At 44.9% G+C, this 243,793-nt stretch overlaps 2 protein-coding genes and 4 long non-coding RNA genes across 11 annotated transcripts; 2 read left to right on the top strand and 4 right to left on the bottom strand.

Moving 5' to 3' along the window:
• The first annotated feature begins 344 nt into the window (after positions 1 to 344).
• MGST2 (microsomal glutathione S-transferase 2) lies at positions 345 to 10,131 on the top strand. The gene is made up of 5 exons (XM_031588808.2): positions 345 to 491; positions 1,867 to 1,966; positions 2,810 to 2,880; positions 4,095 to 4,176; positions 9,884 to 10,131. Exons 1-5 carry the CDS (start codon positions 434 to 436, stop codon positions 10,014 to 10,016), a joined length of 444 nt encoding a protein of 147 aa, XP_031444668.1. The 5' UTR covers positions 345 to 433; the 3' UTR covers positions 10,017 to 10,131.
• A 2,053-nt stretch (positions 10,132 to 12,184) lies between these two features.
• Positions 12,185 to 213,875, bottom strand: MAML3 (mastermind like transcriptional coactivator 3). Of its 4 annotated transcripts, none has more exons than XM_090138646.1 (5): positions 213,189 to 213,875; positions 87,156 to 88,643; positions 20,946 to 21,188; positions 18,844 to 18,931; positions 12,185 to 15,481 (listed from the first exon to the last, which is right to left on the bottom strand). In XM_090138646.1, the coding sequence occupies exons 1-5, from the start codon at positions 213,435 to 213,437 to the stop codon at positions 14,493 to 14,495; spliced, it is 3,057 nt and encodes a 1,018-aa protein (XP_089994772.1). In that variant the 5' UTR covers positions 213,438 to 213,875; the 3' UTR covers positions 12,185 to 14,492. The 4 variants fall into 4 exon arrangements, with proteins under 4 accessions (XP_089994772.1, XP_031444669.1, XP_089994771.1 ...); XM_031588809.2 differs by lacking the exon at positions 213,189 to 213,875 and adding an exon at positions 211,272 to 211,652; XM_090138645.1 differs by lacking the exon at positions 213,189 to 213,875 and adding an exon at positions 211,272 to 211,652 and having other exon boundaries at positions 18,844 to 18,928.
• On the bottom strand, positions 47,531 to 53,688 carry LOC149918053 (uncharacterized). Its single transcript, XR_016465809.1, has 3 exons — positions 51,806 to 53,688; positions 50,369 to 50,418; positions 47,531 to 47,562 (listed from the first exon to the last, which is right to left on the bottom strand). It is a non-coding gene; the product is annotated as an uncharacterized LOC149918053 (long non-coding RNA).
• Positions 145,859 to 152,952, top strand: LOC149918052 (uncharacterized). The gene is made up of 2 exons (XR_016465810.1): positions 145,859 to 145,962; positions 146,100 to 152,952. It is a non-coding gene; the product is annotated as an uncharacterized LOC149918052 (long non-coding RNA).
• A 6,168-nt stretch (positions 213,876 to 220,043) lies between the features above and the next one.
• Positions 220,044 to 234,999, bottom strand: LOC149918050 (uncharacterized). Of its 3 annotated transcripts, none has more exons than XR_016466325.1 (3): positions 234,925 to 234,999; positions 222,226 to 222,335; positions 220,044 to 220,473 (listed from the first exon to the last, which is right to left on the bottom strand). It is a non-coding gene; the product is annotated as an uncharacterized LOC149918050 (long non-coding RNA). The 3 variants fall into 3 exon arrangements; XR_016466324.1 differs by lacking the exon at positions 234,925 to 234,999 and adding an exon at positions 234,411 to 234,763; XR_016466323.1 differs by lacking the exon at positions 234,925 to 234,999 and adding an exon at positions 223,170 to 223,369.
• On the bottom strand, positions 227,331 to 233,773 carry LOC149918051 (uncharacterized). Its single transcript, XR_016466322.1, has 4 exons — positions 233,649 to 233,773; positions 233,039 to 233,091; positions 228,039 to 228,130; positions 227,331 to 227,510 (listed from the first exon to the last, which is right to left on the bottom strand). It is a non-coding gene; the product is annotated as an uncharacterized LOC149918051 (long non-coding RNA).
• Positions 235,000 to 243,793: the final 8,794 nt, after the last annotated feature.

Here is a 243,793-nt window from a genome sequence, read left to right as displayed (position 1 = left end):
CCACCTGCTGCACCTGCTGCTTTAGAGCAGCACTACTAGTGATGGACACAGACCTCGCTGCGCCGGGCCCTGTGCAAACAGCGAACAAAAAGTCTTCACCCCCAAAGAGATTACAGCTTGGAGGCTAAGACATAAAAGAACAGCTGAATCCACAGGGGCAGGCAGGGCTGGTTTTGTTCTCTCTGTGTTTTCACACAGGCAAGAGGCAGGCAAAGCTGGCTGACTGCATTTGAACTTTTCACGAGCAAAAAACGGCTGTAATTTTGCACTCGTTTTAGAAAGTTAGACATTTTTCTTCCTAAGGCAGCCCTTTGTACGATACTGAAAAGCCCTGCAGTTCCCCCACCCATCGAGTTCCTTATTGCTCTCTGGAGCTCCCTGCCCCGCTCACACTCTGCACACACTGTGCACACACGCGGGAGCTGCTGGGAACATGGCTGGTGACTTAGCTCTGCTCGCTGCCGTGTCTCTGATTTCTGCCCTCCAGCAAGGTAATTCCCCTGGAGCTGCGGGGCTGGGGCTCGGGGAGGTTTCTTCCTGTTCTGCAGCACTGGAAATTATTTTATAATAAACTGGCTGCCCTGTAACTTTAACTTCTTGTGACTCCTCAGACTTCTACCGGAGGAGCATTGTTTGCCCACTGTGCAGCCCGGGAGGGAGTTGGCTCAGTGGGACAGGTTATTTTCCTTCTAGGAGAAACGCATTTCTTTTCAATTCTGTTTTGTTTGCTGACTTGCTGGAATGACACTATCGTGAGAGCTCGCAACTAGCTGTGAAGTTAACCAACAGCCACGCCATGTTTTGGTTTCGATTCTTATTTATGCAGCTATGCAACTGAAAACTTCAAAAAGGGAGAGTTATTTTGTCAGATCGAGTACATCAATGCTGGACCGAAAGCACTGCTTCCTGAAATAGACAGACACACGCTTCAGTATCTGGAAGGAAAGAGGAAAGTGAACCTTTATACCAGGCAGCAATAATAGATACTCTGCGGCATGTCCCCCTCATTGCATTTCTCTAAGATCTAAATATATGTACTTTATGCCTGCTGGCACGCCACGGGGAACCAAGGGGGCAGGCAGGCCTGTGACTTCCCTTTTGCTGTGCTTCTGTTTGTAACTGTGGGAGCATTTTTAGTGCTTGTAATGATTTACTTTGAGATATGCTGGTTCGTATAGTTGTGTTTGACACAGGAGTGTGAAGGGTTAAAGCCAAACCAAAACACATTAACCAGAAACCTCGTGCGTTTGGAAAACTCCACAAATTGTTCAGACATTGAAAGGGGAAGAGAAAATACATACGTTCTTACTTGCGATGGTTAATCCATATTAGTTAAACCCAGTTAAAATCAGCAGTGGGTCAGGATAACTCAAGCCCAAGCTGATCTGTTCACCTGATGTAAAACATCACAGCTCGGTTTACCCAGCACGTGCTGTAGCACAGGTGAACCAACACAGATGAACTGCTGTGAGTCCAGCTGAGCGCCGTGTTGCCTGACCTCGACGTGGTGGCTGAGGTACGGCTGCGGCAGCACTGCTGATGTGGGCCTGGGCTTGCAGGGCTAGGACTCGGCTATTCAGTTCATAAATAGTGTCAGCGAATACAGAAAGGGAAAAAATACATTGCTGAAACAGCGGTTTTGCAGTTTTTCTCCCCTTTCTCAAGAGTAAGACACTCTCGAAGGTGTGACCTGAACTTCTGTGGGGAAAAAAACAGTTTAGCTAGTATCCATCCGATAAAAAAAGCAAAAGAACAATGATTGCTTTAAAAAAAAAAAAAAAAAAAAAAAAAGTGTGTTAGAGACTCAACTGAGCTGATGGTTCTTAAAGAACCATGCAATCCACAAGCCCTTATTTTTGCTTACAGGTCGTTTTGCTCGGCTGGTGGGAAAATCAAGAATGAAGCACAAGGTCTTGCCCCCGGCTGTCACTGGAGCTCCAGAATTTGAAAGAACATTTCGTGCACAGTAAGTCCTGACACCATGGAGATGGTGGCAATGAATAACAATTCAATCCGGAAGAGAAGTGAAAACATTACCCTAAGATATTACATTTGTGATTGCCTCCTTTGCTCAGAAAAAAAATGAAAAAAGAATGGAGAGAATGCTTTTCAAATGGTGTGGCTATTATTTTAATGACAATGGGGCACGTTCAGCTCATTTAAAACAGTCCCCGTTCCAATTCTGATAAAGATGGGCCATCAGATCCCCCAAACCTCAGCAAAGGCTCAGAACTGGTTGGCTGCACCTTACAGAGTTCAGTGTGCTGGCATGAAAACAGATGATGTTGACAAAGACATTACAGTCCTAACCGTAAGAAATTCCATAGCGCTGCCTGTGCCTGGTTGCACTTTGTAAAGGCACTTGGCCTCAGCGGAGCAACCTGGACTGCCTACACGTGGCTCTGTGCCTCCTCCTGCAGCCCCAAGAATGCTGAGCCACAAAACGCTCGCTGAGCACAGACATAAGCAATCAACACCATATCTTTGTACTTGAACTCCTGCCTGCTCCTGCTGTACAGCCACCTTGAGTTAGGATATTGGTTAAGCACTTCCTTGTTGGTGGGATACGAAACCTCATCTAAGTTTAAATACAAGGAGACATTTGAAATTGTATGTATTTGTACTGAGATTACCAAGAAGGGAATGTTTAAGAGCACCTAACGCTGGCTTGAGCATGCTCCCACTGAATTCAAGAGCATTAACTTTGGTGGGAACAAAGCGAGGCCAAAGCTGATTCTCCTTAAAAAGTCTCTCTCACCTGTAGTCCTTTCCCTTTCCAGAATAACGTTATGTCAAATTTATCCCACAGACAAAACTGTGCAGAGTTTTACCCTACATTCCAGACTCTCCTCTGGATCGCAGGATTGTTTTGCAATCAAGGTAAGGAGTCCTTGCTATCTATTGGACTGCAAAGACGTAAAAATCAGCTTTATTGGGAGGTAGAATACTGCAGACATCCTTTTGCCTTCCCTTCATTGCGTTGTCTTACCCTAGCCTTCCTGAAGGAAGGCTCGATGGCACTGCAATTAAATGCCATGACAAAACAGTCACGGCATTTCACACAACCCCACAGGGTTTCACTTTTCTTGCAAACCATGGAGCCATGACAGCACTTTTCTCATTCACAGAAAATCCACTGAGGTGGATTTTCCAGGTGAATCATTCAGAAAAGCAGCTCCCAGATGTTTCCCACTAACAATTATGTGCACGTTACAGGGCAGTTCTCACAGAATATCAAACACAGCTATGGTCCCTTGTTCATTCTGGGACACGGCACTAAGCACTGAAGTGCAGTCAGCACTGGGCATCTCTAGCCACAGATGGTTACTGTCCCTCAGTATGCGGGCAGACTTGTGAAAATCTGTTGTGTTTCTCACATACCTACGCAGGCTGGCACTTTGGCACTTAAAAAAACAACAAAAAAACCACCAAAAAACAAAAAAACAAACATTTTATTTTGGGGCTCCCTTACAGACAGATTCCCATCTTCATTGCACTAAGATAAACCTGGAGCAGCTCCACTGCTGCTGGATGCGAGATGGTACACGTGCTCCTAAACAGATACTTGAGTCAAGGAAGATGCATGCTGTCATATATAAGAGGAGAACTACTTTAGCTCCAGTTTAAGTCACCTTTACACCAACTCCTGTAAACAGGCATGTTTACAGGAGTTAATCCAGTGCAGAGGAAAAGCTGTCCTCTCTAATATTTGTGTTGTTGGAAAGGACACCAAATTCACTGGCACTGCTTAGTGCTGGGCAACACAAATGGCTGCACAGCCTGCTCCGTCCATCAGAAGTACCTTCATGCTTTTCCCACAGGGAGATGGGAGAGCTGACATGCACTACAGCTTTCTCTCCTGTCCTTGGATAAAAGCCGCTATATAAATGCAAAGCAGGTTATTAACAACATAAATAAGATTCTCTTTCCAAAAACAAACATTCCCCTTGAACACAAACTGCCATAATGGTACCACGTGACAGCCGGGTCAAGCCGAAATGCTGCAGCCCAGTGCCCAGTTCCTGGGTCAGCCCCCAAATAACTAAAACGACTGTCAGCAACCGTCCTCACTTTTCCCATTACTTGTTTCTTAGAACTAGCCTCCTTGCTGGGCCTGCTGTACATGTACGCTCGCCACAAGTACTTCCACGGCTATGCGGAGTCTGCATCAAGAAGGTAAGGAGCTGCGTGCGGGTTACAGACCCCAGCTGTAGCCTGAGCTGGGCTGAGAGCCAAGGCCTGGCAGTGAGAAGTCGCTGCAATTGAGTGCAACGTGTATAGCTTGCCGGCAAGAGAGCTGAAGCAAAGGTCCTGGGGAAGGAGGGCTGGCTGTGACAGGGAAGCCTTGGGGTAAGGTGTGCACGTGCTGCAGGTGATGGGAGGAAAGGTTTGACGCCCACCTTACAGAGGCCTGCTTTGTGCTGGGCATGCGGGCAACCACACTCAGAGGGCCGAAGGCAGAAGCAGCTCTGCAGCTTCTTGTGAAGGAGGCTGCTCAGGCAGGGCACACACAGCACCAGCTGTCTGCTGCTTCATTTTTCCTCAGCTTATCAAGAACCTTTACCCATACAAAGTGCACTCACAGATGCAAATACATCTGTCCTTGTAGGCTGATAAACTTTGACCAAATAGATAAGAGGCACAGCTTCAGATAAGTGTATGTTAATGAATGTAAATGCATTGCATGTAGCGACATGAATCCTGCTACAACAAACACACCCATCAGCAAAACACCCCTCTGGTGTTCAGGCACACTCAAACACGCCACTTCTTGTTCTGCTGAAGCCACAGCACTACCTGCTCCTGACCCAGGGCTCCTACTAAGAGATGCAATGTCTCAAATGATACAGAGAGCACTGACCAGAAGACTGGCGACTATTAAGGAAGTCTAGGGAGCAGAGCCTTCAAAACAAATGAACAAGGCACTTTCATTCAACAAACAAAAACAAAAAAAAAAAGTAACAAATCTTTCCCATGCTTTACTTCAGCACTCACAGGCTCAAAAAATCGCCCTTGCCAGGACACCTAAGGATAGCAGCTTGCTTCATTATGAGACAGAGCCTTATCCCCTGGTGCACCCATCCAGCTGGCTCCAATGTATGTTTACCTGGCTAAACTCAGGACATCTTCATGCTCTCCTGAAACTGAGGAGGTCTTACACTCACCAGTTTTAAACCCTTGTTTTGCACACCCCGTATGGGGAGGCTGTATGTAGCAAGCCTCTAGGCACCAGTGAGGTTCTCAGGCTCCACAGCCACCTGCTGAACACCCGACCATTGAACTTCTGCAGGCATGGGCACAGTGGACTATAAACCAAAGTCCAGCAAGCTCCTCAGATCTCTCTCCAGTGCTTGCGCAATGGCCTGTCCTCACTCTCTCTGCTGCAGAAATCAATCCTGCAGCAACTCCCAGAATATGCCTACCTGACCAGAGTCCGCTCCAAGGCAGCTACGAACAAAGAAGAGTGCATGCTGTTACTGTGTGCCAGACACATCCTGTGCTTCAGGGTTGAAGAGCTCTCCAAGCGCTCCCTGAGATTTCCATTTTAAAGCCACAGAATGGCTTGGGTTGGGAGGGATCTCGAGGAACACGCGTGGGTCTGGCAAAGGTCAGGTCAGGACCCTGAACTCTGGGAGAGAAAAATTCAGGCTGCTTAAGGAATTGTTGGATGAGATCTCCTGGGAAGCTGTCCTTAGAGACAAAGGAGTGAAAGAAAGCTGGCCGCTCTTTGAAGATGCCTTTCTGAGAGCGCAAGAGCTCTCCATCCCCCAGAATGAGAAAGCAAGCAGGGGAGGAAGGAAGCCCACGTGGCTTGGCAGGGACCTGCTGTAAGAGGTTGTACCAGCTGTGGAAACAAGGGCATGTCACCTGGGGAAAATACAGGGATGCTGTCTGGACTTGCAGAGAGGGGACTAGGAAAGCCACGGTGCAGGTGAAACTGAAGCAGGTGAGAGATGTTAAAAACAGCAAGATAAGGATTCTATAGGTACGTTGGCCAGATCAGGCAGGCCAAAGAGAGCTTATCTCCTTTGGTAAATGAGAAAGGAGAACTGGCTATGACAGATACGGAGAAGGCTGACGTACTCAATGAGGTTTTTTTTTGCCTCGGCCTTCTCTGGCAGCCAGAATTCTTATTTCTGATGTCCCTGAAGCTCTCATCACTGGGCCTCTAGGTGGGAACTGGGGGAGTAAATCCCCCCCTGATGTAAGGGCAGAGCAAGTCTGAGTCTGCCTCATGAGACTGAATGCATACAAGTCTATGAAGCCAGATGACATGCATTCCAGGGTCCTGAAAGAGCTTGCTGATAGGACAGATAGATAGTGATGGGACAAGGGGGAATGGTTTTAAGCTCAAGGAGGGAAGGTTTAGATTGGATGTCAGGGGGAAGTTCTTCACAGGGAGTGGTGAGGTGCTGGAACAGCACCTCAGAGAGATGTGAATGCTCCATCCCTGGAGCTGTTCAAGACCAGGTTGGACAGAGCCCTGGGCAACCTGGTCTAGTACAGATCTAGAGGTTGGAGGCCCTGCCTGTGGCAGGGGAGTTGGAATTTGATGATCCTTGGGGTCCCTTCCATCCCAGGCCATTCCATGATTCTATGACCTCAAAGCCCACCCAGCTTCAACCCCCTTCCATGGGCAGGGCTGCCACCCCCAAATCAGGCTGCCCAAGACCTCATCCAATTCGGCCTTCATCATCTCCAGAGATGGGGCACACCCAGCTTCTGTGGGCAGCCTGTTTCAGCACCTCACCATCCCCAGATGCTAAATATACACTAGATGGAGTCTCATAAGGGCAGAGAAGAGAGGGAAATTCACTTCCCTTGATGTGCTGTCCATGCTTAATGACATTATTTTTGAAAAAAGTAATCTGATCCTCTTCCAGTATGAATGAGTGCCCTGATAGGTGAGTTTTAGGAATATATTGTTCCTTTTCGGTCCAGAAACACTGGACTCTCTCCAAGTCAAAGTAATAACCAAAACCAGACCTCCCAGCTCAGCAGAGAGTATCTGAGCAACACGCACTGCTGTAAGAAGCACGTCTACCTCTCTTAAGCCCTGAATTCATCTCTCTCACACTCTGAAGTTGCTGCAAAGTGCTCACATTTGCTCATGGCTTTACCTATAGGTGTTCACGTTGTGGAATCATAGAATGGCTTGAGTTGGAAGAGACCTCAAGATCATTATGTTCTAACTCAAAACTGCCACAGGGAGGTTTGCCAACCGCTAGATCAGGTACCAAATCAGATTGCCCAGGGCCCTGTTCAGTCTGGCCTTGAACACCTCCAGGGACGAGGCATCCACAAGTTCTCTGGGCAATAGCTCTCTGCTATTCCAGCAGTTCACCCTGTCTCAGTGAAAAAATTCCCCCGATACCTAATCTAAATCTTCCCTCCTTTAGTTTAAAACCATTCTCTGCTCAACTTGGCGTTGTCAGCAAACTTGCTGAGGGTGTACTCCATCCCAACATCTATGTCATTGATAAAGATGTTAAAGAGTACCGGCCCCAAGACGGATCCCTGAGGGACACAGCTCGTTACTGGCCTCCACCTGGACACAGAGCCATTGACCACAACCCTCAGTCTGCAGCCTTCCAACCATCTCCTTATCCACTAAATAGTTTACCCTTCAAATCCATCTCTCTCTGATTTAGAGATAAGGATGTGGTGGGGGACCACAATAAAGGCCTAGCATGTGTCCAGGTAGATTGCCTCGCTTGCCTTCCCTTTGTCCACTGATGTCTTCGCTCCATCACCGAAGGCCACCAGATTGGTCAGGCATGACCTTCCCTTGATGAAGTCATGTTGGCTGTCTTGGATCACTCATCTGTCATGTGCCTTAACATGACTTCCAGGAGGATCTGTTCCATGATCTTCCCTGGCACAGAGGTGAGGCTCACCAGCCCGTAGTTCCCAGGTTCTCCTTCCTCCCTGTCTAATAAATGGGAGTGACATTTCCCCTTTCCTACTGAGTGACACTGGGTCACTCCTGTGACTACTGGGAACTATGCCTGACAGCCATGCCTTTCCAAATATGATGGAGAGTGTCTTGGCAGCCATATCAGCCAGATCCCTTAGGATCCTAGGATGCATGTCGTCCAGTCCAACAACAGTTTTTGGGCCAGTTCAGCTTGGTTCCGTGACTAAGTGGGGCAGAGGGACCCATGCCTCAGGAGAGGGGGAGAGGGGGTAGGGAAAAGGTTGGGAGATGGGCCTAAGAACAAAACAGCAGCAGTGTACTAATGGAGAAAACTAATTTCGTAAATATGACAGCAGAATGCAAGATAACGCAATATAATAGAATATAATTGGAATTGAAGCTCATAGATCAAAATGAGAGAGCCTATGCTGAAGGCAAGATGGCAAGAGATCACACACTGCGGAGATGAGCAGTAAAAGAAGGAACAATCTTGTGACTTGCGAGCAGTTTTATCTTTCTCTCCAAATGAAAAATGGAAACAGAACAGCGAAGTTTTCTGGGATATGTAGTTCTTCCTCTCTTCTGAGAGCCATATACCCAGAAATATTGACAATTCACGGAACTGGATCATTAACTCTTTAACTCCAGGTGCACTACATGATGTTTTGATGTGGAATAACAATAACAAAAATCATAAAACCATAACACTAAGGACAGCCTCTGAGGAGATCTCATCAACAATTGCTTAACCAGCCCCAAGTTCACTATTTTGAAGTTCAGGGTCCTGACTCCGCACTTTGCCAGGCCCACATTGCTCAAGATCACAAATTCAACCAGAGTGCGGTCACTGCAGCCCAGGCTGCCTCTGATCTTCATGCTTTTAACAGTCTCCTCTGAACTGGTGAGCAACAACGCTTCGCTTCTGGTGGGCCTGTTCAATACCTGAACCAGAAAGTTATCATCAATGGACTTCAAGGGACTCCTGGATTGCTTGCAGCTCGCCATGTTGCTTTCCAAGCAGATATCTGGGTAGTTGGAATCCCCTATCAGGATGAGAGCTTGCGAGCATGACACTTCTTGCAGATGAAGCAAGAAGGCCTCGTCAACAATTTAGATGTCCTGTAGTAAACCCCAATCATCAGCTGTCCTTTAATGGTCCTGTCCCTAATCTTAACTCACAGGTTCTCAACCTGCTCCTGACTGTTTCTCAGGGGCAGCTCCCCAAAATCTATCCACTTTTTAACAAAGAGGGCAACTCCCCCGACGCCTCCTACTTTGCATATCCCTTCCTAAAAAACTTATAGCCCTCAGTGGCGGCATTCCAGTTACGTGAATCATCCCACCATGTTTCTGTGATAGCAATAAGATCATAGTTTTCCAAGTGCACCACAGTTTCCAGCTCCTCCTGCTCATTTCCCACACTGTGTGCATTGGTATAAAGGCACTTCAGCTGGGCTTTTGAATGCACTGACTTCCAAGGGGAGCCCACCCACAAACCTCTGGGACAAAACTGAGGTTCCCCCCCTCCACTGCTTCCTAAAGTGAGTGTTCCCTGGCTCTCTATCACTCAGCAGTACACCTCCTCTGCTAGGAGTTCTGTTTAAAGCCTGAGATGAGCCCCTTTGCGTCAGCTGCATCCCATCCCATGTCAACATTCCCAGTTTGTCAAAGATGCCTCCTTGGAATGAAGTAGTTCATATCAGAAAAAGTTCTCAACTTCACATAAGTATTAAGGAACACTGGGGGAAGTATGCTCCTCTAGAGAGGCTACTAGGAATCACTCTCTTCCCTAGCAAACGTCACATGAGGGAATGGTTCTACTGCCAAACACCCAAGGTATTGTTACAACAGGGATCCTTTCCGACTGTGCGTGGCTTCTCCTAACTGAGGTAGACAGGCAGTTGGTCTCACTGTAAACACACCGTGTACAGCTTGTAACAGCTTTTTTCTGTTTTCTACTTCTAGGTTAATGGGTTTTTATTTGAGTCTGATAGTTCTGGCTTGCTTGGCAATCCTGGGTGCAGCTGGGATTGTTAACAGCTTTATGGATGAATACCTGGGCTTCAACATTGGGAAGAAATTACCTAAAATGTTCTGAGGACTTTAAAACAAAATAAAACCCACAAGTAAGTAATGCAGAAGCTCTCCCTGGACACCAAAATGATGATAAGCTGCATGTGAATAAAGTGTCAGAATTTCCCATTACCATTCCACTGCAGCATTAAATGTATGCTTTTTCTGAGCTGTTTACACCTTCTCCTTTCCCTGTGTTCTTGAAAAGAAGTTACTAAGACAGAATGGTGCATCACATTGGCGTTTTCTATTTACACGATATCTGTCCTCCTATGCAGTATTGCAAACTCTAAACAAATCACAAAAAACCAAAAACCATTAATTCACTAAGTAACTCGGCTCCAACTGACACTGCAAGCAACAGCCTGTCTTACCCAGCATCCTCTGGCTTTGTCAATGCCTCTGAAGCCTTCCTTCACTCTTCTTCACTCCCAGCAGCAGCATAGAACTGCATAGAACTGCAGACCATGACTGACTGTTTTGGTAGCTCCTGATAATTTAAAGGGCTTTGGCAATGCTGGAGGCATTCATGCTAGAGCCAGCAGGCAGAAGCTTTCTCTGGTATGCCTGATGCACAGTTCGGCCCAAAATTCTGCACGTTTATAGTTCTGCTCAGTCAAGTCTATGTAATGAACACTTACCGTCTTCCTAGAAGTCCACTGGGGTTGGCAACCTGAGCACTAACTGAGCATTGGCTTGGGTTCATCATCACCTTTCACATAAAAAAGGGGGATACAGTGCACGTGCAGAAGTTTGCCCTTCCGAGTTGCTGTAACGTGATTTAAAGGCATACCTTAGTGGCTGCAGGTGGTGACAGGCGATGGGGTAGTTGAAACAATACAATGAAATGTGTACATAGGTGTAGGGCTTGAGGACAGTAGCAGCTGCTGAGGTCGCAGGACAGATCACGGTGGTGAGCAGGTAAGAGCTGACAAAGTTGTAGAAAAGGCAATTCTCTGGCACGTGGTTCCAGGGAAAAAGCCGAACAGAGACAACAGCCACAGAAACCACTGGGAATTCTTCCAAAACTTCCCTCTGACAGGCAAAAGGACAGCAAATCTACCTGCCAGTGATGCCTTGAGGCAGTCATGGGCAGCAAGAAAAAGAAGGTAGGTGTCTCCATCACACATCAGGCTTGAAACATGTAATAGAGGAGACCCAGAGGCTGCTAATAGTGTTCAGATAGGTCCTTGCCTCTGAAATTATTCTGCACTAAGCTCACCTGTTGAAATGCACTGGCATGCTCATGGATAGCTACCCATTCCCCATCTACACCAGGGGAAGGAAGAGGCAGCACAGGGACAGCTACATGTGCCAAAAAAGGTGGATGTGAGGCTGCAAAGTGCCATCTAGTAGCACAAGCTGTAATACTGTGGGATACACGTGGGCCTCAGCTGCTCAGAGCTGCATTTACAATAGCACCAGATTGACATGAGGAAAAGAGGGCAACTCACCTTTAGGTCTTGGACCAAGCCACACAGACAGCTCAAACAACAGGCTTTCTGCAAGCTGCACTAGCAGGGCCCAATGTGTTCTTCACTATGACTCCCCAGGGGGGTGGGAACAGGAGAGAGACGTGCCAAGCCTTGAAAGCTGCACAACATGCTTGTCTTACACAGGTCACGTAAATACAACAAGCTTATATGCACTTACCAAAGAGTTTCTGACCACAAAACCTCACAGTGGAGCAGCAGGTTGGGGAGCTGCTGTGAACATGCTTTTCCCTCCCTTCCCCAACTCATCTTTCTACCTCCTACATCCAACCCCACGTCTCTCTCATTCCCTTCCATCCCACCTCTCCAGAGTACAGCTGCAGCACTCCTACACCTTTCACCCCGTGTCCTCCCCAAAAACATTTCCTTCCTGCACACAGCAGTCATTGAAACTGAGAGATGCTGCCTCTCGTGGTGGCACAATGAAGGACCAGCTCACCTGTAGCAACCGCTCCAGTGCAGAGTACAAGCCTAGTCTCACAGCACCTGGAAATAATGAGAGCCTTCCTTGCTCTTATGAAAGGGGCAGAAGGGCCTCAGAGCAATAGCACACAGCTGGCTGTACAAGCAGCCCCCAGCAGCTCATTGCACTCACCTGTGCTTGCTGCCTGCCTGGAAACTCACGTCTGGAGCAGCGTCACAGGTTGCCACAGGAGCAGAGGGGTGAGAGGTGATCTCACAGACCAGCCTTGCATCTGACTCAGATAACCATCTTTTATTTGTTTGCTTGGTGTTTTTGTTTTTCTTTTTTTTCTTTTTTCTTTTTTTTTTCTTTAAAAGTGGTATGTTAACATCAGCTTTTTTCTACATTTTCAGAGCTCTGTACAGGTCTTAAAAGGAAATAAGCAATGCTTAATGTACAAAGTAAAAACAGAAAACTAGAAAAATCTGAATAAAATGGAGCAAGTTGCCATCAGGGATACAGTACAAATTAGTAATCAGACATCATCTGAAGTGCAATACCACTGCAGTAAGGATGAGTTAAGGAATGAAATAAAAATACTCTATTTTAAACAAACAGTATATATATATATTTTTATATGTATATATTTTACAGATAGTAGACCCAGTGATATCTGTAGAATTGTAAAAACATATTTACAAATAACTTTTTTTTTTTTTTTTTTTAATATTACATATACATCAGCACCATAGTAAGGAGGAAAAAAAAAAAAAAAACCAAAAAACCTCAAATCTATTAAAATCTACGTCTAGTACTTGGTCCCAGTACGGAGTATTTGGAGGAAGCTTTGCAAAGACAACAGCTCGGCGCTGGCCACCGTCCATGCCCCAGAGCTGCTCTTCCCAGTGGCCAGCCTGTGCCCCCACGCTGCTCCCTCGCCCCTGTCCCTCAGGGTGCTGTCACCGTGGGCCATCCCTTCCCTCAGGCTCGCCTCAACGAGAGCCATCGGCCCACGGCGTGGCTGTGGGCTGAGAACTTTGGCTGGTGCTCTCGCTCGTTGCATTGGGCCTGACCCAGCTCCTGCTGCAGCAGAGGACAGGCAAACCTCTGCCATCTTCGGCAACGACCGGAATGGGACCTCGTGCTGTGCTTCAGAATGGGGTAAGCACGACCTACCCCAATGGGCAGCTCTCAGCTGAGGAGGTGGCAGGTTTTGGAGGGCAGCTCTCCTTGGCTCGGGCCCCAGCTGCATCAGGCAATCAGAATGGCCAGCATCTCTGCGGAAGACGTATCACCCCCTCACTGCAGTGCTCTCGGCACCAGTCCACACAGTGGAGATACACAGTGGAGACAGTGATACATTACTGTTACCTAAAAGCATATTTGGGCAGACTCAATGTTTTTAACGCCTAAATCCGCTATTTTAGCCATTCATTCATGCTCTTTACTGTAGTCCTTCCTTGACTCCCATTTTTTAAATACTGCAGTGAATGTTATTCCAGCAAACAAAGGAGGGTTAGACCACCACTTGCTTAAAACAGAAGACCAGGTGGCACTAAATGTCAGGTTGAGAGCCCAGACACGCCAACCTGCTAAGCCTGCATTTTGCAATATGAGAGGAGGAACTCGTCCCTGCTTGCCAGACCCTCCCTGCACATCTCCTTTCTGTCCTCTCCTCCCCTTCCTGCCCCTTTGTGAAGAAAAGCGCAGTGAGTTTACTTTGTTTTACACTGACAGATGGGAGGGGGATGTATGAAAATATACCGGGGAGGGAGGAGAGACAGGGACTTCCTCAGGACTTTTGCTGGTGTCTCCTGGTGCCTTGAAGCCCTTTAGCATCTCTCTCAGCTCTGTTCTGCAACCCGGGCACACAAAGTGCTCTGACAGGGAAGCACCACTGCAAGTCCCTTGGGGACTAAATAGCTCCTTACACAACCCACTCACTAAAGCCATCTCCAGCAGCGGTCCTGTAATCCTCACTGCACAACCACACTCATGTCCTCTTACACTCCTATTGGATTTTTAGCACTCTGCAGTGAAAATGGTGACCTCTCTGTGACTGTTTAGGTTTGTCACACGTATGCCCCTCGCAGCAGCCCAGAGCCCGGCCATGGTTTGCTGAGGCCTGCTGACACCAAGGCTGGTCGTGCGTGCTCACCTGTGGGCTTCTTTGGGCTTCCATCTGCTACCCTGACAGTCGCGGCCTTCGCAGTTACATGAGGTGGGATGCACCGGGGCTACCCCATACTGCTGTGCAAGGAAACCTCATTTCAGCGGAGAAAGACCATCTTTTCCCTTCCAAAGGCATCAGCTGGCTTTTCCAGTTTCCCCATCCTGCCCCACACCCATGCAGCAGGTGCTGCCACGCAGTGGAGACTGCCTGTGGAAGTCTTGTGATACCGATGTTCTCAGCATCACCCGAACCTTCCCAAGTTGGCTACAGATCAGCTCGATTTGCACGATTAAAAACAAAAGAAAACAAACAAAAGAACCCAAACCAATTCAAACAAAAAACCCCAACAATCCGAGGATGGGGAGCACATCCAACCCTCTCTTTGATTTTTTCAAACATTAACAACCCAAACTCCAGACTATACAAGCCCATTCACTGGGGGTTTCCGAACAACTCATCGAGTTCTTGTATCCACTCGTCCCCTGGTCCGCTCTTAACGATGGAGTCCACGAGGTCTGCGCCCTCTGCTAAACTGGAGAATGAGCCCCCAGCTCCTTCGTTACTGTAGCTGTAAGATATGTCCTGAGTGGGATTCCTCTCATAGGCCTGGCCTTGGCTGCTCGGAGCAAAGCTACCTGGCATCTGCTGCGCAGAAGGCTGGCTAAAACCAGACATGGTGGGGACCCCCTGGCTTATTGCAGGCATCACCATCGGCCTGGCCTGGCTGGTTCCCTGCTGCCCGGGCAGCGGCTGCAGCAGCTGTCTCCCCATTGCCGGGTTCAGGGCTCTCACCGTTCCGCTCGTGTCCACAACTGTCTGGTTAAGTCCCTGTGGGAAATGCTGCTTGGGCAGCCGAGGCTGCCCAGACTGCATCGGGTACGTTGTGCCATTATTGAAAGGCCCAATTTCGCCGCTAGTCCTTCCGGGTATACCTTGCAAGCCTCGCTGCTGCCAGTTCTGCGTTCCCTGAGGGACAGTCCCCATCAGGTTCTGAAGCCGTGGTGCTTGTGGCCTGGGTAAGACCTGGCCCACAGCTCCTTTCATCTGCTGTTGATGCTGGGGAAGAGCAGAGTTTACCAGCATGTTCTGACCAAAACTGCTGACCATTCCCACCACTTGTCCAGAGGCGGTCTGCCTCGTTCCCTGGCCTGCGTTATGCGCCATGTTCATGCTGCTTTGGTTTGGGTGCTGCAACATTTGGCTCATCCCTGTGCTCATACTGTACATTCCCGGCTGGCTGGAGGAAGCGTTGCTGTAAGGAGCCATGCCCAGGTCTGACTGGCCCACCGTGGTGGGCAGCGTGCTCGGGTTCTGGGAGGGACCCATTGCCATCATGCTCGCGTTCTGGGCCATCATTCGGGACGTCCTCATGCTCTGGAGCGCTGCTTGGTTTCTTGCAGCCGCTATATCCTGGGGAGAACCTATGCCAGAAAGGGAGGAAGGTGAGAAAAAAAACACGATCCTGTAAATCTTACACAAATCAACACGTCTGTGCTTAAGGGAGAATCTGTAGGAGCCTCCTGCACGACAGTGGGATTTCAGTTTGCTGTGCTTTTCCAGTGAATAAATTACTGTTTCACATGAAGGCTAGCAGAGAACTAGAAGGTTACCTGTCCTTGGGAGACGTACTTGCAGCCTAACGTTAGCCGCATCTCAGAGGCAATGCATTCTGTGCACTGCTGTGACTGCAGCCTTGGCACTGCCCTGCCAAATCCCCACTTCTCAGAGCTGAGAGGCAGCACAGCTGAGCGCTACCCCAACCAGGAATCGCTGATGGAGTTACGTATTTAATTTGTGAAGTGGGACACCGCTCCGCAGAGCGCTGTCGATACAGGCCAGCAGCTTAATTTCCCATCAGGCCTGAAGCAAGGCTGGCAAGGTGAAAAGGCCAACGGTTTACTCACTAAGTAATTTTCAATTATGACAGCTTGGGGATTTGTACCCAAAGGGATTTGTGGCTTTGGATTTTCGAAGAATTGTGGCAGTGTGATTCCTTCCACGTGTGACATGCCATTACAGCCATGGTTACTTCCCTGCTAATGAGCTGCTCATGCTGCACAGCCACTGGGGCCGCAGGGCTAACGCAGGCCTGTCTTTCCGTTACTTTGCTGTGGCCAACAAGTAGTTATTTCTGCACTGACCTAGGAGAAAAAGTCTTCTTTCAAAAGTAAAAGCATTTTTTGGTTTGCGTGCAATTTTCCACAGGCCCGGGGATGACGTATGCCCCGCTCTGTGCAATAGTTAGTCCCTCAGACTTCTGAAAGCTGCACAGCACCGTGATCAGAAGTACTTAATCTTCTTCAGATACACCTGGTTCAGCTTCTACCAAGCAAATGAGAATGCTTCCACTGGCCTTCAATCGAAGCAAAAAGCTGAACTTGAGTTATCTGTTTGAAGCTCCCTTTTAAATATCTCCATTGTCTTTCAAAAGTAAGCCTTGAAAATGGAAATGTCAGACTCAGAAGACCAATCAATTTTTTAATAGCTCAGGAGGCATAAATGAATGGATTTTCTTTACCATTGTTACTGATTAAGTCTATGGAAAGAAGAAAAATTGTTTTTTTGTGAACATTTAAAGCAAGGAAAGTGTATTAGTGAATCAATATGATAAGCACATTTTAGTCCACCTTAGGCCGGTGATGGGAAAGCAGAAAATCCTAACCTTGTTAAATTCCACACTGTGGCACAGAACTGGACCGTGCTCACGTCCCTTTGAGGGGTGGGGGAGCTATTGATTTTTGGGAAGCCAATACGCTCCTGTATTTACTATCTTTATTTAAAAACAATTACCGGAGCTCTGATTGTGCCACGGGTTCGTTGTGGTTTTGAGTCAATACCATACTGAACTAAATAGAATCCTCAGCAGGCAGAGCTCCGAGAGCAAGACGCTCACAATTACTCCAGCTCAAATATCACTAAATGCGAGAAAAAACGTTGCTGTAAGAGTCATAAATTGTACAACAAAACCAGGATGCTCTTAAATCAGCCCCTACCTTGTTGTCTCTCGGCGGCAGACAACGTACCTAAATGTCTGTGGAGACCAGAGAATGGTAGGCCCTGCTGTTTATGTTGGCCAGATTCCCATGAGAAATGGCTATGAATAACTGAAGTGTTCTCCTATAGTGACACACACGATGCAGCGGATGGCTACATCTCATTTTCCCTGCAGCAGGACAAGCTTCGGGAGGATGCTTTTAGCTGAGCTCTCCAACATATACATAAACGGAGCATCCTGTAGCATGAAGAGAGACCATCTGGATCTTACTTGCAGAGGGCAAACGTACCAGCAGCTTTTACTTCATCTATGCTACCAATTAAACTGCTTTTTTTAATGACTGGCACTAGGGACCCCTTGAGGTTTTTTTTTAAATGTAGGTCATCTCCTTCCTCCGCGGTTGCAAGATACCACTTCTTACAGCCATTCCAGCCATTGCTGATGAGGACAGGTGCTGCTAAAAACCTGTAGTGCACCTCTCACCATCTGCGAACTGCAAACAGCAGCTGCAAACTTCCAAAGGAGTCAGCAGAACTGCGCGGCTCACTCCCTGCCTCTGGGAGCTGCTGTGCCTGGCGGGAGAGGCAGGGCTTCAGGCAAGAAGCAGTTAAAGGGGAGATGGAGCAGGTTTGAAGATTTTGGGCCACCTTCTGGTCTCCATCCCACATAACCCACTGCACTGGATTAGAGTATTGTGACTAAACAGAAAAAAAATGGTGCAATATTTATATTTAAATTGGCTCATTTATGAAAATGAATTCCTCGCTCTGTCACATTAGCCTAAACTCTCTTTTGCATTTCTTTTAAATTATACATATGAAGGCAAGGTTTCAAAAAAGCATTGACACGGAAAAGATTTTACATATGCTTCTCAAATAATGTGTGACAGTGCACACATACATTTTGATTTTGCAAACAAGTTATCGGGAAAGAATTCACTTCGTATAGAATTAATGCTGCCAAAATCAAGAATTGGAAGGCAATTAGAAAGAGCCACACTGCTGTCTGTCAGCAGAAGCTTTGGCTGTCTGCTCGCTTCCTGAGTACCAGAACCGCAGTGTGCTCGCCTGCCTTGTTTCTGTTGCAGTTATGTGACACTATCATGGATACGCAGCACAAGGACATGCTGGTTCTATGTATATTCAGAATCCGTGGCTAGTGAAGGCATTCAGCTGATGAACTGCACTAAAAAAGCTCAGAATTAACCTTTTTCCTAAACCAAAACGAGTACCCTCACATTCCCCAATTATTTGTGAGCACACCGAAATAATCCTTGTTTTGTGAGCTCATTACAGAAATCCCCATTTCCATCTCAGATATTTCACTATATTTCTCACACCTGACACTTATCAGACACTACTGTTGGTCCTTCTCCAGATGAAGATGACCTCTGTGAAATTCCCTGCTCATCAAATTAAACAAAGTAGGACATGAAGAAGAGTAAAACCAGGATACAGCAAGGGATGCTGGCTGAAAAAAAAACGATGAGAGCGAAGGCAAACATGATGAATCCACTGAACCCAGGAATCAAGCAGGCAAAACACAGGTCAAATACAAAATGCAGCTTTTGCTGAGTGGAACAGAAAGGAAATTAGAAACATGACCAAACATTCCAAGCTGGGCATTCCCCTTTAGTGAAATCTGTGGTACGTGCAAGTATACAACAGCCCACCTTCCTATTCTGCCACACTGCTTAGCTCCTTGCGTTCACAAGATGCACAGATTTTCATATGCCTGCTCCAGAGGCGTATTTTGTCTCCACAACAGGAAAAAGAATGTGACTTTTACCTTGGAACTGATTGACCTGTTGCACTGGATATGGGCTCCGCTGTTGCTGCAGATGCTGCCGAGGCAAATGTGACTGCTGCTGCAACTGCTGAAAATGAATGAGGGAAAGAAAGCAGAAGTGAAAGAGATGATTAATTAATTAGTGAGCTGGAAAGAGGCTGGTGACAAAAGTGCTGCAGCAGAACCGCAGTATTCCTTATCTAGCAAGCCGTTCTGGAGAGACAAGTAGAGACATTTGAAGAATCCTCCTGAGAGTACTTGGGCTACTCAACACACAGACTCCTTCTGGTTCAAAAAGGAATAAGCACTGAGGCTAACATCATCTCTCCTTACTTACAAGCACTTCATCTTGACCTCTAAACAGCAAACTGAACTGTCCTCGGGCTGAATGGGAAGGGAGGGATCTGAGATACCTCTTCTCACCCAGCTCTGAGCGCTGCTGTATCCGCACACCCTTTCCTTCCCCCAGCCCTGACGAGACCTAAATATATACAGGAATATATATATAATAATATATACGTATATAAATGTACATATTCAATAATATATATAATTAATATATAGATATTCCTATACGTACAGTCCTTGTGCAAGACTGCAGCCCACCTCTGCACATCCAAAACTCTCAGCTGCAAGGGACAATGCCTCCTAATCTGAGCACTGTGTCCCAAGACCATTGCCTAGCCAGACCAGAAACAGCTACTAAGGCACATTTCCTCTTCCTCATGCTATCTGGCGAGCTGGCAATTGCAGAATGCCCCCGTCCCTTAGTCCAGCCCATGCTGGTCCTCTGTGCTTTTTTTTTCCTGTGAATACTCAGGCATCTAAAACAGAATCAAGGGTTGATTAGAAAAACAGGGAGCATGTCTATCAGAGCTTTCAAGGCTCTGGGTATACTTGACTGAGCAGTTACTACAGTGACACTTCTTGTGGCTTCATCTGCACCTGTACGGATGCTTTGACCCAAACCAGGGCTGAGGAACAAAGGAAAGAGAATGACAAAGACAGAAAGGAAGCAAATACTAATCCTAATGTTTATAAATACACATTACATGTGATAAAAAAGATTAAGGGAACTTTATTAGGCACAAAGCACTCAAAAGCTAGGAGCTTACAGGCTGCGCCTTTTAGTCTTGCCTTCAGCATCCAAGTCAGTGACTGGCTCTTGGGTTTACACAAGTGAATTGGCCTGGTCCATGCAGAGGGAATATTACTGTATCACTGCTCTGTACTTGTTCCCTCTGAACCCATTCATGCATCTTCAAAGGATCACAGAATCATAGAATGGTTTGGGTTGGAAGGGCCCTTTAAGATCATCTAGTTCCAATCCCCCTGCTATAGGCAGGGACACCTCCTTCTAGACCAGGTTGCTTATAGCCTCATTCAGCCTGGTCCTGAACACCTCCAGGGAGGGGGCATCCACAACCTCACTGGGCAACCTGTTCCAGTGTCTCACCAGTCTAAAAGAAAGACTTTCTTCCTAGTGTCTAGTCTAAATTTACCCTTTTCCATCAGTAACCAGCACTACTTCTATGGTTATACAGCATGCACAAGTTCTAACTCAAAGTGGCACCCAGGTCTTAAACTGTATTTCCCCTACCAAGAGAGATACTGTTGAGCTTAGACTGACCTATCAGAACATTTTCTAGGTGAAGTAGGGGTTTAACTGCAAGTTTAACTGAGATGTGAGCTTGCAGTAACTGGACAGTGTGACTTTCTGCTGGCTTTTCTGCTGGGTTTCCTTTAAATTGCATCTGAATTTAACACGCATAAGACACGACCATCTAGAGCAGGTAACGTAATGTCTGTACTGCACAAGTGTAGAGCTCTGGGAATTGGTGTCAGGCTCAAATGTCACAGCTTCACACTGCCACTGCTGGGGTTGTGCTCACTGCTCCCCCACTTCAGCCCGCAGTTCCCAACCTCTCCCTGAGGCTAGCATGACTGCTTGCACTGTCTGTGTGATAAAACAGAGTAAAGAACTGATCCGGGAGATCAGAGAGAGAAAATTGCTGAAGGTGAAAGGAAGGGCTGTGCTGCACTGTCTGTAGTACTCGCCATCTCACACCAGCTGCAGAACCTGAGACAAACAGACACCGTACCTGCTCTGCTAGGATCTGCTGCTGTTGCTGCCTCTGCTCTCTTAGGAACTGCTGCTTCTGCTGCTCTATCACGTGCAGCTGGGCTCTCTGCTCGATCAGCATCTGCTTCATGATGGCCGCTTGTGGCTGGTTGCCCAGGAAAGGCCCTCCCGAGCTCGTGCCTGTGACCACGCTGCTGGCTCCTGGTGGGACAGAGGGCTGCATAGGTGCTGTGCTCCGGGACAGTCCCACCTGGTGCTGCTCCTGTGTGGAGAGAGGGAGAAGGGCTTGTTACTGAGGGTGCTCTGTGTGTAGGGAAGCTATGGCTCATTAACACTGAACGCTGAGTCTGTAGGCAACAGCTGGAGCTTGGAGAAAGTGGGAAAACTGGGCAAATGCTGGTGGCTTGTGGCCTCAATGTCTGCTGCAGGGACGTGGGCAGGTTTCTCGAACCAGAACCTGGAGTTCCAGGCCCCCTCTGATAAGGCAGGAGCACTTCATGACTCACCAGTAAGAAGAAAAGAAAACGAGGTTGAGGTTTATTTGCGCTCAAGACAAGCAACCTCTGAGCAATGGACTCAGGAGCCAGGGTTTGAGGCACACTGTGAGCCAGCAGCCCTCATTTCCATTGGATTGCCCCAGAATCTCAGGATTTAACCACATCACATGTTTATCCGAGATTCCATCCCACTAGGACAAAGAGCTTGTAGCTGGAAGGATGCGGGACACGCGATGCCACAGAAACCTATTCCTAAGATCACCCTGCTGTCCCCCGCCTTTGCGCGCAGGATCTTCCCGCAGACCCCATCTCCTCCGCACCTCCCCGCGGTGCTGCCGGGAGCGGCGAGTTGCCAGCAGGGGCCGCTGCCCGCCCGCTGCCACGGCTCGGCTCAGCTCGGCACGGCTGAGCACCGAGTGCTGAGGCCAGGCCAGGAGCGCTGCAATGGCCCGCGCTCCGGTACCCAGGAGCTGCGAGCTGCCAGCAGCAGAGGTGGAGGGTTCCTCCTCTACGTAATGCCGTAGCGTGGGGCGAGCTCACTGGCAGGGAAAAGCAAACTAATCTGAAGCCAAGAAACAAGAAGAAATACAATTTGTCCGCATCTCCACACTGATAGTCCCTGAAGGGCTCACTGCTGAAAGGCAGCTTCCCAGGGCTGAGCTTCTGTCTCTGTTGAACTCATGCCCTGGTTTGAAAATTTCCCCTGCTACTCCCTGCTCCCTTCTCACACAGCACCTCACCGCCTGGTCCAACATCTCCTAGCTCAGGGACACGAGGTGAGGGCTCCATCCTGCCCTCCCTTCCCTCCCCCTGCCCCAATGAAGTCATCAAGCTGAAGATTGCATAACTGATGCACAGAGCTATCTTGTGTTACACTGGGAGATGGGCCAACCGCTTCCATTTATAGACAACAGCAATGCCACGCTGCCAAAGAACCTTTGCTGCAGCTACAACAAGGGAAAGGGGGAAAGGAAAACCAGGAGCCAGGAGGCTCGCCGTGCAGTGACATCAGCAGGAGCTGCCCCGAGCCCTTGGGGACGCAGCCCACTTCAACACAGTCTCACAGCAGAGCTGCCATCCCAGCTCTCACGCACACAGAGGGAGCAGTGCCCCACGGCAGCAGTGCGCAGAGGGGCTCCGTGCCGTATTGCCTTACGCTGCTCCTTGGCTTTAAGGCTGCGGAAGACAGAGAGCTCTGCAAGACACCCCAGCAGCTGACAGCCCGCACAGCAGCTGGAGGAAATGTGAAGATTAGCACCAAGGTGTTACTTCCAGGGCTGTGTGTTCGGCCATTTCTAGGCACAGAAGTTCGCCTATTCATAGTGAAAACTTCCTGCTTCCAGCTTTAATAACAGATTTAAAGCCAGGCCTCTTTCATCAAGCCAGAACACCACTCTCCCTCCCCCCCTTTCCATTTTTTTTGGCCAAAGCACTTCCCAAACAATGATGAAAGGCCCCGCTGACATCACCAGGAGCAGCATAGGGCTGTGTGTCCTGACAGCAGGAGCAGGGCAGCAGGGCCCCACCAGCTCTTCCACGCAAACACCTCTGCAGTGGGCGCTGCTCCACTCAGTGCGTCCACTTCCCAAATCATCCATCCTGACCCTGCTCTTTGCTCTCCTCTCTCTGCCAACTGGCACTGCTTCCTTGCTACCCTCCAACCACCCCACCAGTCCCAGGGAAGCGGTGCTTGCTGGCCCCTTCCTGCAGTGTGACTCACAGTGTGACTCAGGCTGCTGTGATTCCGGACAGATTTTTGGGGATGCACAGCAGCGAGGGGACAGCCCTGCTCCTTCCCCCAGGCCTGTGTGCCTGTGTGAGGGTGCCCTGCATGGCAGTATATACGTACTCAGGAGGGTGGACTTCTGTGGGGACACATCTGCCTTGTCAGTGCCTGAGAGGGAGGTGCCCGCTGCTGGCAACTGGTCCTTGGTTAAGCACAAATCCCGTGTTCTTCAAACGTATTTCTGGGGCGATGGATCCTTCTCAGGAGTTTGGGGTGATGCATGCGTATGTACGGTTATGCGCATTTAACATCAGTGGAATTGAAAGCAGTGTCAAAGTGAAACAGTCAGTGGAACCTGAGGTCACTGTGCATTCTGCAGTATGTGAACTATTGCAGTCCTTCAACACACAAGCAGCAAAAGAGCAAAGAGAAGCCAGGAGGTGGCTTATCCTCCATACTGCATTACAGGAACGACACTAGAAAGATGTGTGCAATCAGATGTCTACATTTTCGAGTCAGAGCAGAAAAAGAAGAAACAAAAATGATTTGAGGCAGAAAGTATCTTCCAGTAAAGGACTTCAAGAGCTCAATCATTCAGCTTACCACAAAGAAAACAGAGATGCTTTGACCACGGCGTATAAAAATACCTTCACGAGGGAACGAATCCTTTAAAGAGCCCTTTTATCCAGTGAAGAAGGCAAAACCAGATAGAAGGGCTGGAAGCCAAAGACGGATTCAAATCAGAAAGAAGAATCAAATTTTTAGGCCATGATTTCATTACCCAGCAGAACTGGCAGGTCTCTGCTGTTTGATGCCTCCTAAGACAAAAGCCTTTCTGGGTAAATACAACTTTGTAGTGCAACCCACAGGTCTGTGATGGACAAGGCACTGCTGACCTCACCTCCACGCACTCTGAGCTGCTGCTTGCCGGCAGCAAAAATGTCACTGGATTTCTGTACATACCATCACAAGAAAACTTATTGCGTACCCAGTGTTTTGGAGTAACCTACAAGCACGTTCCTGTGTTCCCCCAGAAATATTTCCATTAAATTCCTGTACGGTTGTCACTTACTGTGTCTGGCAGGGATCTTAATCCCTGTCTAAACCTGGCTGCCCAAGCGCAGCCACCTTCAGCAGATAGGTGCCATCTGACTGACTGAGGGAGTTACAAATCCATTCGCTTCTGACTTTATTTGCCTCACATGAGCCAGCATGCAGGATGAAGGGACAGGCTGAACTGTTTTGTGACTGCACCCACCAGCAGACTTTGCAGGGCGGACCGCTTCACCCTCATCCTCTGTCATCCATTCCAGGGAGGGGCTACGAACCTCTCCTCTCCCTGGGCCCCCGGTTGCCATGGCCTTTCAAATAGTATCTGAGCGAACAAGATCACTCTGACGTTTGATGCCAGACCTCTGCATGCAGCCCATTTGTTTTCCTTCCACCTCCCATCCCCTGCATTTCTCCTCCCCCTGTTTTCGATACGGTTTGCTCCTGCCGCAGAACAAACAGAATCCGCCAGACTATCACTTTGGCGTACGTGTTAGTTCATCAGAGGGACTAATTTCTTTATTTCTAGCGACAAAGTACACAACAGAGGATCTGAAAATGAGCAAGTGTTTTCCTAACACCGTTTAGGGGCTAAAGACTCCTGCAGGCCCTCACCAGCGCCCACACCTCACCACAGCTTGCAATCCACACAGCCTGCTTGGGTGTAGTGTCACGGTGTGTCCCTGCTGCCCCACATGGGCATGGAGCTCCCTCAGGAGCCAGTGCTCGTGGCTGTGGTTGGGAGCAATGCAGTGAGGGCTGGGCTGACCCCAAGGCCACAGCCTGTTGGAAATGGCAGCGCTAAAGGTTTTAGCTTTAATCAATGCCCGCTTCGAGTCCATCTGGAGCAGAAGGGAGGAGAGCTAATGCGAAACACAAGGATAATTATGGCTAGAGAGCCCTTGAGAAGGGGGAGAGAAGAAAAATGGAAGATGAAAGCGGGCAAACGGTTTGAACAAACAGTCACACAGGGCCAATGAAAAGGGGAAACAGAGGGAAAATGACACAATAAAAATAAATGCTGTAAGAGAAAGAAAAGCTTCTAGCACATACAGGGAAAAATGGAGAGACTGAGAAAACACAGATATAAGGAAAAGATGCTCTGAAGAAGTTTTCAAGCAGCAAATGCTAAACCGCAACCCGGCTGTCCCCTCTGCTCTGATGTCCCAAGCCCACATCACATTATCACCTCGCACCCCACGGAGCTCGCTGGGTACAGAGGCATTTCACAGCCCAGCTCCAGCTCATGCCTGGCAGGAGCTGCCCGGTGGCTCTTCTAGATGCTTGTAGAGTTCGGTTGTTTTTGTTTTCCTCTTGGTGAAATTTTGCTCATTCTCCCCTCAGCTGTTTTGTTTGAGAATAAACAAAGGTATTTTTCACGCTTAAGGACATTTTTCAGATCCTTTCCTCTGTGCTGTGATAAATGAGATCTCTTTCATTTTCAGAAAAAACAAACTTGGCACTTGTGTTGATCCTCAGCAAGAAGCATGTAATTTGCCAAGCCCGAAAGAATCCTGACTGAGAAATAAACACACGGGGCCATATGCTCTCCTTCCCCTACACAGAAGGCAACTTACCTCAAAAATTGGTAAGAGGCTGCAGTTGCCCCATGTTGTTCTTCTGCCAAGGCAAAAAGAAATCCTCAGAAAACTTCACCGCAAAGGTTTGGGGCTCTCACAAAGTAGCTGTGCTTGTGGGGACCTCTCCTGCACCTTCCCCACCCTGTCGGTGACTCTCTGGCTTCTGTGTTGGCACAAATGGGGTCAGGGAGTGCATATGCTCGCAGTACCGCTGCATTATCCTTATCAGTATTTCCTGGCACTGCTTGATTTGCAAGTGAACAACCCACACAGCCCAACTGTTCCTTTCGTACCCCCCTCCCTGCCTCATTCACAGCGTGCCCACATGGCAGGAAGATCACATCCCATAAGGGCCTCAATGAATCAAGGACCCTTTTCGGTCCCCCCTTGCTTCGCTGAATCGCTACGGGAAATGCCATGTATGTAACAAACACAGAGACAGCCCACCAGCTTTCAGTGGACTTAAGCAGATGGCATTGTGTGATGGCTAAAAACACCACAACAGACACATGGATACTTTGATGACCTGTACAAATTCATGCATAAATTCCAGGATTGTCTCCTGTCAGACACCAACACAGGGAGCTGGAGTAACTCTCATCCCTGAATGCAGGTACTCGTCCATGCAGCTTATCTGCAGGTGGTATTTCACTCTAAAATCAAGAACCCAAAGGTTCTTGGGAAACGGTCTTCCACTGCCGCTGCCCAGCAAAGCCATGCTGTCTTTGCAGTGGTTTCAAATAACTCACTCGAGGTGGCTGGGATGGCGTGCCAGTCCTGGGATTTTATGAGCTACTTCTTTCAGCAACCTTGAACCAAGGCTGCCCATCACCCACTTCCAGCACTGAAACCCCGCTCATTTTTCCTCCAGCTTGGACACAGCCTGTGTGTTTCCATTAACCACCCAGACTTTGTTTTGACATCCAATCTCACCAGCCCTAGTAAGAACTGACAAATAATTCTCATTTGGGCAGTGCCTAGGCAGTCTTCAGCCATAACACGCTCTTCACTGCATGGTTCCTGCCTTCTCTCCAGGGTCTCCTTTATTTATACAGCTCAGGAAAACTCCACTCCAGAATTAATTCCTTTTGCAAGGCCTGACTCATCTTGGCTTTAGGCAGTCCCCAGACCTCTAGATGGAATGGCTTCCTTCACTGAGGAAGTCCTTGTTCACTCCTCCTGAGGCCTTCTGAATATCCTTAATACCTCTTCCGGAGACAAGTGCTTATTAAGCTTTAAACTTGTTTTTTTTTTTAAACATCCTGTACACCATGAATGCTTTTTCCCCTCCTCGATTCTGTCATGTTCCTAATGCTTACTCATGTTTGCCAGCCTAGCCAGCCCTTACCACCGCAATCCCAGCTGCCTTTCTGCAGCCTTTGACTCACTCCTCAAGCCTTACCTTCTGCCATCACTGAAAAGTCACATCTCTGCTCAGGGCTGTGCTGACTTCTCCCAAGAGAAACTCCACAAAGCAAGATATGATCTCCCTCGCTCCCTCTGCTTGCTCTCCCTTGCCTCCTGCCCAGCTCTCCCTCCCAGCTGTGGCCCCACTGCTTGTCCTGATGACCTCGCTGTGTCCTGTTTTCTCATCTCCCCTAATCCCATCTGCCTCTTCTTCCTTCAGGTCTCTCCCTCTGCCTCCTTCCCCTCACCATATAAGCATGCTTTAAAATAAAAAATCTAAGCAATCCTTGACTCCAAGTGCCTCTCCAGCCTCTACCCTATCCCTCCTCTCACTGTCATCTCTAAGCCTATTGAATGTGCTGCCTATGATTTATATGATTTGGATTGAATTTAGCCTCCATCTCCAGCACAGATTCTTTTCCAAACAGGCTTTTGCTTCTTGCCTGTCACAAAAACCAGTATCACAAAGTCCCTAATAGCCTTTATCTTGTGGAGCTTGGTGCTATATTTCTCCATGGCCGCCTGTCAGCTCCCAGCAGTGCTGACCAAACTGTACCTCATGTCTCCTCTCTCCCCAGTACCCTCACTTGCCTCCAGCACCTTTTGTTGCCCACTCCACGTTACTTGTACTATCTAGTCACTGCTCACCTCTGCACACTTTTGCAGCTCTGCAACCTCAGTCCTCTTTTTTCTCCCCCTTGTCACATCTCTCTGTCTGTACAAGTCCAAGGACTCCCTCTATGCTGGCAGTTCACAGGCCTGCTCCTATCTAGCCTGACTAAATTCATACCTGCCTCTGGGATCACCTTGTGGGTACCCACCAGCTCGAAGCAGGCTCCAGTCCTCCATCACTTGCCTGTAACTGTGACTTGGCCCGTAACCTGGTCATCATCTTTGTCTCAGACCTCCATGCCAAGCCCCACAGTCAGGCTCACATCCCCTCACATTGCAATGGTCTCAATCTCACCTTGGCTGCAGGCAGCTGCTGCCCAAGCCACGTTCTTCACCCATTGTCCTGACTGTATCATCTCTCCCTTTCTAGCCTGGTTTCCTTTCCTTTCCAATTTCAGCCCCCTCCCTTGCTTTCAAACCCAAATGCAGAATATCCTGCCTCACAAACCATCTCTTGTTCATTGCTGAGCGTAGCAGCCCACCCCATCACGACCAGCTCTTTTCTCCTTGCTATATTTTAGATACAAGTGCCTTCATGCTTTCCTCCCTGCTGGACCGCATTTCTGGGAGGAGACACTCCAAATCATGCAAATCTGACCATGACCTCTGGCCCCAGTGCAGTCAGATTTGTAGGAGTCTGTGCAAGTTCCTGTCTCCACGATGCCCAGCAGCAGCCTCTGCTGTTTCCTTGCACTCCCTGGTGTGTTTGTCTCCCGCATTATCTCTTATCTCGCTCTTAGTTGGAAGTACTTGGGGGGAAGGAAATATATTTACATCCTGCACTGCAGGGAGCCCCACACAATAGGGCTCCTGGGCTGTGACTCAGGGGTGCCACCCAGCACAGCAATTTACAAGTACAGCTTCACATCTGTGCGTGGCTAAGGATACTGCTTTATATTCTGTAGATGTGAAATTTTGCTGTTCTCAATGTGCCCTTGCTCTACTTCTTCTCCTTTTAAAGGGTGCAATATTAGGATGAGATATTGTACGCTGAAAAAGTCAGGAAATGCTAAGCTACAGTTCCCACGGCAATTGTAACTCAGGCTCATATGGCAAGGCACAAAGGTTATCACCATACACAGCAACGGAGGATGCTGAACTCCTGCAAAGTGACCAAATTATCGCTGTGGCAGACACCAGGTCTTTGAACTTCTGGGCAGGTGGAGTCTTAAGACATTTACAGGGGTTTTAGCACTTCATTCTAGAAAGCTGAAGTCCATCAACTTACAAATAAAAGTCAAAATTATGTTGTACAGTGAGCAGCCAGTCCCAGCAGCAGCGTGTAACTCTCTTTGCAGAAACACAGCTAATGGCAACAAGAAATATTTCCATTACTTTATGAGCTCTGGTAGCTGTCAGCAGAGAGAGGAATCTGCCGATCAGAGAAATCTGGGAAGACATCAGTGTGTCAGAACAAGTGAAAAGACTTGACACAGAGGGCACATTTTTGTTGAGCAATTTGCATTAGCACTTCTGGACAAATTCTACATTTCACATGCAATTCACAAACCAACAGCAGCAGTGCTAATTGGTGCGGTTGCCACTCAAATGCAGTGCCTTGTTTGAGCTATCACTAACGTGAATGAGGACTACAGACTTTTTTGAAAAAAATGCAGCAATTATTTTGCAGGCTTTGGGGTCCCCCTGCCCCCACTTTCGTTCTTGTAATTTTATTATCAATATACCTTAAAATAAAATGGAACGGAAATGCAAACCTCCAAAAAGATCAGCTGAAGTTATTAAGAAAAAACTGTTTGCCAAATACTGATGCTCTTCATTGCTACAACGGTCGGCCCTGTCGCCATGCTGCATCTGACTGTGTCGCAGGGTGCCACAGCTAAATGTTGATCTGTAAAGCCAGAAGTAAGTGGCAGAGTACTGGTGACTGAAAGTTCCAGGCACCGAACCAAGGCTGTGCTCTGCACGTATCTCAAGCGCTGATGGGGTGACAGAATCTCTCTGCCTCCTCTGAGGTGGTAATTGAAGTTATTTAACTTAAAACAGGGCAGATCTCTCATCCATCATTCTTTATCTTTTGTAAAATCAAGTATCCTGAGAAAAGGAGAGCGCTTCCACACCGCAGCTCTCTATCACCAGCTCTCTAAGTGCTCAGGCAGCTGCAGCTCAGCTGAAGGAAGGTTTGCCCGATTCCTTTTCATAAAGTTGGACAGCTATTTTTATACCTTATTTCCTTTAGGCCCTCACAGTGCAAACTCCAAGGAGCTAATGGGATTGGCAGGCACGTAGATTATTGGTGACCTCTTCTACCCCAGCATTCTTACTATATTTTTTGTAACACACAGTGAGAAAGGGAGAAACCTACAATTACAAATCTGTCAAGCCAGCTCTGATACCTTTATGTTCAAATGCCCTAGGAGAGACCAAGGTACAATTGCTAGAGATAGAACAGAACCAAACAAAACCCTATATAGATATACATCTAGATCTAAATAAATCTAAATCTGAAAGACTGGATTCCTAATGCAATAATTAGGTTGTTTCTCCACAGTGCCACACTGTGGGCTCTGCCGCATGTCACCCAGCAGCGTCCTGCTCCCCCAGCCGCACTCCCAGCCCCAGGAAGGAGCAGAGGTGTGGAAGGACACATCACCACAGCTACTTGGCACATCAGGAGCTCCTGGCCCAGACAGCTGATCCCTCAACCTCTTCACAGAGAAAAGCAAGCAGTGCCTACGTGAAGCCATGGGCTGTGCTTTCTGGTGGCAGAGCAAGGCTCCAATGTGCCAACACATGATATGGCTGGCAGCTGCGATTCCACAAAAAGTGCAGAAGATATCTTGTGGACCTCTTAGTATTTTTTTTTTCTTCTGACTGAGAAGTTGGCAGTTCCTCACCTGCTTGAGTATAATTTACTGTAAAACATCAAACAGATGCACTCAGTCCTTTGCAGACATATCATTACCTTGTGTGTTGTTCACATAATGCACATCTGTGCCTATGTACTAGGCGGTACACCTAGTTAATGTGTGGGAGACTCCTAGGTTCAAAGCCTCCAGTGTTTCTTTTGTTCTCTAATGAATCCTTCTTTTGTTTGGCTCCCCCTCCCCTTAGGTTGTAGCTGTAATTCTGTCATTAGCATCTTAAAACTCTTTTCCTCTAAAAACACCTACAACACTACAATAAGCAGGGAACATCCTAGGTAAGAATCGTGATTCATTAGGTGCTTCCTAAGACAAGTTTAACAGGTCTGGGTCATCACCGCCAGCAGCATGTAGCTTGCTTAGCAAAATCAGTAATCAAATACGCCCCTAAAAACCAGGAGAGGAGGGATGGCAGCTGGTAGGCTAAGTCTGTAAAGTTCAAACAAGAGATGCATTCATGGTCACTAAGAGTGTCACAATTTGGATGAGTCTCTGCAGACCTGTGCCTGCTTCTCAGGGTCTAACAAAGCATTTGTGCCCTTCCATGAAGGCACATGGAAAATGCTGAGCTGTTTCTTTTGCGTGGAAACATTTAGTTGAGTTTTCACCTAACTTCAATCTAATGATGCCAAAGCTGATTTCCTAGATACGATGCACGAGAACAGGTAACACTGAGGTACCCACTAATCCTGACTTGTGGCGTGTTCAGTGGGCTCATTCCAATTCTTTCCAAAGCTGCCAGACCTCTTCTCTGAGACAGCTTAGAGACTGCGAGAGAGCCAGGGTGTGATCTGGGGAATTTCCTCTGTGGGAAATGCAGAGCCAAAGCAGGAAGGCCACACCACTGGCAGAAGTGTCAGGGCTCCCACGTACTGTGTGTCTTACACGCTGTGGACATCTCTGGCAGTTTAACTGCAGTGCTTGCGTGTCCACACACCATTATCTGCATGCGTCTGCACTCCAATAAGAGAGCTCAGCTTCACAAAAGCTTGTGATTCTTAGCCAGTACGGTGATATGTGTCTAACTTTGCCAAACAGCTTCAACTTGTAAGAGAATCAGAAGATTTCAGCATTTAGTTTGTCACCACCACAAAAAAAAAAAAAAAAAAAAAAAAAATCAAATCAAAAAGAGCTCCTTAACAGGCACAACATGTTAGTAATGTGCATTGTTGTCCCATAGTCATCAATTAGCATTATTATCTTTACTTAACTGTAAGTGGCATGTTTCCTTTGCTGGCTTCCTTCCAATTAATCTGTGACTGAGCTGAGGTAGCACGCTGCCTCAGTGCTTGTGATGAGACATTCCTCTCTTCAAAAACACAAATGCACCATCACCTGAAAAATGATGTCATTTTTGTGGCTTTTCAGTTACAACCAAGGCAGAGCCCCAAGCCCTGAAGCTTGGCCTCTGACTGCTCCCACCTTCCTGCTCCTGCTCCTCACAGCAGCGTGGGCACCCCACTGCCCGGTGGCTGCAAGGGGCAGCATGCCCTGTAACCACTGCCTTTCTGTAAACCAAGTGGCACCATGCTCACACAGATCGACAACAACACGCAGCTGCAGAAGAGGAAGGCCTGCTGCACTTTCAGCAGGTGCTCAGCAGAGGCGTGTTTGCTCACAAGAGGAAATGACCCAGGATTTATAATGGCAAAAGCAAGTGCGCAAGCTGAAAGACTAATTAGCCCATTCCCTCGCCTCAAAATATCTTCTTATTGTCTGAAAATACTTCTTATATCTTAGGTGAAATGAAGAGCAGTGGACAGACTGTTAATAACCACATTACAATAAAACCACGTCTAAAAATTCAGAAACCAAAGACATTCCTGTTCCCAAGGTTGTGCTCGAAAGCAATCCACTACTGTGGCTCTCATTTATGTGTTTTCACCATGTTTCCCCCACACTAATCTTAGACAGCTTCAAAATTAATTTCTTCTTTCTCAAAGGCTGTGGCCAAGCTGGCTGGTGCAGGCAACAAGCTACTGCATTTTCCTGAAGCCAAAAATCACTGCCTTACAGGACAAAAATCTTCACCCACCGCAGCCTCAGTAGTCACAGCTCAGTGCAAAGTACAGAGCTGCAGCTGCAGTCTTAGCATCTTTTCCAGGGGAATGCAAGTAATATTAGTGCAAAGAGAGACCCAAAGCTATTTAAATTCCAAAACCAAACTTAATTGCTTAATTGAACAAGGTTACATCTCCTCAAGAATAAGTCAAGCCGTTCAGCAGTGGAAAAAACTCATGTTGACACTGCCCTTGTTTATTTGGCCGTGTGTCAGCCCAAGAGGGTATATTTAGCTTTTGTGTGCTTGCAGGACTGCATCTTGCAGCTCAACAGGAAATCTCTGGAGTCAAAGCTAAAGATATCACTGCACGCTCGGAAATTTACAGCCAGCTGTAAAAGTGGAGCTGTGGTGGTCGGAGTGCTCAACAGCCTTCTTTCAGACAAGCGAGGAGGCTGAATTAAGCACTCCACTGTATTGAGAGCTGGGCAGGCAGGGTGCACCCGACGAGCTAAACATAGCAACAGGGGCGGTCTTCTCTTCCTCGGATAATGCTGGATTGATCCATCCCGTTCCCATTCCCTAACTGGTTCAAGTGGGAGAGCTGGGGCATGCATACATATGGAGCTGCTGAAGAAGCGCAAGCACCTCCTCCTCCTCTGAAGCTTTAGGAAATGTTAGCAGTTATCAGACTCATCTCAAAAAAAAAAAAAAAGAAAAAAAAAAAAAGATAAAACACAGAAGAGAATACACATTCAACACAGGTTTTCTTTTTTGTTAAAAAAACCTTAATGGGGGGTTGTGGTGCCAGACCAAGCGAGTGTGAACACGGAGAGAATCCTCAGGATTTTCACAGTGCCCTCACTGCTTCTGAGCCTCTCCGTGGGCCTCACCTAGAGCTGGGTCACAGGGAAATACTCCATCAAGGGAAGAGTTGTAGGAGGTGACTTCTGAGATAGAGGTTTCAGTGCTCCTTAAAATAGGCCAAAATTCACCACCCTGCAAAGACATAGTGAAGGGCAAGGCCTCAGGGCAAACTGCGGTCCCTGTGCTTGGTGGCCTCACCCTGTGAGCCCTGCAAGGCACCGCATGCAGTGCTGTGCTTTGTTAGCCCTGTGGTGTGCCAAAGGATCAGCCCCGCCGGCTTCAGCAAAGCAAAGGCAGGAACACGACCCAAGGCTGTTCTCTTCCGAGAGAAAGAAGAGACAGGATGCAAAGCCAGCTCTTGTTTTCTGTTAATAAGCTCTTTCTTTCACTATCTTATCATTTTCTCTCAAGTAAGGCTAGCTGACTGCATTTATCTCAGCTTTGGGAAAGCTTCATACGGTCCAAGTAACACGAGTAACCCAAAGCACATCCCTCTTTGCTCAGCAACAGGAGAGCCACGTATGTTTATGAAACAGAATCAAAAAGGAGGAAATGTAAACAAGCAGTCCCCTCTTGGACGAGCTCCTCAAGATACAAAGCGTTCTGTCAGCAGCTGCCGAAGGAAGTACCACAACCCTTTGAGTCCTGCATGCTGATACCAAAAAAAGCAACTTGGTTTATCTAAGTAAGATTAACCTGTTTTCTTGTGAGCTGATGCCATCCTGTCTACAGCTGACCAGTTCCACAAGAAGCAGCTCATTTCTTCACCTCCAGACAGGCCATTCATGCAAGGAAAGGGCGCAGAGGTATGGATTTAGTCTTAATAAAGCATACAGAACTTCCAGGAAGGCAATTAGTTGTAAAGACGGGATTTGGTGGTCTGAAGCATTCACAATCCCAGCTGATTCTGGACAAATTACTGCCTTGCCTCAGTAGCCCCAGCCATATTTCACTGAGTGCTGATACCAACACAGCACACCAGGACCTGGCGAGCTGCAGTGACAACCACGTGCTCCAAGACTTTTCTCAAAAAAACAGAACCATCAGAATTGTATTCACTTTCTGCAAGCATCCAAACAAACTAACAGGCAAAAATCTGATTTGGATCCAAGCAAGGAAGAAAAGGAATGAATTCACATATTCTATTTAATTCTGGCTTGCTTTCTGCCATGCAGGAGAAGGCAGGCAGGCCACCTGGCCAGCGAGGAGGGATTCGCTGCAGCCCAGGCAACACTCATTTCTCTGAACCCCGACATAAACCCTTCCCTCTTCCAGAGCTCAGTGAGACTGAGTGGCAGAGCCCCACGAATCTGTCACGGCTGTCGGGAGCTGACAGCTGTGCGCTCCCCCTTCGACAATCTGTTTCCTCTTTGTCAGGTGTAATTTGAGTGCTACACACCACCAGGCACACATTCAGCCCCTCATTACCGGCGCCTGTGTGAGACTCGGTTGCCACTGGAAGATTTAAGGATGATGCTGAGACGGGTGCTGCAGCGGGCTGCTGTTGGCTGCCAGCCGGCAGCTCTGCTTGCTGGAGGAGGCATGGTGTCTCCCGTTAGCACCGCCAGCTTACCAATGAGCTGGCTGCAGGAATCAAAGGCCAGCCGTAAAAGGGAGGCCTCTTTGCAGTGAGAAGCATGACAGATTTCTACTCTGAAGGCACTGGTCTCAAAGCGTGAATGTATGCCATAGTAAAAGGCTGCTCAGCAACCTTCTCTACTGGGGCAGCTCTTCGGGTTGCTGACATCTCCATAGAGCACACCACAATCCCCAAAAGGTGCTGTGCCCAGCCACGACCTGGCTAGATTCAGTCCCTAGAGTCTACACAAGATGCCGAGGATGCAAAACTGCTGCTGGGATTACACTGCCTACGTTTACCTCTACATGAAGTACACCGAGCTAAAACGGCCCTTCTCTGATAATCCCAGCATTTCAGAGCGTAGTGCCAGGAGTGCTCTCTGAGGGCACTGTTTAGTGGAGCATCACATACAACACAGAGCATGAGCAGCAGCATCACAGGAGGCAGCGACGCAGGCAATCACCCAGTCTCTCAGCTGCACAGGATTGCTCCCTTGAGGACTTTTTAGCCCAACATAGAGGCATTACTGCAGTGAGAGAATCTCAGAGCACATCAATGCACCTTAACAAACAATGAAATGCCTAGAATGAGGAGGTGATCAAGAACTTTGTGATATATGCCCATTAGCAGACAAGTCCTTCTAGAGAAAGCCTGCAGAGCCTTCTTGTTAAAAGCCAATTGGATGAGTAACATTTAAAAAAAAAAAAGATACGTGTGTCACTTTTCACCAGCTGCCCCCTGGCTCAGTTCAGACAATTACAGCTTAACTACCAGGGTTAAGCTAAAGCCTTCTATGGTGTCAGGATATGAGATGTGGAGGGACACTGTCAACTACTTCAGACATTGAAATATCATTTATGAGAAGGGGAAGCATTCCCTGTCAGCTCTTTCTTTTGTATCTGAAAGAAGTAAGAGTACTTAGAAAGGTAAAAAGTGGTAGGTGTTTCTCACACTAGCCTTTACCTGCAGTCTTTCATTTGCACAGCTGCTGTGAAGAGGAGCCTACTCTGGAGTAAAATGGCTTTGCCATTTGACAGCAGCAGGGGACCAGCTGCCTTCCCCACATGTCTGCTCCTGATGAGCTAGCTTCCAGCAGGGCCACCTCCATGCCCAAAGACAACATGTCCCCAGACAGAGACTGAAGCCTTGAAATCAAATCCCTGCATATGCATCAGGTGCTCCCTTACTTACCAGGCTCACTTGGTGCGCTCTTTAAAGCTGCCATTCAGTACAAAGAGAGGAGAATTACAAGCTTACCTTTAACCAAAGGCAGTTACATGAGATGTCTCTTAAACACCTCCAGGGATGGGGAATCCACCATGTCCCTGGACAGCCTGTTGCAACACTCAACTGTCCCCGTGAAGAAATTAACCCTTACATCCATTCTAAACCTCTCCAGCACAACGTGAGACCATTAATAACACACGTGCAGTTTGGTCAGTTCCAGATTATTCTCTGGATCCCTAAAACTTTGAGTATAGAAACTTGCTTAAAAAAATACAAGAGCTCAGACATTCAGTCACCTGACTCCAGGAATCAAAGACTTGAGACAAAAAACAAGGGATAAAATCCCAAGATCCCATTACTGCTATGCTTATACATGGCCAGAATCAGCAAGAGAGATCTTGCTGTTCAGAAGATAAAGGTTTATCAGTGACGAAGCCTGGATGAAAATGTAAAGTAAACCCGTGTAGAATGGTATTTAAACTGCATTTCTAGTGTTGCCAACTGTTACAGTTGGTGTTACAGCTGGAAAGATAATCGTGGTGAAAATGGGAAAAGAAACAAACAATAAAGGCATGCTCACCTGTATCTGAAGATCTAGGTTTGCAGGAAAGATTCCACAGAGGAGGTATCTCCAGAAAGACACCCTTCCCCAGTGGCAGTCAGCCCTTAGATGGGGTCTAGAAGGAATTGCCTTCACCTGTGCTCCCACAGCTGACTCAGTCCTTAGGTGATCAATCAGTGGTTCAGGCCATGACTCAACAGATCCCATACACCAACATAACTAAATGTTTAGTTACCGTGATATTTAGTTGTGTTTATAAATGAAATATAGGATTTGTAGTTTGATTTATATTATTTCTTAAGATGCTTTTTAAAATGTTTAAGTAACTACCTGGAGCGCTGAAAGTCAGGAAATCCAATACATAGCCTACCACCAGCTGCTAACTTGCTACTGGATCCTGAGCATATGCATGCACTGGGGCGACACTTCCAGTGTGTTGAGATTCTCAGGACATGAACGTGCAAAGCCTGGTGCTTCTTTCATGTGCATTTCACCACTTTCAGGGTGAAATTTCTCCTTGGACGCCTGCACGAAGACCGTGCCAAACGCAATAGATGTGCACGTATGCTTTTAAAAAAGAAGCTCTGGCTTACTGACGGGAGAGTGCTTGTTGTTCTTTGGTTTTCAGCAAAGGCTTCTTTCCAAGGGCACAGGGAACCACCCTTCTGTCAAAAACAAACTGCAAGCATTTCCCTCAGCCACGCACACAGTCTGTGAAAACCAAAGGACTCACATGAAAGAGCAGGGAGGGCCTGCACCAAGCTCCAGGAGGAAGGTTTTATTTCTTTTTTCTTCTGCATCACTGTTAAACAGCCCCTCTCCTCCAGCCTGCAGTATGTGTAGCGCAGCATTTGTTCTGAGCTAACGCCATCCACTCACACCTCTGCTGGTGAGGTTCACTTGGCAGCCTCCTGCCATGAACCACATTCCAGGTTTCTCAGGCCTATAAGGAGTCCCAAAAACAACGATTCATGAAAAAAGAGCATTTGTGAGGAATTCCACTGTTCCCACTTCTGCAAAGAAAGGGAAAGGAAAGAGTGAGGAGGAACAAACCAGTGCCCTCTAGGACAGCAAGTCCACAACAACCATCAGTTCAAATCTGCTACAGGATGTTTCTTTATACTGACTGCTCTCCACCCACTCCCAGCAGCTCCTTGTTTCAGCCCTCCCCTGTTTTCCAATGCTAACCTCCACAGGTGCATGAAGTGCTCCAGGATCGCCAGCTGCAACACACTTCCTTTTGCTAAAGAAAGAGTTGAGCTGATTTCAGGGATGCAACATGCAGTCACACACAGGGCCCTCTCCCTTGCACTATCTCTGCACTGACATCTTGTCCGCTGATCCAAACAAAACGTGTCTTGGACAAGCTAGACAGGACAAAAGCCAGCAAATCTGTCGATTTTAGGCACTGGAGAGCTCAAGCAGAATGAAGTTGGCAAATAACCCTGGAATGCGTAACCAGTGCTGTCACATCTTCACCTTCACCAAAAAGACCTTGCACAAAACCTCCTCTTACATCATTTTGTGTAGGTTTTTGATGCTCAGTATTTTTAAATCCCCTGTAGCAGCAGCTAACATATTTCTCTGTAGAAATGGATTTTCCCAGAAGAGGACATTTCAGAACTCGCGGTGCCTGAGGGACGGGACAACTCAAAGCCCTGCTTACACCACAGTGCCACCTCTGACCTGCCAACTTTGAAAAAAAGTATCACTAATTACTTGTGTATGTGCACATCTCTAAGCACAGGCTGGGTACCGGGACTTTTCAGTCAGTACATGGCTCAGGGACAAACCCATGCAGCACTGCAGGCAGGCCGAAGCTACCAAAACGTGTAGCAGCCAGAGAGGTAATGAAGAATAACCAACAGCATTTATTTACAGATCCACATACCTCCTGGTTTGATTCTATTTTCATCTGCAGTGCAATCTTCCATCTCAATCCTCCAAAACGTGAAGTTGTAACTTTATTTTGGGGGACAGTCTTCAAAATCATTTGATATCAAATGTCGTGCTCTTGAGTTCATTTCAACTACTGCTCCTCTGCTGTGCTAAAATAATGAATAATAAATAATGGTGGCAGCACCAGCAATAGCAGCAGCTGTGGCGAGACATCCAAAACCATTACACAGTACAAAAGGAAACAAGTCATATCTATTTCTCTCTTTCTCTTGTAATTTCTCGTCCTGTTTTTTACCATGGATTTTACTGCCGTTACTGTCCCCTGTATCTTTTTTCCTTTCTTTCTTTCCACCAAGGAATGGGAAATTCCTAAAAGGTATGTGGATTTCACAATGCCAGACTTTTGCTGACTGCTACTGGAATATATAAATTAAATCCTAACAACCAGGTAAGTAGAAGATGCCCTCACCAACTTTTGCTCTTATTTTTCTGTAGATCTTACTTCTTTCGAGCCCCATCCTGGAGAGGGTTGGTAAATTTCTACTCAGATAAATGTCATCCAGCATACTAACACCACCGGGCACCAGTTTAGTTTGTTATTCTTCTCCCTTTCACTTCTGATGTTGCTGAACTGAATACCACAAGGAAAACAGTGCCTGAAGGATGAACGCACACAAGGCCACCCGATTCCTCCTTCAGCATCCCCAGCCTGCTGACAAGCTGCTTTTCCTTGGCTGCTCTTTCGGAAGGCAGGAAGGTAGCACTATGGTGTGCTCTGGCTGACTCATCGCATGCATCGCAGTACAACTGCGCAGCTCCAACCAAGCCAACAAAAACCCTGCATATGTGCAAGCTGTAGCTCTGAAAGAGAATCGCGGCCTGCAGAGGCAAGACAGAACACTTCATCAGTCTGAAAACATTGGTGAAAGAGAAAAGGAGAGCATAAGAAAGATGTATCTGTCTGAGATCAGAGGCTGCTCCCGTCCTGAAAAGCAGCCATCTATCTGCTTGCCCCCTCTTCAAATTTGGCTTGAAAAGTGAGTTTTAAGAGAATGGCTCAGCGGGGGCTTTCAGTGACTGAAGTGCTAAATTTGAGACTTTCATACACGATGCAGCAACAGCTCTCTGTGATCTATGCTCAAGGTTGATAACTGGATCTTTGTTCCCCAAAACAGCTACAGTAAGGAGCGCTACAAAGGCTGTGAGCTCATGTTGTAAAGGAAAATGGGTGATTTGCTTTGACCACCAAATGGGTGCCAGTTGTGGCAATAAGAAGGCAACACGCAATCTTATGGGCTGGGGAAATAGTGACGTTATTTCTAAATGAGTGCCACACAAAGTGCTTTCACAGACAGGCACAACCTGAATGTAGTGTTCAATTTAAACACCGGGACAGGGTTTTACCCTTTTGAGACTTCTTTTCCCTGGAGAATTACCATTTCAACTGCATAACATTCATCACAACAGGTTCCTGTTTTCAGGGAAAAAGTACAAACATTTGAGGAGCAAAGTGCTTATAAAGCGTCAGACACCTTCCAACCTTCAGCAAAAATGTTTCATATTTTTCAAGAGGAGACAGTAATTTCTATGGTAGAAAACTTATGTAATCAATACTCGACACCAGTTTTTGTCCAGTGACTCTTCTATAGGCAACCTTCTGGCTCTGTTGATGGCTCACCATTTATCTTAACAGACCACTGTATATGAAACCAACCAAATAAAATACCCCTACACAAACTAAGCGGGCCAACTCCAAAGTTTCTTTGCAAAAGTTGATTTGCGGCAGAAGTGGAAATGCTCTGTAACAATTCATAAGTAACATAAATTCTGATTTTTGTAATGGTTAATACACAAACGTTCTCATTAAATTTCATTTAAAGTTATTAAAAAAACCAAACAAACAGCCAGGAATAAGGAAGAAGTCAGAAGAAAGAGTCAGTACTCCATGGTCTGCTAAGAGACAATACTTGCACTATTAATGCTGAAGATCCTGTCTTCTGCCTCTAGACAGCTAACAAATTACTTCATGCAACCCGGTCAAGAACAAGAGCAAAAACTAAGGGAGTTCAAAGAGGGATTCCTTTGAAAGAGAAGTTATTTGGGAACTGCCTATTTTACAACGTTAGTCGTCTGGAATTGAGTTACAGTATTGGTAACTCACCTTTGCAAGCCAATGAAAACATGTTTCAGTGCCCCTTATTCTCCCATGAGTTTCTCCCTACTGATGTGTTTGTGTCAAAGTAAAGCAAAATAATGCTCCTAAACTTGATTTTCTTAAACCATGGAGCTAGGGAACTTGTCCAAGGGCACGCTGTTTATCAGATATCTGTTTATAAGAGAAGGAAAGAAGGAAGGAAGGGAGGAAGGGAGGAAAGAAAGGAAGAAAAAGAAAGAAAAACGTAGTGTGCTTGTGCGGTAGGAAGCAAAAAGCCAGTTGTTCAGGGCAGACCTGGCAGTTCTCTGGTGGTGTAGCTCTGCAATTAACATGACCAAATGTCAACTCACACTCCCTGAGCCCTCACCTGAATCAATCTAGTGGCAACTGTCCCTGGTGAGGGGATGTTTCTTAAATCCAAGTTTCTGCAACAGCTGATGGGTGTGCAGGGCAGCAAGCTGCTGGCATCTGCCCGCATCTATCCACACTCCAGGTTTGCGGCCCAGGGACGTGCTGCAGAGTGAGTGTGCAGCAGCTTGGGCTTCCTCCTGCCTGCAGCAGGGGTCTGTACAAACCACCTGCATCCTTGTTTGTAGCCAGACTCTGCTTTCCACAGCTTAATGCCCACATCCCTCCCTCCGAGCTTTCCACTGTGGGACATCCCAAATTGACAGGCATCTTTGGAACCAGCACAGAGGGGAGCAGGCTCTCAGCTGCCATGAGCTACAATAGCCGGGGAGTGTTTGTCAGGGTAGCTGGTGGCAGACCTCTATATAACTGGAAGTGAATGGGGTTTCTGTGTGTCTTTCATGCCATTGTGCAGAGCTGAAGTGCGGGACAATGAGAATGGAAACATTTTGCCTGTTGTTGACATCTAACTGCCTCCTGGAAGATACAGTCTCCACCAGACAGATGGCTAATTTCTTTACCCTAACCTCCTCCCACGGCACTCCAGCGTTAGTGCAATGGTCTGCCCCTGGAGTGCAACCCTAATTGCTGTCAAACGTTCACAGACAAAAGTGGTGCCTACATATCATTCATGCAAGTGTTGTTACCGGGCTGTGAATTAAACAGCAGAAGCCACTTGTCAATTGACTCCAACGTGAGCCGTTTTGCTCAGGCACTGGCTCACATTTTAAAGGATCAAGGCTGACAATATTTATTGCAGGGCGGGTAGGGAGCGCTGGCACTGGAAGATGTGGCATTTTCCTCTGGAGAACCCTTGGCCGCGCGGCCTCCGGCAGGCTGACAAAGGACGCGGGCTGCTCTCCCCCCCGTTGCTGAGAAACCCTCCCACTGAAGAAAAACCTTCATTTTCCTTTGTCCTCACAGTCGAGCGGCAGTTTGCTGTGAAGCCAGTGCCGAGCACAGAGCTCCTCATTTGTCTTGTTCACACACGAGACGTATTTTGGGACCGACTAACTTCTTGCTTCCTGGAGACGCTGCTGCCATTGAACAGACAGGTAATACTAATGGCCAGACGGTGACAGTCAGCCACCGGTAGGCTGATTGGATGCACATTCATCTTCAAATTATGTTGTGTGACAGCACAGGCTGCTGAACACCATTTTAACATGCAGAGTAACTCCTCGGGAGGCTCTTCATTATGCATTCAGTGGGCTATTTTCAGACTAAACAGCATGTCAGTGGCTGTGTTTATCCCTTTCCACCTGGGCAGAGGAAACAGTTCAATGTCCCTCCAGAGAATTAATACATATTACAACCCACACGTCGATTCTCCTCAACCGACAGGACCGGCCAGACGCATTATGCCTTCCCAGAAAATATTGAAGTCCCGACAGTGAGGGATGGCCGGGGGATAAAATGTGTTCGAGCAGCAACCCTCAGCTCCACATCACAGAATCACAGAATGGCCAGGGTTGGAAGGGACCTCAAGGATCACGAATCTCCAACCCCCTGCCACATGCAGGACCACCAACCTCCACATTTAATGCTAGACCAGGCTGCCCAGGTCCAATCTGGCCTTGAACACCTCCAGGGACGGGGCATCCACAACCTCTCTGGGCAGCCTGTTCCAGCACCTCACCACTCTCTGTAAAGAACTTGCCCCTAATGTCCAACCTAAATCTCCCCTTCCTCACCTTAAAACCGTTTCCTCTCATCCGGCTGTTATCTACCCTTTCATAGAGTTGATTCCCCTCCTGTTTGTAGGCTCCCTTTAGGTACTGAAAGGCTGCAATGAGGTCACCCCGCAGCCTTCTTTTCTCCAGGCTGAACAAGCCCAGCTCCCTCAGCCTGTCCTCACAGGGGAGGTGTTCCAGTCCCCTGATCATCTTTGTGGCTCTCCTCTGGACCCTCTCCAACAGCTCCCTGTCTTTTTTGTACTGGGGGCTCCACGCTTGGACGCAGTACTCCAGATGGGAATGTATTCCATGTGACCAACACCAAACCTCCACAGGCGTGAACATGCACACAGACGTGCAGGACAGTGAGCAGCACGTTTCCGGCCCACGAATGGCATCCCAAGGCCTTGTGCTGGGCCCCCCGCAGCCGCTGGATGACGCGCATCTGCAGCAGCCTGGGAGCTGCGGCCGCTCGCGGGCGATGTACGGCACGGGGCAGGCAGCAGCTGTGCAGAGGCCCAGGGGGGCCTTCCTTCTCCTCCTGTCTCTTTCCCAGCGTGATTTACTTCCCCTTGCTGAGAATACTTCATCTCCTGCTCTTTTACAAATTCGGCTGCTGGCTTCTTGGGAATGGAGTTGTGCCCGTAACTCCACAGCAGCGACTGAAGCGTGTAAAAATCGGCATTATTCCTCTCGTTCCTTTAACCCACCCAGACCCAATGCTAGTTAAACACTACTAACTAAATGCAGAGGCATGACCTGTCATTCTGGAGGTCCCTCAGTAGAAAGCCTGGAGAACCTCTAGGAGGGGATGCCTGCGGTCAGCCTCACCCCACACTCACCGAGCACGGGATGCCGGCCCCCCCGCCCTGCTCCCACCCAAGGCGGTCATTGGTGGGCAGCAAGGGGAAGGTCTGTGTGCTCAGCGAGGGGCAGTGGTGTTCACCAGGTCAGAACTCCCCTCAGTGCGTGCAAAACGCACACCGAAATCTGAAATGAAAGTCTGTTTATTAAAATTGACATTTCTCTGGTGCCTGCCCAGCTGATTAGAAGTAACAGCTGTGAAGCCGGCAGTGAAGAGGCCTGATCTCCCAGAAGCTGCAAAAGCACTTTATATCCTGCTTCATTACTGACTTAACAGCCACGGGAAAAGATTTAGAGCCAGGTCCCTGCAGCCAGCGAGGGCTGACCTACTCGGCAGCACCTGCGATGCCAGCTGCCCGCATGGGGCAGGGTTGTACCAGCAGCCCGAGCTGGGGGGCACCTGCCAAGGAGGGAGGTGTGGCAAGCAGCTCCTCCAAGCGGGGCAGTTGTTTCTAACCATGACAGCAGAGCTCGTCCGGGGTGGCTTTCTGTGGCAGAGGGATATTGAATTCATTACACTGCGGGGAAAAACTGAGAGGTTAATAAAAAATGGCAGCAGGTGCATCTAATAAGATTACAAGGTCCCCCTGGGATGTACTTGAAGGGCGTTTTCACTGTGTATTTTGAATCATGCTATACTGTTGAAATCAACAGGATTCTAGTTGCAAAAGGCTAGCTAATTGGGAATTCGTGGCTCTTCAGGTATAAGATGTAACATGGCCAGAGATGTGCTGAAATACAGTCTGCTTGATCCGAGCGAGGAAGCACAAAGTGAATGCACCTCATGAGCACAACTGCGTGAGACCAGAGTGTGGAAGTACACCTTACAGAGATTTCTGTGCTGTCATTAAAAAGACATTCCAGGGAAATAGAATGAAATATATTGTGCTAAAATACCATCGAGATTCAGAATCTTTCTGCTTTAATACCTCACAGAGCCTCAAAGGAGGGGCTAGAACTGCCAGTATATTATCGTGAACTAACCAAGCTGTTCTCAAATCCTTAGCTTATAGATCACCTTATACAGCGAAGTGAAAGAAGCCTCCAACTTTATTGTAATGCATATTTTTAAAAAAATTAGAGAGAAGCTGTGATTCTGCCATAGTCCATCTAAGCAGCACCTGTACAACCACCTTTCAGACGTGCTCATAAGGCAGAACTGACAGCCTGAACCGAAGAGATGCTCTGAAAGACCCACACGACCCTTCAAATAAATCTCTGCATTTCTATTTGAGCCAATCAATCTGGCTCCCTAAGTGTCAGCTGGTAACACACACACACACATCCGTCAACATCCAAGCGTGCAGTCGCAGGGTAAGCTGTATTCACAGTTGGAAACTTAGCAATTGCTTACGTTTATCTAAAAGATAACCCTGGATTATGCATTTCACACAGCAGAGGTTAAAAATGAGACTGGGGTTTAGTTTAATGCCAGTACAACGTCTCTGTCTGACCCCACGAACACATAAATGTTATCTGCAGTAATATTTCCTCTTTGTTATTCATTCTGCACTGTCCAGGAAAATCAGAGAGCCCTCTCCCTGCAGCTGGAACTTACCTATACAGACTCTCTTCAGAGCCAAAAGGAGTCAGCTTTTACTACCAGAAATCCTACTCTGTTCTCTGTGGGAGGCTTCCAGCTTCTGCCTAGGAGCATAAAGTTGCTCACCTTCTTATCATAACACTAGCTTGCATATCAGCAACTGCTGTTAATGCCCAGGTATTAATATTTAATACCCTATGGGATGCCACTAGCCCTGTCTTTACCTCTAAAGCTCAGGAAGGGAAAGAAAAAAAATGGCAGCAAAGAGGCATTTCAGATAGCAAATGTTGAAAAAAACATGTTTCTCAAACAAACCCCACCTGCACCATCACAAAAAGCCTGTAATGTCAATAGCTAACTGGTAACAGACCTCTTAATGGGTAATGGGATCTGCCTGGAAGAAGTGACTCGAGGCAAATGTGTTTCCCAGTGAGATAATAAAAAGCCTCTTCAGAGTGACAGATTTTAAGGCAAAATGGGCCAGCCTGCACGGGGCAGCTGGTCACTGCCCCGGAGCCAAAAAAAAAAAAGCAAACAAGCAAGCGAGCAAGCTCTGAGAAGCTCTGAGGCTCTCTCATCATCTTCATGCCCAAGTTTTCTGCCTCTTCATGGAAGCCTGAGAACAGTTGCTGTCCTGCTCCTGAGTGTCCTCTCAACCCATCTGCTTTAGCAGGATGCAGCTGCACCTCAGGCTGAGTTGCGAAGGAGATGTGCTCCTGTGCCCACCCGTTAGCATATACCATCATCCATCAGCATCAAGTGGCCCAAATTCTAGCTGAGCTGAGAACCTCTGGCTCTTCCACAAGAGCCAGAGGTTGCTACAACAAGGTGGCCAATACTGTCACCTTCTTTGTTCAATCCCTACCCCTGCACTGAGCTGTCCTGACTGCAAGGAGAGAAGAATTACACTGGAAACCACGTGATGCAGAAACCTGTCTAAGAGTTTGCTACTCCACCACATCCAAAACAAAAGGGTTAGATAGTATAAAGTGGAATTTTGTACTAACCTGCTCTTCTGAACTAAAGCTGAACAGGGAACATTCACAGGAGCAGCTATGCTGGCACGCTTGTGGAACAGAGCAATGAACTCTACCAGTAACTGCAGCACAGTCATTTGCAGCCTGAGCTCCTGCCTGCAGCCTTGCTGAAAGCAGCAGGATCCAGAGACACCAAACTATCTGAACTTGTATTTCTAGTTATGATGTGTAAGAGAGAGCTTAGCTTAATGTTAGATGTTGGGTTGTAAAAAGGGAGTTGAAATGAGAAAAAATGTGCCTGTTCCTAATAGGTCTGAGCATACTAGACAGATAAGTCAAAGAAACCACTAACACCTTTTCTGATCTATTTCTCAGGCCAGAGCAGGACTTGAAGCATGAGGGAGACTAGCGCTTGAATACACGTGCTTCCCAGAAGTTATTAATCCTTGCTTTTCATTCTTAACAGAAACAAAAGCAGAAGAGGAATTATTCCCGGTACCTCAAAACGTCATGTGCACACAGGACTATCCATTACAACTGACACGTGCACTGCTGCATTAACCCCTTTAGTGCCACTCATCTGTCCCATATATATGCTGGAGTTAGCTATTAATATCTGATTGAAAACTCTCTCTACCCATGCATCCATCTCAGAAGTGTTTAGGAGCAAACTAGATCCCCAGTAAATTCTGCAGGAAGATACCAGAAGATTATTTCAGAATAAGGCAATTAATGGAACAACTTTCTTATGATTCAGAAGCACTCCAAGGAGCCACATTCAACCAAGTCACGGGAAAATGACAACACACTTGACTGCAACAAGAAGATGCTGAACTTATGTACTTTCAAACAAGGTTCCCCAGAGCTGTGTCCACAAGAACACCTCATTTAGATGAGCTGAGCAACCAGGGTCTCACACAGGATTCTGGTCCAATTTTCTAGACAGTCATCTCCATCATCTCTTCTGCCAAGTGCTTCATTGCAGGAAATCACTCCTCCCCCATTGGCCCACATGGGAACAGCAAGATTTCCACCAAGCCAGCAGCTTCCTTAGAATCGAGATCCTCTGAAACACGGTGCAAATGCAAATACTTTAATTCTGTTTTAAGGTTTTAACATCTTTGTCTTGCAGGCAAGGTGCTTTTTAATTCTAGTTCACTTTTAAACAGCAGGAAATGTAGTTTAATATGTTTTTCAATAGTGGTATACACAGAAAGGGAAAATAAAGGGAAGTGGGAGAATAAATGGAACTGAAAACTGAATGTTGTATCTGCAAAACAGTGTGAAGTCTTCATGCAGAGCTGATTAGCAGGAAGCAAAGTGTTTAAGAAAATGAGAAGTATGGTACTAGGGGGAGAGCAGAATACCACTGCTAATACAAAGGCCTTCCTCCCTAGCATGTCACATCCCTTCCTTCTGACCCTTGGCCCCTTGCCTCTTTGTGTCTGTTTTCCTCAACGGGAAACCACAACTGCCTCCTAACTAATCATTAGGAGGCCGACCCCGTCACTAGCAGGCAACACAGCTGCTGCTGACCCCAGTGTGAGGTTGGGAGGGCACCCAGAGGCCTGCCCCACTGTGCAGGGAGTGTGCTGACATCCTTGTGCTTCCCTGCACCGTGCCAGCTCCACCTTTGGCTTGCTGACGTGAGTTCTCAAGTGCTGATGGATGAAGCCAGGGCTGTGTCCGCCCCAACTTTTTAGAGAGCAGGGGTGCCTGTGGAGCAGACGATGGACAAACCAGGAAAAAAGGATTCTGATGGTTGTTATACCCTGCACAGGGCCCGGCCTTGCAGCACCCAAGAGCCAGCGGCAGCACAGTGCTCGGTGTGCTCATGTCCACATCCCCTTGCCCAGCCTACAGGGCAGAGATGAGAAGCCTTTCTGGCTGTGCATGCCTTTGTTCCTTGATCTTTCAGGGCTGCACACAGAGAGAGGCTTAAGTGTGTGTTTAGCAGCTGGGCTTTGCGCCCACAAACAAAGCAAGGAAGGAGGCATCTGAAATGCTGGCAGAGCAGCGTGTTTGCAGTAAGGGAAAGAGGCAGTATCAGCTGGGGAAAAGGGAAGCGGGCTTCCTCTGTGAAGAGCTGGGTGCCCAAGTAAGTGGTAAGAATTAAGCAACTCAGGCTGTGCTTCAAGACTAAAAGCTGCCACTATGAAGCAGCCCTTAAAAAGCTTTAGCTGGAGAGGCACAGGGCTAGAGCAGAACTCGTAGCAAAGCACAAGCATATGTGGAGAGCCAGCTGCACCTTGTGAATTGGCACGTGTCAGGTCCCACAGCAGAGGCCCTGAGGCAGCCATGCAGCTCTGCCACCTATCCTGAGCATCTCAATGGCAAGCTGGGCTGCAGAGGTGGCCCCAGGAAAGGGGCTCAGCCCACAGTGGCCAAGGTGCAGAGCCAGAGGGCACCCCAGCCAGCACCCCAGTGCAGTCCTCCATGCCCTGCACCTTCATCCCCTTGTCCATACATGCTGATTTTCTGTTAAGCAGAATTCAGGCATTTATGCTTAGCTGTGTCTATGTCCCCTCACCACTAGGCTCACTCAATGAGCAGTCACACAGGGTCACACAGATGGCAGCAGTGACAGATCCATGTGTGTGGCTGGTGGTGGCCCAGCCATGCTGCCGTTATTTTATCACCACTGCCTCGTGGCTACCCAGGAGGCAGCAATGGCAGCTCGGTGCTGCTGGCAGCAGCTGTCCTCCTGCACCACTGCAGCCATCAGCCGCCACCGACGCTGGGCATTCTGCCGCCCTCCCGCTCCCAGTCAGAGCGTGCGGAGTCACGTGCTGACCCAGGGAGATATTAGCTAATTGAAATGGTGCCGCCAGCACGCTAAATGCTCCTCACTTAAATCAATCGCCCGCTTCCTCTCCTCACCTCCATCTCGCTCCCTCCACCTGCCTCCATCCTTCCCGCAGCCTCCTCCTCCTCAGCCCCCCTTTCCCCAAGCCCCTAACTCCCGCGAGGTGATAAAAGTGGGACCAGCCACAAAGGGAAGGCGACAAAACCCTCCTGTTATTGACTGGTGGTGCTCCCCAGCAGGGCTGGGTGCTGCCAATGGCTGTGTGAGCGCAGCTTCTCCCCCCGCCCTGCACCAAGGCGCTCGTCTTTCTCTGAGCAATTACCGCGGATGATTTATGTGGCCAGTCGAGAGGGCCTGCCAGGGTTCTTATTTCATCTCTGAGAAAAGGAACTCTGCTGGAATTTTATCAGGGAGCCTGGATTAAATTGACAGCTGCCTTTTGTTTTGTTTTTAAAGACCTTCCCTTCGGAGCACCGCGCTCCGCCCAGAACGAGTGGGGAAAACGCAGAGCTGAGCAAAGGGTAAAGCTCCTCCTGTAAGAGAAAAATCCATTTTCCACTCTCCGTATACATTTTAAGTGAGGCCATTTTTAAGGAGCTGACATCTGAGAGCGATCCCCACTCCCATCAACTCCAAGCAGCATTTTATTTCACCTGACTGCAGCCACCAAGGCAACTGATTTCCCTCCCTGGTGCGAGGCAGCCTCCAACTCCTCACCCAGCAGAGCCTCGCACTGCCCAGCCCACAGCAGCCTCACGCACACTGTGCCAAAGCCACGGGCAGACACGGCCATGGGAGAGCACACAGACAGACAGACCGACAGGCTGCAAGGCAGGGCAGGTACAAAGCAGCGGGCTTGCTGTGTGCCATGGGGAGAGCGTGTGAAGCAACCGAGTAGGTCAGTGGTGTACAGAGTGGTGAGCAAGGCAGCAGGGCAATGCAGCCCAGCACCACACAGCAGCAGAGCACACAAAGGAGAGGTGTGCCTTGCTGTGGGACTCTGCCAACCCCAAATCCTGCTACCTCCAAGGCATGAGCTGAATGGATTTTCAACAAATGCACCTACCTGAACACAGCCTCTGTCTTCCGCTTTCTTCTTGACCCGATATTCTGCTGCTAAAGGTACCAAGAGAAAAGGAAAAACACTGGTTTTCCTCGCACTTTCTCCTCTCAGCACCTTATTGCTCTCAGCTATAGTGTCTACTTCAAAAGAAAAGACAAATTATGGCGAGGCAGAATCCCTTTAAAACACAAAACCCTCCAAATCCATTTGCTCCTTGCTGCTCTGCCCTCCCTGGGCTTTCTCACCTGGTGCCTGCCTATTTAAGGACACCCAGCAAAACTCCTAAGGTGAAGCACATCAAAACTCATGAAAATGCTCTCACTTGAGAAGAAAGTGGCCGTGGATCCAAAATTCTCCACAGCGGGCCCCAGGATGAGTCACAGCACTTAATGCTGAATCCAACAAAGCCGCACTAAGTATAGTTACTCTATGTACTACAGAACGACTACATTTTCTTGCTCGCTTCCGCCACTCTCCCACGGCCACTTCTCCCCCAAGTGAGAGCACTCCCAGCAGCCTCTGAGTTCCCAGCTCCCTACCCTGACTTCGCACACCCAGCTCTGTGCTTTCTACCTGTCCCCAGTCAAAGCTGGCACTGCAGGAGCGACACAGAAAAAGGACTGAGAGTAACTGACAGCCCAGTCCTGCTGTAGGGTTGCTGGCTGGTGCCCAGGTCTTCCCACGCTGCAAGAAAGGTGATGGGGAGGTGGCACAAGGAGCACAGTAAGGATGGCAGTGTAACGTGGGAGTCCAGTATCACCCAGAGAAAGAGTGAGCCCTGGTTGCCTTGGATGGGCTTTACTCCTATTCTTGGTCAGTCCCCCCAGTACAAGGCTCAACAAGGCTGCCAGGCTCCCGGCTCCATGAATGGCGTGCCAGGCAGCCGAAAAACCAGCGGGGAGGGGGAGATGTGGATAAAAATAGAGAGAAATGTTGATTGCATTGTTACTGCTTCAATTAAGCTCAGACACTTCAGCCTGATGAGTCAACAGCAATGACAAGAGGGCACAGCAAACAAAAGCAACTGCACTGCACAACAGCCTTACTGGTCCCATTAATGCAGAGGGCAGTGAAGTCCCAGAGCAGTAAGTTTGGAAGCAAAAGAAGCAAGAGCTCTGCTCTGCCTCCCTCAGAGCGGGGATTCTGGTGGATGCCCAACACCTGCTGGGTGAGAGGGAGGACCAGAGCCTGTGGAGCTCTGCAGTGGTGTGGCAGCAGCCGGTCCCTGCTGGGGTGTCCCCTTCCTGCGGCAGGAGGCAGTGGGTGGAAGGCAGGAAACAACTCCCCAGTGACCTTCAGATGATGAAATTACTGTTGTGCCTGTCTGTGTTGCCCGCCACATAAAGAACGCTTGGAAAAGCAAGGAAGAGGAACAGTTGGTCACAACTTCAAACAGCCTGTCTCTCCGCTGTCACACACCACACCCTGGGAAGCATTCACCTCTCCCTGTGAAGTGGTTTACAGCACGCACACCACCAGCATTTACTGCACTGTCTGCCAGAGCTCCTCCTTTGACTATCCCCATCAAAGAGATGCTAAGGGTCACTCATGGGACTGTGTGCCACCAGCAGCAGATTCCTTGGGCTCTGCTCCCCAGGCTGTTCCACCACATCCCCCCATTGTAACGCAATGGCCTTACACATAAAGGCTTTCTTAGCTCAATGTCTCATCTCCAGCAGTAGCCAGTTGTAAACACTTAGGCAGAGCACAAAAAGGAACAAGGAAAAGAATACAGCAAGCCCTCCCCGGGATCTCTCCCAGCTCCCAGCAATGAGAGGATCAGGTGAACCCTCGCTGGGGGCTGCATCTGCCTAGCATGCTCACAGTCAGCTGCAAATATCTCCTTCCTGCCTTTATCCAATTCCTTTTATACTCAGTCCCTGCAACAGAGTGCAGAAGGGAATTATACTCCTTAAGTAGGTGTTGTGTGGAAAAACAAAACAGAACAATGCTTCCCTTGGCTTTAAACCTGCTGCCCGCTCCTGTGTTGCTAGCATGCTCCAGGGATACTACAAATCTTGTACTCTTTTTTCTCGATGCTGAGAGACCTCACGGTTGCTGCAGTTCCCTACGTGCTCCTAAAGTCCCAGCTGTGTCCCATTTGCTGAGCAGTGTTCTGAGTTACTCCCACCTGTCTGCAGCTGACGAGATACCCATGGATTGTTGCAGGGATGGATAATTTTATGATGACGCTGTGCTTTGGTGTAAGAGAGCCTAGAGGCACTAAGGGCAAGATGCCAAGCTCCAACAGATTGAGACAAGGTACACCTGTGCTGGGCCACGCTTCCGGGCAGGATGAAGGAAACACCCATTGGCTGTTAAGCTGGAGTCTCCGCAAGCAAAACGTGGTCTTCTCAGCAGTAGCAGTGTCTAAGCAAAAGGCAAACGAGCCCATGTGAACCTGCCCTGTAGCCCCCTAGGGACAGGCTGCAAGAACCTGCTGAGAGGAAAATGGCTAGTATGGGATTGGGGTGAGTCAGATTCCAAAGTCCTCAGGCCTTATGTTTGCACACGCATGGGGCCGGCTTCAGGGCTCGCAGCTCGCAGCAAAACATTTGCATTGCCAGTGTGGACAGCGTTCATTAAAACCAATGTTTATCTTGCAGGGATCATGCCAGATTGTTCAAATAAATGACCTACCAAATTAATCTCTTTTCCTAATGCTATCTCCTGATATTTGGGATGACTTAGAGCCAGATATCTTGCTAAAGAAAGGAGTGTGGGGCTGGGGGAGGAGTGAGGGGCTGCTCGGGGACGAGCCTGTATTCATTCCTCCTCGCTCCCCTGTGAGCCCCTTTCCATCACACTACCGAGCACAACACAATTAGTGCAAAGGGCCCGCTTTTCCTGCAGGAGCCAAGGTCCCAAAAAGGTACAGCTTCAACATCATTAGCAGTTCATCTTCTTAAACCTCTGGGCAGCCCCTAGGCAGATCCCCTCGCACAGACCCCACACCCCCTCCCCCCTTTTTGGTGTCTGCTTATCAAACTAATGAAGCACATCCAGACTGAAAGGTCTTGGGGTAGAAGACAGCAGCTTAACCGTGATTCAGTACATGTCCTTTCCCCTCCTCCTCTTTATCAAATAAAGAAAGCAGCATTTCCTACACTTAAATGGAAGGGAGGAGGGAGGAGGGAGGCTAAGGGGAGGGAGACGTTTGTCTAGTAATTCCCTGCAGAAGGAGATGTCTGTTTACTTTCTTTGACTGAGCACTTGCATATTAAAAAGCCTCGGCTCCTTAGCGGGCAGGATTTATCAGCGCCACATTTTCTACTTGACAGGGCATGCAGGCAATGCCTGCTGCAGGTAAGCTGGAGAACAGAACAGAGCTCTGTGACCTTCCCCTCGTCCTTCGTGAGGCCGCTGGCCCAGGGACCAGTCGGAGGTGCTGAAGCCCAGCACTGAGTGAAGGGATGGGTGCTGTGCAGCCCCCAACAAGAATGCTGCTGCAAGAGCAAGGGAAGCACAACAAAGCTCCATTAGCTTTTTTTCCCTTCAGTGATAGCCGGAAAGGCAATTTCCAGCTTTTGGTAAAACACATAAACATCTTTCATCGTGTCACTGACCTAAATATAGATCATTACTTCAAAGCAAGTGAAAAAAGAGATGGGGAAAGAGCCCAATTCTTATACCTTCACATGCTAGGAAACCTTACAAGCAGAGTGCAGTACAAAGGAACCACAGAGAACCAGTTAGATGTGACAGAAGTGTGAGAGAAAGGCCTTTTCTCATGGATCATGCTGATGGGCCACAAACCTCAGACTTCAAGGCATGCTTTTAAAGTGTGACAGGAGGCTGAGCCATGCTGGCACCTCAGCACCAAAGCAAGGAATTGCGCTGGAGCATGTTTTCTCCTGGGTCACCCTCAAATCAAAGCAATGCTGCACTCCTTCTCTTGCTGTACAAACCCACGCCTGCTGGCCCAGCACATGGGGATGTGCAGGCAAGCCCTTCAGTGAACTCTCTTTGCTCTATTGCAACTCGAACACTGAACATCAGCAATAAGTCACGAAGTCTCCACATTTAACACGTCCTACATCTGAACCACAGCTTCATGCTTTGTGATCCTCACTGGTACACAGTAGACAGAATTAGTTCCTTAATTGCTCCCTGCCTCAGTTTACCCATGTACAGAAGTGACATATCAGTAGCATATACAGAAAAACTACATCCTGGGATGGCGATCCAAGCAATAAGGGCTTGCAAAGCCATTTGTGCATATTGGTGACAGCGTGCTGTTCATTTTAAATCAATGAACACAAACACAACATGTAGTGAGTCAGAGCTGCTGTCACAGTTTAAGCTCAGTCTTCATTTTCCTCAGTTGGGGGGAGCTTTGTCTGGTAAGGGGCCTCAGGAGTAAGAAGTTGCTCTTGTTTACACTGCAGAAAAATGAATTCTCATTAAGGAAACCGGATATGCTTTAAAAAAGAATTAACTATGACAAGAGTCAGTGTCAGAAGCTCTTGTTGTTCACTGTCCCCCTAACTGTTGTAAGTAAGGCTTTACAAGCCTTACAAGCCACTTCTAGTTGAGGCTGCCAGAGAACGCCTTCATTCAGACTGAAACAAATTCCCTCCTGCTCCCCAGCACAACGATGTCCTGCATTTGCAGTACCAGGCTTGATTCTTGTGAGACAAGGCAGAAGCATGGCTCAGCCAATCTGCTGTACCTGCTCTGAGACCTGACTGTCTTGGAAGGTCTTAAGAAACCCTAAGTTTTGTCTCTTGAAAGGCAGGGACCGTACAGAACCAAATCCAATGCACCTACTGACCTCATTACAAAACAACCACACAGACTACAATGTTGACTGAATCCCAAGGAACATACAAGATCATTTTTTAAACAAATCCAAAAAATCTTAGCTAACAACAGGTTTTTTGTTTCCCACTAATGTAGACTGGTTGTTTCCATCAATTCAGGCGAGATCAACACTGGATTTGTGCATCAGAAAGAAAAAACCCAAGCAGCTGGATGCAGGTTGCTAAGGGAAGTCCTCCCTCAGGGGAAATGAGGTTTGCAGGGAACCAGCCCTAACACCAGAATTGGGCCCAGCTGGGCTTGGCATCCTCTTGAGGGTGTATGGCTGACAGCAGATGGTGTCTTCTACTGGGATCCCCAGGTTGAACAAGACTAAGCAGCAGTTTGAATCTCAGCTGCCTGGAGTCATTCTTGATTCACCTTCATCAGCATCATATACAAGAATGGAAACATCTGAAATGGTTTTGTGCAATTCTACAATAGCACGGCAGATTATAAACTGCATTGTATAGTAATTGCTGGGCAGTCCTGGAAATCACTCTGCCTCTGCCACGGAGGACCCATGTTTAGAGAAGAGTCTCTCAATTTCTCTTCCTGATCCTACTTCCAACCATCACTTGAATTAACAAGCTACTGAAGGCTACAACTAGTGCCAAATCCCGTATTCCTTGTCTCACAAAATACTTACTGCTTATTAGAGAAAAAGAAATGCTGTACTTCTAACTGCACAACAAAATTTGCTTTATTTCTTTCCTCAGAAACCCTCAGATATTCTTGCACTACGGGCTACTTCTTATGCTTCATAAACATGCTGTTTGACACAGAGAAATCTGCATAGCACCAGGGCCATAAAATCTGCTGAAATGTGACAATCTGAAATGGCTAGGAATACTTCTCCAGCACTGCCCTAGCTGTGAGGATGCACCCAGCTGCCTCCTGAATGGAAAGGCATTTGAGATGGTTCAGGTGCCCTCTGCTATGGGTGCTTGCAGGATGGGGGTTCTGCACTTCATGACTTCCATGGTGCTCGGTGCACATCTTTGCAAGTGAGAAATCTATCTGAACACGTGGAGAAGTGTTCTGCAGGAGGGATTGGCTTTTCACAGCAGGCACCAACCAGATTGCCAGTTCTCTCTCATGTTTCATTATGGCTCTTCTTTCTAGAAGCATGACGCTCCAGACAAGACATGCTTTAAAACCTGTTATCAACCACTCCAGGCTTGAAGAGAAAACCTGAAGAAGACACAAGGCCGATGCTCAGTCCACAGAGGTAAACAGTTGCAGTGCATTCTTCTCTCTGAGGTTTAACACCTTGCTCCCCATTATCATGCTGCTTAGCAGTCTCTTTAGCATTTTAGCTCCAGGTGAAAATGCACTCACCCCTACACAAATCACTGCTTTTACAGTCCCTACTGAACATCTCTCACCAGAGTTAACACTCAGAAGATGTACGCCCTGAAGTTAAGCCTGCTGGGTCAAAAGCAGGGGAACTAATGGGAACTTTGTTATCAAAACCGCCCCGGGGAAATGCTGCAGTTTTTCAGAAAATTTGTGTGAAAATTACCTGTAAACACACACAAGCACACACAGAGACTGTGTAAACAGTTTGGCTGTGAGCACCCTGACGCACAAGCGTATTTGCACAAGGAAAAGACCCACAGGCACGAAGAACACAATCATCTCTCACTATTCTCCCTGCTTGTGCTGTCATTGAGTTCCTGCTGCGCCTGGCTGCAGTACTTCACTCCTCTGCAACCCAGCCTGGCCAAGCAGGTCACCCCTGCTCCCAGCAGGACCCCCGCAGCAGTGAAAGCAGCACTGCTGCATGAGACAAGACGGTACTGCATGGCCATGGCCAACTACAGGGATGAAAAACTGGACAAATAAGGCCTGAAAATGCATGAATTGGAGTTAGTCAGCATCCAGCAGAGACAGGCTTGCTCTACAGATTAAGAACCTGGAAATCAGATCCACGATTTGCCCCTTTTAAGCTACATGAGGTTGTTGGGATTACAGCTCCTCACCACCAGACAGACATCTTCCTGAGACTGCTTGTTGTGTCGTTAGCGTGTGTGCATTATCACATTGTGATCAGCTCAATATCCCATCTCTTATCTAATGTGTAAATACTAATTTGAGGGTTCATGGAGTACACAGCTATTTTACTTTCAGTTAAAAAAAAAAAAAAGAGAGAGAGAGAGAGAGGAGGAGGCCTGGCATCATAACAGTAATTTATGATTTTACTGGTGTATTATCATCGGGTAATAAGAGCAACTCGAAACTGCCAATTATCTCATAAAAGGGGTATCACCTTTTCTATTTTGAATGACTCCGTCGATAAATGCAGGCTCTGCTTGCTAACACTTCGTCACGTAATCAGTGGCCTTCCAGCAGGAGAGATGAGAGCAGAAGAAAGAGAAAAGCCAAGCCGGCGAGGAGACAAGCCCAGCCCAGGGCTCAGCAGTGCAGAGATGGGGAGGAGGAGGGGGGGACAGGAGGAATCGCCCCGAGCAGTCGGCAGGTCACACACACACACAGTGTGCAACAGCAACCCAGGTTTACAAAGAGACATCTGTTCCATTACTTCGATGCATTGTGGCTAATTACATCCTGGCCCGTCTGTGAAATGACAGCCACTTATTCTCCAGTGAACCGTAAAATCTGTACATGTTCGGTGTGGGCAGCAGGGAGTGAGAGGGGAACAGGGAGTGGGGGAAGGATGGAGAAGGAAGACTGGGAGAAAGGCACAGGAGGAGAGCCAAGGACACATCCAGCATCTTTTGGGCCGTGGTGCCAGTAGCCAGGAAGGGGCCAGAGAAGGCAAGCTGCTCCCAACAGCAGGGCGAGCACAGTGCTGCATTCTGAGGCCATTATGAGCAGGACTGCTACACCCCAAACTCTCCACACCCCTCTCAAAGGCTTTGCCTTTAGTGAGGGAGCAAAGTGGTGCCAACACAAATGGCATCAAGTGAGCGGCGGTGCAATTTACCTACAGATTTCTGCAGCCTTTCTGCCAGTGCTGTCTATACCTTCCTTACCTGTTAGTCTGGCAGCTGTCTTAGAGGGTATTATCCTATGCACCAATTTAATTTTAGACTTGGATGAATTAAAAAAAGGACGTCTCATCTCCTGTCACCTCCCACAGATTTTTAGTAATCAGAAGGAAGCTGCAAGAAAATAAATCTCGTCTCAACTTTTCTATGTGATAAAATGGGACTTGTGCTCAAGCACGACTGTAAACCACTGAGTCAGGTAACAAAACACAAATAGTACTTCAAGACTTTGAGTATGTAATCCAAGGTATGGCACGAGTTTTGGTGGCTCGGGGTGATGTAAGCAGCCCATCAAACTGCTGGGGTGGCAATGTATGAAAAAAGAACGGCTATGTGGTTAGGAGAGCAGGGCAGGCTACAAACAAAGACTGGCTGCATGCTGACAGCTGAGCAGCTCTATAACCAGAGGCACTGCTTTTGTTCCACGATTTCTGTGGAAAGCATCACCTTTCAATTAATGCAACTAAAGCTTGTAGACCTGGGCAGAATTTGTTCAGTGTGATGAATCGCTCGCTCCCACAATTGAAACAAAACTAAGTGCCAGGCACAGAGAAGGAAGGTAAAGAGGACTGCTCCTATCTTTTACGAGCTGAAGCTACAGAAGTCTGACGAGGTCTAGGAACAGAATTGCAGCAGCCAAACTAAAGAAAACTAAGATGTTTGGGGATGGGATTTCTTCCCGCATTTGCTTACAGGCTAAGAGGGACATATTAATCCATCTGAATCCCTGACTGCACCATATCCTGCAGGTGTTATGGCCATTCAAGATGGTCAGATCTGGACGGGAAGAAAAATATAATTAATCTCCATTCACTTACACGATACACAAACAGATGCAGAAAAAGGGAAGCACTGTAGGAGACTGGTTCAGGTTCACAGCTCAAAGCAAAACCACCTGAGGCTGAAACAACAGGAAAAGTAGTGCAAGCGTGGTGCTTTTGCTCTGACTTTAAAACTGGCCTCTGTAGCTGTTGGCAAACTAAAGTAACGGGGGAAAAAAAAAGAACAATTCCTGCCAGGTTGGAAGTAAAAGAAACTGGAAAATTTAATGGATTTTTCATTAAAATGCTCACCACTTCTTCCAATTTTTGGTCTGCATTCTGTGGTTTCTGTTTTAATCCTTTCCTGACAAAGCCTTCAGTACTTCTCAAGGCCAAAATGAATATTTCTAGTCACCTCGTTTGCAACGCACAGGTCACGGCCTCTCTTGCAGCACCCTACTCATGAGGCTTGGACCACCTGGCTGCGGTCAAGCTGGGATCCTCCAGCAGGGATCCTCCTGTGCAAAGGCAGCAGCACCTCCGCTCGGTGCTGCGTGGAGGGATGGCTTCACAGAGGACAGGGAGGCTGGCCAGGGTTTTGCAGGATTTCTCCTAGGGCAGAAGCCCCTACACTTGTGAGCTCTGCTAGCAGTTGGCATGTACCACAGCTGGCAAAACTCAAAGGTAAAGCACGGCTCCTTAGAAGCACCTGCTTTGACTGACAGATTTAAAGCAAGGGGCTCGATATCACTGTGCTTGACAAAAGCTGGAAAGCCATTAAAATGCATCTGGGGAACTGAGCAGTGTCAGTCTGACTCAGAATGGATGATATATCCATCTTACCAATTTCACTGCACAACAGGCAACCGGAGAAGGCAAACCGAGGGGAAGGAGAGGGCTGAGTGAGCTGAATTCAATCTTGTGGTGTGTGTCTCTGCCTTAACAGCTGGCACTTAGCTTATGGATAAATACAGGATTTCATTTTCCATGGACATCAGGTTGCCTTTCCTCATCAGCCCAAAACTCACCCTCACAAAAGAAAAGCTTCAAACAGAAAAAAAAGCTCACAGTGCGTAACTCTACAAAGAGCTTACAGGAAGGATTTTCAGTAAATTAATATCATCAGCAACCATACAGTTCACAGAAGCTCACAGCCTTTTGGTGTAAACTGCGATTTAGTTGGCTAACATGCTAAGTGTTAAGATCCAGTGACCTCAATTATACTTTCCCTTCCCTGCTTGTGCAGTGGGAACCTCCTCCCCACGCTGCCTTAACAATGAACTTAGCTTCTGCCTTGTTTTTGTTGTACGTATTGACCTATCACTTCTGATCATTCGTCTGTGCATGATCTTCTTCACAGCATCTTAGCCTGCTCTGGTGTCTGAAGCACCAAATATTTTACAGTAGGTTATCACAAGTTCAACTTAATGAGAATCAAGGCAGCGTATTGGGTACAGGTCCAGGATTGATCTTGAGTTCATTCTGGTTTGAAAAGATTAAAAGGTACGTCCCCCTCCTCTATTTTATTTTTCACTCGCATTTCACATTGTCTACGGACACCCAAGGTGAGCTTTTCCTCTCTTCTCCTGCAAAAGCTACAACAAGTGGAGGAGAGCACGAGTGACATTACAGGAGCCGCACGTGAAAAACGAAGCAATGGGAGAAGGAAGGGTTTTTAATCATTCCATTTAGAATGCTGCTTCCCCCTGAGTTTGTGAAGTGTGAATTCTTGCTTATATCTATTTCAATAAGAAATGAAAAATTTGTAACAAAGGACATCTGTTCTGCAAATGCAAAGCTTCCAGCTCTTCAATAAAGATGAAAAAGTGTCTCAGAGACCTTCAGGAGTTTCTCTGTCAGAAAGCAGAGATATTCTTGAGACCTGTAAGGCAAAGTGAAATACACCTGCTCTCTTCAGAATACGCCCTTCTTCCCCTACAGCTGCCTGATGTGAAAGACCATTCAAGCCATTTTTTCCCCAGCTAGAAAATAGAGGTGACCAGCAAAGGATTTTAAAGGTACGGCTCTATCCTTCCTCTTCGGTAAATTCTTCAAAGACAAGGGAGGCATGACTTTGCAAAAGCTGAAAGCATTCACAAACGGCAGCTGGAAAGAGCAAAGTGCTTAATTCCTCCCCCGAGAACGTTCCCTTCTTACAGACAGGTGCCACCACTATGAGGCTTCCCAGTTATACCCTCCACACAGCTCCTGAGACAGCAGCACTAAGAGAAGGCAGAGGCACGCATTGACTTTTTCTCCAGGGGAGAAAGCAGCAAACCAACTGCTATTTCTTCTCTGCTGCCTGGGCACAGTGTCACTGCCAGGGCAATCAGACAGCAGTGCATTAGAAAAGAAGAAAACCATCACTTTTGCCTTAAAGAAAAGGACCAGAGGGGAATATTTGCTTGACTTGGGCCTGCCACCATATGGCACAAAGTGATGCCATGTACTTGGGTTTACTGGGTGTTCAGAGCTCTGGAATTACTGAAATGCGCACTGCCAGAATAAAACTAATCAGTCTGGGTCCCTGCCTGAGGCCAGTGTCCCTTCCCGGAGATGGAGCACTGGGGGCTGGCCTGCAAGTGCCCTGGGCTTGGCCCAGCAGTCCCAGTGTGCCAGCCCTCCCAGCTGGCTGCGATTAGCAACGCTGCTTGGAGAGACCGTGTCATTAGCCAGCATGGAAAGTTAATTACCTGTCCGCCATTACAAAAGGAAGGTCCCCCTTCAGGAGAAAGGTCGGTGGCTGGGACCAGTGCAGGGGACAGTGGCTGCTCTCTAAATGGTGCCCTGTGAATAAATTTCCTCATCCCAGGGCTTCTAGCCCTTCACCAACACAAGTGCTCAGGAACTATATACTCAAAATGATCCAGAATACAAAGATCTCTCTCCGAGCCCCAGCTCTGGGATGCCAGCTCTCCGGTTAACCCTTCCCACCCAGGCTGCCCTGCCTGCCTCACGGAGCGGGTTTGTTGTTCCCACAGTACGCTATTTGTTGAAATAAATATGGAAATAAGGCTGAGCAAGACAGCCAAGACAGCTAGACTGAAATAAATTCATCACTCATGGGCTCTCAAGGGAAGAAAACCACGCATTTTTTCTAAATGATTATTTCTGAAGCACTGAAGGAATGGCTATATCACTAATGAGGCCAGTGCTCCATGACTGCTGATTATAAATGACCTAAAAAGAGACAAGGGGATGGTGTATGTGTGTATAGGGGGATGGGGAACGAGATGAATTGTTCTTCCTTAGGATCTGGAATCATCTCCCCAGGCTCCTCAAAAGTCTGAGAGCATCTGTAGTTCACCACAACGGCAGGCCTGGCATATTTACAGCCGCGCCAGGAAGTTTGGGCTGCGGCGCTGTGCTGCGCTAACAAGTAAGCACACCATCCCTCTCCTCCCTTGATAGGTCACTATCTGTTCACTGCAATAATAACTAAAAAGGAAAACGAGCCCTCTCAGTTGCCCTTGGGTCTAAATTATAGGTCCTGCCAGTTGAAGCAGTCCGACTTGAGGCAAGAGGAGGCTAAAGCTGGTAATAAGATTCACTTGTGTCTTCTCTCGCTCGCTAATTCCCATGGAAACAAGCAACTCACGACAAATGACTAAAGGATGCTTGCAAAAATCTTACTCATATGTTTTGCTGCCTACCTTCCCCCACACCTTCGGGCTGAATGATTAGAGATGCATCACACAGGCAGCACTCCCAGAACATGGCTGACTGCTGAACAGGACAGGACAGCCACATGCACAAGAAGTCAGGATGCGAGCCAAAAGCAGCAAACCCAGCAGCGTGAATTCAGACAATAATACAGCCATTTCGCTGCAGCTTTCAGATTCTTAGCGGTATTATTTATGTCACATGCTTTGTAGAAGTGACAGCACCCAGAAGAAAAGATAATCTAAGGGACAGCCCCTAATACATAATGTGACCTATTACCCAAATCTGAGGGTACTGAGAAGATGGGATTGCTTATTTATCTAACAGGGCTTTGTTTCAGCTTGTTTTATAAGCAGCAATTGCCAGGACACCTTAAAGAACGCAGATCTGAAAATGGGCTTCTGCAGGAGCTCAGACAAAGGAGCCCTGACAGTTATTAGATGGATTACAGTCATGCACCACTGGCAGAGGTTTCCCAACACCATCTGAAAACTGTTTCCTTCTGAGGGCAGCAATGTCTTCTCACAAAAGCCAGTGGGGTTTGGGACAGGCAACTTTGCTTTTGTCAAAACCTTCTGTCTTGCGCCTTGACCTATGGCGGCAAGTGACACGTCAGCAGAACTGCAGGGCTCCTATCTTTCTTCCGTTCCCTGTTTCGGCCGATTGGAGTGACTTGTTGCAGAAGATTTATTGCACCTTGGAGGGGAGTTACAGACCATTTTCAGCCCTGTGGGAGAAAGTCTCCCCATTTCCTTGGAGTCCAGGATCTCTCTAAGAGCTCTGCAAGCACCTGCACCTTTACAAAACCCTAGTGTGTACAGACCAGAAAGGCAAGGCTGGACACAGCTGCTAAATCCAGAGAGAGGGTAAGAAAAGTTGAATCAAGTTTCTCTCCTTCTCCCAGGTCATTTGTCACAAGTCTTTATAGCTAATAACCTCTTTGTAAAATTTATAAGCCAAGTTAGAGAATTACAGCATAGGGAAATAGTTCGCTAATAGCCTATATAAGGCGGTTTAGAAATCTGGTAGGAAAGAACCACAATATATTAAATTCCCCAGGTTTCAGAAGTTACTGCTGTAGCTGCTGCTCTTTTTAACCCTGTCAAATTCAGCTGGCCTAAATCTATGCAAGAATTCATCCCTGATTCTTCTCTGAGAGATGTTCGCGCTGCAGCACAGACTCACAAGCCAGCTCTGTGCCACCAATGCTGGAGCCAGTTCCCAGTTCTCCCCTCAAGGCATTACAGACAGGGTTGTCTTCTCCCTCCACGCCCCACCACAGACAAGCAAACTTCATTTGCTTTTCCAAAGGCCTTGGGCTATTCCCTCCCAGAAAGTAAATCTGACAAGCAAGTAAAGACCACGAGCTGGGTGCTACCCCTCTGCCCCTTGCTTGAAGCAGAGAGCATAAAGAAATCACAGCAGATGCTGCATCAGTATCATTTCTGAAGTACTCTAATGAATCTGACCCCAGTCTCAAGCTTTGAAAGCGTAGTGGCTTGGAAATGTAAACAGCTAAAAACTGGTGTCAAGTCAAGTGGTAACAAGGCCGCCGCTGTTTTTACAAGCCTCGTGCACTTAGCAGATAAAAATGAGCATCCTATCAAAGCCCTTCGCCAGCCGCCGTTATTACCACGAGAGGAAACAATGCCCCGTACAATCGGTGTAACCCGGCGCCACTGATAGGGAGCCCAATTTCTTACAAGCTGTCCATTAGTATGATGAAGAGACTAATAACCGCCACACACAGGTTTTTTATCTTTTCTTCCTCTTCTTGTTGGTCCACTGGCAACTGCTAATAGCTTTCCAGGGCTCCTTTAAACAAACAGAACTAATTACACTGCACAGTGACACCACGGCTTACAGACAACTAATTATGTCATGGAGGGGTTTCTTAACATGCACATTTATTTGCAGAGGGCCACGTCTAACATGCAGCAAATTTATGCTGTCTTTATGCTATCAGCTGGTACCAAAACAACACCGAATACACGGCAGAGCCAGACGGCAGAACTTCAGCAGGCAAGCTCTCCCAGGAGGCTAAAAAACAACACATGGAGCACGCATATTACTGAACATGTACAGCAGTGCACTGCTAGCCTCTTGTGTGCTTAATACAGTGCCATGGCACAGGCTGAAACTGTTGTGTAAATAAAGCTCTGCTTTTCTTCACTCTCATTTGCTGCATGTTGAACAGGCGAGAAGTATTTGCTATGCCTAATGCCCTGACAACATGCCTCAATAGAGGAATAATGGAAAACCTTGTCCAAAAAAAGCACAGAACCGAACAGATGGATAGCACAAAAGACAAGATACACTGGGAGACCGTTCCACCAGCATGCAAAGAAGACAGACAGAAGTTAAGTGACTCGCTGTGTGCCATGCAACCAGCTGGAAGCAAACTTGGAGTTTCCTGACACTCCTTTTTTAGACGGGATGGCATCAAACCGAGACCAATTGTTTTGTTTTATATACTTTGCAGACAGATATCTAACTGACAGGATGGGATTATACCGAATTATTCAAAGTGGATGTAGCTGTATGCCTTTTTGAGCTCCTAAAAATCTAAAAGGACTTTGTTCTTTAAAGCAAGACGTTGAGTGACAGAGTTTTTTAAGGCGTGCAGTCCCCCCTCCCAACCCCTACATAAAAAGCAAATGAAAACATTTGATTTGCAAGCACTTCTGGACAGCCACATTATATGAGCAGAAACTCTCTCTCCTCCGAGACAACATTCTGAAAGGATGTAGCAAGGACACCTCTCCACATACACTCATAATGATCCTTAGCATTAACAAGAATTATATGCATAAAAAGCGGCATATATCTTGTTAAGCATGTCTGAGTGACAGATGAACTGATATAAGAGGGCAGAGTATCGTATTTAGAGCTATTAGCTGACTGTCTGGTCAAAATATCTGTGCAGAAATGTGTGCTCAATTATACATGCATTCGATTCTCGTCCACATATCAAGCATGCCTACACCTGCACAAAGAACAGTGTGCTCGCTTGCTGTTTAAAGAAACTGAGTCAGTGGGTTTCATAAGAAAATAGTAGCCTTTACAGAAGGGGCTTCAAAATCTTACTTGAGATGCAGGCCTCTGTTTTCTGCAATGCTCTAAGGCTCTATTTTCCCTCTAAACAAGAGGATGTTTTTACAGCAGAACTGAACTACAGACAGCAAGCCTGCTGCAAAGCTGCAGCAGAAACAGAAGACAGGTAGTTTCCTCAGTGACCAGGCTGACCTTGACTAGCAACGTCAAGATAAAAGCAACAGTGCTTGGCCTTCCACTGTGATTCTACAGAGGTGGGTCACTTGGTTAAGTCTCTCACTGTAAAATCAGACAGCTTGAGCAAAGACACTCACTAAGAGCACTCCTCCCATTCACAAGAGGCATTAGAAGATAACAAGATGCGAACAAAAATCTCTGTCGTGGAAACTGAAGGAAAAATGACATGAAAGAAATGAAGAAACAAGGGTACACCATGTCCTTTGTCCCTCAGTGTGATCCCATAGCCTGCAGCACAGAACCACAGAGAAGAGGACCTCATGCCGCAGCTCACATCAGCAGAGCTGAAGCTTTCAGACTGAGCCAAGCAGTCCTGCAGTGACTGCTCAAACATTAGTTGGGCAGAGGGTGCCCAAACAAACCTGCTGAGACTCACGTGACGTTAGGCACAAAAGAGGTCCAACCCAGCTTGCATTGAGGGTATCACTGCTCACCTTGATTTTGCACTGGCCAACTTTGGGTCAGTGCCAGATGACAACAGGAAAGGAACAGAATCTGCAAAATGGTTCATTTTTCTTAAGAGTGGAAAAACAGCTTTGTTAAAGCAAGGAAAAACATACCCATCCTGAAAATGAGCTTCTGCTCAGAATACCTCCTCTTGCTTTACACCTCTGATTTTCAGATCAATTTAAAGGAAACTATACGAACCTCCTCAGCAATCATACTCATGACCTAGTTATTGTTCCCCATGGGAAACTCTGAGGTGTCTCATAGCATTTCTTATGCTAGGATGTAGTATCACTTAGTATCACAAACTGCAAGTCTTGTGTTTTTTCCTTCTGCCTATTGTCGCAGGTGTCAGGTTCAAATTTCCCTTGGTAACCAATACTTTTTTTAAAACACAGAAGCTAAGATTCACTCGTACATAGGGATGGCAGGACTCCAGGCCTGCCGAAGACAACGCTAGATATCCATGCTAAAACATGAGCTGGAAAACAGAGACTGTGGCCTGCATCTCAAACCATTGTTCTCACTCATCAGCCCTTCTGATCCTCAGACGTATGCAGGAGACACAAGGAGGTTTTGCGCCTACGTGAGGCTGGATATTAGGAAAAACTTCTTCTCAGAAAGAGTAATGGAACAGGCTGCCCAGGGAGGTGGCAGAATCACCGTCACTGGAGGTGTTCAAGAACCGTGCGGATGTGGCACTGAGGGACATGGGTTAGTGGGCATGGTGTGATGGGTTGGCAATTGGACTAGATAATCTTGGTGGTCTTTTCCAGCCTTCATGACTACATGATCTCCTCAAATGAGAGCATTCCCACGGCCAATGGCCATGGCCACAAAGAAAAAAATTAGAAGGAAATTAGCAATTTCATACTGTTTGGTGCTATGCTCAGCTCTTTGTTTTACTGTTTTGGTAGCAAGAAAGTTACATACCTTCGACCCTTTCCTGTGGAGGTGATTAGGGTAGCAATTTGCACAACATTGATTTTTAGTTCTCTGAAGTGAATACAGGATCTACATGTGCACATTTCCCTCCAAAAATGCAAACTCAGAGGATGCAGTAGGACACATTTGTTCCGCCCAAGTAGCCCATAACAAAAATGAAAAACCTTTGCTTTCTGACACTATAGGCTGTTGCAGCTGAAAGGGTAGGCTGCCAGTGCCTCTACATGAGCAGGAGCCTCTGAATGGGTGCAGAGATCCACATTTGGGTCACAAGGCAGCACTGGGGGATGTCAAAGATGCCAAAGAACACCAGGCAAACATGCCCACAGGCAAGCAGGAATTTGTCTATGCCTTTAAAACTTGTATCTTAAATATGTCACCCACACAGTAGTCCAAAGATGGGCAACACGCTCTCACACCTCCCTTAAGTAGGAAGAAAGCATTTGTTCAAAAAGACTGCCTGTACCTGAGCCACGGGTCACCTCCTGCGTGCAGCTGAGGCAGGGAAACCAGATCCCCCATAGGATGCTCTTCCACATCTCACCACATATGTGAGTGATAGACATATGTGGTGATTAATGACAGGTGGCCTGAAACTCGGGAATTTGTTTCACATTGTGACTTCTCAAACTTCAGTTCTGCTGGATGCAGACTGAGAAGCTCTGCATTCTGTGGACAGCATACTGTATATACAAAGTGCTGAGCCTTGCCTCTCTCCTTCTCTTTCTTCAGGGTATTTATACAGCTATTTTTTTTCTTTTTTTTTTTTTTTCCCACCTCACACAGTCTGCTTGCAATTGATACAGGAGAAAGTAGAGGTCAGAGGAAGAGTAAAGACACATAATCTAATTTTCATTTTGTCCATTAATCATGCACGATTTCAGCCAGCCATTTAACAAGGTGGAATTCAAAAGCGATTTCTCCACAGATGAGGGGAAATTCACTTTAATTTCTGCTGCTGCACAGAGCGGTCTCTTTTCCTTACACTGGAAAGTGGAATCCCTGTGCCCAAGAAAACCTAGACTCACCTGCAGGTTTTGTAAAATGTTTAAGCTAAATTTAAAAGTATCCCTCTCAAAGTGTTGGTTCTTTGTGGGAGCAGTGTTTTTTTTTTGGCTGGGGGAAGGGGGGTAGTGTGTATCAATACAAGCCCAAAAGGAAGCTCTGGATTTAAATTCATTTTGATATGAACTTGACAATAATGATCTATTTGAAAATATCCTCGCTCACAAATAAGGAATACTACAAGTTCCCTTTAAGTGTAGAATTTGAAGACACCTCCTACAGACTCTCAGCCAGTTACCAGTCTCCCAGTTTGTCAGGACAAAATCACCTCTCTCCTAAAGTGAATTGGTTCTGGAAATGAAAAAAAAAAAAACAAAAACATGTGCATTCATCATAGGTAGGTCCAACAAGATTGGAAGCACCAGGCCTTGGACATCCACAGATGAGGCAACAAAATGCACCTTATCTTTGTCCTCAGCTAGAGTTTGATGAGTACCGCAATATTCGCCATCTCAAAAGATGAAGTCTATTCCTTGGTTCATTTATCTATGTCATTTTCATTTAATTATTTGCAAAAATTAGCAGGACCGTGTGAAGAGGAAGGTATCTCTCTAAGGTTTAAGAATGATCCAATGCAGCTGCATTGGGAGTAAGGGCTGAGGAACCCACCAAGGTCTATAGCGAAACGTGCACCTTCTTCTCAAAGAACTTATTTGCTCAGGAGGAGAACCAACTCCCACTCTCCACTGGTATGTGAACTCCAGAGAGCCCACTATCTCCATACTCAAGGAAGCTTCAATATTTCATATGGCTTCTATATCAGATGTGCACGCCTCACTCTCCTTTCCATTTGCTGGGCTTCTGTCATGCAGAGGAACAGAGCAAAGGCCAAGCCCAGACTGAGAGGCCCAACATCCTTTGTACCTTCCTGAGTAACCTGGAGAATCCCCAAACAGAAAAGGTGATGCACTTGAGGAACGTCCCTTCTCTCTTTCTCTCAAAATGTATATTTGAGCAGAAAGAAACATTTAACAGCTGATTCCTTCACCCTGTAAAGACTTCAAAGAAACAGTGGGATGTTTAAGAAAAGAGAAGTGCATGTGAACAGAGCAGGATAATATTTGAGTATGTCAAAGTCTGAGTTGCTGACAATGACTTCATCTGTTTCAGAAGGAGCTGAGCAGTTCTGCTATGTTACTGACAGTGCATTTGCTAAGACAGCATTACCACTCAGGAGCCTTCCTTCTTCGCTGAGATGACAAAAAAGTGCTGATCTGCTCCAGGAAAAAACCCACGTTCTCCAGCTGCAGCCCTCCCCTGGTTGCCAATCTTTCTCTAAAAGGTCATATCCTTCATTCTGAGTGTACCCAGGCTTTTTTAGTAAGACCACTGATTTAAGCAGAAGTACCATGATTCCTAGGTCCAATCTCTAAGTCCCCAGAGGTATTTTCCAACAGGCCCACGCTATCTCAAGTCCTAATGCAGGCTGTGGAGAGGTGGTGTTTGGAACAAGCTCCTTCGGCACAACTCCGATAGAACCGAGGTGATAAGCAGGTGAAATGACAGATTTATTATGGTTCCTTTTCATATTCCATGTTTGGCACTGATAGTCTTAGAGGCTAAGAGAGACTGGGGAGACCCGAGAGTGGCCTTTCAGTATCTGAAGGGCTACAGAAAGGAAGGGGACAGACTCCTCAGCAGGGTCTATGGCAACAGTACATGGGGAAATGGTTTCAAGCTTAAAGAGGAGAGATTAGATTGGATATAAGAAAGAAGACTTTTACAGCAGTGATGGTGAGGCACTGGCACAGGTTGCCCAGAGATGCCATGGATGCCCTGTCCCTGGAGACATTCAAGGTCAGGCTGGACCAGGCTCTGGGAAAACTGGTCGAGCTGTAGGTGTCCCTGTTCATTGCAGGGGAGTTGGACTAGATGACTGTTAAGGGTCCCTTCCAACTCAAATGATTCTATGATTCTAACAGTCAACGTCTACAAAACCAGAAACATGAGAAGGCTAGCAAGGATTATACTTATCTGTCAATTCTGATGAGACTGACACAAAGATCTGTTAAGCAAACTGAAAGCCTGCCGAAGGTCTTCACAAAAAAAAAAAAAAATCTATCCTTATGTCATTTACAATTTGTTTATGAGAATTCATCTTCACATACAGAAATATGTAAATGAGAATTTATCTTTACATACAACCTCTCTCTGTGGACAAAGCTCAGATGCTGTTGTAATAATTACGCCACTATAAATTTGGACTAGATTTAGTAAAATTCTATTTTAGGACAATCTCATACAGTGATTGGAATGAATATGGAATTAAATAATATAGTGATAGCGAAGTTTCCAGAAACCAGCCTAGCAGGAAATGTTAATAATATGTAGATATCTAAGAGTCTGATGGATGCAATAGGAATACTATCCCAAGTACCATGGTAAACAATAAGGCAAGACGACTGGATGGAGACCAGTTAAAGTATCACCTTCAAAGATATTTTCCTAAATACTCAATTCTGCTGCTTTTCCTTTCCAGTTGAATTGATTGGATAATGGTTATAGTCTTATTTCTTAATTGGTTTTAGGGTTCTCTAGCCCTTTTGCTTCCCGTATCAACAATTGATCGCAGTTTCCTAACAAACCCATTGTTGGTCACAACTACCTGTAAATGAGCGTATGCAGGACTACAGGAGTCAGCCAGGACTCAGAAAAAGCTACACACTCCAGGAAAAAGGAAATATTACTTTAAACAGTGCAATTTTTCCTCTACGGAACTGGAGTCTTATGTCCCCATGACTGCTAAGAAAATCCGAACAAACCGACGTAAGGCACTCCTGGGAGACATTCTTAATTTTCAGAAATGACACTTTATAATGTTGAAGGGATTATGGAGAAAGTAGTCATCCCTTTACACGGGGCAAAAAGAGGATGAAAAGCTAAGATACCTTTTTTAAAGATGCAGTTTTGTAACAAGGAGCCGAAGTTCCAGCCACCGCAGCAGAAGCATCTGCCCACATGAGCTGAGGTACAAAGAAAACTGCCCCCAGAGCACACCCTCCACACAGCCGCATGCAGCCAGCAGTGAAGGCAAGGCAGCAGACACAGCCCCACGCTGTTTGCCCTCCAGCATCAGCTGCCCCTTCAGCTATGCTGACGCAGATGCTGCAGGGCTCACTAGGGGCAGAGGAGAGGTTGCCTACTGAGGTTTAGAAAGAGAGAAGTAATAAAGTTGCAGAGAGAAAATATTCAAAAAATGACAAGAATTAAGGATCCAACCTCCACTTTCTGTAGGATTTGGGGCATCACTGCCCTTTTGAAAACTTCCCTTTGCACGCCGAGAATACAGCAGCGTGCACTAAGATGTGGCTCAGTGCAAGGAACAACACCACTCACTGGCTCCCTTCTTATGACTGTTAAAACTTATTTTTAGCATTCCAACCAGAAATACTGTGAAGTTCAAGAAAAGATCTTCTACATGGACACAGGTAAACAATTACATATAATAATGAAATGAGTTTTCACAATCCCATTACTAAGCAAACCGTTAGCTGTTCATATTGCAAACAACTTGATAAGGTGCTGAACCAAAATACATTTTGCAAAGCAAAAAAAAACAACTGTTCAGAGACCACAGGGGCAGGGCTAGCTTAGTGCAGTGATTTCTGTTTGTCTGTTTGATCCAAAGGAAGCCACACGGAGCTAAAATGTTGGCTGCTTAGTCTGATTTTTGCTAAGTGTGTTTAGTGAATTAAATATTGCAAGGAATCCTGGGGTGTGCAATGATATCTCTGCTAATACACTCTTATATTCTGACAGGGACGCTTAACAGCATGAAATAATCCTCTTCAATTTACAAAAGCAACTCCCAACCTCTGAGTTTTAAACTATCAGTGATCGATCGCTTGCAACAAATACAACATAGCTGCTCTGTCAACAGACTGGATTTCAGAGAAGGGATTGCAGAAGTGGACCGTTTCCCAGTTACGCATTCTAATGAGTATCATCTTTTCTCCATCATATACTATTCTAAGCAGGAGAATGTAACTCTATTTGTACAGGGATAGAAAAAGGAAGATTATGCAACAGGAAAGCAAAGACAGACGTGCACAGAGGACAATTAATATAGATATATATTAATAACGTCACCATTTGAATGCAAAATGCAAAGAAAAACAAACAAACACTCAAGCTTATATCTAGAAGAAGGAATAAAACCCAAATTCTTTTCAAAAACTTAAGATTAAAAAATCTGATGTGTGCCTTTTAAATAGATAAAGTAGTTCAACTTTGGAGTGATTTGAGGTAATTTTTCATAACCTTAATCTTGTAGCTGGAATGCAGATACTATGGTGACAAGTTCATTAGAAATTATTTATACGACATAGAAAAAATAGGCCAGATTCCCATTCCTGACCAATAATCATCTCATTTAAAAGATACGCATACGCTTTTAAGAATAATGACAACAAATTCTTCAAATTCTTCTTTTACCTTCTGCAGCTGAGCCAGGAGACTTTCATCCAGAACAAGCATGAAAAACACTTCTTTTTTTAAATCAGATGTTGCTTTTAGACTGGGATTTGTGCTTTTTTCCCGTACCCAAATCCATCCTTTGTGGGCAAATGAAAGTAAACATAAAAAGAAATGTTACAAATATACTGGAAATGTCTCAGCTCTGATTGTCTTTTTTGTTGACACTTTTTATATCTGGGATTGTTTTGCCATTTAAAAAAACAAACCTACTTGAATGCCACCGAGACATCCAAAACTCACCAAAAAATGATAGTATAGCCCTATTAATTTCTGTTATTGTTTTTCAGGTATTGATATCAACTGATATCAACACTGAGTACTGTATACTGGAAGATACGACCTACTTTTTTTCAGAAAATGACTAAGAAAGATTAGACTGTGAAGTGTCTTTCACAATCTTAACGGAGAGGAGAAAAAGTAAGAAAACTGCATACGGTAGGGCAGAGGGAGGTGGGCTCGAGTGATGTAGAGATATTTTGTTAGAGAATACCAAAATTCTTAGCTTTCATTACTGACCTCAACTTGCCTTTTTTTTTTTTTTTTTTTTTTTAAGGAGGGCACAGCATTTATGTAACAAGTGATGCGCTCATTTGATGCCAAGCCATGCCTGTGCGCTACTAGCAGAGAAATAATTATGTCACATGTTTATCTCTGCAAGACAAATGTGCCTTTGCACAGCGCCTGACCGCACAGAAGTGCTCCCCACAGCTCCTGCGTGGAGTCATGCCAGCCTTGGTGCCACGGCTCTGCTGGCTGGACGATCGCCTGCACCAGGAGGCACAAAGGAGAAATAAAGTGGCTTTGGCACTCATCTGTGTCCTTACAGGACATCAAGCACCTCTTCTCCAAACTCCAGTCTCACCTTTTGCTGTATTTACCTCTGGCAGTCCCCATGCAAAGAAGCCCTGAAGATCTCGCTGTGCCAGCCCCTGCTCCAAGTGTCACCACTCCCACTCCAGCATCACCCAGCGTGGCACAGGTATGTGGGAACAGAACGTTGTTTATACGAAGAGTTAACTGTAACAGCACGCACCCTATCTATGAGTCCACCTAAAATGGAAGCTTAACTGAACATATTCTGGTCAGACTCCACGGGTCTGGGTTTCCTGCACAGGATAATACAGGGTCTTGCTGCTGCCAACACCACAAATCCCAAATGCAACATGACGAAGAGCCAAACTGCCCTGTTTCCAAAGCTAAGGCAAGCTCTCCATGCTAATTCTCTGCTAAGCCAAAGCATGGGGCTTTGATTTCCTAACCTCAGGATGTTATCTGGCTCCAGTATAGGATTATCATTAGCTCCATACGTCTGTCCTTACAGCAGGGTCACTGTCATGCCATATGCCACTTGGACAATCTTTATTCTTTCTAGAATCTTTTTTTGTTTGTTTGTTTTTTAAATCACAGTGTTCATCTGAAAGAATTTGGATCCTTCTTGGCTTTCAAAATCTGCTTTGCATTGCTAATGCTTGGGGCTGTAGGCAAAATTGCATTGGAGAGACAAAGAAAGAAGAGATGCACTAAAAACCTCTTAAGACATAAAATGTCTTGAGGGTGCTCTTCTCCTAAATATGAACAACAACAATGAAAAAAAACAACAACAATACAGAGCAGGTTTACTCAATCTCCATTTAGCAGACAAAATACCAAGTTCTTCAGGAAAGCAGCTTCTATGCACAGCATTGACTCAGTGAATACGTCTGAGTTGCACCAGTGTAACTACTGAGCATGAGACCTGAAAAGAGCACATCAGACTCCACGTGGAAGTTGTAGCAGGGTGAAAAGCCACAGCATCAGCACACACAGGGTGACTCAGTAGCTTGATACGGCAGGACAAATCTCCTATTCACCTCCCTCCCGTGTTGTGGCACAAGAAAGGGTCATCGGTCTCCAAATTGTCACTCTCTTATAGCAGAATGGCAAACACAGAAAAAATCAGGGAGTCTGGAGGAAGAAGTGCAATGGCTATGAGGTCGCCATGCTGGGAGGGTAAGATACAAATGACAGAGGAAGAGACTTCAGGTTGACCTCCTTGCCAGATAAAATCCATTATGCGTGATTAAAACTTAACAAAATGCAATCACATTAAAAATGACTATCATGAAGTGCACCATGATTTACTGACTAAATGAATGAGAAATTTATCTGAATAAAATAGTCCTAGCCCTACTGCATCGGTAGCGCATGATAAATTGCTGATTGTGAGAAGATCATCGCTTGCTGTTGGATGACATACATGCATTGATTTTTCCTAACAACGCTAATTAGCATAATGGCATCTCCACATACATTACATAAAGTTTCCTCTTAGCAAGCAGAAAATATTTCAAGCCTTCTGGTCCCAAACTGCAAAGAATAAAGATGGAAAGAAAGGATTCGCAAACTGCCTCGATGTCCTTTATTATGCAGATCAAAGGCCCAGCCCACTGGATCTTACTTAACCTTGAAGAGATGGGAACAACATTCAAGAAAGCTCTGGCATTGTTCAATTAAGCCGTGATCACAGTGGGGTGTTTTTTACATGGCGATGATCTAATTTTGTGAGGCCAAAAAAAGCCTTTGGAAAAGAAGAATTGAATCTCAAAGAACTAGAAAAAAACATTTCTCCAATTTCATTAACACATAGGGGGCAGACCGTGCAATCCTTGCATAAGTGCTCTCATTGACCAGGGCTGTGTAGGTGAGAAAGCACTCACTAGGTTCAGAAGACACAGACTACTAATGGGAAAATAGAAGTGGTGGAATAGGTCAGGAAAATGAAGGAGAGATCCCACGTGATTCGCCACTAATTGAAAATCAATCACAATAAGCTGCATTTTTTGCTTTGAAAAATCTGCGAGGTGATAAAACACCACCTTAGAAGCAATACAGCACCTCACTGCTCAGCATCCCCAGCAGCACACAGATTTCAGGCTTGGCCGTGAGGATATTCCAAATGGCCACGCTTTTTCCAGAGGAACGGGTTCTTTGGTAGCACGAACAAAACAGCTCATTTGTCTGCATTAGTGCTTTGCATTTCTTTGACACAGTATGCTGCACCAGAGCAGAGGCCTGAGCAGGAGGAGAGGAAAGCAGAGCCCTAACCCGCCTTCTCGAGTGAACTCAGTAATACTGGAGCTCATGCTGGCCACCCTGCTACCTGATACAGCAGAGGCGGTGCTGGGAGCCCTCCGAGGACTCCCAGCTCTCCCCCTTGGTTCTGACCATTGCACAGAGCCAAAATGCAAGAGCCCTGTGACATAACACCTCTGTGGGGTAGCTGGTGAGCAGAGCAGGTATGTAAGATGCTCTGGACACTGGGGAGAAGCTCAAACCATAAGGGGTTTGGGTGCTCCGAACGGCAGTTCTCAACCCTCTTCGACCCTCCAGCCACTGCTATGTTGTCTCTGACCTGATCCTTTTCCACCCCTAAAATCATACGCTGACATGCCCAACCAGCACAGCCTGCCCCAAGCTGTGAGCGCATCTGTGGGTGACACCTGTGCCCCTGCAGCAGAGCCCTTGGAGGACAGCCCACACTGTGGGCAACCAGAGCAGAGGACGGTGGTTTTGGCAGTGTTTTTGCTCGTATGGGAGCACTGGAAAGAAACAAGGGTGTTACACTCACACTGCCTGCAAACCAGGTGCAGGAACTGGGCAACTGCAAATGAAAACTTCTGCATCAGCAAACCCAGGGACTGCCCTCGTGTCATGGTGTGAAATCTTCAGCCAAAACCCAAAGTGTAAGCTGTGTGAAGCACAGGAGCTGGCAGACAGTGTCCTGCACGTCTGCCCACTGTGCTCTTGTACTGCATGGAGCGAGGCTGGTGGCCAAGAGCAAGCACTCAGGGAAACCATCAGCCCTCCCAAAAGCACACACATCCTTTTTGGTGCTGGACTGATGACCCCTAACTGGGGACATGAAGGAGGGAAATACCGCCTCACAGTAACCACAGACATTCATTTTACTGTACATCCACGTGCACACTATGTACATCATGTGTGATGTATGTAGTATTTCAGGAATGACTGGGAAGGCTTCAAATATTTTGATTTTACATGCCTCTTGTTGGGAGCAGTGAAGCTATCTTCAAACAATGGGAACAGTTTCACACCATACGAAGGGCAAGAGAAGGTATCACTAACAAGGCTTAAAAGTCACAACAAAAATCACCTGAAATTACTTTTATATCTATAAGAACACCAGAGCTTATGACTAATGTACTGCCTTCTACTGCCGGAAATATCACCTAGTGGGAAACTGCATGTCACTGGCAATTCTACAATAGAAAACTCCTATATAGACTTTTCTGCTTTAGTCTTCTATGATAAGCTTGATCCAGTGAAGCTGCTCTATAGTTTCAAGTGTCAGAGTCCAGACTGAGATGGATTAGTGGGCAGACTGAAGGTGAAGTAGCCAAATTTATCACATGGATGGTGCTACCACATCAGTGAAATTGCACCTAAGATCTCCCAGTCCTTGAACTGTCTCAAGACTGGTTAAAAAAGCATTTGATATGACAACAAATATTTCATACTATTTCCATCAGCCTGAGGTTCACGGACCACACAAAGCCAGTGTCTGCAGTGATCTCCTGCAGAGTGACAAGACTAAAAAACAGTTCTCTGCTAGTTGACAGATAAGAAAGGGAGGTAGAGAAGGAAAAGCTGATGAGGAGAAACAGAGGGAAAGGAGTACACACTGGAAATCCGTTTCCTAGGATGCGCATATTGGGCAATCTTGGGAATTCTCCCTTTTCCAGGCAATACTATGTACCAGAAGTAATTTATAATGCAGATTCTTTTGAGGATGTTACCTCTCAAGCCTGTTCTTCAAGGAACACCACATCAGACAGGGAGGAAGCATCTTCGCTGGGCAGAGCTTAAACTCCTTGTAGGCTGACCCGTTAAAAATCTTTTTATTTCTGTATTTTGAACATACTGTCTTTCCCTCAGTTTCTCCACATAGCAGAAGGAAACAGAAGGCAGCTTACAGGTACACCTGTATTATTTAAATGCTGCATTATATAAATGCTTCAGCTTGCAGCAAGGAACTGGGCAGAAAAAATTTTATGGAAGGATGCTAGCACAACCAGCCAAGGACTAGGCTTGTGGAGGGAGGAATATTTCATACTGTCTACATGAGAAACAGAAGTGAAAAAGACAGCTAAAACATAAAAGCATGACTTTGTAATAGAGCTGATGGACTTGGCCTTGCTTTCTTCAGAGATACTTGGCCTTGCCTAAACAGCTCCCTCTGACCGCAGAGCAAGAGCTGCTAACAATCTCCTGCTAGGTGCAAACAAGCAAGCCACCTTCTTGCAAGATGTGTTGACACAGAATTTGTGGTTTCTTCACAATGTGTAAGACATTCTTGCAAGCTAATACACACAAAATGCTTCCCACACGCAGGAAAAGAGGCTAAATAAGGACAGGAGAACTCAATACTTGTATGCCAGTACTGCATGAGAATGATGAACTGAGGAACCAACAGACTGGTTTCTCTCCCCAGTGACAAAGTTGGCTGTCTCGTACTTAATGCTAAGCTGCTGAACAATGGCACAGAAAGGGCAGGTTTCCCACTGCTCATGAGGAATGAAATCTTTGCTGAGAGCACAGAAGCCACATTCTTTAGCAAATTAGATGCATCAGCTAGGATTTGGCAAAACCTCCTGAATGCACTCTTAACCACTTACCGGGGCTGTCTTTCAAGAGGTATTACACAACTGCAGACCACTAAAAGGCTAAAAGCCATGAACTGTGGCAAACAAGGATGAGTGACAAGGAGCCACCAAAGACCGGACAATTTTCTTTTTTTTTTTGCTTTTCTTCTGAAAAGTATTATTTGGACCAAAGTGGGAACATTAATTGGTATTTACCGATGTTCTCCTCAAGCAAAAGAGTTGGCCTGTACTCCTGCATGATACAGCAGAGAATTTTCTCTTTCTGGCAGTGCCCAGCCTCCCATAAGATATCTGTATGTTTTAGCTCCTCTTCCTGCATCCTTTTTCCTCTTCTTCCGCGTCTGGCAGCTTCCAGAGCAGCACAGATAGCTGTGGACAACTTCAACTGAGGCACTTCTAGGTTTCTGAAATGAAGATGTCAGTGCATGTAAGCTTGAATTAGCTGCAAGATGGCGCTTTAGCTCTGAGATGGGCACCATCACTTCTGACACACAACTTCCACACCCCACACCAGGACCCAGGCGGAGCACTGCCATGGCAGAAACCTTCAGATTTTTTTCCCTTGCAGCACTTGGTGTTGTCAGCTCACCCAAAGTACAGCGAATGCCATTAGCAAGTGCCCTCCCCTTCCTTAGCAACTGGTTATCCTGCTGCACTCTTGGCTCTCAGGATGGGCTCGGTAGGAGGGAAGGCAGCAGTTTGCCCCATTCTCCTCCCTGCTCCCAGCCTGGCCTCAGCTGTGCCAATACTCAGCCTTGGGAAGGCAGTAGCCTGCTCCTGCCCAGCCTGTAAACAAGACAGGAGCTGGTGCAGGAAATAAAGGGGGATTCTCACAGCACCAGGTGCTGCAAATACTTCTTCCCTCTCCAGCAAAACAGCCTCTGGGGGAATGCACACCCCGTGGTTATTTTCTCTGATTTCTCCCCCAGTCAGCGTTCCTTCTTTTGTTTACTTGAAAGCAGAGCTATGGGCAGAGAGAAGGAGCCACCTACATGGCAGGCTGAAAAATGGGAAAAAAAGAACAAGATGCAACTTGTTTTTAAGGTAAGCACAACCTGTTAATAGTTTGAAATAGGCTTTTTAATTACAGGATACCCTGGAAGCTCTGAACACTGACTGATCAATCCTTCAAAACTGTTTTGCTTGCTCTAAGTTCCTTTACAGGCAGAGATGTGTGGTGGGGAGCAACATGCACACGGGAGCACAGCACAGCCATCCCCGGCTCTGCCACAGCAAAGGGAGCACAGGAGAGGTATTGCTTAGAAAGGAGGTAATTCTGGTCCAAAGAATCTCTATCTGCAAAGCGAATCTGTCCTTCAAATACTGATAAAATAATTACAACTTTGCTTGGAATACAAGCTCAGTTCATACAGATCTCTACTGTGAGATGGAAAAAGATGTATATAAACAGAGAGCCAGAGTTAATTTTAAATCCAGTTCCCAGTTTTCTTCACAAAGGTTGGGAAAGTCAAAAAGAGTGTACGTATACCTACAATGGAGAACAAGTTCCAGACTACCAGGGAACAGGTTTTCCTAGCAAAGGAGTTTACTAACAGCTTGTTTCTCACCTATCATCGTCAAAAGGCAGTTTCAAATGTTTGATAGACAAGAAAGTTGCCCACTAGTTAGGGAGAAGCTGTGGCCTGAAGGCAGCCTGGGCAATTCCTTACAGCCAGTGCAGCAAGGCATCAGTTATCTAAAGCACACAGCAATATGCCTAATGATGACTAATTGCTCCTTTATTTATAAATGGATCGTTAAAAATAATTGGGAAAAAAAAGACACTTTCAGTGATTCTTCTGTGGGGAAAATGGTAGGACTGAGTTCATTCTGGGCCAAAACGCAACAGTAAAGACAAGCAGAAGGCCACTGTGAAACAGCCCCTTACTCAAGGAGCAGCTGCACAACACAGTGTGGGTTTGCTGCTGCTCATGGTTGATTTGTCTGAAAGATATTGCCCTCCAGAGCTGCCCACTGCACTGGAAATGGGTGGACAGCTGTAAAGCATCTCCTGTCTTTCAGCAAAGCCTCTTCTGTTCCAAATTCAGTGACACAGCTTGTGCGACTGCCATGAGCAGAGAGGGAAAGCCAGCCACCAACCTCTGCACAGGTATCTTCCTCGTGCTTCTGAGAAGGAGATAAACTGAAAACCTCTCTAGACCTGGATTTGTACTGTTAAATCTTGGCTAGGGCCTGGTGATGAGTTCATTACTAGGTTAACTGCAGTGTCTAATAAGTCCACTGCACACAGAAATGGGTGCACAGCTACTTGCTGGTGGCAGGCGAAGCAATTTATAAACATCTCTTTGTGCAGAGCAATTACTTCACCCATGTCCTCACCACAGACAGCAGCCTGAAACCAATGTGATTAGTTTCTGTGAGGCGTCTTTCCTAAAAGGTCTCTGTGATGTCTTAGAAATACGAACATGACTACAGCGACTTTTCTGAGAAAGAGGTTTAGGCTTGCACGGAGGAGAACGAGGAGTAGACAAGAGTAGACAGCATAGCCTTAGCCGTCCACTTGGGTGGCATGAGAACAGATGACACTGAAGCAAGAGTAAGGAAAACCACCAGCCTCATGTTATCTTGCCATGTTACTGTAATATTTGTAATTTGAAATGTCTTCCATTAAGTTTCATTTTTTAGAGTCAAGAGTGGATGAGAGAATCAAAACCTTACTTTAAAAAGCATTCTTCTGTCCCATATAGGTAAAGAAGAGTTAGGAAAACAAGAATCGTAACGGAGAAGGGCTTTTGATGTTCCAGGGGTCACCAGAATACTGAATTCCTGTCACTGTACCGTATTGAAAGCATCTGCCATTTCATGCTAATTAGATATGCCCATGCTTAGAGGACAGCAGACTGGCCCACGGAACAGCGTGGTATAAATATCCCTGGATATTCAGTGGTGCTGTGTTGTCAGCTCATGACAGATCCAGCCGTAAAAGCGTGTGGAAAGAACACGATGTTACATCATTGTGTATTGACAGTAAGAGTATACATAATGAAGAAGAAGAGTGAGAGGTCCGTGAACAGTAAGAAATGGATCATGGCTAGTACTGCTGAAAGCAGTTGGAATGGGTTACAAGGCTGGAAAATGAAAAGTGATGATGACAACCTGCCTAGTAAGGGAAAAATGGGAAAAAAAAAAAAAACAACAGAAGGTGTAGCTCTGTATGTAAAAATAATGTTGCTACGGGCTATAGATATTTCCAAATCACCATGTTTTGATATTACTGCTGTAACTAATAAAACTTGCAAAGTGTTGGTTGACGTACGTTGTATCATCAGACTAACAGGCGTATGTAAATAACAGAGCAAACTGCTTTGTGCCACAATCTAGATCATGCAGAAAAAGGAAGTATGCTATTGTGGATACTTCAAAATAGAGGACACTAAACATACTCCTTGTGCAATCAGTAATACACATTTTCAGCTTCTAAAGGTAACGTAAGACAATTTCTTTAAGGACAAGAATGACTCTAAGTCTCTGAATCTTACAGAAACTAGACCAGAAGCAAATCACACAATGTATTTTAACAAGTCTTGAAAAAGTGATGACATTTCCAAGAATTGGAAGTTGCCATTACAACTGTGATATTTCAGACAAGGAAAAGACAAGTTATTGTGACATGTCCCCAGCAAAAGGATGGATTTCAGTTCTCTGTCAGCGATGACTCAGAGGATAAAGCAGGAATACCCGTCAGCATGGTTTCAGGAAAGTAGGTTTCACCAAAGACAGCTATGGTTTTCTCATGGTAGAATTACTGGTTCGGTTGGGACAAGAGAACAGTGCTTTTATCCTTTGATTTTGCAAGGCATAGACTAGAGAAAAACATTAGGAATAAGGAATGAACAAAGCATGTATTAGGTTAGAAAGCACACATACATACAGATCACAAGAGATAGCTAATGAGGAAATATCAGCTAACCAGAGTTCTTTTTAGCTGTGTGTTGTGGAGATCGATCTTAGCCAAGTGCTGCTAACATTTGGTTCCAGTGACTGATGTTATTCTGACCTCTTCCCTAGAAAACGGGCAGCTGATACTAGAAAGGTAAGCACTGGAAGGCCCCGCTAGTATTTACAAATCACCTAGTGAGATTCCATCCAAGTTAATTTCCATTACCCTTCTGTCCTTAAAAGTCTATGGGAGATTGACTTCTGGGGAACAAATTTTTGCACCAAAGGCAGTCAGTGCATTTGAACTCCAGTGCAAACCTTTTGTGGAAAACAATGGTTACAAGTCAAACACAGCACAGACAGGCATTCACTATGTCTCTATAGAAAGTTCACCAAGCAATCCTCGAAGTGTCAGTCATTATTTCCACTCTATCCTATTTCCCCTAAAATCTAGTAAGACAGTTGTGTTTCTGCTACACTTTCATGTCGTGAATACAAATCGTTAGACTTTCTTCTTTACTTTTAGCTTTCCCTGAAAGTAAAGAACCTCAACAGTCTCTTTTTCTCACTGTCCCAAAGATAGCCTTCAAAGAGTGTAAAACCTTGCACTACTCCAGGGCGAAGCACACCTTTCCACTTGGAAAGGACAAAGACAATTACATTTTGGAAATGTTCTCTGGACAGACATCTCCCTTTATCCTTTGCATACAAAAACAGACTGAGCAGATGATGCATCTTCAATTTGCGACTAAAACAAAAGACAGAAAAGAGAACTTGAAGGTAGTTCTTCCAGTATGGTGTCAATTCTCCTCTTCATTCACACCCCTCTAATTTCAAACAATGTAACCAGTGGTTTCAATAGGAACTATAATTGCAGCATCCTCACAGCCTCATGCAGGCAAAGAGTGGCAGTCTAGTTTTATTTTTCTTACACCCACAGAGAATTCTGTTTTGTTTCGACCTCTCATTACTCTCCCTCCCTCACTTGGCTCCGAACATCAAATTCTCTCTCAGCCATTCAACGTCTATTCCATTTGGCTGCTTTTTTCTTACCATTATGCATACATATTGAACAGCTGGAACCAAGAACAGGCACAATTAATGATTCTGAATTTTTCCAAAGAAAACGTCTTTGCTTTTCCCCTATTTGAAATTATTTTTGGTTTAAAAATAAAGGGGGGGAAAAAAAAAAGAAGGAAGAACTGCCTCCCATTAAACCTTACACACATCTTCAAAAACTAAGTGGAACATTTTGGGTTAAAGCTTCTACTTTTTAAAGTTGTTTCATGGTTGCTTTTATTCCTTAAATCACATAAGAACTCCTAAAGGGCCCCTGTTGCATCTCGGTGCCAAACCAATTTCTTTTATTACTGCACAGGAACCAGAACAGCAGAAGACCTCTACCCCTCAAATACCTTACAAGTTACCAGCCCTAGGGAAAAATTGTGTTTGATGCTTTAGCCTATAGCCACAGCAAAGGGAGAGCAACAGCAGTATCCATGAGAAGGATGAGGCTAAGAGGCATTAAATGGCACATCCTCACACACTAATAAACACTCTTAGGGCAGATCAGGGTATCTGGGGCAAGGCTAAGAGCAGGGATTTCCAAGTAAAAACCTGACCAAGTGGAGAAAAATTGGGCATGAGGGGATGCCGGTAGCAGGATAGAGTCTTGCTGAATGTAGATCTGATCATGGATTTTATACTCAGTCCTGCAGGAGTGGCCTGCACTACCTTCTGCCTCATGCTGGAAAAAATCCCCTACTTCAAAACCCAAAGCAGGGTCCGTTCTGTGGAAAAACAGAAAAACGCCTCAGCCAGCGCTTCCTTGAAGAGAACAAGCTGTGGGACAAAATGAAGGCTATCACGTTGCAGGGTGTGTGCTTCTTTCACGTCAGTGCAGAGGGGCTTGCAGGCACAGTGCCAGTCCTGGTCTGCGCAGCGAAGCAAAAGACCACTGTGTCTGACAGGAATAGCTTCAACGCTGACACTGCAGAAAGCCTTTTGCTAGACACTGGTTTTTGCTGCTGTCACTGACACCGAGCTAAGTGCTCTCCTTTCTTCACAAGAGCACTTGACCTAGCAAGCCCAAGACACCAGCCCTGAGCACCAGCCACTCACCAACACGTTTGTGGGGCAGCTGTGGCCTACTGACCTCCACACAGTGTCCAAAAGGCCTCAACAGACCAAATAGTGTCTTCTCTAAAGTACGCTAAGTGACTGAAGTCATGAGTGCGTTCTGCTCATTAACAACACAGCGGCCAAAATGGACACAGGTTAAATGAATGTACGTGGTGCACACACACACACACAGCTAGCTATACTTGGGTGACACAGCAGTACACACAAAATAAGACCAGGTGCGGTCTTTTGTACATGCCTGATTCTCCCTAAGTCACGTTCTGGGTCTTGTTCAGCAGTCACCTGACAGAAACATATGGTCACTGCTAGTCATGTAATACAATAGCTAGAGCTCTCCTTCCCTTTAGATAGCATTTGTTAAATCCTCATGATTATTTAAAACAAACGCACACGCATTTTTACAATTCTGTGTCAAAGGCCAAAACAACAATGCAGGTAGAAACCTTCATTGAAAGGTCCATTTCCCTTACAGTCAGAAATGTGTTGCAAACTGAAGAGTGCAATCTCCTTATTTTCCGCAGATGATCCGGCAACTCTGACTGTCTGCATCCTGCAGTAAGTATTAGAATCAGATAATCTGCATCAGCCTGGGTTCAACTCAGCAATATCAACAGATCGTTTTACCACCTTCGCAAAAACAATCCATTTCCACCAAGCACACTTCACAATAATAAAGCTTTCCAATCTTCCACAGAAAAATGCTTTTTGGGGAAGCAGAAAGAGAAGGAATGAAAAAATACATTACATATAGAAATCTATTCTTTTAGCCTTCCTCACAAAACAAAATCCCTTCTGGGTAGGCAGGTGAGTTTTGTATAATAAAATATAGCTTTGCCTTAGATTTTTTCTTTGTAAGATACAGAAATGTCTTAATATCTGGTCTTGGTTTTGGAAGAATGTCTAGGTTTAAACAAATGTCTAGTTTTTCTTATATTATAAAAGGAACTGAGTGAGATTAGATATATGAAATCTTGACTTCCTGTTCATACAGGACAACTGCAGAGAGATAATAACATGAACTTCTCAACTTAGGAAATGCAGGAGATGACATTAACTCTTTCACATAGGCAGTTTTTCCTCTCGGTTTTTTGATAGGTGTTTGATGTCAACAGATGAAACCAAAACTTTAAACATTTGACAGCCTGACCAAACATTGCACGCCTCTCAATTACAACCTGACAAACCTGTATCTCTGATTGCAGTCTGAATTTTAGGTCATTATCACAGTATTGCTCTAGATAAAGTCTTCACGAAAGGAAGCAGCTTTAGACTGGCAATTTCTAATGCAGTAGGCAAGCAGAACTAAAACACAAATACTTTGAGCTGTCACCATACAGGCTGAATCATAAACAGGAGGCAGATGAACATTTCTTTTTGTTTTGCAATTCACTTTAAATAATATGTAATGGACTCTGACCTGGCAAACCTCCTGCTCTGCCTATTGGTAGAGCTCCAAACTCCATAGGCTGCAGAAATCACAATTTTTTTTGGATTTTTACATGCATCACCGTTATCCATGCTCAGAAGGAAGCACTCCTTGCAGGTAACATGGAAACAGCTTATGTGGTAAAACACTGTTACACAAAACTACCAACCAACAACTCTATCTTGTACTATTATATCAGAAATCTTGATGTGTTTTGGTGGCAAAGCTTCCATGAAAGCATCACCTACTTTGTAAACTCATTATTATCTTTAATTATTTTTAAATCCCTTATAACAGCATTCTGAAGATTTATTCTCAAGCCTCTCCATTACACCACTGTGCAAACGTTTACAGAGCCTACTCAAGTAAGAATACTCAGCTGAGCAAGGTGGTGACAGGGCTGTTTGTCATTACTACAACCAATACTCAAACCAGTTACTGATTAATTCCAAAGTATTCTCCAAGCCTGGCATCTGCCACACCAGAGGTTAGCATGGAATACAAGTAAGACTGATGCCAAGTCATTCAAGCCAACACAGTTTTAGCCTCTTGCTGAAAGTGAATCAGAAGACTCTGCAGATTCCCAATGTTATAATATTTAAGACCGCTAAAGACGTCTTGAAAGTCCTGGAATAAACCATCTCATTGTAGCCATGGTTCAAGCACCACTAAAACCATTCAGTTATGTTTACTTTTCCCAATGGAAACCAAAGATATTCAGCACTCAGTCCCTGAGCCAAAATGTCAAAAGTGTTCACCCCAAGAGCATGAGCCAATCACTCCATCTTTCTGTTATAATGCTAATTACACTGTGGAAATTAAGCCATACAGAGGTTTGGGATCTAAAAGCATCAAGTCTTATATTATGAGAAAATGAAACAAACTCTCCAAGGAGCAATAGCTTCAGAACCAAAGCTTTACAGAGCGGCCCTATGCACTCATCAGCAGAACAGGGAAGATGCTGGTTCAGAAAAACAGTCATTTGACAACATATCTTAAACATAATGCAACATAATTTCAGTTATTTCATAAAACGATCAAGCTCCAATATCACATGAAAAATCCAAAAAGCATCTGCAATGACATTCCATACTTTCCAGGAAAAAAAAAAAAAAAAAAAAAAAGAGTAGGAGGAGACCACACAAAGAGTTATTAAATCTCTTTCTGGTTGCCTGCATATTGCATAATCACGCTTACCTGACCAAGGGAAGGAAGTGTTGCATATGCCATGGGCTGGTTCATCATTCCTTTCTGCTTCATGATGAGCATGCGTTTCTGTTCCTCACTCAGGTGTGCCATCTGAGCTTGCATCTGTGGCTGCTGGGACTGCTGCTGCTGTATGTATGGCATCATAGGGTTCTTGCTGGGATTTGCCATTGGTGGGGTCATCCTCTGGGTCAGCTCAGCATTGAAGTGGGTCAGAGGTTTGGTGTTGCCATAAGAAAGCATATTAGGCTGTTTGCTTAAAGAGTTTGTGCCCAGGTTATTTGGCTGCTGATTGATCATATTCATGTGATTCTGAGGGAGGTAGTTATTCATTGTGGTCTTCTGTGGATTGTTTGCCATAGGAGGCACTATTGGGTTTTGGTTGTTAAAGGCTTGGGGATACATCATTGGACTATTTGGTTTCTCTGCACTGAAAGGCCCTCCATATGGACTAGACGGAGGGCCCACAGGCGACCAGCTTGAGGCTTGATTTGGATGCTGCTGCTGCTTCTGCTGCATGAGCTTAGCTCTTTGCTGCTGCTGTGCGGCCATTTGCTTGAGCTGTTCAGCTGGAGACAAGTCAGCAGTTGGTAGATTCACCGGTCCAGGCCCTGATCCTGCCACAGTTGCTGCTGCTGGGTTCATAAGATAGCCATTTCCAGATCGTGTCTGAGTTTGGCCTGGAGTATGGGCCTGGTTGGGAGTCTGAGGCGACTGAACAACGCAGTTTGCTGGTGAGCCTGCAGGGATTGGAGCTGGTGGAGCACTGGATACAGAAGTCACACTAGAGGCTGTGGAAACATTTGAGAATGGAGGACCAGAGGAAGACGGCCTCACCTGGGGAGATCCTAATGGAACATGAGCAAATGGGGAATGAGATGGATCGCTTTTGACGCTTGCGCTCTCTTGAGTCTCTGCAGCAGGCCTCGTAAGGTCTGGCTCCTTCTTCTCTTCAAAGTCTTCATTGAACAAATCTTGTATGTCATCTTCCGGAACGGTGTTTGCTAGTTCATCTATTAGCTCCTGCCACTCTTGATCGTTCAGATTGATGTCTGAGAAGAGTTTGTTCTGATTTGAAAGGGATGTGTCTGAAGTGTCTATGCAGGTAGGATCGTCCAAAGGCTCTTGCTTTAGTTCCTTGTTCTGCAGGACACTAAAACCATCGTCTAACTCACTGCACCCATTAACAGGGAGCTTTATCTCTGAAAGCCCTCCGTTTTTACCCAAGTCCTCTAGCCCACTACCGTGAGTTCCACTGTTCTGCAGGGGCAAGGATGCTTTCATGTCAAGCTGGTGAAGAGGAGAAACAGCAGGCAAAGGCAAGTTATTGGGCAAGCTGTTGATTGCCTCGATGCCTGGTACATCCTTCCGTATCCGCTTGCTGGTTGGAGAAAAGCTGCCATCGCAAACTCCATTCTGCTGCTCTCCATTGAGAGGTGATCGTGCGCCTTCCAACTTCCTTTTTACAGTCTCTTGAAGCTTAAGGGAAAACAAGAGAAAAAAAAAAACAACATTGACCATTTGCAGAGACAAAGTTCTGATGAGCCTTGTGACAGACACTTGTTACCAAGCTGCCTAGTGACAGTAGGTTTTAAGAAACGATTAGGAAGCTTCCTTGATTTCATTCCTATGCCTTGATCAATAGGTCTAAAGACATCTAAAAATAGGTCTAAGACGGTCTAAAACAAACAAACTCTTCAAAACAACTTCAAAACAACTGCAAAAAAATCAAAACACCCACTCCCCTGAATAGGAGAGCACAGGTCCACAGTTCCAGAAGCAGTTCTGTAAAACTTGCCTGTACTCTCCAGACTACCTGAATTTTACAGAACAAACTGAATATTCCAACTTGCTGATGCCTAATGCAGCAATGAAACTTATGTTTTCACAAAATACTAAGCAGTATCTTCTGATAGCATGACTCCTTTAAGGAGTCTTCCGTTCCATTTTCAAAAACTGAATCACTAAAATTTACTATTTATTCTGAAAAACATTTTTAAGTTTCTCCAAGTTTTTGAAAAAATATCTGCAATGCAACTGATTGACTATTTGTATTGAAATGTGCTGTTGACAAACAAAAAAAAAATCTGAAAAAATTAATTAATGTAGCTTAATTTGAATAGCATTCTGTTCTTTGGCTGCAAAAACTGCAAAACATATTAAGAATCAGTCTTAAATGAAGAAAAAAACATAACCACCCCAAAACATAGCATGTGTTTTGCACAATGCTAACCCAATCAAATCACACACAAAAAAAGAAAAGGAAATATTGTATGTGGTAGGGCTAACATAAAAGACAAATAACTAACAGGAATGATAACAGGAAAAGTCCAGGAAAGTAACCAAAATAGCTATGAGAATATTATAAAGAATAACTTATTCATATAAGTTTTATTTTACATTAAAAAAAAGAAGAGTATGCAGTGTTACAGTGTACAATCCCCTCCTACCACAATCAAACAAGTTCTCTGCGCTGTGTATCAGGCTAAAAAAAGCAGCCTTCTTTAACTCCTGCAAAAACAATAGTGGGGAGGGGAGGAAACAGAGAGATCACAGCTCTAGAGAACTCCTTCAGGACACACTTGCATCCTTGATACTAGAACAATAGAAGATCACAAAAAAAAAAAAAAAAAATCAAATTTTTAAAGTACTTTTACTGATATGAAAATCTCAGCCACTCGGCTCCCATCCCTGCCCTAAACTTGAAGTCCTCAACCTTGTTTCTTCCCACTGGGCAGACCCCATTTAGTTCTCCCATCCCAGAGAGCAGGCTCCCCTTTCATCCCAAGTGCAAAGCAAAGCAAGCAAACAAACTCATCTCTCATCCCCGCTCAGAGGGAGCAGCTCAGAGAGAGCAGCCTTTCCCCCAGCCCCGTGCAGGACATTGAGGGCACTGCACAGGGCACAGCTGCACACGAGTGGAACACTTCGTGGCTCTCACCCGCTGCCTCTCCGCCCTAAAATCCTGCATTAAGCTGAACATCACTGTATTTATCTGGTGTCACTATGGCTAGAGGCTTCCAGTGAGCCTGTTTTCCCTTTGTCCTGAGACCATGTTAGCAAAATACTGAGTTGCAGTAAGAACAGCCATACCGAAGGGCCTCTGGCATGCTTCTAGTGATGAAGAGAAGGCCATGTAAGAAAGACAAACCTTCATTTGTCTGAATACCAAGTCAGAGAGTAGTAAGAGCGATCATCGTCTGAGAAGTAAAACAAAACTGATTCCATACATTTCAGAGCACTTTGCAGGCATCCCTTATGGAACAGGGGTTCCAAATGTGAAATGTGATACCATTTCACATTTTACATTTTACATCTTTTAGTAATTTATCCTGAATCCATCACCTTATTTGTACATGAATGTTTACCAAGAGAATCAAAACTATCCACAGGCAAATAACCAACCCTAAAAATACCAGCTCCTAAAGATGTAGTCGTGCTGTAAAACTTGGATGTCCCCCTGTACAAATATACAAGGACTTCAGTTAAAGTAAAGCAGGGCCAGTATATAAATATTAATATCTTTGTTTATTATATATTACAACAAAAAGATTTAAGATGGAAACTATTTTCCATCAAATATCAGCTGTACAAAGATCTTGCCTTGTTGCAAACAAAAAAAACCCCAAACACCCCAAAGCCTATTCTAAGTCTCTAGCTCCAAATTATTCTCCTTCAGACATTTTTGGGTGTGGGGGGCTAAGAGTCAATAGAACACTCTATTCTCTTTACTTTGTTCGTTTGCTCAATAAACAACTGTAGGTGGAAAGAAACATAACACAAAGGTTTATTGGAAAGGAACCTGCTGCATACAAACTTCATGGGTGGCAAAGCATCGTAGCACCAGTATTTGGGAGGGCACTGGGGCCACAAAAATAGATGCATCTTTTTTAGGTATGACACATAAATATTAATTTACTTCAGTGCAAGTAGTTGTTCTCATATCCTGATCTAGTTCTCAGTCACCATGTAAACTAGTGGATTGCTTGAGTGTCATGCACTGACCACAGACAGGCCAGCAGCTTACTGCATTAGGATTGCACAGTGACTTGGAATAGAACTCCAGCACCTCACCTTCCCTCTGTAAAAACAAAGCCTGAAGTCAAATATTCTCCTGCAAAGTGCCTTCCACTTCCTTCTAAGAAGTAGTGCCTAGCTTGTGCACGTGATTTACAGTGTGCTTCGTGAAGACATTAGCCTCAAGTAGAGATTTATATCTTCGAGCAGAAAACCCTTGATGCATAAAATAAAACAAAAATAAAATCCTTGCCAGGTTCATAGGCTTTTACCTTTATTTACGCAAAATATTTGGCCGATGGAATTGCATTTCAAAGCAGAAAACAGGGTGAAGCAGGACTTGCTGTTATTTACATGCCTTTGGAGAAACTCTTGTCGCCGAGCAGGAAAAGGTCAAACTTTAGTGGGCTGACTTCTTAAAGGACTCAACTGGGGGGCAGAGGAGGACGGGAGCTGTGCACGCCAACACACAGCCGCACGAGGACCCGGCCCAGCTGATCTGAACTGCCCTGAGATGTTCAGCAGGGCTGCTCGGACATGCCGCAGCACACCCGACACATAAACAACAGAGCACCGAGGCTGTCGGCAGGGCTTTCATCTGCCGGGAGAAGCTGCTTCACTTCATCCCACCAGCAGCAATTCATTTTTCAAAAGAAATTAGACCAAGGTGCTGTTGTTATAGCAACAGTCAGAGCCACTTACCCGGCCCCATCCCCCCTGCTTATGCTGACTTCAGCGGGCAGCTATTTCAATTATGTATGGGGAGTGACCAGGACGGCGGCTGCTTAGTTCTTTTATTGCTCTTTCAAAAATTTAAAAGAAGAAGAAAAAGGCACAGGCTAAATCCTCTTCCTGCCTGTGGAAGCGGAGCACCTCTCACACTGCCTAACACAGCTCTGCTTCCAGCTGATGGCCAGATGACACGACAGCCTGCAGACACGAGGGCTCACAGCCTGCAGACACGCTGCAGCAAGTTCACTCCCCAGCTTTTTGCACGGTGCCCAAATGCTCGGCACATGTCACAGTGGTTGTGTCAAGTGGCACTGCTCAACATGACTGGACCTGACAGATCACCTAAACAAAGGTGCAACAGGCATAACAACCTCATCTGAGATCAACAGGGAATAATTACTATCGCCACCGATTCAGCTCCACCATTTGAAAGGATTCCACATCTCTTGGAAATCCGCGTCCTTGCTGGACTGCCTCAGGGACAGCCATTAACAGGCCAACAGTGCAAAAAGACAACACGGACCACATCTTGTGACCAGTTTATGAGGTCTTTCAGCACCACAGCAGCCTCACACTGCACAGGTGTCACACAGAGATGAGGTGAGAGCAAGAAAGGTGTTCAGAAACAAGAACTGAGATCAGACAAGTGGTCAGGCAAAGCCCAGGGACAGGAGGCTGCTTCCAACAGGTGAAAATACTTTGTGCATCAAACTACCTGAACTTCCTTACACTGCTGCACACAGAATCACAGAATTGTAGGGGTTGGAAGGGACCTCCAGAGATCATCGAGTCCAACCCCCCACACACAGCACCAATGCCTGCGTACTTACAGGATGAAGCCTGACACAGCAAATTGATCAGGATTGTAACTGCTCACTTAAAGCACACACCACACTCCTCCGTGCTGGGCCTATGTGCCCAGTTCTTAAAGACTCATAGAATCATTAAGGTTGGAAAAAGACTTCTAAGATCACCTAGTCCAATTATCAGCCAATCCCCACCATGCTCATTAACCATGTCCCTCAGTACCACATCTCCGTGTTTCTTGAACACCTCCAGGGACGGCGACTTCACCATCTCCCTAGGCAGCCTGCGTGAGTGCCTGACCACTCTTTCTGATAACTTGTTTTTCCTACTATCTAACCAGAACCTTCCTTGGCACAACTGGAGGCCGTTACTTCTCATCCTGTCGCTGTTACTCAGGAGAAGAGGTCAATCCCCACTTTGCTACAACCTCTTTTCATGCAGTTGTAGAGAGCGATAAGATCTCCCCTGAGCCTCCTCTTCTCTGGACTCAACAGTGCCAGTTCCCTCAGCTGCTCCTCATAAGATCTGTGCTCCAGACCTTTCACCAGCTTTGTTGCCCTGCAGGCCACTGAAGCATCTCAGATACACAGGAAACTCCCATTGTGCAATCTGTTTGAAGCTGGTAAAAGTCTTGTTCTGCCAATCTCCCCCCAGTAACCTCTGCAGGTTCACTGAATAACCTCTGCTGAAAGAATGAGGTTAAATTGCTGCCTGTTATCCGAGCAGCTCAGGTCTGCTGGAGACTACCATCAGCCTTGTTTTTGCAAGCAGCTATCTGAAGAACAAACTACTTGTGTTAACAGCAAGGAGTAAAACAAGCTCAGGGCGTCAGGCAAGCCTGAAGGAGCTAGCAGTAAGGAAAATGATCAGTTTAGCTGGGTCCATTGGACAGGAGGAGTTAGTGTTTTGAGCAGCAGCTGGATGCAGAGCTAGCAGCGTGTAGATCCTCTCAGAAGCTGCCTGCCCAGCCAGCAGCAGGATCATGCTGTGAGGTCAAGTGAAGCCCAGGAAAGAACAGCAGTAAAAAAGGCACTGCAAGAGGGCAAAGCGGTGGCAGCACCAGTGAAGTCAAAGCAGGCAAACGCTGTGACCACCTGAAGGATGTGCTTCTCTCAGCACTGCCTGAGGAGGGAAAGGGACATTCCTATAGAGCTGGGAGAGAGGTCTACCTCTTCCCCAGGACTCAACTCTGCACTGCAGATATATCCTCCTTGCAAAACAAAGTTTTGTGTTTCCACTGCTCACGTTGTGGGATAAAAGAGGACTTCTAGCTCTATACATATTAATTACAGCAAAACAGAGAAGATAAGCATCTTTTCCAGTGTTTACTGCACTCTTTCAAACCACCCATCCTACTGCCTCAAGAAACATTTGTTGCTGTAGGAATTAACAGGATGGAGAACGCCTCACTGATGAAGTATGCAAGACTGGAGAATATATACAATAAGCAGTGGAGAAATATATACAAAAAAATTTGAGCAGCAAAGTTGGTATCGTGTACACTTACAAACGCTCGGGAAAAAAAACTGTGATCTTTCTTGCAGACTTTTGTGTACATATCTTATATATCAATTCCAGTTTGCCTTGAAAATATTTTCCATTCTAATTCCTGCCTCTCCCTCTATGAATGCAGAGTCTCTAAATGGCATGCTTTGAGGAGATTTGGAGCACAGGGTCCCTGGGGAAGCTGTTGAGTAAAACATGGGCAATGGATGCAATTAATTTCCTCAATACAAAATCATTGGCAAGTTTAACTGGACTTCACAGCACAAATTATTTCATGGATGAGATGCTGTCATCACTGCCACGCAGCCGGAGTGCATGATCTACATGGCTCGCTCCTCCTCAAGCCCATCCAATTTAATCCTGCTTTAGTCCAGTCGGATAAGCACAGGCGAAGCTGTAACCTCATCACGCATGGAGTGCCAGCACTCCTCTGTTTGTGCAAAAGTCTTAATGAGGGTGCTAAGAGCCTGAGTGCTACACTCCTTAGCTGGCAGAGCCTGCTCCTGCCTCGCACAGCACAGCTGAGCCACACTCTCCCTGTGACTGCCCTTGCAGACGGCAGGAGCTACGTTCTCAAGGCGTGTTATGAGGTATTAGCCAGGCAGGCTCTAATTGACTTGTCTGGGAGCTGTGCTGATAAATCTTCACCCTTCGAAAACATACCCAATCTGCTTTGTATCTTCACAGGAGAAAAATGATGATAAAAAGCAGACACTGCAAAGCATTAAAGCAACACAGATCTGAAGAACTGCAGATTAGGGTACAAAATAAATGCATGGAGATCATACTTTAAGCTAAGAAGCAACAAAGCACCCCAACCAGCATTGTTGCATACGTTTGGTTTTGTACCACAGCTACTCATTCACTATTCACTAGTTCTTTAAACTACTACGTGACACTAGAAATTGTCTCCTGGGGAAATCTCGCTCCAAACCATCCTGGGATGGGCACAAGTCCTGGCAAGCTGTGAGGTGTACTTGTGCCAGCCCACAGGCATTTGGGAGAGGAAAGTTCTGGTGCTCTGCAAAGAAGCAGCCACTCTCTGACCCAGCCTCTGCTTCCCTTTGCCATTACAGCACTGGTAGGATACGAGCTCTGATCGTGACCTGAGAATAACACACAAAAAAACCCTTAAAAAAAAAAAATAAATAAAAGACAAAACTTAATTGAAAATTCTAGCATATAAAAGGCATCGGAAAAATCCAAAATGAATGTATTTTTCCCCCCTTCCTCCAAACAGTTCCCTCATCAGTGCAATCAGCTTGAGCCATCTCTAGGAAAGAAGAGCAGCACTAGAACTGCTTGTTTGCCTTGCCTTTGCATATCTATTTAAAAGACTGCACGCAGCAGCAGTTTTGTAAGACTCCCTCACAAACCTGTGTGGTCTTACATAGCCCAGTCACGCAATGCGCTTAAGGCCTCAGCTCCTCTTAAGTTCACTGTGTGCTAAGGGTCCAGTTAGTGAGACTATTTCTTCTGCACCAATACTTTTTCAGAGAGGGATGCTAAGCCTCATGAAACAAATATTGACAGTCTCTTTTGCTTTCAATAGAGGTTATAGCCAGCCATGTTAAAAACGTTGCAGGACCCTTGAAAATTTGGGACAGCAGAGCCAAAGGATTGTCCCAGATGCCCTTGACGTGTCCTGGATTACTCTGAGCACGGTTTGAGAGCTGTTTGCCACAGGCTAAAGGCCAGGCAGTAGTGAATAGTAGTTCTGCCCTAAGTGTGGCCAAGCAAACCATATAAACTTTATTTCTTCACTGCCTCAAAGCCTTCACTTCAAGCTGACCTTGAGTCCCACACAGGCAAATAACAACAACTAATGGAAAAGTACTCGCCTGGTCTCCCAGATCCCAGTGATTACAGTCACAGGCTCCCAAGGCTAGATCTACTCTGTGGAGTGAGCTGCAAATGTGCCATTTAACTCTACTGAAGAAGCGTAAAGAGGAAGAAACGAGATTTTAAATTGAGGTTCTGATTCAGCAAACTAGTTAAGCATGTGCTTTACCTTCTGCACCCTATGCAACCTAAAATATAAAGAATGATTTATGCAACCAATGGCTTCATCTGAAGCCCTTGCTCAGCCCTCACTTTCATTATTTCCTCCATAGCAGCCACTTCCACCTGAGCATAAGCCTCTCCCTTGTTCCCATTGCCAGTCTGAAAAATGCATCCATGGCGTACCTGATTTGCATATGTGCACTGACTTCATGCTTCCTTGAAGCCAGATCCTAACAAGGACGTATTCCCTTGCAATATGGCTAATCTTTTCACTCCCTGCAAGTATCTGGAGTGCCTAGGGACGACAGCAGCTGTGGGAAACCTGGCCAAGCAGTACAGCATGCGCTCCTGGCAGTTGTGTCCTTCCAGTGGGCAACGTGGACCATTTTCTCCCAGTGCTCCCCTTCAGTTTCCTTAACAGTACAAATGCACGTCTGCATGCGTGTCCAGTGTCAGGGAACGGTCTGTGAGATGGGAAAAGATGGTCTTCCAGCAGTCATCTGGCCTAAAGCTCTGTTTCCTGTTGATGACTGAAGGACATCAAGAAAAAAGGTGCCTGTGTTTAATCTGACAGAAGGGGAAGAGCCCAGGGATGGCTATAACTTGCCACATGATGTTGAACACCTCAGCAATGATTAGTCTTGTGAACACGTCCCATATTTGCTGTTTTGCCCTTCTCCTAAAGCTGTTATGTTTGCAGGTGCCTCATTACCAGAATATCTTGTCACCAAACATTTTTGGAAAAAACATCACCTGTTACTAAGGCGAAACCACATCTTTCCATCTTAAGCCACACAGGGACCTCTATGCATAAAGGTGCTCAGCTCTGCTCAGAGCTTGCCTGACAGTGTCTCCAAGTAGAGCAGTAGCAGCCTGTCTGCAGGGAAATTCCCCGAGTTCCTAACTGTTCTGAGTCTGAACTTGTAGAAATGGGAAGAAAAGCTAGAAAAACTCCTGAAGAGATATAATGCCTCAACATGCCTCCTTATAAACCTAAACGACAACCAAGAGAGGTGGTCAGTGCCGTGCTAAACAGGACAAATTCCCAGCTCTTCATGGCTACACACCAACATATCGACAGATACTTTAATCTGTTTTGAAAGCAGCCCTCCAAGGCAAGGAGCTGCAACTCATAATGCTATGTATGTCTGTACATGCCCACTGTACACAACATCCCCCTTTCACCCCCCCAAAATTTGCTGGCCAAAAAAATAAAAAAGAAAGAAAATCCTTATGTTTTACACACGTGTATACATGCACACACAGCTGCTGCCATGATATTCACATGGGGTTTTGTCTCAACTATTTCTGCATACTAAGTATATATCCAAACTGCATTTAGATTTTGAGTCCTGTTCACCTCTGAGAGCTTGGTGCCTTGAACAGTGTCAGATAAGCACACAAAGACAAAAGAGCATTTTCTATTGTTAGGTGCTCTAGGTAAACAAGAGCTAAGGCTCAGCCACTGGGAACACTACAGTTCCTTACTAAACCCCTTAGAGATATGAAGCACGAGACATTATAGTTTGCTGTTAGGTAAGCCATAGAAGCGCACCATAAACCAGCTGTGCACTCATGTAATGGGCTTCAGCTGATCTTATTTTCCTTCTTAAAAGACTTTTAATTCCCACCTTTTTCTTCCATTGTAGCAGTGATGAGCCAGCCAGTATGGAGGCACTTGCAATCTTTCAGTCTGCAGATAAAGTGCTCTTGTGCTACTACCAGACCTATGTGGATTTGGATCTCAGAGAACAGAAGTGGGCTAAATCTAAAACAGAAAAATATTTCTACGTCAAAAGAAATACAAACCGTCACTTAGCACGTAAATGGTGTCTTGTCATTCAGATTAAAACATAAATTAAATCTCTGCATCTCCCTTTGGAAAACCTGAAGTTGTATATGAATTGAATTCCAGTCTCCTAAATCCTGTGCCCACCCAATGGGAATATAAAATATCTTATACCTCCTCAGATCAATAAGCACTTTTGCTTCTTTTCTTATTCACAAATCAAACAAACAAATGAAAACTAGGACAGAAAGTGCCAACAAACTCCTGCAGGTAACTAATGGTAAGAAAGTTGCAGGCAAGAACAAATTGATTCATTCCAGTCTTATGGACAAGATTCATATCCCCAGTATCAGGCTGAGACAGGAACAGCACAGATCATGCTTTAGAAGTTCTTTTTCACTGACCTTAAAGGCAGCCTTCGTAACTAGCTCAAAGAGTGGTACCAGGGCATCCACCACAGTCAGACGCCCGCACTGTATCCTCCCGAAGCCACCAACATTATTTGCCCAGTCACAATTAGGGCACTAATTACATGCTACTGCTATTGACATCTCTGTTTAACTAAGATCTCCGTCTGTGTGGGTGAAGTCCTTTCCCCACTTTCACTTCCAGAGGCTTCAGTTTTGATTCACTTAAGCCTAAAACAAAACTTGAAATCTTCATAATTTGGGCTACAATTATGGAATTGTATGCGCAGGGCCAGGGGAAAGAAGGATGCGTAGCTCCAAGTTCTCAGTTATTTGTACACCTAATCACTTCTGGACAATTTAAAAGAGGCAAGGGTAAGGGTAGAGGCCTTGAGTTCAAATTGGAGATAAATAGTGGCATTATAACCACAATGGTTTAAGCACAGTCTAAGCAAAGTCTGGAGAGAAAGAAAAACTGTGTTTAATTAGACACATAGATAGCAGGGAAATACAGACAAGCTTTGGAATAGGCAAGCACTTCTTCCTTATTTAATAACAGTGGTAGTAACCTTAGTAACAACTTCAACAATGAGCAAGCACGCTTAAGAAATGATGGAAAATTGAGTAGGTATCAGGCATACAGAATTGTGCAAGTCTGCTGTATGATAAAGCTTCCCTCAGTATGAGAGCTTGTTTATAAAGAAAATTACATGGGCAGCAGGTTGAGTTTTTCCTAGGGCTATTTACAATACTCTTTTATTTTTTCTCCTTTCTTCTAAGCTTTTCAAAACTGTCAAATGAAAACAAAAGCCTGGCAATTAGCATACTTCAGAATTACATTAAGGGCCAGCTTTAAAATGCACAGCTGCCCCAGAGTGACTTTTTTCCCTGCCAGGTGGAAGACACTAGGCCAAGAACTAACCTCGAATATTCTGGGTCCTGGTGGCTGCAGCAAGGATTTACAGGAGATCGTGGTCTCAGCGCATCTGGGGACAGCAGTAACTTGTGGGTTTTCTTGTGTTTAATTTTGCCAAAGCCAAAGCTGCCTGGCATTGCCAGACTTCAAATTCAGAACCACAGAAGCACTCAACGCTGCAAACATAGTTTGTTTTCCTGACTCATCAGTAAAGTTGTGGCAGTCTTCTCCTTTGCCTGCTAATGAGAGAGGGCTGCCATGCCAGAACCTAAAGCAGATATTTTTCCCCCTCCAGTGTTCCCCACGTCTCTGTACAGCAGCATAAGCAACTCAAGGCTGTTTTTTCAGCACAAGGCCTGGAAACCTTGCCAGGCATTGAGACTCTGAACGCACTCTGGGTAAAAGGCTCCCTGCAGAGCTGCAGGGGACAGATCCTGCAGCAATGCACGATGCCTTTTTTGGGAACACCATCTTCCTAAGCAGCTGCTGTCTAGCAGCGGCTCAAACCACAACGTTTCTGACTAAAGCACAGCTCCGTACCCGCTGGTCTCTTGGTCCCCGCACAGCAGGGTTGCCAGACAGCCTGCGCACACTGGTGTTCCCAGTCTCTTAGTAAAGACATCCAACCAGGAGGCACTGGGGAGAGCATTGCTGTAGAGCTGCTGCCCTGTGCGAAGCTAAGAGCTCCTTGTCTCCTCTGCTTCCCACAGCGCCGTCAGACACCTGAAACTCTCATCTGAGGCTAAGAAATGCAAGTGGAATGCCAGCACCCATGGCAGCAGCTCTGTGGTGATGGGAGACTTTAGGGCACGGGGCATGAACCATGCATTAAGCAGGTGGGGAACACCAGCTTCTCCTTTGTATGTTGCCATCTTTATTCTTCTCATGACATTTTTCCCATATTTCCACAGTTTAGATCTCAAACGTCAGCTCTAAGACTGCAGAAAGCAAAGCGGCTCTAAAGCATCAATGTTCCTTCCAACACCTCAACAACCTCTTCGTGCTCTCATCCTTGTCAGCCTGCCCCCATCTCTCTGACTGCTCTCTTCCCAGTGCTTCTAGTGTTTACTGGTCTTGAAAAAGCCATGAGAACAGCTGACCTCATCAGCAGCTTCCTCAGAAAGTCAATTTGAGCTGGGCAACCATTTCTTCTAGCAACTCTCAAGCTCACACAGAAGAGACGAGAGGCAAAACAATGTCTTGAGTTGCTTCAGAATTCCAGCTATATGGCAAGAGAAATTTGCACAAGCTACCCCTATCTGCAGTGCAAGCAAGAAGTTTCTGCTGCAGCTCAAGTTCTTAGCTTTCCTCATTTCCACCCTACTATTCAAGAATAAGCAGAAATATCACTTGTGTAGGGGCTGAAAAAGCCACTGCTTGCAGCTGGGCTTATGGCACTAGTGGCTAGCAGAAAGGAAGGGCTGGTGCCATGCCTGCTCTTCTTGCACTCTGCTTCCTGACTGCTGATGCAGGGAGAATGCTGGGCTAAATGCTCCAGTACCATTGTTCTTCAATCTACAGTGCCTGCAGAAGAAAATCTACTTAGAGGCTTTTCACTGAACAACAAACAAACAGAAACCCCTCTCTAGCAGCTTTTGAGTGCTCTCATCCTGAAGCATTCCGGTGATAATACAGGTTTTTATAAAGCTGCAGCTATAGAACACCATTTCCAGTGACCCCTGAACAAAGATGAGTTGGCGCAGGAATAACAACCTCAAGCACTCGTTTACTGCCCTTTGAACACGGTCTGAACATCAGACTGTGGTCATCCTATTAAAAGATGAAGAAATGAATATACTTTCTCCTTATCCCCTGGTCACCCTTCGCTTCCTCCCAGAACTTCAGCGTAACAATGGCCATCCTCACTGATTTTAGGTTCCCAAGGAGTACTGCTGGAGCTCAGTATCCACAAGGAGGACTCGTGGTAACTTTCTTACCATACGCAGGTCATGATAGCCCTTAGTTTTTGACATTCTTTACAAGGAGAACTCATAAAATAATCTTTATACTAACACCCAGGGCATACAGTATAAATAAAATCCATTATCTCACACACGGAATGGGTATCGCAGTCAGAAAGCGACCGGGACCAGTGGGAACAACAGACAAGGGAGCCTTCAGGCTGAAATGTTCGACCTGCTGCAGCCCCTGACATGAATGACAATGTGTGCAGAAAGCAGCTTTGCCGGAGAGCAGAGCAGCCGCACCGCGGATGGAAAGCCACAGCACAGCCAGGAAAGGAAACATGAATTGTCATGCTACTCCAAGTGTGTGCTCTCTGCTTTATATGCACAAATGAATCCTCTCAGAAAATGACATCTGTCTGAATTCATTTAAACAATCGACTCATTAAATTCTTGAAAATATATAAGAACAAATACGTGGACATCCTAGATATGCAAAGAGACTACTTATTTTTTTTCCTAGCTTTCCTTACTCTTCACATGTGATGCTGTGACTTGAATAAACTCTACATAAATTTTGCATACAAAAAAATTGCAACTTTTTTTTTTTTTTTAAAGAAAGAAAGAGTCAACCTCCCTGGCAGAACTTCAGCACCATTACTCAGAATGATTAGTTTGGCCACTGGAGGGCTCCAATATTGTTCCATAAAAGTAAAAGAAAGTTTACTCGGAAGGATAAATACGTAACAAACAGCCTGGGCAATAAAGTTCAAACATAATTTGCAATCTGAACCAAGACCTGCAGTTTGCAAGTATTCTGTAAGAGTCAGAGCTAGTATGACTGTTGCTTTGCTCGTGTAGCACAGAGAGAGCTGAAGGAGAATGATTTTCTTACAGTTTGGGTACGTCTGCTTCCTCAAGTACAGCACCTATTAAAATGATTTTTTTATGCAGTAATGAAATGATTAGCTGTCTGCAAAAAAGCCAAAACCATAGGTTTCATTGGTACATGTCAGTAAATATCCCTCTGCACGAGCGCCCAGCGCTGCCGAGTGCAACTCAAGTACATTTTCCGTCCCTCCCATGACTGGAGCCTTCTTGATGAAAGCTTCCCAAGATAAATCACGCAATTAGTAACTGTGAGCACATGGAGGAGAGCCTGCTATAAAAAGTCCTTGAATGTTTTTTCTTTCTTGGATAAGCCACGGCTGGAAGTTTCATTTTCTAGGAGGATTTATATGTTCATGTATATAGAGTCAAGGAATAACTGGCTTGAAAACTTGATGGGTATTTTCCAGTGACATGGCAGCCAAGATTTTATCAGAAAAATGTATGTGGTACTGCAGAAGCCAGTATGGGCACCGATGTCAGCTGATAAGCTAATGACTGCAGCTTATCAGCTGATAAGCTAATGACTGCAATGCTCCAGTTAAGGATAAAACAAAAGCTAGTTCAGTGAAGGAGCATGAGAAAAAGTATTTCAAGCATCCCATTACCCACAAACGTACAGAAGGAAGCAAAATATCAGGTAGGGGGAATTAATCCCGAGCTGAGTTCCTGAAAGCTGGAAGTTCCACATGGAGCCCAATTTTATAACTGAGTTAAGCACTCATGGAAAGGGGGTACTAGGATAAGCCCAACAGAGCACTGTTCTTGTCTCGGATAGTACTAGCTTGGGCCAATGCACAAAACACTGTGGTTTGCTGGCGCCTTGCTCTGCACACACTATTTTTTCCGCTTCTTCAACGTAAAGGGAAAAAGGAAAAAATAGCTTGCTGAAAATATCCCTGCTGCGCTCCTGTAGCCCCTTCCTCCAGCACATCACATGTTAATGCCAATCTGCTGGGAGACTGCAATTCGAACATAATGAGATATTAATGAGCTTTGCACATGTCCCCAGTCGCAACAGTTCCCTCTGCCCGCTCACTCCCCACAGCCCTAACAGAGATGCTCCTCTTGTCTTCCTGACACTGCACTTGTGTCTCCCCGCACCTCCCCCCCGCAAACCCCACTGCACCACTCACCTTAAGCTGCCAGCACTAAAGAGCACCAAATGGGCTGGCACTCTCTTGTTTCCTGGCCTAATGGATGCTTGTTTAAACACTGGAGCTGTTTGCATTGCTGCGGCTCACTGCATGTTAAACACAGTCCTCTGAAACCCTACGCCAATCCAATAAAGGTATCAGCAGTTCAGCGTGGGGAGGCAATTACCATGAAGTCCCAAGTGTGCCTTCTAAGCTCAAGGAAGGAAAATTTGATCGAACAACTAAAAGCAAAATCTGATTCGGTTCAGCATCACGTGGAGGACACAAGGTTTAACTGCAGCCAGGCCTATGGAGGGCAAGAGGAAATCAATGGGCGAGCTGGGGAGAGCAACTGCACGTTGTGAAGAGGGCTTTAAGCTGGCCTGTTAGCAATGCTCTCTGCTGCCTTCAGAGCCACTTCCCTCCCCTTTCTTCTGTGTGCCAAGGTGTGCTGGCTTTCCTTCTGCTTTTTTAATGATATGCTACCAATTTCTTTTCACCCTTCATCAGTTCTTGAAACAATTCTCTTTCTGGGAAAGGTCCTTTCCCTGTGCAAAGTCATTGTCATATCAAAGGGGAAGTGTTACACAGGAACAGCGATGAGAGGGGGCTGATGGTAACCAAAAAAAGATCTGTGCTTCATCGAGAGATGAAATAAATCCAAACCTCAGACTAATGACAGTCAATATTTCAATGGATCAGCTTTTTACCTGGGCGAGGGCAGAAAATCAAGGGAGGAAGAAGCTGTATTTCAGTTCATTTAATCCACAGAAACAAAGCCTCTTTAAAATGTTCTGCTTCCTCTGCTTTTAAGTGAGAGATAAGGAGATGGGGGAAGGGAGGGAATGTTTCCATTTTATTCTTTTTTCTTTTTTTTTTTTAAATTTTAAGCAGAGTCTAAGATGGCCTCACTCCAAGGGCAGCTTCACAAGGCTGTGGAAAGTTCTCCAAGCACTCGCCACGGCCATATAGGGGGGGTTGCCACGCCATATCAGACTGCTGGGGCACGAGGCCCCATGCCCCTGGCCATGCCCCACACGGGCTGCTGTCCCCTTTCCATTTCCATAGTGCTGGGATCATGCTCACAGGTAGGCAGCCTCATAGAAGGGAAATCTGCCCCCCAGGAGCAGAATCCTGATCTGCAGGCCAAGCTCACCCCTGTACCGAGGTGGCAGGCAGGGCAAAGCTGAGGCTTGCCTGCATCAGAGCCAGCTGTGCCGCACCAGCACGGGACGGCCAGCACATGGCTAATGGGCTTAGAGATCAAGCTGTGCTTTCCCAGCAAAGCCCCCACAGGTCAGACACATGGGGGATCTGAGCAGTGTGGGCTGAAAGGCTGGGAGGCCAGCGCTGACTGATTACTGGGGATAAGTGTCACCTGGCTGCTGTCACTCCAGGACACATCGCTGTTCTCAGCACTGGAATGAGTAGGGCAGTCAAAGGAAGCACTGTCTAATTTTACAAAAGGGCATGTGAGGGGAGAGATTGTTTCCTTATTTGTTTTTACAAAGCAGGAAAACAACCGGCGGGGAGAGGATGGAGTTAACCCCAGGATCTTGCCTTCCGCACACTGCTGAGCCCCCACGGGCTCCAAACTCCAGGCAGGCAGCAGGATGCCAGAAGGGCCTGAGCACGGCTGGTGAGAGCAGCTGCCTGGGGAGCTCTGACAGGAACCAGGGGCGTTCAGCCTGAGGGCGAATGTTGGGAAACGGCTTTTTTTCTTTTTTTTTTTTTAATAAAGAAGGCTGGGGGAGAGGAGGGCACGCACAGTAACTTTCCAATTTCCAGCTTTATAGCAAAATATAAACAAGCAAGCAAACAGCAGTTGTTTTTGTTGGCATTCCTTGCCAGGGCTGAGGGAGGATGAGCTGGAGACATCATGTCTAGGTAAAGGGGGAATCCCTCCAAACACTCTGCTGCCACTGGGGCTTTGACCCTGGGAATGTAATTTCCACAGGAAAGCACCTTACAAGAAGAGTTGCTGCTAAGGCAGGGCAAAGAGTATCAGCCTCGAGGGAAGAGCAAGGCAGCAGCCAGCGCCAACCAGAACCAAAACAAACAAGAACCAGGCTGCCTTGAAAGCATCAGCTCCTGAGGGCCTTGAGAGACTCTTGTCATGTTACGACTTCTTTCCTCTCTTGAAACTGAGAGCGCTGCTTCTCTTAAGAGCTTAAGCCCACTCACTTCCTCACCAGTGGGAAGTGCAGTGCTTTCCCGATGCAACTGGGGAAGGATGTGGCTCTCAAAATCATTAGCCTGTGCAGAATCCAGCCTTTAATTTGAACTAAACAAAACAGAAAAATACAGCCCTTGCAACTTCAGGGATAACTTTCCAAACACAACCCACTGCTGTGCTGTGTTTCTGAGTCTGCAGGCAGGCTGCTCCTGTTGTTCCCAAGAAGCTGCACAGCGAAATCAATAAGACTCATTAATGATAATCAGTACCCTATGGGCGCAGCAAAACTGACAAGAATCCTGCCAGGTTTGTCCTTCTGCTGCTACTTGGGGAAGCTCTGACTGACAGGAAAGGTAGATTTCCCACTTGCCTGAACGCAGTAGTGAGAGGAAGCTGCAGACGAGTCCTGCAGGAGGGTGCAACCACAATTCATCCCACAAAGATCAGCACTTGCTACAGTCAGAGAAGAGCTTTGCACCCTCACCATCACCTGCACAGAAGACAAGGTTTTCTCTTTCTTTTTTTATATCATGATTTACCACTCAGAACAGCATAAGCTTTCCTGCTTCCTGAACCCACCAAGTTGACGGGCCAACAAGCTGCAGGTCCTGACACCAGCCATGCCCTCAGCTTTGAGATGAACTGGGAGCTGTATCACAAGCTTTTACATAATATGAGGTATTCCAGGTGCTATTTTCACTCTCTTAACTCCGGCACAGTAACTAGAGAGTCTGCTACCTCTTGTCCTCCCATCTGGAGGTGAACCACCACTCAGCACTGAAGAGATATTTTGGGACTCTAGTAAGGGACTGAATGGACCCTTCCAGTTTCTTCAAGGTCTGCTTCCACCCAGCTCTCCTCATACTCTGTGGACTTCCAGTTTTTTACTTGCTCCCTTCAAACCAGAGTCTCCTTGGACACCAAGCCCTGGCTGCCACCACACTTGTTTTCAGATATGGACCAGCACAAGAAAGAAAACAGATGTATAGACAGGGCTACTGCAGATTAACCTCCATGGGAAGTTTAATTTCAGGTTGGAACTGTTACCTTACTATTGAGGTCAGTTTCTCAGAGGCACACATTGCACACTTCTTACTTGCTTGAGACATATTTCATTCTTAGATTTAAAACGATCCCTCAGAGGGGACTGACTAGTTTCCATCTTTGAGAGGAATCTGGCCCAAGGAGATATGCAAAAAAAAAAACACACTGAGGTTTAGAGCAGCAAGTGTTTCCTCCTTCCCATCCCCACTGAATAATATGCGCCATGATAGCATAGCTATGCACTTACATTTTGAGTGAATCATTCCCAAGAATAAAATGGATTTTTCCAGAAGCAAAGCCTACACAATGCAGAGTGTTTACAATTAATCAGCGTTATGGAAGGAAAGAGTAGTAAACTGATGTCTGTACATCTAGTACCTGTTATCAGCTTAGATTTTGAGCACTTACAATTCACACTTTCAAGGCAAATGGAGGGAAAGACAGAATCTGTATTTCAGGAATCTGCATGTCAGGAAAAAAAGCTGGGGAAAAAAAAGAAAATCCCTTAAGTGTTTCTCAAGCATAGTATTGTCTCATCAGGTTATGCACAGGGTGGCACTGAGGTAAAGGAGATGGAGAAAATGCCATTTCCTCCTTCATTTCCTCCAGATAGGAATGCGGAGCAAGGTTCCATCAGATTAGAAATCCCAACAAGCAGAACAGACTAAACTCTATGTTTGCCATTCCTGAACTCACAGAGAAGTGAGCAGCGAGTCAGCGTGATGGAGCAGTGAGACGTGGGAGAGAGGCATGGCATATTGGTGGGCTGAGGAGTGAGTGGGGATGGCTGTCACCTGCAGTCTCAGATTCGAGACCCTGAGGAGGCAAGCACAGACCTCACCACAGAAGACAAGGTTACTGGCCCGGGGGAGGAATTTTAGGCTGTCACTCGCAGAAACAAGAGGAAAAACCACACAATTTCCAGAACAATTCAAATATTAAGGCAGCCTTAATTACATACATCAAGGAAAAGTGCCAAGTTTCAAATCTCTGAACATTCGGCCTTTGAACATACAGGTACCCCGAAGTTGAAAGACACTTTTGGAAATGCATTCTGTTCCTGCCGGTTCACATCAATAGTTACTGCCTTGAAATCAGCAATGTAAGACTGGCATTTACTGTCACTAACCACACAAATCTACCACATAATGGTGCACAGAAATGTCAAAGCAGTCATCAGCTGCACTTTATTTCAAAGAACGTATCTAATGGGAATGTTATTATATGCCCGAACATTAAAAAAAACTCACATCAGAAGCTGCTGACTACATTTGTTTTTGGTTGGGCTTTAAGAAGCCTGAAGTACTTTCTCTTTTCTTTATGCATGTTTAGATGATGAGAAAAAGGTTATTAATGCTGACCACAGTATCAGTAGTACTGAGCTCCTCTGAGTAATTTGTGATTCTGATAACCAGCACTGGGAGCTTTGTAGAGACCAAAAGTCAAGTGCCAGCCTGGAACCAGGATATCAAAACCATGCTATTCAAAGACAACTAACACTGATGCTCACAAGAAACCTCACCCAGGTTTAATATGGGTACCCAGCTCCCTCCAAGTCATTCAGGCCTCATATGACAACATTAAGCCCCACGGCAACCCATAGATCAACATCAGGATCAGATTATGCTGCCTTAGACATGCTGCTGTGATGTTCTTTTTATATAGGAAACATCACCACATCTCTCTTAGCTCATAACAGTCTCCTCCCTCCCTCCCTCTCAGTGCATGATGAAGCATATGGATGTGTGAGAAAGTTCACTACACATTTCAGACCTTTGCGAGTTGCTTCTGTTCAGCTGTGCTTCTGTTCTGCTCTGCACAAGGGATATTGTAAGAAACTCCAAGCAAAAACAAAAACCAGGCAACTGTAATGCTCCTCTCAGCACTTTTGCATTAGCAGCAATGTTAATAGTTCTACGTAGGAAAATGACAAGTTCTGCAGTGTTTTCTGCTGCTTTCCTTCGGAAGCACGCAGATTCCAGCAGCAGCAGCAGCGTCATCCACACTGAAAGAAATAGTATCAATCTGCTCAAGGCCTTCACTGGAAGGCCTTCCAGTACAAGCTGAGGGATTGTTTTCCAGTTTGAACAAGTGGTCGCTCTGAATCAGAACTCCCAGAACTGACAAAATTCTAAATTTATCTCTCTTTGCATAAATCCTCCGCCTGGTAACAGCTGCAAGTCAAAACCAAGACAAACATCATGGGTAGGCCAAGCAGGCAGGCTTTGGGCTGCCCAATTTTGGCGACTAATTGCTGCAGCAGCATCTGCCTGCCCACTCCTTGCTGGCCAGAGTGGCCTCAGGAAGCTGGTAGATTTTGCACATAACACACAGCGGTGAAGACTGAGGTCCACTGCGAACCAGTTGCCTTGTGCCAGCCACGACCACAAGCCAGCTGTGAATGCCACAAAATCAGAGACAACTCGAGTTGTACTTTGTAGGCAGCCTCCCTCATTTTGATTACTTGGTCTTCTGAGACTTCATCTTCATCCTGCCTCATAAAGCATACCTGCTGACGGGCTGACACAAAGCCAGAAACAAAGGAGCCCGCTTCTGGTTTAGTCAGAGAGGTCTCCTCAGAAGAAGAATTGACAGGAAGGGAGAGGAAACCTCGTGGAGTGAAAAAGCTGCAGTGGCTAGCTCTGCTTCTCTGGCTCATGTTGATGTTTATTTCCAAAACATCTGAGAAATAATAGAAACATCACCCAGCATTCATTTTAAGAAAGCAGGGAAAGGGAATGCCCTCTTCGGCCCTTCTCTCTGTAGTCTGGGAGGCAAGCTACTTTGTCCCACAAGATGCTGGGTGATAAAAGTATTATAGTGACACAAGGCTCTTTGACCTTTCATGCCTTTCTCTCTCCTGAGGTCCCTCCTGGGTGTGTTTTGAAACCAGAACCTTACTGTCACTGCACTGGGGTCTGGGAAGAGAAGGTGACAGAAGTGACCTTCAGCTCAGATCTGCCATTATTTTGTCTGTGATGGAAAGACTTGCCCTGTAAAGAGCTTGAAGTTTCCAGCACTACTGCTTATGCGAGGAAGGAGGCAGAAAGAGCATCACTGTTCTCTCTAGTGCTTCCCTGCACTGTCTTCCCACACACCTGCACTTCTGCAGGGAGCTGGAAGGACAGAAGGTCCTGAGGTGCCCATTATCCATTTGGCCATCCCTTCCAGAGCCAGCTCTGAGGGGCTGGCAGTAACACCATGCAGTGGAGCAGCAATATATTAATGAGACATTAGTATTAATAAAGTTCTCCTAGTTCTCAATACTGCAATTGAAACAAGAATATTTGGTTTCTTTCAGGAAAAGAAAACCAGAACATACACACTGCAGCTTTCTTACTACAGAAACCTTTAAAGAGCAGAGAGAATGGAAAGAGACCAACACCAGGTACAAGTGCTCTATTTACAAAGCTCTCTGCCCAGTCTGCCCCTGTAAGTCAGTACTTTGCAGCATTGGCCAGCCAAATTCATATCATCACGCAAATAGAATGGCATTTAGCTAAGAAATGCTCTGCTTTGCCATTTCCATAATGTCCTGAGCAAGGTATTAGTCAAAATATTTGTCCTATGAAAGTATATTAAATCATCAGTTTCAATTCCTTTCAATCTTCCACAAGCTCTCGCCTCCATGCAAGAGCTTTTTTACCACACAGCCCACAGAAAGACAAGTCTCACTCTCCCTTTTTTCCAGCCAAATATTCATCTGTACTCATTTATTACTTTGACTCATAACAATCAGATTGTTATGCAGTTCTTAATTGCAGTAAGAATTGTCTAAAGACGAATGCTTAGATCTCAGTGACAGAAAAGGTTTCTTTTAATGTCTCAATAATGTTTAAAGAAACAGATAAACATACCAAAGTTATTCTAGGCAAAATATTCATTTTACTTTCCAACATAATGCACTTCTGCTGTGGCGTACCATCAGTAAAACAAAAATGGAACTATGAAGGTCTTGGCTCTGTTTTTACATTGTCTTAGAATAGGTAAGCACAGAATTAAAATGTCAATATTTGGCTCATAATTAGTAAATTCAGCTCAACAAATTCTTTCCTGTTCTGTGAGAAATACCGTTGGAGCCAGCAGCCCAACATCCCAGGGAAACCAAGGACAAGGGAGGTTTATTTTTTTGTCTCGCAGATAGCGACGCTACTTGAGAAAGTTTCTGGGAACAGAGGGACACGCAAGTTTTTCAGAAACTGAGGGAGCTTTCCATCCTGCAGATAGGAAGTGAGCACCCTGCTCGGGGGAAGGCTGCCATGATAATGTTAAACAAAGCCACGATACACAGCACACAGACAAAACACCCCCTTGTGATCCTGAATTACCTTACCCACCTCCAGCCATCGCTGTTGCTTATTATTGTGGCGACGCAGCTATTTGCTAGCAAGATGCTGGAATGCTGTTGAGCACAGTCCTGTCTAAATTAAAAATGTTTTCAAATATTCTTTTGTGCAACTGGAGTCTCTCTCAGCTGGGATTTTGCAAATGCCACTTGTGTGGATTCCTGCTCGTCAGGTGAACAGTCTCAACAGAATCCTTGCACTGTGCTAATAGGGGAAATTTGCACGAATCCCACGGGGGCAGGAAAGCAGTTTACCTGAGATGCATGAATTTATATTGTTACATTATAAAAGCTTTGCAGAAAGGAGAATTTCTACCGGGTGTCAAGCTTATGCGCTGCATAATCTATCATCAAATCTCAAAGACATCTGGCCAATTATTTTATTTTCTCTTTAAAGCCAACAGGGAAAAATAAAAGCAAATTTAACATTTACATTACTATTTGCAAAAGTGAAAATAATGCTTTATTCCAGCAAGTTATGTCACATTTATTTTTCAGTATAACATGTTGGCAAATTAAATATTTTGCAGAAAACTTCACGGCTGCCATTAAAAAGGTGTTTTTGTTTTTTGCTTTTTTTTTTTTTTTTCAAATTTTACAGCAGCTCCAGTCAATATGAAACATAAACATAACAAATAGCAAAGCAGACGCTGCTTACTTTGAATTATACTGTTTCTTTAAGGACTCATTTCCTAGGTGCAGGATGAACCTGGACTGCCAAACCCATGTCTGACTGCACGCAGAGCACCTTGGTGCAGCTCCCCATCAGCCCAGCCAACACCCCGCGCTCCTGCCAGCAGGAGAAACGTGCACATCTCTCCTTTCAGAGGAATCCCTCTGAATTGTGTGGCCATAAAAACAAACCAGCCAAACTCCTCCCCCCCAAAATTCACTATGACTGGATCAACCCACACCTAGGCAAGGGAAGGTGAAGGTTTCTCATGTACTCGCACACACTTCCTGACTTTTAAGCATCATCCTTTGCTGCTCTGGTACAACGCACACATCACACACCTGCTACCACCACACCAAAGGTGCAGCAGCTCTGCTGTTATCTGGAGCAGAGTGTGCCAGCCTCTGCGAACCACACTGCGATGCTCTGATAAGGACATAAGCCTCCCTACGGCTCAGCAACCACTGTGAAAAGCTGGCAGCTCTCTCTTTAAGGCAGGGAGTCTGCATCATGTGCACCTTTTCATTGGTTTTGGATGTAAAACTTGCTAACTTACCAGCTTTATATTTCTGTTGCAGCCCTCTAACAAGTTACCCGATCATAAACACAGCAGCAAAAGTGGATCCGTATCGAAATCTTAACAGATAATGTCAGGGTATAATAGAAAAGTGAATTGCAAGTTACAAAAGGAGAAAAAAAGGAACAGCAACTGGCTACGCCTTCCTCCTGACATTGATTCATTTCAGCTGGTGAGGAGTTCCGAGCTGGGAACCACACAGCTGCTATCACTGGGTGTCAGAGGATCCCTCTCCGGTTTCACCAAACCCCTTTCAACTCCTGCTGCTGTTACAAAAACATCATAAAAATAGCAGCAAAACTGGGCTTTTTGAAGCAAGCAGTGCAGAAAAATATCCTTCACAAAGGCAAAGTTTGCAGCACGCTGTAATTAAGCTCACATCCTGACAACGAGAGCATGAAGTTTTATTCTAAATATAGCAGAAGTCACTCCGATGTACAGCCCCCCTTTCTAGCGCTGGATTTACAAAATTAGTCATTATATGCCAGCACCCTCCTATAAATTCTTGAAAAATGTTTGGGGCTTGAACGGAGGGAGCTTAGTGGCAGGACCTGAAGGCAATCCCTAACATCAGGAAACAAAACATTGTCATTTATTGCCTGTGCACTGTGCAGGTAGGACTGGCAGTGTAAGCAGGGAGCAGCGCCCCCAGCACTGAGGGCAGGCGTATCCTTTAGTTTCCCCCTAACATCCATCTCTTCTCCAGCTTCCAGCAGCTGCCTCGCCTACTGCTGTACCTTCAGCTGGCTCCATCAGCTTTGGGTTGTCTTTGTTCAAGTCAGTCTGAAGTAGAGATTTAAGCTAGCCCAGCCTGATCTATCCTCGACTGTAATGTGAATGAGATTAGAGCAAGCTGAAACAGAGTTTGGAAACCATGTTCTAAAACAATTCCTAAAATAGATAGGGTCCAAATTCTGATCCTAACTGCATCAGCTGTAGGCAGAATAGCTACTAATTCCTGTGTCCTGCAATCTCAGAGAAAGGAGGCTGAGTCCTGCATTACCCTGTGTTTCTGAATCAGGCTGCAGACCCTGTCCCACCTCTGCACTGGAAAGGGAAGAGGACAGATGCTGCAGGCTTGCCCTCGCAGCAGTGCCCAGTTACAGAGGGGTCCTGGCTCAGGGGTGACATGACACGAGGCAGCACAAGCACTTCCAGCAAGGTGCATGCTGCCATTGCTTCAGACAGCAGCAGTAGCTCCACAGCAGCTGAATAAACTCCTGTAAAAATAGAAGCAGGCTTCCAGCAAAATCCGTTTCTGAGTGAGCCCAGCCTACTCCCTCTTTGCACCTAGTAAACTGAGCAAAGCACTGGATCAACATGGGGCATGGGGCCATATGCAGCATCATCCACTGGTGCAGCACCCAGGCCAGAGCAGGAGCCTGGAGCCGCTCAGCTCCACCGGTGCTGACCCAGCCTTGCCAAGCCTGCAGGCAGGCAGTGGGAGCACAGACACAGCACAGTGATATCCCCAAGCGTGCCCCAGGCTGTGCTGCCCCAGGCCATTCCTGCACGGCCACAGCCCTCTCCTGCCCAGCATCTAATCTGCGTAAACCTTTCCCCCACTGCACAAACCAAAATGCATGCAGAAAAGCAAGCTGTCTTCTATTGTTTGCCTTTAAAAAGTAGAAGTAAAATACTCTAAGCCCTGTGTTTTTCAGGGGGCTCAAGACTGTGCCTGGAAGCAGTGAACATGTAACAGGGAGCAAATCCACCCTCTACCCAAGACTGTTTTCCTTGTGGGTTTTTTTTCGGTAGCATGCATGCATGCCTCCACTGTTTACTGTCAGCAATTTTCAACATGCTGACATGGCTGAAAGTGACCACAAAGCCAACGCGGGCAGAGAGAAGGAACAGAAGTAGAAATGTCGGAAGGTGCAGACTCAAACTTGCACTTGTGCAGCAGTAGCTACCAAGGTAACCTGCGTATCTCGGGGAAGAACGTGATTAGTGCAGCTTGGAGCAGCCTCACCTTTTTCATTAACCAATAGAGCTTTGATCCTGGTATTTCTATTTTTGTGGCCGATGCACACAAAGAGGAAAGTTTCACACAACAAGTGTTGTATTTCTTTCCCTACTATTGGCTCGCTTAGGGTGGCTGGGTTGTTTTTCCAGCAGCTTCATGAACTTCTCCTCCCTCGTTTAACTCCAAAAGCAATTTTTGTCCTTCATTTGCTTATTTTTAAAGCAGATGAAGCTAGATGAACACTGAAAACACCCAGTGGACAACCAAACAAGACTGTAGAAACATCACCACAAAGTTGAGGTCCCCAGCTTGCCATGCCCTGGAGGTATTGGCATCTCCACTAATGCACTCAGGTATGCCAGTATCTCTACCCAAATTTTAAAACACCCTGTGCAAAAGCAAAAACACTCACGAACCAGCCTAGGTGCCAAATGCATCTCTCAAACTGTGCTTATGTACCAACTTGCTCCTCCTTTCACAAACAAAGCTTGTCAAGCCTTTTCCTGGGTTCTAGAAGGAGCAGATGGAAGAAGTAAAAAGCCACATGGCTGTTGTTTCCTGTAACTCCCAAGCTGATAGAGAATCCTTTTTTTCCTATATGAAAATAACCAAATGAGGATTTTCTTACGATTCCACTGGAAAATACCCATCTGTGGAAAAACTTCTCTACAGTATCTTGTAACAACACACACCAAAAGCTGCCCCTGTAACAGAAGTTTCCAGTTCTCCTTCAGTATTTGTACATATGAGTTATGCTACAGGTGATGTGTGCTGAGTACCCCAAATTTAAAGAAAACTTAAGAAGCAAGTTCTTGATTATATTGTAAATCCTTGCTTGGAATTAAATAACCTTCCCTGATTTTCCTTACTTTGTTGATACTTACGATGCCAATAGGCATATATACACTTAGAACAGAAAGACCTAGGATCTCTGCCTAAGATGATGTCAGTACCTCACAGCATTCAAACAGTACGCACTAAAAAACCCTCGGCACCTGAGCGTCCCTCTAAAGAGCTGCAACCAATTACAGATTTCACCTACACCTCATGGCAGGACACTCAAGCCTCAGCATTTTGGCAAGAGGTCCAGCACTTTGCAGAAGACAAGAGTGCTGAGGAGCGCATGGGAAGCACATTCATTCCTCTGCACGCTGCTGCTCCTGCAGGGAGCTCCATCTCTCCTGCATTTGCTGCCTGGATCCTCCTCACCCCTGCACTGAGAGCTGAGTAACACATCCAGAGGTGATGAAGCACGCGATGTCACGGAGCTGCTGGATGCCTGTGTCGTGATGGCCATAACTTGTAAGCGAGGCAGCGGCACAACAGCATAGATCATACGGCCTGCCGGGCTGTCTGTCTGAAATCAATAACCTCCCTGGCCAGGGCCCGACATCACAGCCTGCAGGATCAATTTGCAGCATGACTCGATAGCCATGCTGCTGTGAGCTCTTTGCGAGTCCCAGTGGTGATTTCAGAGCCAGGCTAAGCGTAGAGCCGTGCACCCTGCTGACAGGGGCAATTCTGGCACAGCCAGGAGCAGCAGCCAGCCCAGCCCTTCCCTGGCTGTGAGCACCTCACCGTGCAGCATCGCTCACTGTGCCCAGCTGCAGGCTGCACGAGGAGGCTGTTCTCCAGGCATGTTCCTGTCCATAACCCTAATGAGACCCCCACCACCCCCAGAAACACGAACTCCTGATTTTCTAAAAATCTCCCTGCGCACCCAGGGGAAACCATTAACAAAGATCCGCTGCTGAATGGCCCTGTCCTAAGAGCCCTGCTGAGCTCCCAACCGAGGCTGCACCCTGACATCAGTGCTGGGGAGTCAGGAAGGAACTTCCCTCACTTAATCCCTTAAATTGTGTCTTCCGTGGGCAGTAATCGCATGAGATTTATCAGATTTTGTTTTGGGGTTCTTTTTCCTCCCTCACAGCTGTTTTCAGTTCAAGAAACCAGAAAGACAGCAATAAAAATAACTGACCCTGCTCATTGTCCTTTGTCCAAATCCCAAGAATTGCAAATTTGGACCAGCTTCAATGCAAATTCATATCACAGTTGAAAAATCATCGTTTTTATTAATGTTCTCTGTAATTATGGGAGGTAAAATTATTTATGTAGCGAAGCCTACCCACAAGCCTTAATAAAATACGTGATGAATCTTTCCCCGTGCCGTGGATGCAGACAGTTCTTAAAGAGAAAGATGAGGAACACCAGCTTCGTGACAAGCACCCACATTTGAGGCGTCGGCACGGCGGGCACTGGTCCCTGTGTGACAGATGGGGACAGCCAGGCTGCCCAGAGGTGCTCGTGTCCTCTTGCCTGGTTCCTGCTCTAGCGAAGGCACTGTGCTCTGTATGTCTGCTAAGGGGCACACAGACAGAACGGGACTGACGTGGTTCTGTCTGAGCAGCACAGATAGATAGCAGCCATACTCTTCGCTGCTGCCATTTCAATTGTAGAACCGACAGCACGACCAGGAGGGCCACATCAGCTGCAGCGGTGAGACATCACCTGCCTGCAGGCTGTTCTCCTAACTGCAGCAAAAACATTCCCCAAACTGAAGCCAGACAGGGCAACACAATTATGTTAAGAGTTGCAAAATGCAGTCATTTGCATATCCGTGACTGACACAGAAGATCATTAATTACGCATTCTGAGTGTAAGTATATATGTATAAATTAGCATCTATTCATCATTTAAACTGTAATAGTTCCTTTATATCTGAATATTAACTATGCAGGAAAATTAGGAAGTTTTCTGTAGAAGGGCATCCAATGGAAGTTCTATCAGCAAAAATAAAACCAGGATCACAAAAATAATCAAAACATGAGAGTGAGCAGCAAGGAGTTTGCCATCCATCACACCTACCCTTGCTCAGCTCAGCACCTCTCATTGCAGGCTTTCTGCTGCCTCCCTCACCACCTCCCTCAATACAGTTCTTTCCAGTAGGGCCATTCCAGGAATATTATTTCTGACCCAATTTAAAAGGCAATGTAAAAACAGTCAGGATTTCACACAGTTGCTATCGAGGCAATCCCCACACTTCATTAATGTTAAAGGTGGTGTGAACTGAGAGCAGGATGCCTAACTGCTGCTCACCCTAGCAGACTGACGCACCGGCACAAAGCAACATCTGTGGGGAAAACAATTAGAAGGAAAAAAAAGAGTTCTCCGTTTTTAGAAATCCGACTGGAGCCTCTCTGCCAGAGAGTACAGGACACTTCATAGTCCGTACTGTCACAAACAAAAGAAATCTGGTGATTTTGGAAGCGTAAGACGACAACTTGGAAAATTACCAAAGCTCACAGCTTTCGAGCAGAAGTAAACAAGTCAGGAATGCTGGAAAAATGATAGACAGGATGCAAACTAATGAAGATTCAACTGACAATAATGACATCGGCAAAGTTTGCTTGGAGCTACAAAAGGTAGATCGTTATATTTCACAAGGGGTCCTTGGGTGGCGTAAACAGAAGCAACTGCCTTGCTGTACCGATTCACCAAACACTGGGCCTGTTACGGGCACCTATGATGACAGGCAGGTGGTGAAATGGAACACCAGGAGAAACACAATCTACTGCATGATAGAGCATAGAGGTGAGGTTCGTGACATGGAAGCTGTTTTAGAGCTACCTATGTGCAACAGAGCCAGTGAGACACAGAAAATGCAAAGCACACTGGCAAAATAACAGAGTGTAAAAGCTCTGTTTACTTTGGTTACTTTCCCCTTAGAAATAGGGAACCAACTTTTCCCTGTTCATGAAAATGGTGGTTTTTATGTGTGATGGTTCAGCAGCTGCTGTCCCAGCATCTTCTGTGTTGGCAGAGATGGAAAATCCATACCACAGCCATTGAGCAGCACAGCTGTGTGGCTAGTTAGAAGTTACTTTAGCTGGACAATAAAAGCCTGTAGCTGGGAAAGGAATAGGGAGGGGGAAAAGAAAAAAAAAAGAGCAGGTTCCTTTGTGATTAAGGTTTCCTGAATTCAGTTAAATTTAGATTCAAGGGTAGCAAGCACAAAGAATACTCAGAATACAAACCCTCTTCAGTCCTCCCGCTCTTTGGCCTCATCAATACACAAGCACACTGACCTTGCTTGGCATCACTGCCTTACCCCATTGTTACAATATCAGCTTATCTGTTTCTTTAAAAGTTCCTTCTACAGAACAAATTAAAAGACTGAAAACTCACTGAAACACATGCACACGCATTCAGAAGAAGCAAAACACCAGAGTGTTTCATGATCTAGGCTTCTCTTCTTTAACTCAGAAAGGAAAAAAAATGGAGGAAGAAAACTCACTCTTTTTTTTTTCCTTCCTTATTCCTTTCCCAGCTACAGGCTTTTATTGTCTAGCTAAAGTAACTTCTAACTAGTCACACAGCTTTTTTTTTTTTTTCTTTTTTGCAAATGTAAATCTGCCAATCGTGCACCATCTCTGCATTTTGGGGGTTGTTTTCAGCTCTCGAATGCCAGGTCTGATCTGAGACTTGTGGAGTGCTGACAGCTCCCACTAAGCGCATACACAACTGATTCCAGCTTTGCCAGAACCACGCAGGAGGCAGTACAACTTTCTAAAGGTTCTTCAAAGCAAACAGAAAGGACTCGGGGCGGGCAGAGAATAGGCTATTGCTGTGTCTTGGGGTCAAGCAAAGCTGGATTGAACAGTATGTGAACAAAATTAAGAGAAGATCAGATAAAGTAGCAACATACAGACTGGCATAGGCTGTGATACGAAGGCAAGAATTAGAACCATCAAAGCTAAGACCAGCTTAAAATAAGGCAGTCCTCAGTGCCAAGAACACCCATCCATCAGTCCAGCCAAATCTCTGTCACGTCTGTGTAACAACTAAACAGAAAATTCATAGAACAGCTAGAGAGCAACTGCTGAGGTGAATGGGCACAACTTGGTAGGGGTTGGTCTTTCCAAGTATCCTGAATAAACAGGACAGGGAGGTGCAGTCTGTACGACTCAAAAGTGGCCTTGGGAAGATACAAGATTCCCCCTACCTCAGTTCATGAAAGAACAAGGGCAGGTCCAGGTCATGGCCTCACAGGTTTTATCACAAGGGCCTGTTCTTCTGTGTTTAAGAAGCTGCTAATAATCTGGTTGAATGGCACCAATCCCTGAAGGAAGGATCCTTCCAGGATAGAGCAAAAATCTTTGACTGAGGCTTTGATGTGAATAAAGTGGCTTTAGATAGTTGGGGACAAATTCAATTGTCAAAACTGAACATAATTCAAACATTCACCCCAAACCTTTTCTCATATAGCACCCATTGGCTGTAGAAAGGGGCTGATCTCTTAAAAAAGACTGCTTTCGCAAGAGGATGAGGGACAAAAGAAAAATACCTCTATCATTTACACGGAAGAAAAAGACTTCTTCGGATGTGCTAGGCCACAGTTTTTCTGCGAGGAAAACTAAGACTGCCTTTTGGGTCACACTGCTGTGCTGTGCTGGGCTTCTTCTGAAGACTGGGGCAGACATTCCTCAGGGACGCTGTAGTCCTCATGGCACATCACAGTCCCGGCCTTGCACCTTGTGCCTGGGAAAGGGGTCACAGTAGAAATGCATGGACTGCTGGAGGACATCAGCCTGAGAAACACACCAGATGGAAAACAAATCAAAGAGAACCAACCACACGGTTCCAGTAACATCCGAAGAGAAGAGGGTCACTCAACTTCTGAAAAAAATCCAGCCATCAGTTTGCTTGCTAGCTCTTGCCACTAGGTACCCTTTTGGGAGCCTCAAAAATCTGAATTTGCTAGAATTTTGCTCTAGCTAGAGTAACACTAGTTATACAACTTGATCTTAATTGAAATATTTGGTGCCTGCTGATATGTTCAAACAAATTCACCAGATCTTGATTATGCGCTGGCAATTAAAGCCATTAAGTCAGCAGACAGACAGCAGGTTATTTCATTGCTATTTGACAAAGTCAGCCGTCGTTCTTTCCCCCCGTCTATGTGACAGCGCTGTAATTAGCAGTAATCAAATACTATTTGTGCTAGGTGTTATGAGTTTGCTTCCTTAGCTAGCAAGATACCTCTGCCAATTGCAGAACACAGACATCTACCTCCGGTCAGATGATATGCAGGTTACAAAGAGAAGAACACAATGAAACATGAGGAATGAAGGATGCTTGCTTATCTGGGGCTGAAGTAGTTTGCTCTTGAAAGTAAGATTAAGAACATTCTTTATTTCTGCAAGTTACATGTGAAAAAAAAAAAAATTAAGTTCAATTTAAAAAAGGCTGATCAAGTAATACTGTAAAATACAATAATAATTAGAATTATATTTAGCATTTATGTATTCCTTCCCTGCTTGAGAAATGCATGCAGTCTCCATTAGCATTAATGGGTGTTCTACTCATGCATCAAGCAGAGACCAGAGCCTAATAGTGCATTACATCTTCAAAGTGCTGTACAAACATTAACTAATTAATCCTCATAACCACCCTGCGTGGTAGGTAAGCGATACAGGAAATGTGTATCTGAGGAAGCCCAGGAGCAAGACTGTGCTACTCCGTGTCTTTCAAGGCAGACCAGGAACTCATCACATTTATTCTGCTACCCAGTTCAGGTGCATTTTACGAGTGCAGGAGAGGGACCCACAGTGAGCCAAATTCAATGAAGCTGGCAAGAAAACAAGTAAATCACACCTTCCCTCTCTCTTCTCTGGGCTCTGGTGGGCTGCTTGCATCTTGACAGAGCAGGAGATATTAAAGCCCACTGCTTCACCTTTGGATTTCAAGTGGGGGAAGACAGCTCTTGGATCCCAGCAAAGAGAAAGGAAAAGATCCATGGGAGCTTTATCGCTGCAGACCTCCCTTCAGTTAGTACCATCCCCTTTGATAGCTTGATCTTCCCCCACTTTCTGTGTTCTTCTTTCTGGCAAGCTTCCTGCCTTCAAAACCTTTTGACAGAGTTTGCATATCAAAGTTGCACCAGGACCCCAGGAGGAGGAGCTGAGCCTCCGATTTGGGTATTCCAATTGCAGCATATCTGAGTGATTTCTCTTCAAACAAGAGTCTATTATTGAAAATGGTTCATCTTTTCCTGATGAAAAGATAAGGCGTTCCAAACCCTCATTTTGTAATGGGCCATAGGCAGGACCTTTGATAGTATAACTGTATAGGCAGCAAACTATTTTAGTAGCACGCATTGAGGTCCCAGGACATGCAAGTGTGTAGTGCTGGACCAGAGAGCATTTTAGAAAAGTAACAAGTGAACAAAGCAGTACATCATGAGAGGGGGAGTGCTCTTGGAGAATAAAAGGGGTAGGCAGAAAGGGAGAAAAGGCTGAAATATTGAATCCAAAAGAAAAAAGGGAAAGCAGAGGAGGTACTTAAAACGTGACACTGCAACATCTCCATTGCTACCTTGCTTTCCAAAGCTCTCTGGTTGCAGTATATGCTGCAGTGAAATGGTAAAGTAGCAGGTGTGCTAGCAAACCATCCCAAACATATTAAAGGTGTTCAGGTTTCCCCAAAGCCTCAGACATTCAGCGACACAGTCAAGGTCACACCAAAGTCTGCGGGTCTCTGACAAGCCAGTCTTTTTCACAGAGAGAGGCCAAGCTCAGTCTTCCTACCAGCACACACCCTTCTCATCTCACCAGTAACCACAGCCACTTTTCCCTGGCTGCTGCTTGTCAGCAAAGGGATTTGTGCAGTTACAAGTCCCAGAGCAGATGGGTGCACAGGGAGAAGCACGAGCCGGAACAACATTGCATGCTCAAGAGAGAAAGATGCTCTTAAACGTGTGCTGCATTACCTTCTGGTGGTGTATCAAACAGAACAGTTGGTATGAAAATACAGAAACTTTCTTTGAAGAATGCATAGAGTTTTGCTTTAAAGTAGCCCACACAACATAAACTATACTTCATATGCCAAATCTTCATCTAAAGGTGCTGCTCAAACCCAGTTCACCCCCACTGATTTAGCACACAGACTTCAGGGCTTGGAAGGCAACGGGAACTGTGTGTGGCTCAGCTGGTGTGTTTGGTCTCCACAGATGGAAACACATTTGAAACATTCTGTTTTCATTTGTCACAGGCTGCCTAGAAAGTTTACAGACACATACCCTAAATACATATGTACTCCCTTACATAAATCCACAATATCAGTGAAGTTTCAACAAGATTACATATAAATAATCTTCCTAAGAGATGAACTTCTATATGCCCTCTAGTTTCCTGGTCAATATGTCAACTTAATGTACTCTGGTATAGAGAGGCAAGTGGTGGCAACTGTGAGGCTCCTGGTGCTTGAGAAGGAAAAATCTGTTTGGTTAGTGCAAATAAAAAAGGAAATAAACTTCCTAGGTGCTTTTCACTTTATGAAAATCAGGTAAGATGGTCAAAATTTGCTACTTGAAAACTAGGGGCAACCAAAACCAATGGGTGTTACAGTTTCCCCTACATTTGAAGCAATTCAGAAAGTGCACGGTGGCAGCAAAGGCAGCCTTTGCCAAGGATGGATGTGCCAGCAGTGACCAGTGCAGATGGGGCAGTGCAGTGCCTCCCCTGCCAGAGTGCAGGGAGGGTCTGCAAGAGGGAACTGCACTGCTTTTTTCCCCCTGCATCAAAACAGAGAGGTTGCTTGTGATGTGCCCTAGAACAGTCCTGCAGCAGGCCCTTCACACTGCCCTGCTGTCCCAAAACAAAGAGAACTAAAGGAAATTTCTTTCATGCCTTCCCTAATCCTGTTACTTAATACAGAGAGAGAGAACAGCACAGAGAAATGAGATTGTGAGAAACTGGTCTCATTTCACAGGAGCCCTCCCTTTCCACTAGTAAACATTAAGCAAATGTTGTGACCATTTAATTTCTATCCTCTCTCCCTCTCTCCCTCAGTCAATGACAATATAATTTCCAAATATGTTCAGGAATTATTCCCTGATCAGCTGAAATTTAGCTTAGACAAACGCAAGGCAATGCACATAAGAAGCAGCAGTTTACTCACGTGCACTGATGAGAGTTCCCTTAACTCTGACTGCTCTGGAGGACACTCAGGCAGCACTCCTGACACCAGCACCACCTGCTCTGCACAGAACAGAGCTGGCAAAGACTGAACAACAAGGGGAGGTGTGTTAATACAGGAAAAGGAAAACATCTGAAACCATATGTAAAAAGCTTGAGAGTGCATGAAGACTGTGCTCGCTACCTCATTTCAAGAAAGATGAAGGACAACAAAACTTGTTACAGCTCCCATCCAAGAAAGGATATAATAGGTTACAACTATTAAGTTTAGCGAGACTCAAGATCAGGAGTTTTATGACAATAATTGTGTCAAATAATACATGGTTTAAGGAAGGTCCCCGAAACATGTTCATCATCCTTCCCCTTCTCGTTAAACAGAAGAAAATGAGGACTCGGCCATGTTATGGGAACTACATTTAAAGGGCAGTACACACTCAGTGCCTTGTTGTGACAAAGATCTCCAAGATCTAAAAAAAATAATAATTTGCATTTGGAGCTAGAGAGATTTACAGCTCTACTACAAGTCTGTATGCGTTATCAGTCCAGCTTCAGCCAAAAGATAACTGTGATAAATAGGCAGGGGAAAAAAAAATCCTCCTTGGAGACCTCCCTAAATCATCCTTCAGGGCTTCAGAAGTACTTCCACAAGCAGAGCAGCTGCTCCCCCCGCCATCCATGGGCGCCAGGTGTGCAGTGTGCTGCTGACATCCCGCACAACACCAACCTGCATCTTCAAGCACCCAATGCTACGCCTGTGCAGACAAGAGGCTGTGACAGCCCAGCTCTGGCAGCTGCAGAGCCCAGCTTGGCCAAGCACTGGTGGCTGTGGCGCTGGCTGGCAGGCTTGCCAGGCTGGTGCAGGACAGAAGCAAGGAGAGGGTGGCCCCGAGACACTGCAGCACAGACGTGAGCACATCACCTCAAGAAATCCTGTGCTTGGGTTCTGGCTGGAGTTGCAATGGGGGCCCCGCTCCAAGAGCGAGGGCAGCCCCCTCCTGGGCTGTATCACAGAGCCGGTGCCCAGGACGAAGCTGAAACATCCACACCTTCACCTCACAAGCACTGTGATGGGCTGCCAACGCAGAGCTGAGACTGAGCTGCATCAGATACTTTTCTAGCTTGGTTTCAAACGGGCCTAATTCTGCTCTCGCTTTGACTTTTTCACTATGCAAATGAATTAACTCCAGCTATATGCTAATGCAGCTAAGAATACAATTCAGAAATTACAGAAGGCTATTTTGGGGATTTTCTTTTATTTCATGAAAGACCCTTAACTCTCCTCGTCTTTCAAAGTAAGCCAAAGCATTCAGATGTTGCTGGTACAAACTGCATCACGCAACACACAGAAATAAAGAGTAAAACAAGCATTATAATTTAACATTCAGGCAAGGCAGCTCAGCACTGCACAGACCCTGCATATTGTTGTGAAGGAACAGAAGCACAGAATCAACTCTCCTCTCCAGAGCAGAAAGAAACCCTACTGCTGGCTTTTTGTTTTGCTTTTGTTTTGTTTTTTTTTTCTTTTTCAAATTACAGTCCCGTGGTTTGTGCAATTACAACAAGAATGTATAAATGAAGCTGCCTGGCCTAAGGAATTTCTCATAACACAAAGCAATCTGAAACACCACAATGCTTGCCTGTTTGTTTGCATTTAATGCTACTGATCGCTTCTCACCACAAACCCTTCATGTCTTTTGGTCACTGCCATCATTTACTAGTTCCTCTCTGCCTGACTTTCAGAATCAAGTGGATGACAGGAGGCAGGCGGGCCTCATCCAAATGTGGCTGGGGCTCCCACCACCTGCTCTAGAGCTGCCCCAGCCACATGGAGCACATTAAGAGCTTCTTGCCTTGCACTTTGGTCAGCCAGCACCCTCCTTCATTTCATCAGAAATGTGGTGGCCAGAAAGGAGCAGGCCAAAGGTGAGAGGCAAAGAGATGCCTCAGAAGCACCTGGTGGGGTGATGTGAGCGACATGAGCCGTGCTGCATAAATTATGGGTGTCTTTCTTCTGCTCGCAGCAGCTAAAGGCAATAAAGCAGAGCATAAATAAGCTGCCTGCCCCGGCACTACCTGCATTAGGGCAGGAGCTGACTGATGCTGGGTCGTGTAGGGAATTGCATTACTTTAATGCAGAGCTGCAACATTTTATTCAGCTGCTCAAGGCAAGTCCTGTTTTGACGGACAAGATAAATAAATAGATTTTTCATTATAAGAGTCCTACTAAGAAGCCAACAAATAAATCTTCCTGGAGTGGCATTTGCTTCCCTGGTAGTTTTAATGCTCTGAATGCCAGAAATATGCAACAGGTAATTCGATGCATTTGTTTGTACTCATGTAGGATTGGCTTTCTGCATTAACAATGAAAGCCCAAGCTTTTGTCTCAGTCTCACGGGCATAAACCCAAACTAAATCTACTGATGTTTGCCATATAGCACAAGCAAGCCTATTCCAAGGATGTGTAAGGGTATAACATCAGTTGGCCCCCTGGCATTTCACAGTAAGCTCCGATTTTACCTGCTCTCTTACTGGAAATAAAATAACAAAAGAAAAGGGAATGACCAAGCTACACTGTTGCTTCTATGTTTTCTTTGAAATTCATTGGGAACACTGCAGTTTGATGGGGACTTTGAAAGGCGAGCTCACTGTTTACATGAACAGATCTGTCACTTCCAGTAAAATTTGTCCTAACGATGGAATTTCTTTCTTGGGCATGCTGTAGAGCCAAAACATGGTGTAAAGGTCCCTAAACTTTTTCCACGTTCCCATTTATACACAAGTAAAACCCTTGCATACCTGCAGTGCAGCAAATTCCTGCCCCAGGGACCTGGGACGTTGCTCTGCCCCCAGCTATGCACATTAATAGCAGCTGTAACCAAGGCACAATCCAATGGCAAAGGTCTACATGCTTTTAGAATCCAAAATGCAGCTTTTCATTTAGAAAAGAAAATTTGTCTGTTCAATTTAAGTACCTCTACGCTCCTGTAATCTTGAGTGCCTACCTAATGGAATTGCACAAACTAACAATCTGCTGTGGGCCCATTCTAGCCTGGTACAGCTCTGTGGAAGGAAGCCCTCTGTGCCGCAGTGTTACTCACAGCCACGTCGTGCGGCTGAATTTAACCTACTTACATCGCGTGCTTGGAAAGAGAGCAAAAAATAAGATAGGATCGCACTGCCTCCATTTCAAGAGCATTGTGTCAGACACTGAACTTCAGAAAAACTCCCCCGGGACTGCTCAGATGAGGGGAAAAACGCCGTTTCCAGTGAAGTGCCTTAACTCGATTGATTATCCCACTTTAGTGCCAATATAGACGTGCGTTAGCCCCTCAACAGGCCAAGTGAATGCTGCAGACTGACATGCCGTTGCCAACACAGCTTTACCAAGGAGGCCTCGAATAAGGCTGAAATAAAAAGAACTCCACGTTGTTACTAGGCTCAGGCCAAAAGCTATTTGAAGGTAGATAAACTGTCTTTAACATTATCTGTTATTGCTCACTTACACGGATTGTACAAACATCTAGCCTCTGACATGGGTGCTAACATACAAATCTCAGTGCTAAAATGCAGGCATGTCAACATAATTAAGCATCCTCTTCCCTTTTTTAAAGGTTTTAAAGAAGGTGGATAGTGCTAGAATTCAGACACAGGCGGGCAATTGTCATCAGACAATTGACATTAGTAACCAGAGTTACAGGCCAAAACAGCCTATGTAAAACTGGGCATCATTTCAGCTGCCCTTGATTTTAACTGTAATTACTACGGACAGACTCAACTCATACCTTCCCTACTTCTATTAAAGTTCTATTCCCAGGATGACGGAGGAAGAGGAGGCAGAGGGCAGGAGGAGACAGGACACGCTGGGGGCTGCTGATTCTGCTGATGCCAGGGCCATGGGGCTCTTCCAGCACCAGCTGCCTGCCCAGGAAGGGGAAGGAGCAGATCAGTAATGCTCTGAGGCCCCAGCCTCAGACCTGATATAGCATAATGCTGGCTGCTCCCCTCTATAACCACACATCCATGCCACCATAAGAAATGAAACTGTGTGTTCAAAGTGCTCCCTGCACTAGCGTGCCCCATTCCTCTGACCCCTGCTCTCAGCAGACCACAGCTGCAACATAAAGTATGTTTCTTTAACTGCAGTACGATGCTTCTGTTGGGAAAGGCAGCATATACATTTAGGGGCTGAATGAATGAAGAAAGTCCTTCTCCTCGGGGCACTGCTGGCTGAAGCAATGAAAAAAAAAAAACAACACTACTTGAAGTCTCTTCTCCTCCTCACTCCTAACATCTACCTTCATTTCTCTACAGCTCACAAGATTTGACATTCATACTCAAGAAACAAAAAGCCACATGCACTTCTTTGTGGCAAGCACTGACCCAGGAACTGATGTGGACTTCAGTGGCAGGCACCCGCTGCAGCCTCCGGAATGAAAGGCTGGTTTCTCACGCAAAATGTCAGCCTGGGAGGACGGCAACATGCTGGGTCTGTGCTCATGTAGTTATGCTGCTGCTACAGCAGAGGGCAAGGCAGGGTCACCCAACAGGACCAGCCCACCCAGAGGGAAGCTGGGACTGGCACCAGTTCAGCAGGTCAGCTTTAGGGCCTCTGGAGCTTCATAAAGTGTGATAACACTGAAAATAGACAGGACTCTAGAAAAATACTCTAGGAAGACAAACCAAAAGAACGTCCATCAGGTGCCAGGAATCATCCAGCAGAATTGGATGGCCACAGTGAGTCATTAACACTGGGCAAAAACTGAGATGTTGCAGTTGTTGGTATTATTCAGGTCAGCTATAACTTAAACTAAGTTGAGAAGATCACAGACATAGTGTAGGTTTTTTGCAAAATTACTCACAATATGAATAGTGACTGATGATACACGTGTATCTGTGCATGTGAAGTATTTCAGAGAGACTCTACAGAAAGTTGCCTACTATTGTTTGTTCAACAGGAGGCTCAACTTTGGGCAGAGAAACAGAAATTATTCATAAAAACACTTCCGAAGCTGATAATTTCATTGCCATTAGAAAACACTCTAAGACAACTCCTCTTTTTCAAGCGCAAGCACTTCTGTGTGCATGCATCGACATACTCGAACCATTCCTACCTGGTCCCTTTACATACTTTCCACTTCCTTTTCCACTATTAAGTCTTTCCTGTACCTCCTCCCACATCAGTAGCAATGTTCCCCTTGGTGTGCATCAGAGAGCCCACCAACCCCATCCTGCTCTCCCCAGAGCAGAACATGAAACTTTGAGAACGAGGAGTGAAGGACAACAGACAGAGCTGTCAGTCTTGCTTCACCAAAGCCTCATGCTGGACATAAGTGACTGGAATAACCTCAGCCGTAGGGTACTCTGTGCCCCAGTACTTGCAGTATTAAATGCAACCGATTTCCACCATTAGCTTTATTTAGAAACCACGCTGCTTGCGGCTGAAAGAGGAACCTCATCATCATGCCCACACTGAGTTGTGTTTTGTGGTGTTATTTAAGAACAAAATGCGTAGACTGGCAGCTTAGCTGTGTGTTAAATGACAAAACTAGGTTCCCACTTTTATTTATGCATTCACTGGGGCAATAGGCATCAGCAGAGCCTCCCCAAGAGCACCGGAATGTGTGCAAGCCCCTCACCAACAAAGGCCAATTCTTTCTCTTGCTTTCCTTCCATAGAGGCCTGATCAGTGCCAGTGGCATTATATGCTCAACTGCAGAGAACACTCTGAGAACAAACATGTCCTTCAGTGTCAAAAACAGATGTAAAACTGGAAAAAAAAATGGGTAGGAAATACTTGCTCCCTCAAGGTTCTGGCACACAGCAGGAGAGCTGCTTAAGAGGCTTTCTTAAAAACACACTTACAAGGACAAAGGCTATCACTGCCCTGTGGATCACAGCTCCACTGTGGACCACTCCTGGTGGAGGTTCCAGGTGAAGAACACTTGACACATTTAGGTTCATCCCTGCTCCAGACAGTGAATTCATAGCTCTAGTCCACATAAACGTGCACAGCAGCAAAGGGCTGGCAGGATGCAGCAAGAGATTTACCACATTCTCTCATCTTTAAGAAACGACCTTGACCAAGGTTAAAATACTGTAAACATGGAGAAAGATGTGCTGCCATTTTCTAATTGTTGTGAATGCAGAAAAACCCAACTCATAAATAAAAAGGCCTCCAAATGCCCTAGCAGGCCTCAAATCTCTATCCTAACTTCAGAGGCTGTAATTGGAAACTGGTTATTTAAATTAACCTCTAGGCACTGTTTTAAGCAAAATGGCTTTCCCATTGAAAATCAAGAACTCCATCCAAGTCAAACGCTTGTTAGGAGATCTTGCCCCCTTCACTGCAGTGCTGAAAAAATGCATGAGCAGAGAGAGAGGCTGGCTTCCTCCCCCTGTTCTGCTCATTACCATCAGTTTTGAGAACTGATTAGCTGTGGTTGTTATTCATTAGTCACATCTCTAAAATCTGAATTATAAACACCTCTGTGAGGTCTTACTCTAATCAACCTATTTTGAGTCTTGCAATTAATACTAACACCAGAAAAATAATTGAACCGCGTACATTTACAGACCACCCCCTCGTCCCACAAAAACCCAAGAGTAGATTTTCATGAGAAAGAAGACTCAGATCCACAAACTCTGCCATCCCCAATGTACGTTTCTCTCCCATGTATGCTGCAGTTGGTTCAGGTGGTTAATCCAGGAGACATAATGGGTACGCTGCACGTTGTAAGTACAAAGCAGCCATCGATGATTTTCCTGATGGGGTCAGATGCTACACACAGCTGATAGATCTCAGGAGGACAAGAACATGCAGGCATGACAGATTAAGTGACAGCCATTGGTTGAGTGCTCGCTCTGAATACCCAGCTATAGACAATAATCAATTACAAGGGGCTGCTAATGATACTGATCAAACGTACTTAACACTCGTCAGCTTGAGAGCTACAGTCCTGACACTTTGAAAACATGGGAGCTACTCATAGGCAAGATGCAATGAGAAGCTAGTGCCAGCAAATGCTTCAAGTCAACAAGAGCATTCATCCTGGACCCCTCCACATCTCGCACAGTAATAAAAAAAAAACAACTTGCTTACAAATTAGCAGTCTTTCCCATAAGACAGTGGGATTATGGATGCTACAGCCATCTGCAAAAGGCTGGGGATGGATGTTCACATGGATGGACCCCTCCACTGCTTCAACAATGACTTAGTACAGGAATGAAAAAGTATTGCCACCACAGTGCTTGCCTATGTAACAGGCTGTCTAAGCTCCTGACATGGCTTTCTAGGCTTGTCCCATGATCCAGGGTGATTTGACTTCCTCATCACTATCATTAGCTCAAGATGTTGACCTCCTGACAGCCTTTACAAAGATGAAAATTAAAAAAACATGTCCCTGTTTTCAGATGACAAAAGATCCCTGCAGGATCAGAGCACACATTTCTGAGCATCTCAGCCAGCCTCAGCTCTCAGAACTGGGTGTCTGGGCACCCAAACCCAGCTTCTCACCCCCTGAGATTTGTCCTTTCTCCACGCAATCCCTGGGCAGCTGACAAGATGGAATGCATGCAAGATATCTCTGCAAGGACACTGCACTTAATCACCAAAAGAAAAATAAATTCTGAAGAAATTATCAAACTGAGCCATCCAAAGAGAATTTGTAACAGACCTGCAGATGACTGTATGCTTCCCTGGCATCCTCTTCTCTGAATGTGGGAAATTAGCAGCAGAAAATGCCTCACCTCAAATTGTAATAAATCAACAAGTGAGTGTCCTGCAGCTCTGTGCCACAGACAGTCTTTCAGATCATGTGCCTGGGCTGCTTCTCACATGCTCTGGGGTTGCCTCATCAGCACAGAGCAGCCACAGATGTATGCCATGCCTGCTCTGAGAGTTGGGGCAGAATGCAGACACCACTTGGCTTTTTAGCCAGAATTTGTTTATTGCATCGAACAAAATGATGACTCCTCTCCGCAACACGTGGTCAAGGTTCAGTAAGCTTGTAAGAAAGAAGTCTGTACCCTGCTTAGTTGTGAGTATTCTTCACTGAAATGATGGTTAATCTCTTCTTCTTCCCTATGGTCAACTGAAGTGCATTAAGAGACAGAAAATGGGGAACTGAATCCCATCCTCCTTGTGAACTGACATTAAACCAGCAAGGTTTGCATTCTGCATGCTGGGATGATTTTCCAGTGAGTGTGTTGGCCACAAACTTCTGAGCACACACCAGAGCTTTTGCTGCTTTAATGCAACTCGCTAACACCATGCATTAAATTATCCTCGTTCTTCCTGCCTGCTCCTTCTAAGGGCTGCTTTGAGGCAATTACTAGTAACTCGTTATTCCATTCCATTATACAATTCAAATCTCTAAAAATGCAATAAACTCATTCTTTCCTGAACATTCTGTCTAGCCATTCTCCTGGCTACTTCACACGCCCATCTAAAATACAATATCAAAAGCATCAGCACTTTCCCCACAGTACTAGGCATCAGACACCTCAGATGCATACAAAAAAGCCTGAAACGCCACAAAGAGATTAGCCTTGATAAATTGGTATTTTGAGCAAACATTGCAGAAATAAAATAATTTCTATCTTTTAAAATCCTCCGGAACATTTAATTCAATGTGTCCTTCCAATTCTCCCTTCTCTCACTCATCGGGATGCTCAGCGCTGCACCCAGACACATGCCTCTGCTGCCTTTCTCTGGGACTGGAAAAGTAGTTTTGCATATTGAATCTCTATTTATTTCCATGGATGTCTCCGGGTTCCTCTGACAGCTTTATCTTACTGATGAGGATAAACGTTCTTTTGAGAGGCACTGCCAGATTGCCCTCATTCTCAGAAGCCAAAGGATGCGGTTGGCAGAATCTGTCAAAAACAACTCTTTTGGTCTTAGGGACTGGAACATTGCAGTAGATAGTTCTGAAAGTATGCATGGCTGATACAAGGTGGCTCTGGGAAGGTCCCACTTCACTGCTGGCATTCAACCCCATACAAATCAGTGTGAGCTGTGCAGCTCCCACCAGCCAACAACACATGTATGCACATACACACACACGCAGTCACTAAGCTTTGCTGCAGTGTTTTCTCTTCACAAGTGAGAAGATCAAGTGGGTACAGCATTTGAGAATTATCCAGTACCTCCTCCCCTGTGAAGATAAGTACAATGCTTGTACCAGACCTGAGCTGTGGTGAGCTGCACACTGTGGCACATTTAACCTGCCTTCTCCCCAGACACTTGCACCAATCCATATTTTTTTTCAAAGGAATTAAGCAAAATAATTCAGAATACCATCTCTTAGCTCTACAAGAACTGCTCCCCTCCCTTGCAACTCCTGCCGAGGATCCCTGCCGTCTCTCCAAGTGCTCTGTGCCCCCATTGGCAACTTCAGCACAGCTGTCACACAGCATGTTAGTGCTATGCCATCAGCAGTTGCTTTAGGCAGCAACATCTGCATCTCCAGGCCCTCAGCTTACCTTTTACCTGTGAATTTAACATATGTTTGCACAGAGAGTGGAACTGGTCAGGTGAGCTGTTGCTCGCACCAAGCCTGCGGTTCTGACGTAACTCGCAGCGTTTCTGCAGTGAAGATGGAAACGTGTAAAATCTGCAGCATGTGCTGAAGTTCACCTCAATTAGAGGAGGGTGCTACCTGCAGTGATGCACACCTGCCAGAACACACAGCACACCTGTATGTGCCTGGCTGCATTTGCCAGGGAATCTGTTGGAGAGCCCCTGAGCTAGATGCTGCCTGCAAGCAGCGATTACTGCATGCTGCCAGTGCTACCTGGAAACCTGTGCCTGCTGCAGGTTACAGAGCTCAGCTGCAACTGAAGAGGTATTTTTCAAGAGGCCATTTTGGGTCTGCAGCCAGATCTTCCAAGGCCACATCGTTTCAATAATGAAATTAAAGTGGGACTGAAAGAAACGAAACATGTGGCTAAGTAGTGCCTGCCCATATTTTTTCTTTATGACATCTCTCAAGTTGCTAAATAAAAATCGTGCAATTTTTTGCAGTCAAGAACACGAATCACAATGGCAGCTTTTCCACAGGGCAGCACGTGTGAGGCTGGGGGGCTGGAAGGCCTGTAGCTGAGGAGAAACCAGAGCTTGTTTTAGTAAAGTGATCTGCATGAACTGCTCTCATCCTTGGATTCAGTTACTGCTGGGCTTAGTGGAACCGGACTGATATATTAAATAAGCTAGATTCCAAAGTAATTTTTATTTTTATCTTTTTTTAAACAAAAACAATCAACAGGAAGAAGCTGCTTAACTACCAGACAGAGAACACTGTGATCCTAAAACCAGACTGGAATCTCTTTCAGAGATCAAGGAATGACAGTGGGCAGGAGCTCACGTCCGCTGCCTGTGCACTTCTGCAGAACCATCCCCTGAACTACCCACGAACACAGTGTAGAGCACAGTTTTCAGGGGCAGCTTTTCCAATGGGGGTTTCTGTGGAGTGCAGATTCTGCAAATGCCAGCCCAGTCTGAGCGTCAGTGCAGACAGAATTATTTCGTAATCCCTATATTCTGAGACAAATTTTACCTACCAATTCATAGTCCCTTGTGCCCTTGCAAAGGAAGGGAGTGAGGAATCAAAACTGAGACTGCAACAGACCCTTAAGGAGAAAAACCTGGAAATGGCTGCTGTACAAACACAAATTATATTAACGATGTGATCTGGCAGTTTTACTTGAGTCCCATAGCTGCAGCTTAATCATATCTCTGACACAGCCAAATTGCTAGGATACAGCAGGACCTGTAGCTAATAACACTGCTTCAAAAATAAACAAACTCCTCTTTTTCTCGAGCGGTTATGAGGAACTCCCTATATTTTAGATGAATGGCATCTGCTTAACCACCCTGTCCTTAGACATCAACACCAGGTCCAGTTGTGTCACTATGGTGGAAAGGGATCAGACAGAACTTTGCAACAGGCATTCTTGCCGATGCTCTCAAATGGTCCCTCTGCTTTATGCTGACATTTAACCCAGTCGCAATACAGAGCAGGGAGATTGTTATTTCTAAAAAGGGAAAACCAAACTGCCAAATCACAACTGATAGCGAGGACACGGCGTAGATACGTATTTAAGAAAACATGGATTTAAACACCTTGCCTGCCTTCCAAACCAAGGCGATGTCACAAACTCAACCTCAGCCTTCCCAGCTCATCCAGGAGAGCACAGTGGCTGTGCACAGCCAGGGTCAGAGGCACCAGCTCCTGGCAGCCCCAGCACACCCAGCACCATGACCTGCTGCTTGTTGCAGGGCTCCCTGACTGAATATTTTGCATAAAAAAGGCACGAATCCTAAGCCAACCCTCTGCCCCTACCATCCCCAAACTGATGCTAGAGACATGCAGGATTCTCTGTATGAAATGCAGGATGATATAAAAGCAGCCTGCTCGGTCCATCTTAGAATAAAGCACACCCACAGCACAAGACAAGGCTATTCTGGGTGAGCAGTGCTTCTTCTGGAGATGCAACTGTCTGTTTTCAGGCCTATGTTATTCTGCTGTTATAACAACTTTGTCTCTCCCATGAAGGCTATGCGACTTGCCTGAGGCTGCAAGCACTTTTTTAACCATTTTCTAGATGGCTAAAGCAAAGTCCTATTCCACTGCACTCACTTCTGGTTGGCACACAGATAAAAGGACCTCGTCTAATTATCCACCCTGCAAATCCACATGAGACACCAAGCATTAGCTCCTGGTGATAACCAAGCCAAATCTGCCCTGCAGATGTCCTAAAGGGGATCGGGGCTTTCCTAAGGTTGGATTGCTTCTTTCTTAAATCATAACCTGTACTGAAATACTTCTGATGTTGCATCTCCTACAATGGCAACTCTTCTTACTTTCAAATGATACTTCTTTTCTATTTGAGAATTTTTAATTAAAAATACTTTTTCTTTCTTAAAGCAAGTCAAATTGACCCAATTGGGGTCAGGATAAGCGCAGAATCTCTACCTCATTTTTAGTGCCTATTCTGATAGGAATCAGACTTTCCTGCATGCGTCCAAAGGAGCTCATTTCAATGCACTTCAGACAACACAGGTACCTCACAATGGCTTTACAGTTGTGCTCTTTTCTTTATTAACAGCATCCCCTGAAGTAGAAGCACAAAGGTGGTTCTCAGAGACAGGAATCCCAGGATGCTTTGGGGAAAAATATATAAACAACCACTCTGCTGTCCTCTAATATGTTACTAAAGACACCATCGTTCCTCATCCCTCCAGAAGTGTTCTTAATTAAATAAGAATCTATTAAAAAATACAGTGCCCCTCAGCGTAGACCCCCACCCCCACCCTTCTCTTTCAATTTTAGCAGCGATCTATCTTGCCTTCTCTCTGCCTGGGAGCTCATTAGGAACAGCCCCGTCTGCACGCATGCATCACCTAACACAGATTTGGAGGGAGACAGGCAGAAGAAAAGGAGAAAAAGAAATTAGGAAGTGAATGAAAATAGCAGGTCTGTGAGACGAGAAAGCTGCTGCAGACAAAGAATGGCCTGTGCTCACCAGGGAATAGCGAGGGCTGGGGGACAAGCACAGGTGGCAGGGACTAAAACAGAAGCTGCTGCGTAACTCTGCAGCAGAGATGCAGCACTGCTCTAAATTGAATTATCAACAATAACCAAGGCAAACCAGACCAATCTCTCATGTCAGTTTCTCTAGGTGGCAAAACGTTGCCATTAAACACTGAACTTGAAAGGGAAGTGCAAAGCAGTGTGAAACCCAGCCGCAGTCCCTGCATCCCTTCTCCCAAGGTCCAGTTTGCCTCGTCTGAGCAGTCCGGCCTTGCCAGAGCAAAGAAAGCAGAGAACAGGCGGCGTGGCCTTCCTGGCAGCTGCAGGGAGACAAAACCAGCACCCTTCCCACAGACCAGTGCTTTCAGAACACACAGTGCTTCACTGGGGAGAGCCCTAGGCATTTGTGCAGGGGATGCAGCCTGAAAAAAAAAAAAAAAAAGAAAGAAAGAAAAAGAGTGGCCAGAAAGATGTCATCATTCCCTCCAAAACAAATGGGTCATCAGCTCACCCTGTCCTTTTTCCCTCAAGTCACACGGTCAGACCCTTGCTAGAACTCAAAGTCATTTCATCTGATGGCTTTTTTCCCAGTAAACTCTCCTGTGAGAGTTCTGCTCCTCCTGCCTACTAAGCTCACACTTGTCAGAGGACAGACAGCAGAAGCTGTAAGCCAGGCTAAGGAAACCGCAGTCACAAGGAGTTGCAAGCTTGATTAGATATTTAATAACACCAACATATTAAGAAGAGCAGTGACATGAAAAACAGGCTTCGAGAAGCCAGGGAGGTAGCTGCAGTTTTAATAAATCCTTTGCCAGTCTGGGAAGCAGGAGGGCAAGGGAGAGCTGACCTCAGCTTGTAAAACTGAGGCGGGAGTTTAGAAATGAGACCTGGCAGCAATCTGGAAATTAGTCCTGGGATGTGACCGACTGCTGCTAGGACACCGCGTGCAAGGACACCGCTTCATGTCTAAAACACACATGGTCAGCTCTTGGTTTCTAATACTGCTTCCTGAAAGAACTTAAAGAAATCAGAAATCTCGGATCCTTTCCAGAAACAATCCAACTGCTGCATACGGATGGGCAGGATCCAAGTTCTGAGCAGGTACAAAGCATGGCTCCTTCCAAAAGGAAAAGTGCTTTGTAAGGAACTTGGTAATGAAATCAGATATTCTGTTTTAGCCCCTTAGTAACAGGGAAGCATGAGAAAAAAGAAAGAAAACCAGAAAGTATTAGGAGTCATTAAAAACAACTAATAAGTGCAATAATCACTTTCCACAATAAAAATACCATTTTATTTTATCAGCAGCTTAAAATGAAGGGCACTGTTTCCAGTGGTTAACCTGTCATCAACAGAAAGAAGAAAAAACTCAAATGCTGGTGTTCAAAGTCAACTTCTGACTTTCACTGGTCACCGTGTCAGTGGCACTTTGAGCTGAATACCACCTGGGAAAAACTGCATCAGACCTTCAGGTCTCAGCGGACGTTGCAAACACCAGTCTGGGGTGCTGTTCACACTGTCTGCTGCATCCAAACTTTGCCTTCCACAAGGAGAGGTAACACACACTGAGCTGACTGCAATGTAGCTCCTACCCTAGGACAGACCTGCTCTTTCTCAGAAATATATCAGAGCACTTGAATGTGTTTTGGAAAGAAGACAGCAGAAATCACGTTGTCCAGCCACAGAACAATCCTGCTTCTAACCTATTTAGGTTATTAATGAACACAAGGAGTGACATCCTCCCAGACGTGCACTGCAGACACTGTTTGGAACAGCAGGGAGGGAAAACAGAACGGCAGCACAGGGGCTGCAGGTACCGTGGCTCCCACTCAAAGCAAAGGAAGAACACTTAGGCACAGTCTGGGTGAGCACGAAGATGAATATTAACGTGTATGATAGTTACTGGAACCTTTACTATTTAAATTACTTGGTTTTATGTTATGGTGAAGGCCAACTGACAGAAATAAAACATTGCTTCTCTTGGTGCTCTCTACTTAAATTGCAGCAGTAAATATTTTTTAAGAGTAGTGTTGTCAAATCTCAAGTACAGGTTCATCCCTCCAGATTGTACATCATGCTAGCTTGTTATCTACCATTTCATTATGAGCTTCCATAAATAAACTGAGAGCTACCTTTCTCCTGGGCTGGCTGCTTCCAGAATTTGTTCTGCAAGGAGTTCTGCCCTTCAAATCTTCTCACACAAGAAACAACTTCTTTGTGCCTGCTAAAAGTGAACCAACTTCGCACACCTGCCCCAGCTGCCTGCAAGGAACAGCTCAGTAGCTGCAGGGATCCAACGTTCTTGCGCATCACAACTTTAAACAGAACATGTGGATTGTTTCCAGCACACTTAAAGAAACACAACAGATAAAAAACTCACCTTTCTAATATATTCCTATCGCTCTTCTCCAAAAGAGAAATAAAACAAACGATAGATTGAAAACGCTAATTTAATCTTAACCAAAGGAGAGTGAAACGAATCTATGTGATTTCTGAACAGGTCTGAGTAAAAAAGAGCAATAACTGAAAAACGTGCCTTCCCTGACTGCTGAGGCTGTCATTACCTAAGACCATTTCCCTTCCAAACTCGCAGCTCCTGTGAGTCACCATGCGTCTGACTGCTTCGCTGAGCCTCCCCTGTTCCGGCTGTCTCAGAAACACGCACAGCTTGTCCAGTGAAGTGCTAAACCTCAGCATTTTGCAACCTCCAAGTTTATCTAGCAATTACATTTGCTACAAAAAAAAAAAACCAAAAACACTTCTGTTTGCTGAAACACATTTATAATCATTTTTGCTATTTCTGAGAGCATATAGAGAACAGAATGCCCCGGCATGTACAGTAACTAAAAGCTAGAGACGGGTCTACTTTGTGGTTGTTATACATGCTGCTGACAAAGGAGATGCTGTTTGGTAATGACATACATAAAAGATTGATATTGGCCTTTATTTCTGTTTCCTGATTTAACTTTTGTTTAAGAACATTACTGCTTTGGCTTGCACACGCTGCCTTCCAGTAAATCACAGCACAGGCTTACAAACAGAGGGCCCTCCAGCTCTCCCCGTGCACTCAGGTGGTGATTAGAAGACCTCCCTGTATCATAAACCACAGGTCTGGAGCTGATGGCTGACACACAGTCTGTAGAAAGAAGCAGCCGAGGATGAAAAAGGGAACTGTTGCACAGAGTGCAGATAGATTTATTGTCTATTTAATTACTTTGGGTGGTTTGCAGTGGCAGAACAGAGCCTTTAACTGAAATTATTACAGGTTTTTGAGTATTCAGGACTCCATAAACATGCAAATGTCTAAGCAGCGACAAACTCAAATCACAGTGCAGGCACCGACTAGCTGGTGAAGTTTAGCATTAGATACTGCCTGCTCATGCCAAAGGTACAGAACAGCCTAGATGCTAACTTGGCAGCACTGCAGAACCATTCGGTCCTGTATTCCTCTGCTTCAGCAACAGAGGACAAAAATAGATGCAACTTTTACAACTGGCAAACCTGGCTCCTCATTCTTTTCCTCCAAACCTCTTCCTACACCTTTAGATCCTTCTAAGATGTTTATCCATCTCCCCCACCCCCAAGACCTTGCCTGCAGCATCGCAGTATAGGAATTTGCCTGGCAACCTGACATAAATATCCAACCAACCAGCAAATAAAGCCTGGCACGCTCTGAGCTGCAATGTTTCTGTGCACAGCCTTACAACAAATCAGAGCTGCCCACCAGATGAGAAATTAACTCATTTTCTGTAGTTCAATTTATAATCTCAAGTTTGAGCAGAGGTGGACAACTGCGTGCCTCTATTTTAGTTTTTTGAATGTATACTGTCCAGAGAGAGCTCTGCTGCAAACATCGCTCTCAACTTCTGTTCAGAAAATATGAAGTGCTCTATATTCTCAGCTGCTGCCCCAGACCTGCTCATATCCAAGCTGGTACGCAGTGCATTTCAGCAGCTTTCAGGAGCAGCACCTTGCAGGGAGTTCACAACACACCAGATTATAAACATGGAAAATTAAGAGAGACCTATATTTCAGCCATGAGTAGACCTGAAGGGAAGGTAAGACAGTGCACTGTTAATGGTTTCACATTAAATTTCTCAATTTCTTCATGCCCCACAAAACAGACCGCTTGTGACTGAAAAGCAAAGCACAGGACCAAGACAGATCAGAAAGAAGGTTCTATCCTGTCCAGTGACTGCATCTGTTTGCACAAAGGCCCAGTCAATGCTCAGCAGCCGAGAGCCCACCGTGCTGATGCTGCCCTTCCTGCAAGCCATCAAACTCCCAAGTAAAAGACCCCCTATAAAGTAAGCAGACAAGGAGGGCTGACATTAAGTGCCACATTGACACATTTGACACATTGTGAAAGTCTTTTTTATCCTTTGTTTAAGATAAAGCATTTGCTAATGCAAATAATTCTAAGTAATAATGCAGTGAGATAATACTAGGACCTGCTTTGTGTGGGATGGAGGTAAATTTAAATGACGTGCCTGGTAAAGAACAAGAAATGGAGATCGGCACCTGGTAGGCTGCTCCCTGCGTACTGAACTGCAAAGTAGCATAGCTCTGTGCAAGATGGATGGAGAACCCTCACCCCTTGAGTGCTGCTGCTTCCCCAGTCCATTACCAAGTGGTCAGTGGAAGCGCCTATCTATCAAGAGTGAGGTCAGGAAAGAGGAGCTCCTGCCTACAGCACAGGCTGCAGCAGGCTTAACACCTCTCCTTCTAGGGGCTGACCAACACAGACAGTAATTTCTACGGTTAAACCATCTTCCTCCCTTCCCAAAGGCTTAATGTCATACAGGATGAGCTGTGTTCTCAATGACCTCTGCTACCTGCAAAGGCGCACACTGCATATTTGGGAAAAAAAAATCAGTCAGTGTAGCAACTGACATTGGGATTCTTGTTTTCATAACCAAAGGAACATAAACTTTCTTCCTCGTTTTTATTTTGCTTTCTGAAACAAAAGCTTGCATTCAGAGGGATCCTGGAAAAGGGGTTGGTGCCACAGAGCGGTCCTGAGGTACAAAAAAGGGGGGAGCTTTATTTATTCATCTAAGAAAAAGAGAGGAAAGGCTAATCCAAACAAACCATGTGTTCTGCCCTGTTGGTCAGTTATGGAGAAATCATGTGTCAGACATCCAATTGTAAGGCACGTCTTCTGAAACCGAAACATAGCCCCATGTGTCTGAATAAGCTCTGCTGCAGTTCCACCGAATCAGCCAAAGAAACAAGTGTGTCAGGCCTCATCCAACAACGGTCACCACCAAGACTCCCGTAATTAAAATCACACTGTGAAACTGGGAAAAAAAAGCCCTGTTTTGATCAGAGCCCAACCAAAAGTACCCCTCGCAGCCAGCCCGCACAGCCACGCGCTGTGACTGCGCTCAGGTCTGTTCTCTGTCGCTGCCTGTTCCCCTGAAGCAAAATGCAGCTGCGTGGCCCTGAGCCAGGCACCAAGATGCTGACAAGCTGCTGCACCTCAGCTGAGGCTTGGAATGGCAGATGAAATGCGTGAAACCAGCCCAGACACCTCTACGCAGCTACTTCCAAATGCGCTTAAAAATATTCCAATAAAATGTTCATTAACGCCGTGACAAAGAGAAGCACATGAATTTAATTCTGCTAATTGCAGTAATCCTCTCGCCCTACAGGGAAAGTTTCTTCCTCTGAGTACTTGGAGTACGTATCATTGCTCAAGGTATTGACAGTTCATATTACTCAATGTTATCTCAGTTACTCCTGCAATTTTATATATATATATATATAAAAAAAAAATTTATATATATAGGTATCATTGCATATATATATACATACATACATATATATATGTAAATGTATATGCCTAATCTTTTTCCCCCAGAGATAAACAGAAGTGGCACGTTTAAAGCAAACGCAGGAAACACGACATTTCTAAAGTGGCAGTGATGACAGCGGCAGCAATGGCAGCAGGTTAGCATTTGGATAATTGAGCCATTCAGGTTAATGAGCTCCACAATTGTGAGGATCCAGTGGGGGGAAAAAAAAAAAAAATCATTTCTTTAACATCATAAGCATGAAGAGGCTGCTAATCCAGGTTTCCCGAATAATCCTATTGTGTGGCAGAGGAAAGAGAAGGACAGAAATGAGGGACTGAACAGAACCCCCCTCAAGCAGTAGCGCTCCCCCAGACACCATCTAGTTGAGGTGCCGAACTGCAGCCCCCAAACAAGACCCACACTGATACAAATCGTGCAGATTCTCCAGCTTACTCCTTCCAGCAGAATAATTAACAATGTTGGCAAGTACATTATCATAAACTTCAGAGTTAACACCCCCACTGCAAAGAACAAAGGCAGTTCACATCTCTCCCGGAGCTCCTGCTGCAGACTGGGTGCAGATTCTGACAAGTTGCTCTGCGCCAATTTAGATTCCGTGCACATTTGGAAGATTATGTTCATAACCACCAGCTAGAGAGCACTTCTTAAACAATGCCGAAAAACACAGAAAACAGCTTGCTGAAAACCTGCACGCCAGCCCAGATCACCTCCCGGTGACAAAAAGCTGCTTTAGCTGCATTTATGCAGAACTCAAACAAATCATTTATAATAATCATGTGTAGCATCCTTTATCTCAAAGGATCCCAGAGAGCTGCTAGACTGAGGCAGCACACACTTGTTACCAGGCATCTTCTCCCTTGATAGGTCTGTGAGTTGGAAGCAGCAGCACAAGCAGATCCTGAACGCGACACAGAGAACGTTCCCACCTCTAACAGGCAGTCAGACAGTGACAGATACAGTCCCTGCCGTGCTTCTGATCTGTGGCCTCAAGAGCAGACTTCAGGTCACCAGTTCGTTCTTTCTAGTTTATCAACTCCAAATGGTCTGACACTCACCTTAAGATTAGCAGCACGCTTTCTTGTGACACTGGAGGCTTACAACAGGGGGACAGTTTCTGCAGGGGGCTTACTGATGGGGCCCAGCTCTTTCTCTTTCGTTTTCCCCCCCAACTGGGACATGATCTCCATGTGCAGGGTCTGTGCTTGCCCTCTTTTGGGATAGTCTGACACGATAGAGGGAGTGGATGCTGAGCGAGGCTGCATTGCTAATAGCAACCCAGGACACTTACAACTTCAGAGAGGCGTGTTTTCTAGCATGCTGAACCAAACAGTAAAACAAACAGTTCAAGGTGCTTCGCTACAGATACTTGACGTTCTTACGGCTGTTGTAATTTATTCTGCCAAGTTGTCTTTCAGACAGCTGTCACAAACTCTGCCAGTGTGACAACAAAGAGCTGACATTTCCAGGAGGCAAGCGATGTCGAAGTGCAGCAACCTTATCCAAGAGGTAAGGAAACAAAGGAAAATAATGCATGCACGGGGGAAATGGTTGGCCCAAAAAGAAACAACTGCACAAACAAACAAACCAAACAAGACTCCAACTGCATCAAAGCAGACCATCTCCTCATCTCTTCTCACCCTTCCCAACACCTCCAGTTCTGGGCTCCGGAATGAACTGCTGCACCCATGGGTCTCGGTTTAACTGGCAGCCAGTACACAGAGGCTCTCTGAGAAAGCAGTGCTCTGTTAGACAAAACCCAGCTCTCAGAAGTTTGGTACTGCTTCTGTGTCTTTTACAGTGGAAAGAAAAAAAAAAACACCAAAATTCAACCCAACAACCCTTTCTCAGGCAGAAGACCCGTTTTCCCCCAGACCTCTGTCAGCTGTGGCACTGTGTTTGGTGCCCATAACACCAGCAGTTCTGACTGGCCATGTCTGCTCCATGTTAGATATTAACGAGGGCTGTGTTGTCTCTGCCACGGCCCTGCTGCACCAGGCAGCCTCTCCTAACAGAAGGGGCTTTCCACAGGCAGCAGCCCAGCCTCTGGGAAGGGTAATGCATCCCAGGGATGAGCACGGGGGCACAAAGGTATCTTCACACTGCTTAGAAGAACAGAGGCGTAAAACAAAGGAGAAAAAAAAATCTGTTTGTAGAAAACTCAGCTGTTTGTCAGCCACAGAATGCTCATTTTTATCTTCAAGAAATATAGAAGATTTCACCTTTGGAGGTGACTTCTGGGTTTCTCTCAGAAATAAATAATAACTACTCCTCAGCAGACAAAGAAACAATAGTCCTCAGACTCTATTCTGGAGGGATTCATCTTTTCAGTTTCTTATACACAGTGGAAATGTAAATTTTGTTATCTGCTGCCACGGAGAGGGAAAGCCAGTGAAAGTTTATTATGGCACATTCTCAGGATTCAAAACATACTGTATCCCATGCACACAGTAATGAGTTTTATTTTAACTGCTCTGGGAGATTGCTTTAGTGGACACTGGAATTGAATAACCAGCTCTGCAGAAAGAAGGAAGCAAGCCCACTGCTGCGCAGCAAAGGTCTCAGTGTGTTGCAGAGGCTGGGGCAGCACCCAGAAAGGAGGGCTGGAATGCACAGCCCCTCTTGGCTACTCCTTCAAAAAAGGAAAAACACATCCTGGAGTCATCATCTGCAGCTACACATACTTCATCAGGGGTATATGTGGTTACAAGTCTTAACTCAGCATGAAGGCAGCTTCCCCCAGATATCATGAGAATATCCACATAGTCAGACATCTGCCCCCACGTTTACATTCTCAGTTTTCTTGCCATTTTAAATGCTGTATTTTACTCTCATTTCCCAGCTATACCCTGTCACTGATAATTCTGGACTGGTGGACAGATGCATTAGGCTGCTCCAAAGCAAAGAGAAGAAAGGATCTTCTTACTAGCTTGAGGAAAACAAGTCACACTGTCTGCACTCACCTGATTATTTGGAGCACAAATGCTCACCTGTCCCCAGCTTTATCTGTTGCACCTCCCATGAAGGTAAATAAGCTACTACACATTAAGAAAACCCACAGTGACACGTCGTTCTACCACCTGCCTACTCTCTTTTTGTCAAAACTTCCTAACGGCTCTTCAGGACCAACTATCTTTCAGTGATGCCCATGGAAATTTTCTTTGCCATTTACATCAGTGAGAGCAGAAAGAGGTCCCCCACAGGCCGGATCCTGCCTTGTCTACTGTACAGAGTTACTAAGCAACGAGTCTGTAAGTGAAACCAATCCAAAGCAAGGGATCATAAAAAAAATAAACCAACACAACAACCAAACCAAACCAACAGTTTTGTCAATAAGATGAACAAATAGTTTAAAACTTCCTTTTTCTCTCTTGAGATCTACTACACGTGAAACACTGCTGTCACTGACTGCCCTGAGACTGCCTTGTTCTCAGTGTTAGCCTATGTTCTCTATGTCAATGACATAAAAGACACATGACTAAAAGACACCTAAGACAGAGCCTGATCTTGGAAGGCCAAAGAGGCTACATATTTTGCTGCTGGAAGCAAACCTTCTGGGACACTGCCAGTGTTTGAAAACAGCCATCATTCCACGTATTCCAATGACATGGAAGAGCAGACATTATTAACAAATACTTTCAACATAAATCAGAAAGTTTTTCCTCATGTTCATATAGAATTTCTTGTGTTCCAATTTGTGCCTATTTCCTCCCGCTGAAAAGAGCCTGGCCCCACCTTTTAGATATCTATAAGCACTGATAAGATCCCCCCACTCCCAATCTTCTCCTTTCCAGACTGACCAAAGGAGTTGCTCTAGGCCCTGATCTAAACCCTGCATCACTGATCACAACCCTCTGAGCTCTGCCAGTCACCCAGTTCTCAATCCGCCTCACTGCCTACTCACCTATCCCTCACTTCCTAAGCTCCCCTATGAGAATGTCATGGGAGACAGTGTCAAAAGCCTTACTGAAATCAAGGTACACAACATCCACTCCTCTCCCTTCTGCTGGTCATAACATCACAGAAGGCTACCAGATTGGTCAAGCATAATTCCCCCTTTTGGTGAATCCACGTTGATTACTCCTGATCACCTTCTCTTTCACTTCCTTTGAGATGACATTAAGAGTAAGCTTTCAATCAATCTTTCAGTAATATTTATGAACTATGGAGTTTGTTGGGTCTGGTTGCCCGACTAGCACTTACTGCATAGCTACGGTTAGCATTAGCAGGAAGCTGCAAGTGAAAAGCTGCCTTGAGAGATCTTAGATCTTATAAATAAGAGAGTGGCTATTCTGCCTAAACTACCAAGGAAGCACAACCAACTTCTGCACATGTTCCAGGCCCCATTATCTCCAGCAGCTCCCCACCCTGCTGTATGAAACTGTAAAGCCACAGCCTGAATCACTGACTGAGCACCTGGGGAAAGGACCTGATCAGCCTTGGGAGAACAGGTGAAGGCAATTCAGCTGTGTGACCAGAAGGGCTGGAGCCTGGCTGCACCTCTCTTAGACCTCATTTAGGGGCTGACTGCCACTGGGGAAGGATCCTTGGTGAAGCTCTCTCTTGCAAACCTAGAATCTTCTAATACGGGTGAGCAATTTCTTCCCTTCCTTCATAGCACCTCCCTTTTGTTCCAGTCCTTTTGTCATCACACCTTTGTTGTAGCACCTTTCCCATTGTATTGATCTGTCCAATTGCTACACCAGTACTGTGCTTTCTCCCTCCAGCTGGTCCCACCACACTCCTCTGGAAGGCACAGACAGAGCTGGAGGCCTGCACCCCTCTGTGCTCACACTATGAGTTCCTAGTGATGTGGAGCTTTCTAGCACCTCAGAGCCTTCAGGCACAGCTGGTCACTTGCCTGAAGATGTTTGGCTGCAGGGCAGCTCGGCACTGCTGTACCCAGTGGAGAAGAACAAGAGGAAAAAAAGACACTTCAGAAGCAAAGCCACGTAGAAGCAAATAAAAACTAGAGAAAGTGAGAATGCAAGAACTGCTCATTATTACATTAGCAAACCTAAACTATTTATAAGCACTACATCTATCTATCACTTCAATTACATGTTTCTAAATGAGGCTGAAGCAAGATATCCATAATTATTACTGAAATGCCATTTTTACATTAGCCCAACAGTTGTATGCGTTCCTCACTAAATGTAATAAGCAAACCACCAATTTATTATTTGCTGGAAATTACAGATAGATTAATCAATCTAAACACCTCTTTTGCAACAGATTTGGTTTCTAACCCTGAATTCCTATTTCCTTTGAATCGCACGAGCTCAGAAAGACCAGAAATGGAGGCAGGAGGAGGAGAGATGCCTTTTCCAAAGTGTAGTGGAGCCCAGGCACAGAGCCTTGGAGGTGCTGCTCAGCTGGTGTGTATTTTAGTTTGCCAGAGACGTAGCTGTGCTCTAAATATTCTCTCTCACCACCTATAATTTTGCTGCCTGTGTTTTTAAAAGTTTAAGCCATGTACAAAGTATAATCTACTCTAGGATAATCTACTCAAACTTTTTTTCCCCTTGTTTTTCAAGTTAAACTGTAACAGGAACAGAAATTGCTAGAAATGGCTGTGCAGGATCTCCCACTGTCAAGTGCTTTGTTCTGTTACTGTCTGCAGCAACAAATCCCTGTATGAGATGAGGGCCGTTTAACGAAAACCGTATTAAAGCTAATGATGAAAGCTGATGAAGTGTTAATCAGTCAAAATAAATACCACGATCTGGCTCAAGTCAAAGAAGTGCAGAAAAACATGCAGCCATCCCATGGCAAGGCTCCCTCCAGCACCCACTGCTGCTGACAGCCCATGGCCAGCCCACCTTGTCCTGGTGGTGGAGCTGCACAAATGGCACAAGAAGCTGAAGACCAGCCAATAGCTGCCCTTCTCCCACAGCTTACTGCTGCCCTCTTGGAGAGTCACAAGAAATCCTCCACCTCCCAGCCTGACTTTACAGACCTCATCTGGGTGCTCAGGTTTGCTCCACCGCAGTCTCAAAAGCTCTCAGCACCTCTCCTGCACCCCTTTAGATCTGCGGATGTTAATTAGCTACTGAGCTACCAGCAGGATGCACTGCCAGAGGGGTGCCTGCACCACAGCTTGTTTCAAGTTTCCCTGCTGCCATTACTGCCTGTTCCATACAGCATCCCACTCTAGTTCATGGCAGCTCAGCGTTTTGTTTGTTGTCCTGTGACTACGGAAGTATTTGCAAGTTAAGATACCTGACCACCCCCTCCCCAGATGTCAAGTCATGCTAATATCTATTATTCTGCTTCACTGATTATATTTCCATAGCTGTTCATTCCCTTCTCATCCCTTGCCTACAAGGAAGCACAACATAAAAGAAGCATTATGAAAGACAAAGCAAAATAAGAAAACCCTGAATATAAGCCCAAGTGTTATCTATCTACATATTTGTCTGGCCTTTGACAATGTCTGACGCCTTCACATTTGGCTACCTGTTATTCAGACTGTCAGCTTTCTGGGGAAGGAACTTGCCATGGTGGGGGAACCTTAAGAATACAGTGCCAACCCCTGACTTACCATAAAGTTTTCAAAAGAAAGGACTGGGACCCAGATACAGACCTCACTTCTCACAGCACACGTGTCATCACACAAGTACTTTAACCAACGTAAGACCATGCTGCTACAAGAAGAACAGGAGTTTGTGTTTTGATTAATCAGTTAATTTTCTGCTGGATCAGCCTTCCCGGCCAGCTAACTGTGAGACTGTAGGAAATTTGGTGCTGGCTTCAGAAGGCAGCAGGAACACACAGCCACAAGTGGGACCCCACTACCAGCAGCACTGCGGATTTGTGCTAGATGAAAAGGAAGCAGCAATGGCAGCCAAAGCCTGAGGAATCTGTCTTGCAGTTAAAGACGCTTGTAAATTTGTACTGAAGAAGAGGACAGCGAAGTCTGACTGCAAATGCACAGGGAGGGTAATCTAATTCTTACATAAATATTTTGAAACAGAGAATTATTTTAAAGTCATTTCCAGCGCGAGTATGTTTTAGCTCTCTGTGAGCCTACTTCTGCTGGGTCTTTTTTCACCTGATTTGACTAAATAATCAAGGATGGTATTTGCTCATGGTGAGCTTACTGCAGAGGTGAGCCATGCATCCCAAGGACGGGCATTTGCACATTCTTCCAGGAGCATTCAGTATTTGGCAGAAGCATCAGAGCACAGAACCCTGCCCGATGGTGCTTATAGATGTTCTAATGCAAGTACACCACATGCCAGCCACTGATGACCTTACTTTCATATCAAAACTTGATCCAATACAAGCTGGACACAGTGAAATAAACAGCAGTTTACCAGTTTGAATCAGACCCCAAACATCTCAAAGAGGACATGGTCAGAAAATACACATAATTAACAACTGTGAGACACACGAAGTGAGTGCTATCATTTTCCCACTGGGGCAGCAGAAAGCATGTAGAGATGGGCACCTCCACCTCAGCACTGCAGCTCTGAACTCAGTCCTGACAACCATCAGGGAACAGCCACTGGGGCTCCCGCAGAGCACAGCATCCCAGCACACGGACAGCTGGCAGCTTGCAGCTCACTGTCTGATGGTGGCTCATGGCATGGTGCCTGACATAACTCCTCCTGCCTTTACAGCAAAGGGCTGCACAGAAACCTACTAAGAAACTTTCTGAATAAAATTCAAAACGAGGAATAGAAGTTGAGATGGTTTACACACAACGAGAAGCAGATGTTCATGCTGAACAGAACTCCAGCTCACTGTGGCTACCACGTGGGAAAATGCAGCATGTTATATTAGCAGGTGAATGAAGCAAATGGATACTTTGCTGAGTAAAATTTCAGCCTTGGCCAAAATGGACCTTTTTCCTTGCCCAGGAGTGCAATTATTGCATCTTGGGTTGCCACTCTTAATAAAATAGAGCTTTTAAGAGGCAGCATATTTTCTTTACCTTTAGGGAACGCCTGGGAAGGCTTTTCATTAGAATGCTAATAGAACAATGGAATTTAACACCAAATTTTTCCCGTTTGAGTCTGAAAGCAAATGCTTTGGTTTAATTCCGACCATAACACTATTTTTTTCATTAAAGTTTTATTCTGATGTATTTATTATTGAGGAGCCTATGAGGAGACGCATTATATTCAAGAATGAACTGAAATGAACTTTGAAGCAAGAAACAAAGCCTGTCTATGCAAGGGAACGAACTGCATAGGAAATTAGGAGATGAGGTTCAGTGCACTGCTCAACAGTTTGTCACTGCGAGACAGCAGCATTTTGTTGTTCTCCAGGCTACAGGCTGCACCTACCCCTGTTTTATTTGGCATATTCATGAAATAACAAAGCACCAACACTTAGCACGCACGTTCACGACGTTTCCTAGATCGGCTCCCGATTAATCTACATACTAATGCAAGAGGACACATTCTGCAACACAAACAAGCCCTGTGTCATGTCGAGTTACATGTTCCCTGGCTCTCCCCAGTGTGTGGGAGGGTGCGGACTCACTGCGGAGCCAGTGTAACCCAAAAACCAGGCGAGACTGCTCACAGCTCCCATCGTCCTTGTCAGTCGGTAACAAATGAGGACGAAAAGAAATGCTTAGCTTCAGACTTGTCTTGCAGCTCAAAATAGCTGCACATCAGCAGGGCCCAGTGCTTCTGCTTCACTATTGCAGCAGACCAAAGATGTAATTTGCGGGCCAGCCAGGCAGAGCCAGAGTACATGGCGAGATATTAAGAAGATTTGGTGCTCCAGCAGGTTTTCCTTACCTCCACTCGGTCCTCTTGGAGCACCCCTTAAGAGCACGGTGCTATAGGCGCTCTGACTGAACACCTACCAAGACCACTGCCCATCTATGCACACAGCCACCTGATTTCCTGCTCTCTCCCATCTTTTCCCCCACCTTCTCACCCGCTTCTCTTTTCTCCCAGTCCCTTCAGATTACAGACTGCTTGGGATGGAGCCCAAACCTTCTGCCTGACACAGAATCATAGAAAGGCTTGGGTTGGAAGGGACCTCAAAGATCGTCAAGCTCTAACCTCCCTGCCACAGGCAGGGCTGCCAACCTCCATCCATCCCTGGGAAGGAGCAAGAATACAGTATAAGGTAAGGAAAAGGGGGAATTACAGCGCACACATGCCTTCTGCTTTGCATGAGGAAAGGAAGCCAAACCGTCCCGTGTCACCTGCTATTACATGAGAAATCTCTTTTTGCTGCTTCTCATTATGGTTTTAACAAAGCACGGAAAGATTATTTAAAACCATCCCGCTACAAAGGGGCAGACTAAAAATAATAATAATAATAAACTGCTGCAGTAGTACAGGTGATCTCCCCAAGCAGCTCTTGAAGGGCGAATCCATCCAGAGCCCTGGGTGCCCTGCAAAGCAGGGCAATACTCCCAAACTTTGGGAAGGAATAGTACAACCTGTTCTCCCTTTCTCCAGAAAGCTGTCTTCTCATTTCAAGGAAAAGGCTTCAAAAATAAAAGCGCCAACTACAAAGAAAACACTTTCCATCTCAATTACTGCACAAACATTCCTTCAAAACGGTTAGAGCTACATGAAAGGAAAAATAAGCGCAAAAAGAATTTGAATAATGCCCCGTGTCGAAGGATTGCTATCTCAATAGCACATGCCCAGCAGGTTTTGAGTCACACGGCTCTGCCAGGTACAAATCTCAGCAGAACGCTGTCTGTTAGCACCTCACAAAGCCTCCGGTTGGTTTTTAACACACCTGCCTCGTGTCAGGTCATGGCATCAGAGCCCTGACACAACCCCAGAGCAGAACAGGGCTTGCCTGACTTGCAGAAATTTCAAGGCACTCCCAGTTGTGCTCTTTAAAAAAAAAAAAAAAAAAAAGGAAATAATCATTTAAAAGTTTAACAAAATCCCAGCTGGCACTGACTAGACGTAATCTTATAAGGGTCTTTTGTCTCTGCCTGAACTCCTCGGGTACGTAGCACTCTTTGCTGTGATAATTGGTTTGGCTGTCCATTCCACCCATCAGGTGATAGAAAACTATCAATCAGACTAAATACAATGTGAGAGAAGTCTCTTTAGCCAATTAGTTGGTAATGAGAACATTAGCCACAGTATCTTCTGCAGAGGGCACCTTAGCAATTCTGGTGGAGCCAGAAGATGACAGTCCTATCTGTGTGATTAATGGAGATCCTGTGACACCACAGGAATTCTGCACAGTTGTGTAAAGTTGGGGGGAACGATCCACTTTACACTGTTAAATATTTTAAGAGCCACAGATCATTTTATATTACGTTACATTACATACACTTAGTTGGTGTCTTGAAATTAAGAGACCTGCAGTAAGGACTGTTTTTCAAGAACTGGAATTTGCTAGATGAAACAAACTGCACAAATCTGAGTAATCCTGAGCAGCAGTTGCAGAACAACCAGACTTCTCCTCGACTGAACGGCAGGAGGGGAAAACCAAGTGAGCCCGTTTCTCCACCTGCTCTCACGTTAAGTATATTCTTTTGAACCTATATAAAGTGGCTTAACTTCCAGCCTGGCAGGTCAGAAGCAAACACCTGTGTGCTGCGCGAGGCAAGACGAAGTCAATATTTGCTTTTCCCAGAAAGATTTTTTGGGACAGAGAGGACTTTACGTGTGAACATGTGAGCAGGCAGAGTGTAGTATATTTGGACGTGCTCTGATCACAATGAAATCTTACCACCGAGTCCTCCATACCCACTGCAAAGCAAAGGGCAGCCGCGTAATCTCAGCCAGAGCGTGGCACCAGCAAAAAGGGGACTCAAGGACCCCATGCACAAACAGTCCCATCAGCCACACCACTGAGCTGTCCTTCAGCCACCGGGGACCACAGCCAAACACGGGCACCCTGACATGGATTGATGGATCAAATCATCTGATGCTACATTTCAAAATCCACACTTCCATATTGCTTTATGGCACAACAGCTTACCAATGCTACCAAAAAAAAAAAAAAAACAACCAACATCCAACAAACATTAAAACATCTTGATATCTGAATTGATTTAGTTACACTAGGAAAAATCTTTACATTGGCACGTTGCAAGGTTATTTTCCAGATTAGCGGAATTTGAGTTAATTGCCAAGTCAACTTAAACAACTCAAGCTTCCTGTTGTGCCTGAGCAGTGCTTGTGGGAGATGACTACAATGGGGCAGCTATTGATACAGCAATTTATTTACACTGCACACTTGCCTAACACAAACAAAGCCTGAGTGAGCTGTGCTGGGGGTGAGGGGAAGGGAACAGAAGGGATTGGTGATGGTGCAGTTATGGGAAGTGACAGGGCAATCAATAAGTTCCAGGTTCAGAGGGCAAATTGAACTGGCAAGACATAGCCTCAGTTTGCATACCAAAATTTCATTGGTGTAAATCCTTTCTGGAGAAGGCAGAACAGCAGTAATGTAACCACTAGGATGACCAAAACCTATTTTTCCTTAACTACCATTCCCAACTGTTATTTCTTCTTCAGTCTTTCCTTGTATTCAGGCTTTGTTAACACACGGTGAATTTTAGATAGAATGTATTAAGAAGTGCCTAGATACCATGGTGATAGGCACACTGGGAACAGCACACAACACAACAGCTGAGATAGACAAATGAGTTTGAACACACTGAGTTTTGTACAGGAGAATTAAAATAAATCTGCAAAAAGAAGAAGAGGAGAAAAAGGTCTTAATGGAGAGTAACACACAACAGGTCTGCCCGGCAAACTCACACCTTTGGTGAGTGAGCGAGCCAAAGCAGTAAGAAGTGCTCTCACAGCAGTGCTGTACAGAGGTGGACACCTGAGAGAAAGGACCCCCACCCACAGGGCCCACAGCACCCCTCACAGCTCACTGAGGCTTTGCAGGGAGGGAGAAAAGAATAAGTCTCCAGGCAGACCTACCAACAGGAATGGATCCAGAGGAGCTTTGTTCCTTTTCTTGAATCAGATCTATGGATCAGATCTATTGTTTAAATGAAGTACACTTCCATGCTTTTATGTAAATTATTTTTTTACGTAAGGGCAGTTAATCTGGTAATGTTGCAAAGAGACTTGTGCAAAACTGGGAATTAAAGCTGGATTGACAATTGTGGATTGACAATGCGTCATCTGTTAATTAAAGGTGAAGTGACAGCTGTAACATATTTCATTGTACAACGCAAAATTATTGACTGTGGCAAGATCGTCAAAGTTTTATCACCCTTTTAAGGTAGTTGGCAGGGTTAAAGAGGCAAGCGCATTATTAGCTCTGCAGAGCACTAAACAAATTTGCCAGATGCTTTCTAACAGACGGCTTCTGGGGGTTAGGAAGGGCCAGCATCACGTCCCAGCCCAGCATCATGTCCCAGTCCAGCAGCAGCTCCGATACGCTGAGGCAAAAGACACGCGTGGCCCACTTGGCTGCGGCCAAACAGCCTGCAGTTCAAAGAAACACCCAGAGAAGTACTACTGGCCCTTTGTGACACTGCTGAACGGACTGATCCATGCTTCAGGTCCCCCCCAACTTCAGCAGGAAGCAGAAGGCCCTGCCTTGGCACCACCATCCCCATCACACAGAACCCCAAAGGAGCTTTCCTGCTCTGGGCAAAGACACCAAAGCATAGCCATTCCAGAGTCACACGAGCATCTCAACCCTCCTTCAGTCCAACACACGTGTTTTATTACTCTACTTGCAATCTACAGTTCACATTATACACTATTACATATTGTAGACTTTGCTGGCTGCCCATCTTTGGGTGACAGCTGAAGAAAAGTGAGGCTACACTCATCCTCTTAGCTTATCAGAAAACCCTTCCCTACTGCTGCTCAGAGCCATCAACGAGTGGTCACAATGTGGCTGAAATAGATCTATCTAAGGATACAGTCTTCGCAAAAACTCTCAATTCCTTAAGATACATTTGAGTTCCACCAGCTGCAACCACAGCCCTCATGTTGCCTACCCACTACTCCTGAAAGCCACGGCTGGGGACATTTGGTGGCTGCAGCACTCAATCAAGAATCACTGAACACGCTGCCCCTCCTCTGAGCTTTAGCACCAAGGTTACATCTGCTCCCTCCAGATCCAGGGCTAACTGCAGTCATCCCCATAACCACAGCCAGTGCTTCACACCGGCCCTTTGACACCAGCACTGGTGGTTTGCAGATGAAATGCACTCACTTTGCTGTGCCTAGAGAACTGTGATCAAGATGCAAATATATTTAAGCAGGGAAAACTTCAAATACAAGAAAAATAACCTGAAAGAAGACTTCACAGTAGGTTAACACTGAACATTAAGCTACCGAGCACATGCTTTCGCTTAGCACTTGAATCACAAAAATCCTGTGCTCTATTTGTGAGCAAGTGAGCCATAACCTATTTCTTTTTACAGAACATGACTACACGGCGGCCAGTTCCTACAGCTACTGACTGTGTGGCTGTCTGCTCACCTGGTCTGCAGCAAGCCCACAAGTGCCAGCAGTGTGCTGTGCAGCCCCCCTCCCCAAATACTTGTAAAGGGGAGCAGTATCATAAGGTGATGAATGTGTCATAATTACTGAGGGCAAGGACAAAGCCCACTCGGCGTTTTGTCTGTCTGAGGCAAAGACAAGACTAATGCCGTATTCCAGTATCGGTGATTAGGAGAAGATTAACAACTACAAAGATCACAGCAAAATAACTTCATTGCGTGAACTCATTTCTTAATCACAGCTTGGAGCTCACGGCACAGAGAAAAACATCCTTGTCTGTGCATGCCTGTAAGTACGCCGGAGCATCATATTCTTTCTTTCCCCAGGTATCAATGCATTTATCTCCAGGACGTGAATGGCTATTATGAATTATCTCCACCACCCTGCGCTCTCCCTCACCCTTCCCTGTAAAGGGGGGGGTAGGAGGAGAGCGAAGAAAAGACGGCACCGTTGGATTCCCTTTCTTCAGCCTTTACCAGCCTGCGGAGGTCAGGATGCTATTGGCTCCGCTCTGCGTGCGAGCTGGAGCTGTTCACTTAGCAACAGAAAGCAGGAGAGGCAGACAGCAGAACCACGCAGCGAGGCGTGCGTGCGCCTGTGCGAGACAGAGGCGAGCAAGGTGTGCAGGACGTGCTCTGCTCACAGCCCTGCGCCCACGGGGACGCAGCAGCAGGGACAGTGCGTGCAGCTTCAGCCCCGCGCACCGTGTGCCTGATGGAGAGCTTCCTTAGAGCTGACCAACGACAACGGGCAACCTCAATTGAGCCTGCATTGAATGCGGGCTGTGAAGAGTGGTTTCTGTGCCTGAAATAATGAGATGAAACGCAATGTGTTTGAAGGGAAAAGATGAGGAAGGAATGAAGCCAGGGTTAAGGTTACCTAGAAGGAACAAATGAGAAATGAGTTGTTTACTGCCATCTACCTTTTTTCATACTGATTATAACAGAAGAAAAAAAAAAGAAAAAACTTCTTCAACTCCACTAAGACACCGCCTGCAGCATTACTCAGCCTCCAGAAGGACATGCTTGTGTCCCAGCCACTTGTAAACAACAAATTTCCTCCTGAGAAGGGAAAGAAGTGGCTGAGAAAGGTGCAGGTAGGAGAAATGTGTACTTCACAGGTCTCAGGGGCTTCAGGAAACACAGGAGAGCTAAGAGAGATTACTAAGCAGTGAGATTCTGTCGTGCTACCACCCACAGTGACAGGGAGACTTCATGCAGCTCCATGCACAAGGAAGGCCCAGCCTGCACCCTCCCACATCGCTGCCATCGGGCTTTCCTTCCCACTGCTGGGGAGAGCTGAGCATGCAGCAGGGAAGCAGCATTTTCTTACATGTAAGGCATGTCTCCCTCTTCCCTGTCCCCAGATAAATTAATGCTGGAGCTGATGTAAATGAACCCATTCTTTTTCCCAGCTGCTTGGCATTTATGTTCTTCTTGAATTTTAAAACACAGTTTAACTTCCTTTACACATGGAGCAGATCCCAGCAAGTCTCTCCACGTCTGAGCACCTAACCTCCCACAAACCTGCTGCAAAGGGACACTGGCCACTGAGTGACACACGGCAGCTCTACAGCTGCTGCAGTTCTCTGCAGCTCTAAAAAGACAGGGTATAAAAGCAACTGGGAGCCTCTTGCTACTGAGAATGAGGGGCTTGAAAGCAACAGAGAGTGTTGTTTTATCCTTTTCACCTCTTTTGTGTGACAATTCTATTACGTTTTCCTTATATTCAACAATACAATGGATATGTATTAAAGAAAAGGAAACAGTACTTCCTCAGATTCAATATATCCAAAATGTATATGTCATTGTTAAAAGGGAACCTATATTTTTCAAGGAACAGAACTGCAACGTGAGCTGCAGGCACAGTTCTCCCATTATTTCCCCCGTAGAAGGACTCCTCCTCGCAAGCAAAACCTACAGCTTGTTTATTCACTTCACCTTAGCCTTGTACTAACAATGGCTTTTAAACTTTATTAGTTCTTGAATCATTGCTAATACACGCAAGTAAAGGCAGTACATTAAGAGGTATGAACGTTTATTGTTAACATGCAAACATCAGTGCCCCTCTCTGATCAAACCGAAGTCAGGCAGCTGTGGCCATAGAGGCACAGCCCACCCGCTGGCCCTCAGGATGGCACTAGCAGAGCAGGCACGGCTCCCTGGGGGCGTGCAGCAGGTGATCCCTCACCCAGCATCAAGTCCCAGTATCCCACAGCCTGCACAGACTCAGGGGCGTCCCACGGCTTCCACATTACACAGTCACAGATTAAAAGCTTGCACGCTGAGGACTGAGTTGCATGCCCTGCTCTGAACTGGCAAGACCCGAGCAAGAACCAAGTCTGCTAACAGCCCATCTTTTAATTTAGGCTTTAAGTTATTGCAATAAGTTGGAGGAGATGGGTCTATTAAGTTATTTATTTTTATTTTTTAAACAGCACAAACACCAAATTTACCAATAGCTTCAGCAATTTCTCTCTAGGAGGTAAATCGATACCCTTCCCTCTGCAGTTAAAGATTCTTATTCAGTAAGGGAGAAACAGGGATTTGCCTTAATGAAAACAATATACACTTATTTGGAAGGAAGAGAGCCTCCTTTTTGTCCAGTTTCTCTTTGGTTGATAAAACTACACACACTAGAGGGAAAGAATTTTCTTCATAGACAAGACTTTCATAAAAGAATTTGCTTCTTTCAACACACTGAAGGAAAAAAGAAATAAATGCTGAGAACAAGAAAAAAAAAATCTACATGAAAAAAAGCATTTTGGAAATGGCCTGGATTTCTCTTTCAAAACTCAGCTCCCTATCTTCTGTTTTTCCTGAGCAGCAATGGAGCAACACAGCACGAGCCAAGAGGATGTCACATCAAAGCAAGTGAAACACATCATAGGATTTGGTTTCAGTTGCAGTGGGTTTGGGGTTCTTTTTTGGGGAGGGTGATCAAGAGGTAGGGTAAGGAGTCACCCTCCAGCCATCCCTAGTTCCTGTTTGTGCCCACATCAACTGCTAACAGCATCCTTCTCTGCCTTTACTGGCTGGAAGGTCCCACCCATCTGTGCCACTCATTTCACTAACTGTTTTTGTAAACTACGTGGAAAGGGTTACGTAAACGATTTTCATAGTGTTAATAATGTGGAATTCCTAGCAGCCAAAGGTATTTCCCACTGCTTCTAAAACTGAGGTTTACTTACTACTTATATTTTAAAACAGCAGCCTGCTTTTAAAATACTGTTTTTGGTAACAGAAATTCAGCCAATACACAGAATGACTGTAGTCTGCTGAAAGACACAAGGTTGGGTAAGCAAAACATCACCATGCGATCTTGCTAACTAGCACACCCCATGCAGTACCATTTAGGACTTCTGAATAAACATAACCTGGTACCAAAACTGTGCCTTCTGGCTTTTTCCTTTGGTAGTGGAATTCCTTACCTCTTTGTTTCAACCTTTTCTCTGCCTCATTCTATGAGAAAAGCTTTGTGCATTTGAGTGGCGTTGCACTCTTCTTTGGGTGCAGATCACCAGACCCTTTTGTGCTCCAAAGTGTGTTACTGTGTGAGTAACCCTGGTGGCACAATCACAGCACATGCAGGCAGGGACCCACATGGATACTCCTTTTCTCCCTAGGTACAAAATCTCAGGCAGCTGAGAGAGCTCTGCTGCAGCCAACAGCGTGTAAGTAGTGTAACAACGAAAAGATCTACCAGCCAACTCCTGGCCTTAAACTCATTCTAATTACACCATAAATTGTTTCTTTTAGAAAAAAAAAGAAGTCCTATAAAATTATCATAAAAATCCACTTACAAGCAATTCTGAACCATTTGGTGAAATTGCTGCTTTATGTCGCTTGCATCACCAGCAACAGAAAGCAAGCTGTGAAACTCACTGCTGGTGTCAAGTGGGTCCACCAAAACCCAGACCTTCATTTCTTTCAAAGCCGGTTCTCATCACGGAGAGAATTTCACAAGGAAGAAGAATAATGGCAAAATGCTCTTTGACTGGCAGGGTGAAATCCAGTCCCGCAGTCAGTAAGGCAGCAGCAGTAGGTGGTTATCAAGACAGTTTCACCAGGCAGTCGAAGGCCATGCAAAGCTTTATAAATCAGTACGAAGAGCTTACAACTGACACACCGCTGAACACAGAACACTACAGACATCCTTTGCTCTGAAAGGATGATTTTTTGGCATCAGTCTTCCTGCACCTTCTGGAGTTTGCTTGCAGGAGTTACAGAGTGGAAGCAGACAGAATGAAATCAGCCAGTCTCAAACCCAAGATAGCATGAATTAAAAGCTGTCTCTGTGGCTGAGGGAAACGATCTGTTGCTGATAATATTCTTCACATAATAGAAGTCAGGATGTGAAACAGCCCAATAGCTGCTGGGGAACCAAAGGAATAGACGAGGGCCCTGGACATGCCTAACCCTAACCCTGCCATATACACGATGGCCATGCCCACCCAAGGTCACATCTCACCACAGAGACCTGCTCTCAGTGCTGAGGACTGACTGCAACCTTGGAGCCAGCTCTCACTGCTGGTCCCTACCATGGCAGCATGCTGACAGATATGTCTTGACATCAGCTTCCAAAGCAGCAACATGACGGTTGCTGATGGCAAGCTTTTTCTAGAAGACAGTGTTTACAAGCAGGCAGATGTGGTGCTTTCCTGCAAGCCCTAAAGTATGATTCTAACAATAATTAAAAATCAAATTCCACCAATTCAACACTCCACCTTGCTTTTGGAAAGGCAAGAACTGACAAGGGCACCCAAAGAGCATTTACAACTGCGTATTTCACTAAGTGAAGTTCTGCATTACTGTATTATTTTGAAATTGGAATATGTAAAATAATGAAGAGATGACAAAGCCATAGGAACAGCCATACTCAGAAATACAAAAAAAAAAAAAAAAAAAAAAAAGAATAAAACCCCAAACTTTCATCTCGCATCCCACACTACCTAATAGTATTACAGTCACAGCAGCTTACTTGAAGAAAAAGTTTCTCCCCCACAATGTACAATCAAACGGATATAATACAGAGGCACAAATAAGAAATCCACACTGTGTGGAATGCAGGAACTACTGTTGGGCTTGAAGACCTTATGCACATACGTATCTTTATTGACAACAGTCCCAGGTTCTAAGAAGAGAGGACCTCACTTTGCATTTGAATTACAATGAAACAACCAAGAGAAACAACAATCCAGATAACACTCTTATATCCATTTTGTCTATGGGGGAAAGAATTCTGTTAAAACTCCCCATAGAGAAATTCACACGATATTTTTTGTATCAATAATTCAAAAAGCGTTTCCCTAGTTTAAACAATACACCAGATTTTTCATGTCTCTGCAATCTTTTCAGGACGAAAGAGAGAGAGAAGATAGATATCTCATTTTAATAACCTGATTCTTGGAAAGACTGACGCTTCAGAAAAGATAATTAGCAGCCAGGCCTGTAATTCTCTGTAGCCACAGAGGGTTAACACACAGCTGTTAACCCTTTCTTTGAAACTAAAATGATGAGATCCCCACCATACCTCTATTGGGATCCAAATTTTGTCAGCAAAGTAAACAGAGCCTTCCAGCAAGAAAAATCATTCCCACTGGACTTGAAAGAAACAAATTCTAAAACACACTGAGAAAAGAACACTGAGCCAATGACACAATTTAGCCAATTTAACTAGAAGAGATGAGACATGGTCCACAGTGCACATCTGTGTCCTCACAGCATATCTCCTTATCTAAGTGGAGACTTCCAACCAGAAGCAAACATACTGACCTGTCCTGTTGTTCAGGCACTAGAAACATCTTGGTCTTAGCTTTCACTGACAGTTTCCTTTACAAGTATGAGCTGGCAGCACCAAAGGCCCTTGGAAATCTGTTGGTATCAACTATATAGAGCCTCTGTCTCCTCCCTCTGCCATGTAGGCCCCAAAGCCAAAATGGAACTGCTGGTGTAAGCAGCAGTGAAACCAGCTGTTGTTTGTGCCCAGTAGAAAAAGCATTTGTCACATATGACTACTGAGAAAAGAGAAATAACAGACTTCTCCCTCGAGTTCTTAAGTACCTAAGAAAAATAATATTTTTTTCTGAAAACAGTTGACCCAACAGTAAAGTGTTCTTACTAACCTAAAAACATATCCATTTGATTATCAGGCAGATGCTAAACCAGCTAAAGTAAATAATAGTAATAAATAAATACAGCGTATGGTAGGCTGTGGATTTCACAAGCTCAAAAAGTGGCCAAGTTTACAAGCATAACCAATGACCAGGATTCAGATGAGCCACATTAAGTAATTGTTGGTGCATTCCTACATCATTGCAAATATGAGGTGAAGCCTCATTAACTTACAGCATTCCCACAGAGGTATAAACTAACACATGGTACCTGGTATTTCCTGAGTATTCGCACGTAGTCACTTAACTTTTCAGTTGAGTCCAGGTAACTTGTGAAGAGGAAGATTTCCCTAAGGCACAGGACCCCAAGAGCTAATAACTAACACCCCAAGTCTGCAGGCAAAAGCATCCTTCTGGTGAAAATCCCTTACTGGTGGCTGTGCGGTGTGGCAGAGGGCTATCTGCACAGAGTAACAGCTTTGTTTTTGTCTGAATCCCACGTCCCAACCAAGGGGAGCCCACTGAGCCTCTGGCAGGGGGTTGATGGAGCAGAATGGAGCAGACTTGGACAGGCACTGAGTTTACGCTGCCTTGTGGGGTGGGTGGTGGTGATCTCCAACAGTTTGGTGGATGTGAATTGCTACCTTCTAGCTGGGTTAGTTTGCCCCCTCAGTAGAAATGAGGAAACTGCTCTCCCAAACCTATCTGCTGAGCCTTTACAGTCAGCAACATGAGCCATGAATATTACAGTCTCCCGTGGACTTGCATCATTAACCTGCTCCACAATTAGCAAGTTAGGAATATTCCTCAGATCCTGGCAAGCTTCCAAAGCAGCCTCCTCTGAGCAAAGGATGGGCACCCAGAATCACACTTTTTTTTTTTTTTTGGCAAGTAATCCAGAGTGTCTAAATAATTGCCGACTACCATGCCAATAACTCTCTCTGCCTTTTTATTTTTCCCCCTTTGGAACCATCATTGTAAAGGGCAGCTACCTTCCCTGTTCTGCATACACTTGACCAATCTTTACAGTGAATCTGGAATTATCAAACTTAATTATTTATTCTGCCATGAAATACTCATGTGTCTTAACCTCTACGTACAAACAGACAGAGCTCTACCATGCTCTTGCTCCAACCTTATCCCAAAATTTCTCCTTCTACATCATGGAAGTTAATTATACCAGCACCCAGATACAGAAACAGGAGAGAGAATCTGGATCACCTTTTATCATGTGTTTATCTGCCCACCTGAATGTATGGCTGTATGCACACACACCCATGCACAGGAACTGAAATAAAGCATTAACAGAACAATGAGGATTTTGTCTTCTTTAATATAGTCCTGTTATATATAGCCTGGAAGTTAAATATAAGCTTAAACCTGAACGTCAAAGATGCATAAAGATACATACTTATTTATAGCTACTGCAATAGGGAAGCTGCTGAGCTAAGTAGAACATCTTTGGAAATAGTGGGTGGTGAAAACGCTAAACAGAACCCACTCTTCAGCTTTCCAGGCATCTCTGGTCTATGAAAGCTATGAACCTGGGCCCCTTTTTCTGCCCAGGGTGACTTCTATGAATCATCTAACACAACACTCTTGAGTATTTCCCATCTGCCCTATTCTCTTCACTGTACTTCAGGAGTTTGGCTGCATCTGACCAAAGGAAAATTGTAAAAGGAACGGACATGGATTCCTTCAGATTTTGTAGCTGTGGGATTTTTACATGTTAAAGAGCAACAGAAAGCCAGCAGTGCAAGAAAGGTGAGGCTCAAAGCTACCTCTCTCTAGAAGGACTGAGGTCTCCAAACTTCACTATCACTGTTGGGAACACTGGGGCACTGTCTCAGAGCTGAGTGTGCCTTACAAAACAGAACTGCTCAGCCTCCTCCACTCTTCTTGTGCCTGTGTCACAAACTTTGCACTCATTTCATAACCCAGGGGAAGGGAACAAGTTCTCTGCTGGGAAAATCACTCACTTGAAAGACTGACTCAGTTTTGTGCTCACTGAAAAGGAGGTAATTGCTTCAGAACAGGTTGTACGTTGCTGGGCTGTACCTAGAAGGTGTATTGCGTGTACTGGCACGACATTATCAGACAGAGCACAGAACATGGTCTGCCTGCAGTGAAGCTACACCTGACTAGAGCTGGGCAAAGCTGGACAGCAAATGTATTGTGGTGTGTGGTCTACCCAGCTCCAACTTCATTTCTCTCTCTCTCTTTTTTTTTTCTTTTTTTTTTTGCCTTTTACCCCTCTGGGCATTAATATGGCAATGGTCTCAAAGAAACTCTACCTACTCTGTATCATAAGCTTTAGCAAACACTAAATGAAGAAGTTTATGTTATACACAACTACAACAGTTTCCACCAGCTGGTAACCCATCATAGGCTGCAATGTAACACATAAATCATGTTTCTGCTATGGTTACTTTGCATGTTATGTCACACAGCTACAAGTAACTGCTCAGACTATCAAGGCCGTTCCACATCCCAGCCTGCCTTGCTCCTCTCAGCTGAGGGTAACTGCAAGAAAAATGAAGCTGCACCTGTCTCCTTGCAATGAAAGGGCCCCAAGAGCTGATTCTCCACTTATTGAATGCTGCAGGTGAAATTGTATTTCACTGCAGTCACCACGAGGCTTGCTGCTTTCACCAGTAGCATCAGCATCTCACCAATGCGCACTGCACACAGTCACCTGCCTCACACAGGTTGCAACAGCAGTGTCAACACAAGCTTAATCTAATTTTGATACTGGACTAGAAGGGCCACTGTGGGGTCTGCTTCCTTCTGCACCTTACATCACAGCCACTGTCCAGGACTTGGCCATGCTACGATCACCTGACAAGTTTCTTCAGAAACTCAGCAGTGCTTTCTTACTGATACAGCAGGGCTAACAGGAAAAATCTTGGTTATGTCACTGCAACAAGTAAATGTTGTTAGAAGTGCCAGGAAACAATCAGTTGAAACAGAGAGAATCAACCAAGTGGTTTCAGCTTGGGAGCAGCTCAACGCCAGATTAGAAACTACACATTGTAATGATGCTCTGACATACTGATCTGTTGGGCCTTGGGCACATTAGGAAAAGAACAGCCTTAAACATAAAGATGGCACAGCAGTGGCTGGCTTTTATCATAGCAAATACAGGAAGAGGTGCTCCTACAGCCTCTGGAAGAAATGGGGGGTCCTAGAGAAGCACCCTATGAGTTTAGTGCAACCCACACACAAAACGTTTCATCTACAGCAACAGACTAGCAGCGTGACATATTGTAATATCTGTAGTGACAGAAATATATCTGGGGGATACAAGTATTACACCCTTCTGTCTGAAATCTGCAGGCCCAGAGACTAAGCATTCCTCAAGAGAGCAGCGCAAGCCTTAAATTGGACTGCGAGGGTGAGGTTTTAACCTAGCATTTCCAAGCTGGGTGTCTTATGCCAGTGTCTTATACCAAAAGTCAGGAACGATCATCCCACAGGGTACCAACACCCAAATGAACATCTAAAGGAATTCAACACTAAAATAAGCTCAGCTTTTCCAGGTTGCCAGCCACATGGCAACTAACATAGCTGCAACCTTGATTTAGAAAACACTAACTTCCATTCACAGCTCTGCTACTCCCTTGCAGAATGGCCTTGGTTAAGTTATCTGTACCACTCTTTTGCTCCTGGTGCCTTCCCTATGCCACTGGTGCTATGACCGCAAGCCTCCCTCCAGCCCCATCCAACCCACTAACATTAAAAATAGAGTCAATTAAAACAAAATAGATGATGAACCGAAACAGAAGCAGCAAAATGCTTGCCACTTATCATCAGGCGTTTAACACACCCTTTGTACCTGTCTTCAGTTTGTCTATGGCAACCCCACTCAACAAAGCATCCTCATTAGGATACAGTCCAAACAAGTGCTTAAATGTCTACTTAAATGCTGTCATTAATACAGATGGTTTAAATACTTTTCTCAATGAAATCCTTTGACTGTAATCTGTTGAGAACAGAAAGGATGCTTTCGTTTTGGCGTAGGCAGAACTGAAAAATCAGAGAGAAGAATGCTCTTCATGGCTGTGTCCATGGCTTGCTGGCAGCGCACACAAAAATGAAACATTCTCTTGTTTCCCCTAAACTTTGACTGTACCTTCTTTAACATCCAACAGAAAACACTGAAAAATCTCATCAGACAGATCAGTGAGCATATGTGCAGGGAAAAACCACGGAGCTGCCACTTTTGGAACAGAATTACAATCACTCCACATCAGTCTTCACTTGTAAAACAGGAAAAGGGCTGTTCAACCCATTCAGAAAGACATTAATATGATTTCTTGCTTGCCCAGTGCTTTGAGATAAAGTGTTCTCTATTTGCCTAAACTAAAATTACCAGTACCAATTTTTATCCTGAGTCTCTCAGAGCTATTCAGAGCCTTCAGTTTTGAGCAGACCACCTCTTCTGGACAACAGCCGAGTGCAATTTTCCACCAGTGCCCACAAGCAGAACTCCTACAGAAGGCAAAGGGCTCAGCACAAAACAACCAAAGGCAATCCAGCAGGGCTGTACAGATCCCACAGCACCCCCAGCCTTGCTGCCCTTAAAGGGGAGTATGCTCAAGTCAGCAGTTCTTGAGTTAGGAACTGCAGTATCAGTTCAATCTTCAATCACTTAATTAAATCATTTGTAATATGAGAACAAACAACAAAAAGCACCCCTCACCTGCCACTTCCATGGCAGAAAAGGCTCACGTTTTCATTAGGCTACCTCCCTCCCAGCCATGAACTGAGCTAAGTGAAATTCATGCGTGCTGCAGGGCCATGAAGATGTGCAGACTGTACAGTCTCAGGCTCACACAGGACTCTGATCATGGTGGCATGTTTTGTGTCATTTTAATGATGTGCAGCCCTGCTAGCTTCCCCCCCTAAAGCTTTATGTAGGAGGCATAATTATGTAATAAAATTCCTGTTTCTGCAGCATTCTCCCTGTACCAACACAGAAACGCAGGCTTTATTATTCTTCCCAGCTGGTAGGCACTGAATTACTGGTGTTTTAACCCTCTTTGCACTAAAGCTTCAGTTTGATTTCTGACTCTCAACAGCAGGAGAAACATCCACTGATCATTTCTGTTCTCTCTGCTTGTGAGGTTGATTCCCGGCCTTTGAGACCATTTTTTATCAGCTCGTAAAACACCTGCTTGTTAAAGATCCAATCTGTTTCCTGGAAGAACTTTCAGTCATTGTGGTTGAGCTGTTTGCAGGGCTGGCACACTGTAGTGTCAGGACAGAACTACCTGACCTACTCCTATGTGCTGCCAGACCACGAAGCACAGCACGCATCCTACAGCAGGACAAAGGTACAACTGAGCAGTACATTATGGTGCTCTGCTAGTTACATGGCCTCCCTAAAGGTGAGAGCTGCAGTGCGTGATTGCTGCTGAAAGGGCAGCTTCCTTGGACATCCAGGTTTCGTTCAACAACAGAGCACGGGTCGTATGCTCGCACAACACTCCCAAGGCAAACACACTCCCAGACTTTTCATGCTGCTCCTCCTTGCTGCAGTGGCTCTGCCAGGCTTGCTCGTGAGTGGGGACAGGATGCAGCTCCCTTATAAAGCACCACTAAAAATAAAGTGAGCCTGGAGCAGAACCCACTTTCCACAGCTTGCAGAATTACAGCCCAGCACCGTGCGTTTGTATGTCACTTCCACACTTATGATTCACAGCAGCTTTCTTCCCAAGGAACATGGCTGTCTCCATTTTAACAATACTCATCCATCAACCCTGCCTGACCTTCCTCCACAACACCCCTCAGCAAGCATTTCCAGCTACTTGAATGTGGTTGGCCTGAAACACCCAGCAGCTTAACACTGGGATATAGATCCCTCTCACGGAGCTTATTCACATGGAGCTTGTGAACATGATACATATTCTTCCCAATCATCTGTACAAGTAAGGCCTGCTGAGTCACTACCTTCATTTTTCTGTAGGCATGAATTTTCACGAGCCATCACGAGCAGAGGGTAAGCAGTTGCACTGAACACAGACCAAAAGAACACCCTTAGCACAAAGGAGGGGAGCTTTATCTTCATCTTAATGCACCCAAACATCAAGGAGTTGAGGGCAAGGCCACCTTCCTCCAGTGCTGGCCCACAGCATGCAAACGACCCTTCAGTCATCTGCAATCTCATAAGCAACCTCTGTTAACAACTTTGTTAGCAACACAACACTGCAAAGAAATTCTGCTTTCTTAATGCCACAGACTGAGTTGCAGGACCTTCTGCTCAGCTCTCCTTTCATTCCAAAAAACTTTGTGTATGTGTGTGTGTGAGTGTGTGTGAAAAAGCATTTAATTTTAGCAGGATAGAGTGGAAAGAAAACTGTTTTCTTTTTTTCCAAGTTAGGGAGACATATTCTCCCCTTTCTCATTCTACAACTTCCCTTATAAACACACACTGGGTTCACACACTTAAAAGGTGTTTCTTTCCTCCTGTGCTGCGCCAGAAGAGAGAACACAAGACAAGGGAACAGCCAAGAGAAGATGATCTGACCTTTGCCTATGAACAGCTTGGGGAGGCGGGGAGAGCTCAAGAGGGTTTTTCCTCCTGTGAAGATTCAGGCAGCCAGAGGAATGTAACTCTAGGAAAAGGCTGGCTGTGCAAACTGGCCAGAACAAGTCCAGAGCAGCACTGCAGCTTGCCCTGGTGCCATTACAGAGGGGAAAATGTTGCAGCAAGAGAGGTAAATGCTGCTGCAGGGCAGCCACCTGCCCTCTCCAGGACAGTGAGGCACAGGGCTGACTGTGGAAGAGCTGGCAGCAGAAAGGGCTCAGCTGCAGGAGTCACAGCCCTGCGAGTCTCCGGGGGCTGCACCCAGGAGCACTGCACTGGAGCTGCGCCTGCTGCCAGGACTTGGCTGCGGTCACAAAGGAGCCTGGGTAGGGCTGGGATCAGGCTGAGACATGAAGCCCTGTCCTTCCATAGGTAGGGCTGGGAGAGCAAGGCTTCCACTTTCTAATGATACGTCTCATGAACTTTCTTTAACAGGAAGATCTGCACGTGTGTTATCTATGTCAAAATTAACTTCAGTTTAATCGGATACTGCAAATAGTCAGTTTTCTGTCTACTTTAACATAGTCTGTTTCCTCCAATGAAAGGACCTGCCTGGACTTGAATGTTAATTCCGATTAAGGTAGGATGTGAAACTAAAGTACAGCTGCTGATCCTGAAGAACAGCAACTGTGGGCACCTCTGCTGCAGAACAAGAATATCTTGATCCAGCTTCACAAAACTGGATGATAGCTTAAATCTTACTACTGAGAGGTTCCCCAAACCATCAGCTCCTTGCATGACTAAGTTCTTATTAGCAGATGCAATTTCCATTACGTGCAGTTACTCAAGTAATAATGTGCATGCTTTGCTTTTGAAGTGGTAAAGATACATGAAACTTCACTACTCCAACATTTTATGTTAGAAGCCTAGATTTACACTGTTGTTTTTTGTTGTTTCGTGGTGTAGGTGTTTTGGTGGTTTTTTTTTTTTTTTTTTTTTTTGGCTGAAAAGCTGCTCACACTTGTGAGTGCAGTCTGACCTGCCAGGAGGATGCAGCTTCCATCGAGCGTGGTGAGGCCAGGATTGGCAGGCCAGGGTGGATGCCCACACCCCCAGCTTTGTCCTGGTGTGCCTGCCCTCTGCATGCACTGGCCAGCCCAGGGAGAACACACATTGCTCTGCCAGCCTGTAGTGCTGCACGGAGCACTGCCATTACTTAGCTAATCAACTCACAAGTTACAAAATAAATTTCATGCATGGAGAATCAACTCCAACGATTCCTCAGTGCAGCCCAGTGGTTTGGCTCTTCCCATCCCACTCCAGCAGCTTCAGAGCAACCCTGTGCAGGTCCCTGTGGGTTCAGACATACTTAATCCAAATGTCCAAAGCACCCTCCAGGGAGAGACATTTGGATTTCTTCTGTAGATCACACTGACCACACAACTTGACAAACCAAGAATCTAAATGACATGCCCGAATGGTTATAGCACAGCACAGATACCAGGTGCTCTCTTAGGGAAGACAGGAGAAGCTCTCTGAACTCTTCACTGTTGGTTCCATGCACGTCCCTTATAAAAACGTCCCCATTTGGAAAGCAAATCTAGCAATCCAAATTATTTTCTTTCTATTTACAAATGTTAAAGATCTGATTAAATAGCATACATCCATGGCTGTAAGCAATGCATAACTTTTTCATTAAACAGAGTTGTAACCAAAGTTTTTATACAATAAGTATATTTCGTGCAAATACATCACCCCTGGAATGGTTCACTTGCAGTGAAGAAAAAAAGCAATGTCTGTAATTAACACAAATGTAATCGGCACAAAATGTTGAGAAGACAGACAACTAGAAATGCTTCAGAATGGCTGTTGGTGATGCTGTGCTATTTCACATAAAGATTTTTTTCCATGCTTCCCTTCTCAATTAGATTCTGATTTCTCTCTCAATAAGCATAGAAGGGCTGGACCAAATTCATCATGGGCATGATTCCACCACGATTATATCAGGAGGAATTTAGCCTGGTGCTTCAAAATCACGCTTCATTTACTTCCCAGGTAAATCTGAATATGAATCATGAAAAGAAGAACAAGATAGAGCAGAGCTAAGTAACTTGGAACGCAATGCTTCTCAGCTTTCCAGCTCCAACTAGGAAAAACCCCGACATGAGTCGCATCTAATTAGACATATGCTTTTCTTCCTCCAAGAACCATGTCCCCTGCTTCTTCTTCCTATTTCACACTTGCTATTTGTACAGTGAACATTTATAAGCACCATAATGGAAATACATTAGAAATGGAGGAAAAAAAAAAGATCTTTTTTTTCAGAACGCCTTCTTGTTCTGAGAACTGCCACTGTTTCACTGCGGTAACAGTCAACTTCTGTTACTGGAGATTCCTTGCACAGGAACAGCCAGCTCTAACGTAGTACTAAAGGCCAACTGGCAGGCAAGTCAGGGCAAAGCACAGAGTAACTTCTACTACTTGTTAGTACTCTGGTTTCAAAAAATTTCAGTCACAGTTGCACATCTGCTAGTTTTCTTGAGAGCCATGTTTGTCAGCCTATCTGCCTTCTCCTTTTGACTAGCATTGCAACAACAAAAGAACCCCCTACTTATTACAATGTTTACGCACTGTGAAATAGCTGCTCAGAACTGAAGGGCACACCACCCCGCTCTTCCTTTTTCATTTTAATTTTAGTTCTGTTCATTAGCTGGCTGTGCATCACCCAGAACTTAAGAAGACCGTGATAAGTGTTATGCTTGTAAGGAACGACGGTGAAATAGAATTACTTCCAAAAACCTTTTCCCAAGTCACTTTAGTTTGTTTTCAGTGCTACACAATATTCTCCCCCTCCACAAGGCACAAACACACACGAGCACAAACTCACACGTGAGAAGGTGATCCAAAAATCACGCTGCAAACTGAGACAGCAGCAGTTGAGGCAGTAACACAGAGAAATGCTGCGGGCTAACCATTGTCCCTGGCTGCAATGCAAACAGGTGGCTCCTTGCTCTGAGGCCCATTTCGGTGGAGGTAGATGAAGCCAGACATTCGCACACACACAGTGCTGCCTGGCAAGGGAGCACCCTGTGCTCTTTCAGAGCACGTCCCCAGGGCTCTGGAGCCAATCCTATTGCTGCAGCATGGCTGCATGCACTGAGTTCTGGCAGACTGCATTTCACTGTCACACCAATTAATAGAGCCTGTATTTGCCAATTCGGCCACGCAGAAGTCTAAAACACAATGCTGTATTCCTCAGTCCCAAAGACGTGCAGCATGTACCCTCCCTACACAGGCAAACAGGGCATATAGTCATGAAATGTCCTTGGCTGGAGTTGTTTGAACTACTGCTCCTTCTCTCAGATTTACATTTCCCACACTAAGCCTCTCCTCGCTTATTGCCAGGTGCCTTTCTGTAAAATATGAAGTTCTGCTTTGAAGGCCCACTCCAACAAGTCTACGAGGGCAATAAAGTTAAAGCAGAAGCCATGGCAACCAGGGGATAAACCAAAGTGACTGCTCCCATAGAAAAAAAAAATAGCCTGAGAGTAGCTGGCCAATGGGATTTGCTGCACAAGCATAAGAAGCAGACTGGGGAGCTGCAGAATATAAAGAATTCCTGCTGTGTTTCCCCAATGCATCTCCTTTATATTCAAGAGTGTTCACTAAAACAGTTTCTGAATGCATTAGCTTCTCACATCTGGAGGCACAGCTTCAGTTGTGCCTGAAAGTCGCCATTTCTTGCCTAAAGACAAAAATCAGATCCATGGAGAAGCTCACATCCAGAGCGACCCCGCTGTAACAGGCAGGGAAAACCATGTCACACAAAGAATCTTGCTACAGGTCCTTTCTTATGAACTACACACAAACTCTAGAAATGCTCTGGTTTCTGGAACAAATCTTACAAGTGTGACAACACACATACACCCCAAATATTTAGGAGATGTACAAGTCACACTGTGGAGACAAAGCATAAAGCCCTTGGCTAGCTCACAGCCACGAGAAGAGGAGCATCCACCTTCTTTTGCCTGTCCCTCATCCCTACCAGCCATGGCTGAACACATCAACACACAGCAAATCTATTATTTGCTTTTTTTTTTATGCAAGGAGATCTTCAGCTGAAAATAAGCCAAACAAACACTGGACCACTGCTTATGAGAAATGGGAAGGTTATAACACAGGATACATGGAGGATCAACTCTGCCTCCTTATGGCAGATGCTCAGCTGCCAATGGCCGCTACCCAAATCATAAGGTTCAACTAAATAAAACTCCATCCTGAAACAACACAGCATAAAATAACACCAGAAGACACTGGTGACCAGAAAGCCAACAGATCTATACTTGCTGAAACTGTTTCCAGAACAAGGCTATTTTTCTGAGCATGGAGCAGATCTAGACATAATCACTGTTGACTTTTTTGTGTGTGAAGAAGACAGTCTTACCACTGAACCTCTTGAAAAAGCTTTCACACAACTATATAGCAAATACTTGGACAAACAGATATTTATTATATGCCTGGTTTCACTTTATCTTTGGGCATTACTATCAAATTACACAAAGCTATGGTGGCTCATGCCTCTGTAACTTTTGAATGACGTCTGCAATGACTCTCAACAATTTTCTTAGGTACTTAAATGAGGGCCTTTACATTATAATTCCCTGGATCACCTTTATCATCTTTCCCACCTCCAAAAGAACTGTGGCAAACCTTCAGATTCTTCTCATAATGATAAATTAAAACAGATTTATTTGCTCTTTTTTTTCTTTTTTCTTTCTTTCTTTTTTTTTTTTTAATGGAGGTAATTCAGCTAATACTAAAGAAGTTAACTACCAACTTGATATGTTAATAGTCCAAACATTAAAATTGCTAATAGTTCTACATCGACATATACATATTGCCCAATCTCAAAATGCTTTAACAAAGAAAGCCATTAAAAAGAGGTTCCATTCTGAAGACTGAGAAAATGAAGCATAGATCAGGGTGTAATGGGGCAAAACCGCAAGCAGAGTTCAATTCTCCATACTTTTATTATTGTCTGCTAAATCATGTGATGCAATGAGATCTTATTAAAAATAAGACTCTCCTGCCAACTCTTTACCTGTACCAAAAGTAACATTAAGCTCAAGAGATATCCTCTGGATGGAAGACCAGTGTAAAAAATATTTTACATTCTCATTTTCTCTTCTTGATTGTCCCTTGAGCCTCCTGAGCTATTCAGGCTCATCAGCTCTCCAGTGGATTTCCTAATATAATTCTGGAAGAAATTGCTTTCTTCTCAGGAAAAAAAAAGTTCTTTTTATCTTCTTTTCATCCATCTTGGTCTCTAGTTTTCCTACAAAAGCCTTGTACTTCACTCTACTAGTACAACTTGTTCTGAGTTTACTTCTCCTCTCCATGCTGTTTCTCTAGCCTCTATAAATAATCACCCCTTATCATTTAAGCATTTTTCTCCCCTTCTCCCCTTCTCCTCCTTTCTCCTCCCATTCACTATGAGGGTGTCACCCATTCTGGGCAGTGCTTTTCTTCATATAGTATTCAATCACATTCAGTAGTACAAAACTGATGGAAGAAGAAATACCCTGCAGACAGAGAGAAAACAATTAGGTTCTCCATTTTTTCTTCCCAGATCAGATCCTCAGAATGGGATAGTACAGAGCTGATCATAACCAAGCACTAAGAGAGAAGTTAGTCTTTCTTGTACTCAAAGTTAATGGATTATTTTATTTATTGTTAAAATATTGTTAAAATATTTTATATTATTTTTTTTAACTTCTTGTTTCTAGTTGCTGCACTCTAGTAGTGGCAACCTGACATTCTCATTTGTTTTCTGAAAAAAACCCTTCTTGATGCTGTACATCACATTAACATTAATACCTTCTAGATAAAAGAATCTCCGTACACTGAGAGATCCCAAAGAGCTTTGCAAACCATACACAGTTTCATTTACTCAAGTGAATCGGCCATGAACAGAAGGAGGATATACAGCAGCTGTTTATCAGCACACGGAAACATGGTGCACAACAGGACGGGAGTTGCAAATTGACACTAGAGAGAGAATTGAGTTGAACTAAATGCAATTACTGCACCTGGAGCTGGGTTGGACATGATCATTTACATGCTTTTTCTAGGGAAAGCATCATGGGCTAGCTGCTGCTTGAGCCATCCGTACAGCAGCAGTGCTGCAAACAGCCCAGGGCCATGTAGGGAGGACAGCTCGGGATCTTGGCTAGTTACCCTAACTTGCATATTGCGCCACTGGACCGCGTAAGTAACACTGAAACTGCTTCAAGCTACAGATGAGCCCAAGGTCAGTAGCGTGCAAGAGCAGCTTTATTCTGTACCTCTCTTAGAAACAGAAGCTCTGCGTAAACTACCTGTTTCTTGTTTATCATTGTGAAATGAACGCTACAACACGTGGACATGGACACAAAGTATTTAAGCTGTAGGCATGTTTTTTCAGTGAAATTATCACTCCAGCCTCTCCTCCTATCATTAGTTGTATTAGCAGGCTCCCACCAAACAGGGATCTGTCTGGCCTAGCAATTAAAGGATGAGATGATAACGAGATGGTGCTTGGCAGGCCAGTGTAACCATATCCCAGTCTGAATATAGCTACTGGAAAGCATAAAAGAAGCCATAGAAAAGGGTCAGCCATACTGACTTCTAGAATTAAATCCTGAGTAAAAACTCAAGATAACCTTTCCAGTGAATGCATCCAAAAACAGAACAACTCCAAACCAAAAGGCTATTGCTTGGAATCCTCACAGGCTCGCTCCTGCAAGCTGTGTCCTGTGCCATTTCCAAGCTGTTTACGTGAGCAGGCGGATGGGGCCATTACTGCCCTTCTGGCTGACTTTGCTGGCTCTTCACACTCTGCTCGAGATGCCACACTTACTGTCACTGCTTTGATCTGCAGCCTGACAGCACACCACTTACTGCTGCAGCTTTACTGTCTGCCCTGGAGTTTTTATCCCTGCTGTTTCTCTGCTTTATAGCCCTTCACACTGAAACACCCCTGCAAGGGGAGATCCTGGTATCTTTCATGCAATGCGTTACTTGTCTACATGTAAACCCAATTCTCATTTTGTACAGTTCGTTACAGGCCAGCATTACAATGCTACTGCTCACACTAGCTGTGTCTCAGACACAACAGCCCTGTCTGTCCTGCTGTAGCATCAGTCTCTTGCTCACAGACTCTCTTCTTCAGAGGAGAGCCCTTAAAGCCCAGTCAGCAAGAAGCTGGAGTTATCACTTACGCCCACCATCAGCTAAGTATGCCCACTGTTCACAGTGCAAGTCAGGATGGAGGCACACTGTAGGAACCCACCCAGTGTGCCACACTATGCCTCCTGTCAGTCAGTGCTATATGAGATCTACTGAATCTCAAAAATACAGATCAATTGCCAAATTAAGGATAAATTACATACATACAAGAAAAGTGTCTATGTATGTTTAGTCTGAGTGGTCTATCAGTATAGCATCACTCCTCAGATATTCCAGAAATACATCGTTCTCTATGCTGGTCAGTGTAAAACGTACATGTTTTATTTGAAAGCCTTGAGATCTACAGCTTGTCAGTAATACTAAAGCCTACTTCCAACTTGCCGCTAATACTACATGTACCTTGTAATGTGCCTTGTATTATTTCTCTTCTAACAGCTCCTACATTTAAGAGGGGAAAAAAAAAAAAGGCAGCCAGTCAATCCTAGGAGAAGACATGACAAATGACACCCATTTCAATAGGATTTAACAATAAACAGCCACCTCAACAAAGAGGAGCCTTCCCCCACCTCCCCACTAAGGGGGAATCAGACAAGAAGCCAAGTGAGACACGCTGGCAGCAAAGCACTCCAATTAAGGCACCACAGCCCCCTGAAAGCAGAGACCAAAGGGTGCTGCTCATGATGCTGGAGGACACGTGCAGTAATTGTCACCGGGCACTTGGCTCCTCGCAGCCCGCTTCATCTCACCAATTACTGCCAGCGTTTCCACAGCCACGTGCACCACCAGCAGCCCAGGCAGTAAGTAGCTCTGAGCTCCCCACCAACGGGGAAGGCCTGGGCTGTGCCAAGGGAGGTGCAGCAAGTGAGGAGTGCAGCCTGTGAGATGGGTCAGCAGATGCAGGGGATAGACTTCAGGTATTTAAGGGAGATGACAAGGACAAGGCTGGGAAGGACCTTAGCCATAAAAGCAATTATTCTGGGCCCGATGAGAATAGCAAAAGGGAACACCCAGGGAAGGCATTCAAGCAACATGAATCACACATTCGAAGAATAAGGATGAAAAATCTATACGCATCTATTCCTGCTGCAGCATTCTGCATAGGAAAACACAAAGGCAGAGAAAAAACATGTCACAAAAATTTAGAAGTGACATTATGTGAGACCCAACAATAGCTGTTTGAGATGCCCAGAAACACACTCAGTATCTTCAGGAAGTGATAACACAATCAGCTCACTGGTCTTACAGCTACAAGTTGTGGCTAAAACCATTGCCACAAAAGATGTCAGAATTAAAAGCCAAAATTTTAACTTGGAGGAAGTGGAGGTGGGTCTGTTGCAGAGGAGCAGACATGTAAGTCATGCCCTAGGGACAGTGGCTCAGTTTTGTGTTCCTACACTTATTAGAAGGTAGATATGAGGTAGAGGGGAGACAAAGGATAGCTTGACAGGAGGTTCAAGCAGAATGCAGGCACAGTGTCAAAAAGGCACTCACGGGGAAAGATTGAGGAGTGGGCAGTTGGGAGAGGCAAAGGAAGTCTGGCTGGGAAACCAAAAGCATATCTGGACATGTTGGAGGGACTTGGCCCAGAAAAAACAGAATGGAACAAGGGGCTTGGGCTGCATATGGTGACACTGGAAATCCAGAGGGCACAGCTAAGTGAGTGCACACTTGGCAGAGGAGAAGACGAGACAGCATTTACTACATTTCTTCAGACCTCTTGCTTTGCTTCCTCGATGGTGCAGCTTAAGCTAGTGCCATGTAAGTTCATCAATACTTAATGAATTCACTTCCCTAAAGGCTAAAGCCTGCCTATTTGCAATGCATCACAACTGGAATTTACCACCCAGTTTTAGAGGAGTTTCAGCTCGTCAAACAGTCTGCACACTTGCTGGTATTTGGAGCTCAGGGATCAGTCTTCCAGGCTGACAGGAAAGTCAGCACTGTCTCCATTTGTCAGCCTGCTCTGTGACATCTCATCACCACGCAAGGAGCAGCAGCCACCCCTGAGGACAGGGCAGAGCCACTCCAGCTAGCTCTAATTCAGCATGGCCTCTGTAACTGAATAGGATTTCTTCCGATCTTCGCAGCCAGAAGGAATCAGATGTATAGAATCGTGGGTTTTATTTGCTGACAAGATGCAGTTCTGTGGGTTTTCCCATGAGTGAGAGAAAAATTGTTTTGTGGGCAACTCAGACTGCACAAATGGAGCAGGATACAAATAGCCAGCAAGCACAGAACAAACGCCACCTCCTACTTCAGAGCGTGTTAAGGAAAGGTTGTTTGTTGCTGATGAGCTGCAATCACAGTGCAATAAACTCTTCGTAGTGCATCTAGCAGCATGTTCCTCAATGCCAACCAAAGGAAATCTCAAATAAAAACACATCAAAAAAAAAACAACAAAAAAAAACATGCTGTTTGCCTTTTCTTTCTAACTCACCACCAGAAAAGCAGCAGAAGACAGCAGTCTGCTCAAAAGCAGATTGCAGCTGCTCCCAGTTAGAAAAAGCACATGCATGTAAAGCTGTATGTGCAAGCTTATTTCCCACTGCCATCAGGAGCTCTCTCCTTGGAGAAAAAGAAAAGGATACTTCAATAAGCCAAAGCAGCTTCTAAAACGTAAGCAGCCAGTGCAAGAACTATTGTTGATTAAAGGCCAACATAGAAGTAATTTGCCCTCTCTTTTGTTTCTTTTAAAGTGTTTTTAAATACTTTTTTTTTTTTTTTTTTGGCTGGCTGTATTATTTGAAACCCTCTGTATTAATAAGCTGATCAGTTACTGGCTCCCTATCTGCTAAGCAAAGCCAGCAAACTGCTCTTTTTTCTTTTGTCTCCAAGCCAAAAGAAACTTTTATGGCGAATAAGTTCTCCCCTCCCCCTTCACTGAGTCACAACACAATGGTGATATAGAAGCCTTCCATTTATCACTATGAACAAAAACGTTAAGCCAGACAGCAAATGGGGCTTTGAAACAGGGTGCCTGGAACAAAACCTCCCACTACCACAGGCCACACAGCTCCTGACTCGGGTGTTCTCCTAAACCCACCACCACGCAGAGCAGTCCGGCCTTCTGTTCCGCTTCACACTGACTTGGCTGACCTTGTGTTCTGCAGTTCTCTACTATTAAAGTATAGTTTATTCTACAACAAATTGCAAGGCAGCCTTTTCTTCACTTACCAGTCTGGTTCTGCCAAACTCTAAACCTGCGCTTGCGAAATACATATTTTCTTTGCACTCTTAAAAGTGGAACAGTGGTGCGACCCAAGGATCAGAGCTGCTAGGTGAAGTTCCAGAGGGAATTTCTTAAGACGGTTTGAATGACAGCTAAGGGAAGAAAGCCTGGTGGAATCATCTGGGATGAATTCACTCACTGCCACTGTTTCTCAAAGTGACACAGCAAGACAGCTCTGATGGCAGCTGAGGACCAAGGCTGGCTCCAGGTGACTCTGTCCCTCTGCTCTGCTCCAGGCTTGTGCTGTTACCCTGCCTCTTGCAACTCTGTGGCCCTGGCTGTAAGGGCTCAGTTTCCCATCAGCAGAGCCACTGAATTAGCACACATTCAGGGTTGGCTCTACCACGTCTTCTCCAGCTGTGACTGAAACCTGCAGCTGCTGCTCCCCCTTTGCAGTACTAAGCAAACCAAGGGATGTACATGCTCCCATGCTAGCCAGATTTGACTGCTCCCTAATAACACACCACTAATGTGACCTATCTGTCACATACCGGCAGACATGAAACACCCTCCCTGTGAAGTTTTCTAGAAGGATGTTAGACCTTCACTAAACCATATCCTAGTTCATTGTTTTAGTATCCGTCACCACCATCTTAGCATAAACAATCCCCCTTTATACCGAATTCTCGGAGACTTTTGCTATCTGAACACCAGACAGCATGAACAATAGACAAAACAATGGCTCAGTTGGCTATGTTACGAGGGCTGTGCTGGCTACTCCCAACTGAGATAGACTATGGCCTTGGCTGAGTGGCACCAATCATCTGAATGCAGAACTAGGAAAAAAAAAAACAAAAAACAAGACAAACTCCACTGAATTCCTGACCACTTTGAAGCAGAACTCACAATAAATACTGCCAGTTGCCCTTCTGCCTGTCCCGTGTCCCCAAACAAACACGAGTCATACAGCATGAAACACCCAGCTCAGGGTTAAACAATGAATACAGTTTTCCAGAAGTCTAAAATAAGAACATGGGCAAAATTGCAACAAACAACTACAGTTTTTTTAAACTCACACGGGACAAAACACGGTTCTTTGAGACTGTAATTTACTGTTGTAACAGGCAGAGCTCTTTCTCATGCAAGCACATACCATCTAACACAGCAGAAAATACATACATTTTAGTTTCCCTCCCATTGGTCAGGTAGTTTAATTAACAGCAATCATTAATTGCTCCAGCAGGCAGAAGCACCCTGCCTGTAATTTAAATTCTTGACATTAAGCACTCAGTCAGATTTCCATAGGCAGACAGCACTCACCTACATTGGAACTGAATAGAAGTCTGGTGCCTGGCACCCACTGGGTTATATTTCAGTTTCAGACTTGGCCAGTTTTCTACTTTTCCTTCCATATCAATCTCTACTTTGTGCATCACCAGTTCTTCTTCTGCTCAAAGTTCCCTGTCACCATCTTCTACTCTCACATATCTGCTTGCTGTTTCCCACCATGCAACCACTGTTGCAACCTTACAGCTTACGTTGATCTTCATGGTAGTGTAGCTTAAGATGTAACCAATATAGCTTGATTACGTATGATTGATGTAGGACCCTACCTCAAGCATAGTGCTGTCTTTCCCCAAAATATCTGCACTGAAGTCTCAGGCCAAAGCATGTCTGTTACAAGCCCTTGGACTAAACACGCAATGACAATCTGGCTATCCAGTAACTAAGTGTGAAGAGTACTTATAATCTGACTCCATTACTCTGCACACTTCAATGGACTAGAAGAATATTTTGTAATGTAGCACTGACAAGAATCAGGGCACCCTCCGAGGAGTCAGCAATGCAGACGATAGGTGTGGTAAGCTCCACTGCTATGAAGACAGTCTGAATATTGATCTCTAATTAAACTCTGTTTTCGCACATTATTCCAGTTCTGCAGAAACAGGATCAGATGGAGGTGGGGGCTGCAGATGCTGAGGAAGCACACTGAGACCATGAAGGTAGAAATGGCACTGAAATGAAGTCTCTGTGACATGCTTTAGCTCCCTCCCTGCCAACATGTTCTGTCTGCTACATGTAGTAAGCATTGCTGGAGTTGAACATCTCTTAAATCCCAATAGTTTATGCATGTACATAAATGAAGAAGAGATTGATTCCCTAATGACTCTGATTCCCATTAGCAAAGAAGCATTATACTGTACACTGCACATTGTGTTAAAAGAAAATTAAGAATGTAAGGTCAAACCCCAAGAAAGTGTGATTTTTCAGTTGCATGTACAAATTGACTACTGCACCTGTGAAGCTGCAAATGCATCGAGTCCATCTTTTTAGAGATTCTACTTTTTGTCATCCCTAGATGTACCACTCAGAGACGACGCTCCTGTTTTTCGTCCTTTACTCCCTAAAGGGAGAAAAATTATTTATCCCAGCAAAGTCTGTAAGAATTTCCAAATTTGCCACGAACTCATGGTACGTGAACTTGCTTCTATTCCAACACTGTTATTCTGTTTTAAAACACTTCATTCACTCATGTCTAAAAAGGCAGAATTCTGGAAGTTCCCAGAAGTGCACTTAAGCACTTACACCAAAGTATATGTCTGGAGAAGCTTCCTCCACCTTTGGCAACACAAAAGCAACACAGCACAGCATTCTTTTGTTTTGCCTTGCCATGCAGTCCAGCTCCACTACACCCACCCTAAATCATAGAATCACAGAATCGCTCAGGTTGGAAAAGACCTTAAAGTTCACTGAGTCCAACCACAACCTCACCGTACTAACCTAACTCTAACAACACTCTGCTAAATCGTGTCCCTGAACACCACATCCAAACGGTTTTTAAACACATCCAGGGATGGTAACTCAACCATCTCCCTGGGGAGCCTATTCCAGTGCTTAACAACCCTTTCTGTAAAGAAGTTTTTCCTGATATCCAACCTAAACTTACCCTGGTGCAACTTGAGGCCATAAATGCATTGTAAAGTGGTGGTGTGTCTCTGTTGGCACGTTTTGGCTGTATTGCAGATCATCTTCAGCCTTTCCCAGCTCTCCTTTCCCTCAGGAACTATGCTGAAGGCTATTCACAGCCTCTCCCCCTTACACTCACATTCAGACTCTTGTTTCTGATCTGCCCACGGCAGGCACCGACCCCTTTCCACCTGCTAAACTCTCAAACAAATCTCCTCAAACTCCTGCATGTGCACTTCTTTATGCCTGTCAGAGTCTCTCTCCGTAAACCCTCAATTTTTCTTCCAGGAGTTGCAATGTTGGAACAGCGCTGAAAGCCAAGGGGCCAATGCACTGAGACCAGAGCTATCATGTTGTTCAGTGTCCTGTCACTTGGCTCTCTGCCTGCTACCCATCCGTTGTCTCCTTTCATACTTGGCACAGTTCTCCTTCCATACAGCCCTTGATGTGAGAGAGCCATGCACTCTGGCTAAGCTCTCGATGCTCTAATCATACAAGAAAGCTAAAAGCAGCAGCAACAGGGAAACTGCAGAAAGGTTTAACAGATGTGAACAGTTACAGCATTAGCTTATGAGAGCATTTACCGGTCCCGTTATCTGTACTGGCCTTCATCAAAAAGTTGCACAACAGCTTCAGAACTTAGCACCGCCACCTCCTCCAGCACCAAGCAGCAGTTTTTTGCCTTCCTTCCTTCACTACCGGAAGGAACAGGAATAGAGGAATGCTGCCACATTCCTTCACACAGCTGCCTGAGAGCAGGGGCATCTTCTTCATCTTCAGCATATTTATTATGTGCTGTACTATGCAAGGGTTATTTCCATAAATAAAGGGAAAGTTGCCCTCTCTAGCAGATGAAAACTGAAAGCCACAGGGAGGATCCACCACACTGACGATGGCGTACTGAAGTACAAGCCTCAGTACAGGTGTCTGAGGAGAGCACAAACTCTGAGACACAACATGCATCAACCCTGCTTCACCGCAATTTTTTACCTACACTAGCTGCATTAAAGGTGGAATAAATCATACAAGCCTGTACCACGCCACCAGCTTCATGTTCGCATGTGAATAGCTCTGGCTTTCCCCCAGCTGGCCTCGTGCCCATGCTGACCTGCAGCAGCATGCACTTGGAAGCATACGCTCCTGGCCCCTTTGTGCTGTGGCACAGCCGCACGCGAGCTGACAGCAGGCCCCTGGTGGCACTGCTGGCAGGACAAAGGGGACAGGGGCTGGCACGGGATGGGGAGACCCAGCCGGGCTGCTAAACACTCCAAGTGAAGAAAAAAAGAAAACAAAAAACTTTAGGAAGGGGTGCAGCTGGACCAGGAGTAATTTTGAAAGAAGTCTGACCATCTGGCGCTTGTCAAAGTGAGGCTCACCGTTCACAACAGCCAGCCTTTCCTCACTATTTTGTGCTAGAGCACAGACCTGGTTAACAAAGACAGATCCAGTGGCTCATTTCCTATGTCAGCACAGTCCCAGCAGTGCATGCATTGCCTTATCTCTTTGTAAACAAGCTAGACTAAGCTGAGCTAAGTGCGCAGAAAGTACACTAACCGTGAGTGGATTTAAGGCTCTTGGCAATAGACACAGTCACTTGGTTTAAGTGGCACGTGTCTTAGGACCAAGGCTCATGCTAAGCAGCTGCAAATGCTGTGGCAGGCACACTGCACACGACACTGTTTAATGCAGGAAATAGCGTCTGCTCCAATACAGTAAAGGACTAAATGATCTCAGAGGCTAAAAATGCATATTAGGGAATTAAACCTATGATCCCTGCTCCTAGAGTGCCCAGAACGGCCTTTGTAAAGCCTCATCTCCCAGCACACCTGACTTGTACTTATTCCAGGCACTGTCTAACACGCAAGGGGCATTTCCAGGCAGACAAAAGGCCATGCCTGCAACCCAAGCAGCACACAGACTACAGATACGCAGAGAGAGGACCCACGTGCCATTTCAGTCTCTCTTGTTGCACTATATCAGAGCCCAAACTTACTTCTATCCACCAAAACAGGATAGGTACGATGCTGTATTTACTGAGGCAGCAAGTACAGCTAAGGATGCCTTTATCAGCTGAGCTTAAAGTGTGCAAATGACTTCTGCAAAAGCCATTGTTCTTCAGCAGCTGATTTGACCAGAGAGCGCCTGCCCAGTGCAGCTGGAGGCGGCAGGAAGGGGAGGGAGGCTCTAAACGAAGCAGGGAAAGAAACCTTCAGAGTTCCAAAATAAATTATTCTCGATTCATGGGGAGGCAGGAAACGCAGCTCACACCCAAACTCAGACACTCCTCCATGGCAGACAGGCATCCTGACCGTTGCTGGCTTCGCCGTTCCAACAGGAAGCTGTCCCACACTGCCGCACACAGCGGGCTGGGTGCCCCAGATCCTGCTGGGCTCTCCTCCTGGGCCCACAGCTGCCACCGGGAGCCTCTGCGAGACACAGCACCCTCCACCTTGATAACAAATACCTTTTGAATTCAAAGGATGGACGGGGAACAAGGTGTTACAAAAATATTTCTTGTTGGGTAAAACAGCAAAATGGACCGCGCCTAACTTAGATATACCGCCGTATGGCTTCTGTGTTTTTACTAGTAGTGTAAAGCAGCGGGCACTGCTGCAACTGCAACAGCCACAATGCTGCTACGGCTTGTTTGTGCTGGGATTGATGCTAGAGTGGTTTCTGATTCGTTATTTAAATCTAGTGTTGTATCCAAAATCTGAAGACAGAATAACAGTATTTCCATTTAGGCTTTTTTTGAAAGAGGATGATTAAACTGTTCTTGAGAGCCAAGACTTCCAATTTTTCAGATAAACTGGGATGCAGAAACACTGCTTACTTTCAAAAGAGAAAGCAACCCAACCAACTGCCTTTACAAAAACACGTTTTATATCGAGCACTAGCTGCTGTCACTCTTCTGAGCTGAAAAGATGGCAGAAAACCAGAGGGATCTGTCATTCTGCTGTGAACTGCAGACTTGATCAGGATCCCTATCAGATTGAAATACGTAAACTGTATTGTCCGTTTCCCTCCTCCTCTCTGCATGAGCACAGATGGTCAAACCCTTACAGCTAACCCTGAGCAATGGATAATGAGGTAATAACTCTGCCCAGCCTACAGCCTCCCTGGTTACGTCCAAATTAACATCCAGACGGCATTATCAGATTCACAGCACCAGAAACAAGAGCCTCATTCACCAGCCAGACCATCTTGTTTATCAGGAAACAGTTCTAGCAGTTACACTGCTGCACCTATTTTTGCTCTTTAAAGTTGTACACGGCTACAGTAAACATACACATCAAACCACCTCTGTGTTCCAGCTTCAAGAGAAAAAGAACAACAAAAACCATTGAAAAAACAAAAACAACCCTCTCCTAGCCAGACTTTTCCTGAATACTAATGTTAAACCTATTACAAATGCTAATTTGGTACCAACAACCTATGATTAAAAAAACAATGAAGCACCTCAAGCACATGAATTAAGGCATCATCTTAAAATACACTCTTTTCTTCTCAAGCTAGAAAACCCTTGTATACACATCTGGGGCTTTTTTGCTCTGATGGTATCAAAACTGTATTGAAAGATGTAAGTCTTTATATGAGAAAATCAAATGCATTTGGGGCATGAATGAAAGCTAAAGGCACCACAGCACTTTTAGAGAGAACCACAGATGAAACTACAATCTCGGTTAAACGTTTGCTATCAGCAAACACGTGCTGCAGGCAAACTCTTGGATCACTGGGATGCCTACCGAGTCACTCAAGTACCATTATCTAACATTCAGCATTTAGTACAGAACATCACTACTTTAAATCAGCTTTCAGTCCATAATGTAGCCGTAGCAAGGATGCACCTCGACAACATCTCTGAGGCAACGATCTCTAAGTTTTAACAACACTAATTCATCTTTAAGGTCCTCTTTTTATCTCAGTTTTTAAAGCACAGGAAACCGAAGCTTACAGGATTGGTTCATTCATGTTTTACTGCTCATCAGCACCAAAGCTGGAAATAGAAACCTTAGTGCAAGATCCCTTTTCATGGCTTGAATCATCAAGAGTACTCTCTCTAAACTACACTAAAACAAACAAACAAAACAAACCATTCTCTTGCAAACGAGCTAGACAATAGTAGGGAGAAGGAAGAATGTGTTGCTTGTCCAGAGCCATGCGCTAAACCAAAGGACCTCCATCCCTTACTTCGGTCTTGTCATGTATCAGTTTAGAACACAGAAACCCGTAGAACAGAGGCACATATCTTACCTTGGTCAAGGAATACACACAGTAGAATAAATATATAAATAAATAAATCGGTTACCAGAAAGGGAAAGAGCCCAGAAGTTCTCCACTCTCATCCAGGTCAGCATTTTTACAATGCATTTTTGCCAGATCTTGCTTTTCTTTTTGAAAATTAATTATAGGTATTAAATAACTCCCTACATCAATACTATCCTTAGTAGATATGCAAGTTGTTTTTTGATTCTAGTTAAACCCTCTGTAGGTACCTTTGGTAAACAAGGAGAGTTTCTGTTATGAATAAAAATGGTTGTGACCTCTAAAAACCCAGTGAGATGTGAAACCGAAACGTGTGCTGGGTTCTGGTGTGTGGAGAAGCTGAATACTAGGTCAGAAAGCACCAAGCCAGGAAGTTTAAATATACATATATTAAAAACAAACAAACAAACAACAAAACCTGAAAATTATAGCCACGTCAGATTGATCACACTTTCCAAATGATAAAATTAAGACATTTACATCGCTTGGTTGATGTTTTCCAACTCACAATACCACGTCTCAGCCATACGGACTTCACTGCTGACCACTACATTTACACAGAGAACTGCTCATCCTCATTTTTTGGCACCTTTCCTTTCATGATACTGCAAAATGTGATGAGATTCCAAAGATGACAACACTACATGAAAAAGACACAACACTGTGAAAAAAATGCAATACTTTGCCAAGCACAAAATCAGAAGCTTTCTTTCAAATGCCTGCCTGACTTTCAGTTCAAACTTTTTCTAGTAGGCTTAGTCCTCAGTTCTTCAAATCCAGAGAGGTTTCAGTTCTTTTTCATTATGAATGCCTCCTACTGCATTTGATATAGTGAGACCTACCTTCTTGGGGCAGGATAAGCAAATGACTGAGGCCTGTCAAGTGTTGACTGTCTCTGAGAGATGAGGTCACTTTCTGCCACAGTGTTATCAGTTGCTGACTAGCAGTCTACCAGAGCAAATGAAATGTAGGATACAGTGTCAGAAACCACATAATTCTGTGCGTATTCTGAAGCAACACTGATTTTTCTGTGTACAGTTCAGCCAAAACAGAGAAGGTGGCTTTGGATAGACTGCCAACAGCATCTGAACTCATACACAGGGTTCAACAAACAGTGGAGAGAGGCAGACAAATCTTCAATTGGATCTCCCGTAACTATAGAAAGCAATATTTCCACCTCAGATTAGAATATGCTACCAAGATCAAAATCACCTCAAAAGCTTAATTCCCACGGACCTGGTGTTGTGGGAAACAACTAATTCACATTTCATTTGAGTACAAGTTCAACTTTTTTGTTGTTTTTTAAACCACCACTTTGATTATTCTCCTTGTGAAGAGTTTGTCTACCTTAACGAATGAAGGTAAGTCAATATGTGGTACAAGGCAGTGGTAGTAAGCAAAATTACACAGATGAACTAATTTTAATGCCAGGAACTACTACAAATATCAGCACTCAGAGAGCTGTCATCACCTAGAAAGGGATGATAGTCAGAATCTATGTGGGACTCCACGGAACAGGACTACAAACCTATTAGACGTGTAACTCCTCTGAAAAAGAAAGAAACTACATCACTGCAAATCTAACAGACATTTTCTCTAAGAAATCTCGACTTTAAGATGTTATTTCACAGTTTAAGTCTCCACATCCTTTTAACATCTCTACATCTGGTCAACCTTCCGTTAGCAGTTTCACCCTGAGATGCAGCAGCAAACACATCACACTTTCCTCAGTCATGGCTGAGATTCTAGAGTTAAGTCCAGCTGCCAGCTGCAAGTATTTACCTTTCTTCCCATTTATTCTCTACTTAAACCTAACACTATCATCATCTCGATTTGAGAAAGAGGCAAAGACATAATAAAGCCATATATTTGTATATATTTTCCCCTTTGAAATTGTTTTTTGTTCATATGAAGGCATAAACACTCCAAAGAATCATCCCCGAGCCATCTTCAGCTCTCACAAAAAGCTGCTTTTAAAGCTGCCTAGCTCTCTTCCACCTGATCCTATAAACACTGCTGGCAATTTTTCCCCCTGTGCCTCTAACATATTTTCACTTAGCACCAGTTTGATGTATAAGATCTGACAGCCAGGCAGTTATAGGCCACCTGCATCACTGTCGCCATGACAACAGTGAAAGACAATCCATGATCCCATGCCCTGGTCACACGTTTCAATACAGCTTATCTGTCCAAAGCCACTGAGTCTAATGGAAGAGAGTAATTACAATCTTCCACTCATTGTCAAAATTCTCATCGTATAATGCTCTTCAAAATTATTTTATTCCTCTCACATGGCTGCTTTGCAAAAAGAAAAAAAAAAAAAAAAAAGAAAGGAAGGAAGAAAGAAAGGAAAAAAAGGAAAAAAAAAGAAAAAAAACAACAAACACCATCGCAAAAGAAACCCTAAGTGGGTTTGGGAGGGAGCAAGGGGTGGAGGGAAAAGAGAAAGGAGAGGCTGTGACTGCTACAGAAATGTAGCAGTGTGAGCAAACTGTCTCCTTGCAGCGTTTGAAGGACTAATCGGAAGAAGGGGAACACGCCAACCACCAAGAGGGATAAATGAAAATTTCTCTTCTGTTCGTAGAGCATCTCTTAAGACCCTTTCGGCTTCGCACTGAAGGTGAAGAGAGGATATCAGCTGCCCTCTTTTCCCCCTCCCCTTCCTGGAAAACTTCTTCCTATCAAAATGAAGGAGCCCCTTACCGCATCATGCGGCAGCAACAGCCCCGCTGAGCAGCATGGCTCTTCAGATGAGTGTCACTATTAACAGGACTGGGAGCCCTGTGCCAGGGACAGCTGAGTAAAAGCTCCTCCTCCCCACTTCACCCTCTTTGACAAAGCTCTGGCATCCACATATACTCATTTTCCAAGTGAGATGCAGGGAATAGCTTCACAATCACACCCCTTCCTGTCACCAGCCCTTAAAGATCATTGCGTGTTTTCCATTTCCGGTGGAAAATGCCAAAATGTTATTCCTTCATCCATGATCACATCCACAATTAGGATGGACCGATCGAGCACTTTGCCCCCCAGCACAGGGGGTGAGGGGAAAACAAGACACAGTCTGCACTTGCAGAAGGGGGACATGACCACCGTGCCCAGCAGGCCATGAGTAGCCACATTAAGGACAGTGGTACTACAAGGACAAAGGCCAGCAACACCTGTTTTGAACGTGGAAACCATTGGACAGCAGCATGCCCTGCCCTGGACTCTCATCCAGCAGTGGATACGAATACAATACCTTCAGGCATAGAGTTGATTACTGGAGGATCAGGTCCTAATCATAACAGAAGAGGTTTGCCTTGTGCTTGATGCTCCCTATCCCAGCCCTTTCTGCTCCTCGAAAAACCGTAACACAAGTTGGTCAAAATCCCCAATTCACTGGGCATGCAATACCTCTTGGATTAGTGAAATAGTATAAATCAGAAACAGACAGAAAGATACAGCAATTCATGAGAAGGTTTCATCCACTGGTGTCCAAACCACAATAGTAAATAAAAACGTCAGATGACTGCCTAATTTAGAGTCATATTTTTAGCTAGATGCTTTAGGCCCCAGTGTCAGCAGCAGGTCCTGAATGCCTCATTCACAGCACTCCTCGTGTTTGCCATGCACTGTTACCAGGGATCAGCTGACAGACAGTAACTCGACTGTGCGCCCAGGCTCCCAAGCCACAAGGTAAATAAAAAGTCAGTCTTTTTCAGTCCATACTTACAAGAACATAAATAGGCCTGAAGACCCTCAGCCCTCGAGTAGTCCAAGCATGCCTCTGGATACTTGTATTACCCCCTGCATTTGTGGCTAAATTACCTTCAGGAGAAGCGATGCCGCTATTTAGCACCCATCTTTTTAGCACATCATCTAAACACAATGTTATAAGCAAGGCATGCAAAAGCATCTTTATGCTTCAGTAGAGCCCAGTCTGAACCCTGTGTCCAGACACGGCCATCCCAAGGCTCAGCACAGCCAACGCTGCCCATGCCAACCTCAGGGCTGCTTCGCTAAGGGCAGCGGGCACGGCCTGGCAGCAGGTTCAGCCACACAACGCATCCCACAGAGGATGGGCCGTGCAACCTCCACTAGTGACAAGCAGCCAAGGCCGCGCTTTAACCCCATGCTTTTGAGACAGAGGGACAGACTTCTGCTGGTGTGAACGAGGCACACCTGCAGGCTTGCACCTGCAGAGGCTCAGGGCTGGGGCTGCTATCGGCAGTGCCCCCTACCCCTTCCTTCTGGCACTGGTTCAGCACCATCTCAAAGGGAAGGGTGCCACCTACAGCACTGCGAATAATGCTTCCTTCAACACCATGGCTCATCTTGGGCGTCCCCCAACGAAGAATTAAGCAAGGCCAGCTACCTGGAATGGAAACGGGGCGATTCTTCCATGACTAAGAGGTAGGCAACATCCTCAGACGGTTTTTTTACTTCGCCAATACAGAGGTACAGTCTCTCAAATAGATTCCTTTCCTTATCCCCTTTGAGTCTTACTGTTGCAGTGTATTTTCCCCTACTGTTATCTTTGCATGTCAGTGCTACCAAAAAACAGCATCAGCTCAAAAAACAGTAGTTAGACGGAGTGTCAAGCATGCTTTACTTCAGAGCCCCTTCAAAGGAGATTTGGACCCTGCCTCTCAAGCTTATGGCCCAGATTCCTTTTTCTCCTTCCAAGGGCAGGATCAATGCAAGTAACACATTTTCATTCTTGTAGGAGCCATGAACCCGTACCCTTTTGGAGTTCCTCTGTACGACATCTGACCTCTGAAGAGTGAGGAGCTGCTTCCTGGTTTTAATCTCACTAAAGCCCTATTAATTCGTACAGGAGATGCATAACCAATAGGTAGAGCCTGAAAACCAATTCTCTGCTATAGAAGTATGCCAGCTCTATTCATCACTGCTAATCTGAGATAAATGTCCCCATGCAGAATACACAGCAGTCACACTGTCCAAAAGGGAAACAAAAGTTGAATTCGTCTAACAGATCCCACCTGCCACTGTTATTGAAATGGTCAGTAAATGAACAGGTACCCGTAGCCATTGGAAAAATTGACATAATCCAAAAACCACAAGAACAGTTTAGCTAAGTGTAAGAGTTAGGTTCTCCTCTTTACTTCATGCTCCAGTTTTCATTATGCAAGTATTTTTCTAATTATTACCAATTTGCAATGAAATGCAAGCTCTGGTCACAGTTATGAATCCACGGTCAGAAAAAAAAAAAAAAATCAGAATTAATGATCTTTTTAATAGCTTGAAAGGACAGGCTATTTCATTCATAATGACCTGAGCGTTTTCCCTACATGGGGTGACTTGAGCACACTCAAACCAAGGGCCACAACAGCATGCTTTGCTGAATTTTGATGTAGTCAACAAGCATCTGGCCTAGCAAATTCTAGTAGATCTGAAAACCAAGGATACCATGAGGAGAAACACACAGTGGAAGCACCAGGCAGTACATCTCCATACCAATTGGCCTGAGCCTGGGGGCAGGCTAAAAAAACGTCGCAGGGGGACAAAGGTGTTGTCAGCACTGAACACTGCTGGTCTGGAGCGAGACATCACACCACGAACAGACTAAGGAAAGGTCACAAACCCTCCCTGTGCACAAATCTTGTCATCTCGGTGCTTTGTATCTCTGATGAAGTCCAGCTACCAGCAGGAGCAGCAGACAAAAAGCTCTGCTTCCTGTCCTCAGCTTCCCTGTCCTCTACTTCCCCACTTACTGGGCCTCCATACGGTGATGTGGCTCCTGGTGCCCAAGGCTAACTCACATGTGCAACCGCCACGAGGACCTAATTCCTTGTCAAGTGCAGCACCACGGGGGGAGGGGAGGTCAGAGGGATGCACTGCTCTATCTGGGATCCTGTGCACACACGCTGCAGACACGGTCCTCACTGAAGATTTTACACTGCAGCTTACTGGCAATGGGCCAGCTGGACAGGTCAGGATGAGAAGGAAACCTGGTGGCCTGGAAGCAGCAACTCAATGCGAAAACACGAGGGCAGAAAAACAAGTGCCTAATAGCAGAGCTCTTGGCTCTTCTCACACTCTGCTGAGGCGTTTGGCCTATTAATACTCTTCATCTTATTCCCATGGCTAATAGACTCTAAACAAACCACTCTGACCCAGTGAGCCTCTAGACTTCACAAGAGCAGAATCCTAACAGTTGAAGTGGGGCAGTATATTGGTCAGGAAATCTTACATAACATATTAAGCCAGATAGATAATATTTATTTATACATAAAGACTACTTGGAATTAAAATGAGATGAACACAGTAGGCAGGAGGAAAAAAAAAAGCAGAAACGTGAATCATCCTCAAAAATGAGGGGAACTGTCAGAGAAACACCAAAACCAGTGACCTAAAAGACCCACATCTATATACAATGGACTTCGTCATCTGTTTTGTAAGCACAGGCATCTTCTGCAGACAGCTCAAAGCAGCTGCAGGCCAACGCTGCAGCTGGCAGCATGCTGAAGAGGAGAGATCTGGTGCTCAGTATCTGCTTTGCCAAGTGTTTTCAGATGAACTAAGTACAGATGTAACCACACATTTAGAACAGTGATTGTTTCCTTATTAACAAGCCACAAGCTCACAAACAGCAGGTCACATACATATTCACCTGGACAATCATGTTCAACTGGACACGTCAGTTAGACATCTCCAGCTTCATTGTCAGTGCACGTGTTATTAAGTACTTAACTGCACTTTTGTTCTGGTATTTATTTATTAGCCTCCCAGGTTTAATTTATTCAAATTCATTCTCATACAGACGCAGCATCCTGTGCTCACAACCACTTGTCTGCAAGGCTTTACATCAATCTACCAACACCAACCTGTTGCTTAAACAAACAAAAAAAGCACCCCAGTTAACACATCCTGCAGTTTCCTTTATATTTTGAACTCTCACAAGACCATGGATGGCATGGGCTTGCCAGCTTGACGCAGATGCTGAACCACGGCTTTATTGCAGCTGGGGCTGATTCCACCAGCCCTTTCTTAACTCATCCCACCAGAAGCATGTGCTCCTCATACCTCTGGTCTCCTGCTGAAACCAAGACACCCAGCTGCTTCAACAAGACCTTTCGTAATAAGGCATCATTTGTAGTACAACTAATACATGAAGACTTATAGGAATGAAATTCCCTTTTAATCCTTCTTTCCTAAATGTGTAAGAAGGATGGTTCTGTCAACTGCAAGAGACAAAAAGTGACATTAAGCTATGTTTTGGAGATCGAGTACTTGTATACAGTTTGGTGAGCCTGAAGCTTTAAATCAATCTTCAATCTTCCACAGAAATAAAGAAATCCCCCAATCCCTCTTCCTGAAAGGCAAGCTGCAGCCTTCCTTCCCTCACATTATTTCCCTGTCTTCCTATGGCAGACATCAGGTCAGTCCTAAAGAATATACACAACAGAGAAGGATTCATGAAAACTTTTCTGATTAACGAAAATTTCTCTAAGATACAACCACTAACAAATCTGACCAATGAAAACAGGCACTATTTCACAATCAACAATTCTCAGCAGTGACCATTCCTGTATGTCAACAAGTAAACTAATATTAGTTGTAAAGAAAGCCACAAATGACAATCAACCGTGTCTTTTGAAGTGAAGTCAGACTGAAGGGAAACTCCTACAACATGAACCTGGATGCCTTTGCTAATGAGTAATGAGAGGTATTAAATTACAGGCTGCCAAAGACACCTCCCCTGGAAAAGCCCAGCTTCTACCCAAGGTGAAGACTTATGCAACAGGCTACTGGCTATGGAGAAATCAACAAAGCCTTCTCTGCAAATCAGCACTACTTCAAACTCTCCTAGAAATATACCCTGTGATTTTATTCTTAGTGAGCCACTATTTGTAAAGCTATGACCCTAAATGTTCATAAATAAGTCTACTTGTTTAATTTCTCTTTCCACCCTGACTTAATGAACACTTAGGCACTATCACTGCAGGAGCCATTTCTTTCCTCTTCCCTTTCCCCATCCATAACAGACAGCCCTCTTAGCAAATTTTCATATTTTTCATTAACATTTCTTACATTAAACCCTAATCCTGCCTACAGGTGTGAAAGTACCAAATCTCATCTGACTGGAATGCATTCTGCCAACCCACACAACCTGTTCCAGGTTTTTGCTGGACCAGTCCTCAGACCAGATTAGCTGGGAGTTAAGATACCTACCAGTATCAGGAGAAAATCCTGTGTTTAACTGAACTTTCCAACTTCAGAAGTGTTTTCTAGTAAATACAGCAGTAGGGACAGGAGACAACTTTCTTCCCATTACTGTCTCTCACTTTTAGTAACTAAATTAAAAATATATATGTATTAAGATTACATATGAAGAGCATAGATTATGTTCTCCACTGTACCTGAGGGAGGGAGGAGGGGGAGGAAGGGGGAATCTGGTCCAAATATCACAAAAAGACAAGATTTTGGAATCAATTGTGAATACCAGTCAGATTTGGGCCACAGGAGGACCGTGAGCCTTCCAGACATCATTAACTACAGAAATTTGGCAGACCATTTCTACTCCATACACGTACACTTCTATTCCTACAGAAGAACCAATGGTGACTCATTTTCCCAGACTTCATTTTATGCAGAAGATTGGTGCCATGCAAGTCTGAAAAGAAACAGAATAGATCTATCTGTCTACATTCTAATACAAATGTAACTGGGAAAAGGAGACCAAGCCACACAAATGTTTCTACATTCATCTGTTACATGTCATCATTTTCCCATTTTTCCCACAGTCCAATTTTAGAAATTCTATATTTGGTCTATCAGATTTTGAACTTTTTCCATGGTTAGAAAGGAAAGGGTGGTTACAGCTGAGATTTACTAATTTTTTCCTAATCATACAATCTGAGGTAAAAAAAAAAAAAAAAAAAAAAAGCATTCAAAGACACTGCATTGTTTTGCACTTAATATCTAACTGCAAAGAGCAAACCAGAAAAAATGTTATCTCTTCCACGTGTATTTACAAATCCAAAGTAGTCATGATATTCCAGCCATTTCCAGCTAAGCACTTTCCAATATGGCTCAGGGGATTAGATTTAGCAAACCACCCTGAGTTCATTCCCAAAATGCGACGGTCAGTTTTGCCCACAGAAAACAGCATTTGCTACATTTGCTAGATTATCTCTCTGGAGTGCTAAAACTGGCAACAATAGCAATTATATTTTCATTAGATAAACATAGACTTACATTAGCTTTTTTTGGAAAACTGCATCCCATGCTATAGATTACTACAAAACCTTTCAAACTAACTGTTCATTTCAGTCACTTCTGTTAAATGCAACCTCAGACCACGTGCTTCATCTTCGTCTCTGCATGACTCCATGCAGTGCAGTGAAAAAAATCTTAGTGCTTAAACCCAAAACAAACCATGCTTCTTATTCACATTGATCAGCGTCGCATCCCAGGTATGCAAAGTAGTTCCCAAACAAAGCCACAAACTTCTTGTACAAAAGATTACTGGGAAAGGTTAAGCCTCCTCATTTCTCTTTGATTTCTACTGTAGCAAGAACTACACAAACAGAAGAGCGAGACATCTGCCAGTCTATTCCTTTTCTTATATCCCCACAAACATGCATTTCCTCAAGGAACTACCAAACGCACTCTTATCTCCTACCCATGTCCACCTAAGGAAAGCTCTCAGAATAAGGTCTCCAGCAACAGATTTCAGACTCACTGGTAAGGAAACACGTCTCAATCACTATCAATAATTTTATTGTAACATATATCTAAATAGAGACAATTATCATGGTGAGAGCAGATAAAAAGATGCATTTCAACAAAACGGGCTAACAGCTGCTGAACAGCACTTGACCAAAACAATTAGGAAGCTTGAAGTCACCTTTATAGGTACTTTAAATTTTCCTGATGATTGCATTTGACTTTTTCCTCTTTCAATGTCTGGTTCTCACGTCCTTAGCATTTCAGGCACCAAACTAAGGCTCTGGAGGTGATGTCAACATTTCACAACCCTCAAAGCCATCTACTAATTAACTCAAACTTAACATGGTAGAATGAAATCTGGGGCATTATTCCTGAATTTAAGCACAAATAAGTCTTTGGTCACAATGTCTGAAATAGTAGTTTCTCTGTAGGAGAAAAAACAAGTGCTTTTCAGAATCCTCCACCAAAGCAACATTGTCTTTCTGGTGCCTACTGATTGCAGACCACCAGTTCACAATTCAGATTGACAATTCTGTGTTTTACTTAAGCATTTTATCTTTCTTCATTGCTTTTAATTCATAAAACAACAAATGATTCTAAAACAGCAGCTGGCAAGAAAAAATTCATTATGATACTCACAAAACAGTCAGCTTAGCTAATAAAAGTAACCAGTTGACCCCAGGTAGCGGAACAGTGCATTCTTTAAGTCCACTCCAAAGACCACTAGGAGCACCTTCAGCACCTCACATGTGAGCATGGACAAAGCTTATCTGGTCTGGAGGCCAAAGTATGAAAAGCACCATTTGCTCCTACAATTTCATGCTAAATTTGGAAAAGGGACTGCAGGGGCAAAGTCTCAGTGCCCTTAGTTAGAAAAAAAAAAAAAGTCTCAGCAAGGTCTCCCTGAATTGTTTCCTTACAATACAAAATATTTATTTCTGCAGAAGTTACATATTTGTGCTGCATTACACCTGAATTACACCATTAAACTCCTCAACCCTTTCCTTATTCTGGTATAAGGGTCATGTTAAAAAAAACCCTCAAAGGTAGATGTTTGAGCTGACGAGCACAGCAAAGGAAGCGCAGACGTATCAGATGTGCTGGGTACATGACTCATGATGGAGTGTGTGCAGCACTAAATAGTAGAGGCTCTGAAGCCCCATCCTGTTCCCACTTAGTTTGAAGACCGAATGCCTGATATAAATCAAAGTCATTTAAATTGCTGATTTTAATCAGGATTAAAATTACCAGACAGGAAGCCCTGATCTGAATAAATCAGTCTTTTGGCTTTTTTATTTTTATAATAATTTTTCTAGGGGATGGTCACTGGTTGTAACTATTAAAACATATGTTACAGTCAGTGTTACAGCTGGAAAGATTATCGTGATGAAAATGGGAAAAGAAACAAACAGTGAAGGAATGCTCACCTGTATCCGAAGATCTAGGTTTGCAGGAAAGACTCCACAGAAAAGGGATCTCCAGAAGGAGAACCTTCCCCAGTGGCAGTCAGCCCTTAGATGGGGTCTAGAAGGAATTGCCTTCACCTGTGTTCCCACAGCTGACTCAGTCCTTTCCTTAGGTGATCAATCAGTGGCTCATTTTCCTGACATGTGGTAGAGGCTATGCTTCCAGCAAACAGCTCATTTCTCTTTTGAACTTTCTGTTGGTGATTGTTACAGATTCTACTGATTCACAATTCTATTAATTATATTAATCCACAGCAGAACACTTTCCTTTTTCAAAAATTCATTTTGAAAGTACCTTCAGTGTATCTGTTATGTAAGAAAAGGTGATCGAATTGGCTTTTCTCTGAATTTAAAAATACATATAATTGGTAGATAACTTTTGTTTTGCCCTGTCCCTACACAGAAGAGGGAGGCAGAAGCCTCCTGCTCTGCTCTTCCAGCAGTCTTCTGCCTTAAATGAATTAATGGAACTGAGTGAACCGACAAAGGTACCACATCAGCACAGAACGCTCCTATTGTCCTGTTTAGGGAATTTAGGATACAGTCAATTCAATTCTTTTTCCCAAATGTTAACCTTTGCTGGCTTGATTTCCTTTAAAACTTCAGTGTAAATACAGCACTTAGCTGCTTGTTTAAATGGCTGGGTTACTTTAACAGGTGATGGTAAGTTTAGGCATAAGCTCTCTTGTTTGCGAATCTAAACTGTGGGGTTTTTTGGTTTTATTTCAAACTAAATTTACGGGCCACACAAACCTGAACTATTCAGAACTACGTGTCTCACATTACTGATGATGATCACTTGATGAAAAGAACTACACAGACACACACACACATAAAATAGCAACAGCGAAGAAAGAAAATCACCACACACATGGCAAACAGCAGCCTGAGCCAGTACTGAATTATCCTTCTGGAGTGCAGACTGCAGGTAGGAAAACAACAGCATAACCTCAAAAGCCAAGAGATAAGCAATGCTACGCTGACCTGAGGAAAAGGAGCATTAGGGTAAGACATTCTGTATCTCACAACCTTGTTTTAAAATATCCTCTTACAATTCTAATTCTTTCTCAGTAGTTGTCCTGCATGAAAATCCAGACAGAAAGATATGTGAGGGGTTGTGATGCTGTTCAGACTGTGTCTTCACCATCGTGGGGACTGTACTAATTGAAGTAAGAAATAAACCCTGCAGACAGCTCTGTAGGGACCAGCAGAGAGGACTTAACTTTAGCCTTCCTGTCTCCTTCAGCGTGCAAGGAACACGATTGTTCATGTCTGCAGAAGAAGGTAGATTTTTTCCTTTTCCTGGTCTAATCTATTTTTCTAAGTATGGCAGTGGTTCTTTCCTTTTGCTCCCCTGCCACAAAACAGTCCATTGAGCAGCTGAATCTGAATTACCAGCACTTTGACAGTTACTTTAACAAATTACCTTTTAACACCTGGAGTAGCTCTCAGCTTGATGGTCACCAACATCATCTTATTATTTTAGAAAATAATAACAAGATAATAACAAGACCACAAATCTAAATAATTATTCCCAAGTCTAAAAAGTTCAGCATCACAACCCATGTTAGGCTCTACAGAAAGCAAAGCAAATCAATCTCAGGGCCCTTTGCATGAAGGTGGAACTGGAAGCCTTCTTCCCTTGTGCTGCTGATAGTATGAAGGTGGCAGCTTAATGCTCCTTTTCCCAGCCCCAAAGACACACAGCTGGTGTTGCTATGCCCCAGGCCCTCACAAGCAACGGAGATCCAGGCTGCTGTGCAGAAATCAGCCAGGCCAGAACTCACACAGAAGTTAAAGTACTTAACCACCCACCCCCTCCCCCCCAGCCCTTCAGGCAATGCTTTAACGAAGCAGCTTCTTTGGACTTGCCCTCACAGCAAGAAGGAGCTGAATGATGTGATGAATGACAAACTCTCTGGAATCCATATTAAAGTTGGCTGGGAAAAAAAAAAAAAACATCCCCTCAGGTGTTCTAGCTCATGTTTATCAACCACTGTAGGACAAAATCACTTTACAGAAGTGGGTTTTGTCTCCCTTATTGAATAATCAAGATTCGATCCTCTTCCAGCAGGATGTCCGGTCTCAGAGAGTAGGCTGAAAATGTCCATTACCTTGAGAAATAAAAGTACAAAGAAAAAGCCTCCTGTTTATTCCCATTATGGTCCCAGTCCATGACACACCATGCTGAATTAGTCCTCCACAGTTGACGTCCATTTGCTACAGAAGTCCAGGACTGACATTCCTCGGTTGCCTTAAAACCTGCAGCCTTCACTAGTGCATGGTTCAGAATTTATTTCCAACATCACACCAAACAAAAATAGCTTCACGAAACACCACTAGAAAGAGATTACTGTTCCTCCATTCCCACACATTCTGCTCAATGAGATGCCTAAATCACAACTCAGTACTCACAAAAGCACTGGTCTACCTCGCAGAGAATTCAGCCAGAAAAAAATAAAGTCAACACTAAGGATAACTTAAATATAGCCTAGTTCCGAAATTTCCATCTCCCACATGCAACCGAGCCAGCATTAAGATAAATTCATACGGCAGTAATAGGAGGGATACCAAACTGAAGTAACCAGGAAAAACCCTGTTGCATAACACCAGCAAGAGCTGTGTTGTTTTGTTGCTGGTTTTTTTCCCCCTACTTCCTTTGAAGGAATTTAACTTAGTCCTGCCAGGATGAAAGGCCTTTGCAGAAAAATGATTTTGGAGGAAATTAAGACTTTTTCCAATCACATAATTTTCTTGAAGTGTCAGAGCCCTCCAATTCTTCAAACCTCCACCTTAAAAGCGGAAATTGAAAATATGCTCCCAGTTGTCAAAACACACATTCACCATAAATAAACCCATTAATCACTGCAAGGTTCTCCCTAAATTAATTATACTGTCTTATGAACAATTTTAGTGTGAGGCTACTAACCTGAAAATGTCTCTTCTCTGATATTTAAAAAATAAATGCAGCATCTGCTGCAAAGCATGATAGTCTTTGAGCAACACGACGTATTTATTATCATAAAGCCCTTGTGAAAATACGTTTTCTAAATAAATATTGAACCGCCAGTGGACATCATCTATGCCGAATGAAACCAATCATGGAGTGGCTGCACATAAATACACAGACATTTATGAAACGTATGTACAGTTTTACTGTGAGGAATCTGAAATGAGGGACGTGTGTGTTTTTTGGGCCGTGACAACACCCAGACCAATAACACTGCACATGCAAACACTGAGAACTCTGAAGATCAGGGATTCCTACCCTTGCAGGACAGATGCAGCACTCAGTCAGGAAGTAAAATAGGTGATCTAGCTTGTGTTTATAAATACCTAATCCTCTTTTTTGTAGTCAGAGCCCAGCCCACACGCCTCAGTTATTTGCCTCTATTCTTCCTTAAACTTGCAAGAATACCCCACGTGGCTTTTAAACCCGCATTGCTAGGTCTGAATAGCTTGCAACTTGTGGATCTTTAGTGATGAGGGAGGGAATGGGGGGCTTCTCAGTAAAGACACAGTTAACTTGCTAAACTGCTTTTCTAAGCTGCCATTCAGAGTGCCACATGAACCCCGAAGCAGACTGTACGTTAGAAATGACAGCCCTGGGTTTCTAGGTTCTAAAACAAAAGCCACACATAGGGAAATTTGGAAAACATGGCCAGCACTTGTTGACACTTTCAACTGTTGTCGACAGTGGATCAAGAGGAAGTGTTACAAATGCAGTCACCTGCATAAACACTCAAATAGAACCAATTAACCTGTATCTTTTTGTTCAGCTTGCCAAAAATCAATTTATTACAAGAATTAGCATAGTTCTTTATGCAAGTATTGGCTTCTGCCTGTCAGCAGTAACTTGCCAAGATATCCCCAGTATTTGTTCCAAATATTATCACAATGCTCATACTTCTCTATTCCTCTCTAGACAGAACATCGCCATGAATATCTTACATTTCTTTTCTCACAAGCTCTGTGTCTCAAAGACGAACTAAACGAAGTTAAATGACCCTCTTAACATTCTATTATACAAACAATCCCTTCATAACACAAAGAAGAATAAGAGATTGATTTACATTGATATTTACAAACCAACAAAAGGAATAGAAGCAATACATAAAAACACAGTTGCCAATAACTAGAGAGGAAAATAAGCCCGCTGTTATTTACTATTACCAAAATAGAAGAGACCCTCCATTCTGTTATATAGCACTGGGGCTGGTGCATCCTACTTCCTAGGTAGGAAATGCAACGTATTTTCCCATGCTTTTGCAAGACTAAGCATCTATAACTTTCTTTGCTTTTATCTCAATGCCAAACTCAAATGTCTTGTGATGAAGGCAAGTCAAATTTACCTAAACTGAGTACAGATTCTTCCTGGACAGGTACCACGCTGTGCTGAAAGTATGCATATACTGCCAGCTACGTATGACATTCTGCCACCCTCACAGATGAGGAAAGGTAGCTCTAGAAATTAAGGTCCCTCCCTTACTGAAATGTTATTATTATGTGCAGTAATTAGCAATGGTGTCAGCTCAGTATTACGGCTGAAATATGAAATACTGCAGATGGAACTTAGCTCTGCCATCTACTCAAAATGTAATAAAGTTTTCTCTAAATCGGGAAAAGGCTACGATCCACCTTTTTGTACCATACAAATCTTATTACAAAGTGCTCTCTAAAGAGCTTTTAAAATGTTCTTATGCAAAAATACAGTTCCTTCATCTGAACCAGTAATGATCCAACGTGTGCAGGTCCAAGTAGGTCTGACAAAGCATGGTATTAATTTTCAAGCACATTTGTTGAACAGTATGCATCTAACTTAACCAACCCAAGCACCTTGGTGCCAACCGCCCGCTCCACACACTACAGCATAGACAGGATAGCTCAGCCCACAAAAGGATATTATTACATTTGCACCTTATTGCATTGTCAAACACATCAATCATTCTGAAAACCCGCACTGCTCAGTAGCATAGACTGACCTGAGGGAGAGAAGCTCATTCTCTCCCTTCCAAAACTATGAGACACTAGCACCCAGATCTCTCTAAGAGCTGTTGATTTAAATAAGGCCCGTGGTGCACTGCTCAGCATTTTTCTCTAGATCCATCAGAAAGCAGAATACAGGCAGCCACTAAACCATTATGAACTACCTAAAACGCTTTCCACTCATCCCACTGGCTTGAGAAACTTGCATTGCCTTCTGCCTCCCTCCACAACCAAGTCTGTAAACCGCTTTACAATAGCAGTGAATGGATATATTGAAAGGGGTGGGAGGGAAGTACTGAAATACAGCTTGCTTTAGCAAAACACCACATCATTTAACCAACTTGAGAAGCATGCCTACGGTTTGGACAGAAAGGACTTAAAACACACCCACCTGTTTGTTTACTAACGTGTGAGAGGTCATTTAGACAATAGCTTTCCTGTGAACTGCCGCAGTCTGTAGGCAGCCTGAACAACACATGCACCAGGTAGCTACAGAAACAAGCCTGCTGCCTGCAGGTTTACATCTGCTCAACAGCTCCGTCAAACAAATTCATTGCGTGTGCCACTGGAAAGCTTTTAGAATTCCTCAGATCAGAGCAAAACAAAACAAAACAACCCCACGTCATCACCTAGCTTAACAACCATTCAGAAATCACACGGCACGACGCGCTGTGAGGCCTTCGTGGACTGCGAGGCCCATTTCTTTGGGTGTCTGCACTCCTGGTGCAGCTGGAGGGACAGAAGCATGCCGCAGCCCCCAGCACTGCCCCCCACCAGGAAACCTTCCACTACCTTAGCAAGGAACAGCTAAGCACATGGGAAGCGCACCACTTTCCACAGGTAATGAAGCACTTAATGTCTCCCTCCTCTCCATTCCCACTGCTGCTAGAGAGACCACAAATGGCAGATCATGATGTGAGATTCAAATGTATCCGAGATTCTCACCGCAATGGTTTCAAGAACTTCCAAAAAATACCAAGAATACAGTGTGCTTCTGCTGAATGTTATCCTCAGATTAAGCAAATAAAGCACTCGAGGCAATTTCCCCCCCAGCTTTCCAACTAAGAAAAACTGGCTTTCAAAATATGATACTAGCGACTGAGAAGAGAATTCATACCTCGGATACAAACACATTTGACTTTCTCATCTGCACTCAGGATACCAACCCATCTCCACTAGGACAACTGCACTTGACATTCTACATTTTTAAGCAGGAACAAGCAGCTTTGCTTAAAAAGACAAACAACAAAACAACAACAGTGTAACCTGCAACCAATTAAACCAAAGGCAAAAGCAAGCAGATCCTACCTAACGTGAATTATTGCAAAAATCCTGACATTATGTACCTGAATATAAATAGCATATGGATCCTGTCTAGTAAAAAAAACATATATATTTGATATCACACTGCTACAGTTGCAATAAAACTGATTACAGTTGTATAAAACTGCAAGCATTTAGCTTCCTCCCTTCACAACAGGAAAGATGTATTCAATCTTAAAACATGTAAGAACTGTGCTTAAAATAAAAAAAAAAAAAAAAGCACCTCTAAAATGAGATGACATATTTCATACCAGTTTGTTTATGCTAGTTTTGTAGCATATGAAAATCACCATTTTTCACTTATTGGCCTCAAGTTCTCTTCCTGCCTTTACAAACATCTAAGTTTGCAAATGAAGAGCTCAGAAAAGTTCCTCTACCTTAAAAAAAAATTAATTACAAGCAGCCTAAAAATGGGAGGGGTGGGGGGAATCCAAAGCTGCTATTGGAGGTGACCAGCATGCCTCACTCCTGCCTTTACCTTTGTGGGAAAGCTAGCAGGCCCTATTCTTAACACAGCTTTATGGTGTACGTTCATTATGTGCACACTACCCACAGCACATGTCACGGAGCTGGGAGGTAAACAATTTTGAAACCAGAAGCAAGCATCTTCTCAAGTAACCACTACTGTCATTTGACATCTGGAACACGCTGCATCAGAAGAAATACCGTTATCCCCAGTGCTGCTGTTTACCTGTTGTGATTCTATTGAGTTAATTCCAAAAAAAAATAGCATCTCTGAGAAAGGAGGAAAAGAAATAAAATGCAAAAAAACAACTAAACAAAAGCATCCCACTTAATCACCCAGCCATAACTTACTGTAAAAGCAAATCATCTATTCTAATCACAAAGTTACAGTTTCATGAAAAATCCCTTCAGAGAATTATAACTTATCTCACCTTTACCAGTTCTCCCATTACAAAGCCATAGAAATTGTCTTCAGCTGACTGCTTTCAGAAGTCCAGAAGTAAGGCAGAGCGTTGGAGCATCACTTAGCAGCAGCAAACAGCTAAACTGCCCCAGCTGCCTCACCTGGCTCACCCTTAGGCAGACACATATGAAAAGACCAGAGAGAGGTTAACTAGCCAGATGTTCCAGATGTTGACAGGTTTGCAGCACCTACTCATAGTGTAAACAGTGTGCCATGCAAATACAGCTAGTCCATTTGGATAAAGATGGCTAAACCTATGTGTTCTTACCACTGGACTAAAGCAACAGGAAAATTTGTAATAAAAAAGAAGAGAGGGACAAATTTGCCATCCCCAAGGAACCACTTTCTCGTGACAGCATGTATTTTGACACAAAATGAAAGAACGAAACAGTCTGTTCCATGTATTCAAACATCCATAACAACTGTAAAGACGGTGTGTGCCAACTTCCTGGAGCCCCTCTCTGGCTGTGACAGGACTGCCAGACACTTTACCACAGCCACGGGTGAGGGGAAGGGAGGACTGAAATCAGTTTTGCTTTTGCTATTCTGCATTCACTAACCTCCATTATCACTATCCACTGCCGGCAACAAAACTGTTACCAAGATAGGCGGTGGTGAAAATATAAAAGGAGAAAGCTTTTAACAATGAAACGAAGGAGAAAAAACAATGTATCCTTTTTCTGTTTCGCATTAAGTACAACGTATATTCAAAGTGTTAGAGAAACCCAGACAGCTTCTCTGGACGAAAAAAACATGAAGCCAAATTCTCTAAGACAAATTTTCAAAACTGCAGCAATCCAGACTTGAAACAATTTTCCAGCCTACAAACTCGTTAGCACAAATTATTTATGTCATCATAGCAGGAAAACGGATAGGATCTACAGATTACTTGGAACCATTACTTAGCATGCAGCCATGTACTACAAGCCGCAATGCTTCAGCCAACCAGGAGCCCAAACAACGTGGCTGTCATCCACCCACAGAAGTCTACCACCAAAAGCAGGAGTCCACCCAAGTCTTCAGAGATCCATTACCTGCTTCAGGGAGAACCAGAACTACGTGCAATGAAAAGAGACGCTGCTTGCCAAAAGCATTATTAAAAATTGGTTATTTAATGCTTGTAACAGTTTTCACTTATGCACTGGAATGCAACTCAGAGAAATCAGAACAGCAGCCACCAGCCCCAGAGACAAAAATGAGCAACAGTGAAAATCACAGCTGAAATGTAACAATCCTTTCAGCAGCCCAAAGACGACGACTGCCAGCTAAGATATATTTTAAAGTCATTTTCTCAAATAGTAGAGCATCTGTAACCACAAAACTCTGCATAAACAGAAGTGGCAGGAAATGCTGCAATTTCTCTCTTGGCTAAGTGCTGCTCTATCCTCCTTATTATAAGGGAATGTAAATGATTAAAAAACTCCAATACCTTCCATAACTCTCCCAATCTCTCATCTGCCATAACCAACTCCCTTCCTCCCTTAGATTAAACACAATGAAGAAGTGCCAAAGTATCACTGTGGATTAGATATGAGCCAAAGGAAAGAGAAAGAAAGCTGAAAATATAGAAAATGGATGCATATCAGGCCAGGGGTTTTTCTTATCTGATTAGTACATCCCCTTCTGCCATCAGAACCGATCACTGGTCACCCTCCACCATTACAAATCCTTGCAGCGTAAATCCTTTCACGTTGTCTTTTAAAGCACAGTCTAAAAGCTGCCATATGGGTACACGTGCTGGTTTATAGAAACACGCATGTGCAGTCATACCGACTGCTTGTTGTGATAATGTGCAGGGGAAGAGTAAGGCTGGGGAACAACTCTGTTCCTTACCTACGTGCACAAAATCCAATGACTTCTGAACAGGCCTGAGATTTCCTGAAGTGGCATAAAAATAATGCAGGAAACCTCCACCAAAGAGGCAGAGTCCAAGAGCCCACGATTTATTAAAAAGCAACTCACAGAATCATGGATTGGCCTGGGTTGAAAAGGACCACAATGACCATCCAGTTTCAACCCCCTGCTATGTGCAGGGTCCCCAACCACCAGACCAGGCTGCCCAGAGCCACATCCAACCACATCCTAGCAGCTTTGGTTCACTCCTCCAAGCTGCAGTTGCTGAGAAGCAAGGATCTTGCAGAACCGTATACAGCCCTATTTGAAAACCTTGTAGAAAGCGGCCATGATGAAAAATACAGAGTGAAAATGGGAGAGTTGTTGGTCTTTCTGTTTATTAGCCTAGCTCTTCCAAAAGTCATGAATTCAAACCTCTTTTCCACTCCCTGTGTGCTGCGATTGTGCAGAGCAACAGATCTTCTTCTCTACCAACAGCACTTCAGCATTAGCCTTAACAGTCAGAGGAACCTACAGAAAACACAAGGAGATTACAGGCAGACACACTTCTCTCTTCTCACAGGTCAGCTAAGTTTAAAGTATTCATATCTCCTTACAATTACACTGTACGTGGTGGCAAGCAAAATCAATCTGAAAGCGGGAAGTCTTGAAAGAGAGCAGCTCAGCCCCTTCCTGTAGGCAAAAACAATATTCAGCAGCTGCTATCTTATTAACCACCACAAGTTTAAAAACACATTTATTTCTAACCTCAGTAAAACTGGGTTGCAAATATTCCAAAAGCAAACAGGAGCAGACTGCAAACGCTGCGCACCTGAAGTACGTGAGGGGGAAACAAAAGGGTAATCAAAATTATACAATTTTATGACTCACCATCTTAGACAAACTAGGAAAATAAATATTTCAAACTGCTAAGGCTCCCAAATTCCCACTGAACATGCAAGTGTGTTGCTTATCTGAACAGCCCGCGAGATCTCAGCCTAGAAAACTGACTACAGGTTCCCAGCTCCAGCCTGAGACTGAACCTCACATTTCAATTCACCAGACTGAACACTTGAAGGACTTCTGTCAGCAGTTCCTGGCTGTCAGACCTGTCCTTAAACCCCTGCTAATCCAAGCACATCTCTCACATGAATTATACATATTGGAGTAATATGCAACCAAATGGCACATATGTGTGAGTGGCTAAGTAAAAATGAACTCTGACTCCTTTGCTGCTTCTCACAGTGCTCTCATGCCCTGCCTGTATTAAGGGACAGGATCACTCGCCCCTTTCCAGAGGTTACTGTGCTCTGACAAAAAGGGTGTGCAAGCAGGTAGGCACGTTTTAACTAACATCCCATGTGTTTGTCCTGGGATAAGGGCAAAGTTTCACAGCAGGATTAAGGTGTTGTAAGACTGCGCTGCCCATGGGAGGGACAGTCAAACAAACCATGGACCTGATCCAGCTGAAAGCCATCCCAGAATGAAAGGAAAAAAAAAATAAATTCTATCTTCCCTACCTGCTTGGTGAACCCGCTGACCAGAAAGCTCCATGTGCAAAGGGGGGCAGCCAGAAAACACAGCCATTCACCTCAGATGAGACCTCCTTGGAGGCTGCAGTTCCCACTTATACCAGTTCAAGCTACTTGTGAAACTTTGAGCTTTATGTGCACAAACTTAGGTTAGCCTAAATGCAGTCAACTGTGTGTGTGTTAATGTTTTTGGCTCTGCTAGCAGAATAGTTTTGGACAACTTCCAGTCAAAGTCTTTCCTCCTGAACTCCATCAGGCCTCAGACTTCAGGGCAGGACTTTGCACCCTGCTGTTTGGCCAAGCTGAAGGTAGATCTCACTATGAGCACTTACAGTGTCAAAACACAACTTTCTCTGCTCCAGATATGGCTCATTCAGACCCAACCCGCTATCTCTTAAAGAGACACGTTTCATTTAAAGCACATAAAGGTCACCAGAGGCTGGCAGGGCTTGCAGTGAAGAGTCTCTCTATTCCTTTCCATTTGCTAAGATGAAACCTATTGTGCTGATGAGCTGCAAAAGGAGGTCAGCACAGAAACTCCTCATCCTAAAGGACAAGAATCACACAGGAGCATCAAGCATGAGTCGCTATGGAAAGGAGAACTAAAATGGGAGAGGCTGTGGAAAGAAACAGAGATCCACCCTTAGAGGAAGAGCAAAATAAAAAGGGTTACAGAATGACTCCTTCCATGAGGCATATGAGGGGAGGAATGTTGTTGGCCTAGGATTTAATTCTGGTGTCATCCCAGCTCTGTGTTCACCACCAACCTTACTCTCATGCAAACAAGCTCAGGCACTGCTCACTAGCTGCAGAGATGCTTAATTCCACTTCATCATCAGGCATGAGTAAGGGCAACGGTATTTTATCTCTTGTGGAAAATAAGAAGAACCATCCGAAAAATATCTTTCTTTTCACCTTTTTGCAATGATAGAGAAACAGACCTTTCCTGTAGAGTAACTGATGAACCCCTGAGCACCTGTACAGAAGCTGCATAGCAATGCTATGTGAGAAGCACAAGAACTGCACGCAGATGCATGAACACACACACAGGTACCTAACAAATACAGCACATGTGAGCTGTAAGAAACTGCCTACAAGACCAATGGCACCACTTGACGCTCAGTCTCATCACTAAGACCCACAAAGAAGTTGCATATTTCACTGGGGATACCCTCTCCAATAGAAAGGAAGCAAGAAAAAGGGTAACTGCTTTCCTGGGGTGGAATATCTGCGAACAAGGAACAGATACAGCCAGACTGCTGTAATTCCAAACACGTCATTCTGTTCCTATACCGACCAAGCTGAAGGCACTGCTCTGCCCATCTCCCTTCTCACAGGTAGGAGGGATGTGACCATTCACTTCCACGAGGCGGTGCATTAGCCCAGGGTGTGTAAAAGAGCACTGATGGAAAACACTGTGTTTGCCAGCTGTGCTTTCTCCAACTTTAAACCAACTCCGAACTGGCATCGTGTGCCCTGGCAGGGGAGCAGAAAGGATGATCTAATAGGTCAGTTAACTTCCATCACTGATTTCTAAATAACGTTTTACGGTGTTTAAAAATCATTTTTCATTCAGGGTTATAAACGGTCAATCCGACACAGTGGCTATCAAGCCCATCATGATGCTAAATAAGAAAAGTGTTGAAGAGCCTTTAAAAGAGAAAAAAGTAGCTCCAGCACCTTTAAACACTGTGGCAGAGCTCAGATGCAAATGTACGTGCATCAGAAGTTCAATGTGGTAATTACCAAAGTAGAGCTTCATTGGACAAAAATAAATGACAAGGCTGCACAGAACAGCAGAGTCAGGGATAGGATGTAGGTAGTTTAATTTGGCAATATATATCTTACATACACTACTGTATACTAAACATGTACTGGTTATGTCGTATACATACACACACATACAGCCTCTGGACCACATTCACACAATACTATGGATGCAGGGCCAGAAGAGCTGCAAACGCAAAGACAGATTAACTCACAAGCACTGAAATAATGCGTTGATGTTTCCTGGAACCAGAATTTTGGATGGTCTGCAAATGTTCCCAATGCTTCCTTCACAGCCTCACTGGTATGACATTCTAATCACCCAACCCAAAAACACAGAGAACAACTGTGGCTTTTGCCAGGTTGGACTGGAAAGAAAGAAAAAAAAAAGTTCTCCCAGCTATATATAAACAACTTGGATTTTGGGGCACATCCCATTCAATGCCTGCAAGGGCACAAACAAGTTCTGAGACACACTGCTCTCCTCAAATGGGATAGGCTAAACCAGCTAGCAGTTCAGATCTTTCAAAATTCAGCCAGCAAAAACTTGGTCTATGGCAAGATACAAAGTCAAAGTAGATCAGCAGTTCAAAAGACACAGCCAAGCCCGTGCTCTTATGCCCCTTCCCAAAAAAGGCTGCCACTGAGAACCACCTCCTTGTTTACATGGGGTCCTAAACAGTTCTTCTCTGAAAGAGCAGTGGCACAGCTGCCCAGGGAGGTGGCAGAGTCACCATTCCTGCAGGTATTCAAGAACCATGTGGATGTGGCATTGAAGGACGTGATGAGCAGTCAGTATTGGTGGTGATGATGGATGATTTTAGTGATCTTTTCCAACCTTAACGATTCTACGATTCAATCAGGTACCTATGATTCAGTAGGTACCTCTGTGAACCTAGGGAGCGAGCACTGCCCTGTGGTTCCCCAGCCCTCCTGATGGAAGTGAATGCACACAGCAGCCCTCCCTGCCCTCGCCTACCTGAGCAAGGGAAAAAAGCCTAATGCACACGCTGGTGTGTTAAGTCAAGGCAAAAGAAAACAAGGAACACAAAGCTGGTTTGGTAAATAATCCCAACTCATTTATACTGTGAAACTTCTTTGCAAACTTCTGACAGCCAGACACAAGGAACTTTCTGCTTTGATTTTCTTCTTGCTTTTGGTTTACCATACTATTAAAAAATATAAAGGTTTCAAATTAAATGTCTTTCAGTTGCTTTGAAAAGAGGAACTTCCCAGGCTTTAAGTACAAATTTCACGTGCCAGTGAATGTTCCCTAATGCTCTCAGATGAGACAGAAGTCATAATTAACATTCTATAAGTGAAACGGAGCAGATTACACTTCTACATATTTCTACAACGCACATCCTTATAAATAGAGCAGCCGCTGGAAGCGAGTGTGCTTTGATCAAGGGTTAGAATTGCTCTTCTTAAACGCGAAAGGTCCGTGCACATCCCGTACCGACACACGGCACACCGCCGCCGTGCAATTACCGGATCCCTGCCAGCTATCGCTACACGGGGCTGCTCTCAGCTCCTCGACTTTCCTTCCCCACGCGAAGCAAAAGAACACGGACGGCCGCAGCCGCGTCGCCCCGTCGGTCCCCGCAACTTCAGCACGGCAGCCCGCCCGCCCAGACACACAGAGAAGGACCAACCCTCGAGCTGCCCAACCGCAACCCGGCAGCGCTGCGGGGCCGGGGCCGAGGAGAGCACGGCCCGGAGCCGGCAGAACGCCGGCAGCCCCGCGGTTAGTCGGAACGGCCGTGCCACCACGGCAGCGGCAGGAGAGCGGCGAGATGCCAGCGGGAGGCTTCTCCGCTTCCTGCGCGCGGACTCCCCCCGCCCCCGCTTTGTGTGGTCGCCGCTGCGCCCTGCCCCTACGCGGCCGGGCCGGGCCGGGCCCCCGGGGAGAGGCCGGGAGGCGGCCGAGGGGCGGGAGGCGGGGGGGGCAGCGCGGAGCTTTTGTCTGCCGCCGGAGGAGCCACCCCCGCCCCCCGCGCGTCGGAACGGGCAGACAAAGCGGGGCCGCGGGGAGGGACGGGGGGAAGGAAGGTGCCGCCGCCGCCGGGGCGCCGGGAGCAGGGCTCGGCTCGGCCCGGGATGGGCGAGGGAGGGTCCGCGGGAGGGACGTGCGGCGCTCGGAAGCCCCGCCGCCGCCTTCCTTTTTCTCCTCCTCTTTCTCCTCCTCCTCGTCCTCCTTCCCCCGCCGCCCATTGTGCGCCCGGCAGACAGAGAGCGGCCGCCCGCCCCCGGGCAGCGCGGTGCGGGGACGCGTCGGGACACACACGGCAGAAGGAACGCGCGGCCACCGCTCCCCGTACGGCCGCGGCCGGCGGCCCCGCTCCCCCCGCGCCGCCTCTTATTATTCATCATCGGCGCAGGCTGGGAGTGGGAAACTCCGCTTCCTACTCGCAGCCGCGCTCAGACCGGCTCAGCCTCCGCCCCCTGCCCCCCCCGCTCCGCTCCTCGCCGAGCTCCTTAAAACCCGAGGAAACTTTAGGCAGCGCCCGAGCGCCGGCTGCCGCTCGCCCCGAGAGCCCCCGGCCCGCAGGCGGGCAGCCTCGCACCGTCCCCAAGCACGGCTCCGGCCCCCGGCAACGCGGTCCCTCTCCCAAACCCCCGCCGGAGGAGCCGGGGAAAAAGTTTGTCCTCCCGCCGCGCCGCGCCGCGCCCCCCGAGCGGCCCTTACCATGATCAGCGTGTGGTTGCGCTGCTCGGCCGCGGCGGGCTCGGCGTCCTGCGGCTGCTTGCTCGGCGGCGGCTGCTTGCCGCCCGCGCCCGTCTTCTTGGCCCGCTGCTCCAGCGTCCTCTGGTAGAGGCTCACGGTGTCCCTGCGCTCCAGCTCCAGCTGCTCCGCCTGCGCCTGCTGGTAGCGGCTCTCGCAGCTGACATGGTGCCGCCGGCAGCCCTCGATGCGCTGCCGCAGCCGCTCCACCACGGTGCTGTGCTTGGGGACGCCGCCGCCGCCGCCGCCGGCCCCGGCGAGCCCTCCGCCGAGGCCGGCGTTGATGCAGACGCTGCTGCCGTTGGCGGCCGGGGCCGCGAAATCCCCCATGCCCGGCCCCGCGCGCGCCGCTCCGGAGGAACTCGGCGCGCTGCCCCCCGCGGGGTCCCGCTCACAGCCCCGCGGGGCGGGGGGGGCACCGGCATGTAGCGGGGAAGCGGCGATCCCCGGCGAGCGCTGCTCCTCGCCCCCAGCCAATCCCCCTCGAGGAGCTCCAAAACATGAAGGAGGAGAAGAGCGGAGCGCGGCGGGGGGGGCGGGAGGGGGTGCGGCGAGCGGGGAAGGTGCCGGGGGTGACCGCCGGGAAGCGGCGCAACAACTGAGCGGCGGCGGCGGCCAACTCCGGGGCTCAGCGCGGCTCTTCGCCTCCCGCGGCTCCTCCGCGATCCGTGGTGCCCAGAGCGGCTCCGCGGGGCCGCCGGAGGTCGCTCCCAGAGCCCGCGCTCCCCATGGGTGAGGGGAACACGCGCCCCTCCGCACGCACACACACGCGCACGCGGGGATGGCACACGCACACGCGGGGACTCCGCACGCGCCCACGCTCGCACGCGCCGTGCACACGCCGCACACTCACTCGCGCGCCCCGGCACCCAGGGGCGGGCACGGCCGCTCGCTCATTGTACGTTCCTCCTAGAGAAAAGTTTGGGCTCTCGTGCCGCGCCGCGCTCGCAAAGTACTCGCGCTGCCGGGCTGCATGGCAACGGGAACCCAGCGGCACGCCTCGGCCCGCGGCCGGCCCGCACATGCACGAGCCGGGGCCGCGCCGGGGAGAGCGGAGCCGCCGAGCCCGTGCGGAGCGCCGCGCTCACACAGCCGGGCGCCGCGCTCCGCCGCCGCCACAATGATCGAGGGCCCTCCTCCTCCTCCTCCTTCTCCTCCTCCTCTTCTCCTCCTCCTCCCCTCCGTGCCAGCGGAGTGATACAGGGCGGCAGCGCTCGGCGCACGGCGCGGCTCCCCGGGCCGGGAGGCAGACCCGGGGACAAGGTGCAAAACCCGGCGCGGACGCCGCCCAGCAGGAGCGGACGCGGCCGGGCCCCCCGGCGCCGCGCGGCTCGGCGCGGCCGCCACCTGCCGCCCCGCTCGGCCCCCCTCCCCGCCGTGCCCGGAGCGGTGGCCCCGCGGGGGGGCACGCCGCGTTTCCCTCCGGCGTGAAACCGCTGCATAACGAACGGCGAGAAGCGAGCGGCTCGAGCCCGCCGAACTTCTGCGTTTGATGCGGCGGGGAGCGCTGCCGGGTCGCCCGCAACCGGACGGCAGCGGCCGGAGCGCTCCGTACGCGCGCGGCTCTCGCGTTCAAAGTGTCAGCCGGTGTTTGCCAACTCCTTGTTGAACGGAGACGCGTGAAGCCGAGCCCCGTCTCTCGGGGACACCCCTCTTCTGGAACGCGCCGCTGGAAACAGGGAGAAGTGGGAACTCGCGCACCGGGCGTGGGAGCTGACCTACGCCGTCCCCGTTTGTGCCGCGGCACGCTGGCACAGGGCACGGCTTCCGAGCTCCCGACAGCGGCAAAAAGCCGCCTTTGTCTCCTCGGCAGCCTCAAAGTTGGCTTTTATCGCGTTCCTATTGCGACAGCTCCCGGCCACGAGCAGACTAAATCCTTACCAGCGGGCAAATGACACCGATCGGCAATGAGCGCCTCGCGAGGCCGGCGGGGGCACGCGGGCTCGTCCCCCTTCTCCCCCCCGAACTCTCCCCGGCAGCGGCCGAGGAGCAGAGCTCAGCCCCGCCGCTCCGGAGCTCCCCGTAGTGCCCCCTGCAGTCCGCCGTGCGCCGAGCACCGGCACCCCACGGAGCGGCGAGGACCCGCGCGGATCTCCGGGTCCCGCTCCTGGCTCGGCGCCGTGCTGCCATCCGTGAGCTTTCGGCAGGTTTCGGCGAAGTTTTGCGGTAGCCAGAGCTCGGTGCTGGAAGCTGAGTGGCGGTTGTAAAATAGCCGGCAATAGCCGTGAGGTTTCACCGTTTGGTTTTGGGTCGCTTTTATTTAAGGATGCTAACGCTGAGGCTCCTGAAACACTACAGCCGAAATCTGCTGTTTGGGGAACTATATACATTCCCAAGGGCCGAGGGATATATGGTGCACTCGCTGATGCCTGCCAGTATCGGTTGGCAGGGCACTAATTGAGGGTTACAGGAGATGATTGCCTGGTAAAGGATCTATTCAGTCAGTTACGATTCTGAAAAATTACAAAGCATGGGCCTCATCTGTGAAAAGAGACGCAATATGAATATACAGCATACGTTCACAAGATGATTATCATGACAGAGATCTGTCTAATTAGGAAGAATCTATTTTAATGCTAAGAAATGAAAGAGCCCAGCTGGGAGAGGAATTCAGAGGAAGATGCAGCAACATGACTGCTAAGCTGACAGCAAATGCAGCCTAAGCATGTTCCAATGACAGCTTCTAAAAAAAAAACATCTCAGCATTTAATCAATAGCAGCTTCGGAACAAGTAAAGCCCCACAGATAACCCAGCTAGTCATATCAATGGGAGGAGCTCCATAAATAACACAGAAAATACGTATTTGCAGAGCAACATACTGAAACCACTTCCCCTTTGTCAGCCGAGTTAGGGGCTATCCCGTAGATGGGCAAAGTTGAAAGTACCCTGAGGATAAAGCTGATCCCTGCTGTGCCAGAAAGGCCGGTGCTCTCACACAGGTTGCAAACTGCTGCTTTGGGGCAGTAAGTTTCAAAGCACCATGGGCAGGAGAGTGACTTTCGGAGCGGCTGCCTGGGTAGAAACCTTGCTGAGTGCTCCTACCATGATTAAATGGTTCCTGTGTGAGTCAATGGATGTCATGGTGACACTGGTATCTGCTTCAAGGCCAGCCTAGCATCAACAGCTCGGCATGCCCACTGAGCATAGTAACTTTGGAAGCCAGATAACAGACGCCTTTTGGGTATGGATGAAGCTTTCTTACCCCACAAAAAGCACTTCGAAAATTTCTGCTGAAGTTTCTCCAGGATACAGTGAGCAAATCAGATGTACTTCACTTACTATGGTAAGGTATTTAAGTGCACATTGCCTAATACAACTGTAGGCCAAAGAGAATAATAATGTCATCTCCAGAGTAGTTAAAAGAAAAGCCATATAATTGAGGGTTGATTAAAAACAAAACCCCAAAACCTCCACGAATGCATCAGTGAAATCCAAGTGCAGCGTGGCAGCATGGCTAACATTCTCAGGACAGCTGGGGTGGCCACGAACTGTGGCTGTCAGAAAGCTGGAGCTGCAGGAATCCTTCCAGCAATGAACCGAGGCTGGAGCAAAAGAAGTTGCTCTAAATAGTTAAAGAAAAGTCATCGAGGTTGAAAAGGAACAGGAGAGCAAAACAATGAGGGGGGAAGGGGAAGCAACAAAGAAAATCAGAAAGCTAGTTAAAATTGCAGAAGTCGGGGCTGTAAGGCAGACTGCAGGAAGTGATGGCTGTGGAAATACAAAAAACCTGAAACACTCTCAGAACCACATGCCTGTTGCACTACGTTCTGTGCAATTTGGGTGGCAGAACATGGAGAATCCAAGTCAGAATTTGCACCAAGTTTTTCTAGTTGTGAACAACACTGAATGCTCCACTTCAGTGAGCTCTTAGAGCAAGACTGTCACATGGACTGAGATACACATGCCTAAGCACTCCACGAAATCAAGGCACAAAAACCATGGGGAAAGGATGCAAAATGAAGGCTCATACTGTCCTGTTATGATTACAGATAGGTCACAAGAATGTAAAACAAGAGCATTGTTGGCCCCACCAACCAAGGAAAAAATGCCCGTCACAGCAAAGCTGCTGCATGTGCTTTAGGGGTAGAGAAATCTGAACAAAGTTCCAGACTGTAAACGTCTCTAAATCCACAAAGTTAATCAGTGCTAACAGGCCTTCCCAAAGCTTTGAGAAGGCAGAGCTTTACACTGGCATGATACTGTAGGCTCAGCCCACAGCTTCACACAAAATGCAGGAGAGAAATTCTCTCTTAACGTTCTAGTCCAAGTTCAAAAACTACTTTCTATTTATACTGAGGGTAACATTCATATAAAAGAATATAATCTGTAGGTCTGTGCTTCAAACATGTGAACAGAAATACAAGTGCTGAGTTCTGTTCATTCTTTGCGTAGCACAAAGACTTTCATTCATCATTAGCAACAAAGCTAAACAGATGCATACCAAGTTTTAAGGGATAATACATCCTTTCTGCACCCATTTCTCCCCAAAGCACCTGGGCAGCTACCCTACATGCAATGCAGAAATTGGAACAGTTGTTAAAGTGGCAGTATTTACATGGAGTGGTATTGTTAGAGGAATGTTACTGAAACACATCCTAGGTTAGGAAGCAAAACTAAGGTAAACAATCCAGGTAGGCTGCAGTGTACCTTTCCTTTATTATGAGCATCTGGTTCCAGAGGTAACAGCTGTAGATGCCCATGGAAACAGTGAGTTGAGAGTGTGAAGGGGGGAAAGGATCCCAGGTCAGTAACTCGGATGGAAAGGGGGAAAGCAGGGGAGAGGGAGAGAAGAAAGGAAAATTCCCAAAGAGATGCTGGGGGGGTTCCTCACAGCTTATGCCGGAAATATACATGAAGGAACTCAAACTTATTTAGCCACTCTTATACTGAGTAGCCCACTCCTCACTAAAGGCTGCCCGTTTCCATTTAGCTTGAATTAGCAGGGCAACAAACAGAAAATCTTTCATCAATAAAAGCAAATCCCAGTTTTATTGATGAGGAAGCAGCTGGGGGAATTTTTTTTCTTCCAGGCATTTGCTGCTAACTATCAGCCATGTGAACACGATCACTTGGAATCTTCTGAGACAGAAAGACTGAACCTAAGGAGCATTACTGTTCATCCTTTTCCATGTGGGAGACTGACAAGGTTCCACAATCCTTGGCATAACCAATCAAATATCATGTTAAAACATAAAGGTCTTAATTTAATTAAACACAGTCTTAATTTTCAGAGAAACAAAACAAAAGGTCATTTTTCACAGTGGGTTTTTTTTTTTGTAAGATTGACATAAGTTCAGTCTTCAAGCAAGAGACAAGTTCTGTATTCCTCCTCATCCCAAAGCATCAACTACGATTGCCATTGTCTTTCTGAGACTGCTATAGTTGACAATCTACCAACAAACATGTATTTAGCATACATAAAGACTTGTATTAAAAGCATGTCACCGAGGTTGAAGTTTTGCAGTCAACGAGCTTAAAACCACCAAAATCAAAGCACTTGTGCAATCTTTATTTGGCTTCCTTGTGTAATCCACTGCGTGATGAAGTCTTCAAATACACCCTCACAAACTATTTTTCCACAGGATGTTTGCTTCATTCTGTACACAGAATTGTCAGTGCTCACCAGTGAACAGCTATTTAATACATTTTTTCCTTCTTGTTTTGCGTATGACCTCACGTCTATTTACTAACTCAAACCCCTGTTCCTAGACATTCATTTCCCCAGAATGACCACCACTATGGCTCCTGAGTGCTTCACATGCCAATAAACTATTTTTCACAGCTTATGGCAAGTGAGAGGATAGTGCTCTCATTCGTGTTAGAAACTGGAAACTGAAACAAAGAAACCATGCTTAAATCTTTTGCTAAAATGCCTAATTTGAGTTGATTTTTTTTTTTCAAGTTGTATTTTAGACAACTTAAGGTACACCACGTATCATGAGATCAGCCCACATCAATTCAGCAGGATTTGCAGGTGCCTAGCATTTCTGTTAATCAAAAGCCCCTTTTCAAGTCTGGTACCTAGAAAATGAGGAACAGAATTAGTGATCACTGGCAAGAAGAAGAGCTTAAGTGAAATGAATAAAATCACTTAAGGCAGTTTAGACATTTAGTCTCAAGCACACATAGTTCAGTAAATCTATTGGCAAAACCAGCAAGTAGATGCCACAGCAAACAACAAAGAAGAAAAAGAAAAAAATAAAATACCACATGCTGGTCTTCAGTCATCTTTAAAAAAAAAACCAACAAACAAAAACACTTTTTGTCCTACTCTTTCTGAAGACACCCCTTTGAAATAGCCCTTTCTGAAGTCAAAGCATGTTGTGCTTAGAAAGCACGCTTTCTGATTCCCCGAGGCCAAAAAAGTGCTAAAGAGATAAGACATTAAAATAACCTGAAAATCCCTGAGAGGATCCTATTTGTGTTTGGTCATATTAAGCAAAGTACAATAAACTGCTAGCTCCACTGAAAACCAACCCTGCTTCCAGGCTATTTCCAGAGTCACTGAAGTCACTAGACAACATTCATCAGAAGTCTAGGACGCCTCTCATCTTAGCTCAGACTTGCAGTTAACTAATGGTTTACAGCAAACAACAGCTGATTAGATTCCAGTTAGACAGGAAAAAAAAAAAAAAAAAATCCTTCTCATAGTATGAATAGTGAGACTTTAAATAGATTGCTTATGGAGGCTGTTGAGTCTCCATCATTGAAAGCTGTAGGAACAGGATAGACAAATTTGTCTGTAAAGACACGAACGTAATTGATTTTGCTAACCATGGAGCAGGGGGATGGATTAGTTGACTCCTTAAGGCCTCCTCCAACCCTAACTTGCTGTAACATTGTGATTACTTAGGGAGCTTGAAAGTTACAAATGTATTTAAGCAGTTAGTAACTTCATTTATTTAGCCCTGACTTTGGTGTAAGAAGGTTACATACAAACTTCAGTGTTGGATCAGACCCTGGGTCCATCTATCACAGAACTCTGAGAGGAAAAGCAAGGACAGGGTAAACACACTCATGGCCTCCCAACCTCCAACCATTTTCAGGTTAGGTTATGTGGTTATATATTTAGGACACTCTACAGCATCTCTTCCAAGGGTTTGTTCTGAATAAAACTCTTATTAGCTTCCTTTGGTATACATCATTCTTGTAGTAGGAGAGAAGGTGAAAAGCCAAACCCACTCCTCTGTTCCGTAGACCTCTCAGTTCTGCAGATACCTTCTTACATTTCCCCAGTCATATCTTTCCAGAGCTTTGACTATTCCATGCATGGAGTTCTTTGTATGTTGTATAGAAGCCACAGCATGTGACTAATCATCACCGCTACCTCAAGAATATTTATTAGTTGTAGCATGCCTTTTCAAGATAGAACTGCATGCAGTATTCAAGCATGCAAACCTTGGATTTTTCCAGTGACAAATGGACTTCAAAAGCAACACAATGATCCTTTCCATTTTGCTCTCTCTTTGCTTAGTAATAAATCCTAACCTAGAACTTTTTTCTTCTTTCTCCACTAAGCCAGAATTCTTATGAAACGGTCTACTGTAACCAAAAGATCTTGTTCCTGAAGACTTTTAGGCCAACTTAGAAATGACCCAAGAAGTGAAGATAGGATTCATCTTCCCTGGATGTACTACTCTACCTACCTTTATCTACACTGAGGTGCACCCATCATTTAATTGTACAGTCAGTCTTACAACGTCTTGCAGTCTGCCCTTGTCCTTACAATCCTGCATTAACTCCTATCATCAGCAAAGCTTTGCCACCTCACTAATAACTTCCCTCCTCCAGGTCATTGATAAGACAAGGGGTAACTGTTTTAAACTGGAAGGTTGTAAATCACAGAATAGGTTTAGATTAGACGTAAAGAAGAAATTCTTCACAGAATGGTGAAGCACTGAAATAGGTTGCCCACAGAAGCTGTGGATGCCCCATCCGTGCAAATAACCAAGGCCAGGCTGGATGAGGCTTTGGAAAATTTGGTCTAGTGGGAGTTATTCCTGACCATGGCATGGGGGATGGAACTAGATAGTGTTTTAGGTCCCTTCCAACCTAGACTATCTTATGAGTCTATACTTTAAGACTACCATGGTACAGGTCCCAACAAAGCCATTATATGGCATTTCACTATTGATCTTCCTATGTAAAAATGAAAGTGCACTTAAATCTAGTGACTATCTATGTAGAGTTCAAGTCTTTCAAATCATGTTTCAAGGCCTTCTTATGCCAGCAACAGTCTTATGTTGCTTGGTTTTCCTGAAACACTTTGATAAGTTCTGTCAAAAGTCTTTTGGAAATCCAGGTTGACTGCATCAGTTAGATGGTTTTCATCTACATGTCAATGACTTCTTCAAACAAGTCCAAGTTCTTTGTTAACTCTCACTAATTAGATCTTATTAATTCAGGTAGATATTAATTTGGTTGCTTATTACAATATCTACTTGTTCATCCAGAACAGATGTCTAATTTTATTTTGCTGGGTGCCCCTGGAGCCTTTCTTCATGATTGACATCCCATTTGACACCTTCTGATTTTCACACAGAGGAACAACGAAGTGACAGGTTACATGCTGCCATTACATATTTCATCCCTGAGTTCTCCTAGAACTCTTGATGAATTCTTCAAATCCTAGAGAGTCATCTCTTTTGTATTATTACTTTTTTCAGATACAATTCACGAATAATACTCTGTGGAGTTCCCTGAATGCCTGAAAAGGGCCCCAGTGGGAGAATTTCCCCAATTTATTCCACAGAGAACAAAGATACAGAGAGTTCAAGTTCCTTCCAGTGACTTTGTCCTCCCTGAGGGTTCATTTTATACCCTTTTTATATGCAGACTCACTGACAATGTTTTTCCTTCCTTATGTGTGGGAAGAAGGATATTGAACTGCTCTGCCTAATCATATCTTTAGTACTACACCTGTCAGTGTTTATGATCCTTTAACTTTTCAACATTTCGGTATGTTTTCATGTTTTAGAATGACTCTTCTTTTTGAAAGCCTCTCATTGCTGATCAGCCATGATTGCTTCAGTTTACTCTCAGGAACATCCAATAAATGATGCACACAAGCACTGTGCTTCCTGGTTGGTATTCTGTAGTCTTCATTACCACTCTACAGATGTCTTGGATGTCACTCTTTGTTTCTTCCTGGTAAGTTTCATCATACTGAAATGAATACAACAGTGGTGGATCTTTTGGCCTCTACAGCTCTTCAAAAATATTGAACCCAAGACTGTTGCAGCCATTCCTGAAGACAAGCCTTAAAGTTCAGCCTGTATATACTTAACTCCATGTATATATGTATGTATTCATTATATGTAGCAGTGCAAATTGAAATATATGACAAGTGTAGCTGGTAAAATAGGAAGCAACTACAGAAGAACTTCTGGTTCTTCCTTGATCTTGTTTCAGATTTTGCCAGAAACATACACTGAAGATAACTAGTATTCAATGCTTGCAGCTCTCAAACCCTTCTAAGCATTATTATTGTTGAGCAAATATGAGCGATGGAACAATGAAGTAACAAAGAAAAGATAGTGCCTATGATTCCTCATTTCACTCTGCTACCTCTACATTCATCTTCACCTTCCAGGTGAACTAGTAACTTTGCAGACTATTGAAAGTATTGCTTACAAATCATGCTATTATAATTACGGTTGATTTTGTGATAGTAAATGTGCTCAAGTGGGGTGTTTACATCCCCATTTTCTGTCCATATTTTGTCTATACATAGCAAATACTTGTGTTGTAGCAATATAACAGCACAATTTTCATGCAATACGATATTTTAAGGTAAATTCTAAGTTGCTTCAGCCTGGTTTACATTTCTTATCTCAGCAAGGTACTCTGATCAAGTAAGGTAATGCAGACATAAAACCTGGTATTGCCATGATTTATGGGGTAAATAGCCTACAGAAATCTAGCACTTCTGAGCAACAATACCAAAGCACTCTCTTTGCATAAATACACAGTCTAGTAAAAACACCTCTAAATAGAAGATGATAATGGCATTTTTAACTTTTCCATGGCATAACATGGAAAAATATCACGTGCACAGATTTTTGTTTTCTGACCTCTTCTTTGTTCTATGAGACGTACAAGTCATTCCCTTCCCACTTCACCTATCTATACTTGCTGACTCACATTTCTCCTATCAAATTGTTACCCATAAATAACTTAGAAAAAAAAGTGTTTTACTTTTGTGTGTCTTGTTCACAGGAAGATGACCTGTGAGTATGGTCACTTTGCATAGTGATCTACACCATCCTTGAGTCTCCACTGTTTTTTTCCCAGTAACTGGCATATTTCTTCTAGCTCAGCACACTGACAGATCACTGTTTAAGGGTAGAGTTACTTGTCTCACTAGCCAAACAGTTTGTATTTTCAAGACATGCAGGTGATAGCATGTAGGAATGTAGCATTCTTTCATTACAGTTTTTTTTTTTAATTTTAATTTACATATCAAGAGTCTATCACTTTGTGACTAAATAAACAGTCCGGTAGAATGCATACAGCTATACTTGGTTATTCTTTCATGGTCCTTCAGCATCATCTTATAGCAGCGACACTGAGAACCCAAAACCTGGATATACACTTTCCCCCTTATTCTGTATTGTGTCTGTCATCTCTCCCACACTGCCTGGTAGAGTAACTTAATTAGAATTTCATCTCCAAGATGCTGTAACAATAGAAGTTTCATACTTAACCAATATTTAAAATTCCCTTACAGTCGTTGCTAATTTACTGACTCTTTGCTCTGCTGAATCAGCACCTCTGAAAGCAATGTCTCCCCTTAATCACTGAGAGAAAGCAGTGCCTCTGCAAGGGCACATCCAGCGGAGAACAGGATTATGGTAGACTGACAGCAGCTGTATCACCTCCTGTGCAATAGTTTAAAAATTAGCTAAAATCACTAACCTTTCACAAGGTTCAATTCTCTGTTTAGCCACGCATGACAATGAGTTCAGCGATCCTGCTTCAGCCTCCACAGAATCACTCATGTAATTTGCCCTGACTGGCAGATTTTGCTGCGGAGAAAGAATAAATACGAATTAAAAAATTAAAGCGAGTTTTTGTCAGGTTGAATTATCAAACATCGATAAATTTAACAGAATCACAGACAGCAAAATCGGATTTGAAAGTTTGAACCTTTGTGCAAATCCCGCGTGGGCAGAATCCAAAGTGGATCAGAAGGCAGAATCTGCTTTGAGCACAATGCAAATGAGTACTCAGTGACGCTGTGCTATGAATGAGATGGCTGCACACCAATGGACCTCTACTTCGAGAACTCCTCAGAATGCATGGTGTCTCCCCACCCACAGGAGGTGCTCCCAGTACTGCTCATATGGGTACAGCAGGCTGCTTTCCATCTCAAGCATGCCCTGCATGTGGGAAAGGGTGAAGCTGCAGTCCTGCTTCACCTGTTGCCACGAATTCTGCTGTGCTGCACGGAATCAAAAAGCTAACAACCTGTTTCTGGACAGTAAGGAAGGTCATGCTTCCCTCTTTTCCATGAAGGAACAACTCCTAGACTATAAGGAAAATACCAATAAAAATCTGTTCATGCACATGTAATGGAAAAAAAAAAAAAACAACAACAACAAAAAAAAAAACAGAAAAGAATAAGTATAAAGTGAGAGAAAAGAAAGAATGACAACACTTTGTCAAAATTCTCTTCTCGCTTGTTTTGGGTGACTGCTCTCAGATCCAAGGCTGAGCCTCCAATATGAAGTCTATTATCATTCAATTCCTTTTTTCCTTTGGCAAAAACTAACCCTTGCATAGTTAGAGCTATTTGAAAGTAACCGTACAATGATGCACCGTCATTTCAAAGTGTGAACAGAATTGAAGAGAGACAGTACCTTTGCTCTTGTGACCCAAATGAAGACACAAGCTTGATGAAGATGCTTCTTGTATTGTGCACACTTTCAAGAAGAAAACATGCCCATGTACTTGTGCATAACACCCGCTGCAAAGGGTTGTAGATCCTAACTGGAGCCCTGTGCATGTAACATAAGTACTGTAAAACTTGCTTATACCTGTCGCCAACTGCTCTTCTAAACTAAAGAGCCTAAGAGTAGAAAAAGAGAAACATGGGAAGTTGATTAGTTTAACATAAACATTAACTTCAACCCTTTCTGTAAGATTGAATCGGTCTTGCTTTAAAAAAAGCACGTGCACAGCAGATATTAACAAAGGTGAAGCCTGAAACACCTGCCACATCCGCAGCTCTTCAGGTTATATTTAGTGCTCCACAGCTACATTAGGAACCCTGCAAATAAAACTCTACTCAAGGCTCCCATCTTTGTGATTTCAGCAAGGAAACCATTTCTGTTCCCAACAAATCAGTAGCAAAACCTTGCCTGAAATCCTGCCAGGCTCGTATATCAACCTATTGCATACTAAATGTAACATGCAGCAACTCCCTGCCTTGTAATGTAATGGCACTCTACATTTAAATCCCAACACAGATACTTCGCACTGTGATTTGTATTCAGTTGTAGAAGAAAAATTAATTATTCTTTTCCCTTCTCTTGGGTATGTTACCCACATCCCAGGCTATCCCAAGCTATCCCAGGATCCCAGGATCCAGGCTGGTGTTGGTGTGCATTTTCCTCTCTGGTTCTTGGACAACGGTGTGTGCTTTTGAGCAAAATAGTGCTCTGCTACCAGGGGCAAAACGCCCTGCCATACCCCTGTTATGTAACACAAAAACTGCCTTTCGGCCCACTTCTCATTTTCCTCAGTACTACATCTAGAACTCTCACTTAACGACAAAACAATAAACAATGACAGCAAATCCTAACTTCATCCTTCGGCTAAATCTGCCAGGCACATCAGACCTGATCCACTACAGGCTTATTTTAAAACTGGGTGGCTGAAAGGTGCCTCAGGATTTATTTAAGGAAAACAGATTGTCTCTGAGGCTGATGCCAAATAACTCATCGCCCGAGTTATCACTCTTCAATCAAAAAGTAGATGAAGAAATTACATAAGTCATTTAGACAGCCATCACCGTGGAGTTACGCTGGGCTCTCATGTCAGTGATGAAACAGCCAGCTCCTCTGACAGCGGTGAGTTATTCCCCTTATCGCCAGCAGAGCTGCCAAAAGAATCATCAGGGCTACAGGCACGGAAAAGATGAGGCCTCTCCAAACTCAAGTGATAAAAACACAGTGTTATATTGTTTTATTTTCGTTGTTATAATTTAAGTTTAAACAAATTACAGTATTAAGCATAATTAGACAACAACGTGCTCACTATAAACTCAGACTTGAATTTCTTTTCCAGGTCACAGTCTTTGGGATTCTGTCCCCATCGCCATCTGCCCCAATCTCTTTCGTTACTGAGCCCATATCTTCTAGCCCTGACAAAGCCAGTACAAAATATTGGGTGTTTTATTATTACAAGTTGTACTTTGGTCACTTTGGAGGTAGATTTTCTTTTCCTCTCCAGTAATAGTAGTGACTTAGTACAGGATATTGGTCCATTTTGTTGCATCACTTTAACATCACTAGAAAGAAGTCACGTGTGATAAGAGAGAGTACAACTGTTTGGAAATATATATCTACCATGATTGATTGTCTTTAAAATATCCTAAATATTCTAATTCTCTTGTTCAGTTTTAAATTCTTCTTTTTAGAAACCTAGCAAGGTCTTTTAGAAAGCAAGGTTTACGGGCCTGACTTCAATTTGAGCAGAATCTCAGTTAATAACGTTGCACACATAAACCCCCTTTTAACAGTCCATAATATTGAACCGAAGACAGGATTGCTAAAGAACTTTGTTATTTTTTCTCCCTAATAAACCAGCATTACAGACTTTCAGCAGGTGTCTTTAATAGACACTGTTATTAAAAAAGTATTGCATGAAATAAATTCAGACCGTTTCTCCAGCATTACTTCTCCTCCCATTAAGAGGATTTCTCCTGCATCTTCAGCTATTTATGCCTAGACAAAAACTCATCCTCAGACATTATAAACTGCCGTCAGCATCCATACTTATTCCTTACACTTAAAAATCTGCCTTTGCTTCCAGTTACAGTAAAATTCCCTTTCTTTTCCTCTTTTTTTTTCTTTTACAGTTTTAAAAGCTGTGAGAGTGTTTTGTTATGAAAGGTTCTGTTCATGAGATTATTATTTTTTTTTTTTAAGTGTGAAAAAATCTCACTTTTCTAGTTTCAGTTTCAGGTATTTTTCTGTGCTTTAATAACTCAGTGACTTCAGTAACTCAAGAATGGAAATTTTGTGTTAATTTCTTTCAAGATATCAGCTAAGAAATACGTACTATTGGCATTATTACTGTTTGGGAAATGTTATTAGAAGTAATTTCTTGGTGAAAAACCACACCAAGCAGGTGACATCTCTGGATCAAATGGTCAGTAACACTGTATGCCCAAGCCAAGTACCCAAAGGCACCTTGCTTACTTATGCACATCCCATAAAACAGTGCTTGCTTCTCTAATCTGAAGATACAGCTGTTGGCATTTTTTTTTTGTTTGTTTGTTTTAAAATCTCCAACAGTCAGGCTATTTATTCAGTTAAGTACAGATTTATGACCTACAGATTTCCTCTCTTTGCCTGCCATCTGCACGGGGGACCTTGCCTATACATAAACTAGGAGATGTTTGAGTACTTCTGGGATCCTAGGTCTTGACTGTATCTTTACTCCATGCTGAGGTCAGCCTTTTACTTCCATGGGCTTCTGACCACAGAAACCTAATGTGTGGTCAGATGGAATGGCAGCACGTTCTTGGTCTGGTTAGGAGACAAGATCTAGGACAGCCTTAAGAAGTGTCTAGGGATGTGACAGGCTTTAGAGCAAGGCTCCTCTGGAGTAATTCTACTGAAAGCTCCAAAGTTATTTTGTGTTTATATGCAGATAAAAGATATATGTTTTAACCAAGTAAACAAGTAGACTTTTGTCCATCAGCAGTACATCTTCCCAAATATTGTCCATCAAAGTATACTCATTCCTAAGTATTTATTCTACAAGTGAAAGAAAGTGGGAAAAGACATCACAGTGTCTAGGCACTGCTGGGGCTCAATCTACCTCCTGATCGCAGACCCCTTAAACTCAGTTCTACTCATACCTCCCCACTTGCCTCAGCAAGGGTCCCTAAATGCATTATAAGCAGGAAGATATGCAACAACCGTCAGCTAGAAATACCATGATACATAGTTTTACATGTTTGCTTGATGGTGGAATACTTAAAGATGCTCATACAGTACAGGACCCTTAAGAGATGGATTGTTGTGCAAATCTTTAAAGAAATGTTCACAATACCTTTAGCATCATAACTACTTACAGCTGTTGAAAAAGAACAATTCAAGGCAATCATGAGGGTCTGTAGGAAGAAACTGGAGTAGTGGAACCTTTTTCATAGGTACAGGTACTTCCTCACAAGCAACTCCTTAACTTTGTAACTGAACAGTCACCAGCTCAAGGTAATAACTGCACAGCAGTCCTTGTTTTTAGTCAAGCTACCAGAACGTCAGGCTGCAGAAAAAAACAGCCCTTTTATGGTAATCATTACTTAGGTTAAAACTTCAAGCTCTTCAAAAACTAGCAAGAAACCTTAAAGAATCTGTTTTCTTCAACCTCATAATTGGGCTTGGGGAAACCATCCATGAAAACTGATAATAAACTATGGAAAAAAAGAAGATGCCCCATACCCTTTTGATCAGATGAATGCATAAAAATATCTCCACAGTGGCTGCTCTTACTTTCACCAGTTACAGCTAGTCTCAGTATTATCGGGACCACCAAAGCATCCAATGCCTTCATCTATCCTGTCTCTACTACGCATCTTACACTGCGATGTGTTGGGAGAAATATATACAAGTAAATCTTTGTAGATTCTTTTCCATTGGCATTTTCTACTGCCTTGTTGAATTATCTGATCTTTTTCTGCAACAGCCAAACAACACAAACACAGAAAACCGGTACAGGAAAATGCACAAAATAGCAGAAAAGGACATATGAATACATTTACTGCTGCAGCTCAACCCTGCCTCGTTACCTCCATGTAACTGCCTCACCACATGCAACACTCTCCTGAAGTATGAGGTATGAAGAACAGCAGAAATCTGTCGCAGAAATTGAGAACTGCTGATGTGATGCAGGTGATGCAGCACCTGAAAGAATCGGACACTTCGTGAAGTAAGAGCTTTCAGATGGGTGGCCCCAAGAAATGTCTACATCTGGGAAACAGAAAAAAAAAAAAAGAAAAAAAAGATGACTGGTCTGAGTTCAGATGCAGCCTCAAGTATGATCTGGCACAGCAGATAATCTTGCCCACCTTTACATTTTTTCCTCTTTTATTCACTTTGGCTGCTAAAGACATAAATCACGGCTGCCTGCAGGGGCAAAGTGTAGAAGGATGCAACCACAGGCCAGGGAGCTGATGACTGACTCTGACATCTGAGAATAGCTCTGAGTAAGCCGCTGCTTTTCTATCAAGAGTGGGATCTGTTTTTTCCCCTCTAGGTATACACATTTCATAGCAACACGTTCTGTTGCTATTTAGGATTCACTGGCCACTTCCATTACAAATGTTCTTTTCCTGAGATTTATAACCAAAGCTTTTGTAACAAAGCCCAACGCCAGACAAAACTTGCCTCATTTGGGGTTTTGTTGCAAAGCCAGGACTAGGGCCAGCTTCACACAAAATTTTGGTGTGCCTGAAACAGTTGCATCCTGAGACAATGAGATGTGAGAGCAATACATACCTTAGGGTCTGGAGTCAGCAAACACTTCTTAACTTGCAGTTAAAAACACAGAATCCTTTGCCTTCAAAGCAGAATCAGTGTTGAATGGAGGGCTAAATCCGATGATAGAAACCAGCAAAAATGCTTGCGTGAACCCCAGCAAGAATCAGAATAGCTGCATTTTGAGCAGCTTTATTTATAACACTATAATTTTAAATGCTAACACCAAAAATAGTCATTGCAATATGTCAGTTCAATGTAACTTTTTTTTTTTCCCAAGAGAAGTAAATCACTCCAAACTTTTTTTCTTTTTTCTTTTTGTAGAGCAGTAAAATAAATAATAAATAAATAGTTTTCCAGCTAGTTTTAAAGGGTTTTGTGTTATACATCTACCAAGGGACTTCCACAAGTAGGTAACGATCCAGCAAGGCAGCTGGCTCGAGTGGAGGATTATTAGGCTCTCGCCCTCCCCTTCACTCTGTGCCACTGCTTTTACTCTCTCCACCTCCATTGTATCCATAAAAGCAGTGGGTCTGCAGCCAAGCACTGCACGCTCCCCGCAGCCAGCAACTTCCTCTGAAGCTGCAGTGCGTAATTACAACCAGCTGTGCGGACACCGCCAAGGAGGCTCCCACACTCCAGCAGGAAAAGCGAAGAGGGAGCAGCAATCCCCCCCTTTCCTGCAGCCGCAGATGCTAAAAAGATAGGGCGCTTCAGCCTCCCTCCTTCTTCACTCCTCCACTAAATCCGTTTGTTTGAGGGAAGAGAGCCTCCTTGCAGCCCCAGCTGCTCCCTCGGCCTGACCTGCTGGATGCCACCAGCACTGCTGCTCCTACCCCAGGGACAGGGCTGTGAGCCACACCGTGAGGCTGTGTGACCCGTACAGCCAACAACCCCACGTTTAGGCTCTTCCTGAGCTACTCGGTAGCTCCTGGGAGTTTCATCTGCAGTGCAGTTATCTTTTTAAAGACTGAAATCCTTGCTGCCAGCCATCGAAGTACCCAGTAAGCCTGAAGGCCTTCGAGGCTGTTGGATATGGGGTATATACAGGTGGTGCACTCACCAGATTAATGCTCTGCACTTATACAGCACCAAGATCACAGCACACAGATGAACTCTTAATACCAAATAAGGCTAGAACCTGAATTTATAACTAGGGAAAGCAATATCAGATGCATTGAACACTTTGCTCAAAACAACAGAAAAATCTATGAAAGAGTTGGGGACAAACAAGTCCTGCATTCTAATGCTTACTTCATGATTGCACAATGATAGCTTTCCTCTCTATGATGCACAGAACTACAGCCTCAGCCTCGCTAGGCAGGTAGTGAGAACTCATGTGAAAGAATTGTGCACCACATGAAATCACCCAGCGTTCCCTCCTACAGGATGCAGAGCTGAGCTTTGAGGAGGCCATCACGAGTGTCACTGTTCACAACCAGTAAATTCTGCAATGGCAGAATACAGAGGGCTCCCTAAAGCCATGGCATATATAGAATCATAGAATCAAAGAATGGCCTGGGTTGAAAAGGACCACAATGCTCATCTAATTTCAACCCCCCCTGCTATGTGCAGGGCCACCAACCAGCAGACCAGGCTGCCCAGAGCCACATCCAGCCTGGCCTTGAATTCCTCCAGGGATGGGGCATCCACAACCTCCTTGGGCAACCTGTTCCAGTGCTTCACCACCCTCTATGTGAAAAACTTCCTCCTAACATCTAACCTAAACCTCCCCTGTCTCAGTTTAAAACCATTCCCCCTTGTCCTATCACTATGCACCCTCATATACAGCCTTTCCCACCTGTTTGTATGCTCCCTTCAAATATTTGAAGGCCACAATGAGGTCCCCCCGGAGCTTTCTCTTCTCCAATATGATCAGGGCTTTTGGGTAGCGTGTTGGATCAGCCACATCCAGGCACTGTGGTTAACAGTAGTGCATGAAAAGCAGCATAAGTGATGTCCAAGAGATTTAGGGGCACAGTACATTCTCAGAATGGATTTCATACTCTGGAAACATAAAAACTAGACAAGAATATTTTTCTTTCCCTCCAGGGTAGAGTAGCAAAGCCAGAACAGTACATGAAATCATCATGCCAAAGTCACGATGGTTGCTTTTTGCGCCACGGTAAAGTTATGTAGCTGTATGGGAATCCTATCAGGTTACCTGTTCGCACTTTCCCCATGTGTGTAAGCATGCCTCAAACACTCTAGCTTTCATGCTGTACTTTTGTACTTTTCCAACGTTACCTACACAGTGCACACATTGCTATTTCTTTGCTTATTACTGCATCAACGTGGTGTTAAGAGCTCTGCATCGTCCCAGCTTCTCAAACCACAGCTTAGCATATTAGCTTTGGCACTAAGACAGGCTTAGGAAATTGCCCTCCTCTGTTTGTCTTGCCCGCTCTGTTTGTTAGGTTAAAAAAGTGTGTTTATCTTGATTCATTTCATTAATGTCATTCCAGCTGATCCAATTAACACTGGCAAAAGAGGGAGCCAAAGGGTGGTAAATTGTGGCAAAAAGGGAATGAATGAGAAGAGATGAGTAGATGGAAAGAAAAAGGAGTGGTAAACATTAAACTATCTTTGCTGTTGGAGAATGTACAAGGGAAAAATGTTCTCAAAGAGTTCAGTTACTGGTAAATCAACTTTCCTCCTTCAAATACTTATCTCTGTTACACATATTCCAGTTCACATGATTTCAAAGTGGCAGCCAAAACCTTGGAACTGTATGTCAGGGCCCTAAGCAAAAAGCATGGACTGAAAGGACTCATTTACCAAATATAATATATGCACCTCAATTCTCCACACTGGTCTAACGTATGGTAGAAGAGCAGGTGGCTGCCTGGAGCAGAACAGAGATGCTCTAAAGGGCAGCCAATAGTGCTGCTCAGTCTCCAGCAGCGCAAACTCCACTGTAAGTAATGATGGCTGTTTTGTTGAGTGCTGTGATACAGTCCAAGATCCCATTAAAATGTGTGGGGTCAGAAACTGGTGTGACCTTTAAGCAGTGGGAACCAGTCATTTTTCAGCCAGGGAGACAGAACTCTTCTCATATCACATGTGCATGGTACATTTCTGGGGGACTTGTGTCTCTGTGCCTAAGCTTCAGTGTTTAAAACGTGCAGCAAAAGGATTAAGAAGTTTGGGAATGACAACAAGCTGATAATAAAGACAGCCTTGTGTCTTCCAGAAACCTGATGAAACATCCCCCCATATAGACTCTGTAGTAAAAGCAAGGATGGCTTTCTCCAGAGGGAATTCTGTCAAACCAGAATATGAGGAAAACTTAAAAATCTACTTGAGATAAACTGACCTGAGGTCTTGCTTAAATTCACTTTTTGGCTAAGAAATGCAAAAGCTGACTACTGACATGCCTTCCTGAGGGCAGAACGTTCAACAGGTCAAACCCCAACAGTTGAGACGGTGAGAAGGAAGAACACGGCTTAGCTACAGCTACCATACAACTTAGGTCAAAGACCCTCAGGTCTCATTTAACACAAAGTACAAAAGAAAAGCACTAAAAGACTGGAAAGGGGGGTGGTTGTAGGAAAACAGTTCACTGAAAAAGGCATGAAAAACAACCAAGTGGGCTTTGAAAGAGCTGAAGTCCAGCTCAGACTGCAAAAGTACAATTCTAAGTTAAAGCAACTGGGAGAGGAAAAAAGAACAGGGGAAAGAGAAATGCACACCACAGTAGAGCACAAGGATAGGCACATGTACACTCCACAGCAACGAGAAGTAAAATCCAAACCTAAGCACCTGAGGTATGCAAAGATGTACGCAAGGAAGCATACTCCAGAGAGAACAGGAGGAAAAGGTGCTGACCCAGAACAAGAGCCTAACTCCTACTGCCATGAAGGCTGATGCAGTTTATGAAAGGCACAGGGAAAAGCTCACGCATGGACAATGCCACTTTGGCAGCAATTTTTGCACTGTGTCCATGAAAAGTAAGCAAATGGTGAAGCAGCAAAAGAGGATGTATAGGCATAAACATATACAGCAGGACTGTCCACCTCTTTGTTTTGCACTACCTCATTAAGTTCAAGGAGGGAAGGCTTAGATTGGATGTCAAGGGGAAGTTCTTCACAGAGAGTGGTGAGGCTGCCTGGAGAGCTGTGGATGATCCATCCCTGGAGGTGTTCAGTACCAGGTTGGATGGGGCCCTGGGCAACCTGGTCTAGTATCAGGAGATTGGTGGCCCTACCTGTGGCAGGGATTGGAACTTGATGATCCTTGGGGTCCCTTCCATCCCAAGCCATTCTGTGATTCTATGATGGAAATTCCAATTTTTTTCCAAGCTTCACAACAAAAAAGCCTTCTTAAAAAAAAGCATTTAAATGGAATTTCTTGTATTGCAATTTGAGTCTCACGCCTTTCATGAAAACAGTAAAATCTTTTTTTTTTTCTTTTTTTTTTTCCCCTGCATATGTGATACGAACTAGGGAGTTTCTTATTTTTAGCAAAGGAACAAAAGGTAAATTTCTATCAAGATTTACACATGTACCAGCAAGTCTCTCCAGACAGTCTAGCAATAATTGTCAACAGTGTTGTCAGAATTTGGAAAACTAACAAGTATCTTATTTCAACAAATGCAATTTGATTGCTAAATTCAACCTTCATGAAAGGGAAATGCAATTGTAGGCTTGGGGCCTCTTACCCTTTCCACCAAAAACCTGATAATTAAAAGCTGGTAAAGGCTGATGGGAGTGATAAAAGTCTTAAAAGAACTTTGCAACCTTCAGAACTCCCCCATCTCTTGTCTCTCCACTCCCCTTCCTGCAAATTGTCCCCATGGTGATTATGATAAAGATTTCCACTTGAAAGAATGATTTTTTTGCTCCCTTCAAACTCTACAGAACTGCTCAACATTCAGCCACTGAGAATTTGGTCTTGGCTAACTATTTTCCTCTGCTAGTTTTTGCTCTCAGTGAAGTAAAACAGCTATCATAGATTTGGCATAGCAGAATAGGAAAGTTTTTTTTACACTCTTTTTGCATCATGAGCCATTATTAACTTACCCTGAAATCTGAATGTATGATGCAGGAGACCGTTTCTGGCTAAATTGGCAGGCCTGGTAATTAGAGATAATCTTTTATTTCTATCTGTACATCCTCAGAAGATAATAACAGTAGTTGCCCAATGACTGCATTTTTACCATTTTCTTCCAGAGAAAAACTGAAATTTTCAGTTTTTCATGAATTATGAAAAAGTCACTGTCATATGAAGACATCCTGAAGAAAACTAACATAAGATGGAAGTGCAATGCATATAAAAAAAAAAAGCCCCTACTAGCCTATAGGCTAAAGAAGTGGTGCCATAAGGCTGTAAGACAGACTAAGCATGGAGAGCTGTTCTGATTAAGGGACAAAGAACACAGCTTGTTAGGGATGTCAATATCAAAGACTGACTGGAATTACTTAGAATGGTTCAAGGTAATAAATCTTCAGCAAATGGAATGTACTTAAGAAAGGAGAAATTTAGGTCAAATCTCAGGAAAAGATTTCTAATAGCGAAGAGCAGAAGGTTACGGAATATTTGCCTGAAGGAAGAGACACAAGGCACATCCCTGGGGACATTTAAAACTACACTGGAAAAAGCACTGAAGTATTTGGTACACAATAATCTTACACCAGGAAGGAGAAGGGCTGGATGATCTAATTGGGCTTTTCCATCTCTGCTTGCAGTGACTCAGTGGTAATTCCGCTGGCCGGCTCCAGTTTCAAACAGAAAAAAATCCAGCAGCAACTGTAAGCATCTCCTGCTGAATGCAAATGCCACAGAATAACTCACCCCAGGACAGAATGCAAATGAAACGAAAACAGATCCCATGCTTTAAGTTCTCTTCATGTGAATGCGTCTAGCTTCTGATGAGAATTAAATACATATATGTAAAAGAACAATCATTGTATAGGCATTTCTATCAAGGATCAGATGTGCTCAACGCAGCTGTGCACATTAAAAACTGGAAATATTGAATGGAAATTGCACGGATTCTGTTCAATTCAGGTCGATTCTGTAGATATGTCACAATGTTGCTCAGCGTGGAGAAGAGCCACAGAATCGGGTTCTGTGAACTTTCAAAGGCAGGCTTTACGCCTTTCTTGCTTTCTGCTTTTTTTCTAGCTGACGCCGAGGGAATAAAGAAAAAAAAAAAAAAAGAGATGGTATATTTTACACGGGAAGATATCTGAAAATCTTATTCTTTTCACTTGAAATAGCTGCTAGCTGGTGCTGCTCTCGGTCGGGCAGTGGAGCTGAGCTGTGCTCGCAGCCCCGCTTCGGAAGCAGCAAACTCACCGCCGCCTGCTGCAGGCCCGCCGCCTGGCGGCACAGCAGGGTCTGAACCCACGTTTAAAGGCCTTCCCAAACCATTACCGAGCGAATATTTACCAAGCCTGTCCAACCACCTCCTTGTTTATTCCCTTCCAAAACGCAACAATGGCCCGTATTCACTGGGACGTCAGGACACCCTGCGTGGGACTGGGATTATTTACACGTACCTTGCGCGCCCTGAGTGCAGCTGCACGTAAATGTCTGAGAACACAGTCCTAGGAAAGTCATTTGAAAAATAATTTCCTCTTCACATAGCAGCTGCTGAGGTAATTAAGTCACTAATTCTTGGCAAGTCCCCCAGCTCCCAAGGGGCCGCTTGCACGTGGCAGCATTTGTGGATGCACACAATCCCCAATTCTGAACTAGCTCAATGCAGCCTCCCAGTATTGAAAGGGAGTTTATAAACATGAGGGAAATCAACTTTGTACAAGAGTAGATAGTGACAGGACAAGGGGGAATGGTTTTAAGCTAAAGGAGGGAAAAATTAAATTGGATATCAGGTGGGAGTTTTTCACTGAGAGCAGTGAGGTGCTGGAACAGGCTGTGCAGAGAGACTGTGGGTGCCCCATACCTGGAGATGCTCCAGACCAGGTTGGGTGGAGCCCTAGGCAGCCTGGTCTGGTACTTGATCCATTGTCTGGCAGCCCTGCCTGTGGCAACGGGGTTGGAACTTAACAATCTTTGAGGTCCCTTCCAAGCCATTCCATGATTCTATGATTAAGTCAACACCCATTGCTATCAACATTCATCTCCCCAGAAATATTATGATGCAGGCATACATCAGAACTGATGCTATATACCATTGCTAACACACCTCCTTAAGACAGGCCTCTAACTCTCATCAAGTTGCAGAACTGCCAGTAAATATCACACAAAATACAAGGCTGTTGATACTAGAACTAGGAACAGGCTCGAATTTCTGTTGTCCCAGGCTTGGTCACAAAACACAGTCGTGTCCAATTAATGAAAGACAAGGACATCTCCATGCGTGAGTGTGCAACGATGCAAACACTTCAAAGGATGCCCACATTTTAAGAAGTGAGACTAGGATTTTAGCCAAAAGACCCACGCATAAGTCCCGATTCATGTGGATTTCTTTTAGAAATGCCTCTCGTGCTCACTATGCTACAAACATTCAGATTCGATGAAGTTAGAGAGAACCGATGAAACCACATCACAGCTAACAAACCAGCAGGGCCTCTGATCCAGTAGTCTGCTATTTCATAATTTAGGGAAGTTAACCCTTTCTTTCCATCTACCAGCTATACTTTCAATTGTATTATAGATGATACTACTTACAGTATGCTAGGATACTTTACTTTCAAATCCAGATACAAGTTGTTTCTTTTTCTTTTTCTTTTTTTTAATAACACATCAGCACAGCCATAAGGGATCTAACAGAAAGTCAGTTCAGCCCATTCTAACTCCAACAGCAGCCAATGGAGGAAGCAGAGAGAGAGTACCACTATATTCTTGCCATGTTCATAAACTGAAGCTCAGAGATTTCCCTGAATTGAGGTTAAAGGCTTATTAGTCCTCAAGTCTTTCACCCTTCAAAAACATGCCCAGGCACTAACCTGCCTGCCATGCTTTCTGAAGAACACAGAATGCTAAAGTTTCACCCCAAGTTTTCGAGATTAGCTGTGATGCAGAATAGATGAACTTTTGAAGAATAATTAGATAAGCTACTTAATTAATTGAGTGAATTTAGATTCATTAGAAAAACTACTGAAGTAATTTAAAGCCAAGTAAAGAATTCTGCAATAGTAGTAGGTATGCACAGTGTCAACACTAGAATTAGAAGGAAAGGTGAAAAAGAACATCTCGTGATAACAGAAAAATCCATTTAGAATTGGTAAATTATGATTAATTATGGCAAGCTACAGAAAGGTAAGTGACCTTGGATAGAAACTAGCTAAAAACATTGCAAAATCATCTCTGATTTCTGAGAGAGCTGGAGACATCCAATGTAAACACAACCACTGTCACTTCTGCCCCTCATCCCCAGACTAATTCTTTTTAGACAACAAGGAAGTTTTTTAGGAGACATGGTTCCACAATACCCGCACTAAACCAGAAAAGAGCTATAGCTCCTTTTAAATACATCGAGGTGTAGTAGCCTACATTGTGCAGTAGCATGGACTGATAGGAACATATTTGTAAAATGAAAGATTTGGCACAGCAGAATGCTAGCTCTCATTGATCCTATGGACCAAACAACCGTAAGTGTTTGGAGTTTATTAAAGTGGGGTCACAGTGCACAGCTGATGACATTTCTCCACAAAGAGCTGAGTATGTACGCTCAGAATGAACCATGATATGAACCAAAGCTGAGCAAGTGGGAGCGATCATCGCGTTCATGGTCTGAAGAATGCAAATATAAATGCAACTCCCAATTTAAGATTATCACAGAAGTTGAATCTCTACATTTTATGCAAACACCGAGAAATAAGTTCTAAGGTAAAAATGGTAAACAAGATAGAATATGAGAAAACAAAGAGAAAAGGCACCCAATTTTTCAAAGAACTCATCCAAGGTTAGGTTAGACAGCTTAGGAGAAAACTAAAGGGAAATAAACATATGACAAATAAGAATTAGAAAGTAACTTTCTCAGAGAACACCAACTGTTTTTCAGGAGCATTATGTTACAAATGCTGTAGGATGAATTCTGTTTCAACCTGTATCAATATCTAAACACACAAAGGTTACAACTTAGCTGGCAATATGTCAGTCCTACCTAATTTTGTCCGGAGAGGTTAGCTCACACAATTGCTGCTGCTTTTACCTGCTTTGAGCACAGAACATTATTCTCTCGTTGACTGAAGAATTCTGTAGGACTTCCATTTTTGCTGCATCTACATTTGTTTGAATTTTAGATTACAAGCTAAAGGATAGCATGCACACTGCTCCAGCCAGCCACCTCAGTCTCTAGCACTCATGTGAGCTTTGATATTTGAGGCTGAGTGCCACTGGCTTCAATGAACAAATGCTTTTGAACTGAGACATACATACTAGTTTTATTATCCAATTAACTTAGCTCCATGAGTATACCTGACTGTCTGCAAACAGCACAGCGCTGGCATGGTGCAGGGCTCCAAACTGTTAACACTAACAACGAAGAGAGGGTATCAGTTATTTAATTTGTGTAATCTGTAACGTAAGTAGTTCAGAGAATGGACCATATGGAGAAGTTCAACAGCTGCCTGTTGTGTAACATATTCAAAATAGGAGTCACTATATCATAGTATGGTTTCAAGTAAATCTCTACAATTACTTTCCTTATACGCCCAGAAGGACTCCCTCTTCGGAAAGGAAGAGTGTGATCACAGGTAGTTCTGGGGCAAGAAGGAACAGCGAAGATGACAAAAAAAAAGAGAATCTTTCAGGCTAGATGAAAGTATTTTTCCATTAAAAAAACAAAACAAAAAAAAACAACACCAACAAAACCCTACCTCCTTCGTAAGCAGCTTCAATGCAGGACAACGACATCAAAGGGAAAGGAAAGACTGACGTGTCCTAAAAGGTGACGGTCAGCTCAGATACATAAGTTTAAGGGCACGGTGTGAGGAGGAGCAGTAATGAAAGGCACAAACTTCAGTGAGTCTGTGAGCAGGAATATGTGTGATTTAATTTAATAAAAAGTGAGAGGAAAGGGAAGAAATTACACATGAAGCAGATTTAAAATGCTCACACAATTGGCAGGAACAAGTATTGAGCTTGTAAACAAACAAACAAACAAACAAACAAAAAGAGAGAGAGAGACACACACAGAACATTATCTTCCTCCATATCAAAAGATCTTGAGTTGATAAACCAGAACTTTGAAATAATCAAAGAAGCTGATTGTTAAATAGAAGTTGTCTTCCTTGACACACCATTGCTTTAATTGTTGAAGGTCAGTCAAATTGTAAAATACAAAGTATTAGCTCATACTCTGTAAAGATCGTGCAAGAATTTATGAAGATGTCTTGGAAAGGAGATGTTCCATGTGGTTTTGACTTTCTGCCCTGATGAAGGAGTCAGGTGGCCAGGGAATCGACACCGCATGGGAAGTTCTTCTTTATATAATAAATTGTTAACATGGGTTTCAGCTATTTGTGAAGAATGGAAAGTCCAGGAAGAGTTTGGATTTCACCCAAGAATATTATGGACTGTCTTTAAAGTGAACAGATACGTAGATGGGAAAGAAATTAGGAGGGATAGCCAAACTTTATCGACTGCAACTTTTAGCAATCCTGGGATAAATCCAGGAGAGATCTCACTCTCCAAGCTCATACCAGGCTGTACTTAAGTGGTGGTGTTAGGAGAACAAAATCAAGATTACTCAAATTCAGAAGAATAAAGCAGAGGAGGGTGGTTCATTAAAACTTTGTGGAGGACCAAAGGGCTTCATAAGGCCACCATCAGAGCAACAGGATAATACAAATTGGATATCTTTCTCTGTGTGAGGACAGATTTCTCTGCAATAAACGTCCACAAAGCTGCGATTCTCTGAATGTATTAGAATCACATTAAAAACAAACAAACACATGAAACAAAACAAAACAACAGTCTTCTATTTCAGAAATCCTAGCCTGCCTTTTAATCAGTCCTGTACTCTAACAAGCTGTCTCCCTTGCCTCTCACAAATGACACACACTTCATTGGTTTTCTCACTTGCAGCGTGTGAAATCCAGTCGCTCACATCTGTCACTCAGTGCCTTAGACTTGACATCAGCAATCAGAAACAGACAAATCTCTTATCTCCTGAGCTGGTTTTTCCACAGGTCTTTGCTTGAGGACCATGAGTAGCAGCTCCTACTATTGCAGTTCTCTTGCTGCTCAAAGGAACCCATTCCACAAGGCAGAGGAAGACGTGGTTTGGCATGCCCAATGATTTATCTGTGTCTGGCTGGGATTTCAGACACACTCCCTGGCAAGGTCCCAAAATGTCACTTTTGAGGATGACTTAACCCATGAAGATAGATAGAACTAAACAATTTATCAACTGACTTGCAGAACACATATACCACATATACATATACCAATACCACATACCTGTTTATCAGAACATTCTCAGGAACCAAACCTGAATGGATTTCCATTCTGTTCAACTAATTCCAAAGTTTTTTTTTTCCCTTCTCTCCCAGCAGCAGCTCAGGAGAGGGTGTTCCTCATTTGCCCATGCTGTGGAGAGGCTAGGCTGGAACATGAACATTTTGTTCTGATTCATTACTAGAAATGAAGTTTGCAAATTACACACTATTTTAGTATCAAGGAAGCTTTTAACTGCACTAGAGACAGATTCCAATCTCCATGTTCTTCCTTCCAGGGGACTAGGATATTTCCATTCCTGCAAAGCAGGGAGGAAATATGATCACCACACTTTTATCAGCAATTACATTTCACTTAACAGCCACTTCCCTGCTCTTCTACATGAGAAGATAACAAAGCACTCCCAATGCTTTCTAGAGACACCATAAGCACGATTTTGCTTATGCCCTGAGTTAAGCACAGCAGCTGTATCACAGTACTAGTTTTCCCAGTCATATGACAGTTAGTCCTGAGAATTCCTGCATCCACAGAACACACCACAGTGGTGCACGTTATCTCCTGTCTAAAAAATTTCCTTCACACAGCTACTACTGGAAATATACTGCTGTAAACTTCAGAGAGTGCAATTAATTTCTCCACTGAGAGTTCAGACCTCGAGCAACATCACTTGCGGCCAATGTCAGCCTGAAAGCTGTAGGAATGGAGTCCAAGATCAAAAGGACTCTGAAACATATGCGAGCTGAAGGAGTCACAAACTCCCTTTTCAGTTCTGAAAAGTGCTAAATCATGCTGTTGACTCCTGGAATGGTTTCCTTTTTTCATCCAGCTTCTGCAGTGGCTTTGAAATATGGGTAAGCTCACCGATAAACCTTCTGTAATGGGAATGAAGCCCTTTAAAACAACAACAACAACAACAACTCTACAGATCTGTGAGTTTGGGGAGTCTTGGATAGTTCTGCAGAACTTCAACACCCCCCACCCCAATCTTTTCATCTTGGCTCATGGGTTATGCATAGGGCACTCTGACAGAGTACCAGCCCTTCCTTTTGCTGTCACTTCAGATTGGTGGCTGGTAGGCCACCCTACATCATCTGTGAGAGCACTGATTCCTTTCCAGAAGTGTGATAAGCAGCAAGGCATCTTCTAGGTATAAAAAGAACTCTGCTCAAGTCTCTACAGATCCTTGAAGTATTGCCCAAGCCTAAAAACATTAATATTGCCACAGGCCATATCCTGCTGAGAAAGAATCTATTTCCTCATCGTTTACAATGATTTGATTTTCAATGGTCCACAGAGAATCGAAGGCTGATAGTTTTTCTCAAGGATGTACAAGACTCCAGAAATGGCCGACAGTGCAGTTAGATTATTCTGACAGATTTCCCCAGTGAACTGAAAAGCTCATGTCCTCTTCGCAACTGTTTAATTAGCCAGCCTCTGCTCCACACACCCATTCTGTGCAGGAGCAGTGTAACAGAACTCGTGTCTTCGTTATGCTGGGCGTAAACACTCTGATTCCCAAATGAAGTCTCAGACCATTCTGTTGTAGCTCAGCTGAGCACTCAGCGTGGTGCTGGATGCACTACAGGACCTCAGCTATCCCAGCTGAGCCCACGGTGAAGCCACTCCTGCAGCAATGAGGTCCTCATCTCGCTGACCTCAGCCAAGCACTGTGACCTTCAAGCTGTGCTCAGCTCAGCTGTGCTCAGCAAAGCATACTTGAGCTCGGTCCCCTAAGCATGAGAAGATACGCACTGAAGGAGATAGACTAGCTTTGGGGTTGATCCCAGGAGATGCAGAGCTGATCATATAAATGCCTAGAGCCACAGAGACTCTCAGTGTTTTGTTAAATTGGACCCAGAGTAGTAAAACATTTTATTCCGAGTGTATTTTCATACACAAATACATGCTGCACTCCTCTGCTCTTAAAGATTTCTCTAGCACTCTGTTTTAGTTTTCATGTTCTTAAACAGAGCTTTCCTTAATTTCAGCATAAAGACTTTGAGAACCCTTCTCCTGCCTTTAGAGAGGGTATTACATAATTTTATTCACTACACTGTTCTGTAAATTTAGCTCTTCATGCTCTGAAATCACAAGGATGAGTGAAGTTACATCATGTGAATTATGAAGCGATAATGTCTTTAGTTCTGTCCCAATCAGAAGTGTAACTGTTTAAGGCTTGGAATAATCATGTTCAAACGTATTCAGATTATAATTACTTTTCTTCTGATAATGATAGCTTGTCTGATTGGATGATTACCTATTTGACTTTGATAAGTCACGAAGGTCAGAGAACATAATTACAGACATCTGTTTTCTAAGAAAAATAAACTCTTGGAAAATAATATTTAAAGTGGCATCTGCAAGTAAGTGTTTTAGAAGCACACTGCTCACGTGAAAGTCACAGGCAGACAAATAAAACAAAAGCCAATTGTCAAAATACCAGGTTATCACTCTTCCTTTGTAAATAATACACAAGTTTTCTTTCGTTACTTATATAAGCATAAGTAACTTGTCTGATGAGAACACATTTGAGTAGGCATTAAGAATAAAAATAAGTGAAATAAAACAATGCATGTGCTATACTTGTTTCAACAACTCTTGCAGGCGTAATTTGTTTGAAAACAGAATTGTTTGTTTAATCAGAAGGACAACAGATTACATACACATCCTCCTGTTATTCCTGAGGAAAGAAGAGGAATACAACTGTACAGAAGCCTCTGGAAGAAGAGGTGAGAAAAAGATCCATAGAACCTGACAAAGCAGAGGTTCACCACTCCAAAAGAAGCTTTTGCTTTGCCTTGTATTGTCTACAATAAGCTCTTTTTCTATTGAGTGAGTACACAAATGCCATCAAACCACAATTCCACACTCAAACTAGTAATTTTTCTTCACTGCCAATCAACCTATTTCTTCTACATCAGCAAACTTCAGTTCATTTCAATAGTTTTAATCCTCAGCAAGCACTCAGACACCTTTACAGAAACATCTGTGGTGCTTTCCCTTTGTGTGGCTGATTCCACAGAATGTAGATTTTAGTTTTTTGTTTCTTACTTTTAAGTGTAAATAATGACACACAACTTAAAGGATGCTCCCAGTGATGAAGAGCTGCTTAACATCATTCAGGAAAACAAATAAACAGAAATCACCATCATCTACCAAAGCCAACTGTTGTTATTAAACATCTCCTGTTCTTTAAAGCCATACTAAGGTCAGCTTCAATATAGTTGTTGTAAATAATCTGTTATACTGGGACATCGATCATCCATTTATTTCCATCTATAACCTTTCTTGTTCTGTGAAACTTCATGCTGAGGTGAAATTCCTAAATTCTTATGCTTAAAATATCAACAGTGAAAGGAAACCGAGATATCGTAACTTATCTTCCAAACTGGTCCTCAGAGGTAGCTGAAATCTGTATCTTGAATAACACAGCCAGCTGGGTTACCTGACTGCAAGGAGATTAGCATCTCACAAAACTGAGAGACATCCATTCCAACAGAGATCAGCCTGAGAATGAAAGAAGACTATGCAACACAATGAAGAGGAACTCAAAAGCCTTGCAAGGTGAAATTGCACTGACAAGCATTCTGTCTTACTCGGGGTGGAATGCAGAAGATAACAAGAAAAGCTACAGTCAGTGTGGAACTGAAGATGCAGGCAGCTGGCATCAAAAGGCTCGTGGCTTTGGAGAAGTAGCTAGATGGCTTTATATTTTGTACACTGAAATTATAAAACAGAAGATAACCTGAAAATGTGCGACTGATTTCCAAATGAATAACCATATAACTCAGTTGAGTTTTAAAGCACCAAATATATATATATATATAAACAAATATATATACACAGACATATTTTAAAAAGCCATAATCTAATGATAAGCAAAGAAAAAAAAAAAAACAGGCATGTAGGTGACATTTCTTGAAAATCTGAAGGTCTAAAAACCTTTTGGCTACAGTATGATATATAGTATTGTGTTATAGCCCTCAAAATTAAAAGACACTTGTTTTGTTTTTAATAAAAGACTAAAATCTTTTAATAAAAGATTCCACATCAAGGAAATGAAATGCTGAAGAAAAGCCTACTCAAGTTTTGTTAATATATAATAATGAAACTTAAATAGTCTCTTGCAAGTGTTTTTTATTTTTGAACACAAATGCAAATGAGCATTTGATAACATTAAGTTGTTTTCCTGTTTCTGTACTTACATGAGAAGAAATGGAGATGAGTAATGGGACAGATTAACCCCAACTCAAATTGGTATTGTACAAATGTACAACAACAAACAATTCTCCAGAGAGGTCTAAACAGATGTGCCAGACAGATGACAGGAGAAAGCATATTCCCAAATCAGAGAAAGGGAAAAGAGGACATGATACTTTAATGACCTTGTCCAAACTCATGCTAAA

The sequence above is a fragment of the Phasianus colchicus genome, chromosome 4 (genome assembly GCF_987193195.1).
Source record: "Phasianus colchicus chromosome 4, bPhaCol1.hap1.1, whole genome shotgun sequence".
In the NCBI taxonomy this organism is placed as follows: Eukaryota; Metazoa; Chordata; class Aves; order Galliformes; family Phasianidae; genus Phasianus; species Phasianus colchicus.
The sequence above is the reverse complement of the archived record's forward strand: the minus strand, read 5'-3'. Positions and strand labels throughout refer to the sequence as shown.

Excerpts from the sequence above, each read along its gene's own strand:
- MAML3 (XM_031588809.2), bottom strand. The coding sequence starts at position 211,637 with ATGGGGGATTTCGCGGCCCCGGCCGCCAACGGCAGCAGCGTCTGCATC. Across the intron at positions 88,644-211,271 it reads GCAACCACACGCTGATCATG|CTTCAAGAGACTGTAAAAAG; the intron begins GTAAGGGCCGCT and ends TTTTCCCTTAAG. Across the intron at positions 18,932-20,945 it reads AGCAGATCCTAGCAGAGCAG|CAGTTGCAGCAGCAGTCACA; the intron begins GTACGGTGTCTG and ends ATTCATTTTCAG.
- MGST2 (XM_031588808.2), top strand. The coding sequence starts at position 434 with ATGGCTGGTGACTTAGCTCTGCTCGCTGCCGTGTCTCTGATTTCTGCC. Across the intron at positions 492-1,866 it reads GATTTCTGCCCTCCAGCAAG|GTCGTTTTGCTCGGCTGGTG; the intron begins GTAATTCCCCTG and ends TTTTGCTTACAG. Across the intron at positions 1,967-2,809 it reads GAAAGAACATTTCGTGCACA|ACAAAACTGTGCAGAGTTTT; the intron begins GTAAGTCCTGAC and ends TTTATCCCACAG.